At 48.7% G+C, this 275,694-nt stretch overlaps 17 protein-coding genes, 1 long non-coding RNA gene and 3 other non-coding genes across 28 annotated transcripts; 8 read left to right on the forward strand and 13 right to left on the reverse strand.

The window, feature by feature from the left end:
• Positions 1–10,593: 10,593 nt before the first annotated feature.
• On the reverse strand, positions 10,594–51,102 carry CRCP (CGRP receptor component). 2 transcript variants are annotated; one of them, XM_071447507.1, is made up of 6 exons: positions 50,892–51,102; positions 31,032–31,068; positions 29,678–29,776; positions 27,456–27,550; positions 18,497–18,554; positions 10,594–11,935 (listed from the first exon to the last, which is right to left on the reverse strand). In XM_071447507.1, exons 1-6 carry the CDS (start codon positions 51,038–51,040, stop codon positions 11,792–11,794), a joined length of 582 nt encoding a protein of 193 aa, XP_071303608.1. In that variant the 5' UTR covers positions 51,041–51,102; the 3' UTR covers positions 10,594–11,791. The 2 variants fall into 2 exon arrangements, with proteins under 2 accessions (XP_071303608.1, XP_071303609.1); XM_071447508.1 differs by lacking the exon at positions 50,892–51,102 and adding an exon at positions 34,182–34,351.
• TRNAG-GCC (transfer RNA glycine (anticodon GCC)) lies at positions 34,403–34,473 on the reverse strand. Its single transcript has one exon. It is a non-coding gene; the product is annotated as a tRNA-Gly (tRNA).
• On the forward strand, positions 39,799–47,701 carry LOC139599837 (argininosuccinate lyase). The gene is made up of 17 exons (XM_071447506.1): positions 39,799–39,901; positions 40,435–40,497; positions 41,665–41,859; positions 42,449–42,532; positions 42,840–42,896; positions 43,094–43,191; positions 43,811–43,888; positions 44,123–44,200; positions 44,344–44,396; positions 44,723–44,785; positions 44,956–45,070; positions 45,703–45,787; positions 45,944–46,003; positions 46,232–46,315; positions 46,513–46,593; positions 46,950–47,056; positions 47,457–47,701. The coding sequence occupies exons 2-17, from the start codon at positions 40,486–40,488 to the stop codon at positions 47,605–47,607; spliced, it is 1,401 nt and encodes a 466-aa protein (XP_071303607.1). The 5' UTR covers positions 39,799–39,901; positions 40,435–40,485; the 3' UTR covers positions 47,608–47,701.
• Positions 51,103–55,024: 3,922 nt separating the features above from the next.
• LOC139600138 (uncharacterized) lies at positions 55,025–63,077 on the reverse strand. Of its 2 annotated transcripts, XR_011682429.1 has the most exons (5): positions 62,953–63,077; positions 61,710–61,846; positions 57,633–57,756; positions 56,210–56,302; positions 55,025–55,633 (listed from the first exon to the last, which is right to left on the reverse strand). It is a non-coding gene; the product is annotated as an uncharacterized lncRNA (long non-coding RNA). The 2 variants fall into 2 exon arrangements; XR_011682428.1 differs by lacking the exons at positions 61,710–61,846; positions 62,953–63,077 and adding an exon at positions 58,204–58,409.
• Positions 58,830–66,578, forward strand: LOC139600136 (argininosuccinate lyase-like). The gene is made up of 16 exons (XM_071448060.1): positions 58,830–59,453; positions 61,122–61,316; positions 61,422–61,505; positions 61,813–61,869; positions 62,440–62,537; positions 62,692–62,769; positions 63,026–63,103; positions 63,496–63,548; positions 63,780–63,842; positions 64,013–64,127; positions 64,747–64,831; positions 64,987–65,046; positions 65,183–65,266; positions 65,513–65,593; positions 65,686–65,792; positions 66,199–66,578. The coding sequence occupies exons 1-16, from the start codon at positions 59,436–59,438 to the stop codon at positions 66,347–66,349; spliced, it is 1,407 nt and encodes a 468-aa protein (XP_071304161.1). The 5' UTR covers positions 58,830–59,435; the 3' UTR covers positions 66,350–66,578.
• A 613-nt stretch (positions 66,579–67,191) lies between these two features.
• GUSB (glucuronidase beta) lies at positions 67,192–78,270 on the forward strand. Its single transcript, XM_071448059.1, has 12 exons — positions 67,192–67,459; positions 69,051–69,239; positions 70,053–70,234; positions 70,662–70,804; positions 70,967–71,154; positions 72,052–72,204; positions 72,681–72,859; positions 73,519–73,665; positions 74,646–74,730; positions 76,219–76,395; positions 76,850–76,985; positions 78,051–78,270. Exons 1-12 carry the CDS (start codon positions 67,223–67,225, stop codon positions 78,206–78,208), a joined length of 1,974 nt encoding a protein of 657 aa, XP_071304160.1. The 5' UTR covers positions 67,192–67,222; the 3' UTR covers positions 78,209–78,270.
• Positions 75,626–95,460, reverse strand: VKORC1L1 (vitamin K epoxide reductase complex subunit 1 like 1). Its single transcript, XM_071448061.1, has 3 exons — positions 95,229–95,460; positions 85,029–85,138; positions 75,626–84,379 (listed from the first exon to the last, which is right to left on the reverse strand). The coding sequence occupies exons 1-3, from the start codon at positions 95,420–95,422 to the stop codon at positions 84,153–84,155; spliced, it is 531 nt and encodes a 176-aa protein (XP_071304162.1). The 5' UTR covers positions 95,423–95,460; the 3' UTR covers positions 75,626–84,152.
• Positions 95,461–98,580: 3,120 nt separating this feature from the next.
• Positions 98,581–101,107, forward strand: CHCHD2 (coiled-coil-helix-coiled-coil-helix domain containing 2). The gene is made up of 4 exons (XM_071447531.1): positions 98,581–98,760; positions 99,301–99,547; positions 100,100–100,247; positions 100,784–101,107. Exons 1-4 carry the CDS (start codon positions 98,711–98,713, stop codon positions 100,792–100,794), a joined length of 456 nt encoding a protein of 151 aa, XP_071303632.1. The 5' UTR covers positions 98,581–98,710; the 3' UTR covers positions 100,795–101,107.
• A 955-nt stretch (positions 101,108–102,062) lies between these two features.
• Positions 102,063–109,602, forward strand: PHKG1 (phosphorylase kinase catalytic subunit gamma 1). Of its 2 annotated transcripts, none has more exons than XM_071447526.1 (10): positions 102,063–102,321; positions 103,919–104,036; positions 104,319–104,494; positions 104,791–104,845; positions 105,458–105,523; positions 105,685–105,848; positions 106,370–106,460; positions 107,674–107,827; positions 107,913–108,038; positions 109,293–109,602. In XM_071447526.1, exons 2-10 carry the CDS (start codon positions 103,954–103,956, stop codon positions 109,542–109,544), a joined length of 1,167 nt encoding a protein of 388 aa, XP_071303627.1. In that variant the 5' UTR covers positions 102,063–102,321; positions 103,919–103,953; the 3' UTR covers positions 109,545–109,602. The 2 variants fall into 2 exon arrangements, with proteins under 2 accessions (XP_071303627.1, XP_071303626.1); XM_071447525.1 differs by having other exon boundaries at positions 102,064–102,321; positions 103,902–104,036.
• Positions 109,603–110,242: 640 nt separating this feature from the next.
• On the reverse strand, positions 110,243–114,893 carry SUMF2 (sulfatase modifying factor 2). Of its 4 annotated transcripts, none has more exons than XM_071447528.1 (9): positions 114,769–114,890; positions 114,119–114,272; positions 113,278–113,392; positions 112,771–112,815; positions 112,162–112,312; positions 111,841–111,896; positions 111,401–111,485; positions 110,810–110,969; positions 110,243–110,454 (listed from the first exon to the last, which is right to left on the reverse strand). In XM_071447528.1, exons 1-9 carry the CDS (start codon positions 114,824–114,826, stop codon positions 110,349–110,351), a joined length of 930 nt encoding a protein of 309 aa, XP_071303629.1. In that variant the 5' UTR covers positions 114,827–114,890; the 3' UTR covers positions 110,243–110,348. The 4 variants fall into 4 exon arrangements, with proteins under 4 accessions (XP_071303629.1, XP_071303631.1, XP_071303630.1 ...); XM_071447530.1 differs by having other exon boundaries at positions 114,119–114,353; positions 114,769–114,853; XM_071447529.1 differs by lacking the exon at positions 113,278–113,392 and having other exon boundaries at positions 114,769–114,893.
• Positions 114,894–115,436: 543 nt separating this feature from the next.
• On the reverse strand, positions 115,437–121,272 carry LOC139599993 (T-complex protein 1 subunit zeta). The gene is made up of 14 exons (XM_071447771.1): positions 121,092–121,272; positions 120,749–120,812; positions 120,265–120,399; positions 119,521–119,694; positions 119,270–119,373; positions 118,563–118,673; positions 117,937–118,096; positions 117,667–117,749; positions 117,240–117,336; positions 116,834–116,981; positions 116,475–116,608; positions 116,257–116,359; positions 115,918–115,990; positions 115,437–115,759 (listed from the first exon to the last, which is right to left on the reverse strand). Exons 1-14 carry the CDS (start codon positions 121,223–121,225, stop codon positions 115,687–115,689), a joined length of 1,593 nt encoding a protein of 530 aa, XP_071303872.1. The 5' UTR covers positions 121,226–121,272; the 3' UTR covers positions 115,437–115,686.
• Positions 118,780–118,916, reverse strand: LOC139600227 (small nucleolar RNA SNORA15). Its single transcript, XR_011682452.1, has one exon. It is a non-coding gene; the product is annotated as a small nucleolar RNA SNORA15 (small nucleolar RNA).
• Positions 119,818–119,948, reverse strand: LOC139600228 (small nucleolar RNA SNORA22). Its single transcript, XR_011682453.1, has one exon. It is a non-coding gene; the product is annotated as a small nucleolar RNA SNORA22 (small nucleolar RNA).
• Positions 121,273–125,316: 4,044 nt separating the features above from the next.
• On the forward strand, positions 125,317–135,629 carry PSPH (phosphoserine phosphatase). The gene is made up of 6 exons (XM_071447896.1): positions 125,317–125,571; positions 130,342–130,500; positions 131,846–131,980; positions 133,454–133,599; positions 134,560–134,708; positions 135,443–135,629. The coding sequence occupies exons 2-6, from the start codon at positions 130,361–130,363 to the stop codon at positions 135,551–135,553; spliced, it is 681 nt and encodes a 226-aa protein (XP_071303997.1). The 5' UTR covers positions 125,317–125,571; positions 130,342–130,360; the 3' UTR covers positions 135,554–135,629.
• A 3,861-nt stretch (positions 135,630–139,490) lies between these two features.
• Positions 139,491–156,510, reverse strand: NIPSNAP2 (nipsnap homolog 2). Its single transcript, XM_071447570.1, has 10 exons — positions 156,364–156,510; positions 151,594–151,733; positions 150,350–150,395; positions 147,612–147,706; positions 145,695–145,765; positions 145,211–145,351; positions 144,781–144,812; positions 142,229–142,323; positions 141,322–141,405; positions 139,491–140,610 (listed from the first exon to the last, which is right to left on the reverse strand). The coding sequence occupies exons 1-10, from the start codon at positions 156,447–156,449 to the stop codon at positions 140,546–140,548; spliced, it is 855 nt and encodes a 284-aa protein (XP_071303671.1). The 5' UTR covers positions 156,450–156,510; the 3' UTR covers positions 139,491–140,545.
• A 2,566-nt stretch (positions 156,511–159,076) lies between these two features.
• Positions 159,077–162,249, reverse strand: MRPS17 (mitochondrial ribosomal protein S17). Its single transcript, XM_071447770.1, has 3 exons — positions 162,146–162,249; positions 160,820–160,966; positions 159,077–159,815 (listed from the first exon to the last, which is right to left on the reverse strand). The coding sequence occupies exons 2-3, from the start codon at positions 160,940–160,942 to the stop codon at positions 159,525–159,527; spliced, it is 414 nt and encodes a 137-aa protein (XP_071303871.1). The 5' UTR covers positions 160,943–160,966; positions 162,146–162,249; the 3' UTR covers positions 159,077–159,524.
• A 1,518-nt stretch (positions 162,250–163,767) lies between these two features.
• LOC139600063 (merlin-like) lies at positions 163,768–185,650 on the forward strand. Its single transcript, XM_071447930.1, has 19 exons — positions 163,768–164,108; positions 167,500–167,723; positions 168,906–169,023; positions 170,620–170,745; positions 171,105–171,227; positions 173,622–173,705; positions 174,096–174,164; positions 174,588–174,670; positions 175,335–175,410; positions 175,820–175,957; positions 177,592–177,666; positions 178,006–178,119; positions 179,575–179,697; positions 180,173–180,390; positions 181,207–181,309; positions 181,935–182,062; positions 182,595–182,745; positions 183,437–183,646; positions 184,607–185,650. Exons 2-19 carry the CDS (start codon positions 167,716–167,718, stop codon positions 184,640–184,642), a joined length of 1,983 nt encoding a protein of 660 aa, XP_071304031.1. The 5' UTR covers positions 163,768–164,108; positions 167,500–167,715; the 3' UTR covers positions 184,643–185,650.
• Positions 185,651–192,529: 6,879 nt separating this feature from the next.
• LOC139599965 (C-C motif chemokine 3-like) lies at positions 192,530–193,501 on the reverse strand. Its single transcript, XM_071447727.1, has 3 exons — positions 193,345–193,501; positions 193,021–193,129; positions 192,530–192,848 (listed from the first exon to the last, which is right to left on the reverse strand). Exons 1-3 carry the CDS (start codon positions 193,415–193,417, stop codon positions 192,755–192,757), a joined length of 276 nt encoding a protein of 91 aa, XP_071303828.1. The 5' UTR covers positions 193,418–193,501; the 3' UTR covers positions 192,530–192,754.
• Positions 193,502–200,289: 6,788 nt separating this feature from the next.
• LOC139599893 (eotaxin-like) lies at positions 200,290–201,381 on the reverse strand. Its single transcript, XM_071447584.1, has 3 exons — positions 201,268–201,381; positions 200,811–200,928; positions 200,290–200,477 (listed from the first exon to the last, which is right to left on the reverse strand). The coding sequence occupies exons 1-3, from the start codon at positions 201,335–201,337 to the stop codon at positions 200,378–200,380; spliced, it is 288 nt and encodes a 95-aa protein (XP_071303685.1). The 5' UTR covers positions 201,338–201,381; the 3' UTR covers positions 200,290–200,377.
• Positions 201,382–202,525: 1,144 nt separating this feature from the next.
• LOC139600125 (C-C motif chemokine 4-like) lies at positions 202,526–203,531 on the reverse strand. Its single transcript, XM_071448031.1, has 3 exons — positions 203,441–203,531; positions 202,994–203,108; positions 202,526–202,879 (listed from the first exon to the last, which is right to left on the reverse strand). Exons 1-3 carry the CDS (start codon positions 203,511–203,513, stop codon positions 202,774–202,776), a joined length of 294 nt encoding a protein of 97 aa, XP_071304132.1. The 5' UTR covers positions 203,514–203,531; the 3' UTR covers positions 202,526–202,773.
• A 19,361-nt stretch (positions 203,532–222,892) lies between these two features.
• On the forward strand, positions 222,893–250,364 carry TMEM132E (transmembrane protein 132E). 2 transcript variants are annotated; one of them, XM_071447853.1, is made up of 9 exons: positions 222,893–224,125; positions 235,971–236,856; positions 238,113–238,253; positions 241,578–241,770; positions 242,110–242,253; positions 245,739–245,944; positions 246,516–246,795; positions 246,871–247,062; positions 247,477–250,364. In XM_071447853.1, exons 1-9 carry the CDS (start codon positions 224,053–224,055, stop codon positions 248,503–248,505), a joined length of 3,144 nt encoding a protein of 1,047 aa, XP_071303954.1. In that variant the 5' UTR covers positions 222,893–224,052; the 3' UTR covers positions 248,506–250,364. The 2 variants fall into 2 exon arrangements, with proteins under 2 accessions (XP_071303954.1, XP_071303955.1); XM_071447854.1 differs by having other exon boundaries at positions 247,509–248,278.
• The last annotated feature ends 25,330 nt before the right edge of the window (positions 250,365–275,694 follow it).

A 275,694-nucleotide genomic window follows, 5' to 3' on the forward strand; every position in this document is an offset into this window, starting at 1 on the left:
CCCCTCTTTTCCCCATGTCCCCATTTCCCTGTTTTCCCCCTCTTTTTCCATTTCCCCGTTTTTCCGTTTCCTCTGTTTTCCCATTTTTCCCTGTGTCCCCCTGTTTTTTCCTTGTTTTCCCATTTTCCCCCTCTTTTCCCCATGTTCCCATTTCCCTGTTTTTCCCCTTTCCCCCCTCTTTTTCCATTCCCCGTTTTTCACGTTTTTTCCTCTGTTTTCCCCTCTTTTCCCCATGTCCCTGTTTCCCTGTTTTCCCCTCTTTCCCCCCTCTTTTTCCATTTCCCCCTGTTTTTCCCCGTTTCCTCTGTTTTCCCCTTTTCCCCTGTTTCCCCCATGTCCCTGTTTCCCTCTCTTTCCCCCCTCTTTTTCCATTTCCCCCTGTTTTTCCCCGTTTCCTCTGTTTTCCCCTGGTTTTTTCCCTGTTTCCCCCTATTTTTCCCATCACTGCCACAGCCCAAGGCTGTTCCCATTCTCTCACTTCCAGCTGTGTCTGGGGTTGCTGGTGGCAGGAGGAAGCAGGAGCATCCCTGAGCTCTGGTGCTATCTAGGACCTAAAATGATGCTTTTTTTTCTCCATCTCATTTCCAGATGTGATCCACAGCACCCACCAGACTTTCCCCCCACATGGCAGAGCCCAGCTGGGCAGTGCAGGATCCTGGGCAGCTCAGACTGTCCCAGCATTATTATTTATTAGATATTTATTAGATTAGATAATTTAGATTTTGCTGCCCGGCACTACCCCAGGGCTCTCCTGGGGAGCTGCCACATCACCCCAGCTGCTGAGCCAAGGCCCCAGCACTGCTGCCCTGACCTCTGCAAGCTGGGATCTGGCTCATTCACAGCCCAAAATGAGGCTTTTTTCCCCTCCCTGGACTCCCAACCCAACACTCTTCCTGCCACCAACTCCACTCCAAAATATTCCCAAATTCAAGTTCAGTGTGATATTTAACAGCTTGCTGCTCCAGATAGCCTGGCCCTCATCCAGGAGTATTTTACCTTAATTCCACCTCCCAATCCCAAGAATGCAAAGAATTTCCCCCTGGCTCTGTCCAGCTCATTCCAGGAGCCCTGAGCAGGGTGAGCTGTTCTTAGCAGAAGTGTTAAATATGATTTTTTTCCCCCTCAAATCCCTCAGCAGCAGTGGCAGGACCCCATTCTGTGTCTCACATGAGAAGGATCTCTGATCTCTCCTTCGTGGAGAAGCAGCTGGAGGAGGTTCAGTGCTTGTGGTTTTCATGTCTGAGGTCACTAAAGGGAGTTTGGGAAGGCAGGGAGGGGTGAGGGGCTCAAAAAAAAATCTCTGTTAGCTCTGTTGTAGAAGTTTGGAGCCTTCAGAGAAGGAACTGAAGGGAGGGATTTGGAGGATATGATAAAGCACACACAAAGGAGCTGGCTTGGATTTCAGCTCGTCCTGTGGAAATTCATTTGGGATGTGGGTAAAGTTCCAAAATGCCAAGCCCTGTGTGCCCTGGGCTGGGCATCCTTCCCTGTCCCTGCAGCCCTGGGAGCTCCCTTGGCTCAGGGATGTGCTGAGTCCACCCTGGCATCTGGGCATTTATGGATGGGAACAAAACCACGGGGAAAATGATGGGATTGGCACCTTCCTGCCAAAGGGAACTGCCAATCCTTGCATCAGCACAGCCCTGGAACCCCCAGTGTGCCTCGGGGGATGCCAGGGCAGGATCCTTGTCCACATCCAGCTCCGAGATGCCCCTGGGCTGGGGGTGACCCCAGAGCCCTGAAGCAGGGGCAGGGAATGGGATTTACCCACAGCTGGCACCCAGCACCACAGCAGGACCCCAGCAGTGTCTGCAAGGGCAGGCTGAGCCAAAAAACCCAACCTGGACATTCAGGAAAGACTTAGAATTCCCAGAGGAGAAAAGCCAAGAACTGCTTCCACAAGGCTTTGAGTTGAGGGAAAACCCCCAAGACATGAAGCTGATGAGATTTTGCTGCATCCCAGGAGAATGAGACATTCCTGCACCCAGATCCTGCCTTGAGCCTCACTCAGATGATTTTAGGAGCAGAGCAGACCTGTGAGCCACAGAGCCAGCCAGGACAGTGTTTAGCTTGGAAGGATGCTGGTGTCTGGCTCAGCTTTTCCCAGAGGAACACTCATTTTTATTGCTTTTCCCTGCAGTGCCCGTGCAGAGCCTGCCCTTGGCAGGGCAAGGTTTGTCCAAAGCCACCCAAACCGAGCCTGGGAATCCCTGTGGGAGCAGAAATTCCATTCCCAGGGTTTGCCAGCACAGGGATCCCCCAAAACTGCAGGTCTGCATCACCCTGGTGCAAACCTGAGTGCATCTGCACCTCCAGATTTCCCTGGATTGCCTGCCAGGGATCCCTGGCTCCTGCAGGGTTTGGACTCGTCCTGCTCCAGCACCATGTCAGGAGGATTTAAACTGAGGGGATCCAAGTCAGGAGAACAAGGATTTCATTTTTACAGCCAGACCTCACCTGCTTGTGGCTCAGAGAGATCAAGGTGATTTTTGCTCCAACCCCAAAAAGCAGAAATTTCTGATAAACAGCTCCATATTCTCCAGGTCTGACTGATCCCTGCTGGTTTCTACATGGGACAGCTGTGAACTGACCTTGCCACACGTCTGGAGAAATAATTCTGGGGGCAGGAACATCTCCATGCTCCCTCATCACAGGCATTTTAGGCATCACACGGATTTATTTCACAGGAAAACTTTTTCCCCCAGCTGCAGGAGCCCCTGGAGGTGCAGATCTTTGGGACTTTCCAGCTGCTAGGAAGTCCAATAAATACAGAAGGAGCTGTTTTTCCAGCCATAGGCATCTCCCCAGTCCTTGGCTTGCAGACAGCTGCTGATGTGGCACGAGGACGTGTGCGGGAGGAGAGCTCATCTCCGGCACGGGGACATCCCACAATAACCCACTGCCTAATTCCTTCCCCTTCCTTAGGCTTTCCTGAGGGAAAAAAACCCTAAAAAAAACCCCAAATCAGTATTACAGAGACTGGCTAAGCTGGAGTTTTTATAAAGTCTCTCCTGAAGTGTGATGTGTGATGCTCTCAGCCGACCCTTCAAGAGAAGAGGGATTTCTTATTTATTTCTTATTTATTTCCTATTTATTTCCTATTTATTTCCTATTTATTGTCCCATGAGATTTAAAAGGCTGAAAATTCCCCATGGGTGGCAAGATCAAGGCCTGAGTTTGTAAAGCTTTAGCACACTGGCCTCCTCATGAGATAAATCCCCATCAGCTTGTTCATAAAGAGCTCAAAAGCAATGATCTCATCTGCACCTGGAAAATGGCACAAGGGACTGAAAGCAGATCACAAAGCCTCCAAAAAATAAAATAAAAAACCCCACTGCCAAAGACACGGGATCAAAACTCTGAAGGAAGGTCACTAATGCTGCTGATGGGATGGTGCAGCCCTTTTCTGTGAGGTTCAAATTCCCCCAGTTAAAGATGAGACAAGGCAGGATTTAAATCCCATCCCCACCGTGGTTCCTGGTTCCAGATGTGTTTTCACCATTCCCTGCCTCCTGCAGGGCTGAGCTTGATGTGCCAGCTGCAAGGAACTGAATTAAACCTGAATTCTTCAGTCAGAGACTCATCCTGTTTTGTCTAAAATGCATTTTCTTATTCACAATATCCACATAAAATGCTCTGGAAGAGGCTCCCCAGGGAAGGGAACTCACCAGAGTTCAAGGGCATCTGGATTCTCCTCTCACATGGAGCACTTTAGGTAGGGGTGAAGAGCAGGGAGTTGGACTCAATGATCTTTAGGGATCCCTTTCAACTCAATCTATTCCATGATTTGATATCCCATTCTATAAACACTCATATAATAATATAAATTAAACAAATATATAAATATAAATATAAATATAAATGTAAATGTAAATATAAATATATAATTCTGCCCCAGGCTGTTGGTGCCCACCCAGCCTCCCTCACTCCTCTCCTCAACAGGACAGCAAGGAAGAGAAACTGAAAACAAAGCTCAGGGGTCAAGAGAAACTCAGGAACCACCCAGAGCCACCAAAGCTTCCTGGAAGAGGAGCAGGCACAGCCCCTCCACCACCTGTCCTGCAATTAAAATTCCAAAATTGTCCCAAAACTCCAAAATTGTCCCAAAAGCACCTTTTGGAGCCTGGGCCAGGACACAGCTCCTGCAGGGACTGAGAAAATGGGATCAACCCTCATGAAAGCATTTGGGGAACCCTGCCAGTGCCTGCATCTGATTGTGTGCCTCAACTCCAGCCAGCTTTAATGCAACATCAGCTTGGAAGCTGTAAAACATCAGACAAACAATGTAAACCAATGCAAGCAGCAAGATTTAACAGGAAACAGGCTGTGCTCTTGGTTTTCTGGATGGGAGAGCAGCTGGCCGGGGCAGGGATGATCCCATCCAAAACTCCTCACACCCATTTGCTGATTTGCAAGGAGAAAAAAAGGGGGCTGAAGGCTGATTTCATAGGGGGGTTGGTGTAAATCATCTCTTTGTGGCTTCAATTGGGACAAAAGGCAGAAAAGTCACAAAAAGAGACAGATAAAATATTATTAAACTAAAAAAAAAAATAGCAGCAGGAGGAATGGGATGCCTGGAGATGTTGGGATTTCCTGCTTTTCGAAGGATTGGCAGTGGCATCTGAGAGGAATAAATGTCTGTGCCCTGGAACTGGAAACAGCTGCACTTAACACCTCTTTGGGGGATTTGAAGGCTGGCAGAAGCTCCAGGAGGAATTTTCTCCTGCCAGCTGTGGCCAGGGCTGAGCTCTGCAATGGCACCCGGACCCAATGAGGCTCCAAACAACACCAGGGACAGAGCCAAAACCTGCTGGGAGGGCTGGGAGCCGAGGGATGAGTGTGAAGGACAGGCCCTGAGATGGTCATTGGGGTCAGCCCAGCTGATCTAATCCCTGAATCCACTAAAATCCATTCCCACCCCTTTCCTCACCTCCCTGCTCCTCCCAGCAGCGGAGCCTGCTCCAGGGATACCCCACAGGGCTGAACCTCACTGCTCCCAAAATTCAGCCTCACCTGGGCTTCCACTTCCAGGGATCCCACCCAGCTCCTGGCACAGCATCCCAATCCTCCCCAGAATCTGACCCAAACTCACAGCATTGCAGGATTTCATCTTTTGAGGCTCCACCAGGTGATTCCAGGCAGATCCAGCCCTTCCCACTGCCCCCACAGATGCTGGAGAAGGGCTCAGCCTGGATGATCTCTGTCCTAGCAGAGGCAGGACATGCTTTGGGATTTTGAGGATCTCTTCCTACCAGCTGCTTTTCCATGGATCCCACCCAGCTCCTGGAAGAGCATCCCAATTTCCCCCCAAAATCCAACCTCAACTCACAGCATTGCAGGATTTCATCTTTTGAGGCTCCACCGGGTGACTCCAGGCAGATCCAGCCCTTCCCACTGCCCCCACAGGTGCTGGAGAAGGGCTCAGCCTCATTTCCAGCAGCTCAGAAGGATCTCTGCACACACTCTGGGATTTTGGAGATCTCCTACCAGCTGCTCCTTCCAGGGATCCCACCCAGCTCTTGGAAGAGCATCCAAATCTCCCCCAAAATCCAACCTCAACTCACAGCACTGCAGGATTTCATCTTTTGAGGCTCCACCAGGTGATTCCAGGCAGATCCAGCCCCTCCCACTGACCCCCAGGGATCAGCAGTGCTGGAGAAGGGCTCAGCCTGATTCCCAGCAGCTCAGGATGATTTCCAGCAGCTCAGGATGATCTCTGCCCAAGCAGAGGCAGCTCAGGACACGCTTTGGGATTTTGGGGATCTCTTCCCACCAGCTGCTTTTCCTTCCCCACCCACTTTTATAGGAGCTTGCTGGCTCCCATTGGCTCAGGACACCCTTTTTATAGCAACCACTCTGCCCCATTTCAACTGCATTCAATAATTCCTCAGCTCATTGTCCTGCAGAGATTAGTTACACATAAGCATATTTGAATGATTAACTCCTGGGCTCTGCTGAGGCCTCAGCAGAAAATGCTGAATCCAAAGGCTCCCTCTGACTCTCCCTGCCTCACCACTGCTCCCAAAATATTGTGGTTTTCCTTGGAGCCTTTGCTCCTGGCCTGCTCCAACCAGCTCAGCTGGCATTGGAGGGAAGATTTCAGCAGGGAAAAGGAGAGGAAAAAGGCTGGAAAAAACTCAAAACCCAAAGAGGAAGAAGCAGTGTTTGAAGAGTCAGTCTCAGTTTGGGGTGAAAAGCTGAACATCCCATCTCATCCCACTAAACCTGGTGGCTTCCAAGGGTGACAACAGGGCAGCACAGGGATGGGCTTCCCATGGTAACCCTCCAGCAGCTTTGGGGAGCATGAGGAGCATTTGGGGCCATTTCCAGGGGTTTGAGCTGCTCTTCCCTGTGCTGAGTCTCACCTGAGGTGGTGACACAGGCCAGGCAGGGGTCCTGTCCCACTGGGAGCAGCCCATGGGGAGGGGAAAGAGACAAATTCCTGCTGAGCCCCAGGCTGGAGCCAGGATGCTGAAGAGGGAAAGGTTTAAAGGTTTAAATTGGCCTGGATTAGCCCATTTTCATCCCCCAGCCTGCTCACCCAGCATGGGCAGGGGGGAGCAGCAGCTCCTGGGGGGGTTCTGGGTGATGAACAGCAAACCTGCAGGGAGGAAGAGCTGGATCCCATCTGGAGGGGATGATGAACAGCAAACCTGCAGGGAGGAAGAGCTGGATCCCATCTGGAGGGGGTGATGAACAGCAAACCTGCAGGGAGGAAGAGCTGGATCCCATCTGGAGGGGGTGATGAACAGCAAACCTGCAGGGAGGAAGAGCTGGATCCCACCAGGTTCTGTGTGGGTGTTTCCAGCCCTTCCTTTTCCTTCCCTCTCTCATGGCTGCTGCACCCCTGAGCCAGGCTTTGTGTCAGGACATGCAGGAACCACACAAAAGGGAAAATGCAGATGATTTTGAAGGGTATTAAAAAGCCAGCAGATGATAAAGGGGATTGAGACTGAACACTGCAGCTGGTGAGGCTGGAAGGGCTCCAGAGCCCAGGGCTCAGCCAAGCCCAGGAAGGTGAATCCTGTCCCACTTTCCCCACGGGATAAGGGACACCAGTGCACCCAGATGGGGACTGGCATGGTGCAGAGCATCCAAGGTGCCTGTTCTGCACATTTCTCCAAATCTCACCTGCTTTTTGTCCACCCCAGACATTTCAGAGCTCAGTGTGTGTTGCTCATCCCTGTCCTGGTCTGGGGCACTCAGAAAACTGAAAACATCAAATTAATAAAAATCCAGCAATTTTTTAGAACCCTCTCAACCCTGTACAAGAGCAGATACTTGACCCACAGCTGTCAATAAAAGCCCTCAGGCTCCTCTCCCTCCTTCACAGGCAACAAAAAACTTGGGAGATGCTTTTAGACCTGGGAAAACTCTCTAGTCCATGTTTAAAGCCTCCAGCACATCCCCGGGAGTTAAATTCCACTCTGGTTATGGGTAGCAATGAAAGAAAAAAATAGGAAAAGCCTGATACTGGCCAGCCTGAGGTGCACAAAGCCTTTCCTGAGTCCTCTCTGCCAAAACCCAAAGTGTGTCACAAGTTTAGCTCCCAGCTGAGGCTGCTGCTTCCAAAGGGAAGTGGATGTGGTGCCAAGCAAGGCAGGCAATTTCTGGGATGCAGAACGTGCTGTTTGCACATTGCCCTGGCACAGCTGCCACCCCAGGGCAGGCAGAGGCAATAAAAAGTTTCATCAGAGAAAATGCAACACAGGAAAAGATCTCTGTGTGTGTGTGCATGTGGATCCAGAATAATCCCAGTTTGGGCTGGGATGGATTGAGCTGGAGGGGCCCAGCACAGCCAGGGGAAGGGGATGGTTCTGGATTGGATCAAATTCAAGGCAGTGGAGTAATTTTTGACCAAATGAATAAAAATTCAAGAGAAAACTGTGGTTAAGATCATCCTGGAACATCCTGGGACTCTTCCCTCCCACCAGAGCAGCCTCAGCTGCTCAGAAACCCCAATTCCAGCCCCAAGGAAGTGCTGACCCCACAGGCACAACAGCAAACCCTGCAGCCTGTCCAGCCTGTCCCTTCCCTCTGTCCACAGCCCAGAAATGAAGGATTTGCAGCCCCTGCCAGCCAGGCTCCCACCTGCCAAGGGCCAGGGAGCAAATCCCAGATTTCTGCATCCCAGCCCTCAGTGAGAGCACGTGAGTGAGGTGAAACACAGAACCCATGGTGGAGGAAGGGAAGGCACTGCCACAAAGGGTGGGAGCTCAGGAGATCACAGGAGCAGCAGCTCCAGCAGGCTCCAGCAAATCTTGTGGAAAAAACACAAATTTCCAATGGGGTGGAGAGCAAATGAATTAATCAGGTTTGAGCCATTTCAGTGCTGGCTCAAAGAAAAACCCCCAAAGCTCCAAATTCTGTGGGTTTGCTTTTCCTGCCTCAGGCTGCTCACCTTGGAACACCCAGTAAAGTAACAAACACAAAGTAAATGAATTTTTCCTCCCTGCCTGTCCCATTCTGCACTCAGTGGTGGGCACATGCTGGAACCCTGGCTGCTCAGAATTTTAGATTTTCTGTGGTGACAGCCACTGACCCCCAAGAGAAAACTACATTTCACCTGAGGCTGTGGAGGAAAATTAAATTGAACTAAAATTAAATTCCAAAATTAAATGCTAGAACTGGCATTATAAGTGTGTAGTTTGAGTAGAAGTGTGTAATATCACATGGTAGAAAACTTAGAAGTTTAAAGTTTTAGAATATAGTAATATATATTAAAAATATATATTATATATATAGTAAAAAATATATTAATATAATATAAAGTTTGATAAGATAGAAGTATAATATATATTATATAATATAAAAATATAATATAAAATATATAATATAGTATAATATAATATATATTATATATATAATACATATAATATATTATATATATTTTATATTTATATATATACACACACATATACAAAGTTTGATAAAATAGAAGTTTTAGAGCATAGACTGGTCCTTCATCTTCTTCTTCATGAGTTTAGGTAGTTTTGTGTAATTAGATTAAAAAAACCTGCATTGCAGGCCACAAGTAATTAGTTATTAAATTAAAAGTAAAAATAATTTAAGTATAATTTCTTAATTAGACAGTTTATCCTTAAAAAGCCTTGTAAAGAGAGACACAGCTCCATTTTAGTTTGTCAGAATGAAGTAGTGCAGAACTCACAGGCTGTAAGACTATGATATAGATAAGAAAGTCCAAACAAGAAATATCATCTCACACATTTAATCCCCACCTTAACAAAAATAAAAGTCCCCAAAAATGCCCAGGCACAGCCTCACACACAGCCCTGAGCTCCAGCAAAGCTGCTCAGCTCAGCAGGAGGGATTTTCCTGCATCTCCCTCACAATTCCCTGTGCACATCTGGCTCCAGCAGATCCATTCCCCTTGCCCAGCACCAGAGCACAGGCAGGAGCAGCAGCTCCTTCTCCTCCCATAAAATAAAACCTCTTCTAATAAATTCTCCAGCAGGGACTGCCAAAGAATCCTCAAGAAATGTGAATTTATGGGAAGAGAAAGCCCAGGTGTTTTGAAGTATCAGGTCAGGGATTCTGGCAGCTCGTTCCCCTCTCTCAGCCCTGAGCAGAGCCAAACACACACAACAGGGGAAAAATAGTGAGGGACAGATAAGAAATGAGGAAATGAAAAGGAATATCCACTTCTTAAACATTCAGGAAGTGCTGAGTTTCTTCTCAGAACACATTTACCTTTCTTGCACCCCCAGAGCCACTCAGTGCCACCTTCTCTGTTCCAAGATTAGGAGGGTCCATCTCCTGTGGCTAATTAAAGGGATAATGAAGGGAATAAAAAGCAATGTGGGAGGCTGGCAGATCTTCTGTGTGATATTCAGGACACTGGGAAATGGTGTCACATCAGCAAGGTAAAATCTGCATAAATAATCTCTGATCTGGGGGTTCTGACCCAGAAAAGATCAAACAACACAACTCAAACCTGTCCTCAGAGCAAACCCTCACCTGAATTTACAGGTTGAAAACTCATTTCTTGATGCAGTGCATATGCCACAAGCCCAGAGCCTTTCAAATGTTGCTCAGCACTGGATTTTTAGGGGAATTATTGTTTACAAGGCATGGATGGATTCGCAGAGGGCTAACAGCTGTTAACATCTGGAACTGATACCGACAGAAAGGTTCACTCCAGCAGCACGTGAGGAGCTCCTGCATCCTGTACAGCACCCCACAAGCACAGAGCTGCTGGCAAAACCCCAGCCCAGCAACAAATCAATTCCCAAGCTGGAACACCCAGCTTCAGGGATCTGTTGAGTTGTTCTTGTTGGCTGAAGGTATTTACAGTCTGCTCCAGCTGCTTTTGATATGTTCAGAACAAATCTCAATAACTTCACTTTATATCAAAATGTAAACACTTGCTGCCCAAGGCTGCAGCCTGTCAAACAAAATCAGGGGCTGCTGTGAGTAAAAATGTTAATTTTAAAATTAATTGTGTGTCTTTCCATGCTATGATCCACTTATCTCTCTTTTTCTTTCCCTTTTGGAGAGAAAAATATACATTGAGGTATCACAAACCCATCAAGGACTTTCCCCCTCCAACACTAAACAAACCCAGCCCAAATGTACCTTTAGTCTCCAGCCTTGGAAGGCATTTAATGTACGATAAATGATCTTTAAAAGACAACAAATAGATTTTTCCAATCATTTTCCTTCCTCTCCAAACATCAAAGAAGCTTAAACACCATGGAAACAAATATGACAAATCCCCCAGACAGTGGAATTTATCAGTCCCTTTCATACACTGCACAAGTGAAGCTCAGAAAGCACAAATTCTCTGCATAAAAACACAAAATAAACCCATGACAGAGCTGAGGGGAGGAAAAGAAGATATTGTGATTTGATCTTGTCTGTGAGTCACAAAACTCCCAGGATGTACTTAAAATTTTATTTCTATTTCCAGTACATCATAATAATTATAAAAAATGGTCTGCAGCCACAATTTAAACCAGTGGCTGACTTTGTGTGGATATTCACACACAAATGATTTATTATAATCACCAAGGTTTTCAACATGAAATACTTGATCCTGAAATCCCTCATCACACAAAAAAGCTCAGGAAATTCTGCTTCATCCAAGCCTGACTCTCATTTTCCCAAACCAGATCAAGAGCTCAGTGTTGCCTCATTTATTCCTCCCTCTCAGGAGTGCCTTGTCTGGGTGTGAATATTGCAATAAATGTTCAGAGGGCAAAGAGACACCTCAATATTCTGCTGTTTGGGCACTCACAGCTTTGGTTTCACAGCTTCAACCCCCCCAGCTCCCTGCTTTCAGTGCAGTTTGCTGAATCTGGACCTCTTTTATTTAGAAGGGACTCTCAGACATCCTTGAGTTGCTGTCCCACAGATCCTCTCAATTCCATGATGCCCAGATTTGGGAGCTCCTGTGCATCCCTGCTCTGCAAACAGCCCAAAATTGGCTTTGCACTGCTCTGGAAGCCACTTGGGCAACTGCAAAGCTGAAAGGAATTCTCACTGCAGCCCTGCTGTGCTGATGCTGTGGGGAATGGAAAAATCCCCAAAGAGGCAGAGCCCCAGCACTCCTGAGGCTGCTCCACTGCAAACCCTGCACTGCCAGCCCCGTTCATGACAGAGCCCCCAAACAATAGTGTCCTTTTCCCTGCTTCCTCGTGAACAATTGGTTCCCTCATCACCTCCAAATCATAAAAATCTGAATATATTTTACAGTTATGTCCCATACAGGATTGAACTGGTATCAAACCCAGACTAACAGCAGCTGGTTCTCTTCTGCAAGTGCTGCCTGCTATGCCTGGTCACCTTTGTCTTCTGCTGCCATTGCTGAGTCCCTGTGCTGCTCCTCTGGGTCCCCTGGCAGGATGGTGGTGACTGTGTGCAGGAGGGACTCGATCTGCTCCTCTGTCAGCCTCTCCTCGCTTTCTTCCACCATCTGCAGGTCAAAAAAAAAACCAAAACCCCATTGGCATCATCAAATCCACACTTCCTCCCTCAGGGAGAAGGACTCAGCTCAGCAGGGAAGACTTTGTCAAGACACAGCCTGAGCTCAGCACAAAAGCATTTTACAAAGCAGAACTCTTGGAATATTTTGAAGAAAAAAAAAAAAAAAAGAGAAAGAAAGAACTCCATTGTTCAGCACGACAATTGGCACTGTGTAATGAGATCCTGATTTCCTTACAGCAAGGAAACACCACCCTGGGAACAGCCTGGCTTACCCTAAAGCCTCTCTCAACCTCCACATCCTTGTCCTGAGCCAGGCTTCTCCTTTAGCTCAGATGCAGCCTCACTTTCCTGACCTTTCTCCCAAATTTCTGTATTTTCATGGGATATCCCGAGGGATTCCCTGGACCTTGGCATCTCATCCAGTACCTGCATGAAATAATCAGCCCATAAAAGAAACCACCTCATCCTACAGCAGCAGTACTCCACTGGAATTTGCTTGGACTGGGAGACTCCTGGATATAAAGACACTTAAAAGCTCTGAGCAACATCAAAAACACTGTCATGACTCAACTCCATGATTCCAGGAGATTAATTAGGGACCTACTCCCACTGTGGAGCTGTGGCAGCTTTTCTATCACTGCTACCAGTAAAACAACTGCCCTAATTTATAGGCAGCTGTCAAAAGGAAAAAAAGCTTGTTAGAGGACTGGAAAAGCAAGTCAGAACTCTTCAAACACAAATGAAACCAATTAGGATTGTGGGGCTTGACTTTTTTTTTACAGCAAGTCCTTGAAAATGGCCTTTGAAGAGGAGTGATTTATAGTCATGATGGTTCCAAGGCAATGCAGGTTTAATCAGCTCTAGCTGTAAACTGCCAGCTCTTCAGATGCCTTCTGAAAAGCAGAGTGGGACTTCGACTCATTTTTGTGCAAAGAGGACTCTGAAGAAAAACAATCTGATCATCTTTCATCAGGATCATCCCCAGATCTGCACACACAGAGAAAATCCACTGCTCAGCAAAAGGCAGACACTGAATTTCCATTTATTAATGACTTTCTGGGGACTATCCCCATCAAAGGATGAAAATCCCTGTGGAGTGGCCTTCCAAGCTCAACAACTACTGTAGGACACAGGCTTGAACAGCAGCCCTGGCTCTGTTCCCCAGCAGCTGCTGCTCTGCACTCCCTGTGCTCACACACACTCAGATCCTCCTGCCCTGGCTGGGGGAGCCCCTGGCAGCTGAATCCTGCCAGCAACTCCCCCAGGGAATCATCTCAGCTCACCTTGGAGCACCAGCTCCACACCAGAAGTGTGCAAGTGGAAGATGTCCCTGAACTAAATGTTCTTTCAGGTGTCTCCCAGCCCAAACTATTCTGGGATTGTGATTCCATGATCAAATCTGCTCCAGCCACTCCTTGGTGCCAGTGCTGCTGACAAATCCCTCCTCTCCAATGACCTCTGCTGTTCAATCTCACAGAGCATTATCAGCCTGGCTTTCAGACTGGATTCTGGGGTTATTCATTCTGTTACACTCCATTTTCAAGGTGGGGTAGGTGCTGTGGGAGCAGGAGCTGCACAAAGAACAGCCCAGGTGCTTTGGACACCTGGCTCACTCCAGGTAGGATCACTGAACCAATGTCTCCCAGATTTGCTGCCATCCCTCAGAAAACAGCACTTGGCCTTGTTTAGATTTGATTTATTGCATCCATAAAGTCCAACCCTCTTCCCATTTTAATTTTATCTTTATCTGTCTCTCCTCTCCCTTTTTCCCCTCCACTTTCTCCTTTAGGTGCTTGCTCTGCTGACATCAGAGCTCCAACAAAACCCAGGGATTTCTGAGCAGCTCTGACCAGCTCCTGACTTTAAGCAGAACATGTGAATTCTAATCCCTGTTTTCTTCTCTGCTCCCCAGTGACTCCAGATGAGTAATGCCCCAGCTCCCAGCATGAACAAGGCCTGTGATGTGATTTTTGTGGCCCAGCACGAGGCTGACAGACTGCAGGGACAGACACAGCAGCTCTGGGGGCTGCTCTGCAGCCCCAGAAATCCCAGCTGAGCACGAAGCTGATGAAAGAAAATCCTCTCTGCTGTTTCAGATGCTCTGGTGCTCTAAGTGATTTCATTAAAATGTTGCTTTAGAGATGCCAGACCCTGCACTGAGGAGGGCATGGAGCTCCCAAATTCCCTTCTGCTGACACATCTAGAGGAGAAGTGGGAATTCCTTCAATTCCTGCAGCAAAATTCACCTCTTGGTGCCTCTCCAGCAGCTCCCAGCAATCACCAACAGACACAAATCAACACTTAGCAGGATGGACAGACAGCTTCTTAGGCAAGTTGATGTTTCAGCCTTATTTTGTTGTGATAATATTTGAGATTTCAAAGGCTCAAAAGGACAAACTGTGAAAATTAATTTTTTTTCACTCTTTCAGGAAGTGAAAAAACCAGCCTGAGATGATTTATGACAACATAAGCAGTGAGGAAGCAGCAAAGCAACAAGCCAGAAGGAAAAATTCCAAAATTAAGCCCAGACAGCATGTAGATAAAGAGGCAAAGGAAACTGTCCTAAAGGAAAACAGATCTCAGGGGAACAGGAGGTCACTCACTCTACATTCAGCAGATGTTCTCTCAGCCTTCTGATTTACAGCTGAAAGACAAAACACCTTTGATGCTGAGAGCACTGAGAAATGGGGTGCTGAGAAGAGGAATGAGATGTAAGATGCAGCCCAAGAAGCAAAAAACCCCACCTGGATTCAGGTGCCTCCTTTTCCAGCAGCAATTTTACCAATCTTGGAGAAAATCTCCAGACAAAAGCCCTGCACTGGCTGAAGCTGCTCAAGAGCCAGACTGAGCCCATAAGCAGCCAGGAATGCAAAGTTTATAGCAAAGAAAACAAAAATGCAAATGTTTGAAGGGAGGGGATGAGCTCAGATGTTGATGTTGGCAGTGCCACCCAGCCCTAATGGGAACAGCTCCCCCTCTCAGAGGATGCCATGGGAAAAGTTTGGGGTGTTTCTGACCCAAGTTTGGGGTGTTTCTGACCCAAGTTTGGGGTGTTTCTGACCCAAGTTTGGGCTATTTCTGACCCAAGTTTGGGGTGTTTCTGACCCAAGTTTGGGGTGTTTCTGACCCAAGTTTGGGCTATTTCTGACCCAAGTTTGGGGTGTTTCTGACCCAAGTTTGGGGTGTTTCTGACCCAAGTTTGGGGTGTTTCTGACCCAAGTTTGGGGTGCTTCTCACCCAAGTTTGGGGTGTTTCTGACCCAAGTTTGGGCTATTTATGACCCAAGTTTGGGGTGTTTCTGACCCAAGTTTGGGGTGTTTCTGACCCAAGTTTGGGGTGTTTCTGACCCAAGTTTGGGCTATTTATGACCCAAGTTTGGGGTGTTTCTGACCCAATGTTTGGGCTGTTTCTCACCCAAGTGCTGCTGGCCTCAATATCTGCTGATTTGGGTGAGGAGCAGAAGTGGGGAGTGTGACAGAAACATCATTTCTGCATTAAAAGCCCCCTGATGTCATAAATAATTGTCACTGCTGCTTGTCAGCATTCAAGGCTGTGCTGCCCCAAAATAACTGCAGGGGTTTAGGAAAATTTGCTGCAGCACATCAATGTCATTCATAACCACACCCAGTGTGTGCTACCTGTGAAATGTGATTATTGACTCAGCTCAGGGCTCACTCAGCATTTCTATTCACCCAAATTAGAGCAGTCTGATACTCAATTTCCATTGCAATATATTCATAAAGTCACCACTGCTCCCATTTAGTTTCCACAATGCTCTACTTTAATCAAAGAGGAAAACTTTATAAATGAATTGGTGTAAAATTCTCCCAGCTCAAACTGAAAGCAGCACCTTCCCCCTGCAGCTCAAATTGAATTCTCAGAAATTCACAGCCAGCCCATGAAGATAATCCCAGGGATTAAAGTGTTTATTCATAAATTAAGGTTTAAATCTATATTCACAGTGCCACAGACAAATGGGAGCACAAAATCACTCAGGACTGTCTAAATTCCTTTTTTTACTCAGTGAAACAAGGACAAACATCCTTAATTCAAACCATACCTATCTTTTGTGCTTACCCAAATAAAAGCAGAATTTAAGAGACTTCATCCTCCTCCCTGTGCTGCTTTCAGTGCTAATGTTTATTTGGTTTGGTCTCCTGAGCCATAACAATAAATCAAGAATGAAGAATAAATAAAGCCACACTGAAGAACCCCAAAAAAGTCCTGAAGGAACTGAGAAATTCTCTCAGCATTTGGTCAACAAACCTCAGCATCAAAGAACAACCTGTGGGTTAAAAGCTATTGTTCATTGGAATAATAAGCTAAGAATTAGATTTTTAAATAATCAGTTAAGTACAGTAATAAAGGAAATAGGGGCTCTGATCATTTCCAAAGCAATCAAGCACATAATTTACCTCCAGTGGGGGAGGAGATGTTTGATGAGAAAATCACTGTTATTTCCTCCTTTGAGCAGTGATTTGAAACTGCTCAGCACCACATCAATAGGAAAAGAAACACATTAAAAAAGAAATAAAGTAAAAGACTGAATGACTGAATTAATGTCCCTCAGAGATAATTAACCAAAGGCAAGGCAGAATACATTGTTGAGAAAATAAACTGTTTAAACCCCCTTAGGATCTTTCATTTTCCAAAATATTTTCCAGTATAAAAGACAATGTGCCAGCCTTTAAGTATGAAATTCTCCAAGGTTTTAAAAAGCACAAAATCAAAATCTGCTTTTCCGTTCAGAGAGAATTGTATTTTATATATTTATATTTTATATATTTATATTTTATATATTTATCTAGAAATATGTATTTATTTCTTTAAATGTATATAAAGATATATTTAAATATAGAAATAAAATAAATATTAAATATATAAAACATATCTATTTAAATATATATATTTATATATTATTTTTAATATCATATTTTATGTGTAGGCAGGATAACAATGCAGGTAGGACAGGAGGGAAGAGACAGACAAAGCCATGCAGTGACCTGAGAGCTCCAAAGGGTGACTGCATTTAAAGAAGGTTAGAAAAGCCTGCAGAAGGCAATAAAATAAATCTGTCTAAGCATATGAAGCTAACAAAGGTGTGAGACAGGCTCTAATTGTGCTTTCTGACTGACAAAGCTCCTGCTTGGGCTGCTGGTGGCCACTGATCTCCTCAGCTGCAGTCATTGCTCTGAGATGCCTTCAGCATTGTCAGCTCTGCTCCCTGGTGACACAAGAAAAATGCTCCTATGGTCCCTCTTGAATCCTTCCCCTTTTCTAATAACAAATCTGATCCTGTTCCTCCTCAGCTTGGTTCCAGGGCAAGATTGCAAACAGATGTTCTTAATGCAAGAGATCTTTATTGAAATCATATCCTGAGTGTAACAATCTCTTTATTACCACAGGGCTTTGTGCTCCTGAGGAGATTTCTGAGAGAACAGCAGCATTTATTTCTATTTAGTGACAATTCCTCTTTGCAGCTGAATTATTCTTAGACTGACAATGGCTACTTTCCATCAGAAAGTTTATATCCACTTCTCATCCTGCATATTGCTCATTTCTTTTTAGAATTTTTCATTTTAGTGTAACAAAAAAACATTTAAAACAGGGAAGATGTAAAAAAAAAATAAAGTGTTCCACCACAGAGCTGCACAGCAAAAATATTAAATATATTCTTATTTGCAATACTTTGATAAATCACCTTTAATGACTGCATTGGGCACTTTAAATGAAAAAAAAAGAGAGGTGGAGAATTGGTCTGAGAGGGCTGTGAGAGGAAGCTGAGTGGATTTGAAGCGGGGAAGATGTAAAAAAATAAAGTATTTAAAACAGGGAAGATGTAAAAAAAGAAAGTATTCCATCACAGAGCTGCACAGCAAAAATATGAAATATATTCTTCTTTAAAATACTTTTGTAAGTCACCTTTAATGACTGCATTGGGCATTTTAAATGAAACAGAGAGGTGGAGAATTGGTCTGAGAGGGCTGTGAGAGGAAGCTGAGTGGATTTGAAGCAGGGAAGATGTAAAAAAATAAAGTATTTAAAACAGGGAAGATGTAAAAAAAAGAAAGTATTCCATCACAGAGCTGCACAGCAAAAATATTAAATATATTCTTATTTGCAATACTTTGATAAATCACCTTTAATGACTGCATTGGGCACTTTAAATGAAAAAAAAGAGAGGTGGAGAATTGGTCTGAGAGGGCTCTGAGAGGAAGCTGAGTGGATTTGAAGCAGGGAAGACGTAAAAAAATAAAGTATTCCATCACAGAGCTGTACAGTAAAAATATGAAATATATTTTTCTTTAAAATACTTTTGTAAGTCACCTTTAATGACTGCATTGGGCATTTTAAATGAAACAAAGAGTGGTGGAGAATTGGTCTGAGAGGGCTGTGAGAGGAAGCTGAGTGGACGTGAAGCTGTGGCTGTAAAATGTGCATAAAATAAAAGGATCCATTCAATCACTGGCCCGTGAGGAAGCAATTGTTGAATGATCTCCAAGGTGAAAGCTGCCTGCAGCTCACTTTGCACAGGCCCATTGGTACTCACCAGCTGGATCTCCACTGCACTCACAGGCCTGTGGTTCAGCAGCTGCAGCTTTTCTGCCCTGGTAAAGTGAAGAGAATCCCCATTAGTGGCTGCTTTGAGGATGCCCTCAGTGGCTGCAGTGATGCAAACACATCCCTGATAACTCAGGGAGAAATGTCACTGCCAGGAATGATCCTGGCTGGGGCTGCAGTGTGCCTGAAGGGCCATCATTTGGACATTTTCATCATTTGGGACTTGGCTGTGCTCAGCCACGCTGCTGTTGGCCCAAGGGGGCAAGCAGAGACCCTCAGGTCATTACTGAGCAAGCATTAATTAACTGCTGCTTTGTTAAAGCCCTGCAGAAATGTTCACTCAGCAAACACCCCAACCTCCTGCCATCAACACATGTGGGATCTCAGCACATCGTTCCCGATGCCCAGAGATGCCAGGAGAACCCTTGGGGGTCTCGAAAATCCTGGAATGTTGCCAAGAGTGTTTGGTGGCTTGATTTTGACCCATCCACAGAAGTAACAAGAGTTTGAGGACAAGAGAATCACTTTAGAGTACAAGGTGTAAAAGAGACACATTTAGAGGGTGAGATATAGACTTTAAGGTTTTTGGTACAGGGGGTTATGGAGACAAGATGGAGGGATCAGGGCGTGTCCCGTCCTTCTTCTTTCTTCTTCTTGTCCTCCATCTCCTGTGGTGATGTTGGCACTTGGGGATTGGTTCATGGTGAAGGTGCACTTGCTAACATGGGTGAAAAGCATTGGGAAATCAAGGTAAATATTGTGTACGTAGATTTTAGTATAAAAAGACATGACCGCCCCGTGGGTGGTCAGAGAGTGCCTGTGACTGCTTGCAGATCAGACCTCTGCTGGGCAGACAGAAAAATTTTGTAGATAAGAAATAATAAACAACCTGAAGATGGAAAAGCTGAAGAGTCCAGACTCGTCCTTTGAATCGCGTGCCACCCAAGAACCGCCCTACCCGTGTGGGGCAGAGACAGACAGACAGCCAGACCCGACAGACACACAACCACAAGAACAATTCCCATACCTAAGGAGTCCCAATCCCACCAAATGGCAGCAACTTGTTTATTCTTTTAGCTCCTTGCAAATACAAAATTCCAACAGGGAACTACAGTTTGGAAAAAAACCCGAAATCTTGGCATTTATTCCCTTCTCCAAGGTAGAAATACATTTTTAAAAAGCACAAAATTCAAATCTGCTTTTCCATTCAGAGAGAAAAACGTGGAGCAATTTGTTCCTTAAAAAAAGATGATGTTTCATCTTCAGCATTAAGTAAAGCTGAACCATTCTCATGGTGAGCTGAACATCCCTGACTTTTTATTATAGGGCATTTTAAAGCATATTTAAATGGATTCTGGAGGGTTTAAAGCATATTTAAACTGATTCTGGAGGGTTTAAATAAAGCATATTTTAAATGATTCTGGAGGGTTTAAAGCATATTTAAACTGGTTCTGGAGAGTTTAAAGCATATTTAAATTGATTCTGGAGAGTTTAAAGCATATTTAAACTGATTCTGGAGGGTTTGAAACATATTTAAACTGATTCTGGAGGGTTTAAAGCATATTAAATCTGGTTCTGGAGAGTTTAAAGCATATTTAAATTGATTCTGGAGGGTTTAAATAAAGCATATTTTAAATGATTCTGCAGGGTTTAAAGCATATTTAAACTGGTTCTGGAGGGTTTAAAGCATATTTAAACTGATTCAGGAGAGTTTAAAGCATATTTAAACTGATTCTGGAGGGTTTAAATAAAGCATATTTAATCTGGTTCCGGAGGGTTTAAATAAAGCATATTTAATCTGGTTCTGGAGGGTTTAAAGCATATTTAATCTGGTTCTGGAGGGTTTTCCCCTGGGGGATTTTAGAAAGGAAACCTCACAGCTTTTAAGAGAACCCAGGTCACTCCATGTTTACAACCACCAATTTCTGTGTGTCTGGAGATACCTCAGAGATATAATTTCATTTCAAAAGGCCTCTGCCACTGGCTGCTGGATGATCCAGCTAAAATTTCCATTTTCATCCTCACTTTCAGCTTCAGAAGAAAAGCTTGTGAATTTTCAATCCAGCATTTGTAGTCCCTAACTGTTAATATGAAAGCTCCAGGATGACCTCCTATTTATTCATTTATTTATTTATTTATTATTAGCTTGCTTTGCTTTTGGAGAGCCAAAATCCATTTCCACTGGTGATGGGAAGCAGGGAATCCACCTCCTTTTTCCCCCCCCCCTGTTAATCACTCAAATCCATTTGGTGTTTCCAACATGAGGCCATGGAGAGCAAGGCTGGATTTTGCTCAGAGCACTTTCCAGGCAGAAAGATGAGGTGTTTACAACTGCTGCCATCTACCAGAGTCACAAAAAATCAGGACTAAAACCCCAATAACGACAGGAGATGAGCACTCAAACCCTTGACATGGAAAGCAGGTGATTGGAGGAATCAACCAGAGATAAAACTCACTTGTGTAAAAGCAAAGCTAAAGGCAGCACTGCCATGCAGAGCTGGGGAAAGAATATTAAATAATACCTTTATTCTAGAAAAACCTGGCCAATTCAGCTGGATTTTTGAAAGATTTTTCCTCCAGAGCTGGGAATTCCCTGCTTTGGTGCCTGATGGAGGCAGAGCTGGTGCTTTCAGTGTTCTCTGCTTTGCTCCCTGGCCAAGCAAATGTTGGTGCTCAATTTCCAGAGCTCTCCAACAACTCCTCCCTGTAGAAACCTCCCTCCTCCTCCTCCAGCCCTACCTACAAGGACAGACTGTGATGAATTCATATTTTACCCAAGTTTCTCTCACATGACACTTCAGAGCCTTCTCAAACAACTCTTTCTTCTCTTTTGCAGCAAAACCCATCCCAATCCTCCAGCTCCACACAAAGCACATTATCTGACTTTTATTAAATAAATTTCCTCATCCTCTTCTTTTCAAAGTAATATCCTTGAAATATAAACCCCAGAGCCAAATAAAGAGGATCAAATGGCAAAAGCCATTTTATGCCTGAGCTGAAGAATGCAAACCTGATTTATCCAGAGCTCTTTCCAAGCAGGTAGGGCCGTGTTTATCACAGGAAGATTACTGGCACAGCAGCAAGCAGAAATAAATTAACACCAATTACACATGGTGACTAAAACAATCAATTAGTGCAACTGCTGGTGTTTCCTGAAGAAATAGAGGGCACAACAAAAAAAAGGTCACCTCTGCAAGAGGTTTTGCTTATAAGCCATGAACAGCACTCCAACTCATTAGGGATAGACAGAAATTTTACACTCAGGCCAAACAGATCCTAAAAGCATCATTTCAGGGGATTTGCAGTTTTTATAAATGTGTACAGAAGAATGAGAGAGAACTGACAGTGATTAACACATTCAGATGTGGCATCTGAAGGATTTCATGGCTGGTTTTGATCAGCAAAGCTCCCTACTGGAAAATGATGCAGAACAACACAAAGGAACAAGCAGCAGGGTGCAGAAAAAAAAGCCCCAAAAGCTGCATAAATGCCATATTTCATCTAGAACTGCTTGTGCAGCATAGGCACTAATTAACACCCTGACACAAGGATCTTTAGACATGGTAATGTGTAATTATGAGGGAAGCAATGAAACAAACACCCCCAAAATGTCTCTAAAATGCATTTTACAGGAAACTGGATTGCTCAGCCCTCAGCAGAAGGCAGAGGTTTGAGTGGGAGCTCAGTGCCCACTGCACCTTTTTAATATTGATCCCAAAAACTGACTGCTGGGACCAGGCTCTGGGTCTGATCCCAAAAAACTGACTGCTGGGACCAGGCTGTGTACCTGGAATTTCCTGATCCCACAAAGTGACTGCTGGGACCAGGCTCTGTGTGTATCTGGAATTTCCTGATCCCAAAAAACTGACTGCTGGGATCAGGCTCTCTGTGTACCTGGAATTTCCTGATCCCACAAAGTGACTGCTGGGACCAGGCTCTCTGTGTACCTGGATTTTCCTGACAGCACACACACAAATTAAAACCTGAATAATCACAATTTCATCAGAGATTAGCTTTAAGTAAGGCAACCATGCATTAGGATCAGCCCTGATTGCAGTGTTTGGCTTGGGCACAGACCTAAGCTTGAATTTACTTCATGCTCCATTAAATCTAAAAAGTAAAATTCACTTTTTCCAGCTCCCATGAATTCATCTTTACACTTCCTACAGCACTCAGGGCACGCTGATGCTTGTTAAATAAAAGGGGAAATGTCCCACTCATCCAAACAGAAGGTGAAGAACATTTTCAGCCTCATTGCCCCCACATTTCAGCATCTGCATTTTCCCTGCCCTGCCTGGATTTTAGTACCAGTTTGGAACACGAAAGCTGCTCACTCAAGAGGAGAATCCATACAAAAGATGAGTGACAGAGAAAGCAATTTTCTCACATAAAAGCAAGATCCCACTAATCAGAGTTAATGGGCCGTGCTGCAGACTTGTACAGGACCTGCCTGCTGAGAAATCCCAACAGGGCAATTCCTGCTGAGAAATCCCACATCCTGCAGCCCTGGGGCTCAGCTGCAGCCAGGAGCAGCTTGTCCAGGTTGGAAAAATGTTCTGGAGTGGGTTTGGGGACACACACAAAGCTCAGGCTGCAGGGGACAAGAACCTGTGCAGTTATATGGGAAGGAAAAGGGGTCTGAGGTCTGTGTGAGGGGAGAGAGCTGGAGGAGGTGAAAATGTTGAGTTCCAACCTAAAAATCCTAAAAAAACATTTCTATAGGACAAAAATCACCTCTGGGACATGTTCAAGATCACAGAGAGAGCAGACAGCACAATCCTACATTGATACATCCAGCCTAAAAAATAATACAAATACTTCCATGCTCTTGTGGAAATTCAGACAAAATGCACCATTTTCTGTCAGCACTAAGCAAACTTTTGCAGTTTATATTTAAACCAAAATCTCCTCTGTGTGTTGGTATTGCCCTTTTTTAATCTGCTGAACTCCCAGAGTGTTTTTCCAGCAAGAGGTCTGGGTAAGGAGAGAAGAGTGCCAAGATCCAGCAGAGAGAGCTAAAAAAACCCTTCAAACATCTGTGCCTGAGCAGAAGCAAATTTATCCTGAGGAATGGATGTCTGAGGGTTACTAGGAAAACCATGAAGTAACAGCTGGACACACAACCAGGGCTTTGATTCCTGCTGGAAATATAAATCCCCATAAATCCCATGGTCCTCAATCAACCAGGGCAACTTTTAATGCCTGAGTGCTGAGCACAGGGCCTGGCTGAGGGAGGATTCCCCCAAAATGGGAAAATTCTCCACAAGGATTCCCACTGGAAAAGCTGAGAATAATCTTCTTAAAATCACTTAAATGATGCTGCTGTTCAATGAGCACGTTGCTTACTTGCTGCTGAATATTCATTTTGAAAGCTCTGGAGGAGACAAAAATTACCAAGCAAATCCTTCAGCCCTTCATATTGCAGAGGTTTGTATCTGTTGTAGTTTTTGGCAGTCATGAGGGAAAATATTTTCTAGAAGTACTGAAGATTTTCAGCTCAACACTTCCTCAACTGTGTTGATTTAAAGACAAAAAGGGCAATGTTCCTGACCAGTTCTTTTAAAATTATAAAAATATGCAGTGATTGGAAATTTGGTTATCCCAAAATTAGATACAAGATAGGATATCAGTGGCAGGAAGAAGCACAAGTGGAACCAGTTTTCATTGAACCACAATTACAGAACTCCAGTTTAACAAATGTTCTTTTCATGCAATGCAATTCACTATAACTTACAAACATGAAGCCTTTCCAGCACTAAGACTGGAAAATGAGCTGCTAGTGGCAAACTCTATTTCCAAGTACAACATGGCTCACTGAACTGGAGCTTCAGCCAAAGTCTGAGGCCTCAACAAGGTAATAATAAAATTCATTATGTGGGTTCAGAGCTGTAGTTTTAAAAAAATCTCAGTTCTACAGTTTGAATTTTACCAAAGCAATGATTAAAAACTATGGGAAAAACTGTTTTACCACACCTTAGCTGTATCAGTGAAATATCTGGCTTTGAATTTGCTCCATTTAGCAAGGCAGCTTTCTGAAATGACTCTGGAATATTTGTTTGCACACATTGATGTTTTTAAAATCTTTTAAATTGATTTTTTTAAAATCTGCCTTTTAGGAAAGTTTTTTTTGTGTGTGTGTGTGTCTATAACACTAAAGAGACAAATCCATCACAAAATGGATGCTGGTCTTTTAACTTGTTTTTTTTGAGGAGCAAAAATCAGTGATAGCAGAAGGATTTGAGGTGATTTGCCAGGAACTGCAGAATTTGCCAGAATTCTGTTACCAGTTCTCTCACTGGAGCACAGACATCACGTGCAGCCTGACATCCTGCAGGGCTGTGGAAGGAAAAAGAAGAATTCCTTTGACTGAAAGCTGTGCTGTGCCTCAATTCCTGCTGCTTCCAGCTGGGGATTCTCCCATCCACGAGCACAGCCTAGTGCTGAGGGCAGCAATCACAGCCTGGGCAGGGAATGGCACAGCCCAGGCAGGGCTGCAAATCCTGGCCTCCAAAGGCCTGGTTTTAGGAATAGGCTAAGCCTAATTAACAGCATCAACACGCTGCTTAATTGCTTCCCCTCTGATCAGAGGTGGAGTCATGAGGAATGTAAAGGGCAGGGAAGCAGTTTGGGGTGACTGGGTGCTGCTGACCCTTTAACCAGAGTGAATTGTCTGAGGACAGGCCCCAATTAACACAAATTAAATCTAATCAGCCACTGCAGAGAGCTGTGAGCAGCACAGACAGTGTCTGAGCACATTTTGGGGTGCCTTACCAAGAAAGGAAGCAGCAAAGGGAGTCTGGAGCTCATTACTCTTGGTGGGAGGAAAGGTCATTCCAGGGATCACACAGGCAAGGTCCTGGAAGAGCAAACACTGCAGCTCTTTCCTCTCCAAGGGAGGGGAGCTCTCTGCACTCAGCTGGAATGAAATCCCTCAGCACCACCTCCAGCCCACAGAATGGAAACCATCAAAGCCTTTTTATTTAACAAGAGGAGCAGTGTGGAAATGACCTTGGTCAGGAACCAAAGGCAGCTCCAAACTGCCTTGGAGGCATCACTGCTTTAAGTGGTTTAACAGAAAGTGCCCTAAAGAGAAATTGCACCCCCTGTGCTCTCTGTGCTTTGGGGTGAAGGGGCTGCCAGGGGGGCCCTGACATCTCTGGCTTCAAATGCTGCATAGAAAAGATCAGAAAACATGAAGTGCCACACAAAACAATTCTGGGTTTTATTCTGTAAAGCACGTGGCAGAGTTGGGAAGTTCTTTACCAGATAAAAGCTGTACAGGATGCTCACAAAACAAATGTGAATTCTCCCAGAGTAAATTTGTCACCTACACCACTGGCTGGCTCTTCACTCTCATCCTGCTGCCATCATGCACAAGAAATGGTTTGGGAATAATTCCTTTGCTTCAGTGCCTCAGGAAAAGGACACACAGGATGATACCCAACCCCAAAGGCACCTCAGAGCACCCATAAAAGATGGAACAGTCCAAAAGCTCATTTAGAGTTTGTAACTGTTCCAACCTTCCCAGCTCACTGAACAAGCAGCTGTGGGAAGGTGAATATTTGGGCAGAGCTTCTACAAAAGTGCTCAGCACTGTGGGAGACAGAGAATCTGTAGCTGGAAGTTTCTCTGTTATAATTTAAAGTGTTCAGTATTCCACTCTAGGAGATCCCATCCAGGGGAGCAGTTACAGTGAAGGTACCTAAAGTGATAAACTAAGAGTTAACCCTCAGGTTCTGGTCAAATTCTACCTGAAAAAGTTTAGAAATGAGCTTTAAATCAGAATAAACACTTTGATTTTTAATGGGAGTTTTACACCAACATCATTCAGTTTGTTTTATTCTGAAAAATCCCACTCTGCTGGTTCTTCCTAAGCTGCTGCCCTGCACTGACAGCAAAGGTTATTTCCCTTCAGAAAGGGCTGGTTTACACCCAGAAGGGAAGGATGCTCACTACTACTCAGGAAATGTTTGCTGCCAATGTAAGACCTCTCAGTGCCATATTGTCACCTCTTTACACCTCTGGTATTTTTACTGCAGAGTATTTTCTTTTCTCCATGCTTCAACACCTCCAGAAAATAATGAGGATACATAAATGAATATCCTGCTGGATAAATGAGCTCCAGGAGGGTCAAACACTGATTTAGTGCCCTGGCAAAGAAAGCCCTCCAAGCACAGTTCCAGGGCAGGATTCCCAAGGAGCAGCAGAGCTGCTGCTGGGCTGGATGTGCCTGGCTGTAGAGAGGGGGCACTGAAAGTCCAACAAAAAGCTGCCAAGCTGCTCCCCCTGCTCTGGAGAGCCTAAAAACCTCCCTGCAGCACTGCAGAGCTCTCCCTGTGCATCTTGTGGCACAGCCAAATGAGTGGAAAGCCTTCTTCCCAGAGGATGAACTCCTTGGGAGTCCCAGCAGGGAATAAAAACACAGAGTCTGAAAAACTCCTGCTCTGAAGGGAAGGAGGAGTCATTTAGAAGCACTAAATAAAAAAACCAAGGGGTTTTTCTGCTTTAGAAGTCAGCAGTGATCAGAGCTCTCCAAACAAGTGGCCAAGTAATTCCACTTCTATTTACATCAGGCTTCAGCCCCACTCTGCAGAGCTCCAGGATTATGTGCCTGGAGAACAGGGGGAAAAAAGCCCTTGGAGCCTTGGAACTGCAAAGGAAATCTTTTTCTTTCCAGGCAGAACTTCCCAAAATAACAATTGGATGTTCAGCTCCACAGGAAACTGCTGGGGAGGAGGGGGGGTGGTTGATGCAATATTTAAATAATTGAAGTGTAGATCTCAGAGATCCTGGACATAAAGATGGAAACACCCACAAGTGAAGGAAAATTTAAATAATGGCAGAAAAGACTTAAAATCCATGAATCAGATCATCACATTGTCCCCAGAGATCAGTTTGGCAGCATTCATTGAGTTTTTACTCCTGTTCAAATGCACAGCTTCACTTACTTGGTTAATTTATGGTCTTTCATTGCTATCAGGAACTCCCTGACAGTCTCAGGACTCTGGTACCTGCAGGGTGTTTTTGAAATGTACTTCAGTGTCTGCAAGGGACAGAAAGAAAATATCTATTATTTGATACATCTTTAACAACCACTTAATTATTAATTACTTAATTAATACTTGTTTTACCAGTTGTGTATGGAACAAGTACTCTGAAAAGTCTCGAGAAAAACTGGAAAATCAGTTCAGGTTTGGAAATCCACTTTATCTGAGCTGATCAAAGCACAAAACTGCAGTTGAAGAATACAGGAAAGGGCTGAGTTTTAGCTCTGCCTGCTAAAAAACCCCTCTTGTGTTTGTGAGATATTTGCTTGGTTTGCTCCTTCTTTGGATTTTGTCTTTAAAAGCACACAGGAAATTGAATTCATCTTAAACCCAAGTTTTCATGTGCCCAGTGTCAGGAAAACTTTCACTGCCAGCCCAGAAGATCCCTCTTTAAGATCTCTATCCTTGTTTTTATCCTTTACCTGCATTTTTGGCAATTTAAAGATGATAGAAGCAGATTCTACAAGGATATTTTGCTATTCAAAATTAATTGAGACAATTAAACTTTGATCAGTTTTTTCCATGTAACACCTACCAACCTTGACAGCAAATGTTCTATTATTTGCTTTATTTACAATAACAACATTGAGCAGGTGGATAATGGAATTACATTACACAAAGTAATCTGAACTGAGTAAAAAAACAATTAGTTGATTAAAAACCCCACAAAAATTCCAGTTCATAGCTGACTTTTCACTGGAAGTGATTTTAAGTCTACCTAAATATTTATTGTTGCTTGAATTAAACACCAAAATGAAGAGATGGAAATAATTGTAATTTATTTTTCCTTTCTTTAAGCCCTGACCTTTCCAGATTAAATGAAACTTATTCACCACCAGTGATTGAAATTAAATTATTATATTGTCATGTCATGTAATTATTTCACAGGAGTAATTTCTCTTCCAGATTCATCTTTTTTGGCAATTTCAAATCAAAGAGAAAGCCAAAATACAGAAAAGCAAAGCTCCTTTTATGGAGTTACTTCAGTGCCAATGGATCCAAATCTGCAGGCAGCTTGTGAAGAAATCCAAAGACAACCCTAAAAAATCAAATTCTGCTTTTCTTTCAGTCAAACATAGAAAATCCAGCCAGAATTGACACCAGCTGCACCCCAAGCACCCCATAGGTATTTAACAGCTAGAATAACAAAGCAATTCAAGATTTCAGGTGCATCCTGATCAAATTTACTTACAGGGTCTCCCTCAGCTGTTTCCCAGAGGTGCAGGAAGAGACTGCCAGTCTCCATGAAGATTTAATTCCCATTTTTGGTAAGCCCCTATTTTGTTGAATGCAAGGCTCAGGAATTACAACCTCTGTACCTTTTTCAAACAAAGCCAGAACTAAAACAAAACCAAAGCCTAGGCCAGATCTTCTCCACATGAGTGGTTTCAGGGCTCAACAGAATTACTCATGCAAGCAAAGGCAAAGTGCTTTCAGCTGCCTGCTGCTCATGCAATTCTGCAGCACACACACAATGGCTCCCTCTGCAAGGCTCTGAGAGGTTGTTCATTTATTTTAAATAAATTTGTGTTTGTAGTGTAAGATTTGTATATGTATTTGTATTGTAAGATCTTAGAATTCCTCCCCAGCAAGGGATGAAATGTTTATTCCCCACCTGGCAGCCAAGTGATGTTATCTGTACATGGGGTTTGGCTTTTCTTTGGATCAAAATCCAATTTAGATTATCTGTTTTGGCTGGGAATTATTGATTTAGTTCTGTTAATTAAAAATACCATGTAATCTGTGCCTCAGCTTTGAAATCATCATCTTAATTATCACATTAGTTGATATCACAAATTCATCAGATGATAGCAAGCTCTGCCCTGTGTCTTAAAAGGATGGAATTTTTAGAATTTAAAAAAATCCTAACAAAATTAAACAGCTGAAAACTGGGGGGTTTGAAATTTTGGAATTCTTTTATAGATTTTAAAAGCAGCAGCAGCTGCCTAACTTTGCCCTGACAGCACAGTTACCCTACAGCCACAGAAAAGTGGCAGATAAAACATTTTATTATGATTTGAATCAGGGGAAATTTGATACTAAATTATTAATGTACAGCTCTAAGGATGTGAATTGTTGCAGCTTGAGCTACCTGGTAAATGGATTTTCCCAGTGCTGCTCACCTCATACATGATTGTGTTCAGATTCTGCTGCCCAGAGCTCTGCTTGGTTTTGCCACTCACTTTACGCTGCTGCTTGAGATCAGTAAGTAACTGGTACACCTAAAAATAAAAATAAAGAGGTTTAAAGCATCTGAGAGCATTTTACCTACAAATATTACAGCAGGAAATCATAAATGAACAGGAAATTCCTACCAGTCAAACAACAAAAAATGTGAGGTTGTTCTGGTGGATGGACCAACAACTGGAATGAGAAATGTTTTGGCCCCAGAGTGGTGAATAAGGATGTAAATTGGTTTTTTTTAAAGCTGTGATTATTTTAAACAGATGAATGGAACTTTTCCAGGTGTTTTGCTTCAGGCTTTGCAATATAGCCAGAGTCAGTACCCAGAGCAAAGCAACAGAGCCCTTTTCACTGCTCATCCCCTCATTGTTACCTGGCTTCACTCAAGATCCAGCCTGGAGAATTACAAACTGACAAATCCAGAGAAATCAGAAACCAAACATTTCCAGACAGTGAGAAATATGAACATAATCAGCTACAAAGCCTCCATGACTGCAGACCTCTATGGAAAAGGAACACCTGTCAATGCTGAAAGCAAACTCAGGCTGAGAGCTCTGCCAACAAACACCAAAGGACAACAGAGATGGAACCTGGTGTGCAGAGCATCCCTGGACTCACAGAACGTTGGCCCTGCAGTGGAACTGCCACTGGGAAGAGGAGCAAATGGAAAGGATCAGCAGTTGGAGGGAATCAGTACTTTTAAAAATCATATTTGCTATTTATTTGGACATGATTTCAACAGCCAGGCACTGAACAGCAGTTTGGGTGACAGGGCATCCTCTGTTCCTCTGAGGAAATTCAGCAGAGTTCTTCTCTGATGCCTCATTAACACTCACCAGGTGCTGCTCTGCTGTTTGCAGGGTAAAACCCTTCAAGATTCATTTCAGAATAGAATGAAACAGCTGCAATAAAAAGCAGCTGCAGCAATACAGTAACACAGACAAAATCACCTCAGTTCTTAAAACTGCTCCGAAAATTAAATTAATCAGCAAAGCAAAATATTTCCATTACCTGGCTTAAATTAAACCAGGTGAATTAAACATTTCTTTCTACTCCTCTTAAAATGAGAGAGGAAAATACTTCAGAATAATCTCAACACCAAACAAACAGTACTACAACACCCATTACTAGCAAAACCTCTTCCAAATCTTCTTTAAAGGTTTTTTTTTCTTGAAACCAAACCAAACACAAGGAAAACTAAATGCCCTGCAGGTTTCAGCTTCCAAAGATTATACAAGGGCCTGATGAGAGCTTGGAATTGCTGCTTTTAAAGCAGAATAAAGACAAACTTACCTCAAAGTTACTCAGCAATGCAGCATTTGCATCTTTTCTAAAAGGAAAAATGGAAACAATTCATTATGTTCCAAATGGAACTGTTTGAAGCTTTTCTTTGCACACTCACAGACACTAAAAGGACTTTAAAAAAAAAGACATCTTATTTTGGTGATTCTATAGATGCCATCTCTGGAAAGTATTTTCCACGCTGTCAGTAAAATTGTGACATAAATATTGAGCATATTTTGCACACTTTGCCCCATAAATCATTACACACTTGTACAACACACTCCTTTCACTCAGTCACCCTATTTTACTCACTCACCCAATTTCACACACCCAAACCGAATTGCTTTGCTTCTTCCTTAGAAAAAAATGCCTCTGATTTTATTAAAATAAAAACTGATGAGAAAAAGAATTTAGATTACAAGCACTATTGTCTTTATCAGTCAAGAGCACCCTGAGTATTTTAGTACCATGGACACATGTGTGTGTGTGTGTATAGACACAAATAGGGCTTTATGTGTTGTACTGAGTGAAAAAGCCCAATTTATTGCATTTCCTCTTTATTTATTCTTCCCATCTTCATGAAGGGCAAGGCTGAGTTTCCCATTTTCTATTTCCTCAGTCCTCATTAAACAAGAATCTTTATCCAAGGCTGGCAGAACCAAGCACATCATGCCTTTATCCCTCCTGGATATTGTAAATTTATGTATTTAAAGTAAAAAGAGGGAGAAAACCTGCCCCAGAACATCCTCTATTCCCTGAACAACACGTTCTGCTGAGCAGTCAGTAGCCACAACAACAGAAAGTTTCCATACAAAAGGAAAAAAAGGCCTTTCTCAGGTCTGTACAGCAGCTTAGGAAAAAGCAAAAAAAAAATACAACAAAAAAGGTACAATGTGATGTTAAGCACCGAGAATGGCCTGAATAGAACTGTCACGTTCATCACTTTCAAATGGTAAATGCATCCACAAACTTCCACAGGTTCTAGCATTGTTTTTAAATGAAAAGGACCTTCTAAAATACGCTGAGATGAACTTCAACTTCCATTCCGCTGACCCGAGTGAAACTTCAGCAAGTGAGCTCAGGCACGCATTAGTTTTTCATTCATGTTTCACAAACCATATATAGCTTTTGTTGGGAGGTAAATGCGAGTCTTCAGAATGTTTGCATTCAGCAGGGCCCTACAGAAATCCCCGCGGATCAAAGACATTCTATAGGGAGAATTACGTATGGAATTCTTCGGCTGAAAGAGGCTGAAACAAACGCGCGGCCATGCAAATGAGGCTGCGGAGGCGAGGGCTGAGAATGAAATTATTTAAGACAACTGCTCTCCTTCTTTCCTTTTTCATTCCAATCACCTTTGCCATTCAGAAAAAAAACCCTTTTTTTTCACTTCTGCCAACGAGTCAGTCTCAAATCTTCAACAGCTCTGAAATACCTGAATTATAAACAGATCAACTTTTGCAATAGAAATAAAATTTCCTTCGGTCCTGACTCACATACCAATTTTACAGTCAGGAAACAAGGAATCCTGAATAATGGATTTTAATGTATTTTTAAGCAGTCAGCTCAACACTTTGCTTATTTTTTATGTGATTAAGACTTAAGCAGAAAGGTAAAGATTTTCATGGTTACACAAAAACTATAAACACTTTGTAGAGTCTTTAAATAGCTCATATTTGCCCAAATTTTAGTCTGAATCAAAATACTCTTGAGCAGGGCTGCAAATATTAAAAATATCTTAGTACAGGGCATCACACCTTTGCAAATATCACTGACACTTCATATTTTTAAGTCTGCTGCTTCACACATGTTGTATATTTAAAGAACACAGTATTCTGAGTTCCCTTCTCTAATAACAGATAATTCTGGTAAGAAATACAGAATAATTCCAGTAAGAAAAATCCACAGTAAGAACTTGGAGAGTTGCAAAGTTTCCCTTCCAAATCAGGCAGGAGGCAAAAGAAGATTAATAAAAACTCAGTGGATGTGTAAGAAGCATCACAGATTTTTTTTATTAATGGTATCAAAAACATTTTTCTCAGTGTACAACAGCCAGAACAGCTCATTTCTCTGCAGGCTGCTATTCATATTAAGACTGTCATACAAACCTGTACTTCAGCAAATGTTTAATACTTTTTATCAACTTCTGTTTTTCATGCTCATAGTAGAGAAGATTTAATGATAATAAAGCATCCCTGCATTACAGGACTGCAGGAGCTCAGTGACTTTGGGGAATACATCCCATGAGTGCTGCCACCCATTAGAGAAATTAAAATTAAATTAAACCTAGAAATTTAACCGGCCCCACAGAACTTGTGAGATTTTAAGCTTCAAAACAGGTCAAATCTTATAGTTTTGTGCCCAAATCACACAGTAAGAGGGCCTGAAAGAGCCACCAGCCAAAATTCTGACTCTCTGTTTGCAATCTCTCAGAATTCTGTTTGCAATCGCTGGCACAAACCCCTCAGGTTTTTTCCTTCTCCAGCATTTCCAGCTCCTACACAAAGCTCACGGGAATTATGAAAAATTCCCATTTTACCTCTCGCAGGGCAGAGGGAGCTGGAGGGACAGGAGGGGACAGGAGGCGACAAGAGCGAGATTCAGGCCGAGCCACGCTGCTTTTCACCCCAACAGCCTGACAGGAATAAAATAAATTTAATAAAATAAACTCCTCCAACACTGAGCAGAACTCACTGCTGGGGGCAATAAACCCCTCATGGATTTATTGTACCCTCACGGATTTATTGTAACCTCACACCCCTCACGGATCCACTGTACCCTCACACCCTCATGGATTCATTGCACTCTCACACCCCTCACGGATTTATTGTACCCTCACGGATCCATTGTACCCTCACACCTCTCACGGATCCATTGTACCCTCACACCTCTCACGGATCCATTGTACCCTCACACCTCTCACGGATCCATTGCACCCTCACACCCCTCACGCACAGGCCGACATGGATGTAGCCCCACACACCACATACAGATGTACACACACACACCCCCCACGCCCACAGAGATGCACCCACACACCCCAGGGAGATTTTCCCCGCACAAATCCCGCTGAGATGCCCCGCAGCCCCGCTGTGGCCACGGCAGGGCGGCTCCGAGGCCCGGCCGTGCCCTGTGCTCCCCCCTCAGGCCCTTCCTTACACCTCCATCTTGTCCTCCGCGGCGCGGCCTCCCCGAGGATCCTCCCGCTACCCTCAGACAGCCGCAGCCCGGCGGGGCTCGGCGGGGGAGCAGCGGGCCGAGACCCGGTGGAACTGAAGGAGGATTTGGCGGCCGCGACGGAAGCGGAAAAGGAAGGAGAAATAAGGAACCTGAAAAAAAAAAAAAAGAAAAAAAAAAGAGAGGGGCGGGAAAAGACCAACTGCATTGGCCGGGAATCGAACCCGGGCCTCCCGCGTGGCAGGCGAGAATTCTACCACTGAACCACCAATGCCAGTGCTGAAGGCGCTTCTCTCACCGCAGCTTTTGTGCATACATCAAACAGAAAATGGTTTAATTTTTCTCGAAAATCACCCAGATTGGCAATTAGCCGCTATTAACTGTGATAAAGGCAAAACAGTACCGCGAAAGTACTTTCTAATCAAATCTTTAACCACGTGCGGAGTGCCGCAGGGCTGAGGTAGTTGTGTAATACTCCTGTTGTCCTTTAAAGCACCCGTACATCAAATTCATCAGCACCGTGCCTTCCCCAGCTGTCACCGTGACTCTTTCCCGTCTAAACCTTGTGCTATTAAATTTTCCAAGAGCTCTTTTCATCCTCAGTGAAACCAGTGAAACTTCAATGGGTGCAAACAGCTGAAAATCCTAATGGAAACAGCAAGGAAAATTACCTGGCCAGGGAAATATTAATTCCTTAATTTTGACATTATCTCTCAGGGAAAACTTCATATGCAGACACAGCACCTCTGACTCCCTAAGGAGTGTCATACAGATATATTTGCTTGCTTGCAGCTGGGATTTAGGATCCTTTTAGGGATTTAGGGAACTGAATGGGTCAGCCTGGTGCCCACAACCTCTGCCTTGCAATTCCAGCACAAAGCCCACCAGCCACTGTTTTCTCCATGACCAAACCAGACAAAATTAAACCTTTTCTTCTCCTTGGGGTGCTGCAAATCCTAAACCAATTCAGAGTAACATGAGCAAACTGCTTTAGGAACAGTCTCCAGTGCCAGGACGGTGGGCAAGGAGCAGCTCCCAGTTTTCCAGAAACTTCCATCACCAGATTTGGAAGTGCTGGGCAAAATTGAAAAGCCAACCGCAAAGGCTTTTCAGTCCTTTTAATTTGAAAACCCCTAAAAAAAAAGTTTTGGTAGGCATGTGCACCCATCACAGACAGATAGAAATTTATTTACACCTCAGAATAATTTATTGTGGAGTCCTGTGGAATTAAAAAGAGCCAGGAGAGAGGTCTGAGAGCTGCTGGTGTGACTCAGAGCACAGGATGTGATGGATGCTGCCCTTTTTCATGTCAGGATTAACTGGCCTTGTAAATTGGCCAAAAGTGGCACAGCTAAAGCTTTGTGCCTGCTCTGCCACGTCCCAAACCCTCCACGTGCAGCTGCATCAAAGAAGGGAAAGGATGGCAGGTTTCATGTGAAAATAGTGCATTTCCAGACAATCATATTTCAGGGTTTCATTCCTGAAATTTGCTAATCCTTGTTTGCCTCTCACCACTCTCTTCAGCCAAGGGTTCAGGACCTTCAGCACAATAATCCTAATCCTTTACATCTCTTTATATCTCTCCCCCAGCAGCAAATTATTATATTTATTTCCACCAGTTCACCAAAATTTCGCTTTCCTGACATATTTTTTCCACCCCTTCCCCAAAAATTCATTTTCCTGACACATTTTTTCTACCCTGTCACCAAAATTTTGCTTTCCTGACACATTCTTTCCACCTTTTCCCAAAAAAATTCAGTTTCCTGACACATTTTTTCCACTTTTTCCTCAAAATTTCAATTTCCTGACACGTTTTTCCACCCTTTCCCAAAATTTTCACTTTCCTGACATATTTTTTTCCATTTTCCCCAAAATTTCGCCTTCCTGACACATTCTTTCTATCCTTTCCCAAAAATTTCACTTTCCTGACTTTTTCCCACCCTCTCTGCAGAATTTCACCTTCCTGACACATATTATCTATCCTTTCCCAAAAAATTCACTTTCCTGACACACTTTTTCCACCTTTTCCCAAAAAATTTCAGTTTCCTGACACATTTTTTCCACTTTTTCCTCAAAATTTCAATCTTCTGACACATTTTTCCACCCTTCCCCAAAATTTCGCTTTCATGACACGTTTTTTCCACCCTTTCCCAAAAATTTCACTTTCCTGACATGTTTTTTTCCACTTTCCCCAAAATTTCGCCTTCCTGACACATTCTTTCTATCCTTTCCCAAAAATTTCACTTTCCTGACTTTTTCCCACCCTCTCTGCAGAATTTCACCTTCCTGACACATATTATCTATCCTTTCCCAAAAATTTCACTTTCCTGACACATTCTTTCCACCTTTTCCCAAAAATTTCAGTTTCCTGACATGTTTTTTCCACTTTTTCCTCAAAATTTCAATCTTCTGACACGTTTTTCCACCCTTTCCCCAAAATTTTGCTTTCATGACACGTTTTTTCCACCCTTTCCCAAAAATTTCACTTTCCTGACATGTTTTTTTTCACTTTCCCCAAAATTTTGCCTTCCTGACACATTCTTTCTATCCTTTCCCAAAAATTTCACTTTCCTGACTTTTTCCCACCCTCTCTGCAGAATTTCACCTTCCTGACACATATTATCTATCCTTTCCCAAAAATTTCACTTTCCTGACATGTTTTTTTCCACTTTCCCCAAAATTTCGCCTTCCTGACACATTCTTTCTATCCTTTCCAAAAAATTTCACTTTCCTGACACGTTTTTTCCACCTTTTCCCCAAAATTTCACTTTCCTGACACGTTTTTTTTCCACTTTTCCCCCAAATTTTCATTTCCCTGACACGTTTTCCCAACCAGCGCTGCTTTTTGCAACCCACGACGAAGACTCCGCTGGGGATGAAGGAGCACCACACAAACACCTCCTTTTTTTTCCAACAGCTTTTTTCCCCCCAATGGAGATTTCCTAAACGTTTCCCAGTGGAGACAGGAAACCTGGCAGGCTGTAAATACAAGCATGGCTCAGCTCCATCTCCGCTGAAAGAGGAATATCAAGAGAGAACCCAGGGGCTGAGGTGAGAAGGTCACTTTGGCTTTAATTGCTGCTCTTTAGGTGGTAGACAGCGATGCTACACCATCCATAGGGAATGCAGACATGGGTTTTTCCAAATGTGCTTAGCATGTCAACATTTTAACATTGTGATTGTTGCCAGCAAGGCTTGGGGAGAGAGGGGCCTCTGTTAACTATTGAAAGCAGGGGGCCCAGGACTTGCTATTGACAGCAGATCTGCAGGGTATTTGTGTTCTTTGTCATGAAAGATGTTTACTGTGTTCAGCATTTCCCTCAGCACCCTATGGTGGCTAATTTTTTTCTTTTTTTTTTTTTTCCCTTTTTTTTTTTGGTCTTTTACATTTAAAAATTAGTTAAAAACAAAGTTGGAAGTTTTTTGAACAAAAATATGTCAGCAGGGCTCCGTGTCAGCCGAGCTGACGGTGCACGTTCAGCCCGTGGAGCTGTTTTCTTTCTCCAAAGCAAAAAGACAGCTAAAAAAAGGATGTTTTTAAAAGAAGGTGCAACTGTAGCTGTTTCTGCCATCCTTTTCCTTCGCTGTCCTGTTGTGAAAATTGGAGTTCCAGAGCCACCAAGGCTCCTCTGGAGCTGCACTCCCTCAGCATTGCACTCCTCCAGCAAAAAAGTGAAATAGTAGAGAGAGACTGATTGATTAAAGAAGTACAAATAAAGTTCAGATCTTTGAGAATATCTGAACTTTTCCTTCACATTTCTGTTGTGAAAATTGGAGTTCCAGAGCAACTAAAGCTCCTTTGGAGCTGCATTGCACTCTTCCAGCAAAAAATAGTAGAGAAAGACTGATTGATTGCAGAAGTACAAATAAAGTTCAGATCTTTGAGAACATTCAAATGTATTTAATTAAACTTCTCTGTGCTGCAGAATTGGCAATTTACTCTCCAGTACTTATTTTCACCTCGAAAAGGGAAAATATTGGGAATATTGATGTGGGAATAATTTGCCATCCCTGTGCCAGAAAGGAAAAATTGGGAGACTTTTCCTTCAGAACTTCCCCAGTATTAACAGTGGGATGAGGATTTTGAAATGAATCTTTTTGGTTCAAATAAATCACTGAGAGGCAATGATGGGAAGTGGAGAGACATCCAAACCAGAACAAATGGAGAAGACAGTAATGAGAATGCACTTCAGTTCACATTAGAAAGTATATTTTGCATTTTTCCCCTCAAAAAAGTTCAACTCTCCAGCTCCAAGATCTTTAAGAAATCCTATTTCTTCAATGTTCATTTTTAAGTTGAGGAAATCTGCTTGTATTTTGGTTTACTTCCACTCTCATGATAAAAATATTCATCTACATCCTACATTGATTATTATAGAGAAAACATAATTATTGCCTGTTTGAGCTAAAAATAAAGAGAGAACTCATCATTTCCTAGATACACACTGGGGCAGGAGCTGAGCAGAGCACTCCAAGCCAACTAATCCCTGGGAAGTTTGCTAAATCCACAGTGGCATTGCTCACAGATCCCATGTGGATGGAACATCCCCTGTCACATGTAATATCAGACACAGGCTGGCTAAAAATCTTATTTACACCCACTCACTCTAGTTACAAACCCAGTGCTTAATGTTTTCACAACACATTGGCAATCTCCTGACAAAGCCCAGAGTGAGGACAAGGACACTTTGAAAAGGTGGGGAAGACAAGAAAGGTGATAAAAATGAGGGAGTTCACAAGAGGAAACAGGACTGCAAAAGAATTGGGAACTGTTTCAGTTTCCCAGTGGAAAAAGGAAAAGGGGATAAGGTGTAGAACTGAGAGAACAGTAGAAAAAGAAGAGGGTCAGTTTAAGGGAGGAAAATCCAGCAAAAACATGGATGAGAAAGCTGGAATATGTTTCCTGAGCTCTGTGAGAGGTTTGGACAACATACATGGAAAAATATTGCACTGCAGGAGCTGACTTGGAGAAAGCAGCAGATATTGAGCTTTCCGTGGAGGGGCTGCAGAAAATGCTCTCTCTGAGGAGTTACTGAGAAATTCGTGCTGAGCCCCAGCTTTGCTGCTCTGAAAGGTCCCTTGTGCTTTCCACCAGTCACCTCTTTCCATGACACTGAGGGTGTGATGAGTTTAAGACAGAGGTTATTGCCACAAGTAGAACTCCAAGCCCCACAGCCACTGCCCGAGGCTCTCAGGTGACCCCACAACCTGGGGACAGCAGGGCAGCCCCAAATCTGGGGCTGCAGCATCTTTCCAGGTGGGGTGAACACTTTCATCCATGCAGAGATGGGAAACAAGAGGCTCCTGTTTGTTTTTTTGTGTTTGCTGGGTGTCCATGGGCACAGAACACCGGATCAGTTCTGTTCATATTAAAGATTGCTCGTTAGAGGGGTGTGACACAGAGAGATGGATGCTGCCAGAAAAGCATTCCAAGGATGTTCCTGGAGCTACACCAGGTGAGAAGCACCACTCGAGCATCCCTCCCAAGCCTCCCTGTCCAAAGCACCCCCAGTGCCCGAGCAGCGCAGGGGTGGGAAGGGACACGGGGGACACGGGGGGGACCCGAGCGGGGCCGGCCCCGGGCACACCCCGCCCCGGCGGGGCGGGCCGAGCCGCCAGCCCCGAGCCGAGGGCTGTAAAAGCGGGGCAGCGGGGCCGGGGAGCAGCGAGCCACAGAGCGGCCGGGGCTGCGTGCGGAGCAGGTGAGCGGTGCCCGGGGAACCGGGAGCGCACCGGGAGCTGGGCAGGGAGCCGTGCCCGGGGAACCGGGAGCTGGGCAGGGAGTGATGCCCGGGGAATCGGGAGCGCACCGGGAGCTGGGCAGGGAGCCGTGCCCCGGGAAACCGGGAGCGGGGCAGGGAGCCATGCCCGGAGAACCGGGAGCTGGGCAGGGAGTGATGCCCGGAGAACCGGGAAAGCACCGGGAGCGGGGCAGGGAGTGATGCCCGGGGAATTGGGAGCGCACCGGGAGAGATGCCCGGGGGCTTGGGAGCGCACCTGGAACGATGCCCGAGAAATTGGGAGTGCACCGGGAGCGGTGCCCGGGAAATTGGGAGCACACCGGGAGCGCACCGGGAGTGATGCCCGGGGAACCGGGAGCGCACCGGGAGTGATGCTCAGGGAACAGGGAGCGCACCAGGAGGGGTGTCCGGGGAACCGGGAACGCACCGGGAGGGGTGTCCGGGGAACCGGGAGGGGCACGGCGGCAGCTGAGCATCTCCGCGCTGTCCCGCAGGTTGCACCAAGTGCCAGCATCGCTGCACAAACGAGCAAAACGTCGTCCGAAATGGCAGCCGAGGTGAGGGGGAGCTTGGCTTTGCTGCGGGTCCTTCTCTGCTCCCTTTGGAACGGGTGGGATCAGCACCCCTGGTGTGGTTCTGAGGGATGTGGGTTAGGGTGGTCCTGGCAGTGTTGGGCTCACTGATCTTGGAGGTCTTTTCCAATCTTCATGATTCTGTGAGTGGTTTTCCGTGGAAAAGGGCACAGCGAACGTCTTTGCTGCAATAATCCACAGTCCCAGCTCTGATCCCGGCAGTGAAGATGTACCTGGACACCTCTTCCCACCCCAGCCCTTCCCTCCAGCAGCACCATTCACTCCCCGTCCCCTCTGCCCATCACGGCGGGTCCAGCGAGGAGATGCCAAACTTTGGGGTTTTTTTCTCCCATTTCCCCCCCGCGGCAGCTCCTGCGGACAAATTCAGAGCTCCGGCACCCCGAGCCCTCATCCTGCCCCTCAGGCTCCCTCCTGCCCTTCCCTGCGCCAGTCCCTGGGGAAAGGAGCCGCCGCTGCCGGTCCCTGCCCGCTGTCCATGGTAGCTCCGCCGCCCGCCCGGCGCCGCGCACCCGCCGAGCCCTTCTGGGGCTGCTCTGGGGTTTTCTCTTCCCTTTGCATCTCATTCGAACATTTGTAACACCGAAAGACACCCAGGCCTCCCTTTCTGCAACCTGCTCCTTTATCCTGATTTTTGTAGTTTTGTAGTAACTTTGTAGTTACAGGAGTGGCTTAGAGCGTGTGGCTTGTGCTGGCCCACAGCTCCTTGTCAGCTGAATATTTTCTTCCAGTCTCCCTAAAAGAGTGGGATTGTTTCGATTTTTTCACTTTATCCCTGACTCCTTTACCTCTTTTTTTTTTTCTTTTTTTTTTTTTTTGTCGGAGTCCATCAAAGGGTCAGAGATCAGCAGCTGCCCTAAAATAGAGTTCCATGCTGGTCTTGCACCACATGCCCTGATGTTTATTTTCAGAGAGTCCTGCAGAAGTCAAATATCTTGGAGGATCCCCCCCCAAGCCAGACCTGTAACCTCAAGGGCTAAATTCTAGTGACAGTGACATGCTCTAAGTCCAGGGTATAGACTGAATAAAACCATCCCTGAGGTGCTCCTCAGTTTTACCCTGACAAGGATGACATGAATTGATTTTTAGGGGATATATCCATAAATCTGTGTCTCTTCCCTTCATTTCTTGCAGGGGGACAAAATGATGGCAGGAAGGTTTGTGGGGAGCACAGATCCCATCATGGAGATGCTCAGCGCTTCCATTACTGTTGATCAGAGACTGTCTGAGGTGGACATCCAGGGGAGCATGGCTTATGCCAAAGCCTTGGAGAAGGCTGGAATCCTGTCCAAAACTGAGCTGGAGAAGATCCTGAGTGGCCTGGAAAAGGTATTTCTTCCCTTCACAACTTCTTGTATGTGCTGGAATGAATCTTTCCTTGCCTGACAGCATCTTGCTGTTTTAAAGAGTGCCTTTAAATGTCCTCGTGTCCTCTTCAGACTGAGCAGTCACTAGGAATCATTTCAGTGGGAGCTAGGAACATCCTTTTCCTGCTGGCACGTGGAATTTTGAGTCTGGCTGCCCAGCTTGGCAGGAGGCAATGCATAGCAGGTGTAGGGGGAAGAGGAGGCAGGAGAGAAGTGCTTTTATAAAATATCCATTGTTGTTGCTCACCCACCTTGGACAATGGTGAGTCTGTACAATGCTTTATAGGAAAGGTTTTGTGGATGATGCTAAAGAAATCACTGATATTTAACCACAATTTTTCCTTGCAATGCTTAAATCCTCCATAACACTGCAGGGTTATCATGGATAGAGAGGTGAATCCCACCAATAGCATGGAATATCAGGATGCAGTGAGCAGCCTGAATGCCAGAGTTTGCATGAGACTTCTGGGAATGCCAGGAGCTGGGGTTTGCTGGGGACACTCACAGGCCCAGGCACAGCAGGGTAACTGTGATGTTTGTGCTGTTTGCAGATCTCTGAGGAATGGTCCAAGGGAGTCTTTGGTGTGATCCAGACTGATGAGGACATCCACACTGCCAACGAGCGCAGGCTGAAGGTTTGGCTCCTCCAGCCTCCTCTTCCTGATCCTCTGCCTGACATTCAGGCCTTGTCCCTCTGTCCCTCTGGGGAATCCCTTTAGAGCTGCTGGCACTGAACCCCCTGGGGCACAGCCAAGGGTCTCCAAGCCCCCTTTTGTGGCACTGTACAAGCCCAGAACCCAAAGGTGCCCTTCCCCAGAACACATCCCAGGGTTACTCACAGGATCCTGGAGCTGAGTCCCTTCCAGGCAGGGAGATGTGCTCCTGTGGATTGTCCTGTTTAGAACACAGAGATGCTGACAGAAATCCTGCTCTTGTCTTCAGGAGCTGATTGGAGATGTAGCTGGGAAGTTGCACACTGGCAGAAGCAGGAATGATCAGGTATGGACAGAATATTTTTGTTTCTCCTTCTGTATTCCTCCTCTACCTCATTTCAGGAGACCAAGAAATGCTGACACGACCACAGAAATACAACCAAATGATGGGGAGAAGATACACATCCCCATCACACAGGACAAGGAGGGGTTTGCCTTGCTGTCACTGCATATGTGACATTCTTTGTGGCCAATCCCCCACAGGTTGTGACTGACCTGAAGCTGTTCATGAAGAATTCCCTCTCCATCATCTCCACGCACCTCCTACAGCTCATTAAGACCCTGGTGGAACGTGCTGCCATGTGAGTCCTTTCCCTCAGTCCCTGTTTTCCATAACTTTGGCCTTTTTGGGGCAGCAGATTCTTTGGTTTCTCCTTTGTCTGACCCCACTGGGCAGCAGCAGGGTCTCCTGTGCAGGGAGTTACAGCCAGGCAGGTTGGGGTAGCCCAGGGGACACAGCAGCCCCTTTTTCTCTAGAGTTCACCTCACAGAAACTTTCCTCATCCCTCAGAGAAACTTTCCTTCATGCCTGGCAAAGGAGTTGAGGTGGGAGGTCCACACAAGATTCTGGAAGGCACCAAACCCATCTGAAGGAGTGGAAAAAATGTTTCAGGTTTTCCTGAAGGAGAAAAAGCTCAGCTGTGTTACCTCCCTGTCTGGCTCTGCTCCTCACACTGCAGAGCTGGGGTGGAGAATCCTTGCCTGCCCTGAGGGGTTGCTGCTCCAGGCAACTTTCCAGGAGGCCCAAGGCAGATTCACTGCTCTGGAATAGCTAAACCCAGTGTGCTTGGTTTGAAGGCTGACAGGAGATGGACCAGCACAGGCTAAAGATGCTCAGTTTGTGACCTTGCCAGGAGCCCTGGTGTGTCCCTGTCCTTCCTGCTGTCCCTGCTGCTCACCTCTCTGTCCCTTCCCTCCCAGAGAAATCGATGTGATCCTGCCTGGCTACACCCACCTGCAGAAAGCTCAGCCCATCCGATGGAGCCAGTTCTTGCTCAGGTGAGCACCTCCCACCCTCCCCACCCTCGGGGCCCTGCTCTGCTGAGGGGACAGCCAGGGCTGGGGACAACCCCGAGGGAGCCCTGCAAACTGGAACAGGAACTCCCTGTGTCCCCTGGCTCTGTCCAGGCTCCACTCCAACCTCATGTTTGAAGGGGGATCCTGGGCTCCAGGCATGGCAGGATAATGAACATTCCCTGTTTCACGTGCTCTCTCTCCCTTGTCCTTCCCCAGCCATGCTGTTGCTCTGACCCGTGATTCTGAGCGCCTGGGAGAGATAAAAAAGAGGATCAATGTCTTGCCTTTGGGAAGGTAAGATCTACTGTTTGTGTGATCATTTGGCCTTGCTTTGCTCTGCAAAGACTTCAGGGGTGCCTTCCCTGCTTCCCAGAGCTCAGCTTTGCACGGATATGAAAGGAGGATTGCTTGATTTCTGTTTCTCTCTCCCCTGGCAGTGGAGCTCTGGCTGGAAACCCCCTGGAAATCGACAGGGAGCTGCTGCGCAGTGGTAAATGTTATCCTGGGCCTGAGGGGCATGGGAGTGCCTGTCCCAGCTGGGAGGGAGGGGTTGGCACCACAGTGCCCCATCCTGGAGCCAGAGCCTTTCATTTTCCAGGATTTTTGATGCAGAGGCAGGCAGTGCCAGTGAGGTGGGAAAAAGAGCAGCCCCTGCTGCACTCTGCCTGTCTGGGATCATAACAAAACCCCCACTAAACATGTTTGTGTTGTTGGGACTGCTCCAGGGCTCACAGTCACCTCCTCTGGGGCAGCCTGGTGCATTCAGGCTCCTGCCAGGGCCAGTGTGAGCTCCTGTGTCCATCCCCTTGCTTGCAGAGCTGGACTTTGCCTCCATCAGCCTGAACAGCATGGATGCCGTCAGCGAGAGGGACTTTGTGGGTAAGCACAGCCAAAGCTTCCCAGCACGGGGGGAAGCAGCTCCTGACACCTTTCCAGTTCCCTTCCTTAATAAGGGACTGAAATCCATCACTAGGATGTAAAGCCCCAGTCAGGGCTCCCTGGCTTGTCCAAGCACCTTTTCCCCTCCTGATTTCCTGCCTTCCCTGCAGTGGAATTCCTCTCTGCTGCCACCCTGCTGATGATCCACCTCAGCAAGATGGCTGAGGATCTCATCATCTACAGCACCAGCGAGTTTGGCTTCCTGACCCTCTCTGATACCTACTGGTAGGTTTTTGGTCTCTGGTGAGGGATTCTCCTCAGCTCCCTGTGCTGGGTGAGGCAGTGCTTGGGGTCTGTCTGTGCACCTCAGCTCCCTGTGCTGGGTGAGGCTGACCCAGCACCAAGAGCCTGGCATGAAGGCACCATCAGAGTGAATATTCCTGAGCAATGGACACTAATTTGTCATTCTGGTAACTTAACCAAGTTTACATTCACCAGCAACTCCTGTCCAGGACCTGCTGGCAGAGAGAACTTCCTCCTGTGCTGGGAATGCTGCCAAGGCCCTTCCTTGCAATCCCAACAGACTCCTTGTCTGCAGGGTGGCACAGCCACAGCCCTCCCTCCCTGGGATCACTTAGTGTGGCCTGCTGACACCACCTTTGCAGTGGCTTGGAGGGGGAGCCTCCTTTTCCTTTCTCTGTGAGAGGTGGGACAGTGTGGGAGCTCCAGACAAGGTGTAAAACCAAAGGCTTTGCTGTGGGAAACATGAGAAACTTGGCACCCTCTGTTCACTGACTTCCTACACCTAAAGAGGAGTACAAGGAAAGGGGATTTAGAGGTTCCTTTCAGAGGGCAGGAACAGGGATTTCAGCCAGAGGGTTTTGCTCACCAGTGCACTCCACACACCTTCCCTGCAGCTCTGGCAGCAGCCTGATGCCTCAGAAGAAGAACCCCGACAGTCTGGAGCTGATCCGCAGCAAAGCCGGGCGAGTGTTCGGACGGGTGAGCCCCAAAAAGGAGGAGGAGGGAGAGGAAACTGCTCCTGTTGGGGCTGGACAATCTCCTTTTTCTTTGCCTTTTTCTTTGTAAAGAGCTGTGGGTTCTGGGGCTGTGCTTTGCTCTGTGGCTCACTCCCTGCCTCTGCTGTTCCCTCTGCAGTTGGCTGCAATTCTGATGGTCCTCAAAGGACTCCCGAGCACCTACAACAAGGACCTGCAGGTAGAGCCCTCGTTCCTCTCCACACCCTCTCTCTGAGCAGACACAGTCACTCCCTGCCCTTGAGCTGTCCCAGCACTCCCTTTCTGTGTGCTGGGAAAGGGGCTGAGGGAGGGGATGCTGCAGGTGACCCCCTGAGTGCCATGGCAGGAGCCTCTGGGATCACATCCCTGCTCTGCTGTGCTGCACTCAGGCTGGCTCAGAGCCATTTCCATCACTGTTCCACCACAGGAGGACAAGGAGGCTGTCTTTGATGTCGTGGACACCCTGAATGCTGTGCTCCAGGTTGCCACTGGAGTGATTTCCACCCTCCAGGTAAAGCTTCATCTTTTAAGTATTGAACATGGAGCACATTCTGTGAGTAACACAGGGGACAGGGCTCCAGACTGATCCTAAAATGAAAATTCTTCAGTGCCTCACCCACACTGCTCATTTTGGTCCCTCTAAGAGCTCATGTGCCCCAGGAGGAGCTGATGGTAGATAACATCTCCCTCTGCCCCTCCTTTCTGCAGATCAACAAGGAGAACATGGAGAAGGCACTGAGCCCTGAGATCCTGTCATCTGACCTGGCTCTCTACTTGGTTCACAAAGGAGTAAGTGCCAGAGGGAGAGCTGGAGCTGGGATTTCTGTGGATGCAGAACTGCTCAGTGAGGAGCTGGGATGAGACCCCAGGGTGATGAGCAGTCAACAGCCATGAGAGCTGAAAACACATCCTTTACATGCATCTCAAGCAGTGCTACCTGGGGGACTTCATAGGAATTTACACCCAAATTACTTGATCATAATTTATTCCTAAATCCTCCCCTCTTCCACGCCTGCACTGCCAGATTCAGCTTGCATTGCCCTAAGGGAAAACAGGCCAGCTGAGAAAGCAGCACATGCATTTTCCTCATGGAAAAGCAGCCCAGCTGCCTGGTCACTGAGTGCCACCTCTGCTTCCCCCTGCAGATGCCCTTCAGACAAGCCCACATTGCTGCTGGCAAGGCCGTCCACCTCGCCGAGACCAAAGGCCTCACCATCAACAACCTCAGCCTGGAGGACCTGAAGAGCATCAGGTTTGTACCTCTGTTATTTCATTTCCCTGCACAGGCAGGGCTCAGCCTCCCTGATCTGCCTTCCCCAAAGTGCCTGGGCAGGGCAGCACCTCAACATTTCTGAGGTGACAGAATATCCCTGAATATCCCAGCTGCTCCTGCTGGGGCTGAAACACTGGAGGGGAACAACTCCAGCAGGGTGGAATGGGCATGGGCAGGAGGGAAGGGCTGGGAGACACCTCTGCCCTGAGCAGGAAGCCCCCAGAGGGGTTTGGCTCTGAAGTTCCTCGGTATCCCCATGGAGCCAGCAGAAGCTCAGGAGCGTTTCCCCTGGGGCAAAGGCTCCATCCTCACTCCCTGAGCCTCTCCCCGGGCTCTGGGCACGGGGAGCAGCCCCTGAGAGCCCCCGCTGTGCCCCCAGCCCCCTGTTTGGCAGCGACGTGGCGCAGGTGTTCAGCGTGCTGAGCAGCGTGGAGCAGTACACGGCCGCGGGCGGCACCGCCAAGAGCAGCGTCTCCGCCCAGATCGAGCAGCTGCGGGAGCTGCTCAAGAGGCTCAAGGAGCAGGCTTAGAGTGTGGGGAGAGATCCCGTGCCTGCAGCAAGCAGAGTGCCTGTGCCACTGGTCTGGAGTTAATAAACACTGGGGTGTCTGTAGTTCACTGAAATCCTGCTCTCGTGTCTTGGTTCTTCACGAGTTCACCCTCCCTTTTCTCCCCAAGAAGCCACCAGTGCTCCTTTTGCCATTTCCTATAACTTTTAACCTTCACACTTCAACAAGTGACTCTGAATATAACTAGAACTCAGCAAGCAGGCAATGAAGAAACAACCAAAAGGTTAATAAAAGAACTCAGACTCACTACCCAGTGCTAAAATAGCTTAGACACTTAATAAATAAAAGTAGCTAGAAAACCAACCATGAGAAAATTGCAAGAATTTTATTCATTCTCCCTCCCTCTTCAAAGAGAGAGATCAGAAAATTACCTAGATTATTGAAATATTATAGATTGAGGGGTACGCACAAGTAGCAAAATTTGTGTATGAAAAAAATTGACAGAAGGAGATGATATAAAGCAGACCAAAGAAGATATTGCTAAACTAAAAGAGTTAAGTTAAAACTAGCCTAAGTACCAGCTTTAAGCTTACCTTTGTTAGAAAAATCCTTTATCATTTATACATAAATACAGAAAATGGAGTAGCTCATAAAATTTTAATTCAAGAGTAAGGAAGAGTAAAAAAATATTTGGTAGCCTATATATCAAAGATGTTAGACTCAGTAAGCCACAGCAGAATCAAAGGACTTGTGAAGAAACCTGAGGAATGGAATATCACATTTAAACTGGGTGATACCAAACTGACTTTCCAATGGAGACTGAGTGGTAATAGTTTGGAAAAAGGCAAATGATCCAAGAAATGTACAAAGAATAACACAGAATTAAGATTAAGACAACGCTTATACCACTGGTTTCAAGCACTGCCTGAATAAAACATCTCCTTAGGGGAGGAATACTCCAGATAGAAGGATCAAGACTGTTTTTGTGTTCTGACCTTAGCCTGTGAATTGTACAGGGGAGAAGGGGAATTACCATTTCCATCAGTAAACTTTATTTGATTCATTCCAATACTGGACATGCTAGCTGGGTTATAAGTAAATGCTTGAATTGCGAGAATAATTATTATTGTAGTTCACAAAATTTATGCTCTTATTGCAAAAAGTGTGAAAGTAATAACTTAGCTTTGTGGATGGGAATTATTAGTGCCTGGTGAATGAGAGATACCTGAAGAATAGTAAGAGACCACAGTTAAGGGGTGTCAAAACCAATTTGCCTGGAAATTAGTTAAGAGAAAGTGACAAGGAAATAGAGGGCAAGACCAGATTGGCCTCTGTATTTTGCCACTGAGAAGATCAAATACACCTGCTGTGGGCTGCAACCTCACAGGCATGGGAGGTGGGAGTATAAACCATACTGGGCCTCTGGTATTCCTGTTTCTGGCACTCATTTGTTCCCTTTTCCCTTTCGGGATACCAGCAAGATCGTGTCACAAATGCTACAGAAAGCATCACAGGGAAAGAAACCAAAGTTCCTCTTTTATTACTCACACCTATGTCAACAGCCACTGGTATAACCCATCCAAATTAAGAACCTGTAGGCAAAACGGAGTAAATTATTGGATTACAAGAAACTTAGGAAAATGTGGTAATAGATTGGGAATTGAATGTCCAAAAGGAGAGAGATGGATTTGTTTTACATTTAATCTTGAAGATATGGTTCAAGATTTGGTAAAAAAACAAATAATAAACAAAAAGGTAAAACCAACACAGCAATTTAACTCTGTATTGACCCCAAATTATCAATTGAGTCGTATCACAAGACTCCAAGCAGTTATGGAGATGATAGCAAATGGAGCTGCCCAGGCTTAGAGTTATTATCAAGCCAGCTAAGCCAAACAAAACCTGTAGGGTATCAGAATAGGTTGGCTTTAGACTATTTATTGGCCAAAGAAGGGGGTGTTTGTGGAAAGTTTAATATATCAGATTGTTGAAAATTGATGAGCACAGAAAAGTCATTCTAGAAAAAGCAAAAGAAATCAAAGAAGAAAAAAATATATATATGCATATAATAACTGAGGTACCAGTCCAAAAATTAGAAAACAATGTTAAAACCTAGCTGGGTGGGGTAATGTATTAGAAGAAATTAAGATCTTTCATTTTATGTGTTACAACTGTTTTTATATTTCTTCCTTGTGTAATCCCCTGTTTTATTTTGCCAGCATAGTCCAGAAGATGCAAGTAGATAAGAAATATTGCTCAAGCCAAATGATTTACAAAGAATAAGAGTGGGGATTGTGAAAAATGCATGTATTTGATGATTGGCTTTTCAGAAATAATAAAATTAATATTCTATGTGTTGTGTTAGAAAGTAATGCTGTATTAATTCTCTTAAGTTGTGTGTTAAATATAGTTTTCGGTTACAAAAACTGTTAAAATAGAAACTATGCTATGTAAGATACTTTTTTTAAAGAAAGGACTTGCAGTGAACTAGCAGCCACAGGACACCTAAATCTGTCAGAGAAAGAGAATTTATTGCTCCATTATCAGAAGAAATGAACTTCTTCCTACCTCCAAGGTGCTGTTAGGATTAGAAGGAAGAAGTTGATGATGAGCAGACAGAATCCTGTATTTGAATGGAATTTATGCACCATGTATGAAGTGTATAACTATACAACAGGCTGTTGCTTTTCAGGGTTAATCCTTTGTTAACGTGGGTCCTTTTTCAGGCTGGTGCTGCCCAGAAAAAGGTACCCAGACGTCTGTAACTCTTTGTTTTTGTTATCTCATCTTGTTCTAATTCAAATTGTCCTAATTATTATTATTCTAATTGTATTACTATTTTTATAACCATTTTATTACTATTAAACTTTCAAAAATTTCAAAAACAAGTGATTGGTGTTTTTCAAACCAGTCTGTTAGCTGAAAATTATTAAAAGATTTTTGTGAGTTTTCTAATTTTGGCATTAATGCTGTCGAATTTTCAGGATTTACTGTCTCATTTTGGATCGAGAAATCTGTCCCAAACACTGGGGGGGACTCTGGAACTGTTTGGTAACAGCTCTTTATCGAAATTATTTTGCGTTGGGATCAAAGGGCTGGCATTTGCAGGGGCAAAAGAATTCTCTGTCTGTCTTGTACTTATTAAAGCAGCTGTCATATTCCAGCCTCCTCCCCCTCGTCGCACGGTTTGTGTGCATGGATGTGGCTGTGCAGACGAATCGTGACACAAAGTAGTCACACTCGGTGCTAGGGGTGTGGGAGGCGAAAATGCGGAGGCACATTCGGTATCGGTTGTGCGAACTTACGCGCTGCGGAGGGATCTCTCGGTGCCCGGCGGAAGGATACATGCAAAGCGCTGCAGTTTTCGCCTGCTGTGGTGCCGTGTATGGACCCAGTGGCGGCAGAAGTGGTGTGACAGGGCACAGGGGTGCCGGCTGTGGCCGGACAGCGGCATGCAGCGGCTCGGAACCAGGACCGGGCTGTGCCAAAGCTCCGGCGAAAGCAGTGCGGGGCGGCGGCGGGGCGGCGGCGGGGCCGCGGCGGGGCGGCGGCGGGGCCGCGGCGGGGCCGCGGCGGGGCGGCGGCGGGGCCGCGGCGGGGCCGCGGCGGGGCCGCGGCGGGGCCGCGGCGGGGCCGCGGCGGTCGGGCCGTGGAATAGAACTGCGCATACGTGCGGCTGATCCCGGAAGCAGCGCTGTGGTTCGATGAGTCGGCGCGGAGTGATATCGCTGGTGCGGGGCTTGTAGCAACTGCGCATGCGTGGGTTGAGTCACTCGGTCAGCGCGGGCAGTCATCATGGCGGACGGCCGGGCTGGGGGGTGCGGGAGGTGGCGGAGCTGCGGGAACGGGGCTGCGGCTGCGGAAGGGAACGCCGGGACGTCCGTGGTTGCAGGAGGCGGCGGAGCCGCGCCATCCAGCAGCTCTGAGGCGGGAGGGTGCGGGGGGGAAGGCGCGGCTCGACCCGCCATGCAGCGGCGGCGGCAGGAGCGGGGAAGCGACCGCGGGCGGCGCTGGCGGGAGGCTGCGCTGGAGGGCGCGGCGCCGGCACGGGGTGGCTGGGCGGGCTGGGGCGCCCCGGTCCCAGCGCAAGCGGTGCTGTGCCGGGACCGGGGGATTGCGCCGAAACGCCGGCAGGGACAGGGTTTGCCGTGGGCGTTTCCCCTGCCGCGGGGCCCGTGGGCAGCGCGGGGTGCGCTGCGTGCGCTTAAACGCCGGGGGGGGGGGGGGGGCAACGTGCCCAAGGGACGCTGGGGACGCAGCGCGGCCGGGGCAGGCGTGCTCGGCACCGCAGATCCGGGAGCCGCAGGGGACTGCAAAGACGCAGCAGCGGCGGGACTTGGGCCACCACCGGCCCCGCTGTGTCGGCAAAGGGGGCGGGAGGGACGTGGGGGGCGGCAGGAGCGGCCGCACTCGCGGGTAACGGGGGGGAAAAAAGCGGCGGGATCCGCGGGGGCGGGAGGGGGCGGGGCCGCGGTGACGCCGGTGGGCGGGCCCGGAGAGGCGGGATTAGGGGGCGGGGCCGCAGTGGCCGGGACAGCAGGGACCAAGGGGATGGCAAAGGCGGGGATGGCGAGAGCGGTGGGAGGGGCCGCGAGGTCCGGAAGGGTGGCGGGGGCGGGGCGGCAGGAGTCAGCGGGACCGCGGGTACCGGAGCCGTGGCGTCCGATGGGGGGCGTGTCCCGCTGGAGACTCGCGGCAACAAGGGGCGGAGTCGCGGCAGCAGCAGAGCTCGGCAAGGCAGCTGCTGCGGGCATCCCCCGTGCAGCAAAGAGCTCAACCAGCGCCCAGCAAGCTGGGACCAGCTCCGCGGCAGCCAAATCGCGGCGAGAGATGCTAATAAAGTGCTTTACGACACCTGTTGTGACAGTCGCGCTTTATGTCACCTTTTGCGACAGTCACGATTTGCGACACCTTTAACGACAGTCGCACTTTACGGCACCTTTTACGACAGTGATGCTTTACGGCACCTTTTGCGACAGTCGCGATTTACGGCACCTTTCGCGACAGTCGCGCTTTACGGCAGCTTTGCGACAGTCGCGCTTTACGACACCTTTTGCGACAGTGATGCTTTACGGCAGATTTACGACAGTCGCGCTTTACGGCACCTTTTACGACAGTGTTGCTTTACGACACCTTTTGCGACAGTCGCGCTTTACGGCAGCTTTTACGACAGTGTTGCTTTACGGCAGATTTACGACAGTGATGCTTTACGGCAGATTTACGACAGTCGCACTTTACGGCACCTTTTGCGACAGTCGCGCTTTACGACACCTTTTACGACAGTCGCGCTTTACGGCAGCTTTGCGACAGTCGCGCTTTACGGCACCTTTTACGACAGTCGCGCTTTACGGCAGCTTTGCGACAGTCGCGCTTTACGACACCTTTTACGACAGTCGCGCTTTACGGCAGCTTTGCGACAGTCGCGCTTTACGGCACCTTTTACGACAGTCGCGCTTTACGGCAGCTTTGCGACAGTCGCGCTTTACGGCACCTTTTACGACAGTCGCGCTTTACGGCAGCGTTTACGACAGTGTTGCTTTACGGCAGATTCGCGACAGTCGCGCTTTACGGCAGCTTTGCGACAGTCGCGCTTTACGGCACCTTTTACGACAGTCGCACTTTACGACACCTTTTACGACAGTGACGCTTTACGGCACCTTTCGCGACAGTCGCGCTTTACGGCACCTTTTGCGACAGTCGCGCTTTACGGCACCTTTTGCGACAGTCGCGCTTTACGGCACCTTTTACGACAGTCGCGCTTTACGGCACCTTTTACGACAGTAATGCTTTACGGCACCTTTTGCGACAGTCGCGCTTTACGGCAGTTTTGCGACAGTACTGCTTTACGGCAGCTTTTGCGACAGTCGCGCTTTACGGCACCTTTTGCGATAGTGCAGCTTTACGGCACTGCCTTTTATGGCACTTTGACGGTACTTTACAGCACTTTACGATTTTAATTTTCTTTTTCATTTATTTTTAATTAATTTAATTTCATTAATTTTTTTTATTTAGTTTTTATTTTTAATTTTTTAAAGCTTTTCATTTTACTTTTTGAATTTTATTTTAATTTAATTTTTAGTTTTAATTTTTCTATTTTTAATGCATTTATTTTATGTTTTTAGTTTTATTTTTTATTTAAATTTTATTTATATTTTTAATTGTTTAATGCTCTTTATTCTTTTAATTTTATTTTTATTTAAATTTTTTTAATTTTTCTCTTTTTAAAGCATTTATTTTACTTTTAAAATTTTATTTTAAATTAATTTTTATTTATAATTTTTCTCTTTTTAAAGCATTCATTTTATTTTTTTTTAATTTTCATTTTTAATTTTTCTATTTTTAAAGCTTTTTCTGTTTGATTTTATTTTTAATTTTGAATTAATTTTTAATTTTTAATTTTTCTATTTTAAAGCATTTATTTTAATTTTTTAATTTTATTTTTCATTTAATTTTTATTTTTAATTTTTTTATTTTTAAAGCTTTTTATTTTGTTTTTTTATTTTGTTTTTTATTTATTTTTATTTTTAATGCTTATATTTTTAAAGCATTTATTTTTTAAATTTTATTTTTAATTTAATTTTTCTTTTTAATTTCTCTATTTTTAAAGCTTTTTATTTTATTTTTAAAATTTTATTTTTATTTAATTTTTATTTTTAATTTTTCTCTTTTTAAAGCTTTTTTTATTTTTAATTTTGTTTTTTATTTAATTTTTTATTTTTAATTTTTCTATTTTTAAAACATTTATTTTATTTTTTAATTTTATTTTTTAATTTTATTTTTTATTTAATTTTTATTTTTAATTTCTCTATTTTTACAGCTTTTTATTTTTTAAATTTTATTTTTATTTAATTTTTATTTTTAATTTTTCTCTTTTTAAAGCATTTATTTTATTTTTTTATTTTGTTTTTTATTTAATTTTTTATTTTTAATTTTTCTATTTTTAAAGTATTTTATTTTTTTAATTTTATTTTTTATTTAATTTTTATTTTTAATTTTTTTATTTTTAAAGCTTTTTATTTTACTTTATTTGGTGCTGCCCAGACCAGCTCAAGCTGGTGATTGTGGTGGTGTTTGAGGATCTTGCATTACGGCACTACCTTTTATGGACTTTTTACAGCACTTTACAGCACTTTACATTTTTTATTTTATTTTTCATTTATTTTAAATAATTTTGTTATTTTTAATTTTTCTATTTTTAAAGCTTTTTATTTTATTTTTTTAATTTTGGATTTTTTTTATTTTTAATTTTTCTATTTTTAAAGCATTTATTTTAATTTTTTAATTTTATTTTTCATTTAATTTTTATTTTTAATTTTTCTATTTTTAAAGCTTTCTATTTTTTTAATTTTATTTTTATTTAATTTTTTTACATTTTTCTATTTTTAAAGCATTTATTTTATTTTTTTAATTTTGTTTTTTATTTAATTTTTATTTTCAATTTTTCTATTTTTAAAGCATTTTATTTTTTTAATTTTATTTTTTATTTAATTTTTATTTTTAATTTTTCTATTTTTAAAGCTTTTTATTTTATTTGGTGCTGCCCAGACCAATTGAAGCTGGTGATTGTGGTGATGTTTGAGGGTCCCCAGGACAAGGGAAGAGATGAGAATCTTGACTCCACCTTTCAGAAAGCTGAAATATTATTTTATGATCTCTATTATATTAAAAGAAAATGAGATATTAGAACTATACTAAAAGAGCAAGGAGACATCAGAAAGCTGGAAAGGAATGAATAATAAAAACCTGGGACTGCTCACAGCCCTGAGGCAGCTGGACCATGATTGGTCATCAAGTAGAAACAATGCACAGGAGACCAATCCAAGATGCCCCTGTTGCTAAACCATCTCCAGCCCACACTCCACAGCCAGCAGATCGTTACTGGTTCCATTTCTGTTCTGAGGCTTCTCAGGAGAAAAATCCCAGGATTTTCATCAAACACGTCAGTGCCAGGTGATGGCACAGGCAGCATGGGCTGGCTGAGGTCACTGTGTCATCCCTGCCAGCCCAGGTGTCACAGCAATAGGAGAGAGTTCAGCCTGTGCTCACCCTGCGATACAGAGCAATACAACACAACACACATATTAACACAAGATTATGACCTTTTTCTATTTTCATTACATGTGGATTTATTACAGGAAACCCAGAACAACAAAAGCACCCAAAAAACAACACTCATCTACCATTAACACCCCCTTCAGATGACACACAAACTCACCATCCCTCCCATCACAACTGCTAAATTACACCCCAGCAATCATTGGTCCTCGGGAACATGGTTCCCGGCAGCCTCTAAAAAATCCTCCTGCCTGACCAAAACCCCGGTCCCTGGACGGTCTGCACCCAAACTTTGGCGATGAACGTCGCCCCAGAGACCGACCGGGACCGAGGATAAAAAACCCAGCTGGGGGGGAAAAAAAAAAACCAAAAAAAATCCCAGCTGGGGATCTTTTATTCTAAATTTAAAAGTGAGTTGAAAAACTTGAAAAGCAAAAGTCACACAAGGTTAAATCCAGTCAGCATGCGCTGACACACGCAGAGACGAGCAGACACAGACAGACACAGGCACATGCTCTCACACACGCTCTCACACTCTTCCCAGTTAAACGTTCCCTGCGGCCCGTACTCGAGACATGAATGAAGAACGTGCTTCGACACATCTGGCTGCACTCCTTGACATCAAATGGCAGATTCTGGGGAAATCAGTGGCCTCAGGGACCTGTGAGACAACAGGAAGCAGTCAACGAGTGGCTATCTGAGCGCTAGGACTTGTCCCTGCTCTGGACCAATAAATTTTCTACCCAAAATCCCATAAAAGACAGATGAACAGTAAAGTTTTTAGAACTGTTCTACCTAATGTGACAACGTGCCCGGGCAGGGCAGCTCCGACCATAAGTGGTACAACATGAGTACACACAATACAAGCCAATGCATACAGTGCAAGTGTACATAGAGTGTAAGTACATACAGTGTAAGCCAGCATAGGTACACGCAGTGTAAGTACATACAGTGTAAGCCAGCATAGGTACACGCAGTGTAAGTACATACAGTATAAGCCAGCATAAGTACACACAGTGTAAGTACATACAGTGTAAGCCAGCATAGGTACACTCAGTGTAAGTACATACAGTATATGCCAGCATAGGTACACTCAGTGTAAGTACATACAGTGTAAGCCAGCATAAGTACACACAGTGTAAGTACATACAGTATATGCCAGCATAGGTACACGCAGTGTAAGTACATACAGTGTAAGCCAGCATAGGTACACACAATATAGGTACATACAATATAAGCCAGGACTTGAGGTAACTCTCTGGAAGATATTAATTCTTGAGCCCTATACCCTTTGAGAAGATGGAACCTATAGAAGTACTGCAGTCACGTGAGGAGGGTGTAAGACGCTTCCTCCAGAAGTCCAAGAGAATAGCATGGAAAAAAAGACACTACCAAAGCTGGTAGTGAGAAGGAAGACAGATGAGAACATCTTGTCCCCTGGAGTTAATAAACACTGGGGTGTCTGTAGTTCACTGAAATCCTGCTCTCGTGTCTTGGTTCTTTGGGGTGAGGATGGGCTGAGCTCAGCCCAGGTTTGGAAGGGTGTGGGCTCTCCTCCCTTCCTGCAGGGGATGTGTCTCTTGCAGGGGAGGCTGGCAGATGGGGATTGTCCCTTCTTACTCAGCAAAATTCCTTTCCCACCCCAGCCTTTCAAAGCTGGAGTTTTGCTCAGCCCCTTGTCCCCATGCTGAGGCAGCAGCACGTTGTTGACTCAGAGCTGCAGGTCTGGAACACACAGGGAACAGAAATAACAAAGGTGTTGCCTCACCAACTTTGGGGCAAGGGCTGCAGCACAGACAGGACAAACTGTCTGCAGCTCAATCTCCAGCCAAAGTGCTTGCACCTTTGGAGCATTTGTGCTTTTAACACATGGAAGAAGGATCAGCAACAGCAAAATTCCCTTTTACCAACTTCTCACCACTCAATCTCTCCTTATTCTGGCTGTAAAACAAATCCATTCACTTGGCATTTAAACAGCACATTTCAATTACCTTTCCACAAACCTCTTTGGTGTTTGCTCCCTTCCTTCCTGCTGTGTTCCTGTTTTGGCCCATGTCTCACTGTCCAGACTGGTCACCTGGCCAGGAAATCACTTTTGCACTCTCAGCTGCCAGGCTAAAGGAACAAGAAAGCCACAGGTAACACCAGTGCTCAACACCTGCAGTCAGAAGAACAGAGATTTCCCCCTCACAGTTCTTTTTCCTCCCATAAACTTTCTTGATTCATGCCACTCCCCTTATTTTTCCTGTTTGTATCTTCTGGTTCCTTCTCTTCAGATCCTCAGCTGAGCAGATTTTCTCTTGCTCCCAGCAGCAAAAGTCTGGCATTGTCCCTCATGGTGGCACAGAGCCAAAATGAAAGGAAAGGGGAAGCAGCAGACTACCACATTTTAATCTCTTACTTAAATAAGCAGTTTACAGTCACTGGTACTCCCCACCCATCCACCCTTTTCTTAAAATTGTGAAATATTTCAGATTGGAGGGGCCTGTGGAGCTCCACAGACATTACAGAGTGTGGTCCACAGTGTCTTCAGATTTTCACCACCACCCTCCTCTGACTCACTGGGATTTGGGTTTTGGTCTCAACGCCCTGCTCATTACAGGCCACAGGAAGGTGCTTGATCCAGGAATTCACTTAGGCTGATCATCAGCTGGGTCATTCTGGATGTGAATCTCGTGCTCACCATTCTTCCAAACCCTCAGCAACCTCCTGTCAAGGCTGGAGTATGGACATCCATAAAGGATGAACATGAAAAAAGGAAACATTACAAGTGAGGAACTCCAGAAGGAGAAGGAGCCTGGCAACAAAATGGTTCAGAGTTTTTCTCAGTGCAGACAGTGTGATGGTCTGTGCATTCTTAAGCCTGCAAGTCTGAAGGAGAAAAATAAATAATCATGGGTGGAAATGTTTGAGAAGCAGTGAATTAATCGGTGGAAATGTTTGAGAAGCAGTGAATTAATTGGTGGCTACATAGAGAGTCTGAGCCTTGCTCCGGATGGATACTGAGGGCACTACATGCGAAATGCAGCTCGAAAGGACCTTGTGGGGCCGCCAGAGGCAGCTGGGTGTCACCGGCAGTGTCCTGCTGCTCCAGACAAGGACCCGAGGACCTGGATTAGGCTCCATCCCAGCTGTATGGCACCAAGGCTGGTTAAAGGACAGCAAACCCCGACAGGGGACAGGAAAGCGGGGATGAGTGTGCTGTGAGGCACAGGGACAAGCCCGTGCCGCTGCTCAGCAGGACCAGGAGCGGGGCTGGCCCGGGGACTCCCCGCCCCGGCGGGCGGGACGAGCTGCGGGGCGCCGGGAGCGCGGCGGGATTGGAGCTGGGACCGGGACCGGGACCGGGACTGGAGCTGGGATCGGGACCGGGGCTGGGATCGGGACCAGGAATCCAGCTGGAATCGGGACCGGGATTGCAGCTGGGATCGGCACCGAGATTAGAGCTGGGATAGGGATTGGAGCTGAAATCAGGATCGGGACAGAGCTGGGATCGGAACCGGAGCTGGGTTTGGGATCGGGACCGAGACCGTGACTGGATTCGGGATTGGAGCTGTGATCAGGACCAGAGCCGGGACTGGGACCGGAGCTGGGATTCTGACTGTGACCTGGATCGGGATCGGGACCGGAGCTGGGACGGGGACCGGGATTAGAGCTGGGATCAGAACCGGGAGTGGATCCGGTATCGGAGTCGTGACTGTGACCAGGAGCGGGACCAGGACCGTGCCCGGAGCCGCCCCGCAGCGTCCCCGGCCCGCAGCGCCCCCGGCGCACACGGAGCCGGCCCGGCCGCGATGGCAGCAGCAGCCGAGGTGAGCGAACTTTGCATCCCGGGGGTGTCGGGGGTGCTCAGCCGAGCGGAGCTGACCCGGGGCCTCCGCGTTCTTGCCTCTGTCTCCTGGGAAAGGCCGATCCTTGTGCCTGGGACTCGTGCTCAGGCACTTCCCAGCAGCTTGTGCAAACAAACACTGCTCGGCACAAAAGCTGCATTTTCAGTTTCCTTCCCTGCCCAGACGTGACCGGGCATCGTGGCGAGTTCACTTTCCGCTCTCCAAATCGCTGCTCCACGTTCCCGGCAGTGTTTGTCATTGCCAGGCTGCACAGCCACTGCTCCAAAGAGTCCTGGAGATGTCCAAAATGAACCTTTCAGCTTTGATTTCTGGATTGTAAATGTGTATGTTGCAATGTTTCTGCTGACACCCTTCTTGCTTTGATGGGAAGGTTTAAGTACCTGGATACTCCTGATCCCCAGTCAAGTGCTGAGGCTCTGGAATGGCCTTTAATTTAGCATTCATTTTGCTCCTGGGTGCACCAAATGAGTGTTGAGGAGCTCTAACACTTCTTTTTCAATTCTGATTCCCCTCCCTGTCCTCCCTCAGCTTTCTAACAAAGCTGCCTTTTACACATGGCTACTCCTGACCTCTGCACGCTCTCTCCTGTTGTCCTTCCATGCACAGGGACATGGAAACAGTCACCAGGGAAAACTTTTTTAAGGTTACTCAACAGTGTTTTGTCTGGCTGGTAAAGCCCTGGCACAGATCAGCTTCCAGCTCCTTGCTGTCCATGGTAGTTATAGTGACCAGCATGAGAAGAAACTTGGCCAGTGGTGATTAAAAAATCAAGTAGATTAGTAATTATCCACTCTGCAATGCAGCTGTATTTAGTCCCTTCCTTCAATTCCTTTTTGTGCCTGGTAGCACTGGAAAGTTGTTTTTGAAATCTTGGATAAATTGTCTCTGCCCAAGTAAAATTCTTACCCACTTCAGTGCAAGCCTGGCAGAATGAAAACTTCTTGGGTTGTCTTACCTGGGCAAGAAAAAATCTTCTGAGCTGACACAGCTCAGGTGAGGCCAGGCAGGCTCTGAATCACTGCTGGAGAAGCTCCCACACAACACACACCCCACACACCCTGCTGTGGGCACAGCTGAACCCTGCACGAGCCTTTGGGCACGGGCTGAAGTGGGTGACACATTCCAGGGGGTGAGGTCACCACAGGAATACTGGCTTGGATAGGAAAACTCCACTTTTGCTTCAGTGCTGAAACACAGCTCTTTGTCAATCAAAGAAGAATCTGTTAGTTAAACAGCACCAAAAGGATTTAGAGGATATTAATTTCACTTTAATCCTACTGACTGTTTAGTTTTTCCTCCCTTTACAAGGCCTCAAAACAGAAATCTGTGCTGGTCTTGCTTTGTTCCCTGATATCAATTTCAAGGACTCCCAGCAGAGTCCTGCAAATGTAAAATATCTTGGAGGGTTCCTGGGCCAGATCTCAGAAACACTGACAGTGATGTGTTCTCCAGCTCTTCCACCACTTGCCAGAGGTCCTGAAGTCCAGGGGACTTTCTGGTCAGTGCTGTCCCACAGAAAGGAGTTGAGCATGGGCTCTGTATCAGACAAATGGAGCACAGGATGTCATTTACTGCACAGGATTTATCTGGAGTCATTAGGCCTCTTTAATTGGCTATTTTCTCTCTCAGGGGAATAAGCTTTGGGGTGGAAGATTCAGTGGAAGCACAGATCCCATCATGGAGATGCTCAATGCTTCCATCAGCTATGACCAGAGGCTGGCTGAGGTGGACATCCAGGGGAGCATGGCTTATGCCAAAGCCTTGGAGAAATCTGGGATCCTGTCTAAAGCTGAGCTGGAGAAGATCCTGGGAGGCCTGGAAAAGGTAATTTCTCTCATTCAAAAACCTCAGGTGAATGAATAGCTCCTGAGAGCAGCCTCCCTGGATTTGGTAGCTCCTGTGGCTGACTGGTGTTTGTGCTGTTTGCAGATCTCTGAGGAATGGTCCAAGGGAGTCTTTGGTGTGATCCAGACTGATGAGGACATCCACACTGCCAACGAGCGCAGGCTGAAGGTTTGGCTCCTCCAGCCTCCTCTTCCTGATCCTCTGCCTGACATTCAGGCCTTGTCCCTCTGTCCCTCTGGGGAATCCCTTTAGAGCTGCTGGCACTGAACCCCCTGGGGCACAGCCAAGGGTCTCCAAGCCCCCTTTTGTGGCACTGTACAAGCCCAGAACCCAAAGGTGCCCTTCCCCAGAACACATCCCAGGGTTACTCACAGGATCCTGGAGCTGAGTCCCTTCCAGGCAGGGAGATGTGCTCCTGTGGATTGTCCTGTTTAGAACACAGAGATGCTGACAGAAATCCTGCTCTTGTCTTCAGGAGCTGATTGGAGATGTAGCTGGGAAGTTGCACACTGGCAGAAGCAGGAATGATCAGGTATGGACAGAATATTTTCTTCTTCTTTTCTATTCCTCCACCAAAATATTGAATTCTTTAATTCAATATTTTTATGCCATCTCTCTCATGCCCTGACACACTCCAGCCTGAATTCCCTTTAAATTAAAGATGGCTTTAAACTAATGATGCTGCAGTGACTCATCCACCCAGGGGAGTGGGATCTGCAGGGCTGCATTCTGCTGGTAAAAGGCCACAAAATTCCACTGACATCTCTGAAAGCCTTCAGAACCCCTGACTCTGTTGGCTGGGTGATCTTTCAGGATCAGTCTTCCTCAGGATGATCAACTTGTGTTGGTTGGGAGTTTTCTGCTTCAAATTTGACAATATCTGAGAAGCCCACTGAAAATAACAGATTTTGGTTCTGTCCATGGAAAGCAGCAGCAGCTTTCACAAATCAGTGACCAGGGATGCATCCCACAGGAGGAAGATTTCCCTTCCCATCACACAGAACCAGGAGGGGATAATGGTGCCAGGGGGTTGTGCTGAGCAATATTTGGTCACTAAATCTGTCCTGGTGTTCTTGGCCTGGCTGTGGCCAATCCCCCACAGGTTGTGACTGACCTGAAGCTGTTCATGAAGAATTCCCTCTCCATCATCTCCACGCACCTCCTGCGGCTCATTGAGACCCTGGTGGAACGTGCTGCCATGTGAGTCCTTTCCCTCAGTCCCTGTTTTCCATAACTTTGGCCTTTTTGGGGCAGGACACTCCTAGGCTTGTTGTGTGACTGTGCAGCTGCAGGATCTTCTGTGGCCCTGTCCCTGCTGTCCCTGCTGCTCACCTCTCTGTCCCTTCCCTCCCAGAGAAATCGATGTGATCCTGCCTGGCTACACCCACCTGCAGAAAGCTCAGCCCATCCGATGGAGCCAGTTCTTGCTCAGGTGAGCACCTCCCACCCTCCCCACCCTCGGGGCCCTGCTCTGCTGAGGGGACAGCCAGGGCTGGGGACAACCCCGAGGGAGCCCTGCAAACTGGAACAGGAACTCCCTGTGTGGCTCTGACCAGCTGGGAATCCAAACATGGATTGGACAACTCCCTGCTCTCCATCCTTTGGCCATTCTCACCTCCTGGAGTGGGATGTTCCATTTCCATTTTCCAGCTTCATCTCCCTGTTCCATCTCTCTTGTCCTTTCCCAGCCATGCTGTTGCTCTGACCCGTGATTCTGAGCGCCTGGGAGAGGTGAAGAGGAGGATCAATGTCTTGCCTTTGGGAAGGTAAAGTTCATTTTTTATTGTGATCCTCAGCCATCACTTTGCTCTGAGATAAAGACAAGAGGCAGATCTGTCCATCCCCTGAGCCATTGGGGTTTCTAGTCCATGGACACTGCACCCCAGTTTGCCTCTCCAAAGACTCTCACCATAGAAATACTTCTCTATTTCCTGAAAATCAATGATTACAAGGCTTCAATTAAGAAAATCTTCCTCTTTTGGAGGGAAAATGTGGTTTAGTCCAGAGTTCAGGGTTTGATGAGCCTCAGGCCACACTGTGAAATCAAAGTGAACTGGGGGAGGGAAATGTTCAGACAGGTGTCATCACTAGAGCTCAGTTTTGGTCAGATATCAGTTTGGATATCATGGGTGAGTTCTGGTTCTTTCTCCCCTGGCAGTGGAGCTCTGGCTGGAAACCCCCTGGGAATCGACAGAGAGCTGCTGTGCAGTGGTAAATGTTATCCTTTTAATAAAAAATAATAGAAAATGATTACTCATAATATCTGGGATTTTGGGAAGCATCAGCACATTGTCCTAATGTTATTTGGATGTGCTACAGCACTTGAACAAGGGAGTGGAGGGAAATGAATCGATAAAAAGTCACCTCCTCTGGGGCAGCCTGGTGCATTCAGGTTCCTGCCAGGGCCAGTGTGAGCTCCTGTGTCCATCCCCTTGCTTGCAGAGCTGGACTTTGCCTCCATCAGCCTGAACAGCATGGATGCCGTCAGCGAGAGGGACTTTGTGGGTAAGCACAGCCAAAGCTTCCCAGCATGGGGGGAAGCAGCTCCTGACACCTTTGCAGTTCCCTTCCTTCATAAGGGACTGAAATCCATCACTAGGATGTAAAGCCCCAGTCAGGGCTCCCTGGCTTGTCCAAGCACCTTTTCCCCTCCTGATTTCCTGCCTTCCCTGCAGTGGAATTCCTCTCTGCTGCCACCCTGCTGATGATCCACCTCAGCAAGATGGCTGAGGATCTCATCATCTACAGCACCAGCGAGTTTGGCTTCCTGACCCTCTCTGATGCCTACAGGTCGGTCTCAGCTCTGGGCAGGGAGCTCCTCCCTCAGCCTCTCCTCCTCAGCTCCCTGTGCTGGGTGAGGCAGTGCTTGGGGTCTGTCTGTGCACGAGGCTGACCCAGCACCAAGAGCCTGGCACAAAGGCACCATCAGGGTGAATATTCCTCAGCAATGGACACTAATTTGTGATTCCCTCAACTCAGCCAAGCCTGTGCTCAGTCCAGCTCCTGCCCAGGACCTGCTGGCAGAGAGAACTTCCTCCTGTGCTGGGAATGCTGCCAGAGGCCTTCCTTGCCTGGCTGGGTTTGCAATTCCAACAGACTCCTTGTCTGCAGGGTGGCACAGCCACAGCCCTCCCTCCATGAAGTTGCACTAATACTTAGTCTGACCTGCTGATACGACCCTGGAGGGGGAGGCCCCTTCTAAGTTTCTCTGTGAGAGGTGGGACAGTGTGGGAGCTCCAGACAAGGTGCAAAATCAAAGAGCAACTCAGTCAGTTCACTGACTTCCTTCACCCTAAACACAAATACAGTGAAGAGGGTCCTACATGTTCCTTTTATAGGGCTGGGTCAGTGATGATGAGTGTGTATGGATGAAGGTTTTGCTCACCAGTGCACTCCATGTCCCACCCAGCACTGGCAGCAGCCTGATGCCTCAGAAGAAGAACCCCGACAGTCTGGAGCTGATCCGCAGCAAAGCCGGGCGAGTGTTCGGACGGGTGAGCCCCAAAAAGGAGGAGGAGGGAGAGGAAACTGCTCCTGTTGGGGCTGGACAATCTCCTTTTTCTTTGCCTTTTCTTTGTAAAGAGCTGTGGGTTCTGGGGCTGTGCTTTGCTCTCTGGCTCACTCCCTGCCTCTGCTGTTCCCTCTGCAGTTGGCTGCAATTCTGATGGTCCTCAAAGGACTCCCGAGCACCTACAACAAGGACCTGCAGGTACAGCCCTTGTTCCTCTCCACAGCATCTCTCCTGCTGGCTGGAGGAGTCAGCAGAGCTGGGCTGCTCAGCCTGGGGGGTTTTTGGGCTGCACTCAGGCTGGCTCAGAGCCATTTCCATCACTGTTCCACCACAGGAGGACAAGGAGGCTGTCTTTGATGTCGTGGACACCCTGAATGCTGTGCTCCAGGTTGCCACTGGAGTGATTTCCACCCTCCAGGTAAGGATTCTTCTCATCCTCTCACTGTTCAACATTATCATGGTGCATATTGTGTGAGTAACACAGCTCCAGATTGCTCCCAAATAAAAACTCTTCAGTGCCTCACCCACACTGCTCATTTTGGTCCCCTCTGCCAGCTGCTCAGAGCATTCTCTTAGAGCTCCAGATGAATTCCCCTCACCCTGCCACTAACATGCCCCAAGGAGGAGCTGATGGGAACGTGTCCCTGGGATTCTCCTCCTGCAGATCAACAAGGAGAGCATGGAGAGGGCGCTGAACCCAGAGATGTTGGCTACGGACCTGGCTCTGTACCTGGTTCGGAAGGGAGTAAGTGCCAGAGGGAGAGCTGGAGCTGGGATTTCTGTGGATGCAGAGGAACTGAGCTGAGTCCCCTCTGCTCTGTCCCCTTCCCCTTGCAGATGCCCTTCAGACAAGCCCACGTGGCCTCTGGCAAGGCTGTCCAGCTGGCTGAGACCAAAGGCATCGCCATCAACCACCTCAGCCTGGAGGAGCTGCAGAGCATCAGGTTTGTACCTCTGTTATTTCACTTCCCTGCACAGACAGGGCTCAGCCTCCCTGATCTGCCTTCCCCAAAGTGCCTGGGCCGGGCAGCACCTCAACATTTCTGAGGTGACAGAATATCCCTGAATATCCCAGCTGCTCCTGCTGGGGCTGAAACACTGGAGGGGGACAATTCCAGCAGAGTGGAATGGCCATGGGCAGGAGCTCTTGGGAAGGGCTGGGAGACACCTCTGCCCTGAGCAGGAAGCCCCCAGAGGGCTTTGGCTCTGAAGCTCCTCGGTGTCCCCATGGAGCCAGCAGAAGCTCAGGAGCGTTTCCCCTGGGGCAAAGGCTCCATGCTCACTCCCTGAGCCTCTCCCCGGGCTCTGGGCACGGGGAGCAGCCCCTGAGAGCCCCCGCTGTGCCCCCAGCCCCCTGTTTGGCAGCGACGTGGCGCAGGTGTTCAGCGTGCTGAGCAGCGTGGAGCAGTACACGGCCGCGGGCGGCACCGCCAAGAGCAGCGTCTCCGCCCAGATCGAGCAGCTGCGGGAGCTGCTCAAGAGGCTCAAGGAGCAGGCTTAGAGTGTGGGGAGAGATCCCGTGCCACTGGTCTGGAGTTAGTAAACACTGAAGTGTCTGGAGTTCACTGAAATCCTGCTCTTGCGTCTTGGTTCTTCAAGAGTTCACCCTCCCTTTTCTCCCCCAGAAGCCACCAGTGCTCCTTTTGCCATTTCCTATAACTTTTAACCTTCACACTTCTGAATATAAATAGAAGTAAGCAAGCAGGCAATAAAGAAACAACCAAAAGTAAGCAAGCAACGATAATAAACCTAAGCTGCGCTTAAGGGGAGGTTTAGGTTGGACGTCAGGAGGAATTTTTCCCAGAAAGAGTGACCAAACATGAGAACGGGTTGTGCAGGGAGGTGGAATCACCATCCCTGGAGGTGTTTAAGGTAAGAATTTATGTGGCACTCAGTGCCCTGATGTGGGTGACAGGGGCGTGTTGGGTCACAGGTTGGACTTGGTGACCTCAGAGGCCTTTTCCAACAGAAATGATTCTGTGTCAAACAAACAAACAAACAGTGTAAATAAGTAAGCAAATGAATAAATAAGTAAAAGTAGGTGATAAATACATTTAAACACCTAAATAATAAATAAGATAGGAGGGAAGCGGACCACTCGCCTCTCGATGAAATCCAGCTATCCAGAGCCTGAAAGTTCCTGGAGGCGCCTTTACACCGGGACACCGGTGGCTTTGTCCGGAGGCGACCGTGGGACACAGCCTGTCGGGCTCTGCAGTCGCTCATCGCGCTGGGGCGGGACCGGGACCGTGACAGGGATCGTGACAGGACCGGGATCGCGACAGGGACAGGAACCGGGCGCCCCTCAGCCGCGGCCCCGCCTCTCAGCCTCGGCCCCGCCCCTCTCCCTCAGCGGGCCCTGCCCACAGCCAAGATGGCGCTGGCGGCCGCAGGCGGCGGCGGGGCCGGTCTGTGCACGCTGCTGATGCTGCCGGTGCTGCTGCTGTTCCTCCCGGGGCTGGCGGCCGGTGCCGCCGGGATGCTGCAGCCCCGGGACACCCCCTCCCGCGAGCGCAGGGAGCTCGGCGGCCTCTGGAGCTTCCGCGCCGATCTGTCTCCGGGCAGGGACGCCGGGTTCGCGCAGCGCTGGTACCGGCGGCCGCTCCGGCAGGTAGCGGGGAGCGGGGCGGGCGCTGCCCATCCCCGGGCACGGGCTGCGCTCCTTCCCCTCAGAACCGGGCTCCGGCCCGCTGTAGGGGCTCCTCTTCTTTCTTCCTCTTTTCCTCTTTCCCTGCTTTCTTCCCCACCGGGCTGCCGTTCTCCTCACGGTGCTGGCCCGGCGCAGGTTGTTCTTGAGGCAGCTCCTAATTAGCAGCTGACCCTGCTCCGAACTGTTCTTGGGGCGGTTCCTAATTAGCAGCCCCTGATGATGCCCTCCGAAGGTAGACACCCTTTGAATGAGCCCCGTTCACCTCCAGGAGCCTTGCACAGCTCTGAGCTTCCAGCAGCACAGAATCAGCACAGATGTGCCTGGAAGGGCACTGGGAATTGTTTATTCCAAAGTTTCAGAGTGCTGGTAGAAAAGTTTTGGTGTGACTGAGATCCGCTTGGAAATAACTGCATTGCCTGACAGAAAGGAGTTAGGGATTTTATGCATAAAATGTATAAGTCGTTCATTATTTCTGTTTTAGCCTTTTGGCCGATTTTGTTGCTGGGTTGTGGAAGGAGAGAAGAGCTGAAGGGCACTGTGCTGCTGGAGGTTTTGCAGAGGAGAGGAATCCTGAGCTGTGTCCCTTCAAAGAGAGGCTTAGATGGGTGCACTCAACCTGTTTTAGAGCTCAGAGAATCTCCCTGAAGGACACTCAGGTTCTGGCCAGCCCAGGCAAGGGTTTTCCTGCATCAGATTCTAGAAAATCCTCTTGCCCATCCAAGGATTTTCCCGCTCGGATTTTCTGATGAGGGCACCGGGCTCTGCAGTGGCAGTGCTGAGTCAGCCACGCACATGATGCCCACCCTGGGTGCCCAGACCTTCCTCATTCCATTTCCTGAGGCTTCCTCAGGGAAGGAGAACTGCAGAACTCCTTTGTGCAACATCCTGAGTGCAGAAAGTGCTGAAAATGAACAGCTCTGTTTGGCAACAGCATCTGGATTCCTCAATATTCAATGTACTGTGACACTGCCTCCCTCTAATCTTCATGTTGAAATAAGCAACTGAATGGATTCTCTTGTAATTCCAAGGAATCTCTGTTGTTTCATGCAGTGAGAAAGGCTGGGCTGATCCCAAACAGTCTCCACGGGGAGAAAAATATCCCAAAATATCCGTTACTGCCCAAAATATCTATTATTTTGTTACACTCTTACTACAGCTCTTAGCTGACAAACAGCACCACAACTCCCACATTGCTCTGGAGCTGTGCAGGAAAAAATTGCACTGAAACAACAACCTGGGCTTGGGTTTTTCCCTCCTCACTTCTATGATTCCACGATGCCAGGGCCATTAATGAAAACATTTCATTGTACAGCAGGAGGGGAATAGAAAGCAGCAGCTGCTTCCTGTAGGAACAGGCAGGTTCATGTGCCTGGTGCTAATCAGGGCTTGTATAGGAGCTGTGAGAGATCTCAGCAGTTTCTAAACAGCTTTTCCCAAGTATTTCCCCTTGGCAAAGGCACTGTAAGGATGTCACTGGAAGGGGACGCCTCCAGTAGTAAAATTCATTTTTAAAAACTCTCTGTTCCTTCCTTTGCCACGCCATTCCTGCCAGACCGGCCCCGTGATTGACATGCCGGTGCCTGCCAGCTTCAACGACATCACGCAGGACCCCAGCCTGGAGAATTTCATCGGCTGGGTGTGGTACGAGAAGGAGGTGCTGCTCCCCCTGCGCTGGCTGCAGGGCGATCCCGCCCCCAGGGTGGTGCTGCGCTTTGGGAGCGCCCATTACTACTCCATCGTGGTACGTGCCGGGGGATCGGCCCTAAACTGGGGCCAATTACTGCTTCCTAAATTAGGCTGGACTAAAGGCAGTTCTATGGTTTGTTCAGCAAATGCGTCCCTGCCTCGATTTTGCATCCCCTTCTGAGCTCGTGCCCGTTTTCCCCCAGCAAGAATGAATTCCAGTTTCTCTGATGCTGTAGTTTTGGGGTTGGCAATTAAACATTTCCTGATTAATGGATCTGCCCCACACTGTGTTGTGGTGGTGTTCACAGGGGTCTGAGGCTGAGGGAAGAGATGAGGATCTGACTCCATGTTTCAAAAAGCTGGTTTATTATTTTATGATATATATTATATTAAAACTATACTAAAAGAATAGAAGGAAGGATTTCATCAGAAGGCTGGCTAAGAATAGAAAAAGAATGATAACAAAATCTCATGACTGACCAAGACAGTCCAGACAGCTGGGCTGTGATTGGCCATTCATTAGAAACAACCAGATGAGACCAATCCCAGCCCCACCTGTTGCATTCCACAGCAGCAGATAACCATTGGTTACATGTTGTTCCTGAGGCCTCTCAGCTTCTCAGGAGCAAAAAATCCTAAGGAAAGGATTTTCCATAAAACATGTGTGTGACACTGTGTCCCTCAGTGACACTTGATGTGACCCAGACCTAGCTCCCAGCAGAGGGAATCCCTCAAAGATCAAGGCTGATCCCTCAAAGACCCTTTGAGGATCAAGAGCCCAGGTGTTCCTCATAACCAGGCTTCCCTTCCCCGTGCTCTGCTGACCCCAAAATCCCTATAACCCATTTTTTGGTGTTTTTCCTTGCAGTGGGTGAACGGGGTGCAGGTGGTGGAGCACGAAGGGGGGCACCTGCCCTTTGAGGCTGACATCAGCAGCGTGGTGCAGGGCAGCCCAGGCTCCCTGTGCCGCATCACTGTGGCCCTCAACAACACCCTGACCCCCCACACGCTGCCCCCGGGCTCCATCCAGTACATGGCTGACAAATCAAGGTGAGTTCTGGGCTGTTTTACTGCTGGGTGTGGGAGAGGGGGGCAGTTTGTTCAGCTGCTGGTTCAGAAATGCCTCCATGGGGTTGTCTTTATGGTGGAGCTGTGAGGAGTTTTAAGCTGTGGCGTTGTGAGGAATCAGCAGTGAGTTATTGCATCTGTTTTGTGCCCAGGGGGCTCTGATTGGGTGATGTGCCAGGCTGAATCCAGGGCAGGTTTGAGAAGCTTGGATTCAGCTGGGAGCTGCAGCTCTCCTGAAGGATGAAGATCTTTGTTAACTTCTTTGTTAACTGCAAAATCCTTCAGTGTAGCAGCTGACAGACAGATCCAGCCTGTCATAAAGATATTTTACATTATTATTATTATTTTGCACTGCCTTCTGCTGTGTAGTGAAGTGTAATGCAGCCTTGCCCCCGTCTTGCTCACTCAGGTACCCCAAGAACTATTTTGTGCAGAACACCAAGTTTGATTTCTTTAATTATGCTGGGATCCACCGCCCAGTTGTGCTTTACACCACTCCTGCTGCCTACATCGATGACATCACTGTGACAACCACTTCATCAGACAGCGTGGGTAGGTCCAGAGCAGCTCCCTCAGGCTCCAAATGGAGGTGCCAAGGGCAGCCAAAGGGAAAACATCCTGCACTGGTCTGATTGAATTTGTTTCCTAGTGGCTTTTCCTGAGGCTGAGCTGTCTCCTGCAGTCTCTGATTGTTTTTTGTTTCCTCTGAGCCAGCCAGGGTGCAGTATCAGGTGTCAGTGGCTGGCAGCACAGCCAATTCCTTGTCCCTGAGCTTACGTGACCAGGAGGGGAAGGTGGTGGCTACAGGTGATGGCCCAGTGGGAGAGCTCAAAGTCCTCAGCCCCAACCTCTGGTGGCCTTACCTGATGCACGAGAACCCTGGATACCTGTACTCCTTGGAGGTAAAGTGGCATTTCCTCCTCTGGGGGTGTGTTTAATGGGGTTAAGGCACTGCCATATGGCCTGTCCTCTTCTCAGGGGCCCTGTGCGTGTGACCAGAGTGGCTCTGCTAATTAAGCACTAATCAAATCAAGCTTTGGCAGCTTCTGAAGGGGCTGGCAGGGAGAAGGGCATTGCTGGACTGTGCTCTGAGCTGCTGACTGAGGGTCCAGTCCATCCCCTCTGGGGAGATGATGAGTTAACAGCTGGAGCCTGGGAGATGCTGTGGGAGTTAAGGATCAGTGGTGATGTTCAGGTGCAGAAATCAGGGAGGATGAGCTGCTCTGATGTTCAGGTGCAGAAATCAGGGAGGATGAGCTGCTCTGATGTTCAGGTGCAGAGATCAGGGAGGATGAGCTGCTCTGATGTTGCAGAAATCAGGGAGGATGAGCTGCTCTGATGTTCAGGTGCAGAAATCAGGGAGGATGAGCTGCTCTGATGTTCAGGTGCAGAAATCAGGGAGGATGAGCTGCTCTGATGTTGCAGAAATCAGGGAGGATGAGCTGCTCTGAGTTTCCAGGGGCTCAGGGTCACACCTGGGAGCAGGGGATGTGGCAGTCATTGCCTGGCATCAAGGGCACAGAAATGGCCTGGGGGGATGCCGTGGGGAAAAGACACTGAAGTTTTTTGGGATGAGCAAAAAGGGACATCCAGGGGCTCATCCTTCATCCTCCGGCTTCCACACCTTGGATTTGTATTTTTGTTCAGTCAGACCCAGCTCCCCCCAGCAGCAGCAGTGAGGAGCAGGCTGTGTGCTGAGGGCTGGGAAGGGATGTGGGGCCAGAATCTCCCTCCCAGACAGGGGAGGGAGCCCTGGGCATCCCTGTGAGGGCTCCCCCTGTTGCTCCCTGGACACACAGGTGAGGATGCAGGCCCAGCTGGATGGGGCCCTGCTGGAGGACGTGTACACGCTGCCCGTGGGCATCCGCACCGTGCACGTCACCAGCAGCCAGTTCCTCATCAACGGCCGGCCCTTCTACTTCCACGGGGTCAACAAGCACGAGGATGCAGACGTGAGTGTGACACCCAGGGCCACCTCAGCTCACACTGCCCAGGTGGCACCTGTGCTGCCTCCCCTCCCCTCTCCTCTCACACCCTCCTGCCAGGCTAAGCACTAAGGGGACACCCACACCATGCCCGGTCCTGCCATCCCTCAGGGCACATGGATGTGCTAGTGGAGACACTGAAGCATCTCCCAGCACAGCTTTCAGCCAGACATGCTGACAGACAGACAGACAGACAGACAGTCTGCTGTGAGGGTGGGGAGGCCCTGGCACAGATTGCACAGAGAAGCTGTGGCTGCCCCATCCCTGCAAGCCTTCCAGGCCAGTTGGACAGGGCTTGGAGCAACCATGGCAGGGGTGGAATGATAAGAGCTTTAAGGTCCCCTCCAACCCAAACCCCTCTGACTGTGGCAGTGGCTGTTGGGTTCCCCACCCTGGGCAGGGGAGCTCTGCTCACAAGGGCTGGTTGCTCTCTCTCCCCCCAGATCCGTGGCAAAGGCCTGGACTGGCCCCTGATTGTGAAGGATTTCAACCTGCTGCGCTGGCTGGGGGCCAACTCGTTCCGCACCAGCCACTACCCCTACGCTGAGGAGATCATGGACCTGTGCGACGCCTACGGCATCGCCGTCATCGACGAGAGCCCGGGGGTGGGCATCAAACTGCCGTAAGAGCTGCCAGCACGCCCTGCCCTCGCCCCTCTGCTCCCCTCTCAGCTGCTCCCCAGTGTCCCTTTACTGCTCTTACACTTCTGTCCTCAGTGCTGATAGTGGGAGTACTTTGTTCTGTTTGGAAATGTCCCGTTGCGCCACCGGTGGTGCCTCATGATGTTGGGCAATGCCTCATGATGAGGGCACTTTGCCACATTTTGCCACATGGCTCCATTAATGAGCCCAAACCATGGCCCTGAACTGTGCAGTAAACTTTGGGGAAATGAGGCAGAAGCCATCTGTCACTTTAATTTTTTAAGATTTTTTAAGCTTTCTGATGTTAACATTTTTGTAGCGAACTTCCTCACACGCTTTCTGTAAATAACTCATTGTTTTGCATTCCTTTATGGAGGAGGAGAAATTTGATGGACTGTTAGTTTGTCCAGTGTCATTGGAAAGGTGGCACTGTCGCCCTCCAATCCACTGTCACTTTTGGAAATCTATAAATGTTGGAGTCAGAAAATAATCCTCCCTTCTTTTTCTCCACCCAGAGAGCAGCGGTGTGCGCTTGTGCTCTTTCGTGTCCTATAGTGACAGCCATCCCCAGCACCTGCTGTGCTGAGTTTTCCCAGGGGAATGGATGGATTTCACACCCTCCCCTCCTTCTGCCTTGCAGAGAGAGCTTTGGGAACAGGTCCCTGCAGCACCACCTGGCAGTGATGGAGGAGCTGGTGCGCAGGGATAAGAACAGGCCCTCCGTGGTCATGTGGTCAGTGGCCAACGAGCCGGCCTCAGAGCTGCCCCCAGCTGCTCACTACTTCAAGTAAGTGCCTCTGCTCCTCATCTCCTGGCAGATGATGACTCTTCTTCCTTTGGGATGGCTCAGAGAGGTAGTAAAGGGAGGGCAGGCATTTTTTGGGAACCCTGGAATTTTTTGGGAACCTGTGGATGCAAACTAAAATGCAACTGCTGCACGTGTGAAACCGATGCTCAGAACTGTCCCAACGTGTTGGTTCAGACCCACCAAGGCTCCACAAAATTCCCAGGAGTCCACTTGGTTTGAGCATCTCTTCTTGAGCTGAGGGTTGAGTAAAACCAGACCTGGTGAGAATGGAATGTTCCTTGTTACCACTGGAAGATGGGTGCTGAGTCCTGTGAGATTTTCAGCAAAGCTGTAAAATAACTGGCCTTTCATTCTGAACACAAGGTTCTGCAGTCAATGCTGCTTGTTTGTCCTGTGGCTTCCCACTTCAAAGCCACTGCTTTGAGTCCCTGCAGCCCCCTTGGTTTGTTTCTCAAGAGATTTAAGCTTTGGGTAGCCCAGAGGCAGCTGTGTAATCAGCAGCAGACTGTCCCTGGGAGCTGAGGTGCATTAAGAGAGAACTGTGAGTTTCATTCTTCAGGAGGTTCCACCACCCTCCTGCAATGCCAGGGCAGCAGCAGAGCTTGACTCTCCCGTTCTGTCCCATCTCCCTCACTCAGGGCTTCCTCAGGAACATCCCAGGAGTTGTTCAGAGACTTCCTATTGCCCTTTTTACAGTTTTGTCCTCAAACTCAACTGTCCCTCCACCTTCTGAGCTGCTGGCACCACCCATGTGCCTGTGCTTGGTGTGCTTCCACTCTGCTCCTTTTCAGGTGCCGTAGCAACCTCTTGGTGACAGATATTCTCTTTATTTCATTCCAACTCTGGCTGCTAAATCAAAAGCAGCTCAGTCTGGGGGGTGGAAGGACAGAGAGCCTGGGGAGAGGGGGCTGTGCTGCTCCATGCTGTTGTTGAACTCTTGCTTTACTGTTTGCAAACAGGACAGTGATAGCTCACACTAAAGCTCTCGACCCCTCCAGACCAGTCACCTTTGTGACAGATGCTAATTACGCTCTTGATCATGGTGTAAGTTTGCTTTATTTTCTAGCTTTTCCTTTCTTTTTTTTTTAAATTCACACATTAAATTTCCTTCTCTTGTCACTTGTTTTGTATTCCTTCCCCCCCCCCCACTCCTATCTAAATTTACTGGAGATATTTAGCAGGGAAAGGCTAAAGAAAAATTACATTTTTGTCTCTAGTAGAAATCACCTTATCCTGTAGTTGTAGTCCAGCTGGAGAAAAAAAAAAAGATCTGTAAGAGAGAACAATTCTTTGTGTGCAGGATTATGCCCCTGGATTCCATTAATATTGTCATGCTTTGCTATGCCATTGATTCTGTTTACTAATGCTCAGGATTTTCACTTGCAATTAAGCCAAAGCTTAAACCTCTTTAAAATGCTCACAACCCTTGTGGAAGTCTAAAGGAAGGAAGCTTTGCTTTAATTCCTGCTTTCAACTGCTCTAGATCTTCTTTGGCAGATGTCTTTTTGTGTTGAATAATCTAAAAGCTCCTCCAGCTCCACAATTAAAGTCCTGGAGCTGGATAAATGATCACAATGCACTTTCCTTGCATTTTTGGGCCTTTCATAGCATGCACCAAGGATTTTTAACACCTGTATTTGTTTCCAGGGTAGAGGTAGATCCTTGTACAATAATCACTCCTAGCAGGTGAGTTGGTGCTGCCACACATCCCTGATCCAGGTTGCACTTTGGATTTCTTCTAAAATGTCCTCTAATTAGCAGGAATGGCTGCAACTCTGAGGTTTTTCCTCCCCACTCCAGAAAAGAAAACAAACCTCTAATGGTTTTAAAGATGAAGGAGCCCAGCAGGAATCTGCTTTTGGATATCCCATTCCCACTCTGCCCAACTGGAGGAGCCCAGGCAAACAAACCCAGAGAACAGATCTCTCATACACTGATATGATATTAGAACTTTTTTTTTCTTTTATTACAAAACATGTTAAGAGAACATTGAACAAGTTACATACAACATCACTTTATTTTGAGGGGGCTTTGTGCCCTTTTATCACACTGTCCATGTGGTAGAAATGGCAAATAACTTGCAGAATGCTTTAGTCTTAGTATTGCACCATTGATGCACAAAATTTAGTTGCTAGTCAAAATATTTGACCACTCACTTGATAATCACATTCCAATACTCAAAAAGAAAAAGTACATCTAAATGTACCAGCAAGCCAGAGACATCTTGGAAACAAAAAAACTTCTAACAAACCTGAGAATGAAACGTGTTGATCTTGTCTAACTCTTTGCTGTGACTTCCTAATCTGTAAGAAAAATGCCAAATTAATGCTGTTAGCTCATTAAATTTATCCTTTCTTTTTTTTTTTTTTTTTCTGGGAAAGAGATTATAGTTGGAGAGCCTGAGTGATGGGGGAAACAATTAGTTCTATGTGTAATAAACCTGGATTCCATTAATTGAACCCAAAGGAGGATTTAGCTTTACAAGAGAAGGTTGAAGTCTGTGCCAAAACACTCTCACCTTGTTTTTTGCAGGCTCCCTATGTGGATGTGATTTGTGTGAACAGCTACTTCTCCTGGTACCATGACCCAGGCCACCTGGAAGTGATCCCACTCCAACTCACAGCCCAGTTTGAGAACTGGTATAAAACCTACCAAAAACCCATTATCCAGAGTGAATATGGAGCAGACTCAGTGCCTGGGCTGCACAGTGTGAGTGTTGTGGTGGAAACAGCTCTTAGAAGGCAGAAAATGGTAACTGGGAGAGGCTGGCACCACTGGGCCTGGCTTTGCTGGGAGATGCTTTAGCTGGGAGTGTCCAAAAGGCTCCAGGATTGGGATCCTGCTCCACCAAAACCAGAGAGCTCTGCCACTCACTCTGTCTGCTAAAGAGGACTCCAAAATGTGTCCTTGGAAGTGCTAGAAAATGCTTAAATGAAAGCAGAGCCTGGAGAATGGAAGTTCCTGGTGCTGTCCCATGGAGGGGGGTGGCACTCCTGTCCCTGTCATGACAAAGGCCACCAGGGGAATTCCCCCTGGGAATACCTGGAGTTCTGTGCTGCAGGTTAATGCAGCCCAGCCAGCAGAGCAGGCAGCCCCAGAGCTGCTGGTCAGGAATAGTTGGGAGTGGGATTGTTTGTGCCCTGAGCCTCTCTCCTGGCTGCAGGACCCTCCCCTGATGTTCAGTGAGGAGTACCAGCAGGCCCTGCTCAGGGAGTACCACTCTGTGCTGGACAAGAAGAGGAAGGAGTACGTGGTTGGGGAGCTCATCTGGAATTTTGCTGATTTCATGACCAATCAAGGTGAGATTTTATTTATATTCTAAACCTTTCCATCCTCCCTGGGAGTTTAGTGGTTGTGCCACACAAACACTGTGCTGAAGGCCCTGTGTTCACCAGGTTTTGTCACAAAATCCAGCATGACCTTGGAAGGCCCTGCCTGTGCTTAATTCACCCTTCCTCCTGCACAGATGCTCCCAGGAACATGGGACAATGCACAGGGGAAGCTTGTGAGGACCCAGTTGCTCCTGGTTTTTAGCCACCCTCAATTCAGAGCTTCAGGCAGCTGTCAGGGACATCTCACTTGCTTCCAGTGTCCCCTGCAGCTGCCCTGGGAACAGAGCACCTTAAATAATCATAATTTACTTGGTAGAGGTTCAGCAGCAGAGGAGCAGATGCCACAATGGCACACAGCTGGCTCACCATGACACCCCATCCATTATTAATAGATAAGTGCAGTCACAAAGGAAGGGAAATTCCTTAATTCACAGAAATGAAACAATCTCAACTCAGATCTAACAATGAACCTGTTCTGCTTATGCCACCTGCAGTGGGTTGGGTGGTGAGCAGTCAGGGAGAAGGAGGAACAGCACTAAAATACCCTGCAGAGCACCAGGACAGGCATTGGAAAGCTTAGGGATGGCAGTGCCCAGAAAAGCAGCATCAAAAAGAACTGAGAAAACGTAGACAAGGTCACACACAGATGCAGTTCCAGGCTCTCTACCTGTTGCAATCCTTTTCTATAATTTCCTACAAAAACTGAAACAGGAAGAAAGGATCCAGACACCACACAGGACAGTAAAAGGTCACCACCATTTCCTCCATCCAATCTGAAGGTGGAGCCAATCTCCAGCAGATGTAACTCTGAGGATTGGGCACACCCCAGTGAGTGTCCCAGCCCAGCAGCTGTAGAACAGGAGCTGCTGCAGCTGAACTGCCCTGTCCCATCCACGGATCCTGCCCGGCTCCCCTGACTGTGCAGACAAAGTGCAGAGGTCTCTTCCACGTGGCCTGATTTAGTACCTCCATTGTAACAGCTCCCAGCAGAGCCTGCTTTATACATTTCTGTATTTTCTAACTTCTCTGCAGGCACCACACGAGTTCTGGGCAACAAGAAGGGAATCTTCACCCGCCAGCGCCAGCCCAAAGCCGCTGCCTTTGTCCTTAGGGACAGGTACTGGAGGATTGCAAATGAATCAAGCTGTCTTCCTCCTGCAATAACATCACATTCCCTCTTCCTAAAATGAAAACAAAGGGTTTAGTGCCTGGGGATTATGCTGAACTCGTTATTAAATCTCTGTTTAAATAAGTTTTATGCCTGATTGAAGTCTTGCAAGTCCAGTGCGATTTCTAGTCCACCTGAAGTAGTTACTGTGATGCAAAAGCAGATCAGAAACTTTTGTTTCCTCTGCTCAGCCACCTCTGGAGGCTTCTTGTTTCCAGGCAGGAAAACAAATATTCACTTTCAAGGAGCTGAAGTTAAGAAATCCTGACTGAGGTATCTGTTTATGACAAAAAAAATTACAAATATTACATGATACAACTCAATGCTGAACTTAAAAAAATCTAAGTTACTCTAAATGAACATCAAATCCCTCTAAAGCAAATGAGGTTTTCCAGTTAAAGTCCCCTAAGAGTTAACACTATTGAGATCACAGCAAACTGTCCCCAGGGTTGCAGAGGAGCACAGTGTGTGCAGCTGCTCTGGCCTGACAGGATGGATGTGTGAGAAATCCTGAGCATTCCAGCAGCCAGGAGGGCTGTGAGCCACCCACCACCCTCCAACAGAGAGCCTGGAATTCCTGTTCCAGCAGCAAGGTGGAATGTTACAGAGGGAGGGACTACATCAAATCAACTTGAAATCTTACTTATTTTACAGTACCAAGACTGCCACTGTCAGACACAAACTGTGTCCAACAATGCCACTTCCATGTGGAAGGGCTTCTTTCATCTTAAATATCACCACAGGAAGAGCAGCCCAGAGGGAAATTCTGTTCCAAAGCTTTCTGAGAGTGGCCTGAAGCCCTCTGGGGCAGGTGTAGGTAAATCCCTGTGCTGCTGCAGTGCTGTCCCTTTAGGCCTGCACAGCAGCCTAGGCCAGGCTTTAGCCAGGCATGGATCTCACCAGCACTCAGCAAAACTCAGAATATTTAATCTGCAAACTTCCCAAAAGCAGCAGCACAAGGAGCAGAATAACAAAAGCAGAGGCTGCCCAATGCATTTGGGAAGTTCCAATTCTGGAGTTTGGTTATTGGAATTCACAGATTCTGGGTGGAAGCGGTGCCATGGCTCCTGCTCTGCAGCTGCCTCTCTGTGCCTCAGGGAAGTGACCAAATCTGAGCATATAAAGGAAATATTTGCTTTTCTCTTGTGTGCTGGCCAAATTCTGTTCCCTTCAGAGGTGGTACACGAGGAACCAACAGCACCTTCCACCCTGCCCCAGCACAATAAGGACACAGATGTTCACTGCAGACTCCACAACAATTTTTCTTGTGTTTGTAAGGGAAAAGAAACAACATTACAGCATTCCTCACACTGTGCTAGGCCTAGATGTTCTCTAGAACTAAACCCCCAGAATATAAAACTCTATGCACAATAAAAGGACATTTGTTCAAGCACACCATGGTACTGCCAACTAGCAGTGTTTGAAAGTCATTTCAACTTCTCCATCATCCTTTAAAAACTCATTTTCTTCAATTTCAACAAACCTGACCAAAACACAGATGAGGATTTGACATTGGTCACTCCTTACAAAGCAGGGCTCAGCTCAGCTCCCCCAAAATCTGAGCACACATCTGAGGGTTAATTCCTGCTCGTTCTCAACGAACCCAACCCTGCCAGCAGCTCCCTCCCCAATTCCAGGGACACTCCAGCCCTTTTTCCAGGGATCTTGTGGTCTGTGGGACCAGCTTTGAGCAGCCCCAATAAAGCAGAAAGTGATAAAAATCACAAGATTGGGTGGGATTTTTTTTTTGTTTCTTTTTTTTGCTTAAAGAACTGTAAACATTGAAAGCCTCAAGTCAACGCTGCTCAGCCTTTACACACAATGCTCAGCCAGACAAAAGCTGCAGGAATTCTACTGGGAAAACTGGGATCTGGGGAGAATCAAGTGCTTTAACCCTTCTACTGCTAAACACACACAAGGTCTTGGGGGAAAACCACACGACTTGGTACAATTTCTAGAAACAGAATTACAGTACTGACATTAAAAACAGTTTCTAAGGCTCAGACTGAGTCCAAAAAGGCCTCTGGTTGGGTTCATTCAAGCTCTTATGTTTGGACTGCATGAATGCAGCATAAGAATGATTGCAGCAAGACATCCACAGGTAATTTCTACATTTATTTTTGTTGGTGGTTTTTTTTTTCTTTTTTTTTTTTCTTTTTTACCAAAAAAGTTATGTGCAACAAATAGAATTCATACATATTTACATGGTTTTTTACCTGTTAGCAAAATTGTATCCTAAACCTCCAGTAGAGAATCTCTCAGCCTATATTGAGAAAAGGAACACCTGCCCAATGACTCCATTTTAAATGGGTGTTGGATTTGAAAGCCCTGGGAATAAATAGTTGATGGAACATACTATACAGAACAAACACCTAATATTTAGGCCATGCTTAACACAGTTTTGTGGTAACAGAATACTTCATATCTTTTCTGGACCAGTTTAAACAACATTGGCAGAACCAAAGCCAAGCTCTGATCTCAGCCCACGTAAATGAGGAGCAGAACTGCCTGAAGCACCTCACCAACCTCCTGGAACAACTGAGACTACAGCAGCACAAAAATGCCAACTCCAGCATTCAGAAAGCTCCTCAGCAGAGATCTGCTGTCCCTTCAGATCCCAAAGGTGCTCAGGAATGTTTCACTGGCCTCAGTGTCACAAATGTTTCACTGGGAGAAACTTCCAAGAATATTCATTTCCTCCCTGGCCTTAAAGAGTAGCAAGTACCTTACAGTAAGAGGATTTCAGGAATGGTAAATTCCTAAGCAGGGTTTGGGATGAGGTTTTGTTGCCTTTCCAATCCGCCCCTCACTGTCAAATTTCCAACTCAGAATATTCCATGATCCTAAAGGAATTTTGGGATTCTGAGAGAGCCAAAGAGGGGCAGGAAGAGCCCAAATTCAGAACCTCTGTTTGGATACTGTGAATTTTATCCCTTCCATTCTCCTGAGTGCTGAAACCACAACAAGGATCTCTGTAACACCCCCTGTCCCTTGCCAGCCCAAATATCATTCACCTGCCTTTACCCAGACTCCTGCATCCCCGGGAAATTTTAGGATTTGCCTTTGGATTTGGAAGGATTAAAACCAGTATCAAGCACACATTTGCCACCACATTTTGGCTGGGGCAGGCAGGGGGGCACAGCTGCACTCCTGATTTCAATCACAGCCCATTTTCCTGAAGGAAAATGCTGTTTCTATCATTGGGAGCAGCAAGGAAAGAGTCAAAAGAACTGGAAGCAGAAAGGTCCAAATTTCTCCTGCTAAGATAATTCTGCCCTTTATTCAGGCCAACTGCATTTCTGAAGCATGAGAGAGAAAGAGAAGAAATCAGGGCCATTTCTAGCAAATCACTCCCAGTAAAAAGGAACTGCAAGGGAAGCACACAAGCCAAGAGTGTTCACAATGAAGGATCAGATTTGCAAAGCTGTGCACAAAGTGTGGCTGCAAATTCTCCCAGAGCCCAAACTCCAGCTCCATTTGCTCCCTCTGTGCACACTAACAAGGACTGCTGGAAATCTGGCCCTAAACATTTTTACTAAACAAACTGAATCAACAGACTATGCCCACACAAACAAGCACAAGACACAGTGAAGTCAACACAATACTTTCAGCTGATGGGGCTTTTTCTCCTCTTTTTTTCCCAGAATTGGACCAAGTACTCATGGATTAGACTTGTCTCCATGGCTGCTTGCTCTGAGACAGGAGCAACTTTCAGGCAGCACATGTTCACCTCTTCCTTGGATGAAAAGAAGATGCCTTTAGTGTAGATCACAGGAATGCATCGAAATAAAATCTGTACAACACAGGAAACACTGCTACTGCCTCAGGGCTTGGGAGAGAACAAAGCCAAGCCTTGAGGGACCAATTCAACATCATTCATTCCCCTTAATATCAAAGTGGAAGGCATTTGAGAGACAGAACTAAACATCAAGACAAGCTTTAACTATACTCTGGTCAATACAAAACTCATTTAATGGATTGTTGGCTAAAACTGTCAGACGAGGGACAAGTCATTTAGTGTTACATGCAACAGATGTTACTCACACCACACAACTCTGTACAGAAAAGCAGTTTCCACCTCTACCCTTGGTGCAAACCAGAATTATTTCAGTAGTAATTTAAATATTAATTTTGTGAATTTGATCTCCAACCTTGTTTTGCTCTATGGAAACACTGCTCGTTTCACAGTCAAGTTTATCCTTAGTGTTTAAAACCACTTACAATGGAAGTGTCTCTCTGACATTCATGTTTGAGAATGAAAATGCTAAAAGGAGTTAAATTAGTTCTTTAAATAAATGGGTATGCAGTTGGAATTGTTCATATTTCGAACTGACAAGGGCAAAAAGCAGCACAGCACCAATTACAGAAAGTAGCTGAACCCACACATTTTGGTGTCACACAGTCTGAAACACAAATATTTCACTTTTCCAAATCACATCAACCTTTTAAATTAAACTGAAAACAATACTGCTACCACTTCTCAGTCTAAAAACTAAAACCAGATCTCTTAATACTCTTCTATCCCCAGCGAGTTTGCTGGGAATTTTGTTTGTTCATTTTTAAAGCAAGGACACTTCTGCCTGCCAAGTTCAACACAAAGTATTTGGTTTAAGATTTGAAGACAGAAGGCACTTTTAACATTCAGCCTTAGAATACTGAGTGCAGAAACAATGTGTACAATTTTGTTCCTTTGTTTAAATCTGCAGTTTAATATTTTTTCCCCAATTAGTTCTTAGAAAGAGCAATGATAGCACTATATCACATTTCATTTTCAGGAGCACATTGACTTACTTATCCCATTAAACAGGTTGCCCTTCCAAGAGATCTTCTGTGTGTGTGTGTGTCAGGCCTAAAGTTCATTTCCCAATATAGCACAAACCAAAGATCCTGACCAAGATCAATTAAGGAACTGCTTTTTCAGTGCACTGCTTGGTTATCCTGCTCACTCAGTGGTTTCCACTGCAAATTGCAATTCTATACTGCAGCATTCACAGAACATCAAACATTAGTAACACTGGGTGGCTGAGCACAGCTTCAAATGGAACAGCTCTGCTTGGAAATGGAGTCCTCTGAAAGAACACTTCATCCAACCCCCAATCTGCAAATCAGCTTTTCATTGACCACATGAAGCTATTTTTGTTCTGTACAGAAATTAATGAGGTTGTCGTTTAATCAGCATACTTCAGGTTTCAGCTTTAATTCCATTTTTGTTACTGGAGACAAAAAAAAAAAAAAAAAAAAAGAAAAAAAAAAGAAGAAAAAATGGAACCAACCCCAAGCATCATTCTTGTGAAAGCACAACAGTGAGAGCAGCAACTCCATGTTCTTTAGAGGTCACTTCTTCCATCGTGTCAGTCGACTCTGAGCTGAACCCTCTGACAGCTCCTAACCAAACCCAGGGGACAGTGAGTTCTCCAAGGATGAAACCAAGAGTTCTAATTTTATTTACAGTATAAGTCCTAGTCAAATCTAAGTCCATCAGCTAAAAAAAAAAAAAAAGAAAAAAAAGAAAAAAAAAGAAAAAATACACTTATTGTAAACATGGCAACATTAAATATGGTGATGCTAGTCTAGAATATTTCATGTCATGATCACATCTTGTTATACCTGAATTTATATACAGGATATTTTATAGCAAGTGTTACCCACTTCACAAGTGGAGGGGGAAGAGAGAGAGTCTAGGTTTTGCTGTGGCTAAAACTCCTTCAAAGTAAAGTTAAAGCTTGTCTTTGATTGTTATAGAGCTTTCTTTCATAACCGCATTGAAACTGAAGATTAGCACAGAGAAATTATCTGGGGCCCCTTGAAATTTATAATTCAAAATTTCCATTATGATTCTCGTGAGGGGGAAAGGGGGGAAAGGGGGGGGCAAAAAGTGTCTGATATGGAGAATAAAAAAATTACTGCAAAATAAACTTAAATGGAAGTTGGGTCTTCAGACTGTCAGTCAAAAGTTCCAGCAGGGGTTATTCCTGTTTGGGTTGGAGTTGCCTCTTCCAGGCCTCGTTCAAATAAACTAGTCGTTTGTAGTTGATGATAAAGAGAATGAAGTTCAGCAAATATGTGAGCACGCAGACAATGCAAAATTCCTTCAGCACGAAGTACAGAATGTATGCCAAGTACAGGGACCCTACTACAGACACTATGGAGGATGTCATGAGGATTAGAGCTGCTACTGCACTTGCTGTCATACCTGCAACAAGAGAGACACAGTTACTCACCCCTCTCCACACAGGGCAAAAGTGAATTCAAGCTCAGCCACTCAGCAACAGTTCCACAAAATTCTGGTTAAAACACCACCTGGGTATTTGGAGAGGAATATCTAAAGCTCTGCCTGACAGCCCTGTGATAAGGAGTGTGTGTAGGATTAACCATCCTCATATTCCTGAGTTATAGGGAAATTCGTGGTCAGGTTATTTCTGTCAGGATTAACAGCTTTGTAGCAAACCACAGAGTTACCAAGAAATATATAAAATTATATTTCATGCACTTTTTTGCCTGCTCTCTCCATTACTCCTCCAAAACTTGCCCATTTCATTTTTATTCCCTCTTTTCCACCATGCAATCCAATGCCAAATATACTGGAGTGAAAATACCAGCACAGAAACTGTCTTCACACTTGGATTATTAATAGCATATCAGGAGAAAATGCAATTACTCTCGTTATCAGTTGGGTTTTAAGCCCTTTGGACAGATGTATCATTAGAGTGCTGCTAAAAAAACCCCGAGATAGAAAAATCAGAAGCATTTATCTGGTTTCCTGCAGATTGTGCAATGGATATTGCTCTCCTCCTTCATGCCCACAGCCCTGCTTTGAGGCTCTGAAGTGAATGAATACTTACCAAGTAGCATTTGTAGTATATAAAACACCAGGCCAAAAACACTGTTGGACTGATTTATTGCACTGTCCTTTCCAAAGATGGAACCCAAGAGACCGAATCCTCGACCCCATCTGTAAAACAGGGAAACTAATTAACTCTTATTTGCCCACCTCCTGCTTTCCAGCAGCACTCCCAGTTCAGGGCTCTTGGGGAAAGTAAAGGACACAAATTCTGACATGATTTATGTGCTGTTCTCCTGGAAAACCAAGCAGCAACAGGGGGAGCACTGGGCACAGCTTTCTCCCACACTTGCTGATTAAAGTTGTTTGACACACCAGGAACTGCTGAGGGAACTGCACTGAACACCAGCTCTGCTTCCCAGCGCTGGAGTTTGGAGCTGTTTTGTCACACAAACATTTCCTTCCTCCAATGACAGCTTTAGCAGCTCTCTGCACCACAGTCACCTGGACACAAGGTCACTGCAAAGCTGAGGCAAGGATTTGTTCCACTCACTTTGTCTGCATCAGAGCAGGAGAAGAACCAGGACATAAATCTGTGGCTCAGCTGCTCCTCCAACAGCTCAGGAGGAACCCAAATCTGTCAAGCACACGAGCTGAGCATGGCACCATCACAAGATCCCCAGCTCTTGCACAGTGTGACACTTTGAACCAACACCTGAAATCCCTACAAAGTGACTTTCAACTTTCCAGTGATAAGGCAGAAAGCAGCACAAGCCCTACGAAACTGCTGCTGCAAAAGGAGGAGGAAAGATTAAATTAGCAATTGTGTTTGTGCCAGAAACCATTAATTCCATGCCCTGAGGCAGATCATGCCATTATTTGTAAAAGCAAAGTGAGAACCCTATTTATTAGTGTCACTTGAAAATATGAAGTTATTTTGTTACTCCAAGGTAATTTAACTCACAAGAGCACACTGGGATATCTGCCAGCAGATTTTTGGAGCATCAAGCCAAGCAAACAAATGTAAGGTTTGCTTCACATTAGCAGCTGAACTGAGCAAGGTAACAAAGTGCCAATCCTCATCCTGCAGCAGCAGGAAACTCCAAGGAAAGGGCAATTTTCAGGAAGTTTCCTGTCCTAGAGGCAATGGCCCTGCTGAACCAGGACACAGCTCAGGTTTGTCCCTGCACATGGCAGGAATGGTGCTGATGTCACTCACCTGGGACCTGCCATCACCACATCACAAGCACTTTTCTCACAGAAAGAGGCACCACAATGAGGATAATTTCATATCATCTCCAAAACACTTTATAGTCTCACAGCCATCTGTGCAAAACTCATCATTTTAATTGCAGACTAATTCTGAATTTACTATTAATACTCTTGTGCTCTTCTCCCCAAGAAACCCAGCAGGTCCCAATTCTTAGAAAGCAGATTTGCTGTACAAACAGTCAAAAATTAAACACACTTTCAGCTAGTTTGGTTACAAATCTTTTAAAAGTGGAACTTTTGTGCCAATCTTAAGCTTCAAGGCAGCACAGACAATGAGGGGACAGAGCCTCAGCATCCCAGAGCTGCCAGGAAAAGCAGAGCAGAACTGCCTGGCTCTCTGCTCTCACCCCAGGGCAACTCTGGGGCTATGGAAGTTACAAAGAATTACAAAGAATCTCACTTATGGTGAGATTTCCTTCCACACCTCAAAGGTTATCTGGATTTTAAGTGAGAACTGTTAATTTTTTAGCCTTCCTGATGGTCACAGCACGTGTAACAATTGTCTTGTGTTGTCCAAATTCCAAAGGCTGTATTAAAGAGCCACACAAATACATTAAAGAAATTATCACAGTAGTATATAAAACTACTTTAGTATATATACTTTAGTAGTATATACTACTAAAACTACATAGTTGTATATAAAACTACTACTTTCTACATTGAATCGTTTATTTTTCTGTATTATTACATTTATAGATGCTTCAGCCTGCCATCCCCAAGTTCAGTTTATTGCTGAGAATTCATGTCAGGGTGACATTAAAATGGTTTGAACACACTCAGGTTTTCTTGCACAACCCAAAGTGGGCAAAGGTTCAGCATCAGCCCAACTCCAACCAAGTGCAGGATGCTGAATGCAGCCCTACCTGGGTGCTCTCACATCCTGTGATCTGTCTGAGAGCAAACTCCAGCTGAAAATATCAGAAATGGCATTTTACAGAACCTGCCCCTGCAGCTGTTCTGCAGGAGAATCATCCAATGCTGCCAGTGGAAGGATGATGAGTTCCAGCCCTTCCCAGGAGTCAGAGTCCTGGAGGGATCTGCACAGAGCTGCAAGGTCAGAGCACAGGGAAAGCTCTTTCCACATGCAGGAGTTCATTAAGTGTCTCGTTGGCCTTGTAGCAGCTTTGAGGACATCAAGTATTAAATTTCAGCCCATGGAGTTCAGGTCTAATCTCAAATCTTATTCCACACACTTGGAGCCAGCTCAGCAGCACAGAAGACTTTTCCCAGCCTTATAAGGTTTGGAGTGGGAGCAAGTGTTCTGCATCAAATGAAAAGCAAAGTATTTAGACTTTATAGATTTACTTTGTACACTCCCATTCCCATCTCATTTCCCTGCTGAAAAGCCTAAATTGTCCCCTAATTTTATTAAGGTTGTAAAACTCACAATGAACCAGGAACTTCTGCCAGCAAATGGAAGAAGGATAAAAACTGAGTAGAGAGTGTTCATTTTCTCACCAGACTCAGGTGTGAATTACCTGATTGATGAAAACTTCAAAGTCTAAAAAAATATGGCAAACAAATAGCAAGAAGAAAGTCCTAATAGCAAGATAAGCTGCAAAAAAATAAACTCAGAAGTATTTCATGTAACCTGCATTTTACAAAAAAAACCTAACTTAGAAGAAGTGTTATCATTTGCATTTTTTAAAATTTTTTTTTAAATACAGAATGTAAACAAAGTGACCTGCAGGGAGTACAGAGCTGCTTGCAGAGCAAGATAAAAGCAGAGCCTGATTTCTGCAGGCTTTTCCTGGTGGCTCCATCCCTGAGGAGCAGGAGCTCCGTGCTGAGATCCAGGTCACTGTCACCCCAGGTGACTCAGAGCACTCTGACACACACAGGGGCCAAACCCACTCTCACCACACCCGAGTTTCACTGCCATTAAAAATCTAAAGCAATCTGAGCTAATTACAAGGAACAAACCTTTAAGACATCTTTGTAAACTCAGTTCCCCCTCCCTATCTGCATGTACCACTCTGAATGTTCTTTAAAATGTTAAAAAGTGATTCAAGAAATTGAAAATGAAGTGATTCATCTCTTTTCCCAACATCTACAATTGAACACTGCAGTGATTTTTCAGTCCTCTTTTATCAAAAGGAGGTTTTGAAAGTTATTTCCCACCCTCTAAACAATGCCCCTTTTGGTTTGAGGTACTTGACAAAGCTCAGCAATGTTGCATTTTCAGAAGTTTGAAGCAGTATTTGTGTGCAATTGTTGCTTCTTAACAGGAAGACAAAAAGAACTGAGGTCACTGTGCTCAACAAGTGATGTACCTCCAATAAAATCTTACACTTTTACATCACTAAAATCGTTTCAATCTCTTTTGCACAATTGTGAACATCCTCTGTGTCCAAAACACTTGAAACATTTTAGCATAATTTAGCAGAAAAAATGCTAAAAGGGAACACAAGAACCTCATTTAGTCCAGCAGCATCTCCAACATTTCAGAGGACAAGCAAACAACCTTCCAGTTTAACAAGTTACAAGTTCTGAGTTGTCAGCACTGGCTCCAAAAGCAGCAGAATTCCAAACCTGCCAAACCCACCAAGTCAAACAAACCAAGCAGAAAGTGTTTGTTTAGCCAGGAGTTGGATCAGTGTCCCCTGCAGCCCCTGTAGGAAATGCTGGAGTGTTTCTGTAGCCAGGCCCCAGCTCTGACAGCTGCCTGCAGATTTTCTGAGCAGTTTTATCAAAGACAATTCCCAAAAATGATCCTCCTTGTTATCCTTCCTTGGCCTCCACTGTCCTTAAGCCTGACCGTGCTCACAGGGGTCTGAGGATGAGGGAAGAGACGAGGATCTGACTCCATGTTTCAGAAGGCTGATTTATTATTTTATGATATATATTACATTAAAACTATACTGAAAGAATAGAAGAAAGGATTTCATCAGAAGGCTGGCTAAGAATAGAATAGGAAAGAAAGATAACAAAGGTTTGTGTCCCAGACAGAGTCCGAGCCAGCTGGGCTGTGATTGGCCATTAATTAGAAACAACCCCATGAGCCCAATCCCAGATGCACCTGTTGCATTCCACAGCAGCAGATAACCATTGGTTACATTTTGTTCCTGAGGCCTCTCAGCTTCTCAGGAGGAAAAATCCTAAGGAAAGGCTTTTCCATAAAATGTCATGGCTACACTTAAGGATCAGCTGAAACTTCTGAACTGGGCTTTCACCTGCACCAACACTTGGCAGCCTCCCCTGAGGCCTTCCTGGGTGTCCCAGATGTTTGCTGAGCATTTCTGACCTCAACCACCACCCCTGGTGATGAGCAGAACCACATCCCCTGGATTTCACCTGGAAACCCCCCTGGGTTTTATGCCCAGAACTGAACCAAGCCCTGGATTTCCAGTTTAACATGGAAAGAACCACACTGGCTCAGCACAGGTACAGCATGCCTTGGAAAAAGGACAATTCCAGGTCTCATTCCAGTGTCCCCAAGGACTGCTTGGAAATGCAATCAAATCCCTCAGGGGACCAGATCATTCAAAGGCTTCTCTGATCCCAGATCTCTGCATTTGTGCAGCAGCAGCTTCACCAACACAATTCTCTCTCAGTTGTTGGGTTTGGTGCAAAAGTGCAAACAATAACCAAGATTCTGTGCCCAAACTGCAAGGAAAGAACTCAAATTTGGGTGGGTTTTGGGTAGTAGTAGTAGTTACTTAAGCAGTAGTTACTTCCTCTCATTTCAGGATTATTTCTCACCCCATGAGCATTATTTTGTTATCAACAGCAAGCACCCCTTACCACTTTGTAACCTAGAGGAAACAATAAATCTAATTTTATCAAAAACAAATAACAAAAAAAGGCTACACTTGATAAGTGATGTGCACGTTTCCTTGAGCACCACTGGGTTTCTGAGATAATTTCTAGTCCAGAATGAAAGTTCTCAGAGAGGAGCAGAGCTCACCCCCTGCCCTCAGTGAAAAGCTCATAGAAAGGTCAAAGGATCTGTTAAGAAACTTTGGTTGCAACTTCTTTCCAGCTTCACCAGAGGATTTTGGATTAAATCTAATTCATGGCTTCAAGGCCACTCTTAACAGCCTTAATAAATTAAGTAAAAGCCTTCAATTAGAAGCCACAAAAAAAAAGATTAAAAATTCCCATTTGTAAACTTGCCAGGAGTGCTCAAAAACGTTGATACACTTAATTTCATGTTTAAATCTATTAGCAGCATTTAGCATAACCAAATGAGGTTTTCTTCTATATATCCTCCAGCTCTACTTCAGATAGTCTGTAAAAACTCTCAGGGTCTAGATCAGCAAAATATTAAGCAGACAGTGGATAATTATTTTATAGCAGCCTTTACAGAAGCACTGGCTATTCAAGATACAAGGCAACAGCACTGATTCCTTCCTTAATAATCTTTTCTATTAAGCTACCATAAATGAAGCCCAAGTCTGAATTATAAGCACTTGGTTAAATTTACTGTGCACGAGGCAGAATAATTCCTAACCCTATTACAAATTCCAGTGAAGCTGGAAATTACATATTTATGAAAAGCAAAAATTAACATGTTTGTGTGAGCACTGTAAGGATGGAGAATAAAATCTTACCACAGCAGGGGCACTGCTGTGTTTTATAAAAGATGTGCCTCAGTCAATAGGTGTTGTATCAGTATTAAACATCAATTTTCTACTAGAAGGATGGAAAAAAAAAACCCCAAAATATTTGAGCTCTCAGCTTCTGCAGCTTTAAAATTCCAGGCTGGTTTCTACCAGCATTCCTGCACATGGAATCAGCTCTGGATGCTCCCAGCTCACACCCTCTGCTCCCCTGAGCCCTGCCTGCAGTGCCAGCCCAGCTGGGGACAAGGGACACAGAACCTTGGCTCCAGGGCAGGGCTTCCCTTCAGCACAGGAGTGACTCTGGCTTTCCCTCCCCTCCCCTGTGGCACCAATTTGGCTCCTCCAATTTCTCCCTGCCCAATTCCAAACCAGAGATTTTCCAAGCTTCCCTCAGACAGCAAACTCACTAAATCCAGAATCCCCTTTTTCATCTCCTAACACCTTACACCAGTCACTAACACTTGCAGCTGAAAACCTCAAACATTTCCGGATATTTGCTTGCAGGGGCAGCAAGGAAAAGAGCTTCTGGGATATCAGGAATTTATTACTATAAACGTGAATAACTGCCACATAATGTTCTTTACTTGGAATTAAGCAAACTTGACAGACAACACAACAGAACCTGTTTAAACATCAGCTTAGGGAGGTCTGGGAATTTTTCTCCATGCCCCATTTCCTTGGACAATGGGGTTGTTCTTGTCACTTTGATCCCTGTAAAGATGCACCAGAGCAGTTCCAGCAAGGTGTGCTCTGCTGAGAAACCAGCACGGGGCAGTTCTTTACCTGCAATTCACAGCCACTCTGCAGAGGAACAGCTCTACAGCAGGAAAAGCAACCAAACAGAACACAGGGTGTAAATTCAGTGTTTAAAGTGATTTATGAATGTGGCAGAACCATACAATAACACTACACCTGCCACAGGCCACCCTTTCAGAGCTGCCCACAACACACCCCACGTTTAACAGGCATTTTCAGGAGCTACCAGGTGAATATTTTGGTGCATCCACAGAAAACACAAGGTGGATGTGAAACTTTTATAGAGGGAAGTGTCCCCACCCATGGCAGGGGCTGGGACAGGATGACCTTGAAGGTCCCTTCCAACCCAAACCATTCTGTCACATCACACTTTTCAAAGTGCCTCAAACACAAGACACCAATCCAAAACTCTGCCCATGAACAGAACAGGGAATTCCTAAAATCCCAATGACATCCAGATTCTCCAAATGCTATTTTGACTCTAGAACTCCTTCAGCAATCAGGCAAAGATCAATATTGACTATTGCCAAAGCCCTTCAGTGACGCAGCTGCAAATATTGCTAAAGATACCCATGTGCCCTTTGCTCGTTTGTGCTGCTGTCTTGAGGCTCTTACAGCATTCATTAATGCATGCCAGGCTGCTAAAGTCATTTAAAACCACTCATTTATCCTCCAATTCATCAAGACAGAAAGGAAAAATGTATTAGCAGATCCCAAAATCTCTCAGGGCATGGAAAAGAGCAAAGCCAAAGGCTCTGAGTCTCTGCATTACCACTTAAAGGTCACATTTTATTTCAAGCTGTAGCATGACCTGTAGGACTTGAAATGTGGTTTATTACTTTAATTCCCACTGTGAAAATACAGCAAGACCAAAAATATTTTTCAGTGGAAAACTATTAGCCAGTTTATAAAACAGTCAGTTTGTAAATGAAGCCGTTTTTGACCCTTAATAATTCTCAACTATCAGACAGCAATTAATTTAAAATAAATACAGCAATTAGGGAGGTATTGCCCTAATACCTGCCATTATCAGCCACTCCTTAGCAAATTTTATTTTTAAACTATTTCATGAACTTTCCCCTTGATAAAAATTTGAAATATGCTGACCATTCATGTTTTGGGTAAGGGATACTGGGCAGGGATCTCTCCAACATAACCTTCTGCATGAGTCAGGCTCTGATAGGAGATTTTCTGTGCTCCTCCCTCTGCATGCTGGCAGTCTTTACATTTCTGTTCTTGCTCTTGTGCCAATGCCAGATCTGGCTTAAAAGCAAGACTTGGAAATACCAACAGCTGGTGAGGAAAACTCCGCCCAAAATACCAGAAAGTCAGCTCAGGAAGGAATAAACTAATTTATTCTAATTATTCTATGCATTTAAAATGAATCCTAACAGCGTTAAGTGCTTTTTAAAGTTCAGCCCACTCTTGGAGTCAAAACTCAAGATGTGAAGATTGTAACATTCCAAATTCCATCAGCAAATCCAGCTTAAATAAAAAGTCACATAACCCAAGGAACCACCTAAAAGCCAAAGTAGGAGCAGAAGTTTCTCACCCAGTTAACTCTGCAGAGTTAACTCTAATCGTTATCTAATCAATTAATTTCTGACTGTCAGTGAAACAGCTCAATGAGAAAAGAAATATGGAAGTTAAATCTGAATTACCTGAGAAAAAGCTGGAACACAAAATTGCAACTTTACAACCCCAGTGAAATCTAAAATGTGCTTAAAAGCTCCTTTTAGAAATGAAGTTCCTGAGAAACTTTGGTGATGTGGGAACAAGGAACACTCAGCTGGAGAAAGTGACGGACAACAGTGGATGGGGAGCTGTGGCCACATGGAAAATAAGATTAATTTCTTTGCAACTTCAATGCCTTGCCCTCCTGCATTACTGTTAAAGCCCAACTCCCCCTCTGTGCCCTGCACAGCCTGGAAAGCAAATTCTTCTCCAAATATGGTTGGAGTGAGCAGAACTTGCACGTTCCTTTTGCACAAACTCCTTTTACCACCTGCTCACACGATCACGAGCTCTCCTGGCATTTGCAGTGCTTCACTCCAGGCATGGTTCTCCTAGCAACTGCTGGGAGATCTGAGAGCATTTTATCCCCAACTCCTCACATTATCATCCAGAATTCCTCCAGCCAAGGATTCCCAGGTCTTACTCAACGTGTCAGCTGCAGCATTGCTAATGAACGCTGTAATTACCGAGCTCAGTTCCATAATTAGAAATAATTCCAATTATATCTTTAGGTAATTTCCTCCTCCCAAGTGTTCAGTAAACATGCATCAAAATTGTGACATGCAATCCCCTGTCACAACAGCAGCACAAAAAGCTGTTGGAGGACCAATTCTGTACAAGAACAGGCTTCAGTCTCTGTTATTGTCTTTTTACCCCTTTATCTGTTACTTAATGCTTGAATTTCTGTTATTCTCTTTTTACCCTGTATCTGTGATCAAAGTTAAATGCCTGACGAGACTCACATGCTTTAATCTCAGTAGCCTGAGCATAATTTAATTTATATTATTTGAATTTATCTGGTGAGTTCATTGAAGCTTTCTCCCTAGTTAGAGCCAAACTTCTCATTTCAGGCCACTTTCCAAGCAGAGATATGAACAAGCACCTTCACAAACTAAAGATGACCTGAGGCAGACAGAAAAGCAGAGTTAAAGCCTTCATTCAACCACAATATCAGGTGGCCAGAGATACAGATCTCTGTCACACAATCTCACTTCTGTCACCACAGAAGAGGATTTAGGAAAAAGAGCTTCCTGGATGTTTTGCCTCAAAAATTTCACAGCTCCCGGCTTGACAGAGGATGAGAATACTCCATCAAACTGGCTTGTTATGATGATACAGCAAGTACGTCTGTAAAAACTGTGACAGCTTTTGCACAGGTTACACTGAGAGGGGAAAAAGGAAATCTCAAGTATTCATTCAGCTGAAGGCACTAACACAATCTTAACAAAATTCTCATTGAAACAAAGAGGAAGGATTTAATACATAGATTTGCTTAAGAACCAGATTTATACGATGACTCTCCTAACAGAAATAAGAGCTCTTGGCCTTTAGAAAACAACTGCTGAACTGGCTGGACATCTGCAAAATAAGTCAGGATTTGGACTGGGCTTGTGCTGCAGAGGCATCCAAGCCTCCTTTGAATGAAGCACTTCCTCTGGATCACCAAAGCATCTCCTGTGCTGCCAGGGTTCGTCCCAATGAGAACGCAAAACAGATACTGCAATTAAAGCTAACAAAGCGAACCACCCGCAACCGCACTTGTTTATGTTGTCCTTAACCACTGCTCACAGACATAGCACTCCACTCTGCCCAGCTTTTACCACTAAAACGCCTGTCACTCCACCTAATTGCCACTGATTACAACACAGCAATTGCGGGTGCCTCACCCTACAGCCGTAGCGATCCCGAAAATACCCGTTCCCACAGGGGCCCTCCAGCCCCGGGGCTGCCCCACACCGGGAGCGCTGCCCCGTCCCCGGCAGCCCCGGCCCCTCCGTGCCCCCGCCCGCCCCGCAGCCCCTCCGAGCACCGGCCCGGCCCCCAGCACGCACCGAGGCACGGAAGGCAGCGCTCCGAGACCCGTCCCCAGCGCTCCCGCAGCCCTCAGCCCCTTCCCCCCGCGGGTGCGGCGGCGGGTCCCACCCGCGCCTCACCTGGAGGTGATGGCGGCGGAGCAGCGCACCCGCTCGCTGAGGTCGCACAGGGCCTGGTAGTGGCTGTCGCGGCCCTTCTCGCGCTCCAGGTGGCAGGCGTACAGGGACAGCAGGATGCCGGCGGCGCACACGGCGGACCGCGCCACCCGCTCCCAGCGCGGCACCGACACCCGCAGCAGGACGGGCGCCGCCATCTTGGCCCCGTCCCTCCGCCTCAGCCCGCGACGCGCGCCCGGCGCGGCCCCGCCCCGCGCACGCGCGCGCTCCTCATTGGCCGGCCGCGCACGCGCGCGCGTTCCTCATTGGCCGGACGGGCGGGCGCGCCACAACCCCCTCCCCTTTCCCCCCTCGCTGGCCACGCCCCTCGCCGCTCGCGCCAGACGTGGCGCCTCGCGACGACGTCACGTCAGGCCTGGGCGGGGGTGGGGGGGCGTGGCATAGCGCCCCCTGGCGGCCGCCGCGAGCCCGGCAGAGTCCCCTCACACCGCCGCCCCCGCCCCGCCGGAATCCAGAGAGAAAACCGGGCTTTTCCAGCAGGAAAATTAGATTTTCCAAAAGGAAAATGGGATTTTGTGGCAGGAAAATGGCCATTTCCAGCAGGAAAATGGGATTTTCCAGGAAGAAAATGGGCTTTCCAAAAGGAAAATGAGCATTTCCAAAAGTAAAATGGGCTTTTCCTCACGTTTTTTCCCTCCAGTCTGGAACACGAGGAGACTGGGCAATTCCGAAAAATGCGAGAAAAGTCTCCCCGGCTGAGCTGACCCTCAGGGATGATGTGTCACTTCACGGAGCTCAGGTGATGTGAGCCTCAGCCCCGTTCTCCAGAGGTTTTTCCGTGATTTTGGGCAGAACGCACCAAACTCCCGCACCCTGCCCAGAGCCCATCTGGTGTGCAGAGGGCCTGCTGCACTCCCAAACTCACCACGAGCTTGTCTGGGATGTGTCATTTGGACAAACAATAGGAGAAATCTATTAAAAGTTTGATTTTCACACCACAGCCTCATGTTCCACTTGGCTCGGGAGCAGCTGCTGATGGTTCCCCCAGAGCTTGCTCAGCCTTGCGCTTGTGCAATGGGATTTCATCACTTATTTCCCAGATCTGGGATCCCATTCTGCCACACTGGGTCACAATCAGATGGACACAACCCAAAATCAAGGCTGGATCTTGTTTCTTTCACACCTTTCTATCAAAAGAAGCATCAGCACCTGGCTGGTGGTTAAAGAACCACTTAATCCCTGTGGTGAACCCACATCAAAACAGCTGAAATAAACCAATATTTGCTTGCTGTGAACGTCACCACAACCACCATTATTGCTGATTTTTTTGGGGATGGCCACCAGCTACTGGTTCTTGTGTCCTTCCCCAAATCCTTGTGAGCTGTGGGCATCAGCAGATGCGAGGGTGAGCCGGTACAAAAGGGAGCTCTGGAGTTTTCCCAAGGAAAGCAGCAGGACAAAGCACAATGGCAGCATTCATCCTGCCTGCAGTGCCATCCTGCCCTCATTGTTCTGCAAAACAAAACAAATCCAAGAGGGACGCGGTCACAAAATGACTTCAAGCGTCAAGAATCGCCCTGCCAGCAAAGAAAAAAAGAGTGAAAATTGAAAACTATTAATTAAAAAGCATTGAGAAAACCACTCATTAAGAAATGAGTTGCTTGAACTCTAGAAAAGCAAAATTATTGCTCAATTATTGCTCTCAGAGATGGAGAGAGGCCAAGAGCCAGGGAGAAGAAGCTGTCCTGCAGCAACACCAGTGGTCTGAGCTTCTGCAGATGTCCCTGTTCTGAGCATGGTTTATCATTTATATTTATCTCCTGATAATTCTCTCGTCAGCAACTGCTTTTCTGAGCTGTACTCCTGCTCTATAAATTCACAATGTTAGCTCTTCTTTCATCAGGCAACAGTTACATCCCCTGATGTAAAAGATGTTGAAATATCTGGTCTTTCACCTCCTTTTTAAGTGAAGAAATTGCCAACAAGCAATTTTTTTAACATGAATTATCATAACTGTTGACTGTGGTATCCCTTATCATTGCTGCTGGGTGTAGAAACAGCTTCATTAATACAATAGCTAATAAATTCATTTAAAAATTCATTTATCTGAGTAGATAGTGTCTCTAAAGCAAAGAGACTCAGCCCCTGAGTAAGGATGAGGGGGCAGGAGGGATCCTGGCTTCTTTTTTGGGGTGAAAATCCCATAGTCACAGGATGGTTGGGGTTGGAAGGGACTTCTGGAGATCATCCAAGGCAGGGTCACCTGGACCAAATCCAGGCGGGGCAGGAATGTCTCCAGAGAGGGACACTGCAGGTTCACAGCTCTGCCACCCCAACATAAAGAAATTCTTTCTCATGTTGAGGTGAAACTTGTTGTGTTTTAGTTTATTACTCCTTGTCCTGTTGCTGGGCATCACCAAAAGGAATCCAGGATCATCCTCTGGCACCTCTTGGAGATGTTTCTATGGATTGATGGGATCTCCTCTTTGCTCCAGAGAAACCCATGAATCCATAGAAATAAAATAAAATCTGTAACTCTACCGAAGGGCTGAATTCTGAGAGGTTTTTGAGGCTCCTTTTCCTCAGAGAATGATTCCCTGAAGGCTGGAACACTTTCCACGGCGATTTAGGTGTTTATTGTGCCTGGAAGTGCCAGGGGTGCAGGTTTATTGTGCTTTAGGTGTTTCCTGTGACCAACTGTCCCTCACAAATTTTGGAGTTTATTATTGTGACCAATTGTTCATCGCAGATTTAGGTGTTTATTGTGACCGACTGTCCCTCACAGATTTAGGAGTTTTTTATTGTGACCGACTGTCCCTCACAGATTTAGGTGTTTATTGTCACTGACTGTCCCTCACAGATTTAGGAGTTTTTTATTGTGACCGACTGTCGCTCACAGATTTAGGAGTTTTTTATTGTGACCGACTGTCCCTGAGAAATTTAGGAGTTTATTGTGGCTCAGGATCCTACAATAGCAGATTTATCGCTATTTAGGTGCTTATTATGGCTGGAAGTCCCACAAAGACGAGGGTTTAACACTATTTAGGTGTTTATTATGACCGAGGATCCTACAAAGGCGGGTTTACGCGATGTGCTTATTATGACGGAGGTTCCTGCACGCACATATTATCAAAATTCAGCTGCTTATTGCGGCTGAAGATCGGACAGACGCAGTTCTATCGCTATTTAAGCGTTTATTATGACCAACAGTCCCCGGAGCACGGGTTTAACAGCACTTTAGATGTTTATTTATTTACTGCCACGGCCGCCATCGCGGCCGCTCCCGCGCGGCGCCTCAGGCGGGCGGAGGGGGCGTGGCCTCAGCTCAGCCCCGCCCCGCGCGCGCCGTCCCGGAAGTGACGCAGCCCGCGGTGACCTTCAGAGGCGGCGTGCCGGTATCAGACCAGGCCGTGCCGCTCGGGGCTTCCTCCGCTTCCCTCCGCGCCGCTCGGGGCTTCCTCCGCCTCGCTCCGCTCCCCGCCGCCATGCCCAGGGGCAACCGCAGCCGCACGTCCCGCGTGCCGCCCCCCGCTAGGTGAGGGCGGCCGGGGCCCCCTCTCTTTCTCCCCTTTCCCCCGTGCAGGCCGCAGTGGCCCGGCCGCCATTGTGCGGGCGGGTGACGCACCGGGGTGGTGGCAGTGCCCGGCTGGTTTGAGTTGGGCTGGCTGTGGGTTAGCGGAGCGGGGTTGGGCGATTTGGGGGATGGAAATGGGTCTGCTCGACCGCAGGGACAGGACACCAGCGCCGTGGTGATCAGCCGCTTTTGGGGCAGATTGTATTTTTCCCCAAAACAGCTGTGTGAGCAGAAAAAAGCCTGTAATTCTGACCCTGTCTTGCATAAGACGCTCACCAGAACACCGAGTTCACTCTTTCAGTGTGTAACAGCGGTGTGTGTAATCCCAGCGTGATCCTTGGGGCCTCCTGTCTGTCACGCTCTGTGCCACTGTGTGTCCCTTCCAGCTCGGGACATTCCGTGCCTCACAGGAGGAACCCTGCAGGCGTGTGGCCTCTGCCCGGCATGGTTTGAGATGATGATGATGATGGTGAAGTGATGTTTCTCTTTGTGTCCCTGCAGCCGGGCACCCCCGAGGAGAGTCGCGTCTCCAGCACCGGCTCCTCGGGCTTCTGTCCCCGCAGCGGCTCCGCCTTCGGCCGTGGCGTCCCCGGCCCCGAAGCAGCCGGGGCTGATGGCCCAGATGGCCACGACTGCTGCCGGGGTGGCCGTGGGCTCGGCCGTGGGACACACCATCGGCCACGCCATCACCGGAGGATTCAGTGGAGGGGGCAGCTCTGAAGCTGCCAGGCCTGATGTCACTTACCAGGTGAGGGAGGGGAAGCACGGCTGGACACTGACTGATGGCAGCTCAGCTCCATGCTGAGGGAGTTACTGGAGCCTTAAACACCACATGAGTCACAGCTGGGGTGCTTACAGTCTTTATTTAATCTATATATGTATATATATAACTATATATAGAGTATAACTACAGACTGAATCTCCATGGTAACTCACCATGAGTCATCTTAAAAAGAGTTCATAGGGATGCAGGAGGGATGTGTGGCAAGGTGTTGGTGTTATTTTTTACTGTATTTGTCTGATTCCATGTTCCAGGTCTGATGTTGGGGAGACCTTTGCTCAGGTGCCATCCAGAGTTACTTGAATGTATCAAAACCACTCAAGTATTTGTAATTTAAAAAACTACTCTGAAAGTGATATTCCTCTGCTGGAAAATTGTTTTGTGCTTTAGCCTTTCACTTGTTTTCCATTTAAAAAAATGAAGGTTTTGACTGAAATGCAGGGAAGAACCCTCAGCAAGCAGTCTGGGGGTGCTTTGGCTTTGTTGGAAGGGTTTTTACGGAGCCATTTGGTGTTTCAGGAGCCCCAGGGTGCTCAGGCTGCCCAGCAGCAGCAAGGCCCTTGCCAGTATGAGATGAAACAATTCCTGGAGTGTGCCCAGAAGCAGACCGACCTCAAGCTGTGTGAGGGCTTCAGTGAGGTGCTCAAGCAGTGCAGGGTTTCCAATGGTAAGTACACAGTGCTGGCAGGCAGCTCTTAAATGGGATCATCAGTAAAATTATTGTGGGAATGATGTCCTGGGGCTTTGATGCAGCTGGGGAGTGATGAAGGTGCTCTGAAGTCAGGTAAAGCAGCTGCTGTTCTGTTGGGCTTTGTGTTTGGGTCCTGTGGGGTGGAGAGGGGGTGAATTCCTGATGCTTTGTGCTGGTGCATGGCCTGAAGGTGACTGGAAAAGTGGCAGCAGCACATTTGGGGCATTACAGAGCTCTAAGGATAACAAAACCATCCTGTCCTGGGAGGGAGGAGGCAGCTGTGCAAAAGAGGCATGGAAAAAAAAATTGCATGCGAGACATCATCACCAGTGCTGATGACTGCAGCTCAGCATATCCCAGCAAAGGCATGAGGGAAGGGGGAACACCCTGACAAATCTGTCCTGTGGCAGGGAAAACACCTTCCATTCAGGGACCCAAAATTGACTGAAATACCTCCTTCCCCTTCCATTCAGGGGTCCAAAACTCACTGAAATTAACTCCTTCCCTTTCAGGTTTGGCCTAAGCCTGCACAAGGAGGCTGCTGAAGATCATCTTGCAAGAACTGACCTATGAATGAAAAACAAAAAGCTTCAGTAATAAAGTTTAAAGCTGTCTGGTATCTTGTTAGTTCATATATTCACACTATCATCTCTGTGGCTTGACTCCAGCCATAGCTGCCTCTGATGTGATCCAACTTCACAGCTGCAATTTAATTATTTAGCACAGAATGGAAGGGTGAATAACAAAGCAGAATGAGCTAACGTGGGTTTTACTGGTTTTGCTGATTGTTGTGTTGAATGTATGTAATGTCTATAAATAAACTTCTCTCTCTAGAAGTACCTTGCTTTGGTTGAGTTTGAGTGCTGGAGTAGAAGGGTGAGGAGGTGAAAATTGATTTTGGCAGGGTGTTCTGCAGGTGTTTCTTTTTCTGGTGTAATAGGACTGAACAATGAGATGATGTTCCTGTAGCCTTCCCTCCTGCCTGGCTCAAGCATGCAACAAAGCCACTCCTGCTACATGAAAATAATAATTATTTTTAAAGTATTTACCGATGTAAAGTGCAAACCCTCCTTTTCCCATCCGAGGGAGCTGCCACATCACACCTTGCTCAAATCCTTGGGGCTGATAAAGTAAACACCCTCCCGGACATCACTGGAAAAGCCTGGATAAGCAGGAACTGTGGTGGGGAATAACCCTGCTCTGAGAAGCGCAGTTCTGTTAAAAATACTTTCCCTAGCATTACCTGTTTTCCCTGATGTGCTGTTATGCTGTTGGGTGTTCTGCCTGCTCCTAAAGCACTTCACCTCTCACTTGCAGTTCTGAAAGTGAAAAGATTAAAGCAGTGTTCAGAAGGGAGAGGAGTCACCTCACACAGTGGGGATGAGAACAGAACTGTGACAGGAGCAGCTTCGCGTCTGCCGATCAAGCTCCCATCTCATTTCTGGGGTGTTTTACCTTCCTGGTGAAACTGAAATAAAACCAGTGGGCGGTTTGGGCCAATCCGTGACAAGAGGAAGTGGGCAGGGGAAATTCGGTTAGATATTAGGAGGAAAAAAAAAAATTACTGTTTGGGTGGTCAGGCACTGGAATAATTTTCCAGAGAAGTTGTGGAGGTGTCCAAGAGGCGCCCGGAGCTGGCGCTGGGTGCGCACAGAGCGGTTCGGTGCTCACGGCGGCAGTTCTGGGCCCGGCTGCCCTTCAAGCTCCGTCCCGCCGTTCCCATTCCCCGTCCCGCAGCCCCTCCCGGCCGAGCTTCCCCATGCCCGGGGCAGCCGCAGCTCCCGGCGGCCCCTCAGCAACGCCCCCGGGGAGGAGGAGCCGGGGCCGCGCCGTGCTCGGCGGCGCAAGGGTTAAACCGGGGAAGCTCCGCAGCAGCTCCGGGGCGGCCCCCGGCCCCCCCTTGCCCGTTGCCCGGCCATGCCCGCCCGGCTCCCGCCGCTGCCAAGTCGCGCTGCGCTTTCTCCGGGGCCGGGCGGCGGCGGCCGGCCCTGAGCGCTCGGCTCCCGGCGGCTCCCAGGCCCGGGCCCGGCCCGGCGCTGCCCTCAGCGAGGTGAGGAGCGGGCGGCGCTGAGGGAGGGTTGTGAGGGGGGTCCTGCCCCGGGAATCTCCCGTGCTCAGCGTTCTTTGGCTCCGGGTCAGCGTCGGAGGGTCTGAGGGAGAGGGGCCGCGTTCCCCTGCCGGCCTGAAAGCTTGGTTTTTCTTGAGCTTTGCGGGTTTATTCCAACTGATATTTGAATATCTTTGTTGTGCTCGGAGATCCTCCAGCTGCGGGCGGGGGGCGATGCCCAGCGCCTCACCCTCGGCGTTCCTCCCGGCAGAAAATCCCCTCAGGACCCCCCTTGCACTCTGCTGGTGAACCCAGAGTGTCCCGTTAGAGCCCTGCACCTGCTGCTTTTATAATTCCAGGGTGTTTTAAAACAAACTCCCGGGTTCTTCCCTGGCAGGATAAGGCAGCGCGCAGATTCCGGGCAGTGCTCCGTGGATGCTCCCCAGCCCTTCCCCACAATACCAACCCCCAGAATCCCAGAATCTGGATTTTCAAAAATAATCAGATTTTGGTGACAACCCCCCCCCACCTCAGAGATATTTTATTTTCCCTACTTCCTGGTCCTGCCTCTCCTTTGTGATTTCAGCTTGGTTTGGCATTACTCACAATATTTCCAATAACTAAAACTCTGTAAGTTAAGTTCATGGTTGTTTAGAAATGCTCCAGTCCTTTTTAGACATCACTGGCCGCAGCAGCCAAAACATACTTTGGTCCTTAAAACCAGGTCAGGAGAGATAACGTATTGCTAATGAGATTTAAATGTATTTAGAACTGCCAGTGCCCTGGCAGAGCTATTGAGAGGAGGGCAAAGGGAAGCTCACAGAACTGGGGATCTCCTGCCCACCTCTGTCCCCTCCCCAGCAACAAACTATCATCCCAAAGGGACAACTTTGCTGCCCAGGCTTGTAAAACTGCTTTCCATCCTAACTGCCCAGACTCCGTGTATGGGCACAGAAACAAGCTGTATAAAAATCCCTCCAAGCCTGAAATAGGAAAAAGAAATGGGACAAGAGCCTTTCAGGAGTTGTGGAGGCTGCTGGCAGCTGCACAGGAGTGTCTGAGGGAGCTCTTTGAGCTGCTGTCCTTACGCTGGCTCAGCTCCCACTGTCCCCAGTCCCTCTGTCCCCACCTGCACCCTGACCTGCCCAGCCCCTCTTGCTGCTTAAAAATAATAAGGAAAAGAAAGAGAAAAACAACAGGGGCAGATTCCAGCCTCCACTTGGGGTGGTGTTGGTGGGGGGTGCTGTTTCTGGAAGCTGCTGCTGTGAGCTGGGCACAGGGAAGGGATGAGGTTTTGGGGTGCTGCAGCATTTCCCAAAGCCTTGGCCCCAGCCAGGCTGGTTCTGCCCCTGGGGACAGCCAGGCTATCAGGGAATCCAGTGGGGTTTCTCCTGTTCCCAGTGGGATCTCTGCAGCATCCCAAGGGCAAAGCTTGGCTTTTCCAAGCAGCAAAACACTCCCTTTGGTTGGTCCAGGATCTTCCTTCTCTTCCTTCCTCCTCAGTGTTTTTTTCTTCCATGAGGGATTGTTGATCCCAGCTCTGGGGGCAGTGTGTGCCCATCCTGGCTCTTTTTTCCTTGCAGCTCCTTTCTGCCCTTAGACAAGCCCAGAGTGCTGCCTTGACAGGAGCCAGAGATGACCAAGGAAGAAGATCTACCAGACTGGAACTCATCCAAGGAGTTTTATGAAAAATATGAGCCGAAGGAGGTTTTGGGCAGGTAAAGCTTTATTTTTGGCAAGCAGCTTGTTTTGGTTTCACATCCCCCAGTGCCACATAGGAACAGTGTTCCCTGGGAATCTGATACAAACAGGGCCCACAGCAGCATGGGGCTAAAAATAGCATGGAACAGCACTTTCCATCAGCTCAAAACCTTCTGTCCCACCGAGACAGGGTGACAGAGCGAGACCTGCTGGTGCATGAAAATCCCAGCCAGCCCAGGTGCCGGTGGCTGGGCAGGCAGGGATGCAACCCCCCCTTTTGTCCCTGTTGTCCCTGGCAGGGGGGTGAGCAGCGTGGTCCGGAGGTGCATCCACAAAACCACGAGGCAGGAATATGCCGTGAAGATCATCGACATCACGGCGGGGAACATCTCCCCCAAGGAGGTGCAGGAGCTGCGCGAAGCCACCACCAAGGAGATCGACATCCTCCGCAAGGTCTCGGGCCACCCCAACGTCAGTAAGTCAGGCCTTGAGCATCCCCTCAAGGGCAATTTCTGCCCTGTGTGTTCCTCAGGGCAGAGGGGACCCCAAAACCAATCCCCAGGAAGGGTTTTTGGGGTGAAATGCCAGCACCTGCTCAGAGCGTTGTTTGCTCTCCCTCCACACACACACCCCAGCAGTGCCCCCCATGTTGTCTCCCAAGCACAACACTTGTGAAGATCAGCTCCTCATTAACTCAGTTAGCAGTTTAACTGGATTTTTAGTCCATTGATGGCCTCACACTGTGCTCACAGCCCCTGTGCTTTATTACAGTCCAGCTGAAGGACAGCTATGAATCCAGCACCTTCTTCTTCTTGGTGTTTGACCTGTAAGTACCAGCTGGCTCAGCACCCTGGGCCCACTCTCTCTCTGCAGATTGGTCCCAGCTTTTTATGGCCCAAAAATGGCAAAGTGGAGGGACGAGCAGCCCTTAAGGTAGAATCAAGCCCCAATTACTGCAAGCTCATTGCAGCTCTGCTGCCAGCAGTGTTTTCCCTCTGTCAGCGGCTCAGCACTGCTCGGGTTTCCCTGTAACCTTTGGTGGGACTGTCACGCACCCCTGAGGGTTATTTATATGCTCAGTGGGACCACGGTGTCTGCAAAGTCACAATTCCCAATGCCAGGACAGTGAAGTGGATGTCAGAGGAGTGGGATGGCACTGGGAGAGCCCCATCCCTGCCCCATCTTTGATGGTTGGACTTGGTGATCTTAGAGATCTTTTTCAACCTTGACAATTGTGCATCCAAAACCTGGCACAGCTTCTTCTCCTTCTGCCTGATATTTGACTGAAATACATAAAGGCACTTTTACCCCTTGTTATGAAAGTTATTTTGGGCTGTTAAGGGGCACAAACCCCTGACTGATCCTCCCCAGGGACTCAGGGCTGGTTTGCTGTTGCAGCTCAGCCTCTGCCTGACTCTGTGTCCCCTCCCTCATGCAGGATGAAGAGAGGGGAGCTCTTTGACTACCTCACTGAGAAAGTCACCTTGAGCGAGAAAGAAACCAGGTAAGGCCAGGTGCACAAATCACCTTGCAAGAGCAGAGTGTGCTTAGAGGGGAGAGCACAGCACCCTGGGCTGTGTCCCTGTGCACTGTCCCTGTCCCCTTCCCTGGGATGGTGGTGCCAGTGGGTGTTTGGGACAGGGAATGAGCTGTCCCCATCCCCAGGAAGATCATGCGAGCGCTGCTGGAAGTGATCCAGTACCTGCACTCCATCAACATCGTCCACCGGGACCTGAAGCCGGAGAACATCCTGCTGGATGATGACATGAACATCAAGCTGACAGATTTTGGCTTCTCCTGCCAGCTGAATGAGAATGAGAAGCTCAAAGGTAAGGGGCTGGTGAGGTAGGGGGATGCTGGGCTGGTGAGTTTTTCCACCCCCACTCCCTCCTTGTCACCAATTTCACCTGGGGGTGCAAATTGGTGCTGTTTGGCTGCTTTTGCTGTCCTCACACACAAGTTCTGCCTGCACACAGTCTCCACACCTCTCTCCTTGCCATGAAAAAGTTGCTGATCTTTAGGAAAACCATCCTAATCCATTCCACTTCTTTTTTCCTCCAGCTGATCCCCATTACCTCATCCACTTTCTGCCCCATTGTTTTACCCAACTCCTACATGCAAAGAGCCACATACCCAACAACAAGCATCCCCTCTCACAAGCATCCATACAATTTTCTTTTGCTCACTTTTAAGCCACAATAATTCACCAAAAAAGTCACCAATGAGATGCACACAGGTTGCAATTCCTCCCTATGAGCACCATCCCTGCAAAGATCCCACCATGGGCAGCCTGGAGTGGGTGGGAATGGCACCTGGGTTGATGCTGTGCCCTGTGTCCCTGTCCCCACAGAGATCTGTGGCACTCCTGGCTACCTGGCCCCTGAGATCCTGCAGTGCTCCATGGATGATGAGCACCAAGGCTACGGGAAGGAGGTGGATATGTGAGTGATGTTCCCTAAACACACACACGTGGTTTGAGGCACGGCCAGGACTGTGCCCATGGGGACCTGTTGGAGTGTTTGGAAAGAATGAAATGATGCACCAAAAGCCAATATTGGTGGCTGTGAGGGGCTGTCTGGGTCACCAGGGGGTTCTGGCAGAGAGCAGGGGGAGCACCAGCCTGGGGACAAACCCATCCCCTCACTTTGTCCCATTGTGGGAGCGAAAGCAACACTCCCTGTTCATGGAAGTCAGCTTGGGCTGAGCTCCAAGACATGGGGGTTTTAAACACCTTGTGCAGCCCCTGAGAGAGCAGCCAGCTCAGGGCAGCTCACCAGAGCTCTGCAGGGACTTTGCCACCACTTCTGGTGGCTTCAGGCTGCAGTGGTCAGAGTTGTGACACACAGCAGGGCATTTCGTCCCCTTTCCAGTCTGAGCCAGGACACCTGGCACTGCACAGCCTGAGCTCATCCAGCCTGGCTGGCACCACCAAACCCAACTCCCTTCCCTAAAAATCTCTGCAAGGCCCAAATACTCCATCTCAAGGCATCCAGGGAACAATTCCCCACCAGCTCAGCTCAAACCCCCCTGCAGCTCAGCTCAGCTCATCCCCCCTCCCCAGGCACACGCAGGGCAGTTCCCTGCTGGTTTTCCAGGTGCTTCCAGTTTCCCTGCTGGTTTCCCCTGGGGTGCAGAGCCAGCTGGGTGCCCGGGGGTGGCACAGGGGTGCTGGAGGCTCTGTGTGGGCTGCCCACACCTGGAGCACAGGGGTGATAATGCACACCCTGCTGCCCATGGGGGTGACCATGCACACCCTGCTGCCCACAGCTGGAGCATGGGGGTGACCATGTACACCCTGCTGCCCACGGAGGTGACCATGCACATCCTGCTGCCCACACCTGGAGCACGGGGGTGACCATGTACACCCTGCTGCCCATGGGGGTGACCATGCACACCTTGCTGTCCACACCTGGAGCACAGGGGTGACCATGCACACCCTGCTGCCCACACCTGGAGCACGGGGGTGACCATGTACACCCTGCTGCCCACAGCTGGAGCACGGGGTGATCATGCACACCCTGCTGCCCACACCTGGAGCACGGGGGTGACCATGCACACCCTGCTGCCCACAGCTGGAGCATAGAGGTGACCATGCACACCCTGCTGCCCACAGCTGGAGCATGGGGGTGACCATGCACACCCTGCTGCCCACAGGTGGAGCACGGGGGTGATCATGTACACCCTGCTGGCCGGCTCGCCGCCCTTCTGGCACCGCAAGCAGATGCTGATGCTGCGCATGATCATGAACGGCGATTACCAGTTCGGCTCCCCGGAGTGGGATGATCGCTCCGACACCGTCAAGGACCTGGTAGGTGCTCGGGCTGGGAAAACCTGGAGTGCAGGGGGCGTTGCAGAGCCCTGGGATAGCCCAGAGTGAGCGGCTCCCCCTGCAGATATCGCGGTTTCTGGTGGTGGACCCGCGGCAGCGGTACACGGCGGGCGAGGCGCTGGCACACCCCTTCTTCCAGCAGTACGACGTGGAGGAGGTCCGGCACTTCAGCCCCTTCCGCAAATTCAAGGTGGGGATGAGGCTGGGAGCTGCAGGAGCCAGCAGTGGGATGGGTCTGGGAGAAACTGGGGGTTTGGGTAAGGCTGATGGGGATGGCTCTGCAGCCTGGGTGCAGACCTCGCACTCCCTCGCAGGAGGGAGTTAAGGGAGAAACTGCCTCTCACCTCCAAGAACATTGAAAGAGCTGCAGAGTTCAGCCTGGAGAAGAGAAGGCTCCAGGGAGACCTTAGAGCACCTTCTATTGCCTAAAGGGGCTCCAAGAGAGCTGGAGAGGAACTTTGGGCAAAGGATGGAGTGACAGGGCAAGGGGAATGGCTTCCCACTGCCAGAGGCCAGGGTCAGATGGGATAGTGGGGAGAAATTCTTGGCTGTGAGGGTGCTGAGGCCCTGGCAGAGGTTTCCCAGAGAACCTGACTGCCCATCCCTGGAACGTTCCAAGGCCAGGTCAGACAGGGCTTGGAGCAACCTGGGATAGGTGAAGACTGCCTGTGCCAGGGAGTAAAATGGGCTTTAAATTCCCCTTTAACTCAAACCATGCTGTGACTCTGTGATTCCCTGGCATGAACCCCTGCCCTTTGCCAGCCCTGCAGAAACTAAACTGTGCCAGGCACTGAGCTCCTTCTGACTCCCCCACGTGGGGTGATGCATTGGGACCACTCCATTGTGGGGATTTCCTTGAATGCCAGGCTGTTGTGGGAGAATTCCCCTGACTGCCAGGCTGTTGTGGGAGGATTCCCATGAATCCCAGGCTGTTGTGGGGAAAATTCCCCTGAATGCCAGGCTGTTGTGGGAGAATTCCCTTGAATCCCAAGCTTTTGTGGGAGAATTCCCCTGAATGCCAGGCTGTTGTGGGGAAAATTCCCCTGACTGCCAGGCTGTTGTGGAAGGATTCCCCTGAATGCCAAGCTGTTGTGGGAGGATTCCCCTGAATGTTGGGATTCCTCTGAATCCCAGGCTGTTGTGGGAGAATTCCTCTGAATCCCAGGCTGTTGTGGGAATTCCTGGCTGTTGTGGTGAGAATTCCCTTGAATCCCAGGCTGTTGAGGGAGAATTCCCCTGAATCCCAGGCTGCTCTGGGAGGATTCCCCTGAATCCCAGGACTGTTGAGATTCCTCTGAATCCCAGGCTGTTGTGGGAATTCCCTTGAATCCCAGGCTTTTGTGGGAGGATTCCCCTGAATCCCAGGCTGTTGTGGGAATTCCCTTGAACCCCAGGCTGCTCTGGGAGGATTCCCCTGACTGCCAGGCTGTTCCCTGTGCCCCAGGTGATCTGCCTGACCGTGCTGGCCTCGGTGAGGATTTACTACCAGTACAGGCAGGTGAAGTCAGTGACCAGGGAGTTGGTGGTCAGGGACCCCTACGCCCTCAAGCCCGTCCGCAAGCTCATCGACGCCTGCGCCTTCCGCACCTACCGCCACTGGGTGAAGAAGGGGGAGGCCCAGAACAGAGCTGCCCTCTTTGAGAACACCTGCAAGGCCATCCTGCTCACCCTGGCCACCGAGGAGGGGCTGTTCTGATCCCTGCCCCAGCCCCTGGTTTGGCTCACAGTAAGGCGAGTAAAATCTTGGAAAACAACATGGTGATTTCTGGGGTTTTTCTCGCTGGAGGAATGGGTTTGGAGAAGCCACATTTAACAGAGCCAGAACCAGCTGCAGCTCTCCGTGGGGAAGGCTCAGCCCTCAGGCACCTGCAGTGCCTGTTTTGGGACAGCTGGAGGTGGATGAGGGATCCCTGAGCAGTGTTCTTGCCCACCCTTGTGGTCGAGGCTCCTGGTTAGGTTTGGTGCAGAGCTCGTGTACAGAGAGTTTGTACTGGTTATAACTCCTGGGAGAGGCGGGGCACTGCTTTGTCACACACAGCATTTTGTCACTGCTCCAATGCCAATCAAGGTGCCTTGTTTTGCTTCTGGGAAGGCTCAGTACTGCTCCAAAGCTGTGAATTCCCAAGGGAATGGAGACTGATTATGTGCCCACATCACTTTCCCCCCTGGCAGCCCCACCCTGATGGTCACAGAGGGCTCTGGGTGTCCCCTCACTGGGGCTGGAGGTCAGAGCAGCTCTGGCCCAGTCCCACACATGCCTCCCTCTGCTTTACATGGACAACACAGGAGAGCTGGAGCATCTCCCACACCAAAAGGACACCAAAGACAAACCCCCCTTCCTGCCTTCCCAATCACTGCTCCCACCCAGACATCCCAGCACTGAAAAGGTTGAAATTATTTTTAACTTTAGAAACAATTGGGGTTTAATGGAAGTGACAGCTGGGGGGGGTTACTGTTCATCTCCACAGGAGAAAACGCCTCAGGTGTTCCCAGGGAGCCCTCAGAGCTCAGCTTTGCTCTGGCTTTTCCAGGCTGGCACGGGCGCGATGTCGGCAGCGCAGCGGAAGCTGAGGTTGTCAGAGGCAGAATCTGGTGTGTTCCCCATCCTCACAGGGAAAAAGAGACCCAAAATTAGGGATCCTTCCTCATTACACATATCCCTAATATGTTACAACACTCACAACCCTAATGTGACCTGCTAGAATAGCCTAGAAACATCATTCAATTCCCCATAATAACTTAGGGAAAAAGCATTTCATTATTAATACCTGTTGGAAAACACATGATTTGAGAAGCATTTAGGAATGGATTTATAGCAGGGGTGGTTTTAGCCATATTTGTACTGTGCTCTCCCAACTGCTTCTCAAAAAAATCATGTAGGAACAAACAAACATCTTTTAAAATAAAACCAACCCAGAGAAAATCCTTGTGCAGCAACACCTGGGCTCTGGCCAGACCTACCTGGTGGTGACACGAGCTCTGTGGTTTGCAGAGCCATCTGCAGTGTCAATCCACGAGGCCCCTCTCAGCACCTGCATCTTCTGAGCCCTGGCTGCCCTTCCTGGAGCTGGGAATTCTGATGCTGTCCATTCCCAGGTGTTTCCCAGCAGGTCATAGAGCCCTGAGATGGTTTTGTGTCAGCATTAGGAGAGCAGGTGGGCAAGAAAGGTAAATTTGGTGAATAGGAGGGGGAACAACGTTCAAAGGAGCTGTTCAAGAGCGTGGTTTAATGGTGAGGCTGAAGAAATTCCTCACTTATTTTAAACTTAAATGTGTCATCATTTCCCATGTGCACAAGGACATGGCAGTCAGAAAATGTCCTTGGAATTGTTTTACATCCCACTGAGTTGTAAAACAACCCAGTTTTAATTAAAAGGAGGTGCTTTGGTGCCTGAAGCGCAGCAGGTGCACCTCAGCCAACTCCAGCCCCAACCATCGATGCTTTTCCTCTGCTCCAGATCCCACACATCTAAACCCTGCCCAGCTCCAGGATCTGATAATTAACATGAAGGGAGGGAGGCATCCCCAGAGCAGGGCGAGGGCGCTGTGTACCGTAGCTGTTCTGGGCAGGGAAGGCTGTCACCGGGGAGACGCCGTGGTAGCCGTCCTCAGCCGTGTCCCCCCGAGGGAAATCACCCTGGGGGAACAGAGATCACTGCCAGCAAAGATCCACCCCAGGAACAACCCCAAATCCTGCTCCTCACAGGGCTGTGCCACACTCCAAGCAGGCAAATAACTCTCTGGTGGCAATTGATGTTGCTCAAGAGAGATCAACCACCTGAAGTTGTCCCAAGTTCCCTCTTCAGACAAATTTATGTGTGAATTTTTAGAAGCAGTAAAATCTTGGTTTCCCAGGGAAGATGGGCTGAGCCTGCTCCCTCTGAGAGTATTTTTACACCCCCTCAGAAGCTCAGTTTCAGTACCCCCAGTGGCTGAGTGAAACCCTCCCTGAGGACAGCCCAGCATGGATGGGATGATCTTTAGGCTCTTACCTGCCACAGGTTTGTACGGTTTGCCTGGAACTTGTTTCCCCAGGGATACATCCTTTCTGCCAGGGAGGAAAAGGCAATTGTTAACCCTGGGTCATTCCAGCCAGGCTTTTAGGATTGTCCTTTTCTACTCAGCTTAGGACACTGAAGTTTTATTAATTTATTTTAATCATTATTAATATTACCACCCTCTCAGGCCAAAAGAGGTGGTTCAAACCCCCCTAGACCAACATCTGAAAACATCCCTGGAGGGAGGTTTGGCTCTGGTGAAGTAATAGCACTCCATGCCTGCTTTGGGAAGAGCTCAGGGCTTGTGCTACGTACGCTGCAGGCCTCCCCTGGCAGCAAACTCCCACTCCTCCTCCGACGGGAGCCGCTTGCCCTGCCACGCACAGAAGGCCTGAGCATCGTTCCAGCTCACGTGCAGCACGGGGTAATCCAGCCTGTTCCTGATGCTGGAGCCAGGGCCTGAGGGCTGGGAGGGATTGAAGCACATTGGAATTCATTTTGTGTAGTTTGCATTACAAAGGGAATAAGGGGTGGAAGAGGTGAAAGGATGGAAAATGGTTTTTCACTTGTTTTTAGTCGATAAGGTTCAGCACACACAACACACATGAACTACCAGCATGGAGAGGAGTCACCACACCAGAATTTTATCACACCAGGATTTTATCACACCAGGATTTTATCACACCAGGATTTTATCACACCAAGATTTTACCACACCAGGATTTTATCACACCAGGATTTTATCACACCAGGATTTTATCACACCAGGATTTTATCACACCAAGATTTTACCACACCAGGATTTTATCACACCAGGATTTTATCACACCAGAATTTTATCACACCAAGATTTTACCACACCAGGATTTTATCACACCAGGATTTTATCACACCAGGATTTTACCACACCAGGATTTTACTCACTTGTCTCCAAAAAGCCTTCTCGATGGGCAGCCACCACGGGGCTGACTGGGGAAAGAAATGACACCAGGATTAAAGGTGAACTGGTGACACCTGGGCTGGTGACACCGTCCCACAGCAGGGTGTGTTAGTCTGGGAAATGCTGCAGTTTGAGCTGGGTTATCACAGACATTTGGATGCTGCTTTTGCACAGAGCAGAGGCATCTGCTTTTAAAAGTGAAAACAGATCAAGAGGCTCATGCTGTCCAGTTTTTCTGTATTAAAGTTGGATTATTGAAGTACTTTGAAACACATTTTACTTCCTCCCAGCTCCCTGGAGTCCAGACTGACAGCTCACAGAGCATGGGAACAGAGGAGTACATGAATCAACCCCAGCTCAGTCCTGCTGAAGTTCAAAAGCAAAACAACCCCAGACTAAAGAAAAACCCCTGAGAACAGCAGGCTCTGCAAAGAGGCAGCTGCTCCTCAGTGGAAAAGCAACACCAAACTCATCATAGGATTCAGATTTACCTCCAGTTTTTGGGTGACTTTTTTTTTCAGCTCTTCAGATACGAAATCCTCAAAGACAAAGCTCCAGCCAAATGCTTCTGCTTCTGTTTTGTATTTCTTTTCTCTAACAAACTCCCTGGCATAAACACAACATGCTCTGGGTGAGAGTTCTTCAAGCTCTGCCTCACAAATCTGCTCGTGCAATGAGTTCAGAGCAAAGCAAAAGATACAAAACTTACAGACCCCCCCCCCCAGCTCCAGATGGTTTAATTTAGATTTAACAGATAAAACACTCCAGTGAGCATCTTTGCACAGATTTGATAGTTTTTATGTCACCTGTGCAGGTAAACTCAGCCTGCACTCAGGTTTCCATAATTGTGGAGAGAAAATAAATCCCTTAAAAGCCAATAAAAGCTGTGGCTGCTGTTAGTGGAAGAGGAGAAGAAGAGAGGAAGAGAAGAGAGGGAAGAGTGAAAAAGAGAGGAGAAGAGCAGACAGAGAAGAAGAGAGGGAAAGAATAGGGAGAGGAGAAGGACAGGAGGAGGAGGAGAAGAAAAAGAGAGGAAGAGAGGAGGAGAAAAGGAGGAGAAAAAAAGGAAGAGATGAAAAAGAGAAGAAAAAAAAAAGAGGAAAGAGAGGGAGAAAAGGACAAAAAAAAGGACATAAAAGTATGTCTGCAAGCTACACTGCCACGATGGTTCAGCTTGCACCTTTGACAATGATTTCCTATTGACAGACACATTTTTTTTCCAACGAGCACCCAAGCATTGGCTTTCAGACGCCAGGAACCAGCCCCAGAACACAGCTGGCACCACATCTGGCCCTGCCCCTCCTCACGGCCAGGTGAGCTCGGCGGGCTCACCTGAAGTCCCTGTTTGTCACCGGGTGTTTGTCCAGAGCAAAGGGCTTCACTGTCACCTCCCTGGCGGGCACCTCCTCGCCGCTCCTCTGCAGGGATCCCATCTGGAAGGTGCCCCCGGGCAGCTGCACCATGCTCCCCCCATCCTCTCCGAGCGCTGAAAATGGAGAAATGCGCTACAAGGTTCATTTTTAAACACTGCCCAGGCGCAGATAGTGACGGGATGGCCCTGCGTGTGCTGCAAGAGGTGACAACAATCGGTGTCCGCACAGCTCAGAGCGTTTACAATCCCATTTTCGGGAAGGGAGCGATCCTAGGCTGGGGGAGCAGCAGGGGCTGCGGGAGGGGGATACGAGCGGGGATTCCGGAGGTGCCAGGGGAGGATCTTGGGGATGCCAGGGGGGATTTCGGGGAGGCCAGGGGGGATTTTGGGGACGCCAGGGAGGATTTAGGGGAAGACAGGGGAGGATTTTGGGGGTGCCAGGGAGGATCTTGGGGATGCCAGGGAGGATTTAGGGGATGCCAGGGGGGATTTCGGGTAGGCCAGGGGGGATTTTGGGGATGCCAGGGGGGATCTTGGGGATGCCAGGGAGGATTTAGGGGAAGACAGGGGAGGATTTTGGGGATACGAGGGGGGATTTCGGGGCTCTCACCGCGCTGGGCCCCCAGCACCCCGCAGCACAGCAGCACCAGCCCCGCCGCCGCTCCCATCCCGGGGCCCGACCCGGAGGCGCTGCGGGCTCGGGAAGCGCTTCCGGGGCATCGCTTCTGTAGGAACGCGGATTTCTGCCGGGGCTAAAACTGCCGGGCACCGGGGCCACACAAAAGAGGCTTTTTTGGGGTGTTTGGGGGGTTTTTGTAAGGTTTTGTGTGTGACAGAGGAAGGAGGTTCCTCTTAACACAAAGCACGCTGTTTTAGGGAAAATCATCGCAGAGGGCAGGAGGCTCTTGCCCTGCCACAAACCCACTGGAAGCTCTGCCCAGAGCTGCTCTGGCACTCGTGATCCATAAATAATGTAGAACCACCACTATTAAAAATCTAACCCTTATAGCAGGTCCTTCACACCCCTCAAACCATTCTACAGTGAACTCAGTTTTATTCATAAGCAAGTACAAAACTATTAAGTGATTGCCTTAATCCAGTATTTTTTTTAAATTTACTGAACAAATTCCAGGCCTGATCCCACCCTGTTCCCAGAGCAGCAGTAGCAGTAATTTCACAAAAGTCTTGAGTAGTAATTTCACACAATTGCCAAGAGTAGGACTCAGGAATGCAGCCCCCACTGCAGAACGTGAAGGTTTAAAGAACAGACACTCAAAGCACAGAACAGAACAGTTTATTGGGTAAAAATGGAAAGCAACTGCAGCCACACAGTTCAGTGAAATCAAAAATAAATAACTCCTTTTTAGAGCCAATCTTTGATTAAGTTGCTGAGATTTTGAGTGGCCGTGGTACCAAGGGGGCTGCCCCTCATGGCAGAGTGACTCCTGCTGCTGGGACATCCACCACAGCCAAGGCCAGGGCCCTGGGATGGATTCCCTGGAGAAATTCCACAGGGAGCAGCTCCAGCTCAGCCCTTTAGGGAGGACATCCCAGCTCTCATGATTTCATCCACCAGGAGAATGTTGCTGGCAATCACCGTGCTGGAAACAGGGAAACAGCAAAGAAATATTGTTACAATTGCCAAACTGAGCTTCATTTTTGTGTTTCAAGACATCTTCCTGTACATGGGATCCCCAGCTCTACAGCACTTGAACACACACACAGAGTAATGGTACAAGTGAAATCCTGCCAGCCTTACCATGAATGAAGCAGCTGCTTTTTGACATTGTAATTATCCCAGATTCCAGCTGCTGCAGCCACCATGGGTTCCCCTGCAACAGAAGTGAAGAGCCTTTAAAAAACAGTTCACATAGAGAGTTTCTGCTGGCTGACATCTGATATCACTCACTAACTGTATCCAACAGTGTTGCCATGTGCTTTGTCCTCAAATCAGCACACACTGAACTACAGCAGCCTGACTGCCACGGCTTCTGTGCAGCTTTTTATCAATAAACTTTCTGCACTCAGAGCACTTTGTGCTTCAGAGCTGAGCCAGGTTCTTACTGGAGCATCAGCCTGTGGCTGAGTGAGTCCTTACCAGTGTTGAGATCAACCCCAGCGAGCTGCCCCGACTCCACGTGCTCTGCCTGCACCTTCACCAGCGTCTCCTGGGGATCATAGCCCGAGTTCTGAGCAAGCACCTGGCACAGAACAGAGGGATTGGCTTCACTTTGCTGATTACAGAGCCCTCCAGCAGAAAAAGCACCGAGTCTGTGTGTGCTTGAAAGCCACTTTATCACCCAGAACTCCTTTTACCTTAGGAATGATGAGCAGAGCATCAGCAAAAGCCTGAACTCCAAGCTGGGCTCTTCCTTTCACGTTGGGTTTGTGTTTCACAAGAGCATTGGCTACTGCCACCTCCAGGGCCCCTGCTCCTGGCACCACACATCCTGCAAGGGAGAATCACCTGTTTCAGTTTCAGCAGCTCGTTTTTAGTGCAGTTTGATCTCTTCCCTCCATATCCTGCACCTGAACAGGTGAGTAATCAACCACACAACTATAAAATCACCTCACCCTGAGCTCAGGAGCAGGAACCAATGGAGCTGATACCTAATTCCCTCATTTTGGGATGAGCTTCTAGAATCCTAATGATGATTACCAGGGAGGGCACTCACCATCCTCAATGGCGTTTTTGACAGCCCGCAGCCCATCCCTCACTGCATCCTTGATCTGGGTCAGCGTGTGCTTGTTGGGGCCCCTGATGAGCAGGGTCACCGAGCGGGGGTTCTCACACTTCTCAATGAAGGTGTACTTCTCCTCCCCCTGGGGAAAACACAATCAGCTTTGCCTCTCAGCCACTTGCTTCAGCACTTTGTGGACACAAATTAATAAACTGGATGCTTTCAGGCTGGGTTCTGCACTGACAGCACTCCAAGAAGTGATGAGAAACAGCAGAACTTGATTTCTGTTTTCTCAGCCTATGACAGGAGCAAACATCCAGGCAGATGTTCACACCCAAGTGGATTTTAAGTGTTTTATTTCAATACTCCAGCTTTACCCTTCAAACACTTGGTCACTCACCAGGGTGTACTCATAGACCAGCCCTGCATGTCCCAGGCAGTCAGGAGTGAGATCCTCCACAGAATTCATGGCAGTGCCACCACAGGCCAGGGTCAGTCTGACAGAGAACAGGCACAGCTCAGCTTTATCTTCAATAAAACCCAAAGTCACAACAAGTGCAGTTTTCCAAGCCTAGGCTTGCAACAGTTTGGTTCTGTTCATGGAAGAGCTCTTTAAAAAACCGACTTGTAGAATTAAGGCTCCTCTGTAGGTGTCTGCATTTAAAGCATCCAGAGAGCTCAAACTGCCCTGAGTTACACCAGAAGAGCTGCACAGATTGAAGTGGAATTTTCAGTCAAGCCTTTAAAGATGGATTTAAGTCAAGCTTGACTGACTGTCTCAGTTTGGAGAAGCAATTATTGTATCCTCTCCTCTCCCCAAAACTGACCTTTCCATGTTCCTCCTTTTAGCTCTCCTCAAAGCAACAATTCCTTCTTTGGCAAGGGCATCCAAGGAAAATGGGTCAATTCCCTGCAAACACAAAGTGACCATCAGCATAAAGCTAAAAACACCTCCTCTCTCTCTGACACTTAAAAGTTCTTCCTCAAGGCTCAAAGAAGATCTCAAGTAGGAACTGTACATTATATTCAGAACTATCAGCCTAAATTTAACTAATTCTGGCATTACAAATAATTTTTAGTTATTCTCTTCATCTCACCTTCTGGTTGATCACAACAAATCCTTTGTCTGAGTCGCCACAGACTTTTCTTTTCAACTCTATGATTTTGTTGACTCTGTCTTCAATGAACTTTCTTTCTGCTTTCACCAACTTCTCCCTCTCCTCAGCACTTTTGTAGAAGAATCCAGAGCTCACCTCCCTGAAGGGGAAAAAACCCACAAAAAAGCAGTGAGAAAACTTCCTCTCTGCTGTTGAAATAAACTTGAGCATAAGGAATGAGCTTTTCAGTAACATTCTGAAGAAATCAACCCAGAACAAACCAGTCCCTCCAACCCACACTGCTGTTCCTGCTCTCTTGTTCAAAGCTTTTCCACTTCAGAGTTCTCTCAGTTTCAAGTGTCTGCCTTATTTTTTGAAGTGCATTGATGTGTTTGCTCTACAATACCAAATTGTGCCCAAGAAAGGAAGGACTTTCAACCTTTCTGTGATCACACAACAAAATAAAACCCACTGTGAAGCTCTGCCTCTCACAGATTTGTTCACCCATCATCTTTCCCAAAAGGGCTGCAGAAGGGGCATCACTTTTCCCCTTCACAGTCTTGGTTGGTATTTAAGCACATTTTAAATAAAAGTCCTCAGGACAGGAGCATGTGCTGGGTACTCACGTTTTCTCATACTCCAGAGAGACATTGCAGGTAAGAATAAAAGCATCTTCCACTCTTTTCTTCATGTCAGGGTGGCGAGCTCCATGATCCAGCACCAGCCCCCTGATCAGCCTGCAAGGTTCAAAACCCCTCTGGGTGTCCATGGACACAAATACAGGAATCCATGGAGTGCAGAGAGTGGAACTGCTCCAACCCAAACTGCCTGGGCACTGGTGGCAGATGTGTTCCCCTTCCAAGGGCATGCTCATTCCCATCAAAAAGCACACCAGGCACAGTGGAAAAAAGGAATTTGCTCTGGCATGGTGTCTGACTGCACCAGCTACTGAGGAAAGCTAGGGCAGAATTCATCCATGCACTGAGGGAAAGGGAAATCCTATGGAATATCCAATCCACAGCCCAGTTTCCATTTATCAAATGCTGCTTTGTATTTAACAGATGCCAACCTAAAACATCAAGCCACAGACACTAAGAAAAAAAAGTATTTATCCAACCTTGTTAAGCCAGTGTTGCTCTTTGCTGTTTGATAATTTTATCAAGAAATCAATTCAGTGAGTGAGAAACTTCTGCCAAGATATTTGTGGCTGAAATTTGTATTTCAGCTCCTCCTGTGGTAGCTCTAGGACACCCTAAAGAGAAACCAAACCCCCCCAGGCTCCTCAAAGCTCAGGGTTCCATTAAACTGAATCCCAAGGATCCTCCTGACTTACGTTGTGTCAGTCTCTGATTTGTGCTTCATCTCCATGATTTCCACCATGTACAGGTCAATGGGCTCCCCTGGTTTTCTGACTGTCAGGACAGAATCTACCACAGCCTGCAGCACAGGGGAGGGAAACATCCCAAAATGACCATCAGTCTTCCAAAGTGCAAGTTCACATCTTTCACACCTCAAATGATAGTTCCAGCACTTTCACAGCTGGATCTCTCCACCCACAGAGGCAGAGGTGACAGGGACACTCACCTCTGTCAGGATGTCAGCAAGCTCAGCGTGCACTTTAGTCCTGAGGGATGTCCTGGCAACATCGATGAGGGTCTCCCTGTCCATCTCCTTGGACACTTTGACCTGATCCAAAACCTCAAGTGCTTTTTCCTTGGCAATCTCAAATCCTTCTGCTACTATTCTAGGGTGCAAACCCTAAGGCAAGGGAAGAGAAATCATTGGACAATGGAAGGGAAAATGGTTCTTTTTTCACAAACAGAACCTGCAGTTTCAACATTCCAAGGAATGGTAAAGCACAGGGAATATGCTACCCAGGCCATGTGTTCTGTCCTTCTGAATACATATAAAAGGAATGCAAATCCTTCCAATGCAGAGGAAAAGCACAGATTAATTTAGCACAGACTGAAACCAAGGGAACTATAAAGCACACTTGGGTGTTCGCTGTGCAATATCCACGTTTACCTGCCCTCAGGGGGGAGCTCCTTTCAAACACTCCAGAAGTGCTTTGACTCACACAAAACAAAGTAACAGCAGGTATCACACAAAACCTTAAAAGCTACAGTATCCACAATAAGTGGGTTTGATTTTGAACACGGTTTAAGTCCTCTCCTCCAGCTTTTCCCCCTTTTTACAACTTCTCATTTTAAGCAGAACAATGTATTTATGTTCCACTCCTGTTAAACATTTAACAAAAATAAAAACCACTGAGAGGTCTCAGTGAAGGTTTTAACTTGCCCACCTACAAATGAAACACTGCATACACACCTCAGAAATATAAAGATCTGCCTGTTTCAGGAGCTCTCCAATGATGAGGACATTCGAGGTGGTGCCATCTCCAGTGATGTCATCTTGTGCTGTTGCTACTTTTGCTATCAAGGAGGCTGTGGGGTGTTGGATTTGCTAGACAAAAAATAAGAAGCTGAGCAGTTAAGTTTCACTGCAGTGGTACAGCAAATAAAAATCTGAGATCAGCTAAGAAAGAACCGAAGGTGATGTTCTAATGGTTTACTTTAACTGGTTTGCTGCTCCTCTGGCTGCTTATTTTACTCATTCTCATGGTGCCGTTTATATTTTTAACATTATTTTCTTTACAGTATTGCCTTAACCGGCATTTATTTCTTCACCCTCCTCCCAAGGCCCATTTTGCTTCAATGGATAAGGGTGGCTGGGGCAGGCGGGACGCGATTCCCCCTCACCCAAAGGCGCTCGGCCCTCCCTAAACCCCCTGCTCGGACCAGCCCCAGCTCACCATTTCCTGCAGCAGCACGTTGCCATCTTTGGTCAGCTTGATGTCTCCGGAGCCCGACACGAGCCTGCGGGCGGCACGGGCCGGGTGAGCAGCGCCCCGGCCCCAGCACACGTGTGAGGCCGCGGGCCCGCCCCACTCCTTCCCCATCCATTCATCCACCCGGCCCCGGCCCCAAAACACGTGCGGGGCCGCGGGCCCAGCCGCTCCCTCCCCATCCCTCAGCCATGCACCCCTCCCGCCTCCGCCTTTGTTCCCCTCCGCCCCTCCCGGACCCCGCCGCTTCCCCTCAGGCCATGCTCCCCCCCAACCCCACCCGCGGCGAGAGGCGCGGGGGCTCCCTCACATCTTCATGGTGCCCTTGGGACCCAGGTTGGTCCTCAGCACGTCCTGCAGCCCGCGGGCCGCGCTGATGTTGACGGCCAGCGCGGCCTGGGCACGGGCCACCTCGGCCTTAGGGTTGAGCGCCTTCACCGCCATGACTGCGCTCCGCTCTGGGCCGCGCCGGGCGGGGTGGGGCACCTCAGTCCCGCCTCCTGCCCGCCCCTTCTAGAACACTCCGGGCTCGCCCATTGGCCATCCGGCGCGATGCCGCGTGTCTATTGGTTAATATGCCTGTCGCTCATCCCGGCTGCTCCCGCCGCCGAGGAGTCCCGGTTCTCATTGGTTCCTTGGCGCGCTAGCCGCGTTCCCATTGGCTACGGTGCCTGTCGCTCCGGCTAGTCCCTCCCTCTCCCCGTTGCTGAGGAGCGGGCGCGGCGCTGCCCTCAGAGCGGGCCGTGAGGGGAGAGCGGGGCGGGTGGTTTGTGAGCGGGCGGGGATGGTCGGTGTGTAATCCGGCCTCTCATGTCCCGGACACCCCCAGCAACTCCGCAGAACCGTCAGAATAAATAATTAAACCCGGTGATTTCACATTAGACCGATAAAATTAATAGTTAAGTGGACTGGATTAATAATCAATGGTTCTTAGTTAAATTCGGGATTGAGGTTAATAAAAACTCATTTTTTCATAGCACACAAGCTGATGTGTGGGGAGCCGGGGCCTCCATAGCTCCCAGTGCACACCCTCTGCCCGGGGCTTTCCTGGACTGAATCCCTCTCAGGGGTTCTAAGGATGGGGATGGTCCATGCAGAGTTTTCCATGTAGAATAAAACCAGAAATATTAATGTCAAGACAGCCTTGGTGGGTGCTGAAACGTTTCCCTGCGTGGCCTGTCCGGGCTCACTCCTGGAGACATTAAAATATTTGTGTCTTTGGACTCTGAAATGGGAGGACAAGTGAGTTTCCCTGGAGAGGAGCTGGAGAAGGAGCTCCTGCCATAGTCCCTCACACCCTGCGGGCACTGAGTGCACCAGGTTTGAATCCCAAATTGCTCCGTCTGGGCTTGTCCCCTCCAACACCCACGGGAGCACAGGGCACCACCAGGTGTGACACAACCTCTTCTTATTCCAGGTGTTGCATGAGGCCCCACAGCAATCCCCAGGCAGTTCCCTGTGCTCTGCAGCCCAGCTGCTCCAGAGGCTGCTGACCACAGGCACAAGTGGCCCTGAGGCCAGGATTTTGTCAGAATTTGGTGCAGGCAAGGCAGAGACCCTTCCCCAGCCCTCTCCTACCAGGTGTGAAGATGCCCAGAGAAGCTGGAAGTGCCCAAGGCCAGGTTGGACAGGGCTTGGAGCAGCCTGGGGTGGTGGAAAGCGTTCCTGCCCATGGCAGGGGGTGAAACAAGATGCTCCTTAAGTTCCCTTCCAACCAAACCTATGGATTCTATAAAATCCTTCCCTCTCCATCCCACTTTTTGCAGCGGGGAGCTCTGGATGCAGCCCTAGATTGCTCCAGCAATGCAGAGACCTGGATGTATTTCCACACCACCTCCAGGAGTAGAGTCTGAGCCTGCTGCTGGGTCCAGTTTTGCTGCACAGGACTTTTGGGGGAGCTTGATGGGAAATGTCAGTGTCAAGTGTCAGGGCAGCCTGGCTGGATTGGCTGCAGGCTGTGGCACCTGCTTTGGGTGAGGATCTCAGGTTTCTGGGCAAAATGCCACGCTGTGCACAAGAGGAGGACTCCCACATGTGGTCTGTCTGTCTCCCTGGAGGGGACAGCTGCTGATATCATTGGGATTCTGGTTTTTAATGTTTTAGGTGATGTTTGGACATCCTACAAGCTTGGAGACCTATTGCTGAGCAGTGTCTTGTGAAATATTTTGACGCTGACTCCAGTGGAGTGGCTGGGCTTTCTCCTCTGTGGTCGCAATCATTAGAAATAAACATTAAACATTGCAAAATGCAGGGAATCACAGTTGCCATTTCAATATTGGCTCTGGAACTCTGTAAAAATGTTGTCTGCACTTCACTGGGATGCTGAAACCATAACAAAACAAACCACCAAACCTGGCCCAAGGCTGCTGTGCAAATATCTGAGATGCAATGTCCAGTCAAAACACCCAGATCCCCAGCTCTGCCCTGGATTCTGGCACTCCCAGATCAAATATTTTGTTGCCTTTGCTTCTCTGTTTTTTTTTTTTTTTTTGTTTTTTTTTTTTTTTGTTTTTTTTTTTTTTTTTTTTGTTTTTTTTTTTTTTTTTTTTTTGCCTGTTCCTCTCAGGGCTATTCTCAGCAGAGGGCAGCCTTGTCAAACCCATCCCAGGCTCGTTAAATTTCATGTTTTCCTTGCTGATGCCTATGGAAAGGCAGGAACTGCCCATGCTGGAAAATAAAGAGAAAATTACATTTTGAGATGGTTTTTTTTAGGAGAAGAGGAGGGGGAAAGGGAAAAGCTGTTTTCAAAGACATTCTAATCCTCCATGCAGGTGGTTTCTGCTTTTTTTTTTCTTTGTACAAATTGAGAGGTTCTGTAGTACAAGAACTGGGTGCTGTGTTTGGATCAAGTTTATATTTTTACTCCTGAGCATCCTCCTACAGCTCCCAGGCAGAGCTCTCTGTGTTTCCTTGCTGGCTCACATTCCTCAGGATAGTTATTTTGTATTATAGTAACATTTCTCACGAGCATCTTCACATTAAAATCCCATTTTGCAGCATTTTTCAGCCATCAAGACAAGCTTTTTTTTTTCTTTTTTTTTTTTTTCAGTCTTAGCTGTAGAATTGTTTTATTTGTTTTTTATGTGTAATGAAAATAAAGGACAAATGCTTACCAGACTTAAATTGCCCTATGAATTCAATGGATTACACCAGGTTAAAATCAAAATATTTAACTAAATTAAAGCCAACACGTCCATTAAACTAAGCCAAATAAAGGCAATATCCTTCATGAAATATTCAGCAGCAATTCTCTTAGTCAAGCCAGGCACTGCTTATCTTGGCAAAAACCCCTCTGAGATTCTCAGTAAAAGCCATTTTCTTTCATCTTTATCAAGATGGGTTTTCCTTTAACCTTGTTCACAGAAATGATTTCTAAATCTGCTTTAAACAACATCCTGTCCTGCCACGTTAAAACTGACAAACAGCACCGGGCTGCTGATCCCTGGCACCAGTTTGGCAGCACAGGGGCTTGGTCCCATCTTTTCCTGACTCAAGAAGCTCCTGAGAGATGATCCTGTCATGTACTGAGAAATTCTGAAAAAACATAAGGGGAGGAGGGGCACAAAAGGTGATGGGATTTAATTAAGAAATGGAATTTTGAGGGGTGACACTGCCAGGATGGCAGAAGAGGTCATGCACAGAGCATGACTGGAGCATCCAGCAGTGCAGAACAGACGGGCAGCAGTCACAGGACTCCTGGCACAAGTGGACAAAAGCAGCTAAATCAGCTAAATCAGCTTTTCTTGACCTTGAACCAAACAACTCCTGGCCTGGCACTGTCCCATTTTCCAAGCCAGGGCAGCGAGCGAGGGCAGCTCTTCCATGGGATGCCAAAGGACAAGCACGGGCAGCTTTGGCAATTTTTCCACAGCTTTTGGGGACACAACACAGAGCCTTTTCCCACGCCTTTCCCCTTTGCTGCCGAGCTTTTGCCAGCTTTGGATGGGATTTGTGTGTGTAGCTTCACTCAGGGATGCACTAACAGCTTAAGCCAAGAGGAGATATTGCAACTTAAATTCCTGAAAGGTGGCTGTGCTCAGGTGGGGTTGGTCTCTTTTTCCAGGCAGCACTGACAGAACCAGAGGACACAGTGTTAAGCTGTGCCAAGAGAAATATAGGTTGGATGTTAGGAGAAAGTTTTTTACAGAAAGAGTGATAAAGTTCTGGAATGGCTGCCCAGGGGGGTGGTGGAGTCCCCATCCCTGGGTGTGTTTAACAAAGCCTGGATGTGGCACTGGGTGCCAGGGTTTAACAAAGCCTGGATGTGGCACTGGGTGCCAGGGTTTAGTTGGGGTTTTGGGGCTGGGTTGGACTCGATGATCTTCAAGGTCTCTTCCAACCTGGTGATTCTGTGATCCCAGCTCACACATCCTCCCTTCTCCCCCGAAAACAGGACATCTCCTCTCTGATTTCAGCCAGGAGAAGCTCCCGATTGCCGCTGCCCGGAGCTGCCCGGCCTGGCTGAGCGAGCCCCGCGCCCGCCGCTGCCTGCCCGGCCTGGCCCGGCCCGGCTCCTCCCCTGCCCCGGGGCGGTCACACCTCTGCCGCCCTCACTGGCAGCGAACAGCTGCCCTGCTCTGCTCCCATGTGTGCGAGCACCTCAAACAAACCCCCCGGGCCGCCTGACTCAGCGCTTTATCAGGGGCCGAGCGGCAAAATGCGGCTCTCGTCCAGCGCAGCCCGTGCGCGGGGTTTGTGCCGCTGAGGGCTCAGCTGATCCCTCCCTGCCAGGCGCAGCCCGGAGCCTCCCGGCGGCAGCAGCAGCCACGGCCGCTTCCCTTCTGTGTTCTGTAAGTCACCGGCATCGCGCTTTTCTCGCAGCTCGGAAGGGGTCGGAGTTTGGCTCGCAGCTCCGTAACACAAGGGGGGTTTTTCCAGCAGGGAAAATGAGGAGGATCTTGTGCCTTGTGCTGCCCGGCTGGTTTATAACAGCGGCGTGAATGAATGATGCAATCGGGCGCGGGGGGAGCAGCAGCGTTTTGGCAGCACGGGCGAGAGGGGATTGGAGAGTTGGGAGGTGGATGTCAACATCCAACAGGTTCCTTCTGGCCTTTTTCACCTGCTTTTGGCGAGGTGTTTAAGTGAGTTCGCTGTGAGGCACTGCTGTGCAGATAATCGTGCGGAGCTGCGAGCAGCTCATCTCTTGACTCGCAGGCAGCTTTGTGCCGCTGCCTTTGCAAACTGAGCGGGAGCTTAAAGCAAAACCTAACGTGAAATAGAAAACCCAGGAGGTTTAACAAAAACCTGGAAAAAAAAGAAGAAAAACCCAGGAGGTTAAGGACCGAATTCTTACCCTGCAAACCACAGAAAGTTACGTGTGGATGGGTTGAACTTCTAAAACTTATATAAAACACAAACACAATTTCCTTAAATATAACTAATCTGCTTAAATGTATCAGCTTTCCTCTAAAGCTTTCAAGACGTTGCTAATTCTGATGATGAAAGCTCAGCACAGAAAAGCTGTGCCACTGTATTATTCCCATTTTACAGACACAGGACTGGAAACAATGAGGATTAAGTGGTTTGTTTCAACTCATACCATGGAAACACTCCTGGGAATGTTCTTAGAAGCTGTAGGAGGAAAAGGTCCTGAAAAAAACTTTCAAGAACTATTTTCTCCAAATCCTTTGCTCTGAGCAGCAGTTTCCCTTCAAGGCAAAAGAAACAGTTTAATGTGGTTGAACTTCTGTCACTGTTCAGTACAATGTTAAATGGGGAAGTGAATCAGAAATTGTTTGCAAACAAGGATATTCTTGAGTGCTGGGTAATAGTTCATTAAGATTCACTTAATCTTCATTTTTAACAGCAATAAGTGTGAACATCATGCAAAGTAGCAGCGTGGCAGCACTTCTGAAAGCTGAAATATGACAACAAGGGAGGTTTAGTCACAATGAGGGGTTTGAGATCTCATTAGAACCTTGCAGCCCCAGAACACCTGCAGTTCTGAGCTCCACTTACTGCTTCCATTTGCATTTCCACATGACCTGTGGATACAGAGGATGGGGCAGTTTTTCCCCGTGAGGCAAGTGCCCTTCTTTGAAGGGACAGTAAACAGAGAGGATTTCAGTTGTTTTCCTTTCCCATGTGCTCTTACATAATTCCCCTGTTTGTGCCTCCACCCTGTCTATTATGAAAGAGAATTATTTCTTGTGAAAATGTCTTTATTTTTTTTTTAAACAGCCTAATGAAACTCTTCATAGTCTGGAGGCAAGGAGATCTCATGGGAATTCCCCTTTTCTCTTGTCATTTTCTTTTATCTCCATTTTTATCTCAAGTTTCACCCTACCTGTCTCTCTCTCACTCTGTTGTCTTCTTTAGCCACTTCTTTGCCCATTGTTCTTCTTTTCCCCATATTCTTCTTTCCACCTTTTCCCCATGGCATTTTATACCAGACCTCTTGAAATGTTTGCTGCTTGGATGCTTTTCAGGCTAGGAATTGATTACCTTCCTGAAATTCAGGGTAGGAAGATCAGAGATTCCCTGTCAGTGTTTTTTCATATGGAAACAGAACCCATTATTTGTGGGAATTTCATTTTTCTTCCTATCTCATTAAAACATTTACACTTTTAAGCAATCAGATGCTCTGTATTTAGAATAATTAATCTCTGCCACTTATACGGGCCTGGACCACTCTGGAATACAAAATTGCTTTTTCCTGACTGCAGCTGAGATTTGTCCATAGAAGGGTTTTACACAACTTTAATTCTTTTTGCTCTAATGTGCTACTGATGATTTTTGCAATTCTTCCCTTCCAGTTTGTCATTTTTAGACAACATAAACCATAGGTTGAAACTATTTTCAAATAGGAATAAAGAGAGGACAGGGTTAATTCCAACTATGACTCCACAATAATTCTTCTTTATTTGTCCATCAAAGTGCAAAGTCCAGCACAGCTTTCATGCCATCATTGTCAGCTCATTCAGCAGGGAAAGGAGCATGGGAAATGTGGACATCAGAGAGAAGGAAAAGTGAACATTTCATCACTCCCAGCACACCTGTGGAGAGATAACATTTTTCTGGGACAGATTAAAGCCTTGCATGCAGACCCAAACTGCAGCTTGTCACCGAGCAGTCACGTCACAGAGCAGTGTCCCTGTGGTCTTTGTGAGGTCCCCAGGATGAGGGAAGAGATGAATCTGACTCCGTGTTCTCAGAAGGCTGATTTATTATTTTATGATATTATATTATATGAAAGAATAATATACTAAAACTATACTAAAGAATACAGAAAGGATACAGACAGAAGACTTAACAGGAATGATAATGAAAGTTCTGACTGACTCAGAGAGTCTGACACAGCTGATGGTGATTGGTCATTAAGTAAAAACAATTTGCATGGAACCAATCAAACATTCACCTGTTGGTAAACAATGTCCAGACCACATTCCAAAGCAGCAAACACAGGAGAAGCAAATCAGATAATTACGATTTACATTTTTCTCTGAGGCTTCTCAGCTTCCCAGGAGAAGAAATCCCAGCAAAGGGATTTTTCAGGAAATATGACAGTGCCATGTCCCCACACGGTGCCATTGCCTCACGGGGTTACAGAGCAGCCCCAGGTGTGGCAATGGTGGCTTTGCATCATTGGGGACACACACTGGTGACGCCAATGTCACAGCTGCCCTGGAACATGGCCCTGCTGCCTGGAAATCTGGGAGCTTTCACTGCAAACACAAGCACAGCTCTGCAGCCCAGGGCAAGTCAAGGCTAAAACAAACGTGCAATTCACGTGGCACCTGCCCAGCCAGTGCCAAGCCTGAGCTCAGAGCTGGCCTCTGGCCACCAGGCCTCACCTCAGAGCTGGGTGCTGGCAGAGGGAGGCTCTGATGTCCATGAAGTTCTGATGTCCATGAAGTTCTGATGTCCACCTTTCTTTTACATGCTGTGCTGATGGCTGGTGACTCATTTAACTAATTATGACTATTATATAACTATTATATAACTATCAGTTACTCATGATAGCTAATTTTTCTTACATGTCCGGTGCAGTCTTTGTAGAAAAAGATAAAACCCCACATGGCCTGCAGCAAATAATCCTTTAGCCATGATCCTAAAGCTGGACTGGGGTTTATGGTGTGTCCATGCACCAAGGGCAGGGTTGTGCCAAACTGCAGTTCAGAGGGGCTCTGGAAAAGCCCTTTTCTGGGAAACCTCCTCTAGTGCCACCAACCCCTCAAAGGCAGCAGAATAAACCTCAAAATGTCCTGTCTGAGGGCTGCCTGTGCCTCTCATGTCACTCACTGTCTCTGTCCCTTGCCCATTGACACCTGTCAGGCAGACACAGCTCCTGGCTGTTCACAACAGGTTTCACCACTCAGGCTGGGTGCTGCCTTCAGACAGATCTCTACCTCCCCACAACAGATTGGAGCATTCTCCTTTATTCCATGCAAAGAGCACATAAGAGAGGTGTGTGCTCTACATTCGTAGTGATGATGGGAATTTTTCATAAAGCTTTTTGTGTATCCCAATATTCATCATGTCCTGGGAATAAACCCAAAGGTTCTTGTTCCTGCTTTGACCATTAGTGAGAGGAAAACAAAAGATGAAAGGTTGTAAAGACATCCATAATTCTTAAGAATGTGCTGTTTGATGGTGTTTTTCCCCTGTCCCAGGAAAAGAACCTGCAACCCAGATCAATCATACAAGACATGTCCTGAGAGATTGGAAGAAACAAAAACTTCTACAAAAATCTGAGAAGTGAGATAAATAGGCAGGTGTTGTTTGTGTCTAAATTATAGATTAGTAAACAGTAAAATCCACACTGAATTAATTCCCCTATGAAAGCACAAGGTGAGTAGGGATGAGTAAGAAGATATTTAACTCCTTAAGCTTCTGATCTGCAGAAGTGCTCAACATGTTGAAGTGGGCAGATCTAAAAGGGTAGGAAAGAAACCTTTTTCAACAAAAGGGGTAGAAAATGGGACTATTATGGAAAGGGATTAAAATTAATTTTCAGGGACTGTTATAGAAAATGTGATGTCTTGATGGGTTGAGTGAAGTTCTCAAGGGCCAAGCATTTGATGGGTTTATAAAAGGCTAATCCCCAAAGTTAATGGTCCAATCTTTTATTGATGAAGATGTAGGACAGGATCTAAACCTTCCTGATTTAGGGACAACCACTCATTGATAGGTTTAGGATAGTTTGTAATCAATCCTTAGGACCTGGGTGTCCAGCCTGGGACAGATGAGAAACCAAGACCCCCCCTGAGCTGAACCAGAGCCCTGCAACCCCACAGAGCTCTTGGCAGCCTGGTGCCTCAGGCAATGCCAAGGATTGCAACCTTGAACCCACGGATGGGCTGAGGCAGCAGGCAACAAATCAGCAGCAGCCCAGGGCCCCACGGCCCACCTGGAGCACGAGGTGACCATCAGTAGGCAGCAACAGCAGGAGCAAATCAGCAGCTGGGGCAGACCTCCACCACCATTGCCCTCGGGATAAAAGCCCTGAGCCGCCTGCGCTCGGCCCTTCTCGCCCGCGCCGCAGCAGCAGCAGCACCAATGGCTCAGGAAACAGTGCACTACTCCCACTCAGAGAAAGATTTCATCTTGTCCCCTCACAGTAAGAAGGCTCCCAAAAGGATGGCATCCCTGATGGAGCTGAAGGAGATCTTCCGCAGCGCCGACGCCGTGTGCTTCGACGTGGACAGCACCGTCATCAGGGAGGAGGGCATCGACGAGCTGGCCAAGTTCTGCGGGGTCGGGGACGCCGTGGCAGAGATGTGAGTGAGCCTGGGGAGCTCAGGTCAGGCAGAGTGAGCCATGGCAGAGATGTGAGTGAGCCTGGGGAGCCCAGGTCAGGCAGAGTGAGCCATGGTAGAGATGTGAGTGAGCATGGGGAGCCCAGGTCAGGCAGAGTGAGCCATGGCAGGGATGTGAGTGAGCCTGGGGAGCTCAGGTCAGGCAGAGTGAGCCATGGCAGAGATGTGAGTGAGCATGGGGAGTTCATACAGGTCAGGCAGAGTGAGCCATGGCAGGGATGTGAGTGAGCCTGGGGAGCTCAGGTCAGGCAGAGTGAGCCATGGCAGAGATGTGAGTGAGCATGGGGAGTTCATACAGGTCAGGCAGAGTGAGCCATGGCAGAGATGTGAGTGAGCCTGGGGAGCTCAGGTCAGGCAGAGTGAGCCATGGCAGGGATGTGAGTGAGCTTGGGGTGCTCAGGTCAGGCAGAGTGAGCCATGGCAGAGATGTGAGTGAGCCTGGGGAGCTCAGGTCAGGCAGAGTGAGCCATGGCTGGGGAGCTCACACAGGTCAGGCAGGCAGAGTGAGCCATGGCAGAGATGTACATAAGGCTGGGGAGTTCATAAAGGTCAGGCAGAATGAGCCAGAGATGATTGAGCTGTGAGCATGGATTGGTCTGTGAGCATAGAATTGTCATTTACAGTCATTTGGTTCTGTTTGTCATATGGTTACAGTTTGTAAAGTGGTTGGGATAATAAGTGGATGAGGATGGGGTAATAAGTGGGGCCATAAATGGATGAGGATGGGGTAATAAGTGGGGCAATAAGTGGATGAGGATGGGGTAATAAGTGGGTAATAAGTGGATGAGGATGGGGTAATAAGGATGACATGACTTGGTTTGGGAATTGTGAGGCTGCCCAACAAAACTATCCTGGAATTAAATCTCTATTGGTAATTCTGAATTAAATCTCTATTGGTAATTCTGAATTAAATCTCTATTGGTAATTTTGATAGACCAAGAGCAGTCCTCATCATTAAACTTGGCTAGGCACTACCAAACCCTGTTCTGAATGAGAAAACCTTACCATGAGGTGGAGGAGAGGGGCCAGCACTCCCAGGCCATGGCTGAGGCTGGGAAGCAGCACAAGCTGAAGCTTTCAGCCAAAGCTCTGTTGGATCCAGCTCAGGAATGTGGTCACAGGGGGAGTGGAGCCTTTTCCTGTGCTCCACTGGCTCCCCATCCATGGAGATCCTGTAGCCACCAATCTTTGGGGTTCAGCACAGCCTCTCCTGCCTGGCTCCCTGTCACTCCTCATTGATGCTGTGTTGTTGGGAGCAGCCCCAGCTGGTGAAGTGTCCCTGATCTGATTTTTGGTTGTCCCTCAGGACCCGCAGAGCCATGGGTGGCACTGTGACATTCAAGGCAGCTCTCACAGCACGGTTAGGTCTCATCAGACCCTCCTATGAACAAGTGCAGAAATTAATATCTGACAACCCACCTCAGCTAACTCCAGGAATAAGGTAAGAAGAATTGAATTTTTTTTTTTTGAAGTATTCAGGAAGCAGATGGAATAAATAAAGCAAATTCTGTGTCATTAGTGATGCTGTAAGGCCACTGAGCTGGTTTGTGTTGCCTTTCCTGCCCCATCTCCATGCTGGGTGTGTACAGAGCTTGGATCAGGAGCCTGGCTCCTTAAACATCCATGGAAAAAGAAAAGATTCTTAGGTGTTAACTGGCACCTTGGCTGCCAAGCTCAGATCCTGGTTGGAGGATTAAATGGGAATGGAAAGGATCTGTTCAAGCACTGGTTTTTCAGGGGTGATGGGGCTGGGAGGAGATTTAATACCTCCTTAAATTTGGTCTATTCTGCAACTCTGTTACCTCTCTCTGCAGTTTGAGGGATGCATTGCTTAGAGCTACACATTCTGCAGTCCCTAAAAACATTAAAATTAAAGCAAACACACATAAATATGTGTATTCATTCATCCTGAGGTTTGGAATGACCATGAACTATTTAAACTGAAAAGCTCTGGGGATATTTTCCCTATTCAAATTGTTTCTATCCATTGAAAAGAATTTCTTTACTACAAAATCTGACCATAGCTTCAAGCCTGAAATATTTTTAGCATATAAAAAGAGTTTTAGATGATCCTGTGCTTGTATTATATATATTTTTTCTGTAGAAGACAGCTAGAGGTAACTACAAAGAGAACATTGTTTCCCTGTTCAGGATCATGTGATTTTCCTTTTCATTCCTTCCCTTTCTTCCTCCTTTTCATTCCTTCCCTTTCTTCCTCCTTTTCATTCCTTCCCTTTCTTCCTCCTTTTCATTCCTTCCCTTTCTTCCTCATTTCTGTGTCCTGCTTTAAGGCTCTGCTTTGCTTTTCAGTCTTTAGTGTTTCTGCTGCTCCTGCCACCCCTTCCCCTGCTCCCCGTGCTGCTCCCCTGATCTTCTGCCTCCAGAGCCAAATCCCCAGAACTCTGCACTGCCTTCGAGTCCTGCTGGCATTACTGGAGTCACAAAGTTCTTTTTTGGATTCCTTTTCTGTAGCTGGTGCCCTCTTCTAAAGATGGCATCAATGTCCAGCGCCTGGTGAACCAACTCTGAGCTAGAAAACATTTGCATTTTGCACTTTTCAGCCCACTTAGCATTTTGGAGCAGTGATTTTATCTCATCCCCTGCTTTTTGCTGCATTCCAGATTCATTTTCTTGCTGAGAAAAAAAAAAAAAAAAAAAATTGAACTGGACCTGCTCTCACTTGTTCAAGGGAACTAATGTGAAAGTGGAAAGAAAACAATTTTAGGAGTGTTTGTTTTTGAGGAATGAAACGATGGTTTTGTCCAGCTCTTGCCAGCCAGGTGTGAGCACAAACACAGAGGGAAAAGCTTTGGGCAGCAGAGATGGAAGCAGCAGCCCCCAAACCAAGCTGGAACAGCACAGAGCCTGGCTCAGGGAGGATCTCTGACCTGTGTGTGTGTGTGTGTGTTCCCAGGGAGCTGGTGAGCAGACTCCACCAACGAGGGGTGCAGGTGTTCCTGGTCTCGGGGGGCTTTCAGAGCATCGTGGAACACGTGGCCCTGCAGCTGAACATCCCCACAGCAAACGTCTTTGCCAACAGGCTCAAGTTCTACTTCAACGGTGAGAGCCCCTCCAGACTCCTCCCTCTGCTGATTAACGGCACTTTCCTGCCCCCAGCTCTCAGATACTGGGCTGCAGGCACTGTCCTGGTACCAATCCATGGAGGAAAAGCTACAAAACCTCACCAAAAACCAGCTCAGGGCATGCTCAGTGTAAGGAATAGAGCTGCAGTTACTTTTTAATTGCAAGCTGTGCCAAAGGTAAAACTCTGTACAGCTGCTGAGAGCAGAGTTTCATTTTCTCCTCTCCTTCAAGTTAAAGAGTCCATGACCTGAGGTGCTCTCACAGCCCTCCCTTTCAGGGCCTTCTGGAGCAGAGCTGCTCTGGGTTGGAAGCTCTGGGTTTGAAGCTCTGGGTTGGAGGCTCTGGGTTGGAGGCTCTGGGTTTGGAAGCTCTGGGTTGGCAGCTCTGGGTTGGAAGCTCTGGGTTTGGAAGCTCTGGGTTGGAGGCTCTGGGTTGGAAGCTCTGGGTTGGAAGCTCTGGGTTGGAAGCTCTGGGTTGGAAGCTCTGGGTTGGAAGCTCTGGGTTTGGAAGCTCTGGGTTTGGAAGCTCTGGGTTTGGAAGCTCTGGGTTTGGAAGCTCTGGGTTTGGAAGCTCTGGGTTGGAAGCTCTGTCCCAGCAGAGCTGTAGGTGCTGAGGTTTGTTCTTACTCAGGGTTTTCTACTCTGTCTCTGCATCACCCTGGTTGCTGTTTTGGGATGTTCACACCAGAGTGGCTGGGAATGGATTGGTGGCATTGCCCCACACAGTTTCTGGTTTTCTCTGAAAATGTCTCTATTTTTCTTTGAAAGATTTGGGTGAAACCCCAGCCTTAAAGTTACCTTGGAATGACTGATTTGGGATGCTGTGCTGTGAGTTTTACAGGGCTGCATGCACTGAAATCGAGACCACAGACAGAGATTTTCCTTTATTTACCAGAAAATATCTGTATTTCCAACTTGTCCCTTCTTTGTTTTCTAGGAGAATATGCAGGATTTGATGAAACACAACCAACAGCTGAATCAGGGGGGAAAGGAAAGGTTATCACTCATCTGAAAGAACAGTTCCATTTCAAGAAAGTGGTTATGATTGGAGATGGAGCTACAGACATGGAAGCCTGCCCCCCTGGAGTGAGTATTACAGAAACCCTGAATTCCTCTTGAGCAAATCCTTGGGGCAAAGAGAAGAGTAAGGTTTGGATTCTTTAATAAAAAAATTAACAGGAAGATAACTTGAAGATAACTTTTATAAATGCTCATATCTCAGGGAGAGATTTTAATTCCATCTCCCCTTCAGTTCCTTTCCCCACACAAAAGTCTCCCAATACCCCAAAACTGCTCAGGATTTGTTTAATGCTTCCCACCTCAAAGCAAAAAAAAAGAAAGAAAAAAAAAAAAAGAAAGAAAAAAAGAAAAAAACTGCAGTGGAAATTTTAAACCCTGCACTTTCACTGCAGGGGGTTTTGTGACATGTAGAAATGATGATTGCTCTGGTTAATGATTGAGGACAGGGTTAAAGTTTGCTTTTGGTATCTCTGAGATGAGGCAAACAGAGGTAAGACAAACAGGAGAGGGGTAATTGTGGGATGCTTATGCATGAGCCAATGTTTACCTGCTCTTGAATGGAATTGCATCACATTTACATCAGATTCTCAGTAAAATCTCAGTAAAATCTGAACAATCTGGAAGCTACAAGGCACCGAGAAAAAACCCCAGTAACCCAAATGCTGCAAATCTGAAAAATGAACATGCAAAGGAAAACAGGGCAGGGGTTTTAAAATGCAATCTCAAAAGCAAATTTAATTACTGAGAACTGCCCTCCTTCCATGCAATAACCCATGTGCCCATTCCTTGTGTTTTTCCAGGATTGCTTCATTGGGTTTGGAGGCAATGTGGTCAGAAAGCAAGTGAAGGAGAAAGCCAAGTGGTACATCACCCACTTTGATGAACTGCTAAAGGAGCTGGAAGAGCGATAAATCCTCCTGTAAAATAATCTATTTAACACCTGTAAATCCATTATACAATGCCATTAAACATTTATTTGTTTGCAAACCTGTGGGCTGGAGTTTTTTAATGGTTCTGGGGGTTGGGGACTCTGGCTCGTGTGGCCAATGGCACCATGCTGCTCAAATAGGTTGGAATGAAAATGGGCAAGATTTTCAATAAAACTTTCCTATGGTGGAAGAAATAAATTATTTACTTCCAAGGGAAGACTAAACATAGAAAATAAAAAGTTAAAAATACCTGAAGAGATTATCTCTTGGTCAATATTGCACATCTGTTGTTTCATCAGTAATGCCTCTTCTTACTTTGGGTGACCAAAAAAGAACAAGGTCACAAACAAGAACTTTGCCTAATCAATAATAATAATAATAATAATAATAATAATAATAGTAATGATGATGATGATGATGTAATTCAGGCTGCAGTTTGGCAAGTACCTTTCACTGCCACAAACAAGAACTTTGCCTAATCAATAACAACAACAACAATAATAATAATTAATATGATGATGATAATATTAATAATGTAATTCAGGCTGCAGTTTGGCAAGTACCTTTCACTGCACAGAATCCCAGCTGCAGATAAGCAGTGAACAGGTGGAAAACATCCCTAAATATCTCTGACTGCATTAAAATTATGGCTCCAGAGAACCTGTAGTGTCATCTGTTACTCAACATCAGTTACTCAACCTGTCTGGGACAGGAGGTGCAGGGAAATCTGAGATCCAATGCTCATCCCTGGCCAAGAAATATTTTCAGGTGAGGGACAGAGTGGTTCCCATTCTTCATCAAAATATTCCAATCAAACTCCAAGCTATTGATTTTGGGAAGTGGTCCCAGTGTTTGTGGAATGTTTTATTCATTTCCAACCCACCCCCAGCAGCTGTAACGGGATGGGAGTGAATTCATCAACCTTTAAAGGAAATTCTGGGAGACTTCAGCCCCTTCCTCTGCCTCCAGTGTGGATTAACCACCCCTAAACTCTGCCAGAGCTAAGCCTGACCTGTTCTAAGAACTCCTCTGAGCTCCAGCTGATGGATCCTGGTTTTTTAAGGATTCTCTTAAGTGTTTGACCCAAGAGAACACAGCTGGTAAATGCTGACAACTCTCCTGAGTGTTCTTCCCATTGTGGGAATTTTATTTCCCTGACTTGTAAGAATCTCACCTGTGAGGATGTGAAAAGCTTTACCAATGTCAAAATCCATCACACCTGCCCCTTCCTTCAATCCTCACCTCACACAGGAGAAAGATGGGTAAATATGACATTATTTGATATTAAAAACATTTAATATCTGCTGAGGTTTTTATCCTCTAAGTGCTTACAAAGACCCCCAGTATTTTTCCAGGAGTGTGGCAATTCTCCTTCACCCCACCACATATTTCAGAAACAGAAACAAGTGATGTCCCTACCCTCCAAAATTTCCCATTTTCTCATAATAATCACTGCTTTTCACAATTAGCACTGAATTTCTTTAATTTATGATGATTAAACCATGAGACAGCTGCTGTCCAGTCTTTAAAGCATCGCCAGCAATTAAAGCAAACACTGGTTCTGTTCATTCTGTGGGGAGGAGATGGGGACAGAGGAGTCACCACAGCCCACAGTGAGGGCTGCAGCTCTCAGTGATGCTGCAAAATGCTTTTGGCTTGAAGTTACAGCAGCATTTAAATAGTAGAGAAGTAGAAGGGTTAAAAGAAAACAAACCCAGAACCAAACTTGGGATGGTTTTTGGAGCAAGGCAGACGTGTAGAGCCCCAGAGGAGCTGCAGAGGCTTCAGCAAACCCCACAAAAGCCAAGCAGACAAGGCTGGCAGAGCTCCCCACAACTTGTGGGAGTGTTCAAGATGGAAATCCCTCCTGAGGGAAATCCCAGCCAGCTCCCAGGGCAGCTCCTGGACAATCCAGGCACACCTGAGGAGCTTCTGCTCCCACTTTTCCCTGTGCAGTCCCACAGTTAGGAAGTGAAGTTTATTTGCTGTCTTTAATGGAATTAAAAGGTCACAAAGGAAATAAATCTGCCATGGAGCTGATCAGCTGGAGGGCACTGGGGCATGGCTCAGGGCTCTGGCAGAGCCCTGGAGATGGAGTTTAACATTCACAGCAGGAGCTGCTGCCACTCGGGGCTCTATGGAAACGTGGGGCTGTGCCAGGCATTTCACAACAGCTCTTTAGGTCACACTGCCTTGGAGAAAAAAAATAAAAAATGCCCCCCTCCCCTTCCACTGGGCAAATGTGGAGCTGACCTCTAGCCCAGGAGGCAGCAGGAGCATTGCTGAGCTCAGGAGAGGCTCAGCTGTTTTGTCTGTGAAATAGTGGAAAATTCCCAGCAGGGAATGGAGCAGGGGGAGGAAAAGTTTCAGTGTCACAGATTTTGCCTGGACACATCCCAGCACAGAGGGGCAAAGTCTGGGGAGCAGCACAGGGCATACAGGGAGGACCTGGGCTCCAGGTGGGTCTTTTGAACACCAGCCTTTACAAAAAAGGCTTTTAATGTGATTATTCAATGAGGCAGAATTGCTTTAAATTATGCATTTGCATGTGGGACAGTTTGCAGCCTTCTCCAGGACAATTAAATCTAAGTTTTAATTGTGTCATTGCAGTGGAATAAGAGTTGAGATTTGCCAGAGGCTTTTCCAAGCACTGTCCCCACTTTTCAATCTTTGGGAAGTGACTTCAGCTCTGAACTGCAGCAGTTGTGCTGTGAGAGATGCTGAGGGATTGCTCACCTAAGGAAAACCTGAACTCAGCCATGGAATCAGGAGGGAAAATCCCAAGAGCTCACAGAACCAGGGAAAACCCAGCTCAGGCAAAGGGAAGCCAAGGAAAAATTGGCATTGCCCATTTCCATTGGAGCTTACACTGATATCTGTAAGGAAAATAACAGGAACTGCTTTAGCTGCAGGTAAAATAAGGAGTTTTATCAGATTTATCAGTTTTATCTGTCCCTGAGGGCAGGCACAGCAGAGCAGGAGGCTCAGAATGAGGGGAGGCTCATCCCTAACACCTCAGGGCAGGGGAATGCAGAATTGCAGGGGGAATTCAGACCCTGGCAGTGGGTGAGGGACCTGCACTCTGTGATCCCACCCCACAGGACACCCAGTTACTCCTCTGATTCCTCACCCAGGCAAAACTTTGTGGTCTTTGGACAACAAGAGCTGTGCCAGGCAGAATTGAATTCCTGGTGAAGGTAAAACACATGGAGAGCATCAGAACACAATCCTGGGGCTCCAAAAATGGTTTTCTGCTGTTTGTCTCTGGCTGGGTTTGCTGGGTGGGAGTTACAAGGACAATTCTCCAGGGAAAAGAGATCTGGGAGAGATCAAAGGGACTGGAAGGTGATATTGGAATCCCTTTTTTCCTTCTGCAGCTGAAGAGCAGCCCCAAAAATCAGATAAAATGGCAGCCCCAGGTGCTATCAGTGCTCAGGGCTGACTTACAAGGAGGATCAGCTCAAATGATTTCCTTGGCCCACTGAGCAACTTCAAGCTGATACAGCACAGAATGTGCCTCAGTAAAATCCCATCCCCACTTGGCAACAGGAGGAAAATATAAAACCAGACAAGAACCAGATCAAATATTGACTTTGTTCAAGGGGAAACTCAAGGGGAGGCACGAGTGCAAGTAGGAAAGAAACCACACCTGAAAAATGAAGCATCATCATTTGTGGAGAAAAACCAAAAGGAAAAGTGTTTTGTATTTATCATCACAGGACACTCAGCAGAATGGGATGTGATGGAGAAATTGTAAATTCACTTTGGAGAAGGACAGCAGAAAATTGGAAATGCTGTCCCCAACCCAGAGAAGTGATATTGGTTAATGAAGCTGAAATATTCTCAATTTTCCAGACTTAACACTGCAAGAGGAGAGAAAACACAAGTGTTGCAATACATAGGAGATTCCAGCAAAAGGTGAAAATTAAAAGGTTTTTATTGACTGATATGTTCTTCCTGAAAACTTCTTGAAATGTACAAACTGGACATTCAGAACTGATTTGTACATTCAGTATGTTACACTGATTCTTGGAGCCACTTGAGAGAGAGAGAGAGAGAATATTATTGTCACTTACAGGATGTTCACATCGTTGCAGACACCAAAAAGTGTGGATACATTCTAGCCTAAAAGTGAAACCAAAACAGAACTGGACACCATGGTACACAGAAATGCCATGCCCAGCTTCACACACCAACCCAGCCACGGGGACTGCAGCCCCCCTCTGAGGCTGAACCAGCACTGCTTATTAAATTCAACCCCTTTTCCCAGAGTTTGGAGCTGTTTGGGGAGGGAAATGCTTTGGGGTGGGTTGGTTCCCTGCAGGGTGTTCAGGCAGTGTCTGGGGGGGAGCGTGGCTCACCCTGCCCGGGATCCATTCCAGGGGAGGCTGCACTCAGGTGTGTGCTCAGAGACCCTGCAGTGCCCCTGCTGTCCCAAAGCATCCCCTGCCACACAGCCTTGTCCCAAATTAATGACTGCCTGCTTGCAGGTGGGGATCTGCTGCTTTCAGGCCTGCTCCAGCAGCCAGGGGTGATTTCACAGCAACCCCAGAGCTGCTGGTTTCACAACTCAAAATGAAATTCTCCTTTCTCCAGAGCTTCTGATTTCACTCCCACGTTTGTTGTGGAGAGCTGCAGTCATGAAATGCTCACAGCAATGCTGCTCCTGAGCTCTGGGCAGTGCCTGTGGAGCAGGAGATTTCCAATCCTGCAGGTCACACATTCCCTGGGCACCTGGCCCACAGATCTGGACTTGTTTTCAATTCACCAACCTTTTAATCACAGTCTTGTTGTTGTTTTTGTTTTTGTTTTTTTCCCCTAAGAGCAGAAGGTGGTGGGTTCTGAAGAAAAGAGGTCTCTTTTATAAGCTCAATACAGTACTTTTATATTTCAGACTATGATATACAGTGTATACCATAAATTAAGACAAATACTTGTCACTTCATCTATGTAGGCACAAGAAAATCAGTGACTTTACTGAAGTGGAGAAATCTTCAAGGGTATCATGATTCTGGACTCCATCTCCTGAATAAGGGGCACTGAAAAAAATGGAGAGAGCTTTGAATTTCACTGACAGAGTTCAGCACATTCAGCAATCATCCCTCCAGCATGGTGGTTGTGGGAAAAAAATGATTTTAGTATCATCTCTCTGCTCATTTGAAGACAAATATTTCCATTTTCCCACCAAAATGGAAGTGATCCTACATTTTTGTGGTGTAACTTGCTTTGCAATGTGCCCCATGGAGCCCAAATCTGACATCTTGGCACACTTCTGGGAGCTCTGCTGTGACAGCTTTCTTTGATCTCAAAGATCTCCTGGCTTCTTGTTCCCAAGTCTAAATTCCCTTTTCCCAGCAATGCATTTAACAAGGCTCCTGTATTTCATTAAATATCAGGAGTAATCATTTAATATCAAGCTAAATTTCACTCCTGGCTCCTTAAATCTTTGGACAAGCATTTACATAAATCTGTTCTTTCACATTCCACAGAAATGCTGCTCTAAAAATTCAGCATTAACGCAGCAATTTTTTAGCACTTGGGCAACTTTTCCATGTACAACCAGCTACAAAATTCACTTTACAGCTCAGTGCAACACCCCTCTGCTCCTTTACAGACTAAAAACTGACCCAGACCCACATTTCCCCCTGAGATACAAAACTTTTTCTGCCAGTGGGATGTTCTGAGGAGCAGAGAGGGTGGCACAAAGCCCAAAGTCTGCCCCCAGCATTCCAGAGGAGTTAATGGGTTACCTGTGTAATAAACCAGTTCATCCCAGCCAGGTTTATGCCACGCTGCATTCCTTATATCTTCCCTGGTTTGCAGGTCTTTGTAAGCTGGGAAAACAAGCACAAAGTGACTCCTTTCCCTCCTGAACAGGAAGAGATTCCTTAAAATAATCCCAAGGAGGAATTAGGAGGCTGGGAAAAGCAGGAAGGAAAAAAAAAATAAAAAATCAGGAGTTCTCTGCCAGGAGGAAAAGCTCCCAGAGCAGCAGAAAAAGAAGGAGCTGGGGAAGACAGAAAATGCCTGGGCACAGGTAAGATAAAGCAGGGGCACATGAGGGCTGCCAGATTGCTGAAATCTAAAATTCTGGATGGTTGGGATATGAAAAAAAAAAACCCAACCTGAGTAATTTCTAACAAATTCTTGTTTTTCAAGTTGAAACAATCCTAAGGTGTTTATGAGTATGAATGTACAGAGAGAGCCAAAACACCCCCATGCAGGAATGGAAATAAATGCCTGATTTTGCTTTCTGCAGGTGTGGTGAATGTGAGGTTTGAAATGAAACTGTAAAAAAAGCTGATTTCAGCATGGGTTGGGACAGCAGAGTCATGGCTGTGGGACTGAGAGCAAACACTGAGCTCCTAATGAGAAAGGGACAGCAGAAACTGGGGGGAAAACAGAACAAAACAGGAAATAATCATTTCTTGCTTGGTGAAGAATAAATTTATCTACACAATTTTTTTTTTTTAATCAGCAAATTAAGAAATTAAAAAATTGGGAAAATAATTAAAAAAAAAACTTTAAAACCCAACTTTTAAGACATTTCCCTTGCCTTTTGTAAAAATATTTGTCCAACTTTTGTAAAACTGTTTCCTCCTGGGCAAAGTGATTGGGTTGGCTCAGTGGGAGAAGAAAGCAGAAAGAGGAATTTACCCCAAAGGTGATGGACCATGTAGAGCTGTCCAATCTGGGAGAAAAATCCCCCAACTGCTTCATTGCTGTCCTGTCTGAAGCGAATGGCACGAGCCCTGCAGGGAGCAAGGAGACATCAGAGCCTGCACACCTGGGCAGGAAATCAGGGAAAATGGGGGAAAACACTGGAAAATGGGAAAAAACCAGATTGGGAGGGAAGCTGGAATGGTAAACTCCATGTACTGGGCATTTCAGCAATTCCAAGTGAGGAAAAAGCTGCAGCATGCTCGTGTTCAGCACTAAGGAAAATTAAAAGTGGAGGCTACATTCTCACTAAATTTTGTATTCATCATTTTTTCAACCAAAGTCAGGATAAAGAGAATTGTTGGGACATCAGGGAAAATGGGGAAAAAACACTGGAAAATGGGAAAAAAACAGACTGGGAGGGAAGCTGGAATGGTAAACTCCATGTACTGGGCATTTCAGCAATTCAAAGTGAGGAAAAAGCTGCAGCATGCTCGTGTTCAGCACTAAATAATTAAGATTTACCTCTGTGTCTTGTTAGGATACATTAAAATTGGAGGCCATATTTTCACTAAATTTTGTATTAATAATTTTTCAACCAAAGTCAGGATAAAGATAGTTGTTGGGACATCAGGGAAAATGGGGAAAAACCATTGGAAAATGGGAAAAAACAGACTGGAAGAGAAGCTGGAATGGTAAACTCCATGTACTGGGTATTTTACCAATTCAAAGTGAGGAAAAAGCTGCAGCATGCTCGTTTTCAGCACTAAATAATTAAGATTTACCTCTGTGTCTTGTTAGGATGCATTAAAACTGGAGGCCATATTTTCACTAAATTTTGTATTAATTTTTTCAACCAAAGTCAGGATAAAGATAATTGTTGGGACATCAGGGAAAATGGGGAAAAACACTGGAAAATGGGAAAAAACAGACTGGAAGAGAAGCTGGAATGGTAAACTGCATTTTTTTGGGCATTTCAGCAATTCCAAGTGAGGAAAAAGCTGCAGCATGCTCGTGTTCAGCACTAAATAATTAAGATTTACCTCTGTGTCTTGTTAGGATACATTAAAATTGGAGGCCATATTTTCACTAAATTTTGTATTAATAATTTTTCAACCAAAGTCAGGATAAAGATAGTTGTTGGGACATCAGGGAAAATGGGGAAAAACCATTGGAAAATGGGAAAAAACAGACTGGAAGAGAAGCTGGAATGGTAAACTCCATGTACTGGGTATTTTACCAATTCAAAGTGAGGAAAAAGCTGCAGCATGCTCGTTTTCAGCACTAAATAATTAAGATTTACTTCTGTGTCTTGTTAGGATGCATTAAAACTGGAGGCCATATTTTCACTAAATTTTGTATTAATTTTTTCAACCAAAGTCAGGATAAAGATAGTTGTTGGGACATCAGGGAAAATGGGGAAAAACACTGGAAAATGGGAAAAAACAGACTGGAAGAGAAGCTGGAACGGTAAACTGCATTTTTTTGTGCATTTCAGCAATTAAAAGTGAGGAAAAAAGCTGCAGCATGCTCGTTTCCAACACTAAATAATTAAGATTTACTTCTGTGTCCTGTTAGGATGCATTAAAACTGAAGGCTACATTTTCACTAAATTTTGCATTAATCTTTTTTACAGCCAAACTCAGGACAAAGAGAATTGCTGGGACAGTGAAATCCAGCAGTTAACCTTTATAGTTAACCAGTTAACCTTTATAGAAGGTTTTATCACTAAATCTTTAAGTTTTAGTCATGTCAGCTTTGCCACATTAATTTTCCACAGATTTTGTGGTAGTGGAATACGACTTTTTATTCATGCAGATCTTTGCATAAATTAAGATAAATATTTCCCTTGTTGTATCTTATAAAACAGATTTTCTACCAGTAGAGATGTGCCTATTTTATAAAAAAAAAAAATCTAAATTCAATTTGTTCAAATGACTGTAATTGAAAAAAATTATATCAATGACAAGGCTGAAAATCTAACTCCTCACCTTTGTCCAAATAATTGAAAATACTTCAAATTGTTTAACTATCAACCACTAGAACTGCAAGGACAGTGAGTGTAAATTGAAATAAACTTACACTGGTTAAAAATAAGACAAACCCACAAGCATACAATCAATAGAAAACTCTCTCAAATACTTCTAACCCATCTATTAAAATACCAATGTGCTGTCAGCAGCTTTTCAGAAGTAACTTGACTTTGAAAGCTCAAAGAGCCAGGATTCCAGCTGAAGTGGTTTGGGAAGGATGAACCAAGCCTCCCAGCAGAGCTGCCACTCTTCCCAAGCAGCTTTCTGCTGAAAACCCAGGTTTTTGCAGCAAACTAAAAGGGTTTTGGGGAGCAAAGCCCAACCCCAGAGGTTGTTTGTGCACAAAATTGCTGTTTTCCCCTCAGAGGGTCACAGGACTGCCTGAGCAGGGCTGCAAGTGCAGCAGCAGCCCCTGGACTGGGGGTTTGGTGGCTTTGGTGCCACCCTGGCACCTCCTGTGCTGCTTTTTCCAACCAGGGCTGAAGGCAACACTTACCTTAATTAATTAACACTTACCAGTAATTGCCCCATTCAATCATTGTTCCAGGCTGCAGAAACAGAACACACTGTTAAAGCTGCAGTTGAAAATAAAATATTATACCATTTTCACACCCTTTCTGTATGGAAACCAGCCTGTATTGACACAACCCCTTCCTGGGAGTGATAAGAATATTCAAATAATCTCTAATTGCTTTGTTTACCACCTCTGAGTCATCTCTGAAGCATCCCTCAAAGCACCCACAGGGTTTCAGCCCTGCAGAACTCAGGATCTTGTTGGGGCCTGCCCTCACCTCAGACCCCACACCCTGAGAGCAGCCCTGGCTCAGGCACCACCCTGGATAAAAATCAGATTTTTATAAGCTCTGTTTGCCATAAAAACCTTCCCAAAGCTTTTAGGACAGCACAAAACTTCAAAAATCAGAAAAGAAATCAAATCTGGACTTACTCTGAGTTGGTAGGATCTCAGTTCATAAATATTAGGGCCATCCCTGGGAACTGGCTCATTCCAGAAGCTGAACTCCAGCAGGAGCTGGTTCTTACGGGACAGGAGCATGTTGCCCCTCTCCTTCCGGAATTCTGTGAATTCCTAAAAAAAGAATGTGCTAAAATGGGTCAAATTCTGCAACAACAAACAGCAGGACACCAGATGTGCCTTAAATTGTTGGGTTTTTTTTAATGCTATCAGGGTTGTGGGACAGTGAAATGCTGAAAGGAATCTGAATTCTCTCTGGTGAATTTGAGAATTCCAAGGATTTACAAGGGAAGTATTCAGGAATGAAACATTAATGTGACAATAAATCCTTTCTCCAAGAGGTTTCTGGGCTTGTACAGGAAGGGAGGAGACACTTTGGTATCTAAATCTGCTTTTTTTTTAAATTGTTCTGCCTGTTCTTTGCTCTTTTCTGAGAAACAAAATTGGCATTTTTTACCTTATTTTGACGAAGTTTGCTCATGACCTCATTGAGAGCTGGGTAACCTCCCTCATATCTCCACAAATGAACTGAAACAGAGAAAATTTCAGTTTTTTCAGGCATGTCCCAGACCTGAAGATGGTAAATCTTATGGAAAAATCACAGTATAAAATGCTCTTCACACTACAAAATTACACAAAAATAGAAACCAGGCAGCAGGTTTGAAAATAGATTTTCATTAATGAAAATCACATTGGATTATTTTAGGGATCATGGAATCATCTGCTTTTTGAAAGGGGTTCTCTTGGAAAATTCTGCAATTCACTCTGAGGGTAACAGAGGAATTTCTGCAAGGCCTTTTTGCTGCCATGCTAGTAAGGTGTGATGAATTGTCATGACTGTGATTGAAATTAAGATTCAGCTGAAGAGGATGACTTAGTTCCAAAATTGTGCTTTGTACCAATTTCATCTAAGAGCAGCAGAGGGGCAGATTTTCAGTTCAGTAAATTACTCCAGCACACAAGCAAGACACTTTCTGTAGCACATGAAAAAATGATGCAAATGTTATTTCTGAGCTCAACATGAATAAAAGCAGAAGAAAGCTGAATATTTGCTGGGATTTCCCCTATAAAAACAATTCCAGTATCTATGTTTGTATCTAAATTTTTTCAAAGTATTCACTCTTTAATAAATCAGAATAAAGCCCTTTAATAAATCACTCAACTATGTATTTACAAGCATTTAGTATAGCAAGGCAATAATTTCACCTCACAGAAAATAAAACCTATTTTCTGCCCTCTTGAGCAGCTCTGTGCCTTTTCCCCAGGCTGATGGGAGAGCAGATTTCTCCTGCTGCTCCTGCTGCCTCACCCCCAGGGCAGATTTGATGGATCCACCTGATATTAACCCAGCACTGAACACTCATCATTCATTATTATTGTTCATTCTCTCATTATGTTGATATTTTCTCACTAGCCAGTGTAAACAATAACAAGTCAAACCCCACAATCTGCTTTATTCCAGTGCTGCAAGAACATTTCCAAAGCAGGCTGGGGATGCAGTGACAAACCCAGCCTGTGTTCATGTGTTCCAAAAGCAGCCACTGGGACCTGCCTGAGGAATTCCCATTTCAATTGTCCTCATTCCCCAATTCCCCTTCAGCTTCCAGGCTTGGTCTCAGACATGGTTTGGTTCATCTGCTGTTAATTGTCTGCATTTGTTCAGTGTCAATACTGCAATATGCTGGCAGTGCAGGGAGAATTGCTGTGTGCAGGAGTTGATTTTTTGAATTAGGAAGCCCCAGCACTGAGCCTGGCACAGCTCTCACAGAACCTCTATGGATTTGGATCTGTGGCTTCCCATTCCTTCCAATTCCCAGGGAGTTTTTCAGGTTTTCTCTCTGCACTGGGCTCTTTGGAGTTACCTCTGTAGCAGCTCTTCAGCCATGTCTAGCTCCAGTTTGTTTTCATAGTTAGGCAGTATCCTTGTATGAACATGAACAGAAAGATTTTTACTTTCCCCCAGTAAAGTTTAATGTGAAGTTTACAGTGCAGATGGTTTGGAATGATTTGCAATTTATTATCATAGAGCAATTACAGCCTGAAAGGCTGAGCAAAGCTTTTATAGTGCCCAAGGAGGGACAAACTCTGCCTTTGCAAGAGTCACCCATAAATATTCAGGTTCCCACAGGAGTGTAGTTTACAAATATATCCCCAAAACCTCTTTAATTTTTACCAACCACCACCACCTGGAAAACATGAAAACACATCAACAAGGAGACAAAACCGAAGGGATGAATGCTCTGCTGTCCAACCCAGCACAAAAAGCAAGCAGTGCACATTTACAACAGCTCAGTGCACACAGGGGAGGTGATTTCAGAAGAAGAAAACCTGCCAAGCACATGGGTGTACATTGGGTTGCACTTCTATCTCCTACCAGCCTGATCCTGCTCTCCGTACCACGTGTTCCAAGTCCCCACCAGAGCACAAGGGTAGTGTTTCTCTTCATGAATCTTTGGCAGCACCTCTTGACTTGAAAACAAGGAACACACAGACACTGGGTTGCATTGCCTTCAGGGAGGCCACACTTGATCAATGTATAACACAGCATCATGCTAGGAACGTTCACAAGCTTTATTTTGCAGAGGAGAAAGATGAAACAGCAAATTCTGTTATGCAGGGGGAAGGTGGCTGCACCCCCATGGAGAATTAAGGTGAGTGTTACCATTTTTTTAGAATTTATAACAAAGATCTATAACATTTCTATAATATATAACATTTACTGCATTTCTGGATGCAGTAAATGAGGTGTATCTAAACAATTATGTCTGTCTAAAAGGTTATCCAACACATCAGGAAAAGAAATATCAGGATATCTCACTGAAAACTCAGCCTACATGGGTGATTTGTCTGAGGAAAAGCTTTTCTTTGCTTGAGGAAAAGCTCCCCTCAGGGGAGAACAACTCAGAAATATGAAAGCAAACAAACTCTTCTAAACCAGTTACAGCTGCTGAGCCGAATGAATAAAAATCATTTGATAAATGAAATAGTGGCTGTAGCTCACAGTATTGATTTTTGATTTCAGAAAGTGCTCTTACTTTGAGGCAACTCACCCACTAATGAACACTGGGACAGCCTTAGAAACACCTCCAACACAAAATTCCTGTCTGACTCTTCCCAGGATTTCCAACACTCTTTCAAACTTTAGCAGTGGCCCACATTAGCATGAGGAAATTAAGTTTTGCTGATTGCTGACTCAGTCAAGACAGCTTTCCCTGCACTGTGCCTTGATGAATAAGTCAATTAGTCTGGTTGAACTCTGCCTTCTCTATTTTTCCCTGAATAATTACCCTTCTTCCTCAGTTTGGCTCACAGGCAGAGTCCCTGCACAGGATCAAGGAATAAAAAGTAGGCTGGGCTGGGGCTGGGAGTCATTGGAGATGAGTTTTCTTCTGGATTCTGCCACTGACTTTCCAGACAACCTTGAGCAAATCTCATCACCAATTTGTACCTCGATGTTTTCTCAGTAGCCAGTGTAAATAATATGATAAAATGACTCTCCAAGGATATTCTCAAGGATAGTTCATTTTTTGCAAAGCAGAATGAGATCCTGGGAAGGCAGCTTTGAAGAGGAATGGGAGATTATTGCATAATTCTACCATATATTGTTGAAAATTAGAGAAAATATGCCCACAGAACATCTTTTTAAAAAACCTGTCCCTAATTCTTCAGAAGGGCTCCTAAACCACAGTGATTCATGAAATATTCTTGTAATTGTCTTCATTACATTATTTATGAATACCTGATGATGATGATGATGACTAATCCTCATTTTGATATGATACAGAATTAACCTGTTCTTTTTTATTCTTTAGGGAGAGGCAGGAGGGAAGTTCAGAGAGGCTTAATTTTGTTTATTACTTTATTCAAGTTGTCTCCTTGCCTGAAATGCTTCAATTTGCTTTGGAAAGAATCAATCCAAGCACAGATATTTCATCTGGCTGCTGTCAGCAGTTTCTTTCTCTGCTGTTTGTCTCTTTCCTTGAAAACAGAAATCTCTGCTCTCACTCAGCATTCAGGCAGCTCATGAAATACTGCAGAGAAGTGATTCCCTGGCTTGCATAATTGGCCATGTTTATATTCAGCTTTTAAACAGCAAGCTGGCTGAATGCTAAATTGTCCTTTACTGTGTATCTATTTTTTAAACAAAAAAGAGCTAAAAATACCTTGATTGAATGTTATTCTAGCAGCTTTTTATGCTTCTTCAGCAGGGAGAAAAGTTCTGGGTTATCCAGCCCAACAAAGAGGTGAGAGATGAGCTGAGGACATGACCTGGGAGCTGGGATTTCCTCCTCCCCTCCAGCCCAGCTGCTGTGCTCACACCTCAGGGCTGGCTGCAGGAAGGTGTCATTATTGTCATTATGCTGAGAATGTTTGTATTGTCAGGGAGAAAAGCCCTGCTGGCTGCCAGGCTCACTCCAGCCCCAAATTTGAACACACAGGGCTCCAGAGGGGGGATTGTGGAGGCAGAAAAGGAATAATATTTCTGCAGTTTTACTCTCAGAGCAGTCAATTTCAAATGTGAGCAATTCCTAAAGCTGGAACTGTTTGGGAAAGCTGTCCCAGTACTTCTCCCTCTGGAGGGAATCACCCCAATGCACAAACCCCATCCAAGGGTTTCTGTAACTCCTTGGGCTCAGCAGGATTTGTGCAGAGGGATCTAAACGAGCTGAGAGGAAATCAACCCCTGGGTTTTTAACACCTGAGTTTAACACTGGTGTAGTTTTATTTAGCAGTGATCTCTCTTTCCTTCCAGTGTGCACATAAAACCCATCCTGAACCTGGCAGCTGCAGGGGGAATGCCAACATTCCACCTCTCCCTGCAGGGATCAGAACTTTAAGATCACTCAGGGAAGGGGTAAAGCTGGTCCAGCAAATGGCACCAAAGCTCTCAGGACAGGAATCATCCTCAACTGCAGCTCAGGAAATGGCAATGCCAAGAGGGAGGTGGGGTGAACTGAGCACAGGACTTTTGGCTCTTTCATAGGATCTATTTAATATCAAATCCTAAAAAACGAGAATTTTTGTCACCTCCCCTCTACATAACTCAGATATAACTACAATATCTGCCAAATCAAAATGGCTAAAAGGTGAAAAGAGAACTCACACACTTACCAGAGCTTGTTGTAGGCCTCTAGACATTCAGGTTTGACATTGTGAACTGCAACAACAACAAGAGAGCCGTGAGACAGGCAGGGACAGGGACAGGGACAGGAGTGGGGCTGGGAGCTCAGAGCCATCACTCACACTGCAATTTATACAGGCAGGGACAGGGACAGGGACAGGGACAGGGCCATCACTCACACTGCAGTTTGTACAGGCAGGGACAGGAGCACAGGGCCATCACTCACACTGCAGTTTGTACAGGCAGGGACAGGGACAGGGACAGGGCCAGGGGGACAGGGCCATCACTCACACTGCAGTTTGTACAGGCAGGGACAGGGACAGGGGGCCAGGGCCATCACTCACACTGCAGTTTGTACAGGCAGGGACAGGGACAGGGACAGGGACAGGGCCAGGGGGACAGGGCCATCACTCACACTGCAGTTTGTACAGGCAGGGACAGGGACAGGGGGCCAGGGCCATCACTCACACTGCAGTTTGTACAGGCAGGGACAGGGACAGGGACAGGGCCATCACTCACACTGCAGTTTGTACAGGCAGGGACAGGGACAGGGACAGGGCCATCACTCACACTGCAGTTTGTACAGACAGGGACAGGGGGACAGGGCCATCACTCACACTGCAGTTTGTACAGGCAGGGCCAGGAGCACAGGGCCATCACTGACACTGCAGTTTGTACAGGCAGGGACAGGGACAGGGCCAGGACACAGGGCCATCACTCACACTGCAGTTTGTACAGGCAGGGACAGGGACAGGGCCATCACTCACACTGCAGTTTGTACAGGCAGGGACAGGGACAGGGGAACAGGGCCATCACTCACACTGCAGTTTGTACAGACAGGGACAGGGACAGGGACAGAGGCACAGGGCCATCACTCACACTGCAGTTTGTACAGGCAGGGACAGGAGCACAGAGCCATCACTCACACTGCAGTTTGTACAGGCAGGGACAGGGACAGGGGGACAGGGCCATCACTCACACTGCAGTTTGTACAGACAGGGACAGGACACGGGGCCATCACTCACACTGCAGTTTGTACAGGCAGGGACAGGGACAGGACACGGGGCCATCACTCACACTGCAGTTTGTACAGGCAGGGACAGGGACAGGACACAGGGCCATCACTCACACTGCAGTTTGTACAGACAGGGACAGGGGGACAGGGCCATCACTCACACTGCAGTTTGTACAGGCAGGGACAGGGACAGGGACAGGACACGGGGCCATCACTCACACTGCAGTTTGTACAGGCTGCTGGTCTCTCTTTTGGCCAGCAGGTTGGAGTGGGCGTCTTTCCTGGGGTCCACCTTGCGCACAAAGAGCGATTTCAGCCAGCTGTCCTCACGGGCACTGCGGGCTGAGGAGCCCAGCCCCCTGCAGGAACAGCGACAGCCCTGAGCACAGGCAGGAACTGATGGCTCTGCATGGCAGAGATCACAGCACAGCCAGAAACTGTGATGGCACAAGGGACACCCACACACTGCTGAAACCGCCCTGCCACTGTCTCCCAGCAAGGCAAAGGTGGCTCATCTCCAGTGAGATTGATAATTGCACTATATTAATTATATTACATTATATTATATTACATTATATTGTATTACATTACATTATATTGTATTATATTTTCATCATATAAAATTAATATACTATATACAACAACATAATAATATAATAAAATATAATTATATAATTGATTATAATGATAATTAATTATTAATAATTTAACATCACATAATCAATTAATAATACAATAATGTGATATAGTAATATAATATAATAGAATATAACAATATAATGCAATATAATGCAATATAATGCAATATAATGTAATATAATGTAATATAATGTAATATAATATAATATAATATAATATAATATAATATAATATAATATAATATAATATAATATATTTAGACATAATTATATTATTTCACTATTCATTAGAGATTATCATTTCACAGAGATTATCATCCCATAGTTATCCACTGTGGGATTATGCTTTTTTTTTGACCCAGAGATGTTTTAAAATTTTTTTTTCTATTTTCTGTCTCATGTGAAGGGTGAGAAAATATGCTATATTATAATACGATGTTATAATTAACTATATTAAAATATATAAGTAACATATATTATAATATAATATTATGTTATAATGATGTTGTAATTCACGTCATCACAATCAGAAGCTGTTTTTAAATTACATTATAAGCTTAATTACATTATAATTTTATAATTACATATTATATAAGTATTATAAAATTTTTATTACATTACAAATTGCTTGGCCTATCATCTTCAGCCACACCATGCTAGAAATGCCTTAAAGCCAGTCATCTAAAATTACCCTTCCTTGGTCCCACTCCAATGCATCTTTCATAGCTTATTTCTCCCAAGTATCTTGTCTGATTTGCAAGGCCATCCTTTAAAACTTGTTTCTGGTTCCATTTCTCTCTCAGCAATGTCTGTTCTGTTTTATGGCATTTCTAAGTCAGCATTTTTATCTCCAAGTTTGCACACAGCTGCACACACTGTGTGAGCCTTCTGCCAGGCTTGGAGAATTCTCTACAAATCCATTTCCCACATTTCCCCCTCTCTCCTGAACAGAAAAAAACTTCTTTGGTGGCCTTGTTCATCATTTGCTGTGTAAAGTACACAAGGTATTAACATTGTCACTGTAACAATTAATGTACATAAAATCTTCTATGAAACTTTAAAAATTCCCAACAAATCCATTTCCCACGATGCACATTGTCCATGGTAATTCCCTGTGCAATGGCTGCCTCTGCTGCTATTTCTCCTCTTTTTAAGCCACTGTCTTTGCCCAGGGCTGGGTCTGGCCTGGTGTAAACAGTCAGGAGTGAAAAAGAGCAAAAAAGGTGCAGAAAGAAAACTGCACAGTGTAAAAGGGAAAGGAACTGCCATATGTTCCTGTGCTGCTTAAAGACAGCTCTACAAAAGGGAAAGGGAAATGTCTTTCAAGAGGAAAAATAGCATGAAAGGCTAATTTGGGAAAGAAGATGAGTGGTAGGAAATAACCAGCCAGGAAACGTTTCAGTTCCAGATTCCAGCAACACACAGGGGCTCAGAGCCAGGCTCTCTGCACAACATCCACGTTCCCTTGCCTCAAAACACAAGATTCTCACTCTCTTTTCTTATCTAATCTTTATTCAGCTTCTCCAAGAGCACTTTCAGAATAGTGTCATCTCCCTTTACACCAGAGCACACAGACCAAGGGATAACTGTGCTGTTTAAAGTGATGTGTTAAAGGAATTATTCCTCTTTTCCAGATGAGCAGGACAAGGAATCTGATGCATTTAACTGATCCTCTACAATGTCTGAGAAGCTCAAATGGTTTTGCTTCTTTCACTTCCTTCAATTTGCCTTTTTTTTGACAGCCTCATAGTAGCCACAGTGAAAAAAATTAATTCTGTCACAAGCTTCTCCTGAAATTAAAATATTAAATGTGGTATTTATATTTACAACATATATTTACTTCTACGCTGGAAAATTCAGCCTTTTCCTGCCTCAGATGTCAACTTTTCACCCTCAATTACTGATTTAGGGATCCAGAAGACAGCTGGATCTCCAGCCCAAAGCCTTCTACCAGGAAAAAAAAAAAAATAGAGAAATAAAAATCTCAATTTCCTTTGGGAAAACATCCCCCTGGACACACCTGTATTACACAAAAGCAGTTCCTTACAACAATCCACCTTTTAATCCCAGTGTCAGAAAAGAACATAATGACCTGGTTCTGCCCATGGGAGCAGCATGGAGGAGAGGGAGAGTATTTCACAGCAGAGAAACAACAACCACAGCTGAAATGACCTTCAGCAGGAAGAAACAATGTCTAAATCTTGGTGTGTTTATTGAAAATGGTGCCTCCCTTGCTCTGGGCACACACACGGACATGTGGCTGTGCTGGAAGCCAAGCAGCTATTCCTGAGGGCAGCACTTTGAAGGGCATTCCATGATAAGGCTGCTGTGGAGTGGAGCTTTCTCTGAGCTCAGGGGTGAACCCCACCTCAGAAATTCAAGGTTTTGTTTCAAAAAGCTCCCTTTAAATGAAGCCTTCACTGGCTCCAGGAGGCAGAAGTCAAGCCCACTCCTGCAATACTCAGACCTGTAAATTCTCATTTTAAACCATTCCCTTCCCTTTATTCAATAAAATTAGCAAAGTAATATTTAGAAAACTCATCTACAAGGATCATTGTTTGCAGCAAATTTTGAAGAGGAAAGAGAAATAAATAATCCTGATGCTTTTTGTGAACTTAATGAGCAGCAGGAGTAAGCTGGAGCTACAGGGATAACTCTGAAAAGCAAATTTCTTTGCTGTGAGGAGAATCTCATGATTTGAGTGTTCAACTGCACCTAAACCTGGAGGTCTGGTTAATTTTCAAAGCAATGACATGAGTAATACTTTACATTTATGGAAAATCTTCTCCCCAGCAGCTGTAAAGCTCCTCATGAGCACTGATTAACAAATCACAACTAAATATACACCTCACACAGAACAAAGGTAACAGGCTGAGTTTATTAAAGCAGATGCTCACTGCACCCAAACTGAGATTCAAGGGCCTGATTTTTAATCAATATCCTAAAATATCACTGAACCAAGAAGCCCTGAACTGATCACTGGTTCCATTCTTTGGGCAATCTGTACCCAAAATGAGCTCTGGAGGAACAGGGACTGAATTCAGGTCTTTCAACAGCTGTGAGCACCAGCTTGTCTTTGGCAGCAAGTTCTCAAGCTGCAAATATTAACTGTGGGCTTTGCTTTCTTGCTGCAAAGGTTGGGCTCTGAACACAAAGGCTAACACTGAACAGCTTGCTTAGATTAGATTAAAAATATAAGGGAAAACACTTCTTTACACTTAGCTCCTGCTTCAGCATAAAATATAACAGGGTGGGACACACCTGGTCAAGTATTAAGATCCTGTAGTAAATCAAATCTGCCTGGAAGGGTAAGAAAACCAATTTGTCTATATTTGACAGTTTTTGATCTGTGGTCTAACCAAAGTTTATTTGAAACTAAAATAACCTCAAAACATGCACATAAAACCTCACAACATATTCCCTGAACAGCTGCTTGCAGGAATGCTTTTAGTTTTGCCCGTTCTGAGGCTCAAAGCAGCAGCTTTGCCTGTTTCAAAGAAAGGCAGGAAAAACTGTGCAGATCCACCCCAGCTTGGGAATTCCCGTGTTTCCATCACCCTGTGCCTGCTTCCTACACCTGGGAGGCGCCCCAGGAGCTCTGCGTGTGTGTGTGTCACCCCTGCACACAGAAATGCTCATGTGTGCACCCCAAACCTTGCGGGATGCGCCTCTCTGTGCGCCCTGGCACCGGCAGAGGGGTGCAGATCCCAGCTCCCATGGGGACATGGAAACACCAGCCGTGACTCCCTGCGAGTGGCCGTGAACGGTGAAGGCAGGAAGATGTCGGGATGTGCAGCCAGGCAGCCCAGCCCTGGGGAAACGCAGGTTTTGGGCTGTGCGTGCTGACAGGATCCGCTGCTGGCTGTGCACCCTGTTGCTCGGAGGAGTTGGGCTGCACGCCCCGATCCCGGAGGGCCAGCGAGCATCCAGGAATGTAAACGCCAGCAATGCACGTGTGCAGGGCGCCCCGAAAGTCGCGGGGTGCCCGGTTCCGTGTGTTCCATGCGGGGGTGTCCATGCAGGGCTGAGGCGGCGGTGCAGGGAACGGCTCTCGCTGCCCCCCGAGCCCGGGCACCGGCCCGGCCATGGCCACGCTCCCACCCAGGGGCGGACTGGGAGGAGGGAAAGAAGGGGCCGGCCTTGCGGCCCGTGACCTTGAGGGACACCCCTGCGCCTCCTCGCACTCCCCGCCCCAGGCCCGGCCGCTGCCCCGCCAGCGGGGCGCCATTTCCAGCCTGGCAAGGGGACGCTCTGCGCGGCGGGGCTCCGGGTGGCTCGGGCGGCGCCGGCTCCGCGTGCGGCTCCCCCCGGGCGGCCCCGTCCCGCCCGCCTCGCCCCCCTCAGGGCTCACCTGAGGGTCAGCCCGGCGCCGGGCTGCAGGCGCGGCACGGCGGGCGCTCCCGCCAGGCTCCCCCGCAGCAGCACTCGCGCCGCCATCTTGCTCCCGCCGCCTCCCTCCTGGGCCGGGGGCTGCGGCCACGCCCCCTGGCGGGCAGCGCCGCCTGCGCATGCGCGGCCCTGGCGGCCCCGGGACCCCCTCACGGCCCCTCAGCTGAGGGGGGACTCCCCGGGCTCGGTTTGGGGAGACCAAGTCGGATTTAGGGGGACCCTGCCCCGGTTTGGGAACCGCTACTCAGATATAGCGGACCTAGCTCTAGTTTTGGGGTCCTTCAGCATAGGTTTGGGGGCACCAAGCCAGGTTTAGAGGGACCCTGCCCAGCTTTGGGGACCGCTACTCAGATACAGCGGACCTAGCTCTAGTCTTGGGGTCCTAAGTCGGGTTTAGGGGGACCCTGCCCAGCTTTGGGGACTGCTACTCAGATATAGGGAACCCAGATCTAGTTTTGGGGTCCCCCAGCATCGGTTTGGGGGCACCAAGTCGGGTTTAGGGGAACCCTGCCCAGATATAGGGGACCCATCTCCGTTTTGGGGTTCTAAGTGGGGTTTATGAACACCTTGTCAGACACAGAGGAACCCCAGTCCCAGTATGGGAAGACTCTGTCAGATTTATCCAGGTTTGGGGGGACCCCACCCACAGTTTTGGAGGATCCCCAGCCTGGTTTAGGGCTAGTCAAGCCCCGGTTTTGAGAGAGACTCCAGCCCCAGTTTGGGGGGACCCTGGTCCCAGTTTGGGGCCCCCAGTCAGATTTAGGGGGATCACAGCCCCAATTTTGGGAATCCCAGCCCTGGTTTTAGGGCTGGATTTAGGGACCCCCAGCCCCGGTTTGTTGCTCTCCTGGTACATTTTTCACTTGCTGGCAGCTGAAGGGTTTTCCTCACGCTGCTCCTCTGTACTCAGAGAAATTTTGGCCGAGGAGGAGGTGTGTGCTGGCACCAAATCCTTAAATCACTTCAAACTGAGGACAAAGTGATAATTAGGGTAATAATTAAAGGGCAGTTCTAAAAGCAACAAGCCAATAAACACAGAAAGCAGTCAGTGACTAATCTTTATCATTCCACGTAACACCTATAATGATTCTATCTTGGCCCTATAAACTTTCCCTTCCCATTTTATGATTTTTCTATCAGCACTCGCAGACTAATCCAGAAGATAACACATATGATGTGCTTTAACATCACAAAAGTACAATCTTTGTACTTTAAAACAATTTAACCTACAATTGCCATCACTCTATTAAATAACACAGTTTGATATGTAATTTGGTTTTAGTCACATTTTGATCTGACAGTGTGGCAAGTTCTTGAGCAATCCTCCCAGAGCCTACACTGGAAAAATTATAACCTTCTGTGATGAATCAATCTTATAGGAAAAAAAAAAGGCATTTTCACAGCTACTCAAGGGGAATTACAAGAAAAGAAAATATTAATTCCCCTAATTAGATGTAGATGCAACCTATTAAGCAAACAGGAAACCTTATCTATTTTTTGTAATTATGTAGTTATTACAACGCTTATTTCTGATGTATTGAGGGTCAAGTTCTGCTTGGGTACAACTTCAGTGCATTTCCTACAGCCCAGGACCAAACTCTGCTCTGTATCCAAGTTCTCCCAATCTCTGCTTGGATGAAGTTTCTCATTTTGCATTCACCTGGGCAGAAATCAGAGCTCAGGTTTTTTCTTTCCTTTGATCAGCCAGCTCCAGTTCCTCGGGAATTTACATAAACCTAAACCTCTGCCACAAACAGCAAGAAAAACCCTACAGCCACATGTTTAAGGCACTCCCTCAACCTCAGAGCCTGTGCCCACAGAGTTTTACACAGAGACATTTCAGTGAAAGTTTCTTGACATCCCACATGAACACTGGCATCCAAAGAGCAGCATTTTTTACTTTGAAGCACCAAAAGAACTTTAAGTTTCTCATTCCTCTGTCCCAAATAATCTGCTGAGTTCAGTCAGGCTTTTTAGGCAGCCAGAACTGATTTTGTGCAGGAAGTTCAAGGGCAAATGATCTTTAATAATGTGACAACAGCAGAAAACACAACTGGAAGCTACTCAGTTGCTAAAAATAAGATATTTTGGGTCAGAGGAGAAGATTTTAGGTCTGATACACCTTGTTTTGCTTCCTAAAGACCAACAAACACTTTGGAAAGGATTTCTCACAGCTCTCATATGCCACTATCCCCTCCCACACCTACAAATTTTAAGGCAGATGCCCTTTTAGATCCAAAGTCAGAACTTGAGGCTGCTGCAACAGCTGCAGGCTCTCAGCTTGCTGCATGCCCTGGAGGAGAGGACATGAGATCCCCCGAGCTGTACCAAGATAAAGTCATCTTTCATCACCAACTGCTCTGGCCTTTAGCTCCACACTAAAGCAAGCAGCAAAGCAGCCCCTCCAGCTCCCCAAAATGTGTTATTTTAATTAGCTTTTCTGATGAGAATAAATCTAATCACTTTTAGGCTTTGTATTCTCATCAGCTCAAAGAGATCCAGCTCTCCCAGAATGAAATTCTGCCTTTGGACAGGGACAGAGCCACCCACACTCAGCTGCCCAAAGCTTTGATTCTCACCTCTCTGCCACTATAAAGGCAAAGGGGCTGTGTTTTTGTTAAGAGTCTGGAAGTCAGAAGGCACTGTAAGAGGAAATAAGGACACAAGCATGCAGCTGGTTTTAAAATTCTACACTTCCTTTCAAAAGCTTTAATAGCATCATCTCCAGTAACCCTACAAACCACAAAAGACTGCCTGAAATACAGAACAATCAAAGAATATAATGACCCTCCCACCATAATGAAGCATCACACAGCTGAAGTCTTGTCTTAACACAGAGAGGTCATTCCAGGAGGGCAGCTGCCTTTGGGAACTGTCACTGGGGCAGAACTACAGGCAACAAAACAGAGTGTGAACACTAAACTTGCATTTTTCTCTGGATTTCCATTCAAAGCTCCAGGTGCCCATCAATCTGCAGCATCTCTTTGCATAAGCAACTACATTTACTATTTATTTTGACTACAAATTTCACTGAAACATTTAACACATCACAGCAGGGCCTCAGACATCCCTGACAGAGAGACACAAAAGCTGGAAGGCCTCTGCTTAAAAGATTTCCCCCCACTATTTGTCTGTTGAACAAACTTTAAGTTCCTGAAGTTTCTCACTTAGATAGGTGGTGTCTGCCTCGGTGAGATTTTCTGAATCTGACAGGTTTTCCAGGAATCTGGTTCCTGCACAGGGCTTTCCTGTGATGGGATCTATGACATTGCCAACCTTGAACACAATTTCAGCCAGTTCGTGTTTCACGTGTTTGCTCCTTCTCTCAGGCAGAGCTTTCAGAAGAACAATGTCTCCAACAACACACTGCTGCAGTGGGTCATGGGCAAAATAGGTTTTTCTTTTGTTAAAGAACTGTAAAAGGAACAAAAAATAAAAAAAATAAAAAAAAAAGAAAACCTTGGTATTATATTTCAAAATTATGTGATGGGTAAATATGTAACTAATATCAAATAAATAAATTTCACTAAAGTCTTATGTATGTTTTCAAGTGAGATTCAGTTTGGATCATGAAGAGAAATGCAACTGTGCACTCTACAGGTTCTCCACAGACAGCACAGCACTGCCCTTCCCAATCTCTTGCCAGGATAGTGTTGCCAACTGAGGCTGGAGGAAAGGAGATGGGGAAGAAAAGGCTCTGAAATCTGTATTTTGATGGCTTTTATGTGAGAGTTTTCTTGCTGAAATAAATTTTTTAACATAAAAAGACTTTTTTTTTCTTATTAGAACAGCAGAATTCAGAATCCTTTAAGAAATAAATTAGGTTAAGAAATAAATAAAGGTTCTTTGACTGAATAGAATATTGAAATGGGTTCCACAAGACCCATTTTCCAATCCTGACTCTATCCTTAACCTTTTGGTCACCAAAAGCAACATGGAGTGACCTCCATGTACCACTGTTTTCCTATTTAAAATTGAGAAAGTACAATTTTTAACCTTCTTGTTTGAAGAGCATCCATAAGGGCTATATTCAAGATCACAGTAATGTTACAATTACACATACAGAAAAAAACAGCTATAAAATTTATCCTACAAGTGACTAAAAAACTGTCAAGTCTCCAAAGCATGCTCCACATCGACATGAAAAATTAAATCTAAGTGTGAAACAACAAAAGCTTATCTTCCCAAAAAGATCAAATGAAGTGCATTAACAAGGCACTTCAAAGAAATACATTTAGCAGGTAATTTGTAAGTCCTCACCACTCAGTGCTTCTCATCCTCTGCAGTCATCCCCACAGCCAGATTAAAGGGTTTGATTAGTAAAGAGTCATCAAAACTTTTAAAGAATTGAATCAGCAGAACATTTCTGCAGAAAATACAAAACCCACCAGGCAGGAGAGGTTGTTCACTGGTGTTACCTTTAGCAAGTAGGGATCCAGCACAAGCCTTGTCACTCTCACTTTGGCAGTTTTCTGCATTTTGGTCCCAATTACTTTCCCCACTATCCATTTTGCATGGACAGCTCCACGTGGGACAGACATTGTTCAGTTATGGTCATGCAGTGCCTGGCAGCAAGAAAAGCAGATGTGTTATTGTGACAAAGTAAGAAACATAAATGTTTTTCTGATGAATACAAAAATTTCCTTATTTTAGACTAACAGCTTCATTAGGTCATTTTGTTGGAAGAACAGTTCAAATCTCCATTTATTGCACTAGCTCAGCCTTTTTGACAATACAGAAGGGATGTCACTATGTCCTTTTTATCAGTAAAACTTCCTTCAGGACAGCAGCAAAACTGGACAGAACAGCGTGAGGAGGAGACCTTACCCCACACAAATGAATCATTCCAATTGTCACAAACACAACAGAGAAAAGTGTAGCTGTGGAAATTATTCATTTAATAATGAATGACACACGCTCCAGCAGCTGTTTTGGCTGGAAACCTGTTCATCAGAACAGAGTGCACCCAAACAAGGGAGCAGCCTACAGCTTTTGTTCAATCATTTGCTTCTGTGCCTCTCATTATCAGCACAGCTGATGGAACCTAAGGAAGGTAATGAGCTTCCCAAGCAATAAATGACACATCAAAGAGCTGTCTGATCCATACTACACGTATTTGCTTTTTAGTTCTTTCCTGCAAGTAAATTCTATTCCATTCCCTTATTTGGTTTAATTAGGGAGAGCTTTCTGTACCACTCTCGCAAGAATCAGGGGAAAAGCCAACAGAAGCCTTAAATCAATACTAAAACTAATGGAGATTAATGGCCATTTTCTCTCCCACTCAGACTGGCTCAGCACAACCAACACCTGTAAACTCTCCATTCTCCCCAATTTGTAAGACACTCGCTTTGATGTCCTAACACATCAAAAGCAGAGTTTAGGGACACAGGGACACAGCCAGAGGATGAAACACTTCAGCAAACACTCGGGGGCTGCAAGGAATCAGCGTGGGGGGCCCTCCTGCACCCCACGGCTAAACACCCCGGGCAGCCAGGCGTGTGCAGCGCGGGCAACACCCACGGAGCACCGGCAGGCAGGAGAAAAGAAGAATTTAAGAGACGGAGCCCTGAGCACCCCCCCAGCGCTCCGCACCAGGCCCTGCCCCGGCGCCTCCGTGCCAGCAGGGCCGCGCAGGCAGCGGGGCTCAGCCGGGCGGGTCATGCAGCACCCAGAGCGCAGCCACGGCACGGGGGAAGAACCCGCACAAACGAGCCCGAGCCCCGGGCAGCCCCGTCCCCTCTCACCGCCGCTACCGCCGCCGCGCCTCGGGGGCCTTAAAGAGACGGGCCCGGAACGGGCGGCGCCGAGCACGGAAGCGCCGCGCGGCGGGAAGGGGCGGGGCCTGGGCGGGGCCAGGGGCGGGGCTTACCAGGGGTATTTAAAGGCGCAGGCGGCGGCCGCCCCCTCAGAAGCAGTGAGGGGGATGCGGGTGTGCGTTGTGTGTGTAGAGATTGATTAAAGTTGGAAAAGATCTCTAAGAGCTCTTTAAAGATCCTTTAATGGTGGTAGAGGGGAAGCCTTAAGGGGAGTGGCTTAGGTCGCTTCATTTGTTCATCTTTGAGAAGATGAAACTGAGGTCACACCCCATTGTGGTCCTCAATATTCTCATGAGGGGAAGAGGTGGGACAGGTTCTGATCCCTTCTGTCTCATATGTGACAGGATTTGATGAAATGGCTGGAGCTGAGTTAGGGGAGGTTTGTGTTGGATATTGGGGAAAGTTTTTTTTTAAATTTTTTCACCCAGAGCATGGTGAATTTATTTTTTCACCCAGGAGCATTGTAATAGGCTCCCTGGTGCAGTGGTGATGACACCAAACCTGACAGAGCTCAGGAACTCTGATACGTGCTGGGGTTCCTGGCACATTCTGTGCACTGTCAGGAGTCGGACTTGATGTTCCTGATGGGTCTCTTCTAACTCAGGATATTCCGATTCTTTGATTGTTGAGTCCAGCTGTGTCTCCATCACTGCCACCATAACCCCAAACCACATCACCCAGCACTCAATCCAGACATTTCCAGGGATGGTAACCCCACCATGGCAACCTATTCCCATGCCTGACCACCCAAACAGTGAAAACCCTTTTTCCTAATATCTAATCTGAATCTTCCATCTCAGTTTAAAGCTGTTTTTCTTGTATTCTCACTGCAGTAGAAAAAAAATGACCCTACCTCACCACAACCTCCTATCAGGTAATTTTGGGGAGGGATAAGGTTCTTCCCTGATCCTCCTCTTCCAAACAAATGCAGGCTGTGGGTGCTGAGGGATCCTTCACATTTTGGGGATGGAGCTGACTCTCAGTGCAGCCTCTTTGAGGTTTCTGCACATCAGCAAGTGCTGTGCTCTCCCCCCTGCTGATAAGCGATGGACGTGAGACAAATCTTGAAGGTTTTCCATATAAATCCAGAATAATTATAGTAGATATGGAGTAAGAGCTGGCCTGTCCTTGCTATCCATAACCTGGAGGATACTTCAGTTTCTGTTAGCAAAAAAAAAAAAACCCAAACCACTTAGAAACTGAATAATGGCAAAATTATTGGACTTTGAGGTAACATGCTCCTGTTTTTTCCCTGTGACTTCAGGCTGAGACCATCCCTTTTTTATTTAAATGTGCTCACTTACCCCTTTCTGCTGATATTTTGGCTGCTGCCCAGTTTAGAGCCTTGTTCTCTTTTTGCTGTGGGTGTCCCATCATCTCTCACGGCAGGAAGAGGACAGGTAGGGAATTATGTTTAATTAACAGCACAACTCCAGGCAGTCTCCCTTGTTAAGGTGGCTGATACGGGCAGAACAGGAGATGCTGTTGAAATAATTTGATCAGATACCATCCAAGGAATTATTCACGAGTTCATTATCAATTTTTACAGGTATCCAAGCGAAAGCTCGTGGCTTTCTCTTATTTTAGTGCCTGGTTATTTAAAATATAGAGCAGGGAGTGGGGAGGAGCCGTGGTGCAGGCAGGAAATGGTTAAAGAGTTCCTATCACCTGGGAAAGCAATCCTTTGATTTTTCAGAGGGCGCTAACATGCTGCAGCTCATGGAAACAAAGGGAAGGAGATCAAGTAGAAAAGTTGTTCTTGGATTTTATTCTCAGTGGCAAAACTTGTGAGGGATGCATATTGATGTCTGCGGGGAAAATACGGAGTTTTTGGATTAAAAGGGATTTTTTTTCCCCCTTTCTTATCATCATTCAAAAAAGGATCCGTGAGGTAAGTCTTGATCCAACTGGTGACTTTAGAGAACTTCTTTTAAGAGTGAGGGGTAAAAAAAAACAAACCAAAAAACCTTTATCTTGCTGACCCATTTTTTAAAACAATGAATTCTTTGCTGAAATCGTTCCTCGGGCAGGGAGCAGAGGCAGGAGCGTGAGTCAACAACTGCACGGAGCCCACGACGCTCTCTCGCCTGTGTTGTCTGCATTCACATCGTTTGCATTCATTCCCGAGCTGGAGTATGGAAATTCAGGAACCGGGAGGAACATAATGAGTCAGGGGAATTCGCCACTCGGAGTTGCAGTAAATATTTCAGCGCTGACACTCTTTCAAGCTGCAGTGCTGGCTGTGCTAATGTGATTTTGCAGTGGGGTGCTTCAAGCATCTCCTGGTGGTGGCTCTTAAGTCATTCCCAAGCCTTGTCTCTTGAATCCTCGCTGCTGTCCCAAAGGTTTTGTGTTTCCAGCTCCTGTAAGGACCCTGCTGATCCTTTCAGGGCTGATTCATTATGGAGGTGTAAGAGGGGTCTCGATTGCCATTAATTCTTTGCCTGTCTGCACCTGAGTTCTCACCTTAAAAAGTGCTGCTGGGTTTTGTGTGCGTGTGTGTGTGAAAACAGATGATTTTTCACCCCAGTGTGGCTGCCCCGAGGGTGATGGATGGTCATGACTGTCACCGAGAGCCGGTGCCACCTGAAGGGAAGTTTTTACACCCCGTGGAGAACCCTACCAACCCCATCCATTCACCTCGAGCATAAATTCCTCCCAAAATTCACTGAGCGTAAATTGCACCCTCACTCTTGCGCAGCTATTTGCCTCCAAGGTGCTGAGTTCTGGTGCATTTCTGGAGCTCGGTGAGTGCGTGTGGCGCTGCCGGTTTCGCTTTTCCCTCCCTGGCTGCCCTGGGTGCCGTGCGCTCTGTGGGTGCCTCCCCGCGTGGATCAAAGCTTCAGGGCTGTGCTGGGACGCAGCAGCACCACTGGGACACAGCCACCTGGCCAGTTCTTCCTGCTCTTCCCCACGCTTTGCTCCTGCTTTCTCATTCTCCAGGAGGGAGAACACTCAAACCCAGAGCTGCTGGATGCCCCTCCTTTCATCTTGGGCACCGACAGAGTCTTGGGTTTGTTGTTTTTTTGTTCCTCGCGTTTCATTCCCCATCTCTGCCTTGCTGTTCCCCTCACCACACCAAGCTTTTATCACTCATCTCCCCGTGCTTGTTCCCAGCTCCTGAACTCCCTGTTCCCAGGTTCTGGCTGGGCAGGAGTCTTTCATCACCCTGCCCTGTTTTGCATTCATGCTCTGATCCATCACGTTTTGCTCCTTCTGGATTCCCCGTGGCACCTGCAGGAATAAATCACTGGAGCTGGGTGTCAGGAGCCTGGGAGCACTTGATTCCCTGTTGTTAGAAGGAATTGCTTTTACATTTACACAAAAAATTGCAAATCCTTGTCTTTTTTTTCTTTTTTTTTAAATTGTGTCTTTTTTCAGCAAGATTTCTCTTATTTTGAAAAAGTTCTTTTTCTAAAATCTTGTCTGCTAAGTGCTCTTGCTTCTGTTGTCAGGATCTGACATTCATTTCAGCTATTCAGTGTGAAAACCCTTTCCAATTTCTTTACCAGCGCTATTGATTAAAATGCAGTTTACTTTTCTGGGGAAAATTTGATATTCAAAAATGTCTTTTTGCTGTGAGTCAGAATGTACTTTTCCATGGAATAAAAATTCTGGAAAGAACAAAAAAAATGCTATTGGAAATGTTGAACAAATTATATTGTCGTTTCAACCTGGTTATATAAGAAAAAAAGAAATAACTTCAAAGTCCAAATGAAAAGCTCTGGTATTTTTCTCATATTTTGAGAAAATGAGTACATTTTTCTCCAGCTGTTCAATTTTATCTGTTCAGAATTTTCCATATGAAACTCTGAGAATGTTCTGTACTGGCCTTAACTCCAAGTTCCTGTTTAACCCAGCTGGCTGTTTCAGGTTACATATTAAAAATGAATTATGAAGCTTTTTTCTCCTTAGTTTTCAACCATTGATGTTTCTTCTAGAAACTAATAAAACTATTTCCATTTTTGTGTATAAGTCCGTAGTTCTCTGGCTATAAATGTTGTATGGTACAATAATTTACAGTTTTGAAGAAAAACTGATGGAAAAGATCTTTGGAATGCAACAGGTTAAAATTTAATTTTGCAGATTAAAGATCAGAAGATGTCTCTGGTAATTTACTGCTGGTTTGGATGCCCTCACATGATGCTCTCCCTGTCAACATTGCTGTGGTCACTTTGGGGATTTTCAATATTTTTCCTTAATTGAAAACTCTTTGCTGTGCTAAGTAGAGAAGACCTGAGCTCTGCTCAGCTGAGCTGCTTAAATTATAGAGGAAAGTCTGTGGCAAGATCTGGTTTTCACTCTAAAATAGAATCCCTGAGGGGAAAGGTGCCCTGGGGGTGGTGGGATTTGGGCTCTAGGTGTGCTGTTCTTAATTGCACTGATTTTGGGTGGTGTGGCCACTGCCAGGGGGGACCAGCGTTGTGGGTGTCCTTTGAGGGTTTGGGTGCCTCCAGTCTCCAGGAAAATGCTGTCACATTGTTTTGGGGGCAAGTTCAGAAAGAGAAATGCTTCTCCATCACCATAATATCCTTGAATCCTCCTCAGTCTGTTGTCGGGTCCGGCTGTCTGTCTCTGCCCCACACGGGTAGGGCGGTTCTTGGGTGGCACGCGATGTAAAGGATGAGTTTGGACTCTTCAGCTTTTCGATCTTCAGGTTGTTTATTATTTCTTATCTACAAAATTTTTCTGTCTGCCCAACAGAGGTTTGATCTGCAAGCAGTCACAGGCACTCTCTGCCCACCCACGGGGCGGTCATGTCTTTTTATACTAAAATCTACGTACACAATGTTTACCTTTATTTCCCAATGCTTTTCACCCATGTTAGCAAGTGCACCTTCACCATGAACCAATCCCCAAGTGCCAACATCACCACAGGAGATGGAGGACAAGAAGAAGAAAGAAGAAGGACGGGACACGCTTTGATCTCTCTATCTTGTCTCTATAACTCCCTTGTACCAAAAACTTTAAAGTTTGTATCTCACTTTCTAAATGTGTCTCTTTTACACCTTGTACTCTAAAGTGATTCTCTTGTCTTCAGACTCTTGTTACTTTTGTGGATGGATCAAAATCAAGCCACCAAACACTCTTGGCAACATTCCAGGATTTTCGAGACTTCCAAGGGTTCTCCTGGCATCTCTGGACATCGGGAACGATGTGCTGAGATCCCACAGTCTGTGACTTCATTAATGCCATTATTCCTTGTCCTGAAGAGCAGCCCATTACCACGTCTCACCACTCATCCTTTCTCTGTTCCAACCTGTGCTTTCATCTCCCCACAGATGATTTTCTAGCCCTTGGACCTCTCCTTTGGACCCCAGTTGTCTTCCCAGCTCCACAAGTGGTGACCCAAACCCGGACAAGCCTTCAGCAGAAGCTCCACCTGGAGGGAGAGGACTCCCCAAATCCCCAGTGGTGTCAGAAGATGAATTTCCTCCTGAGCTCCCCACTCTGAGTTGTCTCCCTCCCTTGTTCTCAGCTCTGCCTCTGCTATCCCTATGATTTGGTAACTATTTTATCTATTCCCTGCCTCTACTTCCCTATAATCTCTAAAGAAAAACTTCCATATCTGTTTCACCTCAAAAAAAAAAAAACTTCCATATCTATTTCACCTCCTATTTAACCCCTCAAAATCTGTGGGAGGGTGGCACAAACAAAGTAAGTGGAAAAATCAATACATTTGCAAGCCAATTTAGAGCTCAGCAGAAAAAAAAAAAAAGAGCAAAATATTTTATGAAATCCTGGAAGGTGCAGGCAAATGGAAATTTTCAGTTTCAGCTAGAGCTTTATTTTGGAATTCCTGAAGGGGAGGTTGGAATTCTGCCACACTGTAATAGTTTTGTATTGCAGGAAACCAGGAATGCCTCAGTCTCTTGCCCTGTGCAGTTCACAGATTCTCACTACATTATACAAGTTTGACCTGTTAATTTTATAAAGTAAAAAGAAGCAAAAACCTTTACAGGCTGATTTCCTGTGCTCAGAAAGAAATGCCTGAGAACTGCCTGGAGCAGATTCACACCATCATTTAACTCCAGCTTTCAATATTTGGTTTCCACAAGACTCTTGTGCCTGTGGAAGCAGCATCTCCTCAATTTTTTGGGTGTCATGGAGGTGATTACGTTTAGAACAGAAGATTTCTGATGGAATTTTCTGTCAGTTTCTGCAAAATTAAATTAATTTCACGAGAACGTCACTGGGAAAATTCTTGTTCTAAAAACCTTTTATTATTGTGAGTGAGTAGCACACGGGAATGTGGTAAATTCAGCTGAATTTCATTGCATAAATTCTTGGCATTTGTATAATTTCAGGGAGTTAAAACCTCATGTTATAAAGAAATCCAATAGTTTAGTTGCTGAAGGAGCCATAACTGATGGGAAAGGATTGTGCTGGATTTGATAGAATAAAGTTTAGCTGCATTTTCTGGTGTTCTACTCAGTGGAGATGCTGCAGAGAAAGAGAATTTTATTTATGGTAGCCAAAATCTGAGAAAAGACAGCAATAACATTTTTCTGAGCAACTTCCTTTAAAGGAGCAAAGTAATTTAAAAGGTTTTTCTTTCAACATCCTTGTTAGCCACAAAAAATGCATCTCTAACGGTGAATTTATTCTGCATGTTTGGACTCATCCTAGTTTGGAATCTAACCAAGAAAATGCTGCTGAATTTCCATCCTTCAATGTTGAATTTCAGGTGTGGCTGCCCTCATCAGCTGAAAAATATGTCCATCAGAGGCCTGAAGAAGAAACAACCAAAGACTTTTAAAGTCAGAATTATAACAGTGGATGCTGAGATGGAGTTCAGCTGTGAGGTGAGAGGGTCAGCAAATGCTGGGGAGTGCCCTTTGTGTTAGCAAGAAATTGGAAAAAATTCAGATTATCAGCTCGTGCATGGTCTTAAAACTGATGTGTTATTTTTATAAATGATGAATTATTTACTCTCAGGTGTGTTCTCTTAACTCTGTTTAGAATTTAAAGCTGTTTGCATGAAATCCATTTGACTGACACAGCTGAATTAATACTAAACCTGCTTTCTTCATTCCAATTGTTTGCAAGGATTCCTACTTCTCCATTAAATTAATTTTTGTTTTTTGGAACTGACACAGCTCTTTAAGACACTTCCAGCTTGGTCAGAGCTGGTGCTAAGATGTTGATAAAATAATTTATAAACTGGTTCTTTTGTTGAGCTGGGACATTCTCTTCCAATTTTCCATTTATAAACTCCAGTTCTTTACCTGCAATGGGTGTTTGGATCTCTGGGCAGAAGAGAAAAAAGGATTGATGAAAAAGCTGGCAGTTCTATTAATTATGGCTGATAAATTAATTAGGGAAATCATGGCTGGGGAAAAAGAAATGATCAATTGCTAAATAAATTTGGCTTCACTATTGAAGGGACAGAGCTGTCCCTGATTAATTAATTCCTAATCCAGCAAAAGCAAAACAAGGCACACAGGTGTTTTGGGGAGTTAGAAAATTCAGTTCCAGTGGGACTGGCAGTTTTAGTGAGACCTGACTGCTCTGTGAGCCATTTCATGTAATTTATTAGGTCCTTCAGAAACAGCATAGATTAATCTTGCATGACTTACTGCTCTGCAGTACTTGCAGGCAGAATTGTGAAAATAAGGGATTTGGAAAATCTGATTTAGAGATCAGAGTCCTTGTTAACAAATAGTGTGTTCCTTCCTTTGCTACCTCTCCTTTCTCCCCAGACACTGCTCTGTTGCTGGGATAATTTCCAGCTTTCCACTCAAATACTGCCTAAAAGTCCTAAAAGTTCCCCCCCCCCCTTATTTTTTTTTTTCCCCATTCAGTTTTTAGTTTTAGCAATTAGCTCAAATCATCTTTCTGAACTGTGGTGGCACAGATGAGCAGCCTCCTTGGTGAAGGGAACAAGGCATCAGACTTGTGTGAATTTGGGACCTTGAATCAAAGTTTGCTCTCTGTGGCTGCTAAATTGAAATGAAAATATTGAAGAAGACTCATTTAAATCAGAGCAGGATAAAGGCTTGGCCTGGTGCCACTGAAATACCTGAGGGGTGTGAAAGGTGGATCTGTTCTCATTGTTCAGCATTCCTACCCCATGTCCTGATTTGATTTCCCCTGGCTTTCTCTCAGTCTCTCCAATTTCTATAAACCATTGAGTGAAAATTTGGGACAAATTATTAATAAAGACTTGCCACATCCCAGGGAATCAATAATACAATCCTCATTCCCTCCAGTGCTGGGTGGTGAAATGACTCCAGCTGCTCTCTGGATGTGTCTGGAGAGGGAGAGGAGGTGGAACACAGCAGCAAGAATATTTCATTAAAAACCTAAAGATGAAATAAGATTTCATAGGAGAAAGGGCTCAAATGGAGCAAGTTCATTTAGGATACACGTGTTTTTTTCTTGATTTTTCTCTCCCTCAGATGAAGTGGAAGGGGAAGGATTTGTTTGACCTGGTGTGCCGAGCCCTTGGTTTAAGGGAGACCTGGTTCTTTGGTTTGCAGTACACAATTAAAGGAATGTGCACCTGGTTAAAGATGGACAAAAAGGTACAGGAGACAAAATGGGTGGCAATGAATTATTTACTTCTATCAATATTGACTTTCTGGAGCGGGAGAGCTAAAGGGATGTGTTCCATGACAACTGAGAATTTGACATGGTGGCTTTTTTTAAAGGTGAAAATGGGATTATTTGCTCTGATTGCTTCTATCCCATTTGACCTGCAGCATCCCACACTAATCACCACTGATTGCTGGTAGATTAAAGCTCAGAATTCCCCTTCCCTCTCAAATATGGGGAGCCTTTAAGTGGATTATTGGCTGCTTTCTGATTTTCCTTGGGAATATTATCTTGAGACACTCATGTATCCTTTTTGCTGCTGATTTGATTTTATTTTATCTGTCAACAGGTTTTAGATCAAGAAATCCCTAAAGAAGATCCCATTAGCTTTCATTTTTTGGCTAAATTCTACCCAGAGAAGGTAGAAGAGGAACTCTTACAGGAAATTACCCAGCATTTATTCTTCCTTCAGGTCAGGAAAAGTTTTGAACCATGAATTCCTTCTGTATTTCCCCCAGTCCTTTTGCATTGTCTTTGATCTTGTTGGCAGCTCAGGATGATTTTGCTTGCTTCAGCTGTATCAAGAACTTTGTAGGCATTATTTTTATGAAATACAAACATTTCTCCTGCCTGCTGTGGGTTTGTGTCCAGGTAAGCTGAATGCTTCATCTTCTGCACGTTTTTGTGACAACACTCAGCAGTTTGGGGGATAATTCCAAATCTGGATATTCCAGGCTTGTTTTGCTCCTTAATATGTGTTAAAAAAATTAAAATTCCACGCAAAGCTGGAACTGCTGGAAGAACTGTGAGGCTTTTAGAGAAATTTTGTGCTGGAGAGCAAAACCTCTGGAAAACAAGGACTCCTTAAAACTTCATTTTGGATTGTAGGGATAAAAGATCATGGGATTTGATAGGCATTCTGAAATCCAGGTTTGTTCCCATGGCAAGGTTTGAGAGGAGCAGAGCAGCAAACACCATTGGAGCTCCATCAAAAAGCAGATGAAGGAGCAAATTCTTGGAGCTTTATGAAAAATAAAGATGGATCAAGCAGGAAAAGCTGAGTTTGGGATGGTCACTTCCCATGTCTGGGACATCCAGCCTCTCTCCTGAGTTGCTCTGGAGTCCCTCTGGAAGTTTCAGCCCCTGGGGTGTTGCTTTATTCCAGCAGGATGAGTCTGTGCAGGTAACTGGGATAAATTCAGTCTGCAGCTGGAAATAAACCCAGTAAATTCCCTTGTTCCTTGAGGAGGATGTGCTAATGAAATACTGGGGAAATGCTGCAGCTCTGAGGGTTCAGAAACCCACCAGAACCTCATCCAGAACCTTCAACCACTTGGCAGTTTATTTCTTCAGCTAATTTTGGAAAGGAATGAGGACAGCAGAACTCTTTTAATCCTGATTTTTCCACTTTTTTTTTCTTTCTTTTCTGCTTGAACCTGCCTTAACTAGCAGATATGCAATTAGCAAATTCTTCTCATTCCAAAGTAGGAAAACAAGGCTGAAACAAATTGGAACTTGCAAAGTTTCCTGACTTTAAGAACTTCAGCTCACACCTGGATGCTAATAGGAAAAACATGTTCAGACATCTGGATGCCTGAAGATTTCAGCTCTCCTGACTCTTCAGACCTTTGCAAATTAATGTGGCAGAAATGCCTGAATAAATGTCAATGACTAAAGCTAAATATTGTCTGCTTAAAGATGAGGTAATTTATTGCTTCTTCATGAAGTTCAGCAAAAAGTCCTTGTAAAAACTGATCAGAAACAAACAAACAAACAAAACAACCCAGACACTTATGGGGGATTTATCCACATTGCTCTAAATTCTGGAGCATGATTTGCACTCTGGAGAATGAAAGCTGGAGCTTTCCAAATTGGAAGAAAAATCTTTTCATTCTTTCCATTTTAACAGCTTAGGAAGAATGTTCCCTGCACTGTAACTCAGCTTCACAGATTGTGCTCACCAGGGACTAAATTTAAAAGCAAAAACTTTCTTGGTGGCTCATTTCAGTTCCCAGCACCTCCAGAGGTGTGTTTGTGAACAGAACTTGTGCTAGCTCAAGTCATTTTTCTATTTGGAAACGTTTAAGACTGTGAGCTATGCAAAATTTTGTTGCCTTGTGCTTGTTCCTAAGCTGAATACACCTGAGAGGAGGATTTGGGAAGATTAATTTCCCCTTCCCTCTTTGGGTTTTCAAACAGAAATTGCACAACTGATTTAAAATCAAACACCACCTTACAAACTATAACACCTCTGCTCTTGGTAGCACCACAGGTTATTAAAATGAAAAGAATGTTGAAAGACTCTTTAGCATTGTCTGATTGTGCTTAGACCATTGGAAATGAATAAATGAAGTGCTTTATTATTCAGCTTCTCTTTTGAGAATCTCCTTTATTCTCTCATTCTGGAAAGCTGCAGAACATTTATTATGGTTTTTATATGGCAGCTGCACAGCCCTGAGCCTGCTCTGCTTGGACCTGACCTCCAGAGCTCCCTCCCAGCCTAAAATCTGATGGCTGATGTGATGCAAAGCTGACTTTTCCAAAGGCAGGAAAAAGAAAAAAAAGAAGGATTGTTAAAAGAAATGAAGTGCAGACAATAAAATTGATGTTTTATAGGATTTTCTTTTACAGGACTCCTTATGGAAGTGTGTGGAGAGAGCTGACTGGCATTTTTGGTCTCATTAAATGCATTGCTAACTAAAGGCTTCCTGTGTTCCTGAATGCCAATTTCTTGTTGCTGTTATTAACTCCTAAAAGTGATATTTGGTGCCAAGTTCTAGTCTGGGCATGTCTGCTTTCATTTCAAGCCTGACTTAAGTCCTGACTTTGAGCTTTTGGAACTTCCCCCTTTTTTCTGTTGGTTTAGGTTAAGAAGCAGATCCTGGATGAGGAAATCTATTGCTCACCTGAAGCTACAGTTTTACTTGCTTCTTATGCTGTTCAGGCCAAGGTTTGTGCATAGAAAATCTCTTTTTTAATTGACTTTTTTTCTGGTTTAACCAACACATCTACATGGTGGTGTGTAAAATACAGCAGGGGTAAAATTTGCTGGTAAAGTTGGTCATCATGGGAGGTACAAGCACAGCTAGAAAAAAAAACATTAAATGCCACTACAAGGATTTTTTCCTATGCTTCTGCAATTTAAGGGATGTATTTGGTCCTAACATTTTAGTGTAATCTTTCTGGAAGGATCTTCCATGGACTGCTCAGACTGAGGGGATGTGTGCAGTGGAACCAAAATAAAATCTGCATTAAGCTTTCACTTCAAACTATTCAAGGAACAACTCCCTCAACATTCTGCCTCTAACAAACTGAAATAACTTTTCTTTTTTTGGGACAGTATGGTGACTACGACCCAAATTTCCATGAGCCAGGTTTTTTAGCCCATGATGAGCTGTTGCCCAAAAGGGTGAGTCTTAATTTTATACAAACCCAAATATTTGAATCTCCTTTTTTGAACCTCCTTTTTTGCAGTGCAAAAAAATCTTTGAGTCTCCTCTTTTGCAGTGGAAAATGTTTGAATCTCCTTTTTGCAGTGGAAAATGTTTGAATCTCCTTTTTGCAGTGCAAAATGTTTGAATCTCCTTTTTGCAGTGCAAAATGTTTGAATCTCCTTTCTGCAGTGCAAAACTTCTCAGTCTCCTTTTTGCAGCGCAGCTGTTGCTGGGGATTAATTTACAAACATTTAAAACATTAATTAATGTTAAACTAATTAAAAAACTCTGCAAAATGCCCAGGCTGTGAGCTGCACCTCTGCATTCACTTTGCCTGGGAGAGGCAGAAGTTGAATTTGGATTTTCCTGGGGATCCAACCTCCCTCCTTGTCCTGCAGGTGCTCAGGCAGTACCAGCTGACAGCAGAGATGTGGGAAGAGAAGATCACTGCCTGGTATGCTGAGCACAGGGGCATTGCCAGGTGGGAAACCTTTGCATTTCTCAGAAAATTTCTTTATTTATGGGATTTGTTGTTCTCAGTGTAATTCAGCCTGTCTGGAAGTCCAATTAAGCAATAAATAAGAACTGTTAGCACCCAGAGGCAGCTTTTTCTAATATTTGGGTTCTGTTTCTTTCTGTTCTGGAGGCTTCTTAGCATTATTTTTATTGACTGTTCCTCAAGATTTACTGATTTACTTGGAAGGGAGAAGAAAAGTGGGGAGAGAGATTCTCACTCTTCTTTGGCCTTGGACAAAAGCTCTGTCCAATACTCATTTCTCAATGAACTCTATTTCCTGAAAGAAATATATTAATGGAAAACAATGGAAGGATGGTTTTCCAAGACATGGAGTGGCAAAACTAACACAAGGATAAGACTTTTAATGAATTTTAATGAAGATTACACTATCCATGAGTCATCTTTTGAAACAGATGCATCTGTTATTCTTTATTATTCCTTATTTTATTCTTTATTCTGTCCAGATGCTGTTTTTATTATCTTTTTTTTCCTATTACTGAGAGCAAGATGGCAAAACTAAGTTTGTACAAAGGGTCAGATTGCCTGTTCTTTTCTAAGTGGGAAATGGAGAGTCAGCCAGGAGAGAAAGGCTGGAAAGGCATTTCATAATCATGGCTTTATTCTCCAGGGATGAAGCTGAGATGAACTATCTGAAAATTGCCCAAGACTTGGAAATGTATGGTGTCAATTATTTCCCAATTGCTGTAAGTGCCTTATTTTAGCAGTTTTGACTTGCTGCAGATAATGGTGCTGTCCTTTTCAAGTCCTCCAGGGAGTTTGGAACTGGGACTCCTGACTTCTGGTTTTGTTCTAACTTGGTTTTCTTGCCTGCTAAATAAGCAGGTGAATAAAATAGTTAAGATTAATATTTTACAACCTGACAAAAGTTTTGAGTAACTCCAGGTGTGGAATAGGAAGGAGAAATAGTTTGAGCTGCTATAAGCAGCCTAGAGGACTGAATTTATTATTACCAGTGACAGCACTCATAATATTTTATATAAATACCAATTGCCTAAATACAAGCAAATATCAATATATTAAAAGAGGTGCTTCTTGTCTGTGGTTGTTTAATGTCACCAAAAATGCCATTTACTCATCTCTCTTGTTTTTTAGCAAAATAAAAACCACACAGATCTCCTGCTTGGAGTTGATGCCAAAGGTATTCATATCTACAGCATTAATAACAGGTTCTCCCCCAATAAATCCTTTGAGTGGAGCTCTATCAGAAACATTTCCTGTAGTGAGAAAGAGGTATGATGGCTTTGATGTATTATTCTTTTTCCATGGGCATGGGTGTGGACTGGGATTCTTGGAACAGGCTGAAAGCTTCCTCTGTTGAAATAATTTTGGGGGAGAAGGGGAAAATCCTGGGGAGCTTTGTTACAAAACTAAAAATAACAGCCCTGCCTTGCAGATGAGCTCTAAACCTCAGCTCCCTGAGGCTGCTCTGAGGTCTGACTCTGTTCTGGCTCCTTCCCTGCTGCTTGGCCTTTGCAAAACAAATGTGTTGATCTCTGAAAAAGACAGATATTATGAATGCCACCGTGCCTGCCTTCCTCAGTTATCCCAGCAGGAATCCCATGATCCATAAAAACCTAAATGCTGTTTGCACACACAGAAGCCCTTGCAGCTGGGCCTTGGAGCCCAGTGGCAAGAGGAGACATGCAGGGAGGTATTAATGGTTTTCTGCCTCACTTCTGCCAGTTTGCTGGGACATGATTGCACTCCCCAGCACTGCAGTTTCACTGTGAAGCCCAGCTTTTGCCTCTAGAAAGGGAAGGAGTGGGGAAAATTTATTCTCAGTCCAAATCATTGGCTGTGTGGAAGGGTATAATCAGAAAAAACAAACCCAGGGAAACTACAGTGCTACTGGAATACCTGGAATTTGTCAGCCAAAGGACAGCACAGCCTGTTCTGTTTTCTGTGGGGCTTTTGGAAAACAGCCCACAGAAACTGAGATGTAAAATTGAGATGAGATTTTAGATTCATATCCATTAAATCACAGGGGGACTGCAGGTTTGCTGCCTCCAAAACAGTTTTGGTCTCTGATATCATCAAACTGCCCCTGAGATGTGTGAATAAACTGCTTTAACTCCCTTTTGGGGGGAAATTTTGTGTTTAAGGTTCACTTTATTCAGGGACACATCACAGCCTTGCTCCTCAACAGGCTGCCAGTCATTACCTAGAGGGTGAAAGGAGCTCCAGGACATGATCCTGGTGACTCAGATGCCCTGGAATTATACAGGAATTACCTTGCAAATGAGTTAAAGGAATTAAATGCCAGGGAACTTGTGAGGAACAGAATACAGGGCCCTAAAAAAAATTTTAAAAAGGGTCAGATTTTGTTCTGCAGCGAGACAGAGCACAAGGAATGGAGTGAAGCACTGAGCTGGCAGCAGGAAAACCCTGCCTGGCCTCTGGGAACAGCTTGGGACTGAGAAAGTGAGGAAGTCTCCAGGACTTTGACCTGGTGCTCTGAAGAACAAGCCCTTAGGCCCTTGACACATTTGTCTATCCCTTCAATCGTTGCTGCTCTGAGAGGTGTTTGGCATTTCCCTGGCTTTAAGGCCGTGCCTGCTTCTAGGGATTGCTGCTGTTCTCCTGATGGCCAGGGCTTGTTCCAGAGCTCTGGGCACAGTGCACAGGTGGCTTCAGGAAAATCCCCATCCACACTGGCACTGAGCTGGGCCTGGGGGTTCATCCTCCAACACAGCTTGATTCTATGGACAGAACCAGTTTTACATCACTCTGCCCCTGTATGTGGCATAAATCACTGCCTCCTCAGGGAGAAGTGGAGATGAGCTCAAGTCTGCATTGGTTTTAATAGTTCCAACTTGCTTTCCTCCTCACTGTGCTTCCTTTCTTCTTTGTTTTTCATTTTCTAGTTAACTATTAAACCCCTTGACAAAAAAGCAGAAGTTTTCAAGTTCTTCTCCTCTCAGCTCAAAGTGAACAAACTGGTGAGTGAACTGTTTTCTTGCTTTAAAGCTGAGCCTGGTGATACTGACTGAGAAATATTGTTTGGAAACAAAATTGTGATCTTGGGATCTCAGCCTGTGTAATTCAGGGAAATGGGATCAGAGGGAGATGAAGGACAGGAGGAATCTCCATCCTGTTACAAATTTACCTGAGCTGTTGTGTGCCTGGCTGTGGGCCTGCCCTGGCTGCTGATTTTTCTTGGAGCTGCCAGCACTTGTGCTGAAGGCAGAATTGTCCTGTGAGGCCAGAGTGGGCCTTTTGTCCCTCTGGCAGGGGCACAAATCCATCAAAACCCCATTTGCTTTGCCTTTCCCATCCAGATTTTCCAGTTGTGCATTGGAAACCATGACCTGTTTATGAGGAGGAGAAAAGTGGACTCCATAGAGATCCAGCAAATGAAAGCACAAGCCAGGGAAGAAAAAGCTAGAAAAAAGGTAGAATTTTCCTGCTTCTGTGTTGTTGAAGACAGTGATTATTATTGCAGCTCTGGATTCCATCAGTGTGTGTGTGGGAGGTGAGGAAGTGCAGCAGGATTGAACGTGGGAACAGCTCTGGCATCTGAGGAGGTCAGAGGTGTTTATGTGGAGTGGGGTGATCCCAAAGATCAAACCAGATCAATCCAAGGGCTCTCCCAGCAGCCTGAAATAACCAGGAGTGCCTGCCTGAGGAGTTTAGTGCTGCAAAGTTCAGGCAGCTTCAGCATCTCTGGTGAGCTGGAGAGCAGCCCCTTCTCCATTTGATGCATTTCACTCAGGCCCAGCTGAGGCTCTGCTGCAATCCCACTCTCACTGGGATTTCTCACATTTTCTGAAAAATCCCTTCACCCAGGATTTTCTCCTGGGAAGCTGAGAAGCCTCAGAGAAAAAGGGAAACAATAATTATCTCATTTGTTTCTCCTGTGCTTTGCTGCTCTGGAATGTGTTTGGAGATTGTTTATCCAACAAGTGGTTGTTGCATTAGTTTCATGTCAATTGTTTTAACTTAATGAGCAATCACAGTCAAGCTGTGTCAGGACTCTGAAAGGAGTCACGAGTTCTTCATTAGTATCTTTAAGCCCTCTGTCAGTATCCTTTTTCTATTCTTTATAGTTTAGTTTAGTATTCTTTAATATAATATAGTATAATAAAATAATAAATTAATAATAATAAATTATAATATATTATAAATAATATAATAAATAATAAATAATATAAAACAAATAAATATAATAAAAATAATATAAATAATAATAATAAAAATAATAGATAATAAATTGTTTACCAACAGGTGGTTGTTTCATTGGTTTCATGTGAATTGTTTTAACTTAATGACCAATCACTGTCAAGCTGTGTTGGGACTCTGGAAAGAGTCACAAGTTTTTCATTAGTATCGTTTTATCTATCTTTTAGCCTTCTAAAAGGCTAAAAGATAAAAAGATACTAATGAAAAACTTGTCTGTATCCTTTCTGTATTCTTTAGTATATTTTAGCTTAGTATTCTTTAATATACTATAGCATATAATAATAATAATAATAATAATAATAATAATAATAATAATAATAATAATAATAGTTACTATTATTATTATTTTGAAAAATAAATGTTTTACCAACAGGTGATTGTTTCATTGGTTTCATGTGAATTGTTTTAACTTAATCACCAATCACTGTCAAGCTGTGTCTGGACTCTGGAAGGAATCACAAGTTTTCATTAGTATCTTATTAACCTTCTATAAATATCCTTTCTGTATTCTTTAGTATAGTTTAGTTTAGTATTCTTTAATATCATATATTATCATAAAACAATAAATTAGCCTTCTGAGAACATGGAGTCAGGTTCATCATTCCTCCTTTCCTTGGGGGTCCCTGAAAACACAACATCCCACCAACTATTGCTCATCCTGCTTCCAGATGGAGAACCAGAGGCTGGCCAGGGAGAAGCAGCTCAGAGAAGAAGCTGAGAGAGCCAAAGAAGAGCTGGAGAGGCGCCTTTTCCAGCTGGAAGATGAAGCCAGGCAGGCCAATGAGGCCCTGGTGAATATTCTTGTGCTTGATGGGCTTTCTTGGTTTGGAAGCAGGATTTTTTTTGACTCAGGAGCTCAGACAAGGCTGGGGAGTTTCTGATCACTGGTGGAAAGGGCATGCAGGAATCCCTGGGAAAACCCTGATCTGCCATAATCTGTGAGCCATTCCCTCCCTGTGTTTGGCTCACAGTGCTCTCTTCAGCCTAAGAGCAGGGGAAAAGAAACAATTTTGGAGCTGAAATTGGGAGAGAGAGGCAGTTGAAGGGGCTGGCTTCAGCTTTGTCCAGCTCTAAGATTTTTCTCCTTGCTTTGTAGAGGTGAGACACAGGAAATTCTGGAGCAGAGGAGAGGAGCATTACACCCTTAAATTGTCTGGTTGTTATTTAAGAATTAATATTTTATCACTTGGTAAATTATGTCTTCTGCCTGCAGGGGTGATTTTGGAGGTTCTAGACAAGGAACTAAGGAAAATTCTTTCTCCTCAGCTCCGATCCCAGGAAGCAGCAGAGCTGCTGGCTGAGAAAGCCCAGATTGCAGAAGAAGAGGCCAAGCTGCTGGCCCAGAATGCTGCAGAGGCCGAGCAGGAACGCCAGAGGCTGGAGATCACAGCTCTGAAGAGCAAGGAGGAGAAGCGGCTGATGGAGCAGAAGATGCGGGAGGCGGAGCTGATCGCCGTGAAGCTGGTGAAGGAGTCAGACAGGAGGTGGGGTTTGCTTCCCCGGCTCTCTGTGATCCCAGCTGGGCTGTAGGGAGGGCTGCTGTCCCCAGAGCCCAGCCCTGGAAGGGGGAATTAGTGCTGAAGTGACACTTCAGAGAGACTAAGCCTCCTTGTGCCTTGTTTGTTCCACCTGGATGCTGTTGTTGTATTGCAGGTCAAGTTTACAGAGGATCAGATGCAAAGCTTGTTTGGCAAGAAAGAGAATGTTTAGCAAGAAAGATCCAGAATGCTGAAATGTCTTCTGTTTAGTGTTATCAAATGAGGACTGGCTACCTATCTAAATTTACTCTTTGTACCCTGTGAGATATGAGGCTGTTTTCATTCATTAGTACCAAGTGAATGGTCTCTTGTTTCCCTTTCAGATCTTTAAGAAGTGTAAAGCCAGGTAAACTCATGTGGAATATAAACAACTCTGAGTGTTTGCATGTTCCCTGAGCATGCAGAGCAGGGCAGTGTTGACAGAGGATTTTTAACCCTGTTATTAAGAAATCCTGCTACTTGTTTTAGGAAACTTGCCAAAATAAAGAGCAACCTCTCCCCACCTCAGGGAGGATCTGATGGCCTGGAGAGAATCTGTATCAGCAGGTTGTAACTGAGCCCATGGAAATTAGGAGTAGGAAAATTCAGCCACTCTGTGCAGCAGTGTCTCTGTGCTGCTGTGCCCAGTCAGGAGCATCCTCCCACGAGTGCCTTGGTGTAAAGATAACACAGTAATGGACTTCTCTGGAAAGTGGTGAGCCCTGAAATCCCTGTGTTGGTTGGAAACCATCAGCCATTGCCCTCAGGATGTTTCTCTTGCAGAGCCAAGGAAGCAGAGCACCTGAAGCAGGACCTGCACGAAGCCCGCGAGGCTGAACGCAAAGCCAAGCAGAAGCTCTTCGACATAACCAGGCTTAATTATCCTGTAAGTTCTGCTCCACAGGGCACCACTTCATCCTCAGAGATAGTCAGGTGTTGATGGCATTTTTCTAGCCCCCATCAAGCTGAATAGTGGCATGGCTGCCTCCAGCTGGGGGACAAACTGGTGTGGAAAAAGCAGTGTGTGGAAGCTGGGTTTGTTCAGGGTGGTAAGAAAGGCAAGGCAAGAGTTAAAACCAGAACTGCACTCAGCCTCTGCTGCCTTGCCTTCATGTCTAAGTCATGGTGCCATTGCAGCCAGGCAGTTTTTGTGGACGTGGTTGTGCTGATCCAGCTGTGTCATCCTGGCACGTCCATCTGTCTTTAGGCAGAGCAGGTGAAGTTGTCCCCAGCAAGAAGGCACTGCTGAAGGTCTGTGCCCCAACTCCCTGTTCTGCCCCAGCCCTGCTGAGGCTGGGTTTTCATTCTCTGCTCTAATAGGAGCACTGCAGCCAGGATAAATCTCTGCTCTTGGATTTGTGGGTTGTGGACTTCAGCTGGGTGCTAGGGAAGGGCTGCAGGAGCAGCTGTGTGTCTCAGAAAATAGCTCAACATGGCACTCTTGCAGAACAGAGGAGAGAAATCCCAAATCCACCAGATCTGACTGACAGTGCTTGTGTTGCCTCTTCCAGCACATGGCCAAGTACCCCCAGTACTCCCCAGGTGACAGCAGAGATGCCAACTTTGACAAAGGATCCATCAAGCTGGATTTGAAGGACATTGACCTCAAGAGACTCTCCTTTGAGATAGAGAGAGAGAGGTATCAGCATGCCTGTGGTGCAAATGGATGAGAAAGGCAATGAAATCTTTGGGAATCAGTTAATTTTTAACTAATTTGGGATGTGCATGTGGCTGGGGAGCCTTTTACTGAGCTGCTGTGGGTGATGTCTGTGTCACACTGGCTTTTCACACAGGGGAAGGGGTTTTGGGTGGCATCAAGCTATGATAAATCCAGAACCTTCCGTCTTGGGGAGGGACAAAGCACCTTGCTGAACTAACAGCATGTGAGAGGACAGAAGTTTCCCTCTAGTGCTAAAGTGTGGAATTGCTGGGGGCTGATCCATCAGCCATCCCTAAAGCTGGAAGGAAATGCTTGGTGCAAAGTTAGGAAGCAAAAAAAAAAAGAAATGAACTTGTCACCGGGTCAGGGGAGCCAGGCTGGCATTGCCAGAGTTCATTTTACTTATAGAACATAAAAGAAAACAAAAACCAGCACTCCTCCTTCCACAAACACCTGTTCTTGAGTTAAATTGTGCCACCCTAAACCTTTTGCCTCCAACGTGTGGACTCAGGCTGGACTACTTAGAAAACAGCAGGAAATTCGAAGATCGGCTGAAAGAACTGAAATCTGAAATTCATGCTCTGAAGCTGGAGGAAAAACAGGCTGGGCTTTACAGTCACTGGAATGAAGTCCTGGGCTCCTTGGATCGCTCCTTAGGAAGTGTAAGAACCCCAAATCCCTGCCCCTTTCTCCAGCATGAACCCCAAAATGGAACAGTGTGGGTGTGCCAGAGGGAGCTGCTCTATTCCAGTCCAAGCCTTCACTACCCTTGATGATAAAATATTAGAAGCATGAGCACTTTTAGAGGAAAATTCATGTCAAAACAAAATCTTAAGGCCTTTTTTCCTGCACTGAATACCAGGACCATCAGCAAAAAATAATCATCTCATTTTATGATTATGAAATCACAGTCAGGGTTTAAGGTCTTGGAGCAAATGAAATTGTTGTGACTAACACATTCAAATGTGGTTTCTTACAGTTTGCTTCACATTCTCATTAATGTGCTTTGTGGTTGCTGAAAGTCATAAAAGCCTTGGTGTGTTTCTTTTTTTTTTTTTGAGGGCAATGAGGAACTAGACCCAGATTTTTGTCATAAGTTGCGTGTTATTTAAATAAACTCTTTGGCTTCTTCCTGCAGCAGGGCAGGAATAGGGCTGGCTTTGTCTGCAGGTTTTTCCTCATGTAGCAAAAATGGCTCTGAGTCAATGGTTTTTTAGAGACAGAAGGGAGGCTTGAAAAATGATGAGGAAAGATGGTCTTTATTTTCTGACTACTCATCTGATGTTCTTTTTGGCTTGATGAGTGTTGATATAGAGAGGGCATTAAATTTCCACGTGCTCTGTTCTTTTAAAGGCCCCATCATGGATGGAAACCTTCGAAACTGGAGATGCAGTGGATGGAAATCTGCAAAGACCTTTCCCTGCTTACTTGTTAAACACTGCAAGCAGCTGGCCCTGCACCAACAAAATTCAGCACATGGTGCCAGTGGAAAAGTCATCTTCTCAAGCCAATTCCCTGGCTGCCAACAGTGTGGGCACAGGAACCAGAAAACAGATTATAAAGGTAATCAGATTCATAAATAAATTCCGAAATGTTGCCTAAAAGTTGAGAGTTCAGAGAGGGTGGCTGCCTGTAGGGACCTGGTTTGTCCTGCTCTGTCCCAGCCTCAGAGTTGACAAGGATTTTGCAGTATTTTGGAGCCCCTGGTGCTGGCACATCATTTGGGAATGTTTATAACTCGAGGCTGCCTGTTTTTTCTCACTTCTGATCTAAGCTGGAGTGCAAAGCTGTAAGCCTTGGTAAATGAAGCAGAGATGTCTGTACACAGTAGGAGGATCTGTGTTAAATTTTATTTGTACCAGCCAGACTTGGAAATGAGAAATGTGCTCCCAGGTATAGAGAGCTTAAAACATACTGTGCCTGTCTCCTGCTTTTAAAAAGCAGGGAGGAAGAGACCAATAAATCCCCAGGCTCCCAACAGCTCAGTTCTCTTCCATGTGCTCCCTGTCAAAGAGGCCTGAAGAGCAATGAGCTGGGTGGCAGGAGAAAACAACCTGCTTTGAAATGTCACTGGGCTGGAGAATGAGGAAGAGCTGGAAGGAAATGTGGTCTGGAGCAGTGGGGAGGAAATCAGCTGTCTGTGGGCAATGCTAATTGGGCAAGGTGCTGGGAATGGAGAAAGCCTTGATGGATTTGTTGTGGTTCGGCTGAACAAAACTGGAGGGGTTTAGGATCAATTAAAAGCTCCTGAATATAACATTCAATACCTCCTTCAGGGTTGGTGTGTTTAGAGCTAAAGGACACAGCTGAGTGCAGCAGCAGCTGAGGGAGCAGCTCCTTCTGAGGCAACAGAAACAGCTTTTAAGACTAAACTCAGGGGTGAGGCAAATTTGTTTAAAGGAGGAAGAAAAAGCTATTGCAGAGCATCTTGCAAAAGGCTCCAGAGTTGGAGGAGAGGAAGACCTAGAGCAAAGGCAGCTACTTTCAGCCAGCACTAATTCTCCCTCTTTGATTTGCCTGCAGGTTCAGCAGCATGACTCAGATGTGATCTACATTTGAAGCCCCTCATTTCCTTGCCAGCCTGGTGGGACTGGTGGCCTTTTTACCTCTGTGGGGACACTTGGGCAGCTCTGGCTGCTGCCAGCTGTGAGAGACAAGGCACTGTGGATCCAGAGCTGCCATCCAGCTCCCAGGCAGGTGCCAGCAGCTGGGAATGCCACCAGTGCCCCCAGTGTGGCTGGGAGCAGTGCAAAGCCAGAGGAAATGTTGTTTATTGCCTGTGCACTTTGGAAGGAACACTTCACACTTTGCTAAAACCCTTCCTCCCCCAGGTGTTTCACACACTTAGAGCTCTGCTGCTGGAGGAAGGATGCAAGGCAGCAAGTGCCCAGGAGGTGTTTGGGATGAGAAAACAGAACACAAGCTTGGTGTTTATCTCCACAACAGACTAATTATGGTTTTGGTCCAGTCCCTAGGACATGACTCCCACAGAGCTACTCGATGTTTTAGTGTTTGCCTGCCAAGTATTTTCCTTCTCCTCCCCAAACATTTCTTGGTTCACTTAATTGATTTGCATTTCTCTGTGAGAAATCTCAGCTTTTAATTCCAGATGCAGAAGTGGACATCTTCAAGTACCTCCCATTCCTGGGGGAATCCTTTGTTTGGAATGCAAAGCTTCTGTTCTTCCAGTCCCTGACCAGATCAAGCATTTTCTGCTCGAGCAAACTTTGCATACATTAACTGCCTTCCCACTTCTGTGCAGCACAGCTCCCAAATTAGACAAAGACAAAAGATGCTGTTGGTGTCTGCTAAAGTGGGACTTGTTTCTGGTGGGGAGAGGTGCATGCAGCAAAGTGCCTGCCTCATTAGTAAAACCCACTTGCATTTTCTGGTTTTGTGTGTGTTTAAGTGTCTGCTTCTCCATAAATCTTCACTCTGAGGACTTCTGGGGAAGCAGACAACATTCAGCTGTAGCTAAAGCAGGAGCCCAGCTGAACTTGTGACATGTGACATAAAAATGAAAAGTTATGTTGTTAAATGTCTTGTTCTAAAAGCTGAGATTAAAGAAAAAAAGCCAGGTTCAACAACGAGCTTCAATTTCCACTTGCTTCGAAGGGAGCGTTGTGTCAATATTCCTCCAGCATTAACAAGGCAGCTTTGGAGAACAAACACCCAAATCTGCTCTGTACACATCTGCAGCAGGCTGAGCACACAGGGGGATGGCAACTGCCTGTGGAGGGGACAGGAGAGCTCTGCAGGGCTGCCCTGCCTTGCCTGGGTGGCTTGGGCTGTGTCCATTCTCTGCCAGCCCAATCTGGCACGAGATGTTTGCAGAATATTGGCTGGTGCACACAATTCCTGAGCTGTCTGCAGAAACCTGGTGTGTGAAGCTGTCAGAAATGCCAGAATGATGAGGCAGATGCTGTCATGGTCCCAAGGCTGGGGAGGGGGCATGGGCCAGGATTTGGGACAGTGAACCATCTCCTGTATCAGCCAGGAAATGCTGCAGCATTTTTGAATGTGGCATTCTCGGATTTGAGGTTGAGGTGAAATTCTGGGATTCCCCTGGTTCTTCTTTTCCTGTTCCCTCTTTTTTCTGGCATGTGCCTTACCACAGCCAAGGCATCCTGTGCCCTCATCCTCCACACGTGCTGCTTCTTCCTTCTGCTCTTGGGCCTGAGCTGCCCTGTGGAGCAGGGCCCAGAGGAAGGGACCTGCTCCATGTGCACCTTTGATTTATTTCTTTGGACTTAGTCCTGTAAATCCCAGTGAAGAAAAGGGCAAGGTCACACTCCTGCCAGCTCAAATACAAACCCTGCCTTTACATGCTGTTCTCAGCCTGCTGTGCCCTTGCTGGGCCTTGCTCCTGTGCAGCACCACCGTCCTGCAGGCTGGGATGGGTGTTTGGGCTCTGAGGTGGGCCAGGAGGAGCTGGGGTCTCCTGTGAGCCTTTTAGATGGAGAAAGAGGAGCTGGAATCTTCTGTGAACCTTTCGGATGGAGAAAGAGGAGCTGGGATCTCCTGTGGACCTTTTGGATGGAGAAAGAGGAGCTGGGAACTGCTTTGAGCCTTTTAGATGGGCCAGGAGGAGCTGGGATCTCCTGTGAGCCTTTTAGATGGGCCAGGAGGAGCTGGGATCTCCTGTGAGCCTTTTAGATGGAGAAAGGGGAGCTGGGATCTCCTGTGGACCCTTCAGATGGAGAAAGGGGAGCTGGGATCTCCTGTGAACCCTTCAGATGTGTCAGGAGGAGCTGGGAACTGCTGTGAACCTTTTAGATGGAGAAAGGGGAGCTGGGATTTCCTGTGAACCTTTCAGATGGGTCAGGAGGAGCTGGGATCTCCTGTGAACCTTTCAGATGTGTCAGGAGGAGCTGGGATCAGCTTGAGAAATGCCCAGCCACACATGCAGTCAGGTGTGCTGTGCCCTCACAGGGAGGCTGCTGCAGAGAGAAGTGCCAGCAGGGTGTTAATTTGCTGGAACCCTGAGTAAATATTTGCAGCAATTAAACTCTGTAAATTGGTGCTTCTGCTGCCCACACTCACCTGCAGTATTGACCACAGGATCTGTGGCTGTGCCTCAGCTGAGGGAGCTCTGAGGAGCCTGAGCCCTGATTTCCCCCCAGAAGAGAAGACAGATCCACGTTCTCCTCGGTGACTGCAGGATTTGTCACCCTGAGGGGTGGGTGAGGGATTTCTCAGCTGCCTCTGAGGAGCTGGGGAGCAGCAGGCAGCAGATGGTGCTGCAATGCTGCTCTGCAGCAGCTTGGGAAGGGCTGCCTGGGAAATCCTTGGGAATCTCTGCCCAGCCCTGTGTTCCCACACCAGCAGGCTCCTGTTCTTCTCCTGGAGTTTAACCTGACGTCATTTTTGACAGGGATTCAAAATCTGAGAGTGCTGTGCTCTGGGAAGGGATTATTGCATGAGCAGCTCGGTCCTGTGCAGCTCCCCACATTGCAAAAAAATCCCCTCATGCTTCTGACACCTCATTGCCATTGTCAGCCTGTGGAAATGGCCTGGGTGGGTTTCACCCCTGGCTGCCAGAAGTGTGTGGGACCCCACAGCTCTGCTGCTATGTGATATTTTTATTAATGCTGCTTGAAACAAGCGGGGATTTGTTAAATTGGCAGAGCGTGGAAGAATTGTGGTGTGCAGTGCAAGGAGGGTGAGAGAGGCCTGAGAATGGGCCACAGGGGTCACTGAACAATTTCATCCTTTGTTTTCCTGCTGGAAAGGACATGGTGTTCTGATCTCAAACAGCAAAAAAAAAAAAAGGGAGAAAAATCCTGCAGCAGTGAGGAGCTGCTGGGAGATCACCTGGGGAGAGGGAAGTCTGTTCCTAGAGTGACACAGCGAGTGGAAGTTGTGTTTCCTCTGCCCTGCTTGCTCTGTTTCTCTGTAAAACCATGTGCTCTAAGCCCAAGGGCCTCTCCCTTCCCTCAGAAGCCCTGGGATGGGGAACTGTGCAGATGGGAAACTCCTCAGGGTGCCCCTGAGCTGTGGAGGGCAGCCAACGTTCAATCCTTGGAGACAGCACATCCTCTGCTGGGACCCATCTCTCAAAAACCAATTTATTCCCACCTCCTGCATGATGCAGGCTTGACCTGGCCCTGGAATTTGGGCACCACCAGGCACATGTGCTGAGCCCTGACTCATCCTGACCCTTTCCTGCCCGTGCTGCTGCTCTGGAGCCCCTTCCCAGCAGCAGGATGAGTTCACATCTTGCCTCTTGCAGAATCACACCCAGAGCGAATTCCTTCCTCTCCCTCCTTGCAGAGATCCCTGTGTCTGGCTTGTTCCTCTGCTTGTGCCCTCTGAGCCACCCAGGGCTGCTGCCTCTCGTGCCCAAGGTGTTTGCTGGGTCCTTCCCAGAGCATCCCTGCCACTTGTGCCCCAACCTCAGGGCTGTGCATGGGGCTCCAGGCTGGCACCTGTCATTTGTCATGGCCACCTGAGCTCCCAGCCTGGTGATGGGGACACAGTCCTGCCGTGCTGAGTCCTTGCTTGAAAAATCACCTTTTTTTCACTCGGCTTTATAGGCAAAAGGCAGCCCCAGGTGCAAAACTGTGACTGTGGTCACAAGGGTTTTCAGGATGAAGAAGAGGTGAGAATGTTGACTCTATGATCAGAAGGCTTGATTTATTCTTTTATGATATATGTTACATTACGACTATACTAAAAGGCAATAGAAAGGAAAAAGTTTCTTGAGAAGCTAGCTAAGCTAAGAATAGAAAAAGAATGAATAACAAAGATCTGTGTCTCAGACAGAGCAAGAGCCAGCTCTGCCATGAGTGGTCAAGAAATCCAAACACCCACAGGAGACCAGGTCTACCTGTTGCATTCCACAGCAGCAGATAACCATTGTTTACTTTAGTTACTGAAACTGCAGCTTCTCACAAGGAAAAATCCTAAGAAAGGATTTTTCATTAAAGATGTCTGCAACACAAAACTTGCCTGCGTTTTGTTATTTCTGGTTCTCTGCACTGTCTGGGCTCTTCCCCACCTTCCTGCAAGGCATTTTTGGGGGTGGCAGGGTCAGCTCTTTGGAGGGACACAGGGGAGCCCATCCTGGGGCTGCTCTGAGGCATTTAGCCCAGGTAAAAAGCAGATTTCACACCAGAAAGCATTTTGAATCGGGAGTGATGCCTCTCTGGGAGGAGGAAGAGGCTTTGTCATGCTGAATTACACCCAGCAGGGTGCAGGCATGGAGGCTGCAGGGAAAAAAGTGACTCTGAAAAGGATGGGAAAGGGCTGATGGGTGCCATTACTCCTGGCTTGGTCCTAAAAGCAAAGCAAAGGTTTCACAGCTGGGGAATTCACAGAAGGAAAATTCAGGAGAAAAGCAGGAGAGAGTGTCCAGAGCGACAGCTTTGGCTGGCATTTGGGAGTGAAGGGATGCTGTTGGTGCTGGGATTCACAGATCAGGGGGGATAGGAATAGTTCTCCCTAAAATGTGAGTCAGTCCCACATCCTGTGGTTGAAAAGGAAAGGGATCCAAGCAGAGCCCAGGATTAGTCTTGTCCCTGTTAATTCGAAAGAGAAATTCCAGAGAAAGAGGAAGTTGACAGAAAAAGCCTAAAAATTTCAAATAGTGCTATAAAAATCTTTCAACTCAGCAGTGAGGTGGCCCAGGAAGCTCTGAGGGATTTGGTCAGAGATGAGGATGTGGAGGAAACCAAAAGGAGAGAAAGAAAGAACTAGAAACCTCTGATGATCCCAGAGGAGAATTGATGTCCTGAAGCACTGCAGAGATGGTGGCACATGCCAAGGACAGTGAGCTGGGATGGACACACGCAGGGAATGTGGAGAGTGAAAGGCTGGAACCACAAAATGAATCCAGCCCTGAGGAGCAGCAAAGGGTCAGCTTAGGCAATGGGGGTGCCTGCACCCAGGCTGCCTCAGCTCTGCTCCTTCAGGGCACAGAATGAGGGGTGTTAGAGGTGGGAGTGTCCAAAAAGGATATTCTGGAGGAAATGGGGCAGAAGTGCTGTTATCCTGCTGCTCCAGACTGAAGGGATGAGCTGAGCAGTGTCAGGGGGAGGCAGCTCACACAGAAACCACCTCCAGGCCCGCAGGGGAACGAGTGAAGCTTGTCCTGGGAAGGAGTTTCCTGGTTTGCTGGTGCTTGGACAGCCTTGGAGAACATTGGATTCCACAGCAATGCTCCTTAGAGGGACACCTTGGGCTCTGAAAGGCCTCTGGGGATTGGTCCTTGTGAGCACAGGGCAGCTCTCCTGGGAAGGAATCTCAGCTGCAGGATGGTTGTGGAACGTGCTGGTGGTGATGCCTTGAGAAGGCTGAGCTAGAACAGAGACCAGACAGAGCTAAAGAATAAAGCAGGGGTTTATTAAAAGGATCTCCTCAATGGATCCACCTTGGGCAGCACAAGAGCCCAGCCAGGGCTGCACCCAAGATGAACCAAAATGGTCACAAAATGAACCCAAGATGAACCAAAATGGCCCCAAAATGCACAAGCGCTCCCGGGGTCTCTCACTTTGATCAGTTCTGCTCCATTTGCATTTTGCAGTTCATTGTCCCATTCCAGCTTTAGCCCCTGCAGTCCCACCCTGCCTGTTTTTCTCTCTCCAGCCCATGGTGTTTGTGCTCTTGGGGCTGAGATTTGGGTCATTTGTCCTTGGTCCCCAGCTGGAGCAGGAATTGTTTTGTGTCCCTGCTCTGTGCACAGAGCTCACCATCCCATCATATGAAGCCCAGACCCACACACTAAAGCAGCACAGAATGTGAAAAATAGAAAAGCCAAAACCTGTGGCATCAGTGGGATTGGTGTCCATGGGAGCAGAGCTTGGTTTTTATCTTGGCTCAGAAACCTGCATGAGAACATTGCAACATCCCTGTGCAAACCTGCTTTCCTCTCCGTTGATTTCCAGCCTGTCCTCACACCAGCAGCACCTCCTCCCAACCCCTGGTGCCTTCACATGGACCAGTCCCTCATTTTTCAACCCAAACTGACCCCTCATTAACAGAGGTAATGTAACTCTTTTCATGGTAACATCAGTCCTGTGATGTGTGCCAAGGGCTTTTCCCTGCCCCAGCCATTCCCAGCTCCCAAACTGGAGTTCCTGTTCCTGTCATCTCTGTCCCCACCAGCGGGATCCTGCTCTGCACTGCTGCCTTGGATCCTCCTCCAGCCCTCAAGGTCGTTGGAATCCCTCTGTGTGATGTCCTGGCCTGCTCCAGATTGATGATCCCATCTCATTTTGCCTCATCAGCACATTTCCTCTGCCTTCTCCTGCTTTGTGTGCCAAGGTCATTAATGCAAATGTCAAGCAGGAAATTTTTTGAGGCAGAAACTCAAGGAACTGTGTGGGTAAGCCCCTGTGAGTGTGACACAGCCCCTTTGAGCTGAAGCAATTACCATGCCCCTTTCAGGCAGCTCTTGACCAAATTTACTTTTCACATGCCAGTCACATCTTCTCTGCCTTTGCTCATAATTTACTATCTGGCCTTAATTCAAGTGTCTTCCTGGAGCCCAGATGAGTGGAATCTACTGCATTTCCTTCAGCACAAATACCTCTGAACTTACAAAAGGCTGCTATTAGGTATGGTATTTCAAATATGTCAGGATAATAAGTTCACACAAAAATAGTTTCCATTATATCAATGTGCCTGTAGATGGAGAGTTGGGTGGCACAGAAATTTGGGTCTGCTGTCCCCATGTCCTGTGTCCTGTTTGCTGGGTGGCAAACTGGCTGGTGGTGTCACCAGTGGCGTGGGACAATGGATCTGCAGCTCAATTTTATTATTTTTTTAGCTATTTGCTGATGGATTCAGTAAATGAGAATAATGGTGATGTTTTAACTGTTCCTAAGTGGTGTTTTCCTTCATCAAAGACACAGGAGCTGCTGGGAGGGGACAGAGTCAGGCCAGGTGATCCAAGCTGACCAAAGGATTTTCCATCCCATAGAAAATCCTACCCCAGTGTTGTTCTTCTATTATTTCCAGAGTCCCATATTGTTGTTATTAGATTTCTAAAGTCCATACCTCTCCGGTGTATTCTCATGGCTGCAGCTCTTCACAGACTCCTTCTTCTGCACACTGTTCTCTCTCAGGCCAGGGCTCCTCCAAGGCTCTCCTCGACCGGCTTACCCGCCCTCTTTTATCCCGGTCATCTTCATCAGTTACAGCTGCAGCCCATCAAGGGCAACCGGGACCTCTGGGGCAAAGCCTCTATAGACATATTCAAATACATTTCCTCTACTATACCCCAGCTCTCCTGTGGCACCACAGGTGCTTCCAGAACATTCCCCAAAAAAGAGCCTCCACTGGCAGCCCCAGGTGAGACACAGGTGTCACCTGTGGGGACAAACTGGGTGGCACCAGAGCTGGACCCAGGCTGGGAACAGCAAACCCAGGGGTCCCCCATGGTCCCTTCTCCCACCTTGGTGCAAGGAGGCATCAAAACTGACCCCTCATTAACAGACACGTGGATATGATTGAAATTATCTTTATTTTAGTGTATTATTCTGACATAGTTTAAATAGTTTCTAGAAATTATTTAAAAATAATGCTTAGAAAAACAATATTTAGTTTAACTTAAATAAGTTAAATAAAATAATTTTCTCCTTTGAAGAAGGCTGGGGGTCAAATCCTCTCTGTTGTGCCGGAGTCTGGAAGCTGTGCAGGGGTGGGATTGTGGCTGTCAGCAGGGAAGGCTCAGTTTCCCAGGCTCTGGAAGTGCTTCTGGAGCTCCTGCACCCATTTTTCCTGCGGATCTGCACACAGCTCTCTCTTCTTCAGGGTGATCATACTGCCAGGACAAAACCTGCCTTGAGCTGCTGGGCTGGGGCAGCGGGATCTGAGTGCCAGCAGCAGCACCCTGAGTGTCCCATGTGTGTCCCCTGGCAGTGCTGGCACTGCTGGGCACTCACATCACACCCCTGTGTGTCCCCAGGTCCCCCCTGGCCCTGCTGGGTACTCACATCACTCCTGGCTTGCTGCAGGAGCTGCTGGTGTCGAACACGGATCTGACAAGGCGCTGAGGGATGGGGTTCTTCTGGTAGGTGAAGCAGCACTTGGTGGGGACACCATCTGTGAGGGCAGGGGACACACACACGGCTCTGGTGAGAGCCCAGCACAGCCTCTGCCCCCTCCAGGGATTTCCACATCCCCTGGCAGAAGCCCCTCTGGGCAAACCCCAGCTCCAAACCTGCATCCCCCAATGTGACACAGACCCCCCAACCCTCCCCAGAGCCACCCTGCCAGGGCTGGGGCTCTGCAGGAGGACACAGAGATGCTGGACTCACCAAGGTGACCTTCAGCTGGGGAGCAGGTGGCCAGGAGGAGCAGAGAGGCCAGGGTGGCTGCCAGGACCTTCATGGTGCTGTGGGCTCTGAGAGGAGCTGGGGCTGGAGCTGGGGAGGCTGCAGGATTCTGTCTGTGGCCCTGGGGCTGTGCTCCCCTTTTATCCCCATCCCAGGGGTGGGTGCAGGGTTTCAGAGAAGGAAAGTGAGGACATCATACTAGGAAATCATGCCTAAAAATTATGTTAGGATCATTCATTTTTGCTGAGCTGGAAAAGGCAGCGAAACCGCAGAAGGGGAAGCGCCGTCCACGAGGCTGCGGCTTCCGAGGTGCTCCTTGGGTGCCTGGTGCTCCCAAACCGTGTCAGAGCTCTGCAGCAGCTCTGGGGGTGCTGGCAGAAAAGCCCTGCCAGGAGAGAGATGCCAGCTTCTCCCTGGGTTTGCTACAAATGCCACTTCTCACCCTGCTCCACCATGGGGATCCAGAGCGGGATCCACAACCACTGCACGCACATTCGTCCCCACTGATAACACCAACTCCTGCTTGGACAGGGAAAATCATGAGGGAATGAGGTTGTGTCGAGCTAGAAGTCACTGTGGGCCTCACATTTGTCCCTTTTTGCTGGTGGTTGGTCAAAAGAATAATTTCCTTACTGGAAAGGCTGCAGAGACATGGAGTCCCTGCAGGTGTAGGTGCAGGGCCTGGACTCTGGTGCCCTGCTCCAGGCCAGCAGCTCACCCTGCCACCCTCCCCTGTCCCCTGGCTGGATTTACACCTCTCTAAGGGTTTCATTTTTTGCTGCAGCCCACCCTGCCACCCTCCCCTGTCCCCTGGCTGGATTTGCACCTCTCTAAGGGTTTCATTTTTGGCTGCAGCTGACCCTTTCCTCCCTTTCCTCTGACTGAAGAGTTTCAGTTTTGGCTGCAGCCTCTCAAGGCTGAAGTTGTTGCAATAACTGCTTGCCCACTTCTTCCCAAGCAGGATCATTTAATCAAATTTAATCTCTCCTGGTTTAGCCCCAGCAAGCAGAGACTCCCATGGCAGGACACAGCATGGAGGGTTGGAGGCAGAGGGAGGAGAGGATCCTGCTGGTACCCACTGGGATCAGCTCATTGCACATGAAATCTCCAGAAAACTGCAGAGCGACTGAAAAAGAGCAGCATTTGCAATTCCAGAGGGTAATTCCCCAAACACCCCCCTCTGCTGCACACCCAAACAGAGTGAGCTGCCAAAATCATTCCTTCCTCCATTTTTTTTTGCCTTTCCCAGCCTTTTCCTGATGCTGCCACAGAGGGTTTGCAGTTACCAAGCAAACCCCAGCTTCCCCTGGCCCTGCTGCTGACCCTGCCTGGGCTATGACTAATTCCTGACTGATTCAAGGGAAAAGTCCAACTGCCCAAAATGCTGAGCCATGGCACTGCCTGTTCTTGTCCAGAAAAGCTTCCCCAGCCACCAGGTCCTGCCTGGTGTCAGCAGGACAGGGAATGGGTGCAAATCATCTCCTGGAGCTGCTCAGGAGAAGCTGGGCAGGGCTGATCTGGCCTTGGGCTGGTGGAAGAACAGGTCCAGCTGTTCCAGCTGTTCCAGCTCTTTCTCCACCTCCCAATTTTCAGCTCTTTCTGTTTCAGCCACTCTGTGCACGGGGCTACAAATGAATAAATAAATTAATAAATCCTTTGGATTTGCCAATAACCATTTGTGGTGGTTGAGGAAGGCTTGGAAAATTCACCTGCTGTAAAGGCACCTGCTTGTGACATGTCCCTGGATGCACAAAGGCAAAAGGCTCAATTCCCCAGAGTAATCCAGATCTGCATTAATTTATTCTGTTTTTCTGCCCTGCTGATTGCAAAGACACTGACAGTTTTCTCTAGAGCTCAAAGCACCCTCTGTGTGCAGAGGAATCCCAAGTTCAGGGCAAGCCAGTGGAAGTTTTTTGTGTTTTCATGACCCTCTCTGCCTGTAAACCCACAGAGATCTCCCCACAGCTCTGCCCTGCAGCCACCCCTGGAATTCTGGAATTCCCTCCTGGAATTCTGGCACCTCTCCTGCCTCACCAGGGCCAGCTGGGTTTGTGCATGGGGGAGAAGTGGGAGAGGGACTGACAGGAGGAAAGAAAGCAGGAATTGCTGTCTGGGTCCACCACAGGAATGAGATCCCGAGCTGTCCAAAGCCTGGATGGATTTTTTTCTGGAGAGAGCAGCCCTGAGCTAGGGATGAGCTGAGCTTGGCTTGGTGGGTGCCCAAACAGAGGGAAAAGGGGCAGGATGGGCAAGAGAGCAGCACTGGGGACCAGCAAACACCAGGAGCAGGGTGAGGAATATCCCACAGCCAGAAAAGCCTGGAAACTGAAATCAGGGCTCTGTGGGCGCTGCTGTTTCCAGAGGATGAATTCTCATCTGGCAGGAACCACAGAAAATCTCACAATTAATAGATTATTTCTGATGGGAAAAGCAAAAACATTTCCTCTTTGCTGCAGAAGTGACTGGCCAAGCTTTCAGTTCTCCATTCAGCTGAGGGCCGGATGGGACTTCTTACTGGACGCTGATGAAATAGTTTCCATTGTGACTGGAACTGAGGATATTACAGAGAATTGCACAAAAGTTCAGCTCAGCAAGAGCAGGCAGTTGGTGTTTAATTCTGTTTAAGGAATTAGATAGCAGGAACTGATATAAAGGGAGAGTGAAGAAATGACTTGTGGTTTTATTTCTCCTGCTGTGGAAGATCTCTGTGAGCAGGTGATGTTGGAATCCAGCAGAGGAACAAGAATTTGGAGGGGAAAGAGAAACTTCAGCTTTACAAATTCAAATTTGAAAAATTAAAGAAAGAAAAATCCCATTAGTTAATGGGGGGAGTAAAGACCCAAAGATGCCACTTCTTTTTTGGCTTGCCTGGTTATGGTTGAGTACTCAATACCACCAAAATTTTGTGCAGCCAGGAAAGAAAAGTGAAAAAAGAACAAATAATAAATAAGGAATAATAAATAAGGAATAAATAAGGAAGGAAGAGGCAAATAATAAAGAGAACAAATAATAAATAAGGAATAAATAAAGAAGGAAGAGGCAGTTGAGGCAGGTGCAGCCAAAACAGAAAGGGCTACAAAGATTCCCATAAATTGCTCCTGAGCCAGGCTGTGGCCACCTCACCACCAGATAAACTCACATGGGGTGGAGGAGTGAATGTGGCACTGGTCTCACAAAATCTGATGATTTTGGCACTGCCTTGCATGAGTATCCCAAAGAAAAGGAGGGAATTAGTGTGAAACCCCCTCACCCCCTGGGGCTGTGCAGAGGGACCATCCCTGACTGAGGGCAGGACAAGGGGGAGCAGCAGGGACAGTGTGGGGCCAGAGCAGACCCCAAATTTGCCGAGTGCCAGGATGAGGAACCCCTCCCTTTGGGCTCTTATCCCAGAAATAAGGCATAAGAGGAGAATCCCAGAATATTATTGGTCTGGAAGGGATCCATCAGCATCATTAAGCCCAGCTGCTGGCCCTGAGGCAGAGGATGCTCTGGGGAGCACCAAAGGGATCAAAGCAACCTCTGCCTTCCCCAAGGCAGGAACCCAGAGCAGGAAGAAATGAAAGTCACCGCCAGCACCTCGATCCCGTGCAAGTGCAGAGGAAGCCACAGGGGTTGTGCAACGTCCCCCTGGAAGTGACACTCATTGATAAAAATGCTGCAAAGGGCTCCTGTGGCTCAGGGCTGCGGGGAGAGCACGTGGCAGCCTCACGAGCTGGCCCTGACCCTGCTGTGTGGGGTTTTCTGGGAATAATTCTGCTCTCAAAGCACAGTTCCTACAGCAGGCCCTGCTGATGGATTTGTAGCTCGAATTTCCAAAAGTTCCTTCCCTCCCTGAGGATCCTGTGGTAAGACCCCTGTCACATTCATATTTTCTGAAAAATCCCCCTGCCCAGGATTCTTCTCCTAGGGAGCTGAGAAGCCTCAGAGAAAAAGGAAAACAATATTATCTGATTTGCTTCTCCTGTGTTTTGATGCTCTGGAATGTGGTTGGAAATTGTTTATCCAACATGTGAATTGTTGGATAAACAATTGATAAACTTGTTAAATTGATAATTGATAAATAATAAATTGTAAATTGATAAACTTAAGTTGGATAAACTTAATGACCAATCACAGCCAGCTGTGTCAGGACTCTGGAAGAGAGAGTTCACAAGTTATTCATTATTATCCTTTAGCCTTCTGTCTGTATCCTTTCTCTATTCTTTAGTATAGTTTTAGTATAGCATTAATATAATATAATATAATATAATATAATATAATATAATATAATGCAACATAACATAATACAACATAATATAATACAACATAACATAATATAACATAATATAAATTAGCCTTCTGAGAACATGGAGTCAGATTCATCATTCCTCTCTTTGATGGGGGTCTCAGAAAATACCACAGACCCCCAGCCCAGGACAGGTTTTCAGTGGTCAGAGTGGCTTTAGCACCAGACTGAGAGGAAGAATGGTAGGGAAAAGAACAACCTCTCCCAGGCAGGAGGCTGCAGCACACCTGGCATTCCAGAAAATCCCCCTAAAATTAATTCTTAAATTAATTAAATTAATTAAGGAATTATTAAACATTTCTGTGCTGACATGATCCCCAAGAGAGCACTGCATTTAACCTGAGGCTGTAGGGAAGGCTTCCAAAATTGAACTGAGATTATGAGTGTGTAGTTTGAATAGAAATGTGTAATATCACATAGTAAAAAACTTAGGGTTTGAAGTTTTAAATATAGTAATATATATAAAACAAAATTGAAGTTTTAAGGCAAAAGCTAGTCCTTCTTCTTCTTCACCTTCTTCTTCATAGGTTTGAGTGGTACTGTATAATTAAATCAGAAAATCCTCATTGTGGGCCACGAGTAATAAGTTATTAAGTTAAAAGTAAAAATAATTTAAGTGTAATTTTTTACTTAGACAGTTTGTCCTTAAAAAGCCTTGTAGAGAGAGAGAGAGAGAGAGATACAGCTCCATTTTTAGTTTATTTTTAACTCTCCATTTAGTTTCTTTTTGGTGCTGCAGAACTCACAGCTTGTAAGACTGTAATATAAATAAGAATTAATAAACATCTAAGTCCAAACAAAAAAATACCATCCCACACATTTAATTCCAATCTTTAGTGGGATCAGAGGGGGATGATGTTCAGTGAAAGGGGGGTGATTTGGCACTGCAGCCACACGTGCCTGATGCCCTGGGAAGGCTGGCCTAGAACAGAGCTAAAGAATAAAGCAGGGATTTATTAAAAGGATCTCCTCAATGGATCCACCTTGGGCAGCACAAGAGCCCAGCCAGGGCTGCTCCCACGATGGACCAAAATGGGCACAAAATGCACAACTGGGCACGGGGTCTCTCACTTTGATCAGTTCTGCTCCATTTGCATATTGGAGTTAATTGTCCAATTGCAGCTTTAGCCCATGCAGTCCCATCCTGCTTGTTTTTCTCTCTTCAATTCACCATTATTAATATAATATAATATAATATAATATAATATAATATAATATAATATAATATTATATTATATTATATTATATTATATTATATTATATTATATTATATTATATTATATTATATTATATAACATTATATAATATAACATTATATTATATTATATTACATTATATTACATTACATTATATTACATTACATTACATTATAATCACCATTATTTAAGAGCATTATTTATGCTCTTGGGCCTGAGATTTGGATCATTTGTCCTTGGTCCCCAGCTGGAGCAGGAATTGTTTTGTCTCCCTGCTCTGTGCACAGAGCTCAGCATCCCCTGATATGAAGCTCAGGAATACACACTAGAGCAGCACAGAATGTGAAAAATATCAAAGCTAAAGCCTGAGGCATCATGCCTGCCACCTTCCTGGCACCCAGCACCACCAGGGACACCGAGCTGGTGCCCTCAGCCCCACCCTTGGCAATGTTTCATCTCCAAGGGGTTCAGTTCTTCATCATCTGGCACCTCTGTGTGGGCTCCGTGTCTGAGTCAGATTCTTGGGGTGAATGTGGCATTTGGGTGTGATCCCCACCCCTGGGGGTGTCCCAAAGATGTGTCACCTGGGGATGTGGTTTGGTGCTGGGTTAGTGCTTGGACTTGGCCTTAAAGGTCTTTTCCTTAATGCTCCCATGATTTAGAGAACCAATTCCTGCCCTGTCCTTCACACATCCCAAATATTCTGCTGGATCCTGGGATTTCCAGCACCAAGGAGCAACTAGAAAAGTCTGGTTAACTCTCATTTTCTCTGCAAAAATTGAGAATTGCAGTTACACAGTCCTAGGCAAGAATATTCCTTCTATTTCCAGACCTGTTCCAGGTGATGTAGTCCTGTGGGCATTGTGGCAGATTGATTGTTCATTGATCATTGATTGTACAAAATTGGCCATTGATTGTACAAAAAATGCCCTAAATGGGGGCAGATAGATGACAACAAATCTGGCAATGTGTGTAAAGGCGTCTTTAAGAGTGAGGCATGTCCTAGCTCATCAAAAAGATGATTCAAGTGAGTCACAAACTAACAGGGAAGTGAATAATGCAGCGTTTTTCTGGAGAAACTGCCTGCCCATAGCTGGGATGGGTGCCCTGTTTGGGTGACAAGCTGGCTGATGGCCCAGGGGTGCTGGGACACCCAGCTGGGGCTGTCACCAGTGCTGCTGCCCAGGGACTGAGCCAAGCCAACCCCTAAACACCCTCAAACACCCCAGAGGGAATTTTTCTCACCTTTATCCCCATCCCATGGGCATCCTTAAAGCGCACAGCTGGGCAGGGCTGCTCCACCTTGGAGGGGAGCTGGGCCCTTTGGGTTTCCTGGACTATTCCTGGGGAAATTGAGCCTGGATATGATCCATTTTCTACCCAGGACTGACATCTCACTCCAGCTACAGGTTTATTTACAAGAGGGTTTATTGAGTGCAGGGGGAGGGGACAGAGCCAGCTCTGTAAATTAATGACACAAAAACCACACAGAGAATCACGAGGTACAATAAATAGAGGTTTGGGGAAGGCAGCTTCACGTGGAGGTGCTGTTTGGCTCCTTCTGCCTCCTCAGGTACTCCTGGAACCATTTCTTCTTTGGGTCCACGCAGACCATCCCCGTCAGCAGCTTCACACTTGGAGGGGAAAGAAAATCCCGAGTCAGCCTGGGAGTGCAGGATCCCCCCAGGGATTCCTGCAGCATCCTGCCCCCCTTTCCCTGCCAGGGCTGGCTCCTGGCCTGCTGGCAGCACAAATGGGGCCGTTTGGGGCAGAGCATCACCCCTGGGGCTGTTTGGGTCAAGCAGGGAGGGAGGTGAGTGTGAAGAGCCAGGTGAGGACAGCCCCACCACGGGCAGGGGACTCATTCTGGGGAGTGCCCAGAAATGGGGATTGCTGGGGAAGGAGGGTGAGCGAGGTGAGGATGGGGCGGAGGGGAGGAAGGCTGGCTGGGAGCTGGGGTTACTCACAGAACAGCCCTGTGGGTGCAGGTGGATGGTGTTTCCTGGTAGCCCAGGATCCTGAACTCCGGGATTTTCCGGCGGGAGAACATTTCCTTGGAGCAGCACTTGGGTCTGGAGCTGCGGACTGAGAGCAGGAGGGAGGGTTCAGTGCTCTCCCACCCCTGCATGAGGGCTATGAGCTCTGCTCCTGCTCCCTCATCCCACAAAGGGAGCATCTTGCAGCCCCAGGGGCGATGCTCTGCCCCAGGGTGTGAGCACCCTGCCCTTAGAGCTCCCCAGCTGGGACTCTGGGGCTGAACCAACCCCATTTTTACTCATTTGGAACAAATCCAGGCCAGCCCCATGCTCAGGCAGCTGCTGATGCCCCACAACCCCACTGGAGCTGAGCTCTCCTCCCTTTCCCCAGCCCCAAATCCCATCAGAGGAAAATCTCCGAAGGGAAAATCTCCCTGCTGGCACTTACAGGACATCCCCTGGCTTCCAGTCCAGGCAGCTGCCAGCAGCAGGATGAGCAGGGCCAAGGAGATCTTCATGTCCACCCCGAGCTTCTGTCAGCACCAGCAGCTCTGGTTCTGCTCTGCCCACCAGGAGCTTGCCTGCCCTGCTGCCTGCAGCCCTGTGGGATTTATAACAACCCCTGCCAGGCTTTCCATGACAGCTCTGCACCCTCCCCGTGGAAAGAACCGCTTGGATCTCTCCATGAGGGGCGAGTGGTGAGGGGAAATTCCTCCTGGCAGCCACTCTGGCCACCGTGACACCCCAGGGCTGCTGAGAGGTGTGGGAGAGGCTGGTGATGCTGGGCTGGGAGCCTATTTTGGGTTGGGTTGTGGCCACCAGCAAAGAGCACAGGATGATGCTCACACTTGTGAGTTCCTGTGCAAAAACCACTCCTTGCCATTGGCTCTAGGGCCTCTGCTTGCTCTGGGGTGGTGGCTGGGTTTGTTTCTCCATCTGTCACACACATCTTTCATGGAAAATCCTTTCCTTAGGATTCTTCCTCCTGAGAAGCTGAGAGGCCTCAGGAACAACATGTAACCAATGGTTATCTGCTGCTGTGGAATGCAACAGGTGCATCTGGGATTGGTCTCATGTGGTTGTTTCTAATTAATGGCCAATCACAGCCCAGCTGGCTTGGACAGAGAGCCCAAGCCACAAACCTTTGTTATCATTCTTTCCTATTCTATTCTTAGCCAGCCTTCTGATGAAATCCTTTCTTCTATTCTTTTAGTATAGTTCTAATATAATATACATCATAAAATAATAAATCAGCCTTCTGAAACATGGAGTCAGATCCTCGTCTCTTCCCTCATCCTCAGACCCCTGTGAACGCTGTCACATCCATCACCCACTGCAGGCTGGCTCTGCCACTGTCACAGCACCCATCACATTTCCTGGTGGCATTCCTGGGGGTTTGGGCTGGCTCAGGCGTCCCTGAGATCCCTCTCTAATGGAATTTGGGCTGTTAATTAGGATGGTGGATGAGGAGAACAGGAAGCCCCCTCCTCCCAGCCATGTTGTCCCTCTGGTTCTTCCCCAGATCCCTCCTGGGTTTGGTTTGGCCCCATTCACCCCTGGACACCCTCACAGAGACCTGGCTGAAGCTCCAGCTGCTGCTGGCTCCTTGCTGATCCCAACACCTGGGCAGGAAAGGCGGCAGCAGGACCTGCCCAGGCCCCAGAGACTCACGCAGACAGATGTTTGCACGTGGGAATCACATTTAATTCTGCTCAGAGTCGACAAAAAACAACTGTGGAGCTGCTCCCCCTTCACCCCCCGCCTGCTGCAGCCTCTCCATGGACCACAGAGGGTCTGGGTATTCCATCCTGCTGGGCTGGCAAAGGCTGGAAAAGGCCCCTTCCTGTGGTGAGGGTCATGGCGATGGGGAGGATGTCCCTTGTGAGCTGCTCCATGCAGAAGTGTCCCCTCTGCCGGGGTGGTGTCCCCCTCAGGGCTGTCCCCAGCCTCCCCACTAGCTGGGGATGGAGAAGGAGCTGACTTGGAAGCTCTGCTGGTACCTCTTGACCCACGCTCTGCTGGCCTGGGTGCAGATCTCCTTCCCGTTCCTCACCTTGAAGCTGGGGCACAGAGAGGCTGGGGTCAGTGGGGACCCTAACACTGAGCTTCTGGGGGGCTCAGGGGGTCAGGATGGAGCCAGCAGAGCGAGGCAGGGGTGGGTTTGGGGTACTCACATCACAGCCTGGTGCGGGCACTCGGGGCTGGTGGGGTAGCAGGCCACCACGTTGTCCCTCTTGATCCTTCTGGTCTGGAAGTTGAAGCAGCACTTGTCTGGCATGGCTGGAGCTCCTGGGGGGCAGCACAAGCCTGGCTCAGCCTGGAGACCCCCAGCCCCTCCTCAGCCCTCCTGCCATGGCAGTGGCAGCTCTTTGGGGGGGATCCCCCTGCGCCCCATGCATGAAGCAAACCTGACCCCACAGCCCTGGGTTCTGTCCCTATCCCTGGGTTCTGTCCCTGTCCCACAGCCCTGGGTTCTGTCCCCAGCCCACAGCCCTGGATTCTGTCCCTGTTCCCCCCATCCCTCGGTTCTGTCCCCATCCCAAAGCCCTGGATTCTGTCCCTGTCCCCCAGCCCTGGGTTCTGTCCCCATCCCCAGCCCCTGGGCTGGGGGCAATGCTCACTCTGAGCCAGGCTGTGCCAGCACAGCGTGCAGAGGATGAGGAGGGCACAGACCACGCTGGAGGCCATCCCCATGCTGGGCTGTGGCAGTGGCTGAGCCGCCTGTGCTGGGGCCAGCCTGCCCCGGCTGCTTTTATGGGGGATCTTCCCCCAGGGCCAGGGGGAGGGCCTGGCCCCTGCCACGTCCCAAAGCACAGAGGGAAAGTGATACTTCATCCCCTCATCCCCTCCCCGGCCCTGGGAAAGGAAAAATGTGCTCCCAGGCCGTGCTTCTGGCACTGATGGGCTTGGGATTTTTCCTGAGCTCGGGCCCCCAGCGTTGGGGCTGATGGACAGGCTGTTCCCAAAGCCTGGCTCTGCACCCTCAGTCCCTGGGCAGGCTGAGCCCAGGCCTCGTGGAGGGGAGGTGAGAGGGTTTGGGGATGTCCTTTGGATGGGTCAAGGGACAGCCACAGCATCCTGCAGGGTCTCCCATTGTCCCTGTCCTCCCCCTGCCCTGCAGTTTTGTATCCTGGCCCTGGGGACCACCAGCCAAAAACCCCCCAAAAAACCCAGCCATTGAGAAAATAAAGCTGTAGAGAAAAACCACAAAACATCGAGAAACAGCTTCTGCCCGGTTGCATCAGGCACACAAACTCCTCTGTGCATTTTTGGGGGTGTTTGGGGCCCAGGGGGAGGACGGGCAGGTGGCTGCACTTCCCCACTCTCGGTGCCAAAGCAGCAGCTCATGTTCTTGGCCGTGCTGGGCTGGGAAAGGCAGAGGCCAGCGAGGGAATCCCTGGTGGATTTTGCCTGGCTGCAGCTGTCAAAAAATCCCCTTCTCCCCCCAGCCCTGCAGCTCCCAGGACACCTCCCAGCTGCCTGCAGCTGGCGCAGGAAGGGGAGCAGCGGGGAGAGGCGGAGGCTGCGCTGGGAAGGCTGAGGGATCCCAGGGTGCTGGGGACACAGCCCTGCACAGAATCACAGATCCACCAGGCTGGAAGAGACCTTAAAGATCGAGTTCAACCCAGCCCCAACACCTCAGCTAAACCCTGGCACCCAGTGCCACATCCAGGCTTTGTTGAACACAGCCAGGGATGGGGACTCCACCACCTCCCTGGGCAACCATTCCAGGACTTTATCACGCTCTCTTTAAAAAGTTCTAATATCCAGCCTGTATTTCCCTTGGTGCAGCTTGAGACTGTGTCATGGACTGCCTTGGGGTGCTGCTCCTGGAAGGGGAATGTGTGACCATGTTCACAGGGGTCTGAGGATGAGGGAAGGGATGAGGATCTGACTCCATGTTTCAGAAGGCTTGATTTATTATTTTATGATATATATTATATTAAAACTATACTAAAAGAATAGAAGAAAGGATTTCATCAGAAGGCTGGCTAAGGATAGAAAAAGAAGGAATGATAACAAAGGCTTGTGGCTCAGACTCTCTGTCCGAGCCAGCTGGGCTGTGATTGGCCATTAATTAGAAACAACCAACACAGGTCAATCACAGACCCACCTGTTGCATTCCACAGCAGCAGATAACCATTGGTTACATGTTGTTCCTGAGGCCTCTCAGCTTCTCAGGAGAAAAAATCCTAAGGAAATGATTTCTCATAAAAGATGTGTGTGACAGGAATGGGAATTTGCTCTTCTCCAAAGCCACTTCCCAGAAACCAGCCTCAGTTTGTTTGGGGTGACAGGGACGTGCCAGGGCATGCCCCAAGGGTGGTGGGAGCAGATAAGTGGGGTTTGTGTTTGTCTGGCAGAGCTGAGCACCTTTTGTCATCCCCCAAATTCCCAATTCGTCCCTCCCGGGGGAGCAGAGACGTCTCTGGCTTGGCCCTGGCCCAGCCCTTGGCTCTTGGCCTTTCCCTGACTGGATCCATCTTTTTCCTCATCCCTTTTCCTACCCCTACGCACCACAGAGCTCCTGCTGCAGCTGGGGCAAACACAGCCCTCTAAGGGTAGAAAATGTTCCCTGGAAAACAAAAGGAAGAACAACAAAACAGGGTTTATCGTTCTGGGAAAACCCTTTTAATGACTCCGAGGTAAAATTGCATTGCAGGAATTTTAAAAATTGCAGCAGGAAAAGAAGGCCGGGAATGACATTCCCAGCTCATCAGTGTTTGATGCAGAGAAGGGCACGGGACATGGGCAGAATCTCTGCTCTGAGGTGGCCCCAAAAGCCCACTGATCCCACAAATCATCTGGGCTGGAAAACATCTTCTTCCTCCCTTTCTTCCCCTGTTTCTGTTGCTATGGAACACGAAATAAAACAACGCGGACACACAGCTCTCTAAAGTAAAAAAAGAAGAAAGTTTAATTTCTAACTTTAATATTTACAGATTTCCAAAAGCGACAGTAGATTAGAAGATGACAGTGCTACCTCTCCAATGACACTAAACAAATTAACAGTTTATTAATTTTTTTCTTTATTAATTATTTTTTCTTTATTAATTATTTTAGTTTATTAATTATTTTCCCCGTAAATAAATACCGAACAATAATCTATTTACATAAAGCCCGTAAAAAAAAAATCATTACAAAAATATAAACATCAGAAGGCTTAGAAAAAAATTAAAGAAAAAAAACCAAAGCAGCACTGTTGCTCTGTGGGGGCTCTGTGCCTGCACCCCCAGCTCTGAGACAGCCTGGGACACACAGGAATACCCCGGGACACACCGGGACACACCGGGACAGCCCGGGACACACCGGGACAGCCCTGGAATGCCGCTTGCCCCCGGGGCAGAGCTGCTTTTCCAGCCTGATGCTTTATTGATGCTGCATTTCCCTCTCAGCCGATCAATAACCCCCGGGGCAGCTGCTGCAGCTGGGGCAGCCAAAGTCAGCCCGGGAGCGGAGCTGCTTTGTCAGGTCAGGGCTGTTTCCAACAAGGATTTGTTTGATTTGCTCTTCTCCCTCTGCTTGGTTTCTTCTTCTCCCTTTTCAAGCGTGGTCGGGTCAGCTTTTCCATCTGACGCGGAGGTAACCACTGAATTCACACCCCGTTCGTGCCATTTCCTTTTTTAAAAGTCTTTGTCCGGCCCCAGCCACCCAGGACTTCCCCAGCTGCTGCAGAGATGGTTTCTATCAGATTGGGTCACCAAAAAAAAAATGTCCCCAAAAATAGGTGTCCCCTTTGCCACCCACATCCCTGCGGAGCCCAGCTGGATTCTGCTCCCAGAAAGCAGAAAGTGGAGATGTTTTGGGGTACATTTTTTTGTCCAAGGCATTGCCTGGCACCCAGCTGGCCTGAGACTCCTTCCTCCTGTGGAATTGAGATGGAATGAGTGCTGCCATCCTTTTCCAGGGGAGATTTTACCAGGAACATCACAGCTAAATCCAATTTCAGACATGTCTCCTGTGGCAGGAATGCTGAGCATGCCCCAGGTGTTGCTGGAAGAAGCTGGTCCAGGCTTGGACCAGCCCATGTCACCCTTACTTCCCTAATTCAGGCCCAGGGAAAGGTTGGGAGTGATGCTCCCACCTGTAGGAAGTGGAAACACCGTGAAAAACATGGCTTTGTGTGGCTTTGGTGTAAATCTCTGGGGATTTGGGCTCTTCTCTTGATTATGGAGCTGTGTCCCCACATCCCGCTGGCCCAGAGGGAGAGCAGCCCCAAAGGGAAGGAGTTTGAGCCCAAAACAGGGGTGGGGACCTCAGAGAGGTGAAAAGTTCCCATTTGGGATGACAAACTCTTTCCTCATCTCCTGAGTGAAGGGGTTTTGTGGTTGTCCCCTTGTCCTTGGGCACAGAGAAGGGGTTTTTGGGGTTATCCCCTTATCCCTGGGCACACGGAAGGGATTTTGTGGTTGTCCTTTTGTCCCTGGCCACAGGGAATGGGTTTTGGTAGTTGTCCCATTGTCCCTGGGCACAGCACAGAGGTTTGATGGTTGTCCCTGGGCACAGGAAAGGGATTTTGTGGTTGTCCCCTTATCCCTGGGCACAGGGCAGGGTTTTGGTGGCTGTCCCCTTGTTCCTGGGCATTTCATCCTCTCTCAGCTGTCCCGAGGTGAACTCTCCCCGTTCCCCGCACATCTCCGGGTGCTCACTGACTCATTTCCCGTGTCCTTTGGCCCCGGCATCCTGGCTGCCCCCGCAGGGACGGCCCCGGCTCAAACGCTGATTTCACACCCAACTCCTCTGCCTGAGATTGCGATCAGGGCTGGGCTGCTCTAGCTGAGCGAGCTCTCCCCAGCCCTGGCCTTTGAAAACCCCGAGTTCAGAACTCAAATAAACCCAAAGCCTCCTCTGACTCCTGATCTGCAGCCCCATTCCTGATCTGCAGCCCCATTCTTGATCTGCAGCCCCATTCCTGATCTGCAGCCCCATTCCTGCAGTTTCCACTCTCCTCATCATTTCCCAGCAACCTGAAAGGCACAAAACACGAAAAAGAAGGATAAATCCCAAACCAGCAAGGAAGGTGCTCGCAAAATCCCCTGCACCCAGGTGCTGGGATCAAAACTAATCCCGACAATCCACACTGGGAGCTCTCTGGGTTTTCTCCAGGCTACAGCCCCAAGGCTGGACAGTGCCCATGGGATGCAGGTGATGGGTGAGGGCGATCAGCATCACCAGGGTTTGGGGAATTCTGTTTCAGCCCACCCGAATCCCCCTCCCCGAGCTGGCCCCGGCTTCCCGCGGTGCTTTCCCAGCTATCAGCAGCTCCGATCTGCCTTTGTGGCCTCGGTGACCTTTTTCACACGTATTTTCTGCCACCGCCTGACCAGGGAGGAAAAGACACCCCAGGGGAGATGAATTCATTTCCTCCAGGCCCACCCCGGGGTGTTTTCCTTGAGAATCTTCCCCTGGCATCGCTCCGAGCAGGTGGGGTGGGTGGAGCCCCGGTGGGGACTCCCCTTCCCCCGTTCTGGAAATTCCCCTAAAATGCTTCCAGAAATATTTCCTGGGCTGGGAGTGGGGAAGGACCTTCCTGATGTCCTCGGGAGTTTGCTGCAGGGAGAACCTTCCAGGTGGGAAGTGTTGGAATGGGACAGCTCAAAGGGGATGAGGGAGATGGTGGGGGTGAAGATGGGGGTGAGGATGGGGATGAAGCTGGGGATGATGATGGAGATGGTGAAGGGGATGAAGATGGGGATGAAGATGGGGATGATGGGGATGAAACTGAGGGTGAAGGTGGGGATAATGATGGAGAGGATGAAAGGGATGAAGATGGGGATGATGAAAAGGATGAAGATGGGGATGATGAAAAGGATGAAGATGGGGATGATGAAGGGGGTGATGAAGGGGATGAAGACAGGGGTGAAGATGGAGATGATGAAGGGGATGAAGATGGAGATGAAAATGGGGATGAAGCTGGGGATGATGATGGAGATGAAGATGGGGATGATGAAGGGGATGAAGATGGGGATGAAGATGGGGATGATGAAGAAGATGAAGAGATGGGGATGAAGATGAAGATGGGGATGAGCACCAGCTGTGCAGGGCTGGGTGAGCCCCGGGTCCCTCTGTCCTTTTTGGCCCCTCAGGGTGTTCGTGGCAGCGGCCCAGCCCTGATCTGGGAGCGGTGCCAGCCCCGGGTGGGCACCACAGGGTTTGGGGCACGGCGGCAGCGCCGGCGCTCCTGCCTCCATCCCAGCAATCCCTGGATGTTGTTTTCCCGGCGCCTGGCACAAGATGTCAGTGCTGCCCCACGAACGGCTCTCGGTGCTGCTCCTCCGCACGGCCTGGCCGGGTCACGGTGCTCATTGGGGGTCCCAAATCGGGGTGCAGCACCCCGGGGTCCGGACGTGCGCCCCTGTACCCGCGGGGACCCACCTGGGCCTCTCCCTGCTGATGGAGAGGCTCCCAGAGCAGTGGGCGATGCTCAACCTCCCCTGTGGAGGCACCACGAGGCTCCCGGACACCTCCAGAACCACGGGAATCATCTGGGGAGGGATCCAGGAGGAAAGAGGATGCAAAAGGGAAAAGAAGCTGGGGATGAAAGAACCCAAACCCTCTCCCAGCAACACGTGGCAAAAAGGTGGGGGGGGGAACCTCCCTCAAAAGAGTGTTGACAAGTCTGGAGGCTTCTGGGACCTTGGCTGACCAGGAAAATAACACATCAAAGACCCCACGTCCGCCTGAAGACAGAGAAAAACTCCGAGCCAAATGTTCTATGAATATTTAACTACCATCAATATTTAATGAGCAGATAGAGGGAGATTAAGAGCAGAGGGATCCATTCTCCCTGCTTGCTCCAGCCCCGCTCTCGGGTGCTGGGGGACTCTTGGAGTCACACTCAGTGCCAAAATCGGGGTGCAGGGACCCCAAAGGAAGGGATAGAGCCCCCCCAAAAGGGAAGGTTTTGTTTTCCAAGCCTCACTCTGGGAGAGGGCAGAGAGAACTCTCGCATGACCTGGGTGTTGTAAATCCAAACCAACCAGCCAAGGAAACAGCTAAAAGTCTTTTTGGAGATTCAGGATCCAAAAAAGCATCACTGCCCATCAATGGATTGGCTGCTGAGGGCAGCAAACGCAGCTGGAGAGTGCAGAGGGTGGGTCAGGATCCAAGCTCCAGCTTTTCCGGGGGGCAGGGAAAGCTTTGTGGGATCGTGGTGCTGCTGGAAGGGCTCAGTTTGGGATGCTCTGTGGGGCTGACCTCGGTGGGGGTGAGCTGGAGGTGACTTCTCTTGCTCTGGATCCATGCAGGTCCATCCATGTTCTGGATCCACCCAGGTCCATGGATCCATCCACGCTCTGGTTCCTACCAGGTCCATCATGGATCTATCCTGCTCTGGATCCATCCAAGTCCATCATGGATCCATCCAGGTCCATGGATTCATCCATCATGGATCCATCCAGGTCCATGGATTCATCCTGCTCTGGATCCATCCAGGTCCATCATGGATCCCTCTTTCTCTGGATCCATCCAGGTTCATCCTGGGTTCATCCTGCTCTGGATCCCTCTTTCTCTGGATCTATCCAGATCCATCACGGATTCATCCAGGTCCATGTTTGTCCCTTTTTGGGCTTCAAATCCCCTTCCTGCCCCGGTGCCTGGGGACCCCTCCAGCTCTCAGCCACAGCCATGGGTACAGGGAGGTGCTGCCCGTCCCCAGGTGTCCCCCAGCCTGTCCCTCTCAGCCACAGCCACAGGGACAGGGAGGTGCTGCCCGTCCCCAGGTGTCCCCAGCCTGTCCCTCTCAGCCACAGCCACAGGGACAGGGAGGTGCTGCCCGTCCCCAGGTGTCCCCTGGCTGTCCCAGCCCGTCCCTCCCCAGGAGTTTCCTGCTGATGCCTTGCCCGGGGTGTTGAAGCCATCTGGGGCTGGGTGCCCAATCCACCATGAATCCCTAATGACAAATCCTGTTAGGTGGCAGCAGGGGAGGGGAGGGACGCTCCGTGTGCACTCCTGGGCCGTGTGTCCTCATTGTCCCCTGAGGCAGGGGCACATCTCTGCAGCCCCCGGCGCTGAGAGAGGTAGAGGCTCAGGGATGGAGGGATTTCTCCTGTTTCTCATCTCTTACCTGCTCAGCTTGGATTTAGAGCCCATTTTTTTAGGGGATTTGGGGATTTTAGGGGACCTTGGGAGCTGCCTTGGCTGGAGGGGGCTGGAGAGGGCAGTGAGAGCCAAGCTGGGATGGTTTTCCAAGGGTTTTCCCTGTGCTGTGGCCAGGACATGAGGGATGATGTTGTCATCTGATGGCAGGGGTTCCACACTCCTCTCTCCTTATCACAAAAGTTTCACACCTTGGTGTTTCATGTAGGCAGCTCCTCAGAGCACTGACTCTTTCTTTTTCCAAGGATGTTCCAAGGAATATTCCAAGGGATATTCCAAGGGATGTTCCAAGGGATGATGCAAAGGATATTCCATGGGATATTTCAAGGATGATCCATGGGATATTTCAAGGATGTTCCAAGGGATATTCCAAGGATGTTCCAAGGCATGTTCCAAGGGATATCCCAAGGGATATTCCAAGGGATATTCCTAGGATATTCCAGGGGACGTTCCAAGGGACGTTCCAAAGGACGTTGCAAGGGATATTTCAAGGTTGTCCCAAGGGATGTTCCAAGGGATATTCCAAGGATATTCCAAGGGATATTCCAAGGGATATTCCAAAGGATATTCCAAGGGATATTCCAAGGGATGTTCCAAGGGATATTCCAAGAGATATTCCAAGGTTGTCTCAAGGGATGTTCCAAGGGATATCCAAGGGATATTCCAATGGATAGTCCAAGGATGTTCCAAGGGATGTTCCGAGGGATATTCCAAGGGGCGTTCCAAGGGATATTCCAAGGGATGTTCAGCTGGCTGCTGAAACACTGCACCAGCTGCTTTGCCACCAGCCCAGGCCGGGCTTTATTCCCCCCTCTTGCTTTCCATGGATTTAATTTTGATTTTGACGGAAATAGATTTTTATTTTTATTTTTTTTCCCCCACCACAGCACGCAGAGCTGGGTGAGCAGCGGGAACGATCCTGGGGGGGAACCCTCACCCTTCACAGGGAATCCGACCAACCCCAAACCTCCTTTAGCCACCAAACCCAGCCCAGCCCCCGCCGTGCCCGGGGGGGACGGGCATTTCTCGGGATCACTGGGGTATAAAATCGCTCCTGGGGCGGGGAGGGGAGCGGGGCTGGGGCGTGCGGGACCTGCTGAGCCCTGCCCCGCTCCCAGATCTGGGCCATTCACCACCACTCGAGACTTTTAGCGCCCCGAGCAACGGCGTGTTCTGCTGATGAGTTCTTTCTGCTCCAGTAATTACAGTGAGGAATTTGTCAGAACGGAGCTTTCGAAAAGCCTTCTCGTCTTGCTCTGATTTTACCTGGAGTGTAAAAAGTCATTAGTACAGTAAAACAGAGGCTGGGCTCGGGCGGAGAGCGCGGCACACTCAATATGCACAGAAAAAAAAAAAAAAAATTAAATTATTGTTTTTCTCTTCTCCTCAGATGGAGTTTTCCTTGATTGGAGTTAGCAGGATGAGGAGGAGAGGCTGGAAGGTGGGGATGTGCTTTGTCTTTCCTGGGGTCTGCTGGTCCCCTCTGTTAGGAAAATTAATCCACAAGCACCAGAGGTTTATGTCCAAAAAGGAGACAGAGGAGTCCTTTCTGGTTTTATTTGAATAAAAGGAGAGGCCATGGGGCATTTCCCTGGGATCTCTCGAATTTTTGGAGGACGCAGCCTCCTTTTTATCCCAATTTCCCAGGCACATTTCCCTTCTCTCTTTCCCCATTGGCTGAAGTGTTTGAGAGGTTCAGACTTCCCAAAACACCTGATACCAAAGATTTCCCTCTAATGTACAACCCTCCCTTTTAATTTTTAATTCTTACAGAATTTAGGGTTTTTTCTTCCCTGTTGTTCCTTTCATCTCTCAATGTCTAATTTCATTTACCAGCAAACCTAAAGTTTATTTGTAAAAGCAAATATCTTTTTCCATTCATCAGCCAGTGGAATCCTTCCCATTGTTTATCTCCCAGAGCTGGTTTTATCTCCCAGCAGACCCAGAGCTTGTTTGTAAAGACAAATCTGCCATTCCTCTCACCTCTGTCCCTGCTATTGGGGACAATTTTGGTTTCACCCTCTCCCAGCAGCTTTTCCACCTTCTCTGGTGCCTGTACAGTCCCTGGAGAGCAAATCCAGTGGAAAACTCAGCGGGCTGATGTCCTGGATCGCCTGGGGCTGCCAGCAAGCCCAGGGTGGGGAAAACTCCTCCTGATCCCAGCACGGCCTGAAAATAGCAGCAGTCGTGGTTTCAAAGCCTTGGGGCTCGGGTTTCAGGATATTAACAGATGTCAGCTGGAGTCTGGGGAGCTCAGGCTTGAAATGGGCCAGGAGAAAGAGAAAAATCATATCAATAGCACAAAAAAATGTGGAACTGAGGACGGGAGGAGTCGTGGAGTGGGTGTCAGCAGCCTCCCTATTTTCGGCAGGGAACTGCTACTCTCCAGGAAGGTGTTAAAAAACAGGGTTTTTAAAAAAGTTTATGGTCGGAAAATAATCAAAATTTAGCAAAATATAGGTGGGGTGAAGAGGATTTCTCATCCAGAGCTCTCCTCCATCTGCCTCTGTGGCGCCACATCCATTCCTGGTGCTGCTTTATCCCTGTTCTGCCTAAAACTGATGGGAATTTCCACCCCCATGGCTTTGGGGGTTTTTAATTTTTTAATAGGTTTGAAAAAAGAGGCATATCAGTCTTGGGCCCTAATCAAAGCATTTTGGGTTCTATTTAATTAAATGATAACTTTGAGGGCTGAAAGGAAGGGATTTTAGAGGGGCTGCTTGGATTTCAGGGCATTTCCAGCATCCCTGAAGGCAACTTGGAAGTGAAGAAGGGATTTCAGGACAAAGCCTCTCCCTCTGCCAGTGTGAAACCCAAACTGTCAGATTTCCTCTCTCTCCTTATTTCATGAGCAACTTGGCCAAGTTTGATTGAGCTTGCAAATGGTTTTGGTGTCCCCAGATCTGGTTTTGGGGCTCAGAAATCCTGGGGACTGGGAGAACATTCCCTGGAGACTCCCAGGTGCCAGGCTGGAGTTTTGGATGCTTAGGGAATTATTTTAATTTTTAAATTAAAATAAAATTAATATAATAATATAATATAATATAATATAATATAATATAATATAATATAATATAATATAATATAATATAATATAATATAATATAATATAATATAATATAATATAATATATTTTTCTATTCTATTTATAATATAATTTTAAAATTAAAATAACTCAGTAATTTTTTGATTTTTTAATTAAGATTATTTTTTTATTAATATGATTAATCCACACGCACAACAAACCCCAATTTCTGCTTTTCCATTTCCTTTCCTGAGGAATTTTGGAGTGCCAGGACCCATTTTTCCCTTTGCTGCACCCCAACCCCACACACCTGGAACTGCCCTGCTCTGCAATTTACAGCACCCCTGGTAAATATTGATTATTCCCTCTGCTAAGCAATGCCATCCCATTGACAAATATTGATTATTGCCTCTAATTAGCGATGTGCTCCCCCATATCTGTGCGTGCTGGGAAGGCAGGGCTGCCTCGTGCTCTGCTCCTGGGGTAAATGGCAGGTGAATGAGATTAGGAGCTGGGAGTGAGCCCTGCCTAAGAGCCTTAACTGGCAATTCCCAGAAAAAGGCAGGGAAATAATTCAATATCCCCCGTGTGACGCCGCCGTGGTGGAGTCAGGCTCGGCCCGTGGGGCAGGGAGCCTCCAGAGGGATCCTTGATTCCATCAGCACCATGACTGGGCTGCACGTGGGGAATTAGGAGCATTAACTGGGAGATTTGGGGGTGGGAGGGGCTGTTTGCTTCCCCTCCCCTTCCACTGCTGCTGGGAGCCCCCAAAATTCACCTGCAAGCCCCCCCAGAGCCTGGCAGTCACCCTGAGGTTCGTTTGGGATTTTTGGGGGGCCAGCCAAGCTCCCTGGACCCAGGGCTGGGCAGGAGCAGCTCTCACCCAGCTCCTGGTTTCATTTTGCTGGAAATCCGGCAGGAGGGAACCAGACACTGGTTCAAGGTCAAGCTCCAGCAGCTTTGGCCAAAAAAGCAGGAAAATAACCCCATTTGGGTGATCCAGAGCATCCCAGCCTGCAGTCCCACAGGGGGATTTTCTTTCCTGCCTTTGCCCAAAGCCAGGGCCAAAATTCAGCTGCAGTCACAGAGGAGCTGCCACCCCTCACCCCCTGCTCAGCCCTCTCCTGGATTTTCCAACCATTTTCCAAGCCTTCTCCTGGATTTTCCAACCCTTTTCCCCAGCGTTTTGGCCATTTCCCCACTCTCCGTGCTCCTGCTCCTCCCTCCATCACCACGGTGAGGAGGGGCTGAGGATCCCTGGGGAATTTCCTGCATTTTACCCCCGAAAAGAGGGACAAATATCCCCCTTCAGGCACAGAACCAGGAATTCTGTCTGGAGGAAAGGGAATTCAGGGATTTTCCTCAGGATAATCTTTGCAGCAGCTGCCCCGGGGGGGTGAACCCATCTCAAACCTGTGCCCACCAATCCTCACCAGTGCATCCCATCCACTGCCCACTGGTTTTACTGGGATTCTCCACCTTCCCATCCCTTTCCCAGATCCTTCAGTATCCCCGGATGAAGCAGCAGCGATGGGAGAAATGACTGAAAAAGGCTTTTAAGGACCCTAAAAGCCACTAGGAATCCTCACGTTTTTCCCAGCAATAAAGCTGGGATATTACCAAAATCTGTTGCCATCAAAAGCTGCTGGTAAAACCCCCATCCATCAGTTATGAAATTCAATATTCCTCCCAGGAATTGCTCCCTGTGTGGATCCAGGCTCTTCTCTGCCATCCCCTACTTGGGCAGATGCTCTGGGATCAGATGGTTTGGCCATTCCAGGGGGTTTGGCTGCAAATTTGTGGGATTTTGGTCAAAAACCCCAGGGTGTTTGGCTTAGAATTTTTTTTGGGGTGAAGGGAGGTGACAAAGGACACCCAGGACAGCACTCAGTCCTTCTGCAGAGCCCTCAAAAGCTGCTGGATTTTACAAACCCTCATCCCAGACTGGAGATATGGGGGCCCTCTGCACTCTCAGCTCTGGGGGAGGAAGATGAGGCTGAGGAAGGATGGGATAACCCAGCAGATGCTCCCCCAGCTCCCAGAGGCTCTGAAAGGGCTGGAGACACCAGAAAATCCCTCCCCACAGCCAGCCCCATTATCAGGTCGATGGAAAGGATCGATCAGACACTCCCCAGAGGCCCTGGGGGCTTTAATTGAGCTGTGCCCACCTGTAGCCAAACCCTGAACCATTTTTGGCCAGACACCACCGAGGGCAGGGGAGTTTTGCTGAAAAACCTCTGAGAGAAACCATTGCTAGAAACCTTCAACGGCAGAGTTGGCCAGAAAATGCAGATTCTTTCCCCAAGGCAGCCCAGCCATTATCCCACTGGAGAATCCTCCCTCTCTCCTGGCTGTTCTCCACCCTTCCCTTGTGTGGACTTTCTGGGGGCTTTTAAAAAAAAATTTATTTTAAACAGCTGCTGCCTATTGAGCAGGGAAAAGAAAAAAAAATAAAAAGAAAAAAGAAAAAAGAGAAAAAAAAAAGAAAAAAAAAAGAAAGATGTTGCAGGAGGCTCTTTTGACCCTGCTGCTATAATTATTCCAGACTCCAGCACTGGCTGTGCTTCAAATGCAATTTTCCCCGACGCCTCCCAGTCCTGCCGGTGGCTCCTTCCCGTCGGATCCGGGTTTGCCGGGTGGGGGATGCAGGCAAAACCCTCTGCACGGATTTCCCGGCAGGTTTTGCCTCCCCAGGTGCACCCTGAGGGGTTTTCTCTGCTTGTTTCAGGGATGTTTTGGGTGATACCCGATTCCTGCTGCCATTCCCTGGTGCCGGAGAGGAAAACAAGGAGCCAAACCCATCCCCTGCTCCTAATTCTGCCTTTTCCACCCCCCCAAATCCCAGCGGCCCCATTCGCACTGGGGATGTGCCCCCTCCATCCCCACCCCAAGGGGTTAATCCTTTTGTGCCCAGAACCAGCTGGGAAGACGCTAAACGAGCTCCTGAAAAATTCATGCTCCTAAATGCCCTTTCCAGGGGGATTCTGGTGGGATGGGACCAGCCCCAGTCCCAGCTGGGATTGCTAATGGCAGCCGGGGAAGGATTTTCCTGGATCCTGTTCCCGTTCCAGCTGGGATCCCGCATCCCCAGCATCCCCCCCTGGCCATTATGGGATGCCCATTAGGCTGACCCAGCTGCTCTTGCAGCTGCTCCATCGTTATCCCGCTGGACACCGGCAGGGAGCTCCGGCATCACGGCCGGGCTGGCTCCGCTTCCCCGAGCCTGGCGGGCACCGGGGGGGGAATTCGGGATGGGTTTGGTCCCTCCTTGCTCGGGGAGATTCCCTGGGGAAGGGTCGGGGTTAAAATCCCCCGGGGGAGGCACGGAGGGAGAAGGGGAACCCCCCTCCTGCTGCTGGTGTTGGGGTTTGGAGGTGCTTGGGGGGGTTTGGAGGTGCTTGGGGAGGGTTTGGAGGTGCCTGGGGGGTTTGGGGGTTTGGAGGTGCTTGGGGGAGTTTGGGGGTTTGGAGGTGCTTGGGGGGGTTTGGGGTTTAGTGGTGCTTGGGGAGGGTTTGGAGGTGCTTGAGGGGGGTTTGGGGTTTGGTGGTTCTTGGGGGGCGGTTGGGGTTTGGAGGTTCTTGGGGAGGGTTTGGGGTTTTGGAGGTGCTTGGGGGGGGAGTTTGGGGTTTTGGAGGTGCTTGGGGGGTGTTTGGAGGTGCTTGGGGGGGTTTGGAGGTGCTTGGGGGGGTTTGGGGTTTTGGAGGTGCTTGGGGGGTTTGGGGTGCAGCAGAGTGCCCGGCTGGGGACACAGGTGACACTCATGGGGTGATGGGAGCCCTGAGCTGCCACCGTCCCGTGGCCAGGCATAAAGTGATCCTAAGGCAGCCCTAAAAATACAAGTCAGGCTGTGGGATGGAGGAGATTGATCCCAAGGCACCCCAAATCAAAAAAACAAAACAAAACAAAGCAAAATCAAAAACCAAACCAGGCTGTGGGACGGAGCGAGCTGATCTCAAGGCACCCCAAATAAAAATAAAAAAACCAAACCAAACAAACAAAAAAACCCCAAAAAACCAAAACCAAACCAAACATAACAAAAAAAAACCCAAACAAAACAAAACAACCCACCACCACCAAAAAACCAAAAAACCCCAAAAAACAAACAAAAAACCCCACAAAAAACCCCTAAAAACCCCAAAAAACCAAAAATCTAAAACCAAATCAGGCTGTGGGATGGAGCAAAGTGATCCCAAAGCACCCCAAAACCACACCAGGCTGTGGGATGGAGTGGGGACAGTCCCCAAGGTGTCCCTTGATGCTGCTGGGGACACCTCCAGGTGCTCTCCTGCAGGCTCCCATGGGCACAGGGAGTGGAGCAGGGCTGGAAAAGAAAGAATTCTTCAATTTTTATGTGTTCATATATTTGGGGTCCTGCCCTCACGAAAACTCAGGGTCAGGAGGCAAAATGGGCTCTGTTTAAGGCTGGACCTGTTGCTTTTGGGTTTTATCAGCATCTGCTAGGCCTTGCTGGTTTAGGGGCTGCAAATGCCCTCAGCTCCTCCAAAATGAGAATGAAATGATGGGCTGGTCCTCACTGTGCCATAAATCCCCCCAGCCCTTCCAAAATGAGGATAAAATGATGTTCTGGTCCTCCCCCCCCTGCTCCCAGCCCCAAATTCCCATGGCCAGCCCAGCCCTGATTTTAGAGGAGCTGCTTTTGAGCTCACCCAGTGCTTAAATCCAACTCCAAACCTCCGTATTTTAATTTTTTTTTTTTATTTTAAACCCAAACCAAGCAGCAAGCCAAGGAAAGAAACTCTCTTGTTGGCCTCTCTGGCTGCCAAGATAACCAACCCTCCTAACGAGCTGCTGTAATTAGGGGCTTTGATTCCCTGGTGCTGGAGGAAGGGGCTGCTCATCAGTTCCCTGGATCTGGAGGGTGTTGGGATGCTCTGTTTCCATCAGGGAGCTCTGGATGCACACAAACAGATTTAAACATTGGGGAACCCATCCTTGGTGGTTTTTTTTCCTCTCAAAAATAGAGGTAAAACTAAAAATGGAGAAGTTTCCCCATGGGATAAACAATTTTTGGAAGGAAAAGGGAAATAATGTCACTGCTGGTCCGTGGAGATATTTTCCTCTGAGACCCCTCCCCAACCTCCAACTTTGATAATATTGACTTTTTAAATCAGCTGAAATATTAAATTCCTCCCTTCTACCCCGAAATTAATATTTTAATAGAATATAAAAGTCGAGGCAGGGATGGAGCTGAGCAGTAAAACTGAAATGAAACATTTTCATCTCGCAGGAAGGAGCGGCTTTGGCGCCACTGCTTTGCTTCTTCCTTCCGCTCCTTTTATGGGGCTGTTAAAATATTCATTTTAATATTATAAATATTGCATTCAATACCTAATGTGCCTTTGCACTCTTTGGGGCACCCAAAAGTCAGACCAATTTGCTGGGATGTGCTCAGGAGTGAAATATTTCAGCCCTTTTTTTTTTTGCTTTTCCCACCCATTTTTTTCTGGGAGGATGGAGAACCTTGGGGTGGCCTCTGGGACCAGTGACAGAGCCATGGATCCACAGAATAAATCATTAATCCAGCTGGACAATTAATTCCAATAAAAGGCTTTTTTTCCCCCTCCATCTCCTTAGAAATAATCACATAAAATGAATTTATGGCAATTACGGGATTCCTCTATTTCTGTCCTTATCAGAACCATAGAAGGAAGGGCTGAGGGTACAAATGGATTTCTGGAAGGGAGGGAATTGAGATGTATTTTTAATCACGTTTTAGGATCAGCCACCCAGGATTAGCTCTGGGACAGGGCTGGGATGCTCCTGCCACTACCAAGGAATTTCCCTGTGTGCATTATTGGACAATAATGGCAAAAACAGAAGCTTGGAGTGGGGATTTCACTCACCTGACGCGTCCCCAGGGCTGGTTTGGATTAATTCTTTCTGGTTTATGAGGGATTTATCTTCTTTGGAGGGTCCTGGGGGTGAAAAAGAACAACTCCAGGTGCGAAGCTCAGCGCTGGCTCTTGGCTTTTTGGTAAAATGCCCCAAAAATGGGGTTTGGGCTGTGTTCGCATGCATCCAGAGCAGTGGCTTGCGTGCCAGGAGCTCTCCTTGTTCTTCATGGATTCATCCCAGCAAAGCCTTGGAAACAGCAGGGCTGGAGAGGGAGGCCGTGCCTCAGTTTCCCCAGGAAAAGGGGACGTGGCTCCCTCCTGATGCCACCTCCGGAGGTCCCCGGGCAGCAGCGACACCTCCAGAGCGGCTCCCACAGGGATTAGGGCTGGCTCGGGGTGATTAGCGCCCTGTTATCCCAGCGATTAGTGGGATTAGGGCAGGTGAAACTCGGGCCAGGGATTATTACCGGGATGGAGAGGCCGGCGGCGCTCCCTGCCCGAGCTGGCACCGAACCCGCGGGATTGGATTTATCCACGTGGGAAGCGCCTCCAGCCCGTCCCATCCTGCACCCATGGGGTGCTGGTGGTGCTTTGGGGAGTGGGGTCCATGGGGTGAGTGGGATGGAGCTGCTGTCCCGGGGGTGGTTTGGGAATTATCATTTGGGAATCTCCATTTGGGAATCACCATTTGGGAATTTGTCCAGACCCAATCCTGCCTGGACATCCCTCAGTGTTTATTTTTTGGTTTTTTTTGGGATAACTCCTCGGAAAACCCATCCAGGAGTTGCTCGGGTGGGTCCCCACAAGGACATGTAGAAATCACCATTTGGGAATCCCCATTTGGGAACCCAATCCTGCCTGGACATCCCTCCATGGCTTTTTTGGTTTTTTTTTTTTTGGCAACTCCTTGGAAAATCCATCCAGGAGTTGCTCTGGTGGACATCTAGTTGCTCTGGTGGACATCCCTCCGTGGCTTTTTTGTTTTTTTTTTTTTTTTTTGATAACTCCTTGGAAAATCCATCCAAGAGTTCCTCAGGTGTGTGCCCACAAGGACATGTGGGAATCACCATTTGGGAATCCCCATGTTTGTCCAGACCCAATCCTGCCTGGACATCCCTCCATGGCTTTTTTTGGTGGTTTTTTTGACAATTCCTTGGAAAATCCATCCAGGAGTTGCTCAGGTGTGTCCCCACAAGGACACATGGGAATCACCATTTGGGAATTGCCATTTAGGAATCACCATTTGAGAATTTGTACAGACCCAATCCTGCCTGGACATTCCTCAGTGTTTTTTTGGGGGGATAACTCGGAAAATCCATCCAGGAGTTGCCCTGGTGGGTCCCCACAAGGAGATGTGGGAATCACCATTTAGGAATCACCATTTAGGTATTTGTGCAGACCCAATCCTGCCTGGACATCCCTCAGGGTTTGTTTTTTTTTGGGATAACTCCTTGGAAAACCCATCCAGATGTTGCTCAGGTGTGTCCCCACAAGGACACGTGGGAAATTGTTCCAGGGTTACGTTTTGCCCTTCCCAGCCTCAGCTCCTGCTGAAACAAGGGGATTTATCTCTGGCATCTCCCCCTGGCTTTGCTCCTCACTCGGGAGAGATCCCAGCCCACTCCAATGCTGGAGTCATAAATAAAATCCAGCTGGGGTAAAAATACTCCTTTCTGGAACGGCTGGAAAAAAAGAAAAATCTCCCAGCGGTGCTGCCAAGAACCTGCCAGAGGCACCGCGGGAAGGCGGGAGGGATTGCACCCAAACATCCCTCTTTAAAAGCCTCATCCATCAGTGGGAAAAGGATCCCGAGGCGGGGAAGGACAGGGCACCATCCCCAGTTTCCCAGTGCCCGTTCTGGAGTGGGGAAATGGAGGATTTGTCCCACCTGGGCAGGGTGGGGAGGAGATCAGGGGCTGGGCTGTGCCATCCCAGGGGGCTCAGCCCTCCCTTCCCGAAGCAATTGGGAGATTGGTTTATAAATGATGGGATTTTTATGGAAACAAGCCTGGGGCCGCTCCAAAACAACGCTTGGCCCTTCCTGTGGAATTCCAGGTGGCGGGGATTGAGGCACATCCCATCTCCCTCCTCCTCCTCACCCTGGTGCTGTTCCCAAAGCTCTCCCAGCAGCACCCAAAGGTGCTGGGGAACCCTCGGGGGGGGATCCATCCTCCTCCTCCTCTTCAGCGCTGCGGGGCCGCCTCTTCCCGGGGGCATCTCCAGCTCCTGTCACTGCTCAAGGTCAGTCCCATTAATTGCCGTGAATTATTTTGGCGTTAATGGAGATGTCTTGTGCACTTCCACCGCTGAGCGAGGCTGCCAGGGGGAACGTGCTGGCCGAGCTTTCCTGGGAAAGGGAGATGGGAGGGAATGGAGGGAAGCAGAGCAGGGAGAGGGGAGCCACCCGGGCTTGGTGTGGGCAGGAAAACGCAGCCAGCCCCGGTGGGAATGGCTGGGAATGGGGTCTCAGCCCCCCCAAAATGCTCTCACATTCCTGTTGGGTAGTTGAGGGGAGTGTGTCATTCCCAAAACACCAACTCTCCCATGGCTCCAGCTGGGATAAGGGAATCCCTCCCCAGCTGTGCTGGGAGCATCTCCAGGCCCTGCAGGAGCTGATCCCGGGATGTGTGGAGGGCACCAGGGAGGGACAGAGGGAGCGATGTCCCACTCCAGGGGGGCACAGGGGGTCCCCAATACCCCCAGCCTGTGTGCACAGCCAGGAGGGGCGACAGGGCTGATTGCCCGGGTGGCACCGGGGGGACACGGTGCAGGTGTGGCACAGGGGGAACACAGTGCAGGTGTGGCACAAGGGGGACACGGTGCAGGTGTGGCACAGAGGTGGGGACAACCTGCAGGTGTGGCACAAGGGGACAGTCTGCAGGTGTGGCACAGGGACCGCCAGGGTGGCCAAGCCCGGCTGCTCCTCCCCGCGCTCCCCTTGCCCAGGAGGGCTCGGATCCCCCCAAATTTCACCACCCCGGGGCAGGGCCGGGCACCCCCGGGAGGGGCTGTGAGGAGAGGGAGGAGGAGGAGGAGGGAGCGGAGGAGGAGGAGGAGGAGGAGGAGGAAGGCGCCTCCCCCTGCCGCTCGCTGGCACCCAGCGGAGCCCGATGCGGCTCGGGCCGGGCGAGCGGGCACCGGAGCGCCCAGCCCGGCCCGGCACAGGCTGGGGGGGCCCCGGCAGAGCCCCCCTCAACCTCCCGACCCCCCGGCACCCCCTGCCTGCCTCCGCCTGCCTGCAGCGGGGGGGACACCCCGCCTTTAACGCGGGGGACCCCCTCTTTGCAGGGCTCCTGGCGGGGTCCCCCCGCTGCCAGCGCTGAGCCCCGGGGTGTCCCCCCCCCCCCCGCCCCAGCCCCCCAAACTTTGCCTTGGGATGCGGGGACTCCGCCGCCGAGCTGCTCCTGCCGCCGATTAATCGCATCTGCCTGGGATTAATTATTCACCCGGCTCTGGGTTGTGGTTTTTGTGTTACGTTCTTCTTGTTTTCTTGGTTTTTTGGTTGATTTTTTTTTTTTTTTGCCTGTTTATCTTTTTTCCTCGGGGGGAGCGCGTTAATTCCGCTTTTTTTTTTTTTATTTTTCTTCTCCCCCCACCCACCCCCCCTCCCAATTTTTATTTTTCTTCCCCTTTGGAAGAACAGCGCTTGGAATTCTGATTTTTCTTCTCGTGCAGGGAGCGGGGCGGGTTGGGGGGGGCTGGCGACCCGCACCCTGCAGCATCATCATCCTCCTCCTCCATCGGCACATCGGGGCTCTGCTTTTGCCTCCGGGAAAAGGGGGGTTCCACGTGCTCTGCTCCCCCCGCTCGCGGCTCCTGAGGAGGAAGAGGAGGAGGAGGAAGAGGAGGGGGACCCTCCCCCGCCGGCTGGGCGCTCCCCCGGCCGCCCTGCAGGCACCGGGGGGGGGGTTGCGGCAGCTTTGGGGCGCGGGCTGGGGAGGGGTGGGGGGCCGGAGATGGGGAGCTCTGCTCGCTGAGCCGGGGGGGGGCAAAGCCGAGCCCCCCCTAACCTGGTTCCCCCCCCCCCCCTCCCCAAATTCCGCCGTTGGCTGCTGCTCCCGGCTCGCACGTGGTTGGATTTAGGGGGATTTCTGCGGGTTTTTTTCGGTGCTTGGTTTGGATTCCTTTTATTATTAATTTTTTTAATTTTTTTTTTTTTCGCCGCTGGGGTGCCTCGGGGTTTTTTTTTTTTTTTTTGTTTTTTGTTTTTTTTTTTCTCCCCCACTGCTTTTTCTGGCTGTCCCCCCACCTTGCAATGGCCTCTCTGGAGAAGATGCTGCCCGGACCGGCCGCGCTGCTCTGCTGCCTCTGCTCCCTGCTGCTCCCCGGTAAGTGCTGGCACCGGGGGACATGGAGGGGGGGGCAATATTTACAAATACATCTCTATTTTATCCGTGCCTGCAATACGGGGCTTTGCACCATCTCCCCACCCCGGGGCACCTCCGTGTCCCTCTGGGTCCCCCCTCCCACGGCCACCCCCTTCCTGGCTTTCTCGGAGCCCCCCCCAAAGCCAAATGGGTGAAGATTAGAGTTTATTCCTGGCTTAATAAAATGACAGCTTGTGCTTGTGAGCGGGCTGGGCTGAGCCTGGGCTGCCAGCAGGGTGGCAGGGGGACACACCAGGCGAGGGGGTGTCCCCTGACCCCCCTCCCCTACCCCCCCCGACTCTTGTCTCCTTAATGCAGAGCTGCTTTAGCGGCAGGATCAGGGGTTTATCCGCTATTATCCACTCGCTGATCCCCCAGACCCCCACCCAGACACTTCCCCGCTCTGTGCCGAGTTGCTGGGCAGGCTCTGCCCGGGTGGCAGCGATTTGGGGTGGGGGTGCAGCCCCTGGCATCCCCCTCCCTCCTTCTCCTACCCGTGGGGTTTGGGGGCCCTGCTCTGAGTCGCATCCCGAGCGCTGCCGTGCTGCGGTGACATCCCGGCCTGTCCTGGTGACAGCACCTGCTGCTGGGGGCTGTGATGGGCCAGCGAGGGCTCACAGACCCCGAGGGACACAGGGCTGGCTTCCAGGAATGGTTTTTGTGGATGCTTCCCATTTAAAATCGAGCCCCAGCCGAAGCCGCTTTCCCCGGCCCGGCCAAGCAGAAAGCGGGGGCTGTTTGCAGTCTGGGGGGGCACCTGGCTCTGGCCTCGGGGTGTCCTGGGGACACTGCCCGGCTCGAGTGACCCCTCCAGGAGCTGCAGAGATCCCTGGACCGTGCCTGGCTCTGTGTCACACCAACAACCCACGGCCGAGGCACTTTGGGGGCTCAGGCAGGGCTCTGCCGGCATCTGCAGCACCCTGAGGGTCTTGGGAGAGCTTGAGGAGGGGTGGAATAATGAGGAGGGGAATACTGGGAGCATTGATGGGGGCTGGAATGGGTTTTCCAGCCTGGAAATTCAGAGCCCAGTGGAGGAGCAGGGATGCTCCAGGCTGTGGAGCCACAAGTTTCCGTAGCATCCTCGGGGGTGGCAGAGCTGCCTGTTCCCACCCCAGACTGTTCCTGGGGTGCTCCCTGGGCAGGCTTTGCTGGCAGAGCTCGTTGGGAGCACCAGCTCAGGGGTCTGGCAGCCTGGAGGGCAGCAGGATCCCCCCCTGCCCCATTGCCCTGGATCAGATCCAGCTGTCTGGCTGGGCTGTGGGAAGCATCCCTGTGGGAATGTGATCCACAGGGAGCGGCCTCTGCTGCAGGGGCTGGACGTGCCCCCTGCTCCCCATCCTCTCCTGGGCGTTTCTGATCCCCCATTGCTGCTGGGACCCTCTGGGTCAGGCCTGGATGTGTCCCCTGGGCTGGGGGATGCCATGTCCCCATCACTGGGGATGTGTCCCCATCACGGGGGGGTCCCCAGGGCCACTGTGAGGTGGGTGAGGGTGGCCTGTGCCAGGGCTGTGCCCACGGGAAGGGAAACCTCTGCCAGGAGTTTTTATTCCCCTTCCAGGATGCTCAGCTGCCCTCTCTGGCCTTTCGTGGACAAATAAAGCTCTCGGAGGGAGGAGGAAAAAGCCACGGAGAGCTCCTGATTCTCCAGAGCTCCTTCCAAATGGCTCGGGCTGGCAGCAGGGTCAGCCCGTGGTGAAGCAGTGCCTGCCTCTCCTGCTTGCAGGATTTCACTCTCTTTTTCCCTTTTCCCCTTGTTTTTTATTTAAGAGCAGCCCTCCGTGCCAGCCTCGCTCCTGCTGCGCTCCCCGGGAGCTGCTTGGCCGAGGCCCCAGATCAGCTGCTCCCAGAAATGGGGATTTTGGGATTTTTTTGGCATCTCTGGGGTGGGATGGCCCCAGGATGGACAGATGGACATGTGGAGCATGGATGCTGGTGGTGTCTGCTCGGTGCAGTTGTGCTGGGACCTGTTGGGATGCAGCAGGGGGGATTTGTGGGTTTATGGGATGATTTCTGCTGTCTGTAGGGTTGAACCTGGGCTCTGCCTCTTCCCTCAGCTCCCTGCAGCATGCCTCAGTTTCCCTGCTCCCAAACGAGCCTGGAGGCTCTGCTGGGGTGATCCTGTGCCACCATTCCGGGCAGGTTTGGGGTCCTGTGCTGGATCCCACAATCCCATCCTGTGTATCCCATCCCGTGTATCCCATCCCTGGCTCCCCCCGCTCCCCAGGCCAGTGAGACCCTGCAGGAGCAGGATGGTGCTCCAGGGCTCCATCCCTGCCGGGCTCTCCAGCCCGGACAGCCCAAACCCAGCGGGGGACACACCCCAAACCAGCCCCGTGTCGGTCCCTGCGAGCGGCTCCAGCTCCGGGGTTTTCACACCAGCAGGTGGAGATGTGCCATAACTTGCCGGGAACCGGGAACCTACACCCGCCTCTGCTCAGGGAACACCGGGAACGTGCCCCGGGAACCCCTCCCGGCGTTGGCAGCCCCCAGGCCGGCTTTTGGGGTGGGCTCGGAGCAGCTGAGCATTCCCAGGAGCAGGGGAGGGCAATGGGGTTTTGGGTAGGTGGGGAAAGGGGGAGGACCCGGCCTCTGAGCTGGGTTAAGGCTGGCACAAGTTTTGCCTTTGGTGCCACAGAAAAGGGGGATGTGCAGGGATGTTCCTTTTGGATTTTGGCTCTGGAGTTGCCCCTGTGTGACCCCAAACCCCAATACCTGAAATCCTAGCTCAATGCTGGGATTTAGGGGTATGAAGTTGAATTTCCCCCTTGGGAAATTCTTTTCTTCTCCCCCTTTTGCCCTCTTGGTGTTTCTGAGGGAAGGGAAAAGGCTGAGGGAGATCCTCTGAGCAATGATTTTGGGCAGCACCAGCCACAGGGTTTGGTCCTCATCCAGGTCTGTCCTTTTGGGGGAAACTGAGGCAGGGGATGGGGTGGCAGCACCTCGTGGCTGGGGATTGCTCAGGAGTTTTTGGAAACCTGGCTATTTCTTTGAGAATTTTTTTTAAGGGCTACTATTTAAACCACTCCAGCTGCTGAGATCCCTCTCCCAGCTCCTCTGCATCCTAAAAAAAAGACAAAAAAAGGGAAAACTGAGGATCCTGCAGAACATCCCCAATGTTCCATCAGCACATCCCAGCTCCAGAGCCTCTTGTGGAGGGAGTCAGGGGGAAGTGGCATCACCCTGGGGGACGGTGGGTGAGGGAAGGGCAGCTTAGACAGCACAATCTGATTTTTTTTTAGCTCCTGCATTGCCTGGCCAAAATAATGTTGGGTGTGTGTGAGCTGCTGGGTGTCCCCTCCCGCGTGGCGCCTGTCACTGCCACCACGGGAGCGTCCCATCCATCTGGAAAAGGTCACTCTTGCTAATCTAATCAGAATCTTTTATTATTAAATACGTGGCTCTGCTAACGAGCAGCCCCCCGGGCAGGCAGGCAGGCAGGGAAGTGGCTGCTCCTGGGGTGGGACACGCTGGGATGGGGTTGGGGACGCCAGGGGTGGCTCTGGGGATGAGATCTCCCCTGGGAGTTGTGGTGGCAGAAGGAGAAATGGTTCAGGAGGATGGAGTGAGGCAATCCTGCTGCCCATTCCCCAGGGAAAAGGAGGCTGGATCTCCCCTGGCTGGAATTTGGGAGCTCTAGGCTCCTCCAGCCATGTTTGGAGGCACCAGCTGGGCTGGGGGATTTCTGGGCTGTCACCTGTGCCACCAGCAGCCCAGGGCTGGCACACAGAGGTTGTTGCTCAGGATGTGCCTCTCCCTTTTCCTCGAGCTGCTCCCTGACCTGTTGCTGCTCCTGGCCTGTCCCATGTCCCTCATCCCCCCTCACCTCTGCCCTGGCCTTGGGGGAGGACACCACCACCAAGGCCAATTCAATCTTCTGATGAAGCCACTGTCACCTTCTGGTGAGCATTTTCCCACCACCTGGATAATATTTCTCATCCTGGATTTTCCCTAAAGGCCCTAAAGCAGGTGCTGCTGGGGTGGCTTTGCCACCTCACGTGGTGCTGTCCCCTCCCATCCCCTGCAGGAGTTTGGGTTTGCTCTGAGCTCTTCCCCAGGACTGGCAAAACATGAGAATGAATTAATTTTCATTTATTTTTCCTTTAAGGAGAAGCTGTGGTTTTGCTCTGGAGGATAAATCAGGTTGGGAATGCAATCCCTGCTGCTGCCGGCCCGGTGCGGCTGCGGGATCAGCTCCTCTCCTGGAGCCAGGGAAGGGGATGAATTCCAGCTGTGTTTGAGCTGCTACCAGTTCCCAGCCCTGCTTTTGGGGGGTCTGGGGCTGATGTTGGACCCCAAACCTGAGATCTGGGGCTGGGTTTCCCTTGGGAAATCCTCTGGAATCGAATCCGGCTCCAGCGCGTGCCGCCAGAGAGAAAGGAACGAGCTGGAATCCTTCTGGAAGGTGCTGCTGGGCACAGCCTGGAGTGCTGGGCAGGGCAGCCTGGGGACAAATGGGACAAATTCAGTGTTCAGAGGGTGCTGGGGGGATGTTCCTGCTCCTGGCCCTGTTGGCAAGGGATGGACAGGGGATGGGGTGATCCGAGCAGGACACGTGGGCTTAGGGGTGTCTCTGCATTGCCTCTGTCCCTGTGGTTTTGGGGGTTTGTCCCTTGAGAGCTGCTGTCCCTGTCCCTGACTCCCATTTCTGGCTCCCCAGGGTGGTTTTTAGCAGGAGCCACCTGGGCTGCTCCCAGCATGGGGCTCCCCCAGCCCAGCAGCCCCACAGAGCATTCAAGGCTGCCCCGTTTATCCCAGGGTATCTCCCCTCCCATTCCTTTCTGGGCCTTCATAATCAGCCACTTCCCTGTCCTTGTTTTTATCCCCCCTTTTTAATTAATTTCTTCTTTTTTCCTCCCTCCTCTGGAAAGGCCTTCTCCTCCCTGTCCCCCAGCCTGTCCCTTGCGTGATTTGTGGAAATGGCTCTAAAGTAGCTGCTGTGTAAAAGCCTTGCTGGCTCCAGGAATTTATGGCAGGCTGTGCCTCTGCACAGCACATCCCATTTAGGCCATATTTATTTATTCCTTTAGGTCTCTGGTTTGTTGGTTTTTTTCTTCCCCTGTTTTGTTTATTCCCTTTTATTAATTTCCTGGGGGAAGCACAGCCCTGGAATGGTTCCCTTTTGCTCCACGCTGCTTCTCCCCCCAAAAATATCCCAGGATATGTCCCACCAGTGTTACTGGATTTTATTGCTCCTGCTGATGGAAAAGCCAGGTTGGACTTTTGGGAGAGGGAGAAATCATAGGGATCTACAAGAAATGAGCCCACCAAGCACAACCCTGTGTTAGAGAATCCCCTCTTGATGCTCCCAGGACTCCAATCCCAGAACTCCAACCCCAGGACTCCACATCCCATCCAGCTCCCACTAAATTCCTGCCCCAGGCTGATTTTGGGAAGCAGTTTAACCTCTCAGAGCCATGGGAATCCCCAGCTCATCCCTGCCACGGCTCCTGGACAGTTCCAGGAGCATCCCTGCTCTTCCCACGCTCTCCCCGCTGTGTGCCAGGGGAAGGTGATTCCACATTTGTAACAATTATTCACTTAATTGACTTCCAATTAGCTGGGACTGGAGATGGAGGCTCTGGATGCATCAGAGGGAAGGGGGAGCTTGTTGTCATTTATGTCACCAAAACCAATTTCCAAGGCTCTGCCTGCAGGGGATGTTTTGGAGGTTTCCATGAGGGGTCTCTCTGCATTTTCTGCTTTTGATTTGTATTTAATTCCTGGCTCTTTTTTTTGTTTGGTTTTTTTTTTTTTTTACACCCTGAGAGTGTGGAGTGGAGAGGGGCACATGTTGGGGCTGGCTGAGTTTTAGTGGAGGCCTGGAGGGTTCTCTTTTCCCTTTTTGTTGTTTTTTAGGGTGTTTGGAGGTGCTGGCCCCCACTGGGGTGGGAGTGTGGGGTGGCAGGGTCAGTGCTGTGGGATGAGGAGGGAAGGGATTCCCAGGAGAGGCTGGGAGATGTCTGAGCCTGACCCTTCCCTGGGATCAGCTCCAGGTGTGGGGCATCTCTAGAAGTGGCACATCCCAGGTATTTGGGGCTGCTGTTTTCCCTTCGTGCTTGGTCCCGATGGATGGGGTGGCAAAGCCTGAAGCAGCAGATTTTGGGGCTGGGCCTGGGATCCACAGGATCCTCAGGGAAATGGGGTGGAAGCAAAGGGCAATGAGAGGTGTCCAGTGGGGAATAGCCAGGCTGGGTGTCCTCTTTGGGGGCTCCTGGTTCTCGGGGTTTTGGGGGGATCCATCACCCCACTGGCTCCTCTGGGTGTGTCCTGCCATCATCACCCTGCTCAGGGCTAAAATTGTCACCTTGTCACCCTGGAATGGCACTGGAGCTGGGGATGAGGAGCACTGGTGGTCCTGGGGACTGGTGGGCACCAAAACCCCTCCACAGGAGCCCCGAGCTGGGCTGGGAACTGGGGTGGAGCTCTCTGGCAGGGACAGTGACACCCCCTCCACCCCTCCCCGGGCATTTGGGGTGGCTTTATCACTATGGCAGCTCAAGCCACTGCTTTGGGGACAGCTCTCCTGCCTTGTTCCAAGCTGGGACACCACGGGAGCCTGGCAGGAGCTGTGAGAGCTGGGGCTGGAGTCCCACACGCCCTGGAGCTGCATTCATCCATTGATCCTCCAAGCCCCCAGTGCCACCCATTAACATCCAGAGAGCTTGGAGCCCTCCTGGGCTGACCTCAAACTTCCCCTCCCTCCTCTCCAGGGCTTTCCCTGTGTGCTTTCCCCCCATAAGTGGGGATATAGCCCCGGGAGCCCCTGCTGTGGCCCAGGGGATAAGCCAGGATCAAGATTCCCCCCTGGAGCGTGGCTGCAGTGATCCCAAGGCTGACAGCTGGGCTGGGCTAAGCTGCTGGTTCTGGAACAGGAGGAGGAGGAGGAGGAGGGTCTTCAGCCTCAGGAGAGCAGGTGGGAGCAGGGATGGGGGCAGCAGGATGGAGAGGCTCTGCCTGTGCCCCGTTTTTCTGGGGGTTCAGGGCAGGAGGGGAAGGTGGTTGAGGAGCTGGTGGCTCCATCCACTCTGTCCATCCTCCTCTCCACCAGGCTGGCTGAGCCCAGCATCCCCTGCATCAGGAGTGGGGAAGATGATGGTGAAGATGATGATGATGATGATGTTATCCTGGATTTTCCCTAAAAGCCCAACCAGGTGCTGCTGGGGTGGCTTTGCCACCTCACGTGGTGCTGTCCCCTCCCATCCCCTGCAGGAGTTTGGGTTTGCTCTGGGCTCTTCCCCAGGACTGGCAGAACAGGAGAATGAATTCATTCTCATGGGGCACCCGCCTGCCCGATGCTGGAGGATGTGCAGGGCCTTTTGGGGCTGTTTTTCCCAGGTCTGGGATTTCAGGCAGGGCAGGAGGGCGCTGCCCCTGTCCCCACGTGCCCTCCCGGGCAGGCAGAACAGCTCTGCCCATCTGGCCCCGCGGCTGGGGCACATCTGGCGGGGCAGATGTGGGGCTCCACAAAGGGGTCACCAGTGTGGGTTTACACCAGGCCACCCCAGCTTCCCGGGGGACACTCGGGAGTCCTGCCCCGTCCCACCGTGGGGCTGGGGGTGGCTGCTCAGCGCGGGGAGCCCCCGGGGCAGCGGGGATGTGCCAGGCACGGGGAGCTGTGCCCTGGCTGCCCGTGCTGAGCTGCCGGGGTGGAAGGGGCCAGATGGACCCCTCAGTGCCGGCCCAATAAACCCGGAATGCAGGTCAGGTGCTGCAAATCCCGCTCACCACAGCGGCGGCAGGGCTTAACCCTTCTGTGCCCCAGACCCGGCCACAGGGGGACGTGAGGGGTGACAGGGAAATAGGGCAGGGGACAGCGCTGTGGGGACTGCAGACTCCTGAGCTGTGCTGTCTGTCCATCCTTCCTGTCTCCTTCCAAGCACCCTTCTCTGTTGGGTTTTTTCCTTTTCCCCCTTTCCTTTTCCTTTTCCCCCTTTCCTTTTCCTTTTCCCCCTTTCCTTTTCCTTTTCCCCCTTTCCTTTTCCTTTTCCCCCTTTCCTTTTCCTTTTCCCCCTTTCCTTTTCCTTTTCCCCCTTTCCTTTTCCTTTTCCCCCTTTCCTTTTCCTTTTCCCCCTTTCCTTTTCCTTTTCCCCCTTTCCTTTTCCTTTTCCCCCTTTCCTTTTCCTTTTCCCCCTTTCCTTTTCCTTTTCCCCCTTTCCTTTTCCTTTTCCCCCTTTCCTTTTCCTTTTCCCCCTTTCCTTTTCCTTTTCCCCCTTTCCTTTTCCTTTTCCCCCTTTCCTTTTCCTTTTCCCCCTTTCCTTTTCCTTTTCCCCCTTTCCTTTTCCTTTTCCCCCTTTCCTTTTCCTTTTCCCCCTTTCCTTTTCCTTTTCCCCCTTTCCTTTTCCTTTTCCCCCTTTCCTTTTCCTTTTCCCCCTTTCCTTTTCCTTTTCCCCCTTTCCTTTTCCTTTTCCCCCTTTCCTTTTCCTTTTCCCCCTTTCCTTTTCCTTTTCCCCCTTTCCTTTTCCTTTTCCCCCTTTCCTTTTCCTTTTCCCCCTTTCCTTTTCCTTTTCCCCCTTTCCTTTTCCTTTTCCCCCTTTCCTTTTCCTTTTCCCCCTTTCCTTTTCCTTTTCCCCCTTTCCTTTTCCTTTTCCCCCTTTCCTTTTCCTTTTCCCCCTTTCCTTTTCCTTTTCATCCTGGAGCTGCTCTTTTTCTGTCCAGTCACTTTTGACATCCATCCATCCATCCATCCATCCATCCATCCATCCATCCATCCATCCATCCATCCCTCCATCCCTTTATTCTCCCCCCTGTTTTACTTATCCCTATTCCCCCTTTCCCACACCCACAACTCCACGCACCTCCTGCCTCCCTTCTCCTTCCCTCCCGTCCCTCTGGCTGTAATTCCAGCCTGGGTTAGACCCGCTCCTGTCGGGATTAGTTTAGGGCCAGGGAAGGGAGGCGCCGCTCCCGTCCCCTCCCGGCTACAGATTAGAGCATCATTTAAATGCATTTTGTCTGGTAAGGAAATCTCTTCCCTGGGTGCCGCCAATCCGCCGGCGCTCAACTAATCATGGCCATGCCATTAATCTCCAGCCTGGTCCTGTCCCCATCCCTGTCCCTGCCCCAGCTGGCGCGGCCGGGGTGCAGGGCTCGGTGACAGGGCCACCCTGCTTGTCCCCATTGTGGCACCAAAAAGAGTTTGGGAGGCGCTTTCCTCGTCCTGCTGCACCCAACCCTGATTATCCAGCACCCATCCTCATGGAGGGAGGGAGGAGATGGGTGCTGGAGGGGCCAAAGGGCGCCCAAACCCTGTGACAGAGGGTGGGTGGCAGAGGGTGCCCCTCACAGCAGGCACGGGGTGCTCACCAGGCTGGCACAGAGCTTCTCCTGTGCCCTGCTCAAGGGTGACACCAGAAATTCTGCAGCACCTCAAGGCTGGATTCTGCTTGGGGCTGTGCTGGGCAGTGAGTTGGGTGGGACTTGGGTGGGTTTTCCCTGTCAAATGTCCTGATCCTGGAGGCTTGGGAGGGCTGAAGTCTGATGCTGTTTCAGTGTGTGTTGAGCAAAGCCCCTTTCCCTGTACCCAAGTGGGTCCAGTTCATGTCGCTCCAGCTGCTGGATCCTTTTCCTCAAATAATCTCATGCCTTGGGAAAAAAATCCCCTTTTCCACTCGTTGAGGGTGGCAGGAGGATGCAACCCTTCACCTTTCACAGCAGAAAACAACTTCCATGAATCACGAGGGCAGAAAGCTGCTGGTTCTGGAGCAGCGCTGGTGTCACTGAGCAGAGGGGCTCCCATGGGTACATCCCAGGGTTTAGCACCTCTCCTGCAGCTCTCCGGGAGATGGGAAAACAGGCAGAGCAAGCAGGACAGGGTGGCAGGGGCCGGAGCTGTGGCAGCGCATCCCCAGCATTCCCACAGCCCCGGGGAATTCTCTGCCCAGCTCCGGGACAGCTTCCATCCCGGGATGCGGATTCTGCCTGTTCCGTATCCAGTGCTAATCCTTTTATGAGCCCTCTAAGCTGCTTAACTCCCCTGTGCCCCGCAGCAGAGACCTCCCAGGCTGGGCCGGGGGTTCCTGCATCCCTGGAGCCCCAAGAAAAGAGGCTGGGCTGGAGGTTCCTGCATCCCTTGAGCCTCCAGGAAAGCGGCTGGAGGTTCCTGCATCCCTTGAGCCTCCAGGAAAGCGGCTGGAGGTTCCTGCATCCCTTGAGCCCCTTGGAAAGCGGCTGGAGGTTCCTGCATCCCTTGAGCCCCAAGAAAAGAGGCTGGGCTGGAGGTTCCTGCATCCCTTAAACCCCCAGGAAAGCGGCTGGGCCCGGGGTTCCTGCATCCCTTGAGCCCCCGGGAAAGTGGCTGGGGTCGCTTTTTAGGGCTGGAAAATTCCTCCAGGTCCTGGCACGCTCCAAAGCCCCAGTGGGGAAGGGGGGGACTGAGCGATTGCCGGGAGCGGAGCCGTCACATCCAGCCCTTTCCTCGCCGTGGTTTGACACCGGTAATTTGGGCTCTGCTGCTCGGGAGCCGCTTGGGAGCGGCTGCAATCAGCGCCGGGAACGGGGGATGCGGGGAGCCGAGGGGAGCGGGGGGGATCCAGCCCTCCTGGGAATTCCTGGCAGCCGCTGGAGAAGGCAAAGACCTTGAGATGTCTTCCAGGCTCCCGCGGCTGCCAGCACAACGCCTTTCCCAGGGAGATTTCCGTGGGTTTTCCCTTTGCTCGCAGCGCTGTAATCGGATCCTTCCGAGGGGCTCGGGCAGCTCTGCCCCTCGGCTGGCAGGCGTTCCCGGCTCTGCCAGACCTGGGGTTATTTTTTTTTTAAGGCAAAATTGATCAAAATGAAGGACAAAAGGGGAGTTTTGAAGGGTCCTGGGTGCTGCTGGGGTTTGCACAAAGTGGCACCAGCGTCATCTTTCCACCAGGTCTGGAATAATTTGGGCTGGGACAGGTTTATCACATGGGGACAGCAGAGTGTGGGTGACACCCCTGGGTGGGTGGCAGGTGACAGACTGGCTGTGACACCACCCTTAAGGCAGCTATGGGGACAGAGCAGGTCTGGGGGCTGATTTAGCCACCTTCCCTGGGTGATCTGGGAGCTGGAAGCAGAAGGAAAGCCTTGATGATAATAATAAATATGTGGTGGGATCTGCCAGCCAAAAATTAACCTGGATGTAGCTTTTGGTCAGGAGCCTCTGGAGAAACTCAGCATCTGTGCCTTGGGAAGCAGGGATGGAGCTGGGATGAAGCCAGCCCTGTGGCTGTTTCTGTGGAAGGGTTTGTGCTGGTTCAGGCACTGCTGGGGTGGGTGACCAGTGCTTCAGTGTGGGGGGATAGAATGTAAGAAAATAAAGATGGTGCAGAAGGCAATCTCACCCCTGAGGAGTGCAGCAGTACTAATTGCCAAAGATTAGGAACAGGCCTGCCCTTAACAGGCCACTGCTGTGTCCCTTGAGGATGAGTGCTACAAAAGAGAGGGTGAGCTGGGTGAGGAGAGAGCTGGAGTTTGTTGGCTGTGCTGTGAGGAAGGAGTCAGTGCTGTGAGGAGCTGCCCATGAGAAATCTCCAAGAAGGCATGGAACTTTTGCAATAAGATGGCAACACTTTGGGCTCCCCAGGGACTGCATGAAGCTGGATGTGGCTTCAGCATGCCTGGACACCCCACCCCGTGAGGGTGGCTTTGGCTCTGCTTGAGCTCCTGGGATCTTCTGTGTTTTTAGTTTGTGGCATAGAAACCCAGCCAGGCTCTTGCTGGTTTGGGGAGCTGAAACTCCAACTCCTCCTCGCTCCGCTCTTGCCTGGCTCAGCATTCCCTGCTCAGGAGCTGTTCCAGAGGGGATGCCCATGCTAACCTGTGCTCTCCCTCCCCTCTGCAGCCCACGCCAAGGGCCCAGCCCCCAGCCCCGAGCCTGCTGATCCCCCTGGAGCCATCCTGCTGCCCGTCAGCTACCGCCTGTCCAACACCCGCCTGGCCTTCTTCCTCAAGGAGCTGGGAGCCAGCCCCGCGGGCAACGGCAGCGCCCCTCTGCAGCGCTCCGAGCCTTTTGTCGTCTTCCAGACCAAGGAGCTGCCCGTCCTCAACGTCACCCTGGGGCCCTTCAGCACGGGGCTGGTGCTGCCCAAGGAGCACCTGCAGCCCTCCAGCACCCTGGAGGTGCCCGACCGCCTCACCGTCAACTGGAAGGTGCGCGCCTTCATCGTCCAGCCCCGGCTGGTGGCCAGCCAGCCCGTGGTCCAAGTGCTTTTCTACGTGGCCGGCCGGGACTGGGACGACTTCGACGTGACGGACCGGCTGCCCTGCGTGCGGCTCCACGCCTTCCGCGACGCCCGCGAGCTCAAGAGCTCGTGCCGGCTGCGGGGCAGCCTGGCCATGTGCCTGGTGCAGGCCGAGCTGCCCCACGCCTGGTTCGGCCCCTCGGCCGTGCCGCTGGGCAGGAGGAAGAGCCCCGAGAGCCTGGAGGTGGAGAGCCAGCAGGCAGAGCTGTACTACACCCTGCACGCCCCCGACGGCGCCGGGCAGTGCCTGGGGGACGCTCGCCGTGGGGTTGGCGGGGCCCGCACCGAGGGTCCCACGCAGCACCCGCTGCTGCGCATCGGCAGCGTCAGCCTCCTGCAGCCCCCGCCGGGGCCCGCCCTGCAGGAGCATCACCTGGATGGAAACGTCTTCATCCGCCTGCCCGACAAGCCCTTGAAGCCCGGGGAGGTGCTGAGCATCCTCCTCTACCTGATGTCCAACTCCACGGTGGAGCACTTCACCCTCAGGTGAGGCCCTGGGGCTGTCCTCGCTCCTTTTGGCAAGGTTTGGGTGTGGAAAAGCAGCTCTGGGAGGGTGGGGTGTTTGTAGGATCTGCTGGAGGCTGGGGCAGGTCTGGAATGTCTGGAATATGGGTTTGCAGCCCAGGGAGGTGCTGAGCATCCTCCTCTACCTGATGTCCAACTCCACGGTGGAGCACTTCACCCTCAGGTGAGGCCCTGGGGCTGTCCCCACTGCTTTTGACAAGGAAAAGCAGCTGTGGGAGGGTGGGGTGTTTGTAGGATCTGCTGGAGGCTGGGGCAGGTCTGGAACATCTGGAATTATTGGAATTAAGTACCAATACAGCCAGATGGAATGCCTGGGCTCGTCTGGCCCTTGCTGCTTGACCAAAGGCGGCAGCTGTGGTGGTTTCACCTCAGAGACACCTTTGGCTGGCTGGGTGCTGCAGCTGGGCACTTGGAGACAAGTCCAGGCAAGCAGGAGCTCAGGTTTACCTCTGCAGGTGGAGAGGCTTCAAGGAGAGGTGAAGGAAAGGAGTCGAGTTCTGCTAGAGGGTTTGGATCCAGAGCTTTGTTCCTGGCACACAATCCTCTGAATCCAGATGAAACCCAGCAATTCCATGGGTTTGCAGTGGGAACCTCCTGCAGGAAAGGGAAGGGCTGTCCTCTGCACTGCCGCTGTGCACTGCTGCCTTTGTTGTTGTTGCACTGGGATCCTGCCAGCAGCTCTGGGTTTATTCCCAGCCACTTTGGGGACAAGGTGTGGTACGGCCTTGGGGCTGCTGTGGAGTGAGGGGGATCCCCCATATCCCCTCCTCCTGCCCCAGAACCAGGTGGGAGCAGAACGGGGTGGTGGGCAGGAGGTGCCGAGAACCCCAATGTGGGCAGGTGTGCAGGGGGGACCCCCATCACTGCGTGTCCCTAAAGATGGGGACACAAGCCCTGGCCAAGCCTCTTCAAAGGGCACTTGCAAGTGTCCCTGTGGCCTCTGGAATGGGGGATGTGGTGCTCCAGGCTCCCTTGTCCTTCACCCCAGGGGTGCCCAGTGCCTGGGGTCAGCACTGGGGCTGGGGGTCCAAAATCCTGCTGGAGGGACAAAATGCCATGAAACAGGAGCTGGAATGGGCTGTTGCTGCCAGCCTGGGTGATGCTTCCCACAGCCTGAAGGGATCAGGGAGAAAACTCCACCCGTGCCACGGGAGGGTATCCCAGGGGATCCAGGAGTGCCTGAGGGTGAGGATCCATCCCTGACTTGCTCTCTGCAGGGTGAAGGCCAAGAAAGGTGTGAACCTGCTCAGCACCAAGTCCAGGAGCGGGCAGTGGCTGGTGAGCTCGGAGCTGCTGACGGGTGGCAAACACTCCACTGCCACCGTGGACGTGTCCAGGGTGGATGGGGCCGGGCCCAGGTAAGGGCTGCACCTCTGGGAATGCCAGGGGAGTGCTGGGATTGGGTCTGGAGCAGTTCTGCCTGGGTGGCTGCAGTGCCACCTGGGTGCTGGCAGGGGAAACTGAGGATTTAAACTGAGGATTTCAGGGCTGAGTTGTGAAGCTATGGAGGATTCCTTAGTCTGGGGTGGAAGAGTTTTAATTTTTTTTATTAGGTTTTAATGCTGTGAGAAGCAGCAGCTCTTTGCTGTCTATCCTGGTGCCTCCTCTGGGGAGGAAGGGGGGAAAGGCAAGGCCCCATCTGAGCCCTAAAATGATGGATGAGTGTTGGATGGGGAGCAGGATCCAAGTGAGCACCTGAGACAGGCAGTTCTGCCCTGCTCACACATTCCTGAGACTCTGGGAAAGAGCAGCTGAGCAGAGCCCTGGAGATGGAATTGAGAATGATCTGAAGGAGAAAGGACCCACAAAGCCAAGCTGAGACCTCAGAGGGTTCTCAGCCTGAAGGGGAGATGTGAGACTGGCAGAACGTGGCGTGGGGGTCACAAACAGCAGCAGGAAAGATTCTGAAGTGCTGGAAAACAACAGTGATGTCTCTGTCACTCTGTGCCTTGGAGAAAGGGACACAAGTGTCTCCAGGAGCTGGGTTAAAGCAACTGGATGTGCTCAAGACATCCCATCCTTCGCCATGGAAATCTGCCCACATCTCTGTCCTCCACTCAAAAATTGAGCAAATCTGGGGCCAGTCTCTTGGAAAAAGATCTCCTCAGCTCTGCCTGCCCTGGTGTGACCTCCAAAGCCCCGCAGAAACAATTTCTTACCAGTAGAGCAGAATTTCCTTCTCCATCCCGCTGCTTCCAAACTGCTCCCACAGCACTTGAAAAGCTGGGGCTGTTTCCCAGGAAAAAGCCATGGAGGCAGCCACGCTGTGGCAGTTTTGTGATCCCCTTGGGATACCTTTGGCAGCTGCAGTGTGCCTGGAGCTCTGGGCTTTGTGGTTTCTGAGACACTAACCCTAGGCAGTAAAGGCAGCCCTGGGCTAGGGCTGGTTCCAAAGAAAAAGCTGTGGAGGACAGCAGGTCTTGGTGGTTTTGTGTTCCCCTTGGGATGCCTTTTGCAGCTGCGGTGTGCCTGGAGCTCTGGGCTTTCTGTTTTAAAAACCCTAACCTCAGATGTAACCCTAACTCTAACCCTAGGCAGGAAAGGCAGCCCTGGGCTAGGGCTGGCTCCAAGGAGAAAGCTGTGAAGGAAGCCATGTTGTTTCAGTTTTGTGTTCCCCTTGGGATGCCTTTCTCACCTGCAGTGTGCCTGGAGCTCTGGGCTTTGTGGTTTCCAAAACCCTAACCCTAGGCAGAAAAAGGAGCCACAGCCTCATGGCTGATCCTGGAGCGTCCCCAGGGCCAGCAGCCTCCTGTCCCATGCACGGCCACCCCACAGCACAGAGAGCAGAGCTGCCAGCAGCAGGATCCTGTCCCCCTTCCCCCTCTCCCGCTGCCAGCACCGCTTCCAATCAGCCTGCAAAGGTTAGAGACGGGGGAGGAATTTAAAGTGATTACAATCACCTTTTAGACAAACAACTCCATCAAATATTAACGGAATGGAGAGGATGAATGACTCCAAGCCGTGTTGCCCTCCAGGCTGTGCAAACAGAGGAGTTGCTTCACTGGAGCCCTGGGGGCTTTTGGCAGTGCTGGCTGTGCAGGGATGGGCTGTGAGCCCTTAGCTTTGGGGTCAGAATGGCCGCTTTGGGGTGTTTTACAGGCCAGGAGCTGCATCCTCAATTGTTCCCCCAATGCTGGCAGCCTGGCTCCTGTCTGTTCTGGGCAGGGGATGGTGCCTGGGCCTGGCAGCACTTCTGGGACACCTCAGGGCACCCCACAGTGAGGGGTCCCATTGCCACACCTCCTCTGGCTCTGCTGTGCCTTTGGACCGGCCTCTTCCCAGCTGGGTTTGGTGCTCCTGGCATTGGAAGAGCAGCCAAATCTGCTTTTTAAACCCTGTGGCCTTTGGTGATTCCTCTTGAAGCCCAGAGCTGCCTTGGGGCAGAGCAAGACCCCACCAGCCCCTGTGGATCCATTGCAAAGCCCATCACAGCTGCTGTGGGATGAGGAGAAGGGAGCAGGGATCAGGGCTTGCCGTGGCCTGGAGCAGCTCCAGCTTCTTGCTCTCCTCTCTCCCTGCTCCCTGTCACTCATTAGATATTGATTAGAGAGAAACCCAGCTGTGCCCTGCATCCCCAGGTCGATGGGACCTTCTCAATTGCTGCTGCACTGAGATGAAACTGGAGCCAGTCCTGGCTTCCCTCCCACTGGAATTTCACTTCTCCTCCCCTCCTCGCTGGCTCTGTGGGGGCTTTTACCAGTGCTGTGGTTTGTGGGGGCTCTGGGATTTCCTCTGGGGGTGTTCACCTTTTGGGGAGCAGTGAAGTTTGACTTGGGGCAGGGCTGGACCCTGTGTCACTCCAAGGATTTGCAGAGCTGGGAGGACAGGATCAGGTCTGGGCAGGTTTGATTGTAGGGATGGGGTGTAGGAATAATTTATGCTGTGGCTGTGGGGTTGTGTCCAAGCCATGATGTCCTGCCCTGGGGACATCCCAGAGGTGGTGTCCACCCTGTCCTTGAGCTCCATGTCCTGCTGTCCTCAGCCCTGGCATTCATGTGTGTGTGTTTGCTGAGCTGATGGTCCTGGGCTGTTCTCCCCTGCCCCCTGCCCGTCCTCCCTCACAGGCTGGGGACAACCCTGTCCCGTGTCCCAGCTCAGCGCTGTCCCGCCTGCTGTGTGGGCTTGAAACTCTCCTGTGACTCAGTTTCCCTGTGGGATTCCCTTGGAAAGGCATGTAAAGTCACCAGCTTGGGCAGAGCTCATGTGCTGACACTCATTTGTCATTCCTGAGTGCTCTGGGTGTGGGACACTCGGGATCTGACCTGTGGGACATGAGTGTCCAGGCAGGAGCAGTAAATCCATCCACACTGCTGGGAAGATGGAGTCAGGGAGACAAGGCCAGCACCTGCAGCCACCCACTGCCCACCCTGTGATGTCACCCAGCAGCCCTGGCAGAGCTGATGAGGTTTTTTTGTCCTCCTGGGGGAGGTGGTGAAAAACATTTCTGTCTCCCACTGGGGAGATTCCCATGGGAATCTGCAGGATCCCATCGGAGCAGCCTCTGCAGAGGTGGGCTCAGGGCTGCTGGGTTTGGGTGGCACCCACTGCCAGTCCCCCTTGGCAGCCTGGGGACACCAAGGACGCCTGCTGGGGACTCTGATGGCCTGGTGCTTATCCCAGGGCGTCCGTGGGGCCTGGGACAGCCACCTCACCGTGTCCCCTCCTCCCGTCCCCCTGCCCAGGGATGGGGACTCCTCGTCCGAGATCATGCAGCTGGATTTCGAGATGGAGAACTTCACGAGCCAGTCGGTGACGCGCCGCATCATGTGGCACATCGACTACCGGGGCCGCAACCCCCCGCCCGACCTGGAGAAGGTGGTGACGGAGCTGACGGTCATCCAGAGGGACATCAGGGCCATCGTGCCCCTGGCCATGGTGAGCAGGTTCCTGCCCTCTGTTGTTACCTGCTTTGAGGGGTTGGTACCCCCTGAGGATGGACCATGTGCCCTATAGCATCCATCCCTCCATCCACCCATCATCCATCCATCAGTCCATCCATCCATCCACCCATCTGTATGTCTGTCCACCCATCCATCTGTTTGTCCATCCATCCATCCACCCATCCATCTGTTTGTCCGTCCATCCATCCACCCATCCATCTGTATGTCTGTCCCTCCATCCACCTATCATCCACCCATCACCCATCCATCCCGCCCACACCCAGGTCCTCCTCTGCCCTCTAACATGATGGTGCCCTCTCCCTGCCACCCCCAGGACACGGAGATCATCAACACAGCCATCCTGACGGGGCGCACGGTGGCCATTCCCGTGAAGGTCATTGCCATCGAGCTCAGCGGTGCCATCGTGGATGTCTCGGCCATGGTGGAGTGCAAGTCCAACAACGAGGACATCATCAAGGTGGGTATGGGGAATGGGGGGCCTTGTGACCCTCGTGAGTGGCTGGGGTTCTTCCAGGAGTGCTGGCCCCAACAGCACCCTGGGCTGGGGCTGGTGACTGAGCTGATGTGGCTCACAACCCCACCCAAACCAAGCATCAACCCCTCAGTGGCTCCAGTCTGTGCAAGCTTCTCCCTGGGGTCTGTTGGGAGAAGGACAAGACATTTTGTCACTGTCCCTGGAGAGGCCACGGGATGCTCCCATGCTGGCAGCAGCAGTAACTGTGGGTTATCACAACAGTCAGTGCTGATAGGGGGAAATATTGTCCCTGTGGGCTGAGCTGCACGCTCCCATCAGTGCCTGCACTCGGGCCTTGAGTGACATTGATGGCCTGATTGGATCAGGGGACTGGTGAGATGGGAATGATGGAGGGAAAAGGGGACCTGAGGGGGAAGATCCAGGTGGGAGAGGTGCTGATGGGGCCAATGCCAAATTCTCCCTGCCCCTGCCCTGAGGCAGCCCCTGATCCTCAAACCCTCCAATTTTCCATCACCAGCCCTGTTCATCCATATACATTCTTCCATCCCTGAATAAATCCATCTGCCCACCTGCCCGTGTCACTCTGCCACCATTTCCATCCATCCATCCACCCCCAGACATCATTCCCTTCTCCTGAACACCTCCCACCCCTCTCCCTGCGTGCACCCAGCCAGCTCTCCCTTTTCATGTTCTGCTGGGCTGGGCAGAGGCAGGGAAGGGGTCTGGATGCTCAGGGAAGGGGTCTGGATGCACCCAGCTCTCCCTTTCCATGTTCTGCTGGGCTGGGCAGAGGCAGGGAAGGGGTCTGGATTCTCCAGGAGGCCGTAGCTCCTTCTCCTCTTTGCCACAGGGGTGGTGGCAGAGCTCTGTCCCTGCTGGGATTTGCTCTCCATGGGGGACATCCAGTGGCCCAAAGTGCTTACCCAAGTTCTTGACTAAAACTCACATCCGTGGGATTTACAGGACCGCCTCTAATTTATGGAGCCCAGTCCTCCCCAGCGTGATAAAACACTGGAGCAATAATACACTTCAGGATGGACTCCAAGACACTTAAACTGTTTAATGTGCTGCCTTTCTGCTCATAAATCTATTGGCACTCTGTCCCCAGCCCTGGGGGGAGCAGGCACATGCCCAGGAGCTGGGATGAATGATGCAGGGAGCAGCCCTCCAGCCCCGGCTCCCGTCCTGCTCCGAGCCCTGTGCCATTTCTTGCTGAGTTATTTGGTGTTTGTGTTGGAGCTTCATTTCCGAGGGAGCTCTCAGTTACCTGCTGAGATCGGGGAGTATGATTGCGGTGTCAGGGCTCTAAACCTGCTCCATAAATCACAGCTTACGGAGTGGGATGTGCTATCTGTTACTGTAAATAATTTAACGTGAGGGCGGGCTGGGGAGCTGCCTCTCCCCGCTCTGGGGTGGCTCCCTGGTGGTTGCTCTCTTGTGTAACGTGGAATTTGTCCTGGGCTTGCTGTGGACGTGGCTCTGAAGGATGTGGTGGGAGAGCATGAGTGGGAGTTGTCATGCTCATACCCTTTTGTGGTGATAAAGGTGTACAGGGAGGACATCACCACTCATGGTAATGTGGAAATCACCTCCTATTTTTCACATGGGTGGTGATCTTGTGGGCTGTGGAGGGTCACACCGGGAGTGGGAGATGCTCAACCTCACCTGTGTGTGACCCTTCTGAGAACCCCACACTCCACATCCCCTGGAGAACCCCCCAGGAGCTCAGTGGGACCAATCCTCAGGGACCCTGCTCACCCACAGCCACCACCAGGACCATGGTGGCTCTCCCCACTCCTGGGGGCCTTGGAGAACATGTGTCCCCTTGATCCCAGGCCTGTCCCCGTGCCAGGCTGGGAACTCCTGGCCACAGCAGTGGAGGCAGTGGTGCTTGGCAGGGAGCCCAGGCAGCCCTCAGCCTCTCTGTTCCTGACAGCTCGCCGTAAATCCGGGAAGTTTCCCTGAACAAGCTTCATTTCCGAGCTAATCTGCACTCACTCCATCTTCGGGACAGGCCTGGTGTGCAGGGATCTTTTGTTGTCATAGTTTCAACCCCCTCCTGGCTGCAGAGCAAGTGGTGCCCAGAAGGAGGTGCCGGGGGGTTTATTAGCCGAGGTAATGCAAGCAGAGCCCATCGTGTTTATTGTGATAAATGGCACAATATCCAGAGATCCTCTGCTGCAGGATTCACCTGGGAGCTCATCTTTATTCAGGCCTCGCCATGGATGAGATTGTCTTGTCAGACTTGCTGAGCTGGTACCTCTGATAGGAAGACAAGGAACAAACCCTCCTGCATTGCCCTTCCCTCCTGGGCTCAGGGATGTCCCCAGGAGCTCAGATCCAGGGTTCTGCCTCATCCACCAGCCCTAGGGGACTGTGGACACCGTGCATCGAGCTCCTGGGGCTGTTGTAGAAGTCAAACCCTGCTGTGGGCTCAGAAATGCAAAGTTCCTGCATCTGTTTGCCCAGAGGTGCTCAAGAAACAGGCTTGGGAGATAGGGATGCTGTCACCTCCCCTGTCAGCCACCTGCAGCCTGGCCTCAGCCCTTTATCAGCCACCAGAGAACCAGGGATTCCTGACTGCTGGAAATCAGCTCTTCTGTGCTATTGAGGTGCTCAGTGCTGCTGGCTGAGCAAATGGGTTCTCTTCTTCCTCACCATCCAACAAATCAGATGCAATCCCTGACAGGGATGAGAGGCTGGAGTCCCCTTCTGGTTGTCTTCTGCCACTCTGGCTGGGAAGGAGCTGTTGGCTGGTGACCTGAGCTCAAGCCCCAGGAGATGCTGGCCTGGTGTCCCCTGAGCTCCTTAACTGGCTCAGGTGGGCAGTAATGAGTGACCCCCCCCTGCAGGACGGGTTTGTTTTATAGCAAATTTAATGAATGGCATTTGTGTAAGTGGGAATTAAAAGAGGAGGAGCAAGAAGAGGTTCAGGAGGATTCATTCAGACCACAGGAATCTTGCTCTGGGGTTAGCAGGAAGGATGAGGACGAGGCACTGGTGGGGACAGGCATGAGAAGGGTCTGTGCTTGCTGCCTCCTCTGGAAGAGATTCTGGGGCAAATTTCCAGGTTGAGCAATTTGCAACCTCTGTGAAGTACCCGTGGGTTCCTCTAGCTGAGGGACAATTCAGTGTGGAGGCCAAAGAGAAATTGAGGCACCAAGTGGAGGTTCCTGGTGAGGTGAGCAAGGGTAAGAGCTGGCTGGAGGACCTGGGTCAAAGGCCATTTTTTATGGTGGTCATGAGGTGTGGATCTGTTCCCCAGGAGGACCTGGGTCAGGGCACACTTTCCATGGTGGACACGAGGTGTGGATCTCCCTCTGAGCAGGATCTCCGGGAGGAGGGAGCATCCCTGCTCCGGGGGCATGAACGGGATTCATGCTGGCTGACATTCTGCTCTTCCAGCCTCCTGCCAGCATCTCTGCCGTGCCTACAGGACCGTTCCCATCCTCCCTCTTGTCCCACAGGTTTCCAGCAGCTGCGACTACGTCTTTGTCAGTGGGAAGGAGTCGCGGGGCTCCATGAGCGCCCGGGTCACCTTCACCTACGAGCACCTGTCGGCCCCACTGGAGATGACGGTGTGGGTGCCCAAACTGCCCCTGCACATCGAGCTCTCGGACGCCCGGCTGAGCCAGGTCAAGGGCTGGAGGGTGCCCATCCTGCCGGACAGGAGGTGGGTGCTGAGGAGCCAGCCTGGAGAAGGCCAGGTGGAGGTGGTGGTCATGGGTTAATTGTCTTGCTTAGCTACTTCATGAGGAGGTTTTAAAGGTGGTGGGGAGAGAGGTGTCTCAGGGGTCTTGGGTGGAAAGGGGAGAGGTCATGGACACAGGTTATGGGGAAGGAATAAATTTCACAGTGAAGGTTGGTGGAGAACATCGCTCCTTGGCTGTGGTCAAAAGTTCCCTGGATGAAACTGGGAACAGCCAAGCTCCCAAGTCCCTTTTTTAAGGTCTAGAGACCTCCAGGTGTCCATCCCAAGCAGAGATACCTTGTCCTCTCATTTGTTGAGTGGGCAGAGATGCTGGTGACCCTGCTGTCACCACGTCCTGATAAATCCTCTGAATGCACAACAGGCACCTTTCCCCAGGAACCACCATTTTTTCACGACATCTTGTTTTTCCTTGACTGGCCACCTTTCCTGAGGGGGGCTGAGGAGCCATGGTGTGGGGAGCTTGGCAGCACTGCCCATTCACTGCTCCATCCACCCATCCACACGTCATTCCACCCATCCAATCGTCCCGCAGGTCGGTGCGGGACAGCGAGCACGAGGAAGATGAGGATGAGCGGAAACAGAGCCGGGGCTGTGCCCTGCAGTACCAGCACTCCACGCTGCAGGTCTTCACCCAGTTCCACACCACAGCAGCTGAGGGCACGGGCCAGGTGGTCACCATGCTGGGGCCAGACTGGCTGGTGGAAGTCACCGACCTGGTCAGCGACTTCATGCGCGTGGACGACCCGCGGGTGGCCCACATGGTGGACAGCTCCACGCTGGCTGGGCGGGAGCCAGGGACCACCCTCTTCAAGGTACCCCTGGCCACCTTTCCCCCTCTGCCAGCCTGGCTGGGCTGGTAGGGGGTGACAGGAACCTCGTCCCTGCAGGTGGTGTCCCCGCTGGTGGAGGCGGTGCTGGGTGAGACGCTGGTGACGGTGGCGGAGGAGAAGGTCAGCATCACAGACCTGAAGGCCCAGGTGGTCTCCAGCCTCTCACTGTCCCTCCACCCCAGCCCTGGCAACAGCCACACCATCATCGCCCGCACGTCCGTGCAGCAAACCCTGAGCTTCTTCAAGCAGGTGAGGCCAAGGGTGCATCCAGGCTTGGGGGGGAACTTGGGGTGCAACCTTCTCCTCCCAAATCCAGCCCTCACAGCATCCACTGTCCTCACGACACCGTGGGGACCTCAAAACACCCCAGAAACCTTCACAGAGACCTGTGATCCAAACCTGGTGACAGGACACAACCGTGGGGATAAAGGGGAGGGATGGAATCCTGTACAGCTCCTGGCCCAGCTCTGGTAGCCGCATCTGGGATTTGGGTTGAGCCTGGGCAAGCACGACGGGGAACGTGGAGAGAAGAAAAGGCTGAAGAGAAATCAGGGAGTGGTTGGAACAAGATGGCTTATGGAGGGATAAAGGATGGATGGGGGATGGACAAAGGGGTGGGACTGGCCTCCTGCTGGGCAACCGGTGCCTGTGTTGGTCCCGCAGGAAGCGCTGCTGAGCCTGTGGATTTCCTACAGCGACGGCACCACGGCCCCCCTGTCCCTGTACGACCCCAAGGACTACAACCTGGTGGTGAGCAGCCTGGACGAGAAGGTGGTGTCGGTGACCCAGGACCGGGCGTTCCCCTTGGTGGTGGCAGAGAGCGAGGGCGCGGGGGAGCTGCTGCGGGCCGAGCTGGTCATCTGCGAGAGCTGCCAGAAGACCAAGCGCAAGAGCGTCCTCTCCACGGCCTTGGCCACCGTGCGCGTCCACTTCGGCTCCGAGGAGGACCCCACCTACGACTACGACCACGTGTCCAGCAGGCCGGGGCTGGGGGAGGCCGGGGCCAGCACCACCCTGCGGGCAGAGGTGGACAGGAAGGCGGACCCGAGCCAGGACAGCCGGATGTCCAGCGCGTCTCAACCCACCGAGGACTTCCCCACCATCCCCACTGGCTTCGTGCAGGTGACGCGGGGGCTGACGGACCTGGAGATCGGGATGTACGCCCTGCTGGGCGTCTTCTGCCTGGCCATCTTGGTCTTCCTCATCAACTGCATCGTCTTTGTGCTGAAGTACCGGCACAAGCGCATCCCGCCGGAAGGCCAGACCAACATGGACCATTCCCACCACTGGGTCTTCCTGGGCAACGGGCAGCCCTTGAGGGCTCACAATGACCTCTCCCCGCAGCCCGAGAGCCCGGGGAACCCGCTGGAAAACGTGCAGACCTGCTGCCACGGGGACCACCACAGCAGCGGGAGCTCGCAGACCAGCGTGCAGAGCCAGGTGCACGGGCGCGGGGACGGCTCCTCGGGGGGCTCCACGCGGGACCAGAGCGAGGACCCGCTCAACTCGCCCACCTCCAAACGGAAGCGGGTGAAGTTCACCACCTTCGCCACCATGCCCTCGGACGAGCTGGCCTACAACTCCATCCCCATCGCCGACGAGGAGGACTTGGAGTGGGTGTGCCAGGACATGGGGCTGCAGGACCCCGAGGAGCTCCACAACTACATCCGCAGGATCAAGGAGATCGCTTAACGCAGGGGCAGCAGCGGGGACGGGGCGGGAGGGAGGGGCTGCCACGCTGTGCCACGCCACACCACGCCGTGCCACGCCACCACCACGCTTCCCCGGGGCCGGGCACCCACGTTTGGCTCCTTCTTCCGCACGTCTCACGTCCTCACCCCGTCCAAAGGCACCTCCGGGGGCGCCTTTTTTCAGTTTTCCTCAGCGGGTGTCCCAGGGGAGCAGCAGCACAGCGTGGCCCCCCAGCTGCCGGCCGGGGATGGGGTCACAGCTCAGGGTGTGCGTGTGGCCCGGGCAGGAGGAGGCTGGGGGTCCTGCCGGGAAGGGGTTGGGAAAAGGGAGAGATCCCAAATTCTCCCCTGGAGCCCAGCAGGGATGTGGTGGGGGAGGCTCCCCAAGGGCCTCCTCCAGCCTTTGCTGCACTCAGTTGCACAATTTTGGAGGTGAGTGCTGGGTCACCCTGTGGATTTTGGGGTGTTGGCCCATGCTGGGTGATGCTGGGGGAGGCAGGAGTGGGGGCCACAATGGCCACGGGCCCAGGGCACTGCTGTCCCCATCACCTGCTGGGCCCCACTCACTCCCTGGCTGCTTGGGCAGTTTGGGGGTGACCAGTTGGGCCATTTGCTGCCCCCCCTGCCTGTCCCTCTGTCCCACCATGGGGCCAGTGCTGGGACCCCTCCACCCCACAGCCCTGCTGGGGTCTCCAGGGGCAGCCACTGCTTTGTGCCCCCTCCCAGTGCTGGAATGTGGGATGGGAATGTGGTGTGGGGGCTCCCCAGTGCCTGGGGACACCGTCAATGGGAGCTGGCCTGTGTGTCCCAGTGCCAGCCCAGCTCCGCCAGTGCCAGCCCAGCAGGGACGCCCGGGGCCAGGCTCAGCCTGTGTGGTGCCTTCTGACTGCCATAACCCGATGCCTCCCGGTCCCCCCGTGCTGGTGGCACCTCCCAGCCCCTCTGGCTCACCCAAGGGGCCCCCCCAGCCCAGGGCCACCCCATCTCCCAGCCCAGTGTGGAGCATTCCCAGCCTTGGGGGGGACACCAGGGTACCCTGGGCTGTGCAATTGTCCCCATGGGCACCGAGCATGTGGGGACAGGGACTCCCCCAGCATCACCTGGTGGAAGTTGGCAGCGGATTATTTCTGGATCGAAAGTTACCCACCACTGTGTCTCTTTTTTTTTTTTTTTCTTTTTTCTTTTTTTTTCTTTTTTTTTTTTTTTTTTTCTTAAATAAAAGACCAGAAAAGGAAAAAAATGAAACAAAAAGCAAAGTGGCAGCACTGTCATGGGCCCTGTCTCTGCTGTGGTGCCTGGGGTGGGGGTGGCCGTGGGGTCTGCTGGGGGATGGCTCAGCTTTGACTGAGCATTTTGTGGTTTTGAGGGTTTCCCCTCCAAGATCCTCTCCTCTTGGGCAGCCTGGGGAGGCAGAGAGCAGCCCCACCCGTGCCTCAGTTTCCCTGGCAGGCGAGCCGTGGTCTGGGGTGGTGTGTGGTGTCTCAAAAGCCTCTTTAAGGAGTTTATCAATTTTGGGTCTTTGAAAGTTTCTCCCCTGGGTGACCTTAAAATTTACCTGAGAGCTCTACGCTGTTTTTTTATATACAAATATGTACATATAAATATAAATACAAGGGAGTGGAGACGTGCTCAGAGTGCAGGCAGGGCGTGCAGGGAGTTGGTTTTGTCTGAACCAGCCACAGAGCTGATTGTGGCTCTGAGCAGGAAAATTAACACAGCTGCCTCCCCTGCCTGGAACCACCAAACCTCCTCGCTGAATTAACATAAATGAAAAAAAGAAAAAATTTACAAAGGGAAGGGAAAAAAAAAAGGGGGGAAGGTCAGAAAAGGGTGGAATAAAATTTTATAGTTGTAATAAGAGCTGGCAGTGCCTGACTCTGGCCCATGTGGGGGTGGGAGGTGGAGACAGCAGGGACAGAGCTGTGGGAACCAGGGAGCTTGGCCAGGCTTGGCAGGGGCTGTCCCCACTGCCAGGCTCTCCCACCTCTCCTGGCTGCTCTCCCAGCTGCAGCCAAGCCCAAGGTCTGACACCAAGCACCAGCAGAGGTTTTCCAGCCCATCACTTCCCATCCCAGCTGATGGCTCCAGCTCAGCACTGGGAATTCAGCACCCACAGCCCCACGGTGTTTGTAGGAGGCTCTCAGGGCTCTGTGCCCCCAGTTTGTGTCCTGCAGCATCCCTGCATCCCCTGGCATCTCCTCCAGGCCATTCCCAGCATCCCTGGTTTCAATCATTCCTGCGTGAGGGACCAGGGAAAAGCCCTGCTCAGGGTTTTGTGTTTGTTCCTGCTGCCTCTCCTGCCCAGGGTGAAGAGAGCAAACCCTTCTGTGTGGCTCCATCTATTTATTGGTGCCTTTGGATGCAGATATTTATAATTCATACATATGGATGTATTTAGACTTCATACATATATATGAATCTCTACTGTGTATATATATTTATATATATGTATATAAATGCTGTATAATATAGAAAGGCTTTGCTCAGGGGCAGGGGTGCACTTACAGACACCCCTAAATACACTCCCCTGAGTCTCACCCACCATCCCAGTCCCTCTGGGAATTCAGAATACCAGCAAAGCAGCTTCCCACCAATTTTTCCAAGGTCCTGATGCCCTGGGAGTCCATCAGCAAATGCGAAACACCCAGGCACAAACCCCAGGAAAATGGGAGTTCTCTGAAGGCTCTGGTGGTCTCTGGTCCTCTTCACTCCTACCACTGCCAATTTATTTTTTTTTTTCCATAGGAATGATCCAGTTGGGACATAACAATTTTAAAAAAGACCCCAGAGTGCTGTTGGAGATGGGGAGATGGAGGCTGCAGCTGAGCACTGGTGGCACCCACAGGGACAAACCCCAAACCCAGCACCTTCCCCCTTGACTGCCCCCATTAAACAATCCCAAACCAAACAGCCAAGTGCCACAGAAAGAAAAAAACCCCGTGTAAAATCATGAAACAGCAGCTCTCTCCGTGCTCCCTGTGTTTATTCCTGCTGCCTTTTCCCTGCTCAGTGGTTCGCTATCTGTTCCCAGCAGGCAGGGACATATTTGCATTTTAATTTGGCCTTGTGAGGCTGCAGGAGCCACCTGTGAGGAGCAGGCAGAGCTGGGCACCTGCACCCTGGTGTCCCCCTGCTCCCCACGGGGTGCTCGTGCCCCCAGCCGTGCCTTACAAATCCTTTAAACTCTCACAAAACCCCACAAACCTCACAGAGCATCGATGTCTCCAGGCTCTGAGAGAGGAGGCATCAGAGCAGAGTGAAAAATGGGGATTATCCTGTGCTCAGCTCAGCCCCTTCCCTTTCCCTCCACCATTTCCTCACCCTCCAGCCTCACTCAGAGCCTTTTTCCCCTCAATTCCCCCTCTTGGGATGCCTCCAGCCACTCTCAGCCCCAGATTTGTCCAGGAATGGGGACCCCAAAATTGGTGGGGCAGGAGGTGCTGCCTCCCGAGCTGCCCCACACCCCAGGGGATGGAGGGATATTCGAGGCAGATTCATTTCCCAGCATCAGAAAAGCCATCCCTGACTGTCCAGGGCAGGTTTAATCAAGGCAGGACCCGGCTCTGTCCCCCCCTCCCCGCTGTTGACATTACCGGGGCAGGATTTGCGATTTAATTACTTTGCTAATTGCGCTGTTATTTCTGGGGGCTCGAGGCTGTGGTTTTTCTTTTTTTTTTTTTTTTTTTTTTTTTCTTTTTTTTTGTGCCTGGCTCAGCGAAGATCCCTCCCTAGGGAGAGAGGAGGGATGGAGGGATGCTCCTGTCTCTGCACCAGCTGCAGCTCAGCACCGGCTTCTCCAGGGGACAGGAGAAGGAAAACCCATCAGACACCGAATTTTGGGGCTCCTCCTCTGCACCTGGAAGTTGTCCCCTTCCTCCTAGCCGAGGATCCTTCTAAATATCCTAAATATCTTTGCTGCAGGCTCCCAAATGCCCCCAGGGGCACCATGGAGCCTCCTCAAATTCTTCCCTTTTTGTCTCCCCCAGCACTTTCCAAGGACAGCAGGACTGGAGCCCCTCTGAAATGAATTTTTTTTTCATGGCTTGGTGGGAGCTCTGTACACAGAGCTCAGCATCCCCTGATACGAAGCTCAGAAATACACACTAAAGCAGCACAGAACGTGAAAAACAGAAAAGCCAAAACCCGAGGCATCCCCAGGACGGCTCTGGGAGAGGCAGATCCTTTAACCACGGCTGCATTTTCAATGAGCTCCTGCGGATTCCCGTCAAGGAGCAGACTCATCCCCATTCCCCCGACTCAGCGCGGCCGGGAATCCTTCCCGCAGTTCTCTCCTGCCCCTGCTGGGATCATCCCGGCACTGCCGGGGGTGTCCCGCCTCTCCCCGGGGGCCCCAGGCCGGGATTCCCTGTGCCCCCATCCCAGCTCTGCTCTGGAGGGATGGCTGGGATAAATCCATGGATAAATCCAGCTGTCCCTGGGGGTCCCAGGCCGGGATTCCCTGTCCCCCCATCCCAGTTCTGCTATGGAGGGATGGTTGGGATAAATCCATGGATAAATCCAGCTGTTCTTGGGGGTCCCATGCCAGGATTCCCTGTGCCCCCATCCCAGCTCTGCTCTGGAGGGATGGCTGGGATAAATCCATGGATAAATCCAGCCGTTCCTGGGGTTCCCATGCCGGGATTCCCTGTTTCCCCTTCCCACTCTGCTCTGGAGGGATGTTTGGGATAAATCCATGGATAAACCCACCTGTCCCTGGGGTTCCCATGCCAGGATTCCCTGTCCCCCCTCCCCACTCAGCTATGGAGGGATGGCTGGGACAAATCCATGGATAAATCCAGCTGTTCCTGGGGTTCCCATGCTGGGATTCCCTGTCCCCCCTCTCGGCTCTGCTCTGGAGGGATGGCTGGGACAAATCCATGGATAAATCCAGCTGTTCTTGGGGGTCCCATGCCAGGATTCCCTGTGCCCCCATCCCAGCTCTGCTCTGGGGTGGACCCATGTTGGGATCTCTGGCTGGTCAGAGTGACCCTGAGAAAAGCTGGAAAGTCTCTTTTCCCAGCCTGGTGCTTGAAGAAGGAGTCAGGGCTCTTCATTTCTCAGTCTCAAGGTTGTTTATTGTTTCTTGTCTGTAAAAATTTTTCTCCTTCCCTGCTGAGGTCTGTCCAGCAGGACAGTTCCAGGCACTCTGCCTGCCCCAGGGCAGGGTTATCTTTTTATACTAAAAACTACCTATACAATGTTTACAATTCCTTCCCAACACCTATCACCTATGTTAGACCGTGAGCTTCTAAACCAATCCAAAAGTGCCACCATCACAGCAGGAGATGGAGGCCAAGAAGAAGAAGAAGAAGAAGGACAGGACATGCCCAGATTCCTCCATCTTGCCTCCTGAACCCCCATTCTAAAAACCCCAAAAATCTACTTTTTCACCCCGTGATAAATTCACCATCATTCTACTTAAACCTTCGTGGCTTGTAATCCTTCATGTAAAGGTTGGTAATTGTTTTTTCCAAGGGCTAAATCAAAGGCACAGGGGGCTTGGGCTCTGAGCCCCCTGGCAGGGTCTCGAGTCCTCCAGGGCAGCCAGAGGAATTTCCTGGGTTCCCACAGACCCGGAGGAATGGTTGGGATAAATCCATGGATAAATCCCAGTTCCTGGACCCACAGCCAGGCAGGGCAGGCAGCAGATGCTGTCCCGGCTGCCTGGCTGCAGAAAAGCCCCAATTTTGTGAGTTCCTGGATTTAAAGGTCAGGGAAGAGCAGCTTGTCTGACCTGCTGTGACACAGCTCCCAATTATCCTGGCTCCCCTTGGACATGATTGAAAACCAGGTTGTGAGGGCTGGGCAGGGCTGGAGCCTTTCCTTCTTCCCATGAGAGCAAACATCTCCCACATATCTGATTTTTGAGGCACAGCTGAGCTCCTTCTTGGAGCCAAAATTGAGTTTTTTGGGTTTTTTTTTTGTTTTTTTTGTTTTTTTTTTTTTTTTTGCCAGCCTGGGTAAAGCAAATCCCATTGGCCAGGAAAAAAAAAAAAAGTCATGGATTTTAATTCCCTGCAAATTGGTGAGTTTACAGCTGGTTTTGGTTGTGGCTCTGTGTCTTCACTGGAAATCCAAAGAGCTGCTCCACAGGATGGGGAGAGACCAGATTGAGGGAAAAGTGGCTTAAACTGAGATACATCTGGAAAAACCAAACTGGGGAGGGAAAAATATTTTGTCATGGTCCAGCATGACAGGGACAAGGTGCAGAACCCCTCAAAGCCCCTCTGGGTGGTCCAGAGACAAAGCTTCACCCACCGTGCCTCAGTTTACCTGGCCACTGGTCCGTGGCAGGCTCAGGGCTGCACTTTGGGATGCAGCCTAATTAATGCTACAGGAATTCCCTGCTCAGTAATTAACCCCAGCTGGTTCTCACACCCTCTCTGACCCTGGATTTGCAGGGTCTGATTCTGTCCTTCGCAAGGTGCCAGTTAAAAATAAAAATAAAAATAAAATCCTCCCTCAGCCCAGACTTCAGCTCCAGCTCTGCCCCTGCCTTTACCAAGGAGTGATGTCCCAAGGTTTGATGTCCCAAGGTTTGGTGTCCCAATATTTGATGTCCCAGCTCTCCAGGATGCCTTTGCCTGCCTGACCTTGCAGGTTCAGGCCTTTTTGGCTCCCTGTCCCTGCTCAAATCCCAGCCAGGCCCGTGCCCAGAATACTTGGAGGAGGAGGCATAGATCACCCTAACGATGCAAATCCAATTAGCTGAGGGCTGAGCACTTCACTGATGAAATCCAGGGGCTCAAACTGCTGAGCCAGCAGCAGCTCTGCCCTGATCAATGCCATGGAAATGCTCCTGCTGCTTCCTGGGAGCTCATCCCTTTCTGTCCTCACATTTCATCTGGCAGGACCCCACTGAGCAGATTTACAAACCCTGTCCTGGTCTGGGCTTGGGGGGGACACGGGGGTACCACAGCTCTGGTTTTACCGCTGAAAAAATGAGGGGAAATTGTTGCCCAGACGGGATTGCCCAGAGGAAGGGGAGGATTCTCCGAGCTGCATCCACAGTGCAGGTGGGGAAATGCTGTTTTGGGGCTGGTGTAACCAAACCAGGGGTTCATGGAGCTGCAGGGAGGGGACAAGAGCTGGGAGAAGCACTGGGAGAGGTCCATGAGCATTTCTGAGTCCCCCCTTTGGTCTCTAGGGCTGTGCCCACCCATTCACCCCCCATGCTGGCGATCCTGACCCTTCTGGATCCACCCCAGCCCCTCTGGATCCCTCCAAGTCTCTCAGGATCCATCCCAACCCCTCTGGATTCATCCCAGCCCCTTTGGATCCACCCCAGCCCCTCAGGATCCATCCCAGTCTCTCTGGATCCACCCCAGCCCCTCTGAATCCATCCCAACCCCTCTGGATCCATCCCAAACCCCCTCTGAATCCATCTCAGCCCCTCTGGATCCATCCCAACCCCTCTGGATCCACCCCAGCCCCTCTGGATCCACCCCAGCCCCTCTGGATCCATCCCAGTCTCTCTGGATCCATCCCAACCCCTCAGGATCCATCCCAACCCCTCTGAATCCATCCCAACCCCTCTGGATCCACCCCAGCCCCTCTGGATCCACCCCAGCCCCTCTGGATCCACCCCAGCCCCTCTGGAAGCAGGAGATCCAGAGGCAGATCCATGGGGAATCCCTGCATCCCCCCAAGCTCCCTCTCCCCACCCCAAATCCCCACAGGGACCATGGAAAGTTTGAAGAGACCTTAAAAATCATCTCCTTCCACCCTTCCTGCACACTTACAACCCCTCCCACTGTCCCAGGTTGCTCCAAACCCCTTGGATTTATCCCTGATGGCTGAAAACTCCCAGAAGAAAAAGACAGGAAAAAAACCCCACATTCAGAAATAAAAATATTTCCTCTTGACATGTTTCCTTGGCTTGCAAGGAGCCGCCTCAATCTTTTGATCTGGAGTTTCTTCCCCCCTGACACATCCTTTGATTGCATTTATTTATTTTTTACCTTAAAAAGCTGGAAATCAACCCAAGCCCTTTTGATTTTGACTGGGACTGAGACAGAGCACAGATGATGTCTCTGGGAAGTGATTTCTGGTTTTTGTTTTTTTTTTTTTCCTCAACTGCTCCAGAACCAGGAAAAAGAAAAAGCCCAAATAAATCTGTTGTTGGCATGGCTGGGAAGGAGATATTGACTTTGGGGAGGTCTCTGGCAGGAATGGCCTTGGCTCTGCTCTGCCAGGAGCTGGAGATGCCAAAATGCCTCTGGAAAGAGGCTGTGGGTGCACAGAATTGGAATCCAGCACACCCAGCACCGGGATGAGCCCTCCAGAACAGGAATTGTCCCTCTGGGGGGCACTTGTAAGGATTTGGTCTCAGAGGGAGGCAGCTCAGGGTTCTGCTCTGTGGTGGGAGAGCTCCTGCTCCAACTCATCACATAAAAACCTTCTCTTCCCCACAGAAAAACTGGGAATTTGGGGACCTTTACAACTGGGAAGGGGTTTTTGGTTTTGGGGTTTTTGGTGGTTTTTTGTGGTTTTTTTTTTTTTTTTTTGGTGTTTTTGGTGGGTTTTTTTTAATTGTTTGTTTGTTTGTTTGTTTGTTTTTGGTTTTGGGTTTTTTTGTGGTTTTTTTTCTGTTTTTGGGTTTTTGTTTGTTGTTTTGTTTTTTTTAATTCTGTTTTTTTTTTGTTTTGGTTTTTTTTGGGTTGTTTTTTTGGTTTTTTTTTGGTTTTGGTTTTTTTTTAAATTTTGTTTTATTTTTTTCTTTTTGGTTTTTGCTTTTTGCTTTTTGGTTGTTTTTTTTATTTCTGAGGTGTTTTCTTGGGTGATTTTTTTGCCGGCTCCAGGGGCTGGGGTCACCCCAGGTGCCGTGTGTGATACCCACACACACACACACACCAGGTGCAGCGATTTTGAGATTTCCCAGGATTTTTTTTTTGTGTTTAACATGTGTTTTTCACAGAGGCTTGCACAGCTTTTCGGTGTGGTTCAACAACTTGTCAATTACACAGAGAATTTGCTTCACTTCCATGAATGCCTCCCATGCCAAACCACCACACTGGGCGCCCTGGTGAGCACCAGAACAGTGAAACAAAGCCCTGGGGGTGATCTCCACCCCAGCAGAAAGCACTGGAGGTGGGAGAAACACCAACCAGGGATTTCTGGCAGCAGCAATAACAAATCTGGTGTCATTTCACCAAACCCCATCATTTCTGAGGCGTTTCCCTGCCACCAAAGAGCATCACTTTGCACACTGAGTACAAGCAGGGCACAGGCACCCTCTGCACATCCCAAAGAGCAGCTCCCAAACCCTCTGAAGAGCAGCTGGATCACTTCATTAGGGCGCTTTTAAAGCTCTCAGGTAGCTGCTTTATTGCTGATTTATTTCCTCTCCACTCTGAGAATGCTCACAGCTGGTTTTCAGTCGCTGCAGTGCTCACATTTACCAGATCCTCTCACTCTCTGCACGAGCAGATTTTGGATTTTGGGTTTGTCTTGGAAATTATGGCCAGGAGAGAATTCTCCACCCACCAGCAAGGAGGCAAAATCTCTCTGGGACAGCCTCCCAGGGCTCTGTGATTTCGTTCTAATTTAAAAGACACAGAAGGCCCCAAAACCACCCTTAATTGTGCTTTTTGAGGCACTCTAAAGACCTGAACTCTTTTCCAGGTGGCCTCTGAAGGTACCAGAAATTTATTATAAAAATGACAGTGCTGGGATGTTTTATCCTTCCCCTCAATCCTGGAAATTGTTGGGGTTTTTTTTGCCTGATGGAGCTGGGGGAGGTTTTGTTTCCGAGCTCACTGAGGCAGAGATTTCCCTGTAACCAGGTTGGGATTTCATTTTCCTTTCTCCCCCCCCTTCCCAAAAAAGGTTTTTCCAAGGATTCAGCAGAAGACACAACCTGGAGGGAAGGTGGCAAACCTGAGCAGAGAGAGGGGAAATTTTGAAGCCAGAACTGCTGCTGGGTTTGTGTCACACTTCCCACAAGCGCCCGTGGCTGCCATTGTCCTCGTGTCCAATCAGCGGTGGGAAAATCCACTTTATTCCCAAATTCTGACCCTCAGGGCCCTCCTTGGATCTTCCCTGTCCTGCGGGCCCTTTGTGCTGGCAAATCCAGGGTAAATCCCAATGAAAGGAGCCAGGAGCATCTCCCTGCTCCTGGACCACAGCACCCAAACACCCTCCAGCCTTCCAGAGGTGTGGATGGACCCAGGCTGGCTGTGGGGAGCTCCAGCTGTTCCTCCTCCTTCTTTTCCCTCTCCTTTCCCCCTTTTCCCCCTCTCACTGCCAGCAGCACGTGATTTACAGCCAGATAACAGCTCCAATTGCTCCAAATTGCTTATTGAGGCCTCGGCGCTAAATCAATGATTTTAAATGGGATCGCAGAGCAGCAATCCCAACAACAGCGGGATCAAAAAACACAAATGGAACTGCCTGGCAGGAGGGAGAGGGGAAGGGCTGGGCTGGTTGCACCCAGCTCTGCTGCTCGTGGGCTCCAGGGGCTCGGGATCCACCCAATCCATTCGGGAATTTGCCCAGATAAAGAGAGGTGAGGTTGCAAAGGAAGGTGAAATTCACTGGCTCCTTTGTCACAGCCAGTGACAAAATTTGGATCAGCTCTTCAGCATCGCACCTGAGACAGGATCCACGGGCATCCAGATGCGGCACCTGGCTGTCCCTACAGACCTGAGCTTCCTCACACAGGTGGGGAAACTGAGGCACGGCATCCCTCAGGCTCAAACCGGGCTGAACCCCCCCCACACACACACCAGGGATGCCCATCCAGCTCTGCAGGCAAGGTGGGATTCCAGCCATCCCCTCCAAATTCCTGCCTGGAATTCCCTCCATTCCTCCCAGAACAAAGAGCCCCCCCCCCAAACCCAGGCGTTATCAGGTCCTTAAATCACCTTTTTTTCTTTTTTCTTTTTTTTTTTTTTTTTGGCTTTTAAGCACTCAGGTTCTCACCGTGAGTTAGTGAGAGCAGGAACGCTGTCACTTAGCAACCTCCCCAGCCTGGAGGATGCAAAGGGAGGTGGGGAGAAGGATTTTTGAGTTTCCTCCTGCTGGAATTTCCAACTCAGCGCTGGAATTTCTGCATCTGTGAGATGAAGACGCAGGCAAACAAAAGCCCCATTAGAGGTGGCAGGGAGTGGATGGATGAGAGCCCTTCCCTTCAGCATCTTCTCTTCCCCTTGATTAATGAATTTCATTTAGCACATTAACAACTTTACCTTCATCTGCATGGTCCAGGCAGCAAAAGGCCCTGGCTCAGCCTTGGCTAAATTGAGATGTGAGGGACAGAGGGATGGACAGAGGGATGGACAAATGGGCTTTGTCCCAGACAACAAAATCAGTTTGGGGTGCATCCCTTGTGGCGCATGGGTGAGGTGAAAGGGCAGCTGCAAAATCCCAGGGCAAGTTTTTGTCCCTGCCACCCAAATCTGGAGCATTTCCATCCATCCAGGCTATTTTATCCCAAAATGACTGCAGGAGGGACATGTCAAAGGCCAAGGGCAGCTGCTGGGGAAGGCCGTGGTAGTTCTGGGGCCATGGGGGTGAATTTGGATTATCTGCAAGGTGTGATAAAAAAAAATAGGGGATAAAAAATATTTATAGGGTCTTGCATGGGCACGGGGTGGGTTTAGGATGGGTTTCACCTGAGGGAAGGCGTTGAAGGCCCTGGGAGCTGGGATCAGCTGTTTCAAGGGGTTCAGTGGGGATGAATGCCCCAGGAGCCACAGCCTGGGCTGATGCTGCAGCCCCTGGTGGGGACACCTGGATTTTGTCACATTTCTCCTGCCCAGCACCCCCGGGTGACCCCTGGAGGTGCCACCACCCTGAGCATCCCAGGAGCACCAGAAGTGATGGAGGAGAGCGAGGATGGTGCCCCTGCCAGGAGCAGGGACAGCAGGGATGCCCTGGACAGAGAGAAAGATCCAGGGCAGCAGAGATGATGCAGAAATCTCCCCATTTTCAGGGTGCAGGACAAGCAGGGAGCACTGCAGGCCACAGTGAGGGTTCCCATTATTTCTCCTCTCCCTGCTCTGGTCACCGGTGGGTTTTTGGTAAATCCCACTCGGATTTACCCCAGGTACCTAAAACACAGCCCCGGGCTGATTTAATAAATCCCTGTCCATACCAGCCGTGCTTCCAGCTGGATTTGCATGGCGTGCTGGAATTTTGCTCGCTGGATAGAAAAAGGAATGGGAAAAAAAAAGTGTTCTGCAGCTGCTGCCCAGCCTTCCCCAGAATTGACGGGCGGTGATTTTGGAGGCGAGGGCTCGCCCATCGCACACAATGCGCAATTAGCTCCATTTAAAGCTCCCTCGCTGCGGGGCTGGATTCGGCGAGTTTGGCTCCACCTCGCTCGCAGAGCGATTTTAAACTCGCGCTGAACTTTGAGCAGCGCCCTTTAGTCCTTTAGTGGAGTTGGGATTAAACTCAAGGCCAAGCCCTGGCGCTTGTTCTGCGCCCCATTTAAAACCGAGCCTTGGTCCAAGCGCGGAGTTCTCGGCATACGCAGCATCACCGCTGGATTTGGGGCTTTCCTCACCTCCAGAGAGGCTTTTCCTCCTGAAAACCTGGATGGAAGTGAAATAAACAGGGCAGGAGACTTTTCCTCCTTTAAATGCCTTTATTAAAAGCGATCGGCTTAAGGCTGGGAAGGGCGACGTATTGGTGGCCCGTCCGCCAACACTCACCAGGGTGACTTGGAGAAGGAAAAATGCGCAGCTTTGTCCCCTAAAGGGAAAAGGTGGAGGTCCGATCCTTACGGGAACAGTGGGTGTAACCCCGGGTTTCAACATTTCACTTTTCCAGGCTCGGGGGTCTTGGTTCCAGGGCTCGGGGCAAGAGAGGTTTTCAGCATCTCTGCAGGCTCGGTGCTTTGTTCTTCATGTCTAGACATCACTCTGATCTCTTAATTCTGTACTGGCTCCTTGTTTTTGGGGTCCTTTCGGTAGGTTTGGTGGGATATCTTCCCACGGCACGCTGCTCTCGAGGCTGTTTTGCATCCTCTGATGTCCGACCCACCCCATGTCCCCTCCTCTCACCGTCTGGGGAGCATCGACTTAGCCCCAGGCAGGGCCGTACCGATCCGAAAGGAGCAATGAACGAGATTACAATTAACGGTGATTACAATAACAAACAGGGAGAACTTCGCTTTGGCAGCAACTGGTTTAACTGGTCCCGCAACCTTTATTTTTTTCCCCCCCCCAAAAATTGGCAGATTCTTTACTTATAACAGAAGGGGTGGCAAAAATCAGAGAGCAGCCTCGCCGACCCAGGAGGAGCTGCACCCACAGCAAATTCCGCTCCCAGCAGGGAAAACCTGGGATGGGAGGATTTAAGGACCGGTTCCTGCCCAGGCCGGGGCTTTCGCTGGTGCTGAAAGATGCTCCTCGCTGGTGTCAGAGCAGGATGAACCCCTGGAAAACCCTGGAAAACCACCCTGGAGCTGCCACCCGTGGTGAGGACAGACCCAGCCCGAGTCTCTCCTCACTTCGCTGTAAATACTCGGAGATAGCAGCCGTAAAAGCACCTCGGAGAGAAGGCAGCAGCAAAATTACATCAAGCCTAAGGGCTTAAACTGATTGAAGGATACATTTTCCAAGCTGATCCAGCTAATGCAGCAGCAAAGTCCCCTGCACTGAGCAGCTGCTGGAATTTGATCATTTTTTTGCCCTCCTAAATGGCCAGACAGCTGGGAAGCCCCCTCCTCTCCCCCCCAACCCGAATATTTTGGGAATGCTTTCAGAAGAAATGCAGAGATGAGGGGCTGTGTTAGCCAGAGGCAAAAAAATCTCTGAGGTTTTCAATGCAAATAATTGCTGGGAAAAGAGGAAAAAAATTCGGGATGATGTTAATACTGGTGTGGTGCTGCTGCCTTCTGGTCCTTTTGGGGGCTTCTGCATCAGGCTGTGAAGGGGGAGATTGAGGAAGGGAGAGGATGACAGCAAGGCCAGGCTCCTGTGTGCTTTAAAAACCAGGTGTGTGACCCTGCTCACAGGGGTCTGAGGATGAGGGAAGAGACGAGGATCTGACTCCATATTTCAGAAGGCTTGATTTATTATTTTATGATATATATTACATTAAAACTATACTAAAAGAATAGAAGGATTTCATCAGAAGGCTGGCTAAGAATAGAATAGGAAGGAATGATAACAAAGGCTTGTGGCTCAGACTCTCTGTCCGAGCCAGCTGGGCTGTGATTGGCCATTAATTAGAAACATCCACATGAGACCAATCCCAGATGCACCTGTTGCATTCCACAGCAGCAGATAACCATTGGTTACATTTTGTTCCTGAGGCCTCTCAGCTTCTCAGGAGGAAAAACCCTAAGGAAAGGATTTTTCATGGAGGATGTCTGTGACACAGGTGTCCGCACTCCTCCTCCTCTCCCTGAATTTCCACCCTTTCTGCCTCCTTCCCGCCCCTTCCCTGGGCTCAGCCCGGCGGGACCTGGCTTTGACAGCCCAGACGAGCTGGGCTTGATGGGCTCCGAGCCCTGGCACGTCTAATTAGGATTAATGACCGTGAGGATGATGTGGGTGACTCTTCCCCCGCAGCCCGGGAGCCCTGACCTGGCCCGGGGTGACAGCGGGGATCGATCACCGACAGCAGCAGCAAAGGGACAGCGGGGACAGGAGGGAGGGAGGGAGGGGTGGCTCGGCTCCACAGCAGGAATTTCCCCCCGGAAATATCAGTGAATGTGCCAAAAACGTCCTGAGGCCTCTTCCATTACTGCCTCTGCTTTCTCTGTGGTGTGGGAGGGGGGATTTTGACCCCAAACATGAGGGCCAAAATCTGGAGTGATTCCTGGAGTAACCCCCAAACCCTCTCAGCTCCCCAGGCACAGAAATCTGGGATTAAACATCCACTCATCCCCTGTGAGAGATGAGGAGGAAGGATGCAGCCTCCCATCCTGTGTCTGATGGACCTGAGCCCCTCCTTCTCTCCCATCCTCCATGAGGATGAAGCAGGAGAGGATGTGTGAGTTCCTGTGTGCTCCAGGAGATGGCTTTGGGGAGAAAAACCCACCTGTGTGCCTGTCCTGACCCATCCCCAGCATTCCTCATTGCTCCTGCTGGCGCCAGGGAAGGGGAGGCAAGAAGAGAGCAGCAGGATCAAAGGGCAAAATGATCAATTCTGGCTGTAAAGGGCAATTCCAGACAGCATCGTCCTGTGGTGTCACCTTTGGGGAGGAGAAAGCTGCTGGGGAAGGAGCACCAGGACCTGACCAACCACCACGGCCACGGCAAATTGCTGATAAAATCTGATTTCAGTTCGATGGAAGCCAGGAAGGATTATCCCAGAATGTATTCATTAGCGTGATTGGGCAGTGTTTGAGAAATGAAAAGGCAAAGCAGAGGCTACAAGCAGGAAAAGTGTTCGAGAGCCTTTGAAGCTCTTCCCAGAGGGATGGGCTTGAATTCCCGTGCTGAACGAGCCTCTCCCCTCCCCTTCCCGGAGCCAAAGCCTGGCCACTCACACTCCATTGATGGAGGGGGAATTGCCGGCCCAGCTCCTCTCCCGAAGGGATTTGACTTCACTTTGCTCCTGCAACCCTTTCCCTTTCCCTTTCCCTTTCCCTTTCCCTTTCCCTTTCCCTTCTTTCCCTTTCCCTTCTTTCCCTTTCCCTTTCCCTTCCCTCTCCTCCTGCCAGGGCACACACGTGTTTCCCCTGAAGGGGAATCTGTTTTCAAAGTGAATCCTAAATCAGGCAGCCCTGGCTGCTTCCCTTCGTGCTCTCTCCATTATTGATGTTGTTTTACCCCCAACCTTCCCAGCTGCTGCTGCTGCTCCCCCCTGCAATTCCCCAAATCGCACAGCAGGCATCGAGCTCCTTCCTCAAACATCAATCCTGGCTTGGGGCTGCCTCTGCTGCAGGAACCTTCCCTGAGGGTGGGACCCAGGGAGAAGGAGAAGGAAAGGGAAAAGGAGAAAGAAGGAGAAGGAAAAGGAGAAAGAGAAGGAGAAAGAAGGAAAAGGAGAAAGAGAAGGAAAAAAGGAGAATGGAAAGGAAAAGGAAAAAGAGAGAAGGAGAAAGAAGGAAAAGAAAAAAGAGAAAGAGAAGGAAAAAGAGAAAGAGAAGGAGAAAGAGAAGGAGAAAGGATAATGAGAAAGAGAAGGAGAAAGGAAAATGAGAAAGAGAAGGAGAAAGAGAAGGAAATGCCCCAAAATGCCACCTTGCCCATGGCTGAAGGTTCCATGACCATCCCAAAGTAAATCCCTCCTTTTTTTTTGCTGTCTTTCAGCAGTGACAGTGACAGTGAGGTCATTTCCCACTGTAGGATGGGGCAATCCCAGGCTCCAGCTGAGATCCCACCTCTGCTCAGGCTTGGTCTGTGCCCTGCTCACCGTCCCCTTTTCCAGGGAGGGACAGAGGGACTGAGGGCTTGGTGTGTGTCTGGAGGAGGGCAGGGAGCACAAATAGGGATGGAAGCTTTTCCTTGTGGGAGCACTGGCACTGTGGCCATGGAATTATGGGGTCATTTAGGTTGGAAAAGCCCTCCAGGGTCACTGAGTTCAATGTCAGCACGGCCAAGGCCACCACAGACATGTCCCCAAGTGCCACATCCACGCTGCTCTGAAATCCCTGCAGGCATGGTGACTCCACCACTGCTCTGGACAGCGGTGCCAGAGCTTCACAACCCTTTTATGAAGATATTTTCCCAATAATATCTATGAAGATATATTCCAAATATAATGTCCAACCTAACCCTCCCTTGGAGCAGCTTGAGGCCGTTTCCTCTTGTTAATTGGGAGAAAAGACCCAATCCCCCCCTGTCCCTCCTGTGTCCCCATCAAAGCTCAGGACTGAGGCTCAGCTGGAAACAAAAAGAGCCTCCCTGCCCTGGCTAGGGTGGCAAACTCAGCACAGCCTGAGCTGCCAGGGCTGCAGGTGGAGGGAGGCAGACCCCAAAGCCTTCCCTGGATCTGTCACAAAGTAGGAGCTGCCAGGCAGTGATCCCACAGCAGTTTGTCCCCTCACATCTGTCCCTGCACACAGCTGAGGGTGCTGACCCCACAGCCCATTTCCACTGTGCCCAAGTCCCATCCCAGAGAAGTTCAAAAAGAAATGGGGGAAAACCTCCCCAAACCTCACCAGCCTGTTCAGAAAGGATAGACTTTGACTGAAAGTGGCTGCTCCTTTGGAAATCTCCTGCTGCTGGAGGAGAAACACAAACAAAACCCCTTTTGCTTTGAGGAATAAAAAAGAAACAAGCCCAGAGCAGAGGGAAAGCTGGAATGGGAGCAGAAACCATTCCCCACCACGGCTGCAGTGGCCACTGACAAATCCTTTCAGGTCAGTGCAGAACAACACAGGCTCCTCTCAGAGCTGCAGTGCACTGATTAATTTGGGTGTTTCTAATTAGGGCAGCACAGCCAGGCTCAGTGCTGTGGGGCTGAGCCTGGGGACAGTGCTGTCACCCCATCCCTGCCCACGTGTGTGTCCCACAAGGTCCTGGCACATGGGGGCTTTGGGGCTGTTGCTTTGGGGTTGAGGGAGAGGAGAAGCAGCTTTTGCTGCCCACCTGCTCAGGTGGGGCTGTTCCAGAGCTCGAGGATGGCCCTGATGATGAGTGAGGAGGTGCCTTTATCCCCTGGAGCAGCAGTGACAGCAAAACTCACGGCCAGGAGGGATGGCCAGAGGTGTTTTCCCCCTTTGCCAGCACAGCCAGGGGTGATGGGGAAGGAACAGAGCTTCCAACACCTCTGGGAGGAGAGCAGGACACAGCACTGGAGGTGGCATCCCAAGGGACAGGAGCGGGGGATTCCCTGCCCAGGTGTTGGCAGAGGAGGGTGATGAAGGCCTGGAGACCCCACAGGACTCCTCATCACCGGCTCTTGCTGGGTTCCAGCCATCTCAGGGGGGTTCAGGTGGTGCAAGGAGAGGGAAGAAGAGGCTGTCAGCACCTGGAGGTGCTGGGATGATGGCCAAGCTCTGGCAGCTGAGCATGGAAACTCTGGATTTGGCAAGCAGGAGGCTTTTCCCTCCAGGATAACCCTGGTGCAACCCTGTCCTCATGGAAGGGTGGGCGCAGAGCCTGGAAACCCCACCAGGACTCAGGGACTGAGGGTGCTGTGCTCCCAAATTCACCCAAATTCACCCAAATTCACCCAGCTCCCACTGATCCCTTAGGATTTTAGCTGTTGTATTTTTCATATATTTGTAAGCCTGCAGTTCTTTAGTGCATAGCTCTAAATTCCACATTCAGTGTGAGCTGCTGCTCTCCCATTTCGGTCAGACACAAAAATTCCTCTCCAGGCCTGGGAATCAACCTCACTGCCTCAGGCCCTGAGAAATGGAAACAAAAGTGAGCTGGGGGGAGCAAATTTGGGGTAAATGACTTCATAACCTGAAACTGTAATTGGAAGATTAACCCCCAATGTGCAAATGGACCAAAATTATAAAAGTATAAAAATCTGTGTCCCCACATCCATTTTGGGTGTAGCCCCTGGGGGACTTCATCCGCACTAAATATACCTGAAGGCCCTTCAATAAATATAAATAAACTGCTTTTTATTCCCTTCATTCTGTCTGGCCTCTGTTTTTAGGTAGCCCCACCATCCCATGGGGGATTCCCTTGAACTCACTGAAAGCCACTGCAGGGCACTTATGGGGAGCAGGAAAAGAGGCCAGGAATGTCCATCCAGGTGAGCTGGGATGCAGGGACAGCCCATGGAAAGCTCTGGGTGGATCTCACCCAGCCCAGCACAGGGAAGAGCTGCAGCCAGAGGCAGAGAACTCCACAATCCATCAGGCAGGCTCTGCAGCAAGACTTTAATAGACTTATCTTCCCCACAATAATGTGTTTTATTTTTCCAGTGCCCATTCATTATTCACACACACATTTCCCCCTGGATTACGAGTGCAGCCAGAGCTGCAGGCTCCTGCCTCCTCCTCATCACTCCAGCCCTGGTACCGATTTATTTTTACAGAATTAGCACCTGCAAAGGGGTTTCTGTTTAATCCCAGCCCAGTAATACGGCTCAGTGGAGATGTCAGGGGCAGGATGCTCATCCCCTTCCAGAATCCCTCAGAAAAAGACTGAATGGAGGATCCTGCATGGGATTGTTTGGGGATTCTCCATCCACCTCAGGATTCTCCATCCACCTCCTGCATGGGATGATTTGGGATTCTCCATCTACCTCCTGCATGGGATGATTTGGGATTCTCCATCCACCTCCTGTATGGGAATGTTTGGGATTTTCCATCCACTCCTGCATGGGATCATTTGGGATTCTCCATCCACCTCCTGCATGGGATGGTTTGGGGATTCTCCATCCACCTCCTGTATGGGATAATTTGGGGATTCTCCATCCACCTCCTGTATGGAACGATTTGGGGATTCTCCATCCACCTCCTGCATGGGAATGTTTGGGATTTTCCATCCACTCCTGCATGGGATCATTTGGGATTCTCCATCCACCTCCTGCATGGGATGGTTTGGGATTCTCCATCCACCTTGGGATTTTCCATCCACCTCCTGCATGGGATGATTTGGGGATTCTCCATCCACCTCCTGCATGGGACAATTTGGGGATTCTTCATCCACCTCCTGCATGGGATGATTTGGGATTTTCCATCCACCTCCTGCATGGGATGATTTAGAAACTCGGCCCACCTCCACCAGGATGGGTGAATCCTGTGGCTGCAGCATCCATGGAGTTTGCTGGAGGAAAAGTGAGTGATGTATCGTGCATCAACACTTCTGCTCCATTCCAGTTTAAAAATGAGTTTAAAATGCTCCCCAAATCCACCTCCTGGTCACTCACTGGACCAGAACTTCCCAACACACAGCAAAACAAACTGTGCTGAGCTGCAGTGTCCATGGATATTTTTAAATCCCTCAGACCTGGGATGACCCTGGAACGAGGGGAAGGAGCTGCTCATTAGCCAGGGACATCTGGGAAGCAGATGAGTGTTGGTGTAGCAGGAGGAGCAACATCTGCTCGGAGGCACGGAGCTCTGCACCTTGGCAGTCACATTTCCAGCATTTCCAGCACTTCCAGCGTTCCCAGCATTTCCAGCATTCTCAGAATTTCCAGTTCTTTGGGATGCTAAAGGGAAGGGAGGTGAAAAGCCAGCACTGCCCCGGGGTGGCACACCCAGCACGGGTCACACAGAGCCCCCGGTGCTGTCACACCCTGACAGCAAAGCCCCAAACACTCTGCAGGTGTTTGTGAGCTGCATCCTGGCTGGTTTTGGCATTCTGGTGCCTTGAGGAGGAGGAGGAGGATGATTTCATTTCCTTCCTTCCCTTGCCTGGTTCCTTCCCAGCAGAGGAAGCGAGGGCTCCTTTTTGCAGCACCAACAACTCCTGTGAAGAGCTGTGACGTGCTGGGAAAGGGGGAGACTCTCCTGGTTTCTCCTTCTGGAGTTCTGGGAGCTGCGTGCTGCGCTCAGGGCTGGATCCTCAGGCAGCAGAGGGGAGCTCAGCACCTTCATTCCAACCAGATCCCTTCTCCCCAATCCCACCTGGCAGCCCGGGCAGCGAGGATGGGCCGAGGGAACAAAGTCCCCGAGCACTCGGGCAGAGTTTTCCCTGCAGCTTCTTTGTCACAAGGGGCAAAGCAGCCCCTAAAAATTCTCATCCCAGACAGGAAAGATCCATCCTGATCCTTCACCTTCCCAATGGGACTCCCTGTCACAGGCATCTTTTATGGAAAATCCTTTCCTTAGGTTTTTTCTTCCTGAGAAGCTGAGAGGCCTCAGGAACAACATGTAACCAATGGTTATCTGCTGCTGTGGAATGCAACAGGTGCATCTGGGATTGGCCCATGTGGTTGTTTCTAATTAATGGCCAATCACAGCCCAGCTGGCTCAGACAGAGAGTCCGAGACACAAACCTTTGTTATCATTCTTTGCTATTCTATTCTTAGCCAGCCTTCTGATGAAATCCTTTCTTCTATTCTTTTAGTATAGTTTTAATAGAATATATATCATAAAATAATAAATCAGCCTTCTGAAACATGGAGTCAGATCCTCGTCTCTCCCCTCATCCTCAGACCCCTGTGAGCAGGGTCACACACCCCAGCCCAAATCCTTGTCCCCATCAAGGTGACACTGGCTCAGCTGTCCCCAAGGTCCTGCCCTGTCCTGTTCCCAACCTTCATCCACTGCTGGATTTTCTCGTCCCACCTTTTATATTCCAACTCCTGAGCTGTGTTTTGCTCCCAGCCTGGATGTCCACACCCATCGCAGGTGCCTGTCCCTGTGTCCCTCCCCCTGCAAGGAGTTATTCCCAACTGGAATTCCTTTTCCCCACCTTTAGCCAGTGCTTTATTCTGCCCACATCCCTGCGCTCTTCCTGCCTCCCATGAGAGTCCTAAAAAAGGCATCAGGCACACTAAAAAGGGAGAGAAAACATTGAATTTCTGTTCTAGTTTGTTCCAGAGCTGAGATGGATCTGGATCTCAGGATCCCTCCTCCAGCCCCAGCTGGCTCCTGCTTTCCCTGTAGAACGGTGACAAAGGACAGACACGATTCCACCTTGTAAAGATATTTTTATTTGATTTTTTTTTTCCCCTGCAGATGGCAAGTGCCAAGCTGCCCATGATCAGGGACATTGGTGCACCCCAGGGAATTGAGCCCTCAAAATAGAGCTGCTCCCAATCCCTGAAAGCACCAAGCTCTGCACCCCACAGAGAGAAGGGAAAAAAGGGAATTATCCTACAGCTAAAGCCCATGTAAATTCCCAGGGTGAAATCCCAAGGCAGAGGGATTTCTCCCACCGTGGTGCTCATCAGCTGCTTCCAGGGCTGGGTTTGCTGCAGGAGCTTTTCCTGTGACTCCAGGACGGGTCATTCCTGCTGGGACAGCTTTCCAGGAGTGCCCCAAGATTCCTGGAGGGAGGGAGGGACCCCTGCATTCTGCTGAGGGCTGGAGAGCAGTGCCAGCATGGATGTGCTGAGCTCCAGAGAAACAAACAAACAAAAAAAAGGAGCATTTTGGTTTCTGCAAGCCTGATTTCCCGAGGAAAAGAGGTTTATGGGGTCTCCCTCCCTGTGCCTGAGGCAGCTGGAGTGTCTGCTCTCCTCATGTTCCACTTTAGGAAGCAAGTGGAACAGGATTTGACAGCAATAATGGGAATCTGAGGAGAATTATGTTCTGACAGGCTTGGTGAGGATCCCCAGCCTGCCAGAGGAGTGAAGGACATAATTAATGGCCCTGCTGAGGAAAGGGCTGTGCTGGGAATGTGTCCTTTTCTTCACCAGCCGTCAGGGACTCTCCAGGCAATTAGGAGCAGCCCCTGGGGAAATTCCTGGAGCGTTTTCCAGCAGCAGCAAGAAATCCACAGCTGGCTGTGGCTCCTTTGGGGCGGTTTGTGGGACAGTCCTGGCTCAGGGAGGTGCTTCCTATTTGAGACCCCAGTCCTGTGTGGATCCTCCTGTGTGGATTTCCATGCCTTTGGAAAGGCTTTGTTTGCCTCCAGGATGAAAAGTTCCCTTTCCTTTTGCTTGGCAGCCACTTCACCCTCTCTGTCCCCTCCTGTGGCATGAGTGGAACAAGGAGCTGCAGCCACATTTGAGGAATTCATGGATCCTCCCTGGCTGGATCCCTCCCCCCATCCTCACCTTCCCTGTCCCCTCCTATCCCTCACTCACAGCAGTAAACAGGAGCTTCACCAGACCCAGGAACCCATGGGCGCCCAAATCCTCACAATCTGGATCCTTCCTTTTATTCTCACCCTCCCTGTCCCCTCCTGTGGCATGAGAGGAAGCAGGAGCAACAGCCAGATTCCAGGAATTCATGGATCCTTCCTGGCTGGATCCTTCCTTCCATACTCATCTTCCCTGTCCCAAACTCATGGGAGGAAGCAGGAGCTGCAGCCAGACCTGAGGAATTCATGGATCCTCCCTGGCTGGATCCCTCCCTCCCTCCTCACCTCCCCTGTCCCCTCCTGTCCCACACTCATGGGAGGAAGCAGGAGTATCAGCCAGACCCAGGAGCCCATGGACCCCCCAACCCTCAGTCTGGATCCTTTGCCCCATCCTCACCCTCCACCAAGGCACCTCAGGCTGTGCTGCCCTGATTTTCCAGGCACGGACACCATCCCTGTGTGCTTGTCCTGCCATTCCCACTCAGCCACAGGGATGTGCTCTACATCCCTTTCATCTTAAAATGTCACTTGTTCCCCCAGAATCCCACGGAATGTGGCTGCTGTGAGCTCAGGAAACACCAGTTTGGATCCTCTGGAGGGCTCACAGAAAGGTTTGTTTCAAACCTGGGCTTGAATTTTCTTGACATCTTTTGTTTCCCTCGCAAGAAAAACGACTTAAACAGCAAAAAGCTCCTGGTTCTGCCGAGCTCAGAGCAAAGTGATTTCTGCACAAACCATCCAGGGTGGGATTCAGGATCCTCTCCCAGAGGGATTTTCCTCTCCCCTGCCTCAGCTGGAGGGGAAGGCTTTGTTTGTCTCCAAGATGTCCCTTATTCCAGTATTTCGAAACAAACAACACCCTTGTGCAGCAAAGTTTTGTCTCCTCTCCATTTCCTTCCCCCTGAGAGGAAATAATTTGCTCGAGTGGTCCCCAGGCAGCTCTAAAAGCTCCATTTAGGGACCAAATTCCTCTTTACTGTGGTGAGGGACCAAGGGCCTGTTGGGATTTCCCTCCAACAACTGGAAGCACCAGAGAAGTGTTGAAACGTGATTTTTTTTTTGGCCAAGAAAAGGCTGGAAAATTCAAAAACATCAATAACCTGTTCTGTTTGGCCACCGAGATGCCCCCAGCACATCACTGTGGGTGGGTGGAACTCAGCATCAGCACTTGCCCTCCTTTGGTAAATGCACTGAACCGCCCCAAACCCCAAAATGTTTGTGAGGAAAAGGAAATAAAATAAATTAACCCAAATTAAGCACTGGGAGAGCCCATGGAGGCTGGCCCAGCAGAGGAATGGCTGGGAATAAAATAGTGAAATAAAGGCAGGAGGAATCAGTGTAAGTGGAATTATTTAAGAGAAAGAAAAAGCTGTTAAAAAAAAAAGAAGGGGGGGAAATAAACCCTCTCTTGGGGGGGAATAAAAATGCTCCAGCAAAAGTAGGGCATTTGCTAAACAATAAAAGGGATGAGACAGATGATGAGGCTGAAATGGCTGAGATGCCTAACCGCTTTCAGAAATCTGCCTTTATCAAGAGAAATGTGGAAAAGTGGTTTGGACAATTAGGAAGTAACAAAAGGCCTCATAAAAATAGCTCGGAGGGGAAGAGAAACACTCAGGAAATGGGAGCCTGTCGGGAGAGCATTAAGGGATTAACTGGTGGAGCAACTGGGAGGGACTGGGACAGAGCCGCATCCTCCTGCCACAGCACCAGCAGCTCCTAAAGGTGCTGCCGGCACGAACTTGGGGATTTGGGAAGCACGGGGTGGGAGGAAAACAAAAAAAATCCCATCAGATAAATTGTGGCATCTCCTTTTTCTCTTTGCAGCAGAGGCAAATGAAAGACAAGCAAAGGGAATTCTCGCCAGATATCAGGATGTGCCATCGCTTCCCCCGGGGTGGAAGGGAGGGATGATGGAATTAAATTAAGGAAGAGGGAGTTAAAATTGAATGTCTGAAAGGAAACTGCTCCTTGTGGTAATTCCCTGCTTGGCTGGGGAGTGGTGGCCCCGAGGGAGTTGCAGAGGAAGTCCGAGAGCACCTGGAAATTCCAATCCCGTTGTGGGGCTGCTCGGAGGGGCAGGAATTAGGGCTGCGCCCTGCCCAAGGATGACTCCGGGATGGGGGCCACCAGAGAGGGGAAAAAAAGAAGAACAAAAACCAAACAGAGTGGGTTTTCCTGATTTTTCTTGGAGTTACAGTGCCTGGGCTCTCTCCTTCCAGACTGGGAGCAGGAGATAATTCGGGATGCTGGGAGAATTGATGGACAGGATCACATGGGGACAGAATCCTGTCTCAGACATCTTTTATGGAAAATCCTTTCCTTAGGATTCTTCCTCCTGAGAAGCTGAGAGGCCTCAGGAACAAAATGTAACCAATGGTTATCTGCTGCTGTGGAATGCAACAGGTGCATCTGGGATTGGTCTCATGTGGTTGTTTCTAATTAATGGCCAATCACAGCCCAGCTGGCTCGGACAGAGAGTCTGAGCCACAAACCTTTGTTATCATTCTTTCCTATTCTATTCTTAGCCAGCCTTCTGATGAAATCCTTTCTTCTATTCTTTTAGTATAGTTTTAATATAATATATATGATAAAATAATAAATCAAGCCTTCTGAAACATGGAGTCAGATCCTCGTCTCTTCCCTCAGCCTGAGACCCCTGTGAGCACGGTCACAGAATCCAATCCCCCAGGGATGATGTGGAGAAAAAGCCACCACATTCCTGCTTCTCTTTCCTGCTGCTCTGGAGAGGCTGGCAAAGCAAAACTACCCTCCCAGGACAGCCCCAAATCCAGCCTTTCCCCAAAATCTGACTGTACCCAGCAGCAAAAGAGGATACATGGAGCTTGGGAGCATCCTGCTGATCTGCCCAGCTCCCAGAGTCTGGATTTTAGGGATATGGGATGCCCCAGCTGCCCAAATCTTGCCTCGTGGGCAGCTCCAGGCTGGAGAGCTCCTGTGCCACGGCCAGCAGGGAGGAGGTGGGGAGTGGGAGAGCAGGAATATTTCCCTGCTGGACCGAGATCAGCCTGGGGCTGGTGTAAATCTGGGGCTGGTGTAAATCTGGCCATTCCCAGGGGTCACATTCGCAGCTCTGACTCAGCTGGGTTCAGCTCATCACTGTCCCTGCCACCCCCATCCTCCTCCTCCTCCTGCTCATGACCCATCCCAAACCCTGGTACAGCACGGGAAGCACCTGGACAGCTCCTTTGCACAGGGAAAAACAACTAAAAGTGAAAAAAAAAAAACCACAACCAAACAAAAAAACCCATGGAAAGACCTCGGAATGAGGCGATTTGGAATGCCAGCATCCTCGAGTTCTCCGGGGTATTTTTAGCAGCGGGCTTTGAGCTGGAGGAAACAGCTGTATGAACTCTGGCAGCAGGAGAGACAGGAGGTGGGAGCCAGCAGCAGCCCCTGGTGTTTTCATCCCGCTTTTCCTCAAAGCACCCTGAGTCATGCAATTGGCAGCTCCCCCTCCGTGGGAAACGGGAGCCAAGCAGCACCCGCAGCCCCTAAAAAAGCCTGAGCCCTCCCAGCGCCAGAAGGACGACAGAAATAGGTCCCTGCTGCTGCACTGCCAAATGGAGCCGCCGCCGCCGCCACCCAGCAGCCAAAAATTCCCCCAAAATCCCAAAGAGCTCCGATCCCGCCCCAGCCCATCCCCCGGGGGGACACAGGTGGGGATTGGCCCAGCCATGCGCCTGAAGAATGGATTTTTCTCATGGATCCAGCGATTTAAACAAAAGGTTTTGTATTTTGCTTGAAATTGTGGTGTGTTCCTGGATTTAGACTGGGTTTGGGAGAGGAGAAACCCTCCTTTGTTCGGGGAAACGAATCCCTGCTCAGAGAGGAGCCGGTCCTCTCCAGCTCCAGGCTTTGATTTCCTCCCCAGGAGAGGGGACAGGAGGTGACAACAGGACAATAAATCAGGGAAAGGGTTCCTGCAGGGCTCTCCAAGCCACTGGGATGAGACAGGAACGTCCCCAACTCCTGAGCAGCTGCTCCATTTCCACTCACCTGCTCAGCCCTGAAAAGCCAGAGGAGATCTCTGATAAACCCTGCCATGTTCCAGCCTGGGTTTTAGGGAAAGAAAAGGGAGAAAAAGTTCCTGGATGCACCCTGGGACCTTCACCCACTCTCTGCCCTGCTGTGGGCTTGTTCCCTGGCCCCAGGCTCCTGCAAGAGGCTGCTCCAAGCTGGAGCACCCAATTCCTGCCAGTGCCATTCCAAGGTGGGAAAAGCAAAGTCACTCCCCAAGGATGGGCATGGGAGGGAAGCAGAGGAGGATTCTGAGCTCAGCCTCCAGCTGAGACCCCAGGCTGCTGCTGGGCAGGCTTGGAAATCCATCAGGGAGGTGAATTTGGGCTCATTCCTGCAAAGATTGGTGGGGTTTTTGGCCAGAAAAGTGCTGATCTGCCACTGGTACCAGCTCCCAGGGATTCAGTGAGCTGCACATGGGAAGAGATCACCTGTGCATCATGTGAGGGTGCAGAATCAGGACATGGGAAGGTGTGAAGGGTGACCCAGGAGGGACAGTCTGGGTTGTGCCAGCTCCAGGAAGGCAAAAATTTGGAGAGGGAAATTTTCTGGAGTGTCTGGAGTGTCTGGGCTGAGGTTAA

The sequence above is a fragment of the Agelaius tricolor genome, unplaced genomic scaffold (genome assembly GCF_023055355.1).
Source record: "Agelaius tricolor isolate 1412-34295 unplaced genomic scaffold, bAgeTri1.0.p SCAF_25, whole genome shotgun sequence".
In the NCBI taxonomy this organism is placed as follows: Eukaryota; Metazoa; Chordata; class Aves; order Passeriformes; family Icteridae; genus Agelaius; species Agelaius tricolor.

What these genes read in the sequence shown, in the direction of transcription:
- LOC139599893 (XM_071447584.1), bottom strand. Translation starts at nt 201,337, where the DNA reads ATGAAGATCTCCTTGGCCCTGCTCATCCTGCTGCTGGCAGCTGCCTGG. An exon ending in TGGAAGCCAGGGGATGTCCT is followed by an intron (nt 200,929 to 201,267) that starts GTAAGTGCCAGC and finishes TCCTGCTCTCAG; the next exon opens with TCCGCAGCTCCAGACCCAAG. An exon ending in TGCACCCACAGGGCTGTTCT is followed by an intron (nt 200,478 to 200,810) that starts GTGAGTAACCCC and finishes TTCCCCTCCAAG; the next exon opens with TGTGAAGCTGCTGACGGGGA.
- PHKG1 (XM_071447526.1), top strand. Translation starts at nt 103,954, where the DNA reads ATGACCAAGGAAGAAGATCTACCAGACTGGAACTCATCCAAGGAGTTT. An exon ending in TTGAGCGAGAAAGAAACCAG is followed by an intron (nt 105,524 to 105,684) that starts GTAAGGCCAGGT and finishes CCCCATCCCCAG; the next exon opens with GAAGATCATGCGAGCGCTGC. An exon ending in TGAGAATGAGAAGCTCAAAG is followed by an intron (nt 105,849 to 106,369) that starts GTAAGGGGCTGG and finishes CTGTCCCCACAG; the next exon opens with AGATCTGTGGCACTCCTGGC.
- LOC139599993 (XM_071447771.1), bottom strand. Translation starts at nt 121,225, where the DNA reads ATGGCGGTGAAGGCGCTCAACCCTAAGGCCGAGGTGGCCCGTGCCCAG. An exon ending in CAGATCTTTATATTTCTGAG is followed by an intron (nt 119,695 to 120,264) that starts GTGTGTATGCAG and finishes CCCTTGCCTTAG; the next exon opens with GGTTTGCACCCTAGAATAGT. An exon ending in TTGTTGTGATCAACCAGAAG is followed by an intron (nt 117,750 to 117,936) that starts GTGAGATGAAGA and finishes TTGTGTTTGCAG; the next exon opens with GGAATTGACCCATTTTCCTT.
- SUMF2 (XM_071447527.1), bottom strand. Translation starts at nt 114,878, where the DNA reads ATGCCCCGGAAGCGCTTCCCGAGCCCGCAGCGCCTCCGGGTCGGGCCC. An exon ending in GTGACAAACAGGGACTTCAG is followed by an intron (nt 112,816 to 114,118) that starts GTGAGCCCGCCG and finishes TTCTTTCCCCAG; the next exon opens with TCAGCCCCGTGGTGGCTGCC. An exon ending in AGAGCTCGTGTCACCACCAG is followed by an intron (nt 110,455 to 110,809) that starts GTAGGTCTGGCC and finishes TTTCCCTGTGAG; the next exon opens with GATGGGGAACACACCAGATT.
- PSPH (XM_071447896.1), top strand. Translation starts at nt 130,361, where the DNA reads ATGGCATCCCTGATGGAGCTGAAGGAGATCTTCCGCAGCGCCGACGCC. An exon ending in GGGGACGCCGTGGCAGAGAT is followed by an intron (nt 130,501 to 131,845) that starts GTGAGTGAGCCT and finishes GTTGTCCCTCAG; the next exon opens with GACCCGCAGAGCCATGGGTG. An exon ending in GCTCAAGTTCTACTTCAACG is followed by an intron (nt 133,600 to 134,559) that starts GTGAGAGCCCCT and finishes TTTGTTTTCTAG; the next exon opens with GAGAATATGCAGGATTTGAT.
- LOC139600125 (XM_071448031.1), bottom strand. Translation starts at nt 203,513, where the DNA reads ATGGGGATGGCCTCCAGCGTGGTCTGTGCCCTCCTCATCCTCTGCACG. An exon ending in CTGGCACAGCCTGGCTCAGA is followed by an intron (nt 203,109 to 203,440) that starts GTGAGCATTGCC and finishes GCTGCCCCCCAG; the next exon opens with GAGCTCCAGCCATGCCAGAC. An exon ending in TGCCCGCACCAGGCTGTGAT is followed by an intron (nt 202,880 to 202,993) that starts GTGAGTACCCCA and finishes TCTGTGCCCCAG; the next exon opens with CTTCAAGGTGAGGAACGGGA.
- LOC139600136 (XM_071448060.1), top strand. An exon ending in CTGGTGGAACGTGCTGCCAT is followed by an intron (nt 62,538 to 62,691) that starts GTGAGTCCTTTC and finishes CTTCCCTCCCAG; the next exon opens with AGAAATCGATGTGATCCTGC. An exon ending in CAGCGAGAGGGACTTTGTGG is followed by an intron (nt 63,843 to 64,012) that starts GTAAGCACAGCC and finishes CCTTCCCTGCAG; the next exon opens with TGGAATTCCTCTCTGCTGCC.
- VKORC1L1 (XM_071448061.1), bottom strand. Translation starts at nt 95,422, where the DNA reads ATGGCGGCGCCCGTCCTGCTGCGGGTGTCGGTGCCGCGCTGGGAGCGG. An exon ending in TCCGCCGCCATCACCTCCAG is followed by an intron (nt 85,139 to 95,228) that starts GTGAGGCGCGGG and finishes CCTGTTTTACAG; the next exon opens with ATGGGGTCGAGGATTCGGTC. An exon ending in TATACTACAAATGCTACTTG is followed by an intron (nt 84,380 to 85,028) that starts GTAAGTATTCAT and finishes CTCTTGTTGCAG; the next exon opens with GTATGACAGCAAGTGCAGTA.
- TMEM132E (XM_071447853.1), top strand. Translation starts at nt 224,053, where the DNA reads ATGGCCTCTCTGGAGAAGATGCTGCCCGGACCGGCCGCGCTGCTCTGC. An exon ending in GTGGATGGGGCCGGGCCCAG is followed by an intron (nt 238,254 to 241,577) that starts GTAAGGGCTGCA and finishes CCCCCTGCCCAG; the next exon opens with GGATGGGGACTCCTCGTCCG. An exon ending in ACAACGAGGACATCATCAAG is followed by an intron (nt 242,254 to 245,738) that starts GTGGGTATGGGG and finishes CTTGTCCCACAG; the next exon opens with GTTTCCAGCAGCTGCGACTA.
- CHCHD2 (XM_071447531.1), top strand. Translation starts at nt 98,711, where the DNA reads ATGCCCAGGGGCAACCGCAGCCGCACGTCCCGCGTGCCGCCCCCCGCT. An exon ending in CGCGTGCCGCCCCCCGCTAG is followed by an intron (nt 98,761 to 99,300) that starts GTGAGGGCGGCC and finishes GTGTCCCTGCAG; the next exon opens with CCGGGCACCCCCGAGGAGAG. An exon ending in GGCCTGATGTCACTTACCAG is followed by an intron (nt 99,548 to 100,099) that starts GTGAGGGAGGGG and finishes TTGGTGTTTCAG; the next exon opens with GAGCCCCAGGGTGCTCAGGC.
- NIPSNAP2 (XM_071447570.1), bottom strand. Translation starts at nt 156,449, where the DNA reads ATGGCGGCGCGAGTGCTGCTGCGGGGGAGCCTGGCGGGAGCGCCCGCC. An exon ending in GGCGCCGGGCTGACCCTCAG is followed by an intron (nt 151,734 to 156,363) that starts GTGAGCCCTGAG and finishes CTGTTCCTGCAG; the next exon opens with GGGGCTGGGCTCCTCAGCCC. An exon ending in GAGGCCTACAACAAGCTCTG is followed by an intron (nt 147,707 to 150,349) that starts GTAAGTGTGTGA and finishes CTTGTTTTCAAG; the next exon opens with TCAAGAGGTGCTGCCAAAGA.
- GUSB (XM_071448059.1), top strand. Translation starts at nt 67,223, where the DNA reads ATGGCGCTGGCGGCCGCAGGCGGCGGCGGGGCCGGTCTGTGCACGCTG. An exon ending in ATTACGCTCTTGATCATGGT is followed by an intron (nt 74,731 to 76,218) that starts GTAAGTTTGCTT and finishes TGTTTTTTGCAG; the next exon opens with GCTCCCTATGTGGATGTGAT. An exon ending in CAGTGCCTGGGCTGCACAGT is followed by an intron (nt 76,396 to 76,849) that starts GTGAGTGTTGTG and finishes TCCTGGCTGCAG; the next exon opens with GACCCTCCCCTGATGTTCAG.
- LOC139599965 (XM_071447727.1), bottom strand. Translation starts at nt 193,417, where the DNA reads ATGAAGGTCCTGGCAGCCACCCTGGCCTCTCTGCTCCTCCTGGCCACC. An exon ending in CCCAGCTGAAGGTCACCTTG is followed by an intron (nt 193,130 to 193,344) that starts GTGAGTCCAGCA and finishes CTGCCCTCACAG; the next exon opens with ATGGTGTCCCCACCAAGTGC. An exon ending in TGCAGCAAGCCAGGAGTGAT is followed by an intron (nt 192,849 to 193,020) that starts GTGAGTACCCAG and finishes TTGTCCTGGCAG; the next exon opens with TATGATCACCCTGAAGAAGA.
- MRPS17 (XM_071447770.1), bottom strand. Translation starts at nt 160,942, where the DNA reads ATGTCTGTCCCACGTGGAGCTGTCCATGCAAAATGGATAGTGGGGAAA. An exon ending in TGGATCCCTACTTGCTAAAG is followed by an intron (nt 159,816 to 160,819) that starts GTAACACCAGTG and finishes TTCCTTTTACAG; the next exon opens with TTCTTTAACAAAAGAAAAAC.
- LOC139600063 (XM_071447930.1), top strand. An exon ending in GGTTAAAGATGGACAAAAAG is followed by an intron (nt 170,746 to 171,104) that starts GTACAGGAGACA and finishes ATCTGTCAACAG; the next exon opens with GTTTTAGATCAAGAAATCCC. An exon ending in GTGAAGGAGTCAGACAGGAG is followed by an intron (nt 180,391 to 181,206) that starts GTGGGGTTTGCT and finishes TTTCTCTTGCAG; the next exon opens with AGCCAAGGAAGCAGAGCACC.
- LOC139599837 (XM_071447506.1), top strand. An exon ending in TCCTGAGTGGCCTGGAAAAG is followed by an intron (nt 41,860 to 42,448) that starts GTATTTCTTCCC and finishes TGCTGTTTGCAG; the next exon opens with ATCTCTGAGGAATGGTCCAA. An exon ending in CCTACAACAAGGACCTGCAG is followed by an intron (nt 46,004 to 46,231) that starts GTAGAGCCCTCG and finishes GTTCCACCACAG; the next exon opens with GAGGACAAGGAGGCTGTCTT.
- CRCP (XM_071447507.1), bottom strand. Translation starts at nt 51,040, where the DNA reads ATGCCGCTGTCCGGCCACAGCCGGCACCCCTGTGCCCTGTCACACCAC. An exon ending in GAGAGATCCCTCCGCAGCGC is followed by an intron (nt 31,069 to 50,891) that starts GTAAGTTCGCAC and finishes TTTTCCTTTTAG; the next exon opens with AAAAGATGCAAATGCTGCAT. An exon ending in TGAACACAATCATGTATGAG is followed by an intron (nt 27,551 to 29,677) that starts GTGAGCAGCACT and finishes TGTCCCTTGCAG; the next exon opens with ACACTGAAGTACATTTCAAA.